The sequence below is a fragment of the Xenopus tropicalis genome, chromosome 4 (genome assembly GCF_000004195.4).
Source record: "Xenopus tropicalis strain Nigerian chromosome 4, UCB_Xtro_10.0, whole genome shotgun sequence".
NCBI lineage: Eukaryota > Metazoa > Chordata > Amphibia > Anura > Pipidae > Xenopus > Xenopus tropicalis.
The window spans coordinates 134,945,467-135,233,824 of NC_030680.2; the positions used below are offsets into that span (position 1 = coordinate 134,945,467).

The following is a 288,358-nucleotide window of genomic DNA, read 5'->3' on the forward strand; positions in this document are numbered from 1 at the left end:
CATTTAGTGATTGTTTTGGGTTTTTTTTTTTATATTCTCAGCACACGCTTTGCAGCTCTGATAGAAAGGGGATTTAAGTCAGAATAATCTCCCCAGTGCTCAGTCATGGCTATCAATAATGCATGTACCCCTGTGCTTCTGTGGCTCACCTGATGCCCCCCAGTGAGTGGAGCTAACCCCCAGCGCTGTAACTAATGTTGATTTTATTTAAGGGTTCTGAAGTCCAGCAATCAATACACAACTTAGCTGCAGGTTTGCACATTAACTGTATAGGTCAGTGATTGCTGCATTATTCTTGGGTGGAATTAATGTGTTTCTAATAAAGGAAAAGGGGTATGAAAGAATGTATGCCGTAGGGTTGCCCTTTATTTCTCTCAATACCAGTTGTATGCAATAAGTTTAACGTTTCCATTGTTTTTCCCCTCAGTTAAATTTCTTGAAGTCATCAAGCCATTCTGTGCAATACTACCAGAAATCCAAAAGCCAGAAAGAAAGGTATGAATTTGATTTATGTACATTTATTTATATACAGGTATGGGATCCCTTATCTCTACTAGTTACAGAAGGACATCTCCCATAGGGTCCATTTTAGGCAAATAAATCTCATTTTTTTTAAATCATTTTGTTTTTCTCTGTAATAATAAACATTTCCTTGTACTTGAATGTAACTAAGCTGCATGAATCCATATAGGTGGCAAAACAGCCCTATTGGGTTTATTTTTACATTTAAATGAATTTTAGCAGACATAAGGAGTATGGAGATCCAAATTACGGAAAGATCCCTTGTCCCAAAAGCAGTCCACATATTTTATATTCTCTACATGTATGAGAAGAGCAGATATTGCATTTTACCCCACTTGTTTGCATGTAATTAAGTTTGTTTTTTTTTTTCCTCCCATAGATCCAATTTAAGGAAAAAGTACTATGGACTGCCATCACTTTGTTCATCTTCTTAGTATGTTGCCAGGTAAGAGAATATAGCGCGATTATAATTGCGTTTGTGTATAATTACACACTCACTGAGTGAAATGTACCTGACCTTGCTCTCATTCTGTTACCAAGATTTGAGGCTTTTGTGCCGTTCAGTGTATGCCACAGTTATATGATGGCTTTTAGTACTTACAATGACATATTCAACAAAATGTGTTTTTATTTTTTACCATTTATCTTTAGATCCCACTCTTTGGTATTATGTCCTCGGATTCCGCTGATCCTTTCTACTGGATGAGAGTCATTTTGGCTTCCAACAGAGGTGAAGTCATTTTCAGCGTTTGTGTCCTGTTGATATGTTGGTCAGTTTTGAAAGGTGTCCTTAATAATATCCAATGACAGGATTCCCAAGAATTCCATTGAATAAATGAGAATACTGTGTTAGCGTCCATAGTCTTGGCCATGTACAGCAGTGGGACCCTCATTTCTTAACTGTAAGGAATTGTACTATGTGTGGAGGTGCAATGGAAAGAAGGGATTGTCTCTACAGTTTATATATTACCCTATATTTATACCTGCCCTGATAGCCTATTAAACTTCCCTTTAAACTAGCTATGCAGATCAGGCACTCCATATAAACTCTTAAGTCATGCTGCACCCTGCATTGGTGGCTAATGCTGGCCATAAACGTGCTGCTTTTTGCCTTTGTACGGGGCAGAGTATCCAATATCTGTTTAGGGATCAGGCTGGTTTAACAATTCTGTCTGGAGAGGGTCACATTGGGCCATAAGTGCATCACTTTCCCAAATCAAGCACAGCCTATTTCATTGGCTTGCCATAGAGAGAGTCCCTCTCTAGCTCCAGCTTTAGACCAAAGAGTGATCAGGTCACTTGCCCAAAGTCATTTGGAGTCTGAGTCATTCCTGTACAAAAAAAAAACTTCTCCTTTTTCTCTGTAACAAACCATTTCTCACAGCCACAACCCCGAAGCTGCCTTAGACTGTAGTCTCCTGGATGTATTTCACTCTGGTTGGGGGGAAAACAAGTTTTTCTTAAAAAAAAAAAAAAAATACACCCCACCAGCGCCAGGGAGCTCAGTAAGGGAGCAAATAATGAGCGAATCTCCCTGCTCACACCTTCCGATGCGAGTAGCCTAGTACTGGTGGCAGCTTTTCTTTTTTTTTTTTTGAGAAAATCTATTGTTTCCCCCAACTGGAGTGCAGGCTCTGTTAGGGGAATAATTATGGGAGCGATAGATGCCTTTTAAGCTTTTAGCTAATCTTTTCCTTCCTCAGCATTTAGATGGGCAGGTGAAGAGGTGTATAAATCAAATTCATTGGGTGTAAGGCATAACCCTGCTTAAATGCTGTATATTTCAAGGTACTGTAATTATCCAGCCCCAAAGAAGCAGCACAAGTTGATGGCTTGACTAGCTGTATGTGGTCAATGAATTCTACTAAAGAGTGCACAACATAGTTTTTATTATATATATGTTTTGCATTTCTAATGTAATTATTGTAATTACCTGGTATGTGTGTGGGGTTGACCCGAAACCTGTGAGACGAGGTGGCGACCATTGCAGGTTAGGGTTTGGTGCGGGTCAGACTGCGACAGAACACTCTCTCCTCCTGAAAATTTGCTGTGTTGGAATTAGAGGGGAATGCAGAAATAGAATATGGAGTGGGAAGATATGGGTGGGGCTCCTACAATGGCGACATCATTAATTTATGGGTCAAGCAATAACCATTGAAATAAACAGCGACTGCGGGCATATTATTTCCTGCTCACTAATCTGCTGAATTGCACTTTAGGCATATATGTATTGTAAAAACTGGTTCTGAACATCCCAGGCATGTATAAATCATGAACAGAAATTGATAAGGTCACTTTAAATGCGCTGGGGTTCACTTATCAATGCTGCCAATGTTGCATCAGTGTAGTAATCAATAGCAACTAATCAGATATTTGCTTTCTGTGCCCTGCCTGCAGCAGACTGATTAAAGGGTTGCTGTACTGAGGCAATCGTGCCCCCACTGCTAGTAAATGAGTCCTGCTGAAAACTACAGCTTTTCTATGTAGCTTTTTTGCTTACACTGACATGCATTACCTTAGGGTATGATTCAGGGATTAGCAGACCATACTCTGAGGACAGCTGCTTATATTCTCTTTGTCCCATGTGCAGGTACCCTTATGGAGCTCGGTATCTCTCCCATTGTCACCTCTGGTCTAATCATGCAGCTTCTAGCTGGTGCCAAGATTATTGAGGTTGGAGACACTCCTAAGGACCGCGCTCTCTTCAATGGTGCTCAGAAATGTAAGTTCACTTCCTACCCTAACTACTAAAAACCTCTGCTTTAGAAATATTGTACATTCTGTTTTGGGTTTCTGTACCAGCCCAAGGCAACCACAGGCCTTTAGCAGGGAAGATCTGTGCTCCCAAAGATGCCCCAGTAGCCCCCCATCTTCTTTTCTGCCTATTCACTGCACATGCTGTGTGCTGCTGTCAGTTACTGAATTTAGGAACAGACATAAAATATACTGCATATATACAGTAGAATATATATGTAACAGTATAAGGCTGATTAGTTATTCATTTGGATTCACATAAGATGGCAGCTCTGAGACCAGTACAATTAGCATCAGAGTATAATAATCAGGCCTGTAGCATCAGTTTATATGACAGACATATCTCATTTTCTGCTTGATAATTTGTGACAACCCCTAATCTTAGGATGAGGAGCTCTTGTGACAACTGTAAATACCTGTATCATTACTACTTATAGAGATGCCGAAACTTTTGGCTAGTGCAGTCAGTTTAGTATATAAAATATGGCATTTCTAGCCATATTCATTTTCAGGGTTTAGTTCTCCTTTAATGCCAGCAGTATAGCCTGCAGCATCACAGCAGGGAATTGTCTAGTTTTTACCTATGATATGTGGCACTTGATATTTAACCCAGTATATTTCTCTTTTTAGTATTTGGAATGATCATCACCATCGGTCAAGCCATTGTGTATGTCATGACTGGAATGTATGGGGATCCTTCAGAGATGGGGGCTGGCATCTGTCTTCTTATCACCATCCAGGTAACATACACAACTTCAAATCAGATCTCTAGTACTCACGCATAGTTGGCAGGTTTTGCTTGGCACACCAGAGAGTACTAGTATTCTTAAACTAAATGGGGATTATGTAATAAAATGAACTAAGTTTGCCCAGGAGCAGTAACCCATAGCAACAAATCAGCAGGAAGCATTTACTGGTCACCCGGGCAAATTGTGCCCTTAATTACATATGGGCTATAACTTTTATCCTTAATCAATATAATCTTGCTTGTAATTCTTAAATGCTATAACTGTACCTTTTTATCCTCAGCTCTTTGTTGCTGGCCTGATTGTCTTGCTCCTGGATGAATTGCTACAGAAAGGCTATGGTCTGGGCTCTGGTATCTCTCTCTTCATTGCTACAAACATCTGCGAAACCATTGTATGGAAGGCATTCAGTCCAACTACTGTGAACACAGGCAGAGGTAGGTATAGAGAACACTTTGTTTAGTTGCTGGAGGAGATTCCTACCTGATATGTTACAAGAACAATAATAAGTATTAAATGGACTCATGCCCCTTTCTTTTTCTTTTCTGCAGGCACTGAGTTTGAGGGAGCAATCATTGCCCTGTTCCACTTGCTTGCCACACGTACTGACAAAGTCCGCGCTCTGAGGGAGGCCTTCTATCGCCAGAACCTGCCAAATCTCATGAACCTCATCGCTACCATTTTCGTTTTCGCAGTAGTCATATACTTCCAGGTATGTATACGTGGGCCTCTGCTGATGCGTAACTTTTGTGTCGTGTTTGGGTTCATGCTTGAGTCCAGTTTGCAGGTTTTAAAGGACAGGAGCAGAGGAATGCAGACCCAGTGTGTTTCAACTCAAGAATAGCTTAGTTACAAGATATCTTCCCAATGAGACATTAAGTTGAATTTTTCTTTTTTTCTTTTCCTGTTTAGGGCTTTAGAGTGGATCTTCCAATCAAGTCAGCCCGGTACCGTGGCCAGTACAACACTTACCCAATCAAGCTTTTCTATACTTCTAACATCCCCATCATTCTCCAGTCTGCCCTGGTCTCAAATCTGTACGTTATCTCCCAGATGCTGTCTGCCCGTTTCAGTGGCAACCTCCTTGTCAACTTATTGGGCACATGGTCTGTAAGTATCTGTTTTGCCCCATATTTCATTACATTCTTTCTCAGACATACAATTTATTTGTGACTTTTGAGATCCAATGAGGATACGTAGATGTCCTTTTAAATACAAGTTTATCTTGCATTTCAGGATGCAACGACTGGAGGTCCTGCTCGGGCCTATCCTGTAGGCGGGTTATGTTATTACCTCTCACCGCCGGAATCATTTGGTTCGGTACTGGACGATCCGGTTCATGCAGTGGTTTACATAGTCTTCATGCTGGGATCCTGCGCATTCTTCTCCAAGACCTGGATAGAAGTGTCTGGCTCTTCTGCAAAGGATGTATGTAACTGCCCCACCTACTATAGATGCTAATATCCTATTTTTCTGTGGTTTCCTTTTCTAATCCTTTTTCTGCATGATTTTGTTTAGGTTGCAAAACAACTAAAAGAACAGCAGATGGTAATGAGAGGCCACCGGGAGACATCCATGGTGCATGAACTCAATAGGTAAGCGTGTAGATAATGAGTCAGTAACATGCCTACTAAGAAAGAAGCAAGATCAGGCTTGCTCTGCCTGGTAGTTTAGTATGTGTTTTTGTGGCTTTGCAGCTGTTGCAGAACTACAAATACAAATAGTAGTCAATGTTCCTGTTTTAGCAGTAGCTCTAGAGTCATGGGTTGGAAGTTATTGCGGTCCTTTTAAAGCAGAAATGCTCAACCTACTCATAAGCAACATGCAGATGTAAAAAGTGTTGTTGAGTCACACAAACATGAAAAAGTTATTTGGGGGTGTCAAATAAGGGTTGTGATTGGCCTTATGGGGACTGCTAGACTGCAGGAGGCTCTGCTTGGAGTAAAACTGTCCCTTCCAATACTTGCCTCCAAGCCAGAAATTCAAAATGAGCACCTACCTACCTAGGGGGCGGTGAGCAACATCAAAGGGGGCGGTGAGCAACATGTCGCTCTCAAGCCACTGGTTTTAATGTATGATTAAAACCGTCACAACAATAAGCTATTAACCCTTTCTGGAAACCTCTTTCAATACTTCCTCACTTTAGGGAATGATCGTTCTTTATGTAAAGATGCTAATCATTTATTTACTTCTGTCAGATACATCCCAACCGCGGCTGCTTTTGGAGGTCTTTGCATTGGAGCGCTCTCCGTCCTGGCAGACTTCCTGGGAGCCATTGGTTCTGGAACTGGTATCCTATTGGCCGTCACTATCATCTATCAGTATTTCGAGATCTTCGTCAAAGAACAGAGCGAAGTGGGAAGCATGGGAGCATTGCTTTTCTAGTTGTCCCCCAAATGGGATCTGATTCATCACACAACTTGGAAGGCAAATGCTGTGTCTGTATTCCAAGGACTTAATGTGAGGCAGATGTGCACCATCAAGTTGGTTTCCATTTACCAGTGGTGTCCTCCATCATACTTTTTTTTTTCTTTTACCAGATCTCTGGCCATTTTATATGGAGTTTTGGACAACAGCATTTTTTTTTCTGAGAATTTTTAATTTCCCTGTTTAATAAGCATGCCTTTAGGTTGGGCATCTATTTAAGGTCTTGGCAAGAAGACCGCACACCTGCACCCTGGTTAGTTAACAGGCTTGTACACCGAGCAATGGAGCAATGGTTTATTTTTATTTTTTCCTTTTTTTTTCAATAAAACTTCTTGAAAACAAGAGCTGTCCCAGTTTTTCCTGCTCATAAAGACTTGTGTTTTTGTGACCAGGACACCTCTTTATTGTCACTGCTGCTATTCTTTGGTTACATCTGCTAGTTGTAACCAAAAGTTACAAAAGGTAGTTCATATTTGGCCATTTACAAGTCTCCTAGGACTAGTATATTGTAATTGTATAGTAACAAGCCAACTGGCTTGATAAACAACTAGTTAGACAAGGTGCAATACCAATATATTGTGCCATCAAACAGGCAGAGTCTTCTAAATATGGAGAGATATGTTAAGGTATATACTGGTAGCCATGGCAGCTTCTCGTCTTGTACACCTCAAAAATGCTCACAAAGTTAATGTATAATTTGGCAAAATGTTTATTCTTCTGTGAGGCAAATACAATTTCCAGATGTTTCACAGCATGGGTATAATGTTTAATAAAGGCATTTTTTCTCATGTATTTTAACTGCCGAACATTTGAGTTTCAGTGCAACCAAATTCTTCCGCTCTCCTCCAAGAACCCAGTGGCTTTGGGTTCTGTGTTTCTAGCAAGAAACTGGCAGAACTTTCTTTCATGTTTTGGTGTTGAAAATGACTGAATGTTATGTTCTGGCTGATCTGCAGTTGTGATTGGCCATGGAAGCTTGCAACAATTCTACACTCATTTACAGATTTGTTCTAATCGGTGGACTCTTTGCTTTGTATATTAAGCAGTGGCTGCTGTTAGCTTGCAGATTCTTGGCTGGGTGTAAGGGACATCCACCTTAAACACTTGTATACTGTATATTCCATTATATATAAACACTAACAGCTGCCATTTCTATATAGGAAGAATGACTTTTTCTTAAAGATTTTGTTGTTGTTCCTGCTGCTTTTGCCACCGCTATGAGCAGCTGGACTCATGAAACTGCACAGGCTTGCATAACTTGGCCTTCTTTGGGGCAGATAAATGGAATCCCACATCAGCTTTTGTATCTGTCATTGCTGCACTTAACCTTGTGCTTTAATGAACAAATATCTACTAAAACAGGCTCATTACAAGAAAAATCAACAGTGTTTTTTTGTTGGTTTCTTTTAATTTAGCACCTCTTACAAGGATCATGGTCTGGTTTTTTTTTGTCTTTATTATTAGCAGGCGATCAATATATTTTTGCATTCATGTTGTATTGCACATTACAACCCACACTGGGCAGTATGACCAGCAAACAGAAAATGCTGCAAGATGGGAACAAAAAAGAGGTCCTCTGCACTCTCCTATTATTTGTACATACATATATTATATATAGTGTTAGACATTAAGACATTTTGTGGATTAAGCTACCAACAAATGCCCTCCCCTTTACACAATACAGGGATTGTTTGTCCAACTACGTCACAGTCATCCCCGGTCTGGCCAGTCCTACACTCACTTTTATCTAATTCATTAAAAATTCTGCTGCTTCAATATACATTTAACAAATAGACTGAGTTTTACCTGCAACTTGCTTGCTTTCAAGGTTGAAATCCCTAAATACTTGCCCCTTGGCTCCATTGGAATCACCTGACAAGGAAGGGTGGGAGCTGCAACAGGGAGCTGGCCACTGCTGTGGCCTGGATCATTACTGTTATATGGCTGCTCAACCTCTGAGCTGGTACAGTCAGCTTCTATATAAAATACAACATTTCCAGCCAGATTAATTTAAGGCTTTAGTTCTCCTTTAACATTATTGCCCTTGACCATTATAAATGGCCCTACACATGTGAGATAACAGTGCTCTTGTTTCATTTGCTCAGGCCAAAGCAATAGGAACTGGAGTGAAGAGGCTGCAGCCTTTCACCCCCATTAAAACATTTTTTTAGTCCATACAGATAATCCTCAAGCCACCAGTGTTGGATTTCCTAATTCCTGTTTCTGAATCACCTATTCCTATATATCAGTAGCTCTCAACATTTGTTACTGATACATATTATTTCTACTCAAGTCTTTAAAAATGCTCTTAGCTTTTAACTGAGCTTACAGTAACTGAATCAACAGGTTGCCAAAATACTGACTACCCAACCAAGGGCTGAGAGATATTGGACTGATCTGATGCTTGGGCCCTGGGACAGTGTGGGAGTGGGAACTGGACAGTCCGTACATAAATCATTCAACTCCGACTCCTTGGTTTATGGTCTGCAGCTCTGACTCCAGGTACCCAAAATTGCTTCCGACTCCATGACACTGATTCCACAGCCCTACATGAGCTGGAGAGAGTGCAGAGACATAAAACTGGTAAAGAGGATGGAAAAATTTAAATATATGGAAAGACTGTCAAAGTTGGGGTTGTTTCCTCTGGAGAAAAGGCATTTGTGGAGCATTATAGACAGCGGGGGATCTTTTTCCCATAAAAAAAGATCAACACACCAACCCCCCTCTATATAAAAGGAACAGAACTTTCATTTCAATGCAGTGAAAATAGTTCTTTACAGTGGGGGCAGTGCGGTTGTGGAATACATCACGGCTATTGGGATCTGAAGATCTACAGTTACTATTGATATCGGTATATATATAGTTTATATATGTGTACTAGGGTTGGACTTGATGGACTTTGGGTTTTTTTCCAACCCAAATTAACTATGTAACTGGGTTCAGTATGGGTCAGATTGATGTGTAATTTTAGTCTATATTTGCAAAACTAATCATCTTGCCAAAGGTTTTGTGTACTAAAGAGGAAACCAAAAACAGTCTACACCACTTCAGGACTGCAGGGTTTGTGGTTCTACAGCGATTTCCTAGCTGGGTGTAAATACGAATATTAACTGATGCAGGAGATAACTAGGAAATATAATCCCAATACTAGCAGCATTCAGAAAACCTGTTGTACATGCATGTCACATGACTTCTGTCATGTTACTAAACCATAATTTATATATTTTAAGTTACTGGAAATCAATTCCATACATTTTCAAGTAAAAAAATGTTGCATAAAATTGTTCTTTAAAGTTGTCTGAGTGCTTGCCAAATCCAAATGTTGCAAAAAAAATACTAGGATTTGTCTGATTTAGTGCTTCTTGCAGGTTATTTTGTGGCACTTTCAATAACGCAGTATATTGGTTTGTGGACACTAGGGGGCGCTAGTGATACATATAAATAATGGTCAAACACACTGGCCCCCCCATTTATCCTTTATTTACGCAGTGCTGACACAGTACTGACGATTTGACTCCTTTTACATAAGTCTCAGCTGATGTTTTTATGCCATCAAAAATGTGATGAGAGTGGAAGCACTGCATTAATAACATTGTGCAGGACACAAAACTGGTTTCCAGAGATTTTCCAGAACTAAGCAATCTGTTCTGGTGCTGGAAGCTAACTGGGTGAATAAAATACAAAATATCCAGACTCTGAGCTCCTTCCTCTAGTCAGTACCATACATTTCCCACATATGGGGCCAGTGTCGAACTGGGAACCTAGGGGCCCACTGGAAGTCCTTAGACCCTAGGCCCGCTTTCCAAACAATCTTTCCTCACCCAACCTCTTTATTTTCCTAGTCTCTTTTATTTACATGCTAGGACCTATTCTTCCATCTAATTCTCCTCTTTCTTCCTATTCAGAAATATGGAATTACCATTAAATAGGCCAAATGGTCAGGAACAGGGGGGGCCCACTTACACCTGGGTCCACTGGGAGTTTTCTGGAAACCTGGTGGGCCAGTCCAACACTGTATGGGGCTCTCCTTATTTGTAGTGCAAGGAGCAGTAGGGTGTATGATAGGCTGCTCTTCTTGCTCTTATGGCTCATTGGCACATAGTTATATAGGCATATTCCTGTTAGGTTTTCAAATACAAAAAGCATAAAACAGATTTTATAAACATAGAGATTGTATGTATGTGCATGTTTCACATATTACCATTTGTACTCATTCATATCAGGGAGCCACTTGCTTTAGCAGTACTTTCCCTTTAATCCCAAGCAACCATATATCACAGATATATTGGTGGCTCTGGACATACCAGTGACCTCTGCAGGCTGCTGATGTTTTCTATTAGGGAAGTAAATTTCCCAGTGTAACCATAACACACAGGCTCTGACAGCCTTATTTGCTTCACTGGACCTTCTAAATCATCTTTAGTGTTATCGGCCAGTTAAAGGCTCCCCCTTTGCACATTACGGGCCCCACTGCAGGCAAAAGATGGAGGTTAGAGATGACCTCCCTAAAATAACCAAGTACTTACAAGAAAAGTCTATGTGGATGAGGGTTTAGGGGGCTGACAAGCTTAAATCAGTTGCTGAAATGTAGTGCACTTAATGCAGCCAGTGAGATTGGCATGTTCATGTATGTACAAATATATATCATAGCACTTATAATAAAGGGGTTCAATTAACTTTTAGTATGATGTAGAGACTGCTATATCGAGACAACTTGCCATTGGTCTTCATTTTTTATTATTTGCGGATTATTTATACTTTTGTTCTGTAGCTCTCCAATTTGCCCTAGTAACCAGGCAGTGGCTTGAAAGAGAGACAGGAATATGAAGAGAGAAGGGACTAAATAGAAAGAAAAGTAATATAAAGCACCAATATCAATACAACTGTAGCCTAACAGAGCAATTGTTTTTTGGCTGCGGGTGTTAGTAACCCCCATTTGAAAGCAGGAAAGAGTTAGAAGAGGAAGGCAAATAATTCTATAAAAAAAATGAAGACCAGTTGAAAACTTGATAAGAATAGGATATTTTATAACATACTGAAACGTAACCTGAAAGTGAACCACCCCTTTAACTGCAGTATCAGCAAATGGCAATATACCTGCTCATTTAGTCATTCCTACAAACAAGCAACATGAAACAACTTCAGGAATGTTAAAAGGCAAGGGCAAATATATTGTATATGGTAAGTCCATTAGCTGTATAAGTTAGCTCAATAATTCCCAAACTGTGACTGGGGCTGCTGTTCTACTAGATTCTTGAAACTATGATTGAATGTCTGATACATTGTATCTGTACAATTTTGTCTAAAATTGATAATATAAAAACAGAAGCTAAATGTAAGTTGCACAAGTGCTCAGAGGGTAACTCTGAGTAAGTTATTTGTGTTAAGATCCCTTTAGGCTGATGCCACTCACATATGGCGTATAAGCCGAAAATCGCTTGCCAAAAATACTGCCATATGCTCCTACCTGTGCCTGCACCCGAATGAAAAAAATACGCTCGGGTGCAAGCACATATATGTATGTATATCTTTATTTATGAAGCGCTACTTATGTACGCAGCGCTGTACAGTAGAATACATTAATACAAACAGGGGGTTATTAAGATAATAATAGATGAATAAGATAATAATAGATTAATGTAGCCGATATCCGCCAAAGATCCATAGGCTATAGCCTAGGGGTCCATTGCAATCAGGAAAAAAGGAGAACCCAATATGTTCCTGTGCTGGGTGGTGGGGTCTAGAAATATACTTGTGCCTGAGAATGCCCCCTAACCCCCCACCCGACGTCCTCCCCAAACGTGCATAAATTTAACACGTCAGGGGAGGAACAGTCGGCAGGGGGAGCGCCAGCGAGTGTCGGGTCTGGGCCACCGGGGGCCCACAAGGACCAGGGCCCACCGGGATTTTTCCTGGTGTCCCTGCGGCCCAGTCCGACCCTGTACCATTATGCTATGCGCCAATCAGCTGATCAATCATACTAATCAGTATTCAAGAGTCAGTCACTTGGGACTGAGAGGCCCAGCACTTTTACCTCTGTCCCAGTCACTAGAAACTCATTTCTTTAAATCCCAATAATGCAATCAAGTCTTCCGGCAAAATGACACCGAGCACTTTAAGAAGTTAAAAATTATTGTGATCCACTATTATATTATCAATTGGTGGAATCAGCCATTACTGCCTCCTCCAGCGAAGACTTCTAAACCCTTCAGACCTATTTCAAATAATTCCTCTCTTTGCTGACACTTAAATCCCCTTTCCTCCACAGGCAAGGACTGACCTTGAGTCTGGTACAGAGTAATGAGGAGAAATCATTCTCAGCACTTACCTTGGATACCCTAGTTCATGCAATTATCTTGTAATCATAAACTGGCAAAGGAACATTGTAATAAAATGACTTGTTTTATATGTAATAATACAAAGAGGAAGACCTGAAGCTCAGTGCATTTTGCAGGTTTCTGTAATTGCCGCTCTATTTGCAGATCCTTTCAATAGGATTCTTGCAATTGTCCCCGGTAAAACACCTGTATTATGCCAATATACAAATCTCCTCTCCTCCAGTTTCACTGTCTGTCTCGTCACCAGCTACTATGAAAGAAAAGTTAAATAGACCATTTTTTATACAGACCCTGATTATTTGTATCTATATCGTTTATGATAATGGACACATATGTTGCGCTTGGAAACAGTCATTAAAAGTAATTGCTTTCATTTATTTGCCATTGTGCCCTGTTTCTTCTGCTGAATCTTGAGTAAGTGCACCTATTGGCGCTGTGAAATCCTGGCGCTACCTCCACCCTGTACATGGCAGTCATTTTAGGGTTCCCAAAGGCTTGTGTCAATAGAACATGCTCCAAAGAAATCACAAGCAGATGCTAATTTAACCCTATGTGCCAGCAAGTGACACAGTCCACCAGGTCTGGTCTGGGATTCAAAATAGACCCCTGGAATTCCAAGTACACAGAGGCCCAAACAGCCCCCCAGCCCAATAAATAGTGAGTGTCTATGGCATCTTACAGCAGCCCCTCTGGCATTTGCCTGAACCCACAGATTGCCAGTCCAGACCTGCAATCCACATCCCCAAAATGTTAGCCACAACTTGTTTCTGATTTGTTAACACACAGGTGCAAAATTGCGTTCATTTTGCTGTGCCCGGGGGCATAATTGTGCCAGGCGCGGGGGGCATAATTGTGCCAGGCGCAATCAAAATTCTGGGAGAAAACACACTGCATTGTGAGTAGAAAACCATGATTTGTGTCAGATTGCAAACTGCACTGTCTTTTTAAATGAACCTTTCTATCTTTTCTGAAGTGCCCCTTTTCTAGGGTGAGTAGCCCCTTTTTTGTCAAAATACACATTTAGGTGAGATGAGCCATTCCTTAATTGTCCCTTTCTTAAATGTAACCAGTTCATTTTGTGAAACTGCACCCCATATTTAAGATGTGGCCAAGCCAATAATTTATGATGTCTATCTACCATACTCTAACCCAATTAATCATTGAAGAGACATTTTGAAGAAAAGCCTGGGGCAGCAATTTTGCCGCATCAACCAAACACTATCTTAAGGAATTTCTCATGGAAGACAAACAAAGGACAGTTTTTGTTACGTCTGATCTGGGGTTGACTTCATAGCGTGCCTACAGAACAGAAGATTATGGTTGACCCTCCTAAATGAAGGACAATGGGCATGGGTCCCCCTTATACAATCGTTAGTCTATTATTACAAGAATACTCCTAAATACAAATTAGAAGTGCTTGCCTCAGCTGAGGCATTTGGCACTAAGGGCTAATTTGTGCTTATTTATGCTGGTGAATTTGGTATAAATGAAGAATATGTCTGCTGAGAGCAGGGCCCTCTTACTTTCATGTTTATGAATGTGACAGTGCTCACCCTCTAAAACTACTGTCTCCAGTGTAAAGAATGCCTTGGTACTTGCCATCTGCCAGTGGTACTCGCACACAGCAAAACACTTGTGCAGTTGCCTATCCTACTACCAAATTTTGCATCTGGGCCCCCTAGGCCAACACAGTTGCAGATCCTGAGTCCCCGAAATTAACAACACTGGTTACCCCAATTTCCAGGCCTCATTATCACCACCAGATTTTTAATTCCAGGCCCTCTGCCCACTTATACCCCATAACCCTGAGTGTTCCATGTGAGGACTGTCCACTTTGCATTACGGTTTTCTTAAATTTCTAATGGCAGACTTCTAATGGCATCTCCTTGAGGTCCCAGGTGCATTTGCATCCCCTGCACCCACTGTTTACACCCCCTAAGAGTCTCAAACTCAGAATCTTGTACAGGTATCGGACCCCTTATCCGGAAACCCATTATCCAAAAAGTTCAGAATTACGGAAATTCCATCTCCTATAGACTCCATTATAATCAAATAATTCACATTTTTAAAAATGATTTCCTTTTTCTCTCTAATAATAAAACAGTACCTTGTACTTGATCCCAACTAAGATATAATTACCCCTTATTGGGGGCAGAACAGCCCTATTGGGTTTATTTCATGGTTAAATGATTCCCTTTTCTCTGTAATAATAAAACAGTACCTGTACTTGATCCCAACTAAGATATAATTACCCCTTATTGGGGGCAGAACAGCCCTATTGGGTTTATTTCATGGTTAAATGATTCCCTTTTCTCTGTAATAATAAAACAGTACCTGTACTTGATCCCAACTAAGATATAATTACCCCTTATTGGGGGCAGAACAATCCTATTGGGTTTATTTAATGGTTAAATGATTCCCTTTTCTCTGTAATAATAAAACAGTACCTGTACTTGATCCCAACTAAGATATAATTACCCCTTATTGGGGGCAGAACAGCCCTATTGGGTTTATTTCATGGTTAAATGATTCCCTTTTCTCTGTAATAATAAAACAGTACCTTGTACTTGATCCCAACTAAGATACAATGAATTCTTATTGGAGCCAAAACAATTCTGTTGGGTTTAATTACTGCTTAAATAGCTTTATCATTAGGCTTAAGGTAGGAGATCTGAATTAAGGCAAGACCCCTTATCCGGAAAACCCCAAGACCCAAGCATTCTGGATAACGGGTCCCATACCTGTATATAATTTTAAAGAACTGTATGAAAATTGAATGTTTTATGATGTCGCTGATAGATTTGATCTATTATTACGAGATATAGGTGCTGGCCAGGTACTTCACAACTAGGTGCCCATTGCCCAAGTTTCCAGCTGGGTAGAGGATGCCAGAGAGAAGGGCCTGACTGACAGATTAATAAGTTGCTCCAGGCGCTTCTCTTCCTATCGAATGCTACCCCCTCCTCGACTCCCCGCACCCTCTTTTAGAAGCAATGGCAGGAGACCAGCGAGACAAAAATATTATCAGCCATGTCCCTTCAACAATGATTTATTATTTGCATTTAGTTATTACAATGTGCCAGAGCACTCTCCTGTTTCCCTACCCCCTCCCCACACGTTCCTGATAGCCCTGGAGTCATTTATATTTAGTGCAGAGACTAATATGATTTGGGTACACACAGCCCCCCTCTCTCTTGCCCCCCTCCAACCTTCCCCTCAGGCTGCATTGTTATGGAGCTGGGCTGTTTTGTGAAGGCCCAGCCACGCTGACAGCCCTTGTAAAAAAACAGTAGTCGATCTTGCTTTGGCTTTTCACCATTAATCAAACTGCCCAAGGATTGCAAAATAACACTGACAGGCCTTTATCTGGCGGGGAGAAGCGGCCTGGCAGATGTATTTTATTACAGACGAAGCTTCAGTGGATTTCTATTAGATGTGGCGCTGAGGGAGAGTGAGGCGGGAGAGGGAGGGAGGCCATTTTGTTATGGACAAGGTGCGCGGGAAAAGTAAGGTGGTGAAGGGGGGAAGCCAAAGGGCAGGAGAGCGAAGGGAATGGAAAAAAAGCGTGAGGGTGGGGGTGGCTGGTAATGGAGAAGAGGAAGCCTGCAGATAGATAGATCAGTCAAGCAGGCAGAGAGGTCCCAAACGGTGAAAGCTATTGTGGGTGACAGAAAGACCAATCAAAGAACGAGTGAATCAAAAGGTACATCTTATCAGCTCTGGGCCAGCTGGACTGGCGGTGCTCTAGCAGCACCCTTGCAGGGCAACAGGAATTAATCGTGCTGTCTCGCCGTGAGAAATTGTACCCGCTCCGGGGCTTTAAGTTCAAGGCGAGGCAGATATGATTAACCCTGTCAGGGACGGGAGGCGCACAGCCACAATGCTCGTCAGACTGAGCCCTCTCACACCCGCAGGGTTAATCCCTTCCAGTCACAGAGGGCACTGGCAATATAAAGGAGCGGGCGTAGTGAGACGGGCTCCGGCACCTGCACTTATTACCGTTTCTAATAAAGCGCTGTCACACAGCCCATAACCCCTCCGCGGACTTTTTCTGCTCCTCTCTCCCCTTCATTTTTTTTTTTTTCTCCTCTTCCCGCCGATGGAAAGATACATCGCTAATAAGGGAGCGCCCGGCGCAAGAGCCAGGGAAAAGTTTTTGAAGACCATTAATCAAAAAGTTGGGAGCGGCCAAGTGACAGGCCCATCAATACCGCCGATCTGCCGCCTGTGCCTCTGACGGATGGGGAGAGGCGCTTCATTATATTTATTTATGTGTTCATTTTTAGAGCAACTCCACTAGTTATCCACACAACCTGTGCCTGCTCCTGATAGGGACGAGCAAGTAACGGGGCTGAGGAGCCATTGCACCCCCACGCATGTGAAAATGGATTAACCCATTACACTATACTGGCCCATCTGAGCAACATGAGCTTATATATACACACAAATTATATTTATATATATCCACATATATCTTTATTTGCCATTGCTTTCACTAACGCACTCAGCCATTTTGGTTCTGATCTATACAGTACACTTACCCAGAATTCCTGTTAGAGAAAAAAAAAAAATACCCTTTAATAGGTCCCATTTCCATCCATTTTAGGAATATTTGTTTATAAGTACTGAGCGCCTGAACTTTAATATAAATATCCATGTCACATGAATGCAAAGATTTTCCTAATGAAACCAAGTACATGAATATCTCACCAAAGCCAGCATGGAAGATTTAGGGGTTCCAAGGCAAATAGCCTGCAAGTGATTGGCTGCCTGCTTCATGTTGCACATCCAGCCAATCATTTGGCCCTGTAACATCACATGGATTTATATTTATTAGCCTAGCTCTTACCCATTTTTAACTACCGTATATACTCGAGTATAAGCCGATACGAATATACCAGTTTACCTAAGAAAACTGGGAAAACGTATTAACTCGAGTATAAGCCCATAGGGTGGGAAATGCAGCGGCTACTGCTAAGTTTCAAGAATGAAAATAAAAACCAGTAAATTACATAAATTGAGGCATCAGTGGGGTGTATGTTATGGTATGGTATATTTATTTCAAAGAAAAACCGTAAACTAGCTCTGTAAGTGGAGAAGAGTATCAACAAAAACAATATGAGTACTACCCCACGCTCATTGCACATTGGCAAACTGGCAGCAGACCCAGTCCCGGAGGAGATGTAAGGGGAAATAAGTATTGCTAGTGGGAGCCTAGGCCAGGGCACTGGAGGGTCTGGTTGCGGGTGGCCTAATTTGCACACAAAGGAGAGAGGGTGCTACTCTAGAGGGACACATGGCACCCGACTCGAGTATAAGCCGAGGGTGACTTTTTCAGCACATTTTGGGTGCTGAATAACTAGGCTTATCCTCGAGTATATACAGTACTCCTACATGTAAGAGACCATGGTCATATGATAATTACACTGATTATTAAACAGTTTATTAGTGTCTTGGCTGATTTTGCACCAGGACTTCCTGCCACAAACGAGCAAATTAGTGGTACTCTATCTGCTTCTGTATTTCAGCTTTGAACTCTGGACCAGGGTCCTGCATTGGATCAAGTACCTTCAGAATACAGAAAGGGGTCTGGTTTCAGGTGGAAATTCCCCAATTCCCTGACCATTCGGCCAGTCAGTGGGTACCCTGCTTGTGTAACTGGGTCATCCCCCATCTTTCCCAGTAAAATGATCATTTTTCCCTCTGACTTGGTTAATAAGCCTCCGGAGTGATGTCATTTCCAGGTTTCAAGTTAAATTAAAAAAGAACAGCTTGCAGGTAGTGGCGGGGACAGGGAAAGGAGCATAGCGGATCTAGTTCAGGAGCGGGTCTGCCCAACTGGACCCATGCAGGACTCTACTCTACTCTGGACATTGTCATTCCACCACTACTGAAAAATAAAAAAATCAAAGGGCATTTTCACTGCATAAAAACATGGAATTCATAGTTATAATAATTAACATACTTGATTAATGCAACTTTGAAACCTTTACACTATTAAAGGGGATCCATATCCAAAAAAAATAAATCAAGGTAAAGTGCTCAGAATTTTATCTTTTTATTTTCAATTTTTAGTGGTTTGGGAGATATTAGTTATAGACTGTGCATATCAGACCTTTGGCTCAACAGACCCTAACTGTCTATGGACTTTCTCTATAGCCAGCCTAGGGTGCTGATAGCTTTCAAACAGAAAATGTATGTAAATTGCACTCAGAGAATGTTTACATTGACTGATTTTTTGGGGGGTTAAGCATTTAAAAACCTCAAAAGCTTTTACTCATATAAATTTTACCCAGGGTTGAATATACCTGCCAGAATACCAGAGGATCTCTGGGAAAATTCCCATTAGCTCTTTTTACTTCCACCATAGACCTATATATATATATATATATACTATAACATACGGTACTGTTTTCATTTAACTGTTGTAAGAATGGGCCCAGGGAGGTCCAGTGAGAGCCAGATTTTACTGTACTTCTAGCAATTCTGACCAACTCCCTGCATCCTTCCTCGGGTGCCCAGATGTTGAAGGACTACAACACCCAGCAATTGTCAACATATAATCAGTGTTTAAAGCATGCTGGTTGTAGTCCAACAATGTACATTTAAGCAGTTCACTGGGAGGTGGCAGATGATTTTTTTGAGCTGAAATACACAAGTGGAGAGTCACTAAGGCAGTGATGTTAGAAGCAGGCTAGGGCTCGCTGAGGGGATGCCAGGAGTGAGTATGAGACTACATAACCAGGTGCTTACGCTAATATCCCAGCAATGAGAACCTTCCTCTCTGTCATGCTTCTCCTTTAATAATGCTATATACCTTCTCCTCTATGCCGGGCTTTTAAATTAACTGACCCAATTTTCTCCTTCCGACTGCCACCATCTCATTTGCCGTATGCAGAATTCACAGCCCTCTCCGCCAGCTCCGGTGCCAGCTTGCCATCGCATTTGTCCCTTCTGTACCCGAATGGAAATTTCAGGATATATGTGTCTGCTGTAATTGTTGCTAGATTAGGTGTCAGGCTGATAAGATGTAACAAATATGTCCCTTTTCGGCAGGCCCCTGCTCCCAGCACATAATGAATTGGGCAAGCTGCTTACCCATCCTGGCCATTGGGCTGTAAAAACTTCACGGGCGAGATGGATTTGATAATTGCGACTGTTTAGGAGAATAACAAAACACGGGGCAACATTGCTCTCTCTCCACCTCTCATTCTTTATATTCTTATTTACACTGCTAGCAGGGTTTTAAGGGCTCTGGCACACGGGGAGATTAGTCGCCCGTGGCAAAACTCCCTGTTCGCGGGCGACTAATCTCCCCGAGTTGCCTTCCCCCTGCCATCCCACCGGCGAACATGTAAGTCGCCGGCGGGATGGCAGACGCGGCGGGGCGATTTGCGCGAAGGGGGAAAGACTTCCACCACACTGGCCTTTTACCCAGTTTGCCAGAAATCTGAAGCCCATCTACATGCATTTTGGCAGAGGCAATTCTCAGTATTGTCTATGGCAGGGTATTTTCTGGCTTTTAGTAGCCGTGACATGTAGCTGCTACTACTAGTAACTCCGTGCGTCTTTAGGGCAAAAACCCATGGAGCTGTTGAGTCGCTAGATCTCTGCTATCACGGGCGGCAAACTGCTCCGAATAGCCTTTCTACCAGCAACAGGAGTCGCCGGTGGAAAGGCCTTTGCATTGCTTCATTTCCCAAAGTCACGCAAAGTTGCCTGTAGGAGGAAACTTTGCACGACTTCAGATTACTGAAGCAACATGAAGGCTTTTCACCGGCTACTCCTATTGTTGTCAGTGGAAAGTGTTTTCGGAGTGCTTAGTCGCCCATGAAAGCACAGATCTATCACTGGCAACTCATCCTCTCCGTGGGACATCACCCTAAAGCCTTCGCTTTGTACACAAGCATATATGCAAGCATATTCAGATTATCTTTATGTAACAATACATCAGTTTTGGGGGAGGGGGGGGTTGATTTAAGGCTCCCCTGTAGTAATGCAGTACAGTCCTCTGTACCTTCTGCTATATGTCCATTAGGAACCCACAGAAGCAAAGTTCAGGAAGACAGCTTTCCTGTCTCCATAAACCTGAGTGTCTCATAAATGTACACTCCACCCATATGATTAGAATCATATAAGAATAGTGATGTGTGGGTTGACCTGCAACCCATGGGTTTACCCTTAGGTCAGATTATTGAGGGTTTGGGTTGGGTGCTGGGCAGACACTCTTTCCACTCTGCTCCCAAAGTTTCCTAGTCTTGGAACCGAAAGCTGGCCATACACGCACCGATAATATCGTACGAAACCTCGTTTCGTACGATATTCGGTGCGTGTATGGCAAGTCGGTGAGTCGACCAATATCGCAGGAGGCTGCTGATATCGGTCGACTCGCCGATCGGCCAGGTTTAAAGATTTTGATCGGGCGCCATAGAAGGCGCCTGAGCAAAATCTGCCGTCAGGGCTGAATCGGCAGAAGGAGGTAGGAATCCTATTGTTTCTACCTCCTTATCTGCCGTTTCAGCCCTGAACGGTTAGCGGCTGATCTTTTGTGTGACCGATGGTCGCAGGAAAGATCCCAAATCGCCATGTTTGTGGCCACCTTAAGGCACACGCAAGTAGCGTACAGAGCAGAAAGACACAGGTACCAGTTGAGTGCAGGTCCTACAAGGGCAACATTTTTGGGTTAGGGTTGGGTTTTTCCTGACCCGCACATCAGTCTGCATGCACAGCACAGTCACGTAGAAGCTGAAATATCACAGTAGACTCTCTTATACAATTTGTGTCAGGAGCATGACCAATTCTTTTTGTGCACCCACCCATGCTATCCAAGGCTTTCCAGCCCTTAGTTTGTTTGTGGTCGGTTATGCAATTTGAAGCCATTGCCAAATATGAAGCCGCCCCCCCCCCCCCAAGATGGATAATCTTAACCACCACTATGGCAAACTATGATCTAGTGAAGGGCCTCACTTGGAATACAATGAAATTGATATACTTCCCTAAATAGCATCACCCATGACCCATTCATCTCCATTAATAATGATACATTGACACAAAAGCATGGAAGGAGGGAAAGGGAAAATATAACTCCTATTTGAGGTTTAAATATTTAATGAAAAACATTATAAACGTTATTTTCTATATCAAAAGAAAAATGTTGGGATTGATAAATCCAAGAATGAACTAATGCAAGGTGTATATCAGTTCAGTGCCGCACTGTCCCATATCGGGGGTACTGCCGATGCCCCGCTCTGTTCCTTCCGATATAAATAGAACCCTGTGCAGTACTAGGGGGTTTCTGCTCCAGCAGAGGGACCCTCCCTTTCTCATTTCATGAACTTTTCTTGCTGCTCAGCAAGGATTTTGGCAGAGGACTTTGCATCATAGAATAGTTCATTTATTTCTTCCACGTGCTCTTTTTCGATACTGTCTTTGCCATTGATCTTGGCCAGCAGGTTAGCCGGGGTGAGCAGCTGAACAGAGTACCTGCAGTGACACAGACGGGAGAGAAAAATCAATGTAACAAACATGCTGGAGCCAACCCTGCGCTATAAACAAGAATAGTTCAACGTTGGCACTAAATATTCATGAATTTTTTTTTTGCGCGAGAAACGTCCATTCATTTTTTATATGCTGAAAGGGAATGCAGGAAGGGGAATTAGGAGCAACTTTCTATTATACATTAATTTGCCTTTTTCATTCTCCTGTTATTATGAAATTGTAATGTGGTGTAAAAGCACACATAGAAATTATGATCATTTTTATGCATGTATTCAGCCAGGCATATTTTTAAATTACCCATGATTCCTTCTACTCTCCCACAAACCTCTGCACCGATTCACACTCTCCACAAAATTAATTGTAGCTTCATCTTGCACACTGCCATGTGTAATAACGCAATGTATAATAACTAATCAATGTACTATACACCACTGTATGTGTAGATCTGTAATGATTCCCACCAAAATGCCTGCCATGAATATGGTACCTGTGGGTGTGGGTGATCCACAGGTATCAGGCTCTCATGTACATCGCCTGACCAGAAGAACCTGGCAGTAAGGTGCTGGATGACAAAGTTATTATTGTTCTTTAGATACCCGCAAAGATCTTCTTCTATGGCACTGAAGTGGGCAAAAAGGGTGTGAGAAAATGGTGGCATTGCAGGAATTCCCTAATATTGTTACATAATGACACCATCTAATTACTACAAGCGTATTTTAGAGTTTTCCATAGTAATGTTTATTTTGGCTGTGTCAGAACATTGTAACAATGCACCGTTTGATACATCCCTTATATTAAGTTATATGTTAATGTACTTGCTGCTTAATGCAGTATTTGTTAATCCTTTTCAGTTCCTAAATTCCATTACTTGAAACAATGTAGCAGAAGGCATCCTTGCGTGCTTCTTCTACATTGTTCTACAGAACCAGCAAGGGAGAGGGAAAACTGCTACAAAACTATTTTACTGGTACCTACTATACCCATGGTCCCTGTGTCCCACAGACACCTGCAAGAGAAATAAATATGAATGTTCTACTCCCCCCTCAGAGTATAAACTGTAACACATTGCTTGTAACCATACACTGTATAAAGCAACAACATAGAAACCCCCCCAACCAGAGAGGGCGGATTAGATGTGATGGAAGGAATCAGGAACCCAAAGCAATAAGAAGGCTGAGGCTTTTGGGATGACATCAAGCCAGCGTGTGGTTAAAGCACCTGTGCTGTTTAGATACCGGACAGCTCCCATCTGTCTACCTGAGCAGTACGGGGCCCCAAGGACATTTTTCATGCAGTCAGCCCTGTTAGAGGCTTCTGTGTGCGCCTGGCATAATACTGCTGCGTATCATTTACCTTAATGTTGTCTTGGTACCAATTTCTCCAAGGTGATTCAAGGCCTCTTCACTAATGTTAATCCCTTCTGTCTGAGCTCGGATCTTAATGATCTAAAACACAAACACCCCAATTATTAAGTCTCTGCCAGCCAGGAAAGCCCAGGACGCAGGATACTAGGAGAGCCAGTGGCATTCAAGCAGCACAGTAATCCTGGACTCTGTATTGTACCAGTTATTTAAGGGAAATTAGAAATCCAGGGGAGCACATAATACACACCCACCATCAATTCATGTTATAAACAGGAGAAAAGCACAAACACATCTAAGTAGGAAGAGAGAAGAAGGCCACAACCACCATCCTTATTTTATTCAATTTTATTTTAAAGTTGCATATGCAAATTAGGATTCAGCTTTTGGTTTTAAAATGAACCCTAAATGGAAAATAAAGTATTCAGATGAATCCAAAAATGTGATTTGGTGCATCCATACTTTTTATTTATCTTTTAGGCCTCCCCCTATTTATCTTCCAGTCTGTCAATTAAACCCACTGCATGGTTGCTAGGGTAACGTCAACCTTAGCAACTGGATAGCTGTGAAAAGCTAAACTGGAGAGCAGTTAAGCAAAGAGAAATCATTCAAAATTGACAAAAAGTGAAGGCCAATTGCCACTTATATAGGACATACTAAATGGTAATTTGAAGGTGAACTAAAGTGGCAGTATAATATGCATTAGTGTATACAGAATATAACTTCACAGAGCCATATAATAAAGTATGGGCAACAGCAGTCATCCCATTGTTTGTGGAAGTTATAGTTCCATTAATCAGTCCGCTACAGTGCTGGGGTATCTAGAACAGCAAATGTCACCCTAAATATAATCCAGACTGGGCTTCTCAAAATACTAACCAGACCTTTGGCTTCATTATTCTAACTGCATTTGACAGATGAAAGCTAAATGCTGATTGGTTGCTATGTAGATTGTAAGCTCTCTTCACCTCTTGTATCGGTTATTGATTGCTTTATATGTTACTCTGTATGTCCGTTGTATGTAACCCACATATTGTACAGCGCTGCGGGATATGTTGGCGCTTTATAAATAAATGATAATAATAATAATAATATGGACAGATCAGGGAAAATGTGCACTTTTATGGCCAAGTCCTTTGCCATCAGATCAATTCATTATAGGATGAGAAACATAAAAAAAATGAAATTTATTCATCTGCGCTGGAGATGTGAGAGTTAAACATCGCTAAGGTTTTACAAAAAGTTGTGGAGTAGGCAGCACGTGGCAATTAGAAATTAATTTTCCATTTTGCTGTAGAATAGTACAGCCAGCCTGAAGCTCACGCCTTGAAAGGTCCTGTAAGGTGGGTACCCAGCTACCTCTCTTTCACATATACCAATTTCCAGTGTATTAGAATATACTCCAAGAGCAGCAGCAGGTTTTCCAGGCTCAGAGCCTTGTGTTAGTAAGATCATTACATTAAAGGCAACACATACATGGTGCGGGAAGCTTGGGGGAAGGTGGCACAAGACTCCCAGAAGCCTGTGCTCGCTGCTGAGTGATAAGGAGCAGTCTGGATAATGATGTTGTGTGTTGTACTGCTGAGATAGCAAGTCTCATATAATACAGGTATTTTTCACTTTGGCAGCTCGGTAAACAAGATAGCAGGAGGCGCCTATTTAAATTAAACCTGGGAAGGCGCTGGCCGCGAGCTCTTTGGAAACTTCATATAGACAGCCTGTTATAAAGTGGAACGTTCTATGCACCCGAAGGTTTGTTAATCAGTAGGAACCACCGAGGTTCTGGGGAGGATTGCAGCGGGTTTCTGACCAACATCATCACTCTTTAGAATTCAGAACTGAGGTTAGACTTCACTACACAGGCCAACTGCCAGTCAAGTAAAACATATGTGGCATGTGGGGGCAGGATAGGGGTCAGTAACCCCCTCCTTTTTCTCTGGAAAGCCATTCATATGTGCATACCTGCTTCATTTCCTGCGGTGTATACAGCATGGTACGTATGATCATTACTCTGTCCAGGAGATCCAGGGGTATGCCATGAGGAGACGCCACATCTTCTGTGCCCCTATAACAAAATACATTGAAGAAGGATATAGTTATAAAAACACACCAAGGTCTCAAAATATCAATTTTGGGTATTGATGTGACTGCAAAATTGCTTCCATTGACTTTCCAGACCTTACCTCCAAAGTGTGCCCTATGCCAGTGCTTTCCAGCATTTCCAGCCTACGATCAAAAAGGTCCATGAGAGGAATAAAACTTTTTTTACTTGTATTACTAAGTCCCCTGAGTGCACCTCTATGGATGTTCTATACCCTTATGTAGGCATCATGGCAGAAAGCGTATTACTTTACCTTTTACCTTTTTTTTGTATTTACATTTCTGTTTAACAACCCTTTAAGTCCTGTGAGTCCTTGGCTCTGTGTATTCTATCTGTACTAGTCAGGTTTTGTCACTGTATATAGTGCGCACCAGTTGGACTCCCTATATAATATCTGTCTATATAAAAAAAAAAACTGCAGTGGGGTTAAACCACTATAAAAAGCCTCTATTCCAAAGTAACTCAAGCTGAGTCAATACATACTTTTAAGTGTATGAGTTTACCACCAGATGGCAGCAGTAGCATTCATGGGTTTATGTACCCAAAGCAAGCAAGATCTACAGAACATTCTCTTCTTTCATTTCACTGCTTTGAGGAAACAGACTCCTCAATTTAAAGGGGATCTATCATGAAAATTATTTTTTTTATTGATTTTATATAAAAAAAAAAAAAATTAAACATAAAAATTAGAGTAAACATAAGAGAGAGAAGAAAGGGGAGGTAGAGGAGTACTAAAGAAAAGGAAAGTAGCTAAGAAAATAAAAAGATAATGTATAGGGGGAGGGGAGCAAGATGTAATACTTATTGTACGATCTTTAAAATAAAAAAAAAAAACGCACACCAAATGCATTTTAGAAAACATGGGGGCTATTGGTTTCAGGGTTAAGAGCCCATAGCATTCACATATTGATAAATTTGTCCAGGTATCCTCTAGTGAGATAGGTGGCTCTGTAGTATGGCAAGGCCTTATTTACTAGTTCCATCCATTCTAGGTATGGTGGGTCTGTTTCATTTAATGATCATTTTTTTTTTTTGGCACAGTACATTAGTATTTGCAGTAAGGTCCTGCTTTCCCTGGAGGTTACAATGCAACTAGTGAGTCCCAGTAGTGCCAGCGCTGGGTCCGGCAGTATTGTGAGCACAAGCACTTTAGAAATAAATTTGTGTAATGCAAAAAGAAAATATCGGTTGTGCTATCCATAATAGAATCTATAATAAAGTTAACTTGGAGTGCGTATTCCTAAAAGCCGTGGCTTCCGGCTATAAACATATTAAGTGCAAAATACAAAAAAATTATTTTGTTAAATTCTGTTCACCTGGGGTGGGTGTTGGGGAATGCTACATTGAAAAAAGGAACGAGAAAGTTCCCGAAACATCTGTATCCTTCTCACTGATTACTCCAATAAACCTGCATGGAGTCAGTTTTTTTGCACCGACTGAGTCGTGAGTAAAAATTTGCGTAACCATGTACAGGTATAGGACCCATTATCCAGAATGCTTGGGACCAAGGGTATTCCGGATAAGGGGTCTTTCCGTAATTTGGATCTCAATACTTTAAGTCTACTAAAAAATCAATAAAACATGAATTAAACCCAATAGGATTGTTTTGCATCCAATAAGGATTATTTATATCTTAGTTGGAATCAATTACAAGGTTCTTTTTTATTTCTACATAGAAAAAGGAAATCAGTTTTAAAATTCTGAATTATTTGATTAAAATGGAGTCTATGGGAGACGGGCATTCCGTAATTCGGAGCTTTCTGGATAACGGGTTTCCGGATAAGGGGTCCGATACCTGTACCTGGATGTCCACAGCCTCAAACATTTAACTTGAGCTTCAATCACACTGAAATAAGAAACTTTCTAAATATAATCAATTAAATACTAAGCCCACAACAGTACAGCAGCCTCCTACCCTGGAAGAGTAAACCAATGCCCTGCTACTTAAATGACAAACCAACTCTTAAACCTTGGGGTACCCTGTAGTAACAGCAGCTGCTCAATTGGTATTCCTGTGTGGTGAGCCCTATAGCTCAACACTGTGGCAGTTGCTAGAATTCACACTATTCTACGCGTTTAGCTCAGAACATCTCTGACCTATACTTATTCTTTCAGCCAGTAGCAGACATGCTCTGCACAATCACTGAGCTGACAATCCGGATATTTTTTTAAAATGACAGATTCACTAAGCAGGAAGAAGTGACTGGGGCATGAGTTTAGACTTGATTGGTTCTTTAACCCTGTAAATTTCAGGAAGCAGAAACCCAACTCACATTGAAGAGTGACCCACAGCTCCCCAAAAGGCACAAATTGGCAACCACAAAGACACACTGGGGGTCATTTATAAATCAGATGTTTTCACTGTTCTACCTGCAGCTGCAGTGCAAATTGGCTCAAGGTTTTTAAATTGGCCCAGAGCTCCCAGCACCTTGTTCATAGTGCTTACTTACTGCATTGCTTCTGTTGGGAGCCCAAGATGAACAAAATGCTGCATAGCTAATTTAAAAAGATAGCTTTCTATCTAATGAAGATATCTGAAAACAACATACTTAACACACTTCATAGCAGAAATAAAGCGTGGGTGTTAAAGGAGATATAGTCTAATTTGGATTGGTTGCTTACCTAATAATGCAGTTGCCTCGGTTGGTAGCGAAGATGACAATGGGTGCAAGGGATGACTCTAGGGCACGGTGGAGGTAAGTAAAACATTCTATATCCAACATGTGCACTTCATCTATAAACAGCACGCCCGGGACAAGTTCTGCAATCCCTTGGTCAATGTATTTGTTCACCACTTTGTTGATTTCTGCTCTCAGCTTATCTAGAAAATTACCAGAAAAATATATTACTGTAACACATGATTATATGACACAGAAGCCTTGCACACTGCATGCATACACCGAATATTACTTATCCCAAGCCGTGATGGGCAAGCTGCAGCCCTCCTGGCTCCTGGGATCTTCACAACAGTCTATAAGTTAAGGACTAGTCCACCTTTATAAAACTTACCATTTTAAAGGTATATTTTAGAAATAATGACCCATAATAATTACCCTTAACTTTAATAGTGCATTCCCCTTAGTCTGCACATTCCCTGCCCCAGGTAACATGACGGCCCATACCACTCTCTAGTGACATATCTGTCCTCACCCCCTCCCTCAGGTAATACCCCACTCATTTTAGAAATCACTGGAGGTGGCAGGCCAGACAGAGACATTGGAAAATTCTTATCCATCACTACTAACCTTTGAAATATTTAAATTTAATACGTTAAGCAAATCTTTAATCTTCTTTTAATTTAATAGGTTAAACACATCTTTCCCCAGATATAATATCAATTATAGGAAATATCAGATTATAATTGCCCCTATGCAGGCTGTCGGATCAAGGACCGCATTAACGCGCAGATCCAGTCCTCGATCTGATAGTATATATATCTTGGATGAATAAGCAGACCCATAAATGTAGAAAAATAAAGTCACAACATAGTCAGTCCCAATGGATTTGTGAGATATTTCATGTATTAATAAAACGCAGAAGAGTAAGAAGGTCACAATATTCCTATTGGAATGGGCTACCATACCTGTAATTTCTGTTTTCTTTGGCTTCATGAGCTGTCCCATCATAGACAGAATGTCCTGTCCTCCCTTGAAAAAAAAAAAAAATAGTGTACAGTTGGTCATTCTCATATTTTATGTTCACAACTTAATGCATGTTTTAGGTGGATCTCCCTACAATTTAGAATATCAGCGCCACATTTATATTTCATTCTTCTGCTGCAAAAGAAAGAATACCGCATTCAAAATTATCAGTCTACCATGTGTGTGAGCAGAGAAGCAGGAAGAGCAAGTAGGCAAGTATCAGAATGGGAAGAGCAACAGGTTGACATGTACTGGATCAAGGAGGGATCCAGAGCTGAGGAAAAGATGGCTGGCAAGTATCAGATCAGAGAGGGCAGGAAATGTTAGGTACAGGACAGCAACTGGGTAAAGCAGACTTTCAGTTCATCTCCATTATTTGTATTTTTTTAAAAAATCATTAGCCTCCCTATTTCAAGCCTGCAACTGAAAACACCATGTACTTGTCAGGGTCACTTATCAATTCTATCATTATTTATTTTATTTCTTTCAAAGTAGTTTAAACTCCAAGTCTGAAAATTAAAAAATATTGAGAATACGGATGGCTACATCATACTGAACTTAAATAAGACATATGTATTAATTACTGGCCCTTTTAAATTTCTGCATCAGACTCCCTTCCACCATCTCTGCAGTGGGAGAGCCTTTCTGTGCTACTGTACCTGTGGCCGTGCATTGGCAACATCCAGGTCGTGCAGGGTGACGTCCTGAATCACTTCTTTTTTCTTGTGAACATCTCCCTTAGGCAGGGGGACGTACTCCTCGGCTTCAAGGTCGAATTCTGTGGCGTATGTATCGCATCGGCCTTGCCTCTGGTAAAAGTGGAGGAAGGGAAACAGGTGTGCCATGAGTATGCTTGCCAAATCCGTGACTGACAAGCTGCTGATAACAGGCAAAGGGTACTCGCTTACCAATTACAGCCCTGTTGACAGCTATAAAAAAAAAAAAAAAAAAAAGTTCTCTCTAGCTATAACTCCCCTTTATTACAAAAAGCCCAAACACAGAAAACCTGAACGCCAAAGGCCTTTATTCAGGAGATGGTGAGCTGCCAATGGAAACTTCAGCACAATTATGAAGAGCCTTGGGAAGTGAAAGCTCATAGTAGTTGCTAAGGTTTCCCTAGTAATATCCATGTAGTGTAGTCATCTCTGAAAGGTACAGGAAACACTAATAACACGCTTTGATCATGTTATTCGGGAACCACCATTATAAAACTAACATGGGCAACAGGAAGATCATTATAAATGCATCAGCAGCTCCAGCCCAAATACAGAGGGAAACTTCAGGGCAATTACAACAGGGAGATTTAAATATGCAGCTTCCCAGTATGTTTAAAGGGCAAGTAAAGGCTTAGGCATTGGGTGATGTGCTTTATTTTGGGCCAGTGCCACCCCTGGCATCAGACCTCAGGGCATACACCCCCAATTACCATGTGTGGTAGGAAGTCATAATACTCACGCACATTACATCACTTCCTACTGCACATGTGCACCGCGTCACTCAGTGTGCCTATGGTAATTTTGGCCCTGAATGGGTGGAGGCAATTTGTTATGCTCTTCCAGTGATTCCAATTACTTGTCTCTCACCCCAGGTCTTCTTTAACAAGTGGGCTGCTGTCATCTTTCCCCAGCCTCCCAGATAACCACTACATACTATTCAGGTTTAGCGAATGCACAATACAGAACTTTGCCCTTATAAGACTTAGCACATTAGCAGTACATAAATGTTTGAAAAACTGCCACTTCCGCCCCCAGTGACTGCCACTTTCTTTGTCCATTAAGCCAAGAATAAATAGAGTGAGAATATAAATGTATATGCACCCACCTTAACAGCTCCACTGTTTGCTTCAATGTAGATCACATCTCCAACTTCTACTCGCTCCTTCTGCAGACTCTCATAGATACTGGGATCAAGCTAAAAGACACCGTATGATTAACTGTAAATCCTTGACACTTGACAAGTGCACACAACAAACTTCAGATACATAAAGGATCTACTATCCAAAATTTCTCTTAAGAAATTGAAAATCAGACAAAAATGTGGGAACTGCAAGTTTTACAGGCATTTTAGATCACATCTGACAGGGTAACAGACTTCAAACTGCACAAAATGTTCCATTTAAACATCAAAGAGGAAAACTAAAGGGGCTGATTTATCAACGTTTACATTTTTTCTTGCGCTTAAACTTGAATGTTCCATGTTTATTAAGCACAAAAATGTTATAAACTTGAACATAAAACTTTGGCATCTAAAAGCTTACAAGTTCATGAAGAAGCCATGTTTATGTTTGTAAACCCATTGAAAGAGTAGGATATGAATTTAACTACATAGTTACATAGGGTTGAAAAAAGACCAGTGTCCATCAAGTTCAACCCATCCAAGTAAACCGAGCACACCCAACCCACACCTACCAATCTATACACTCTCATACATAAACTATAAATACAACCACTAGTACTAACTGTAGATATTAGTATCACAATAGCCTTGGATATTCTGATTGTTCAAAAACTCATCCAGGCCCCTCTTATAGGCAGTAACAGAATCTGCCATTACCCCATCACTAGGAAGGGCATTCCCCAACCTCACTGTCCTCACCGTGAAAAACCCCCTACGCTGCTTCAAATGGAAGCTCTGTTCCTCTAATCTAAAGGGGTGACCTCTGGTGCGTTGATTGTTTTTATGGGAAAAAAGAACATCCCCCAACTGCCTATAATCCCCTCTAATGTACTTGTACAGAGTAATCATGTCCCCTCGCAAGCGCCTCTTTTCCAGAGAAAACAACCCCAACCTCGACAGTCTCACCTCATAGCTTAAATCTTCCATCCCCTTAACCAGTTTAGTTGCACGTCTTTGCACTTTCTCCAGCTCATTAATATCCTTCTTAAGGACTGGAGCCCAAAACTGCACTGCATACTCAAGGTGAGGCCTTACCAGGGACCTATAAAGGGGCAAAATTATGTTCTCATCCCTTGAGTCAATGCCCTTTTTTATACAAGACAGCACTTTATTTGCTTTAGTAGCCACAGAATGACACTGCCTGGAATTAGACAACTTGTTATCAACAAAAACCCCTAGATCCTTCTCCATTAAGGAAACCCCCAACACACTACCATTCAGTAGATAGTTTGCGTTTATATTATTTCTACCAAAGTGCATAACTTTGCACTTATCAACATTGAACCTCATTTTCCAGTTTGCTGCCCAGTTATCTAATTTTGTCAAATCGCTCTGCAAAGCGGCAGCATCCTGCATGGAACTTATAGTTTTGCACAATTTAGTGTCATCAGCAAAAATAGAAACAGTACTCTCTATGCCCACCTCCAGGTCATTAATAAACAAGTTAAAAAGCAAAGGCCCAAGGACTGACCCCTGCGGTACTCCACTAACCACACTGGTCCAATTAGAAAATGTTCCATTTACAACCACTCTTTGTACTCTATCCTTCAGCCAGTTCTCTATCCAATTACAAATATTATGTTCTAGGCCAATATTCCTTAATTTGATCATTAACCTTCTGTGAAGTACTGTATCAAACGCTTTAGCAAAGTCCAAGTAGATGACATCAACTGCCATTCCAGCATCAAGGTTCCTGCTCACCTCCTCATAAAAGGCGACTAAATTAGTCTGGCAAGATCTGTTACGCATAAAACCATGCTGGCACAAACTAATAGTATTGTGAACTGCAATGTATTCAAGTACCCTATCCCTTATTACCCCTTCCAAAAGTTTTCCTACTACTGATGTCAGACTAACAGGCCTATAGTTTTCAGGCTGAGAACGGGATCCCTTTTTAAATAACGGCACCACATTAGCAATCCGCCAGTCTCTTGGCACCATGCCAGACCTCAATGAATCCTGAAAAATTATGTGAAGAGGTTTGGCAATCACAGCGCTCAGCTCATATAATACCCTGGGATGAATCCCATCCGGCCCTGGACCTTTGTTTACCTTTACATGTTCAAGTCTCTTTTGAATTTCCTCCCGAGTGACCCATGCGCCAGTAGCTAAATTACTAGAACTGGGCATATTACAAGGGAAGCCTTCATTATCTGGCTCCTCAGATGTATAGACAGATGAAAAATAAGAGTTCAAAATTTCAGCTTTTTCCCCGTTCTCATCAACCAACTTACCCCCCCGTGATAATAAAGTTCCCACCCCTTCTTGCTTCATTTTTTTACTATTCACATAATTAAAAAATAATTTAGGATTCTTTTTACTCCTAGCAGCAATATCCCTTTCCATTTCTATTTTAGCTTGCTTGATAGCTTTTTTTGCATGCTTTATTTGCTTCCTTGTACCTGATGAAAGTTTCTGCTGTCCCAGCTAACTTGAATGCCCTAAAAGCACGTTTTTTCTTACCAACCTCGACAATAACACTTTTATTCAGCCATAAAGGTTTTGCTTTGCGATGCCTCTCCTTGCTTACAATAAGTAAATAAGCAAATAAGCAAATGGTTGAGTTTGGTAAATTTCGAGTTCGGAAAAAACCCTCAAAAAAATCACATTTCTTATCAGCTATCTCCATGCACACAGGGTACGAATCAAACGAGGGACATGGCACCCGAAATAAGTTACACTTACATACAAGAAAAAAAAAATTAGAGTTACTTTTGCCCAAGACAGATGAGAAAAAGCAAAAGTACTGAAATTCTTATTGACTGCATGCTGCCTAGGTGGCTAGGCATGTCCAACAGAGTTCAGAGCAGGTTAGGTGGCTAGAAAACAATGGAGTTCAGAGCTTTGTCCTGCCTATGTGGCTAGAAGCTAGAAACCTACGATGTAATTCAGAGTGCTGCCTAGGTGGCTGGGTATGTACCATGGAGTTCAGAGTGCTGCCTAGGTGGCTGGGTATGTACCATGGAGTTCAGAGTGCTGCCTAGGTGGCTGGGTATGTACCATGGAGTTCAGAGTGCTGCCCAGGTGGCTGGGTATGTACTATGGAGTTCAGAGTGCTGCCTAGGTGGCTGGGTATGTACCATGGAGTTCAGAGTGCTGCCTAGGTGGCTGGGTATGTACCATGGAGTTCAGAGTGCTGCCTAGGTGGCTGGGTATGTACAATGGAGTTCAGAGTGCTGCCCAGGTGGCTGGGTATGTACTATGGAGTTCAGAGTGCTGCCCAGGTGGCTGGGTATGTACCATGGAGTTCAGAGTGCTGCCTAGGTGGCTGGGTATGTACTATGGAGTTCAGAGTGCTGCCCAGGTGGCTGGGTATGTATTATGGAGTTCAGAGTGCTGCCCAGGTGGCTGGGTATGTACAATGGAGTTCAGAGTGCTGCCCAGGTGGCTGGGTATGTACAATGGAGTTCAGAGTGCTGCCCAGGTGGCTGGGTATGTTGGGGCTTATGCAGATTATAGTTACACACCTTTAGCTGTTTTGTTCCTTTTGCAGTTTTCAGTCCAATGATAACATGGCTGATTGTCTTGCCATATCCTCCCATTGGATTCTCAGTCTCACAGGGAGTCAGCTCTGTCACCTCACCTTCATACACCTCCTTAGTCTCTCTTATCCGCAGTCCTGAAGTGCAAAAGGAGACATTCTGTAAACATTTTTCTGGCATTATATTTAACTATACAAAATGCATAATTATTGTACAGAAGGGCTAACTAAGGCTATGATTTAAGATGCGGGGTATGAAGCCCTATTTAAAGAAACCTAAAAATTGATCATTGTTTCAGTATCATGACATAAGAACATTTAAGTGATGGACTCTGGAATTGAAAGTGATACCTGGTTGCTATATATATTTTTATGCTACCCAACACACATACATAAATACATATATATGTGTATATAATATAAAAGCAATTCCATGTTGTCTATAATATACCTTTTTTATCTACAATCCTAGATACCTAGGCTATAAATTCACTGCCTAGTCTCCGCAAGTCCCACACTCTCAGTCTCCCAATATAAGTTTCTTTTCCATTTACATCTGCCCAAATCAGGTCCCTAATCTGCTTTCAAGACAACTAGTTCACTGCCTAGACCTTCCGCATCCTCATACATCTTACGCCTGGCTCCCAGTTTGAGATAATATGTGCATTCCGCAATGGCTTTCCCCGACCACTGCTCTGAAATGTTTTTCAAAATGAATCACTGTGGCTCTGATATCTGACGGATACTTTAGCAGAGAGAGGGAAAGGATGGAATGCCTTGAGAGAGAGAGTTAATACAAGTATGGTGAATGATGCTTACAAGGGTGCTTAGACAAACATGATAATAACAAGGAGCCCAGAGAGGCTGAGTTACGAGTGCTGAGGCTAAATAAGATCATGGGCTGCCCTCCAATAGGCACTTCATTACCCACACATGAAAGGGGTCTAAATCACTGGCAGAAACAATTTTCTGCTGCCCTTGTGCAGGAGAGAAAATAGCAGCTATTTCATCTAAAAAAATAATAATCCATGCATGAAGTATAGAAATCGAGATTTGTTCAACATTAAAAGGACTTCTCCGTCGTGTTCCCCAACCACCACCCCCTGCATTAAAATATCAGCTCATTTGGTTTTTCATTTCCCAACGCACCCCCAGGGCTTGCTTGCGCCGACTAAACTGCGCACTTAGATCAGATTAGTACAAGGGGGACTTTTTTATTTAAAAGAATAAAAAAAAAACCCTTTTTTTTTATTGGGTCGCCATAAAGAAGAACAGCTGCAGTAATGGGCTAAATATCAGGAATAGAACACCGGCCACATGTGCACCTTCTTGCGGAAAGAGTTTTCACTTTAAGAGAAAGCAGACTAAAAATAAACTGGACAGAAAGGAGGAAAAAACCCAGTCTAGCCAGTACTGTGTGTTCCACAGAGGCTGCAATCATCAGGGTTCATTAGATACTGGCAAGGGCCAGGTCTGAGGTTTCATAAAGATAAATTGTGTGTTCTACAATGTATTCTATGAGGGTGTTAGCAGCGTGCAGTGAAGGGGACAAACATCTGTGCAGTAATGAACATATAAGCTAAATGACATTTGAGGGCGAAGACACACAGGGCGATTAGTCGCCTCCACTTTCAATTAATGCAGTTGCGGCGACTTTTCATCCATAGAGTATAATTGCATCACGGCGACAAATCACGTAGTGCTGGGCGGTATGACCAAAAATTTATATCACGGTATTTTTCAAAATTATATCGGTATCACGGTATTTGACGGTATTTTTTTTTCCCCATGCATGATTAGGTGACCACCCCAAACACCCGCCACCCGCACCCCCCCCGCCACCCCAAACACCCCCCCATCCGCACGCAGCCCCCCACCCCCCCATCCGCACGCACCCCCCCATCCGCACACTACCCCCCCACCCCCCCATCCGCACGCACCCCCCCCACCCCAAACACCCCCCCATCCGCACGCACCCCCCCACCCCAAACACCCCCCATCCGCACACACCCCCCCCCACCCCACCCCAAACACCCCCCCATCCCCTTCACATAAATATAACCCCCCACCCCATCCCACCCCCCCCAAACACAACCCCATCCCCTTCACATAAGTATAACCCCCCCATCCCCTTCACATAAATATAACCCCCCACCCCACCCCCCCCCAAACACAACCCCATCCCCCCCAAACACAACCCCATCCCCTTCACATAAAATATAATTACTGGCCAGGCACCCCCCGACAGCTCACATTGGTATCCGACTCTGAATGCGTCCTAGCGATGGCGCTTTTGTAGAGTGTGCGCGCTGACGTCACGTGCGCGCTGACGTCACGTGCGCGCTGACGTCACGTGCGCACCCGGAAGTATTCAGCACACCGGTATGTAGAAAATTCATATCGGTTTCAAAAAAAAAACCGGTGATCGGTTTTTACCGGTATACCGCCCAGCACTAAAATCACGTGCACATTTTTGTAGCGCGGATTAGTCGCCACGACTTCTTCGTCCCACGTGTCTTCGCCTCACATCGGGAGCACTGGGGATTGGCACATGGGAGATTTAAAGAGAGATTAAAAAACTCCTGCTCTAGTGCTTTACAATTTGGATGTGCCCAGACAGCATGCCGCCCCAAAAATTCTCCTCGGTCCAGGCTTCTGTGGCCTTTCCATAAATCCAGGCCTGAGCAGAAGTCACTTCAGGGCTTGTGATAATCTGGCTTCTCCTACATTGTTTCAGGAGAATATAAAAAAAAACCAGACTGATACTGCTTTAAAGGCCAACGCTACATAGGGCTTATTTTCAGCCTGTGGATAAACAAAGGCCAAAAATCAAACAAACCCTATGCTGGCATCAGCCTTTCCTTGTGCTTGTATCTGGAGCAGATTTTGATCACCTGGGCCGATTCAATGGCTCCAGGTACAGGCACAGGAAAAAAAGCTGATGCCAGGGTAGGGGCTGATTCTCAGCCTGCGTTTATCCACAGGCAAAGAACCAGCACCTTGTGGCCTTAGCCTAACAGTGGCATCAAAATAACTTACATTTCCAATATACATTAGTTGAACATTTTTATTGGAGTTTGATTATAATTCCATTTTCTGCCATTATGCACAAAAAAAAGTAGCATGGCCCAGTTCTGGCCTTTCTTAAAGGAGAGAATAAAAAAAAAAAAAAAAGGTTGCAGAACAAGCTTTTGCCCAAATGTTCATTTCAGGAGGGGGGGCACCTAAATCAGTTTTGGAATTTAAAGCTTTGTAGCAGTTTATTTGTATCAGCACGTTAAATGTTTTCACGGAAACAGACTTGGATGCAGGTGCTGTCTGTGGTTCACAACTCCCGATTTTAAACTGTAAAAGACTCCTCTGACATTTTCCTATGCCCAGAAGTCAAGTTTCTGTGGTCTCTTCATCAGGTTCTAAATCTTTACACAAACCCGTTTATGACCTGCCATACACTGTGAAGCATATGACACGATTTCACACAGGGCAGATCCAGTTCTGGGGTCATCTTTGAGACCATAGTAGCGTGATAAACGTCATAGGGAATAACCAACTGAAAAATGTACTACATACATATTTCCACATTAATAATGGTTATCTGTAAACAAACTGCAGTTGAAAGCAGTGTTAATCCCTTTCCCTTCTTTGGGTCTGACTTGCACCAAATGTAGCAGAAGCCAGCTCTCCTCCATGTCTGTTAATCTGCTGCCTCTTGAATGCCTTCCTAGCCTTCTGCAGACAATACAGATCCTGCTTCGTATCACAGACACTGGTCGATTTAGAGGTTTATATTTTAATTGGAGAGAGCAGGGGCTCTATTATTACAGACTTGAATCCCAATCCATGTACCAAATTGGAAATCCCACAAAAGAAATCCCTCAGTCTTTCACTAAACCCAATATTTGTTTAGAACCTGTCCCTGCGCTGACATTTAGAGAATGTTCTGGGGTAACAATACCAGCGACTGTTAGTTATGATTTGACTCCCTGACTCTTATCTCTAGGAACGACAACAGGGATGACACGAATTTCATCTGGTGGTTCGAATTTCCAAATCCCTGACAGGCAACTTCATCACACTGAGGAAATATTGCAGACACTTCTCTTTTCATTTTCTGCTCGAGAGGGCCCCCCCTTCTTTTTCTGCCTGAGTTGACATGAATTTAAAGACAAGATAACGTTGACGCTCCCCTTTCTTGGCAAAAATCAATGATGGTTCAAGCTATTTGAAGGGAGGATTAACTAGGTAGATTGCTCCCCCTTTAGGTGGAAGATGCACGGCTCAGAAAAAGATCATTAGTGTTTAAAAAAAAAAAAAAGTGATCCCCTTTGATTGATTCACTCTTTCAGGTGTCATCTCCTTTTATCGTTTATAATGGCAGTCCATTGCATGTGATATTTGTATTGACGCACCAAAAAAAAGAAAAAAATTTGCAAAGTAGTATTTTTCCCTTTTTCTGCACTGCTGGTTCTGTCTCTTGAAACATTTCAGCAGCAGTCAGTCTTGACTGTTTCTTTACAGGCCATTAAACCAGCTGGATTCCGTTACATTGTTATAGGGCTGATGCCACACTGGGCTGGTGTTTGTGTTTCTATGCCGATATTCGTCGCTTGTGCCTGCACCCAGGCCTACACAATCATTCCAGGTGCAGGCAAGGTAGAAGGCCGATGACGGCAGAGGGGCTGATTTTTGTCAGAGCCTCCAGCGGAGAGGAGAGAGGGGGACAGACACTGCATTCAACCATTTAAAACCACTGCCATTTGCTCACTTACAATTATAATTACTAGGCAAAACTGTATTTGTGAGTTTACATATTCTTGAACATCACATGACTTTGAGCAAAAAGCAGATCCTGTAAAAAGTCCTGGGATTTGGTTTAAAGGAAAAGTAACACTAAAAATTTTTAAGTAAAAAATCTATTCTACCCTGCCCCAATAATTGCCCTATCCTATCCTATACTCTAATGCTTTATTAGAGTATACCTGCGGTCATTTGAAATAAGGCGATACGGCGATGCAGGGCAAGAATCCACTATGCGATGATCAATCCTAGCCTTCCTTCTGTATAGGAAGGAGTTGGGCTAGGATCGATCAGTCGATCATCGCATAGTGGGTTCTTCCCCTGCATTGCCGTATCGCCCTATTTAAAATGACCGGAAGCCAAGTTTTAGCAGGTATTTTCTAATAAAGCATTCAAAATAATAAATGGTGTGCAGGATAGGGCAATTATTGGGGCAGGGTAGAATAGATTTTTTTTACTATGGTAAATATTATGCAGGAAGAATGACACATTTGCTTTATAAAAATGTTCTATTTATGCTCTTTGTAACCTCCTATATTACATGTGAAATGGCTGATTAGCATTTACTTTGAGTTTTTGGCTTCAAAAGTTCAGCTCTTTCATTAAGATGCTTAAGAATGGAAAATTCCAACACCTTGTGTATATTTTACCATTTAAAGTCAGACATAGCAAGCTGCCCACCAACCACTTACCGATGGCTCTCCGGAAATTCTCCATCAGGACCTCCGTTTTCTTGATCTCTGTGGAATAAACTTCACTGCCAACCATGGGGCAAAATGGAACTTTATTGCCTAGTTCCTGGGCAATGGCTAAAGCCAAAGCAGTCTGTAAGGAGACAAGGAATATAAAAATGAAAGAGAGCAGAGTAAGGAAGCCACGTGGGCCTGACCAAAGGTGCAAAAGGGCGGTGCACGCGAGACTGCCCTTATAGCACCAGCTGGAGGAGACTATAGCCCTTTTGCCTCTAGAAATGCCCCCAGTAGTTCCCCATCTTCTTTTCTGATTCACAAGGTTAAAGGCTCTACAAATGAAATCTCTGGTATTACTGTTGATCTAATGAAAGATTTTTTTTCTTTTACTGTTTCCAATATAAATTATTATTTTTTTTTTTAAAAGGCTGCAGTAATGTATTATGCATAATCCCACTGTATAACAAGCTTATCCTTGTATAATGTTTATGTATGTGATTCACAGGTTTAAAGTGGAACTATGAACATTTCAACACAAGGGGGCAATGCCAGCAGTCAAAACATAGTTTGGCATAGGAGACATATACACCCTGATGCTTTGCATTTTCCATGGTTAAATAGGATCCAGGTGAAAGAAACATGCAGAAAAATAAGGTACCTTGCCAGTTCCAGGAGGTCCCGCCAGCAGCACCGCTCTCCCAGCCATTTTCTTGCTTTTAATTAGCTCCACTATTACCCCACATGCCTGTAATTTAAGAGAAACATATTAAACAGCTCTGACAGATTGTAGTAGTGCAGTCACATAGCCCAGGTCAGGCACCTCTGCCCACCATGAAGAGGTACAATCCAATCCAACAATTGGGGTACTGTTGTGAATAATGGCTGCAAGCCTGAAAGTGAATGTGAAGTCTCCAGCAGTCACTCCTGCCTGCACCATAGACATGCATGTACACCTAAAAACACGACTGGCCGGTATGTCACTGCCCTAAAGGACCAGCTGATCCAAAGAAAACTGAATGGCCCAAATGGGCACAATGTATATCCAGCAGGCCCATTTATCTATTTATTACAGTTAGTCTGCCCATTAGAAAATAACTTAAGCAGCAACACTTTAACTTTAGCCATCCCATCCTCCAGGGAAGAGTCCTGCATGGGTCTGTTTTGGTATATTTTGGTGTATCTTCAGTTAGACCTGGACCCACACACCTGTATTGACTATGATGTCTTTCCATACCCGAACAAATTCGAAGAAGTGCCTTCCCGAACCGCAAACAACTTCTTGGCAAAACGGAAGTAACGTCATTATTTTGTGGCGGGGCTGACTTGAGAACCAGAAGTTAGGTCAGAAACTGGCAAGTTTGCTGGTAAACTCAGGTCTTTTTGTGTTTTTAAAGCTGCCTGAAACCTCCCCAATTACCTCCACTGTGTACCTGTGGACCACCCGCACAGTCAAGACATCTAGGATTTTGCCTCCCCCCATTCCTGACATATATGCGGGTGTTCTGTGGGTACCCGACCCGCTGCAGGAAACATAATTCCTACCCTAGAACCCAGGTCAGCATTCCTCACATGACTACCAATATTACTATACTGAGCATAAGAATATTCCTTGACAGCAGCAAAGGATTCCTGGGAAATGCTTGAACATAGGGGGTCAGGATCCAAGTTTAGGGATTATATTCACTGTGGTGCCTAACAAATTAGTACCCCCTGTGTATTTTGATTAGTTCTTAATGATGACCCTAGAAAGAACTCCTGTGACTTACCTCAGTTCAGGACGCACTAAAGCCGGCCATACATGAACCGGTGATATCGTAGGAAACCTCGCTTCTTACAATATAAGGTGCGTGTATGGCGGCTCAACGAGGCGGCCGATATCACAAAAGGCTGCGGATATCGCTCAACTCATCGATCGGCCAGGTTAAAAGATTTTTTAGCAAAATCTACATTCAGGGCTGAATCGGCAGGAGGTAGAATTTCTATTGTTTCTACCTCCATATCGGACGATTCAGCCCTGAACTTCAGTGGAGGGTGGGAACGATGGTCGAACAAAAGATCGAAATTGCTATGTGTATGGCAACCTTAAGGACCCAGACAGTCACACTGTAAGTGCAAAAGGGACACAACTTTACTTATCACTAAATATTCACAACAAACAAGCCTGGTCTGACTGTGCTTATGGAAGATCCATACTGCACCCTTATAATTTTGGCTCCACCATCCCACCCTAACAATCCAAATTCCTGGTTCACTGAGAATTTCTGTTGCTATCAGATCATCTCTCCATATAGCCCACTAAATCCCAAATGTTCTCAGCAGGAACTTGTCAGAACAGACTCCAAATTAAGTACTGCTTCACTGCTTGTGTTTGAAATACAGTATCTCGCTCAAAAAGCACATCGAATCAAAACCATGCCACAAAACTGGCGCTGAGGGAAGAAAAAACATCAATTTTCTTCTAAAAGCCAAAAATCACTTGTAATGGAAACAAAGACTTTATCCTTATGCAAAGGGGGACTTCACTCTGTGCAACACTGACTAATGAGAATAATAAAGCTAATGTCACTTGTTGGTTTGGTGGACAGGGTACAAGAGGAGAGCTATGGAAGGTAGAAGGGAATGTGTGGCCCGACAGTCAAAATAAATTAGCAAAGTATGTGACACTTGCACAGAAGCAAGAGATAGCAAAGCAAGAGGAAATAGTCACCTGTTAATATTCCCATTAGACAAATATGTATAAACATGTTCAAGGTTATGACTTATGTTCAAGAAACCCTTTGCTCTGTGTGATGAGGTAGTGCTTTCAACACCTTCATGAAACGCAAAGCATGGCAGCAGGGTTGGTGGCAATGTTCTGTGCCCAAGTTCCCTGGCAGTGATCACAGTGCAGGAGCCTGTGCACAAGAAAGTGCCACCATTTTGGAGGGTGGGGACTGGAGACGCTACATACAAAATTCCAGTTTATGTACCACAAAGGGTGCTTTGTATTTTCTGGATGTAACAGGGTGTCGTTGGGCAGATCAGGGGTATGGTCATGACGAATATTTAGATGCCCGCTTTCTTTTACTGTGACAGGCAGTGGACTAGTAACTGGGCTCGTGGTGGTGGCGGTGGTGGATGACCAGTTAGGGTGGGATGGTTTAACCAAATGAAGCAGCAAAACACCCTGGTCACCAACCACTACACTTCCCTCCATTTCATTTACACATAAAAGAGGCAGCAGATTGCCCTGTGCCAACTGGAATTTCCAGTTGGTTAGAAAGGGGTTGGGGGGGGGGGGGGACCTTTGTTCCACTCTAAATAATGTTGCCATCCATTTTAGATGCCCCTAATAATGCATAAACAATTGGGGTTTTAAATGTGTTTGCTGTCCAATGCAGTTTTCATGTATTGTCATGTTGCAATAAGTGGGTTACGCAATCTCATCTCTGGAAAGTGTGATATTTGTACAGGTATCGGATCCCTTATCCGGAAACCGGTTATCCAGAAAGTTCCGAATTACGGAATGGCCATCTCCCATAGACTTCATAATAAGCAAATAATTCTAATTTTTAAAAATGATTTTCTTTTTCTCTGTAATAATAAAACAGTACCTGTATTTGATCCCAACTAAGATATAATTACCCCTTATTGGGGGTAGAACAGTCCTATTGGGTTTATTTAATGGTTAAATGATTCCCTTTTCCATGTAATAATAAAACAGTACCTGTACTTGATCCCAACTAAGATATAATTAATCCTTACTGAAGGCAAAACAAGCCTATTGGGTTTATTCAATATTTAAATGATATTTGGCAGACTTAAGTTCCAAATTACAGAAAGATCCCTTATCCGGAAAACCCCAGGTCCCTAGCATTCTGGATAACAGGTCCCATACTCGTATTGGAATGTAACTGCAGCGCTTCTGTAGGGTTTTTGGAGAGGAAAGACATGTTATAGGTTTATTGCATTGAGTACTGAAATGACTGGGGATCACCAAAAGAAGCTGTTTGGGGCACATACAAAAATCTTTATCTAAATCTCAATATTACATCTGACCAGGATAAGTGAAAATGATGGCTTCTCTCAAAAACAAAATGCTGAAAACCATTATAACATATAAGTTTCCTCTGTCTCTCTCGCCTTGACACTCTGATGTACCTATTGTCTCTACTTTTCCTCTTGCTCTTAGTTGCCTGCTTGACCAGAAAGGGGTGCTTCTAGTAGCGCAAGGGCAACTGAACCTATCGGTGATTATTATACCCATCACCGCAGCCCACTGGTCACAAACCCTTACACCTGCTGATTGATATGTGCTGCCTGAAGAAGCCATGTAATGCAGCTCCTTACGGATGCAAAGGTGTAAGCGACAGTTACACCTTATTTAAGTAGATGTTCTTTTTCATTGGATATGGTCGTATGGAAAAGGTCTTCTCATTTCCACATCATCTGCAATAGGAGTATAACTGCAGTGCAATGGTCAGATCCACTGGAAGTTACTGCAGCTCTGAATCTCTCAGACTGCGCAGATCGTTGCGACTACTATAGAAACAACAATTCAATAATCTGGCCAATCAGACTAATAATGGTGCCACTATGAAATGATCACAAAATAGTTGGGCACAAGATTATAAAAGCCCTCCCCACCCCTGTAAAAGGGAAATTCTACTACATGAAAATGAACGCTGTATTAACAGTTAATATATCTACTTAATAGTTCAAGATACTGGAATTAGATTTTGGGTTTGCCAGAATGAAAGCACGATATTGGTTGTACAGTTATGGGATCCTTTATCTGGAAACCCGTTATCCAGAAAGCTCCGAATTATGGAAAGCCCATCTCCCACAGACTCCATTTTAATCAAATAATTCAGAATTTTAAAACTGATTTCCTTTTTTTCTGTAGTAATAAAACAGTACCTGTACTTGATCCCAACTAAGATATAATTACCCCTTATTGGGGGCAGAACAGCCCTATTGGGTTTATTTAATGGTTAAATGATTCCCTTTTCTCTGTAATAATAAAACAGTACCTGTACTTGATCCCAACTAAGATATAATTACCCCTTATTGGGGGCAGAACAGCCCTATTGGGTTTATTTAATGGTTAAATGATTCCCTTTTCTCTGTAATAATAAAACAGTACCTGTACTTGATCCCAACTATGATATATTTAATCCTTATTGGGGAAAAACAATCCTATTGGGTTTAATTCATGTTTTGATTTTTTTAGTAGGCTTAAGGCATAGAGATCCAAATTACAGAAAGACCCCCTCATCCAGGGGCCCTTGGTTCCGAGCATGCTGGATAAGGGGTCTTATACCTGTACCTGAACATTAGGCTGAGGGATCAGGTGTAAGAAGACGTCTGCTATCTGTCAGCCAGTACTTACTGCCACATCACTTACCCACCTGCACTAACCCATCTGTTCCCCTAAATGACAGGACTAACCCCACACACTTACTGCTTACAGACCACCACAATAAAAGTACCATACCCACCATATACAATGTTATTACATCAATGAAAACAGCTATTATTTAATAAGTATTAGCCACAAAGGGGAGAAATTCAATGAAAAGTAAGCTCAGTGCAATTCTTCCATGCAATTGGTCAGTTTTAAAAACCAGTTACTGTCCCTGGAACTAAGGGAGACCTGCCAATCATACACTGGCTCTTGCTCACCCATAGATTTCTGACAGCTGATGAAGGCAGTTACAATAAATGAGTAATAAATGAAGTAGCCCAAAGCCGGACTGTATTGCTTTACGGAAAGGCCCATCAGGGCCACCGTTCCCCCCTCACCTCCCGTGCGTTCTCCTGCCCGACGAGCCCAGCGGCCGCCTGCTTGGCCATGCCGTTCTCATCCAGCCCCAGGCCCTTCACATGGCTGTGGGTAGCGATGCGCTGGGTCTTTGTGGTGCTCTTCACCTCCTCGATTTTCATGGTGGAAGCTGCTGTGACGGGTAAGAGAAGGAATGATGCTTCCCGGAGTGTGTGAGGCGAGCCGGAGCGGAACAGAACTCTCTCCCCACGCTTGAGCGGGAATCCCTTGCCTTACCGGCGGGTTACCATGCAACTTCCCAAGGCCCTTCTCTCCGCCCCCACATCGACCAATGCTGCTGTTTGATTGGACGCTCTGCTGTAAAATTGACTCTGGATTGGATAAAAGATATGTCAGTTTAGGGTCAAGTTGCGCTTTCCGGTTGTGTCTGTGATGGCTTCATGTGCCTTAGCAACAAGGCCTGCGGCTGGCAACGGCTTTTAACTATATGGTTACCGTGTATGCGTGTGCGACTTTAGTTACAAAGTGCTGTAAGGATACGCAGCGCTGTACAATCTTACAGTGTGCAAAAGTACACACGGGGAGGGCAGATATTATAATAAACACAATAAACAAGTATAAATACACTTGTAAATAGAGTGCCATGTGGTATGAGACACTGTTTAATTCCTTTGAATTTTCAGGAAAGCATATTTGCCAGGGTTTCAGCCCCTAGTGTCTGCCCTATGGGATGCTGTTCCCCCTCACCCCTCCGCACTTAGTTTTTTGCATCTGAGGGGGGCACAGCACTAGTGCACAGAGCAGGGGTGTTTTCAGTCCCTCAGCCGCCCCAGGTGGCCCCTCCGATGCCGCTCCCCCTTGCCCACCTTTACAGAGCCTGAGGGGGTCCAGGAGGGGCTGCATCGCTAGGATAATAGAGTGCAAGAGCTGAATATCCTTTTTAAAAAACGTAAATTCGGCTCTTAAAGTTACCAGGAGCGTCTTTTTGCTGCCCCTGGTAACTTTTGGGGCACTGCCGCCTAAGGCGTGTTTCTCAACGCACCTCATGGTAGCAGTACCCCTGGCAGAGAGCGCAATAGAGGGGGCAAATTTTTATTTAAAAATAGTAATTTCAGCTCTTGATAAGTTACCAGGAGAGGCTTTTTGCCAGGGACGCAGTTCGCTGCTGCCATGAGGCGAGTTGAAAAACTTGCTTCAGGCGGCCCTGTCCAGCAACAAGCCACCCCTGGTAACTTTAAGAGCCAAATTTCTGTTTTTTAAAAAATAGTAATTTCAGCTCTTGACAAGTTACCAGGAGAGGCTTTTTGCCAGGGACGCAGTTCGCTGCTGCCATGAGGCGAGTTGAAAAACTTGCTTCAGGCGGCCCTGTCCAGCAACAAGCCACCCCTGGTAACTTTAAGAGCCAAATTTCTGTTTTTTAAAACAGAAATTCGGCTCTGCTACTGCAGAGAGCGCAATTGCACTCTCTCTATATATATTTAGTATCTACTATATATATCTACTCTATATATATATTTGTTTACATGTAAAGTTTATATCTATTAACCCAGAACCATAAACTGTTTTGGCAACAACAGCACCGTTTCACCAGTAATGGTTGAATGGCTATACAGCAGCATATTTATATAAATCATAGTAGTGATTCTAAAGCAGACACACAGTTTTTAGCAGTGCGGGGTAGCAGTACATTAAATGCATAGGAAACTACTTAATTTTATTATGTTACTGGTACTTTGAAGAAGAACTAAACCTACCAGCCTTGGATTTTCATTGATAGGCTCATACACAAGGCCCCTTTTCCTCTGTCAATGTATCCTTATGGTAGACGACATCATTCCAAAATATATATATTTTTTGGTGCCCATAAACAATTATTAAACCAGCAAATAATTTTTATAAAGTATAAAATCCCTCATTAAGTAAAAAATGGTTGGGGCATGATAGGGCATGGCAGGACAGATTACTATAAGTGTATTTGACTGAGGCCCGGCAGCATGGTGTGTGGGGACAAGCTGGGGTGGCCTTCACTGATCTTAATCTGCTCATGGTTGAAAATGTTATAGAAATCACCACTATGAGGTTGACGTCTTTGAGGTTGAGAACTCATTTCATTTCCATAAATGAATGCAAATATCATGGTACAATTTTTTTAAGTTTCGAAGCTTTCTAGGTTTCTCACACATTGCCTGTCTTTAATCAACACACTCATGTCGTGGGTTGGTGAACAATTTCACCTTATTGGCTTATTGCAAGATGGGTCAGCAATTTGCAGTGCACTACTGGCATACATTGGGATGGTAGGAGAGACGGGCTTTGGATGGCAATGTAATTTGACCCACAATAAGGATATGTCTAGGCTGACAAAGGGCATCTCAGTGGACTGCTGATTTGTTTTGATTGTGCTCATATCAGGCAGGCGATGTGACTTTAGTTTCAGTTTTAGAATTTGTTCTTGTTAGTGCATTAATTAGAAAAAAAGATTTATTAGAAAATATGTATGTTTTTTATTATTTCATGATTTGTGTAATCTAAACAAATCAGCATTCCACTAAGCAGCCATTTGTGTAAATAAGCCCCTTATGTAGTTTGGCAGTTGGGCAGGTTTCATTTAGACATAAAAGTTTGAACTCGGTAGGCATTTGTATTTTTTTCAACCCAAGTTACTATGATAGTTGCTTCTTCCAGCTGCAGCTTAGTATCAGCACATCTTCTCAATGGCTTCTTAATGGACTGCTGATTTGTTTACCTTCTTTAGCAGGACAGGTAGAAAGATGTGTTTCAAAATAATTTCAGTTTCAGAATGTAACCTGTTTTGTGCAAGCAGTAACAAAAGCCATAGATCTTTACTAAATAAAACAAAAGGAAAAAAGAATGTTCAGCACAAGCCCTATTCCTTGCACTAATGTTGAAAAACAGGGTCACTGCCCCTTTAAATGACATGGCTGTTTCTGGCCTGAAGGTTTTTGACAATTTTTTCTTCATTGCTAAATTTTCTCATGCTTGTGGAAAGTCTACCCTACATTACTTGGATTGCCCATAAAACATTTTTTTTTAATTAAAATGTGCATAATTTATTTCATTGCAGTTATTTGCTGATTCTTTGGTAAATAGGCTATCATAGAAGTCAGTTGTGTGTCAACTCTGACATCTTTGGGGCTATGAATATTGCAGTAGGTAAATCTCGAGCAACGCGAAGAGCTTGCAGTTCCATGTTTCAACAATGTAATTTCCACATTTTTGAGGGTCTAGAGAGACTTTTTCAAATAGTTTTGTCTGTCCTTAAAAAACTCATATTTCATTTTTTGTACTGAGCCCCTTCTGTGTCATGTGATACTCAAGACGGGATTAGGGGCCTAGTTGTTTTCACAGCCTAAATAGATGGATTTCCAATGTATGATCAAGTTCCTCTCAGCAATATAAATATAATTGTAGCATGATGGATTTAAACTGTCAAGAACTCTGTTATTTTTGGATTGGGTTATTGCGAATATCAAAACTGAATGTATCTGTACGAGACCTGAACATTTCACCCCGGTTTTCCTGGCAGTATCACTTCCTGCTCCCAAAGAGGGCATTATACACTGTTGCTGTTGGAATGAAAAATAAAGTCTCCATGATAAAGGAAAATATATTAAACAGGTCAGTTTTATGTTTCTTGCGTGTGTTTCATGCGTTGAACACAAAGAATTTATCAGTTTTCTTTGTGGATCACATTTCAATGAAGCAAAAAAAGTAGGTTTTATGAACACAGACCAAGGTCTTTGCACTGGATCCCAGATTAATGAATCGTTTATTTCAGGAATTATTTATCTTGGATATGTTGCATGCATTCTTGTTTTAGTGAGAAATCTTTTTTTGGGTTCAGACACCCATATAATTGTGTTATATTCTTTGACATCCATAATGCTATTTCCTGGAGCATATTATATTCAAAGTATTTGTGTTTGCTAATGTTAACATCCCTGAGCCTCTGTGGAAATGGATTTTACAATAAAAGGAAGATTCAGAAAGTCAGGCCAAGTTTATGCAGTAACTTAGTAGCTGGGGATGAAATAAGATACATGTCCATCATGTTCAATGCCATGCTCACGTCATTTCTACTTATCTTCTAGCTCAGTGCTGTCCAACTGGTGGCCTATGCCCCACCCCACACCTGTCTGTCTGCTGTGACTGCTTACCTTTGTTCATACTTTTTAGTCCCTGCATTGTTCACCCCATGCATTGTTCACAACTCAGGCTTAGACTGTAAGCACCCACATTGTTCACCTGTTCACACCTCAGCCTGTAGGAGCAGTGCCAAAATTCACTGTATGTACTGTCTGCCCTATGCTACCTGTGTGTGCCATACTCTGCCTGCCCTATGCTGCCCATGTGTGCCATACTCTGCCTGCCCTATGCTGCCCGTGTGTGCCATACTCTGCCTGCCCTATGCTGCCCGTGTGTGCCATACTCTGCCTGCCCTATGCTGCCCGTGTGTGCCATACTCTGCCTGCCCTATACTGCCTGTGTGTGCCATACTCTGCCTGCCCTATGCACCCTGTGTGTGCCATACTCTGCCTGCCCTATGCTGCCTGTGTGTGCGCCATACTCTGCCTGCCCTATGCTGCCTGTGTGTGGCATACTCTGCCTGCCCTATCTGCCTGTGTGTGCCATACTCTGCCTGCCCTATGCTGCCTGTGTGTGGCATACTCTTCCTGTCCTATGCTGCCTGTGTGTGCCATACTCTGCCTGCCCTATGCTGCCTGTGTGCCATACTCTGCCTGCCCTATCTGCCTGTGTGCGCCATACTCTGTTTACCCTACCCTTACCCTACCCTACCTGTGTGTCCCATACTCTGCCAGCACAATTCTGCCTGTATGTGCCATACTCTGCCTGTCCTATGCTGCCTGTGTGTGCCATACTCTGCCTGTCATATGCTGCCTGTGTGTGCTATAATCTGCCTGCCCTACCCTACCTATATGTGCCATACTCTGCCTGCCTTATGCTGCCTGTGTGTGCCATACTCTGCCTGCCTTATGCTGCCTGTGTGCGCCAAACTCTGCCTGCCCAATGCTATCTGTGGGAGCATACCTTTACTGATATTATCTACAATAGTTTATGTAAAAAAATGCTAAAAGGGTGGGCCATAGGTCTGGCTCCCACTATTGCTGACTGTGCACTTTCTCCTCTGCCTCCAGGCTAAAAGTTGTCAGCAGTTCCTTTGCTAAAGTGTGAAAGTAATGTTCTTTGAGTAACATGCTAAGCAAGCGGAACCATAGTCACTCCGCCTCTTGTTTCCTCCCGGTATAGGACTGAGGGTCCAACCCGGAAGAGTTGCTTTCCAGGCTGAAACGCACGGCTATCCCCATGGCTTTGGAAGGGAGAACGCTAAATTTTAACGTGGGTGTCTTGGGCCATATTGACAGCGGGAAGACATCGCTGGCCAAAGCCCTGAGCACCACTGCTTCTACCGCTGCTTTCGACAAAAACCCGCAGAGTAAGGAGAGAGGGATCACTCTGGATCTCGGCTTCTCTTCCTTTTCTGTGCCAATACCGGAGCACCTCGCCGGGACCGGCTACCAGCGGCTGCAGTTTACCCTGGTGGATTGTCCTGGCCATGCTTCCCTCATCAGAACTATTATCGGAGGTAAGCATTCACTTGTAGGCAGGCAGCGCCTGACAGAGCATTCTGGGAGTTGTAGTCAATCACTAGAGTTTAAACCGTATATCCGCTCACAGCCAGGGGATAGCTGATCATATCGTTGAGATAGATGCAAAGCCTCACCATCATGGCCTGCTCTGTTGGGCTACTAGTTTGTGTTGCCTCCCTGGCTAATTATTGTCTGTAATTACCCACCTTCAGTTAGATGAAGTTCTTCTGCCCTACTACCCAATCATCTGTGCATGTATGGCCAACATTGAGGCACTTGGGCACTTTTACACTGCTGTACATACAACTAATGTAAGCGTAGACCAGTCAGATCTAGAACACTGGGGGATAATCCATTGCTATGTTCTGACAGCTCAAAAATCAGCCAATGCTGTAATTTTATTACTGGTGCATTGTGGACTTATGAGTTATGTTTGTGTAACTGTACAGCACAACAGCAGGCAAAAAGGTATGGCACATGCGGGCCCTATACATCAGTGATCCCCAACCAGTGGCTCGGGGGGCAACATGTTGCTCCCCAACCCCTTGCATGTTGCTCCCAGTGGCCCCAAAGCAGGTGCTTATTTTTTAATTTCTGGTTAGGAGGCAAGTTTTGGTTGCATAAAAACCAAGTATATTGTCAAACAGAGCCTTATATATATAGTTCTATAGTACTATACATTATAGTTCTCATTGGCACCCCCAGGAACCTTTTTCATGCTTGTGTTGCTCCCCAACACTTTTTCCATTTGAATGTGGCTCATGAGTATAAAAGGTTGGGGATCCCTGATATAAACTATAGTAGTCTTTCAGAAGCAAACACACCAGTTGCACCAGTTTAGGGCAACAGTACATTATATTGTAATTACTTTAATTTTTTGGTGTTACTTTTCCTTTAAAGGGCGGGCATGACATTTTGATGCAATGTAAGGGACTGGTTGTAATGGACAGGATTTACTTCTCCTTTAACATTTGGTGTGGTAGCCCCCGATTCTATAACTTCACAACAAGCATCCACTCAGTTAAGTTATGGTATCTCTTAGGGCTGTGACAGACGGGGAGATTAGTCGCCGCGGGACAAATCTCCATTGTCATGGGCGACTAATCTCCCAGAAATGCCATCCCACCAGCTAGAATGTAAATCGTTGGTGGGATGGCATACGCGGCACCGAAGTTTCCTCTGAAGGCAACTTCGGCGATTTCGGTGGTGGGATGGCATTTCTGGGAGATTAGTTGCCCACGACATGGAGATTTGTCGTGCGGCGACTAATCTCCCCGTCTGTCACAGCCCTTAATTAACAGCCTCATAAAATCCCAACTTTCTACACCAGGACTGGATAATTAGGCAAATATCCAGATCTTCCTCTAACTTAGATGGCAAAATATATATTGTAATAATAATAAAATATATAGAAAATAATATACCCCCTTGTTGTTAAATATAAGGATTTTACAAGTCACTGAGGAATTCCATGACTGTACTCGCCCTTTGGCCTAGTGCTTTTACATGGAACTCTAAAGTGGCTTCTAATATCCCTATATCTTACAACAGTGGGTACATAATTTATCATATTAAACAAGTTTCAGTGAGTTGTGTAACACAAATGACATGACTCAGCACCTTTTATAACTGATGACATCATACCATATACAAGGAATTAGCTTACAGGATATTCATGGCTCATGTGATGTAAAAAGGTAACTATTAAGTGTGTCGGATTAAATAGCGTATTCCTGAAACCAATGTTTTATTTCATGTAAAGCAGGATTAAAGAACAAGGAAAGTCTTATAATTCACTGGGGGTGACAGTTTCTTAGGCAACCCTGGGCTAACATTCCTCTAAGTGTTGTGCCGTCATTCTACTTGCATTTCCTAGGAATTAACACATTTGCAGTCTTTTGATCAGTATCTGACTCGGACATGTCTCTGTAGGTCTCCATTATGATTTCATTGTTGGGCCAAATCATTAGATCATGCCTATTTGGCCCACCATGTTGTTGGTCAAATCAAACTTATTCAACCTTTTATGGCCAGTGAAAAGGGGTTGTTCATCTTCCAAACACATTTTTCCACTCTACTTTTGACTGGCTTTCTAAAACTGAAGTTTTAACTTTCTGGTGTTTCATTCTTCAGCTCAGTAACCCTGGCATAGACTTTGAACTGTTGCAGTTTTCTACATGAGTTGATACATTTATCAGCAGCATCTCTTGGATGTGTCATATATTGTATGTATTGTATGTTATTTATGTAATATTCCAACCAAAGAACTACCTGAGCTCTTACCAGGAAAATTGCAAGAGTTAAAACTAGATAAAGTGGACAAGGCAATAAGATGGACAAATTATAAGTCCTATAGATATTGCAACAAACCTGACACACATTTAGCTAACCTCTTAAAAACCAAATCCAAATTAAACAAGATACCAAGGATCATGACCCCTCAAGGGCCCATCCTCCAATCCAAAGGCCATAAATGAGACCTTATACTCCTTTTACAACCACTTATACACACAACCTACTGAACTGTAGGATAAACTACTGACTAATCTGCTGGCCCCAAATTCCCTTCCTCCCCATACCACATACCAGCTTTCAATCTGAATAAAAAAATAAAAAAGCCCCAGTCCCTGATGGCCTATCAGTCCTATATTACAAGAGGTTTGCAGATTTATTAGCCCCTCACCTCAAAAAATAATTTGACTATATGGCAACGGGCAACAAAGTTCCTCCAGAGCTACTAATGGCCTATGTCACCCTAATACCAAAACCACAAAGAGACCCTTTGCACCCAAAGAACTACCGCCCAATATCATTATTGAACCTTGACCTGAAAATATTAACATGAATTGTAGCCAAATATCTTTTAGAGATTTTACCCAGCATTATCTATAAAGATCAGGTAGGTTTCATACCCACACGGCAATATAGTGATAATGAAAAATGATGAATATAATCCATCGTGCAAACACAACCAAAACACAGGAGTTTTAACCCTAGATATAGCTGGAAATACCTCTGATCAGTCTTACAGCAATTGGGTATATGGGGTCCCTTTGCAAACATATTACCAGCATACTACTTGAATCCTACAGCTAAGCTAAAACTATCAATTTATTCATCCCAAACTATCCACATACAAGGCAAGGATGCCCGTTAGTCCCTTCTTTCTTTGTCCTAGCAAGAGAGCCTTTCGCTATAGCCATACAAAGTCATCAAACATAAAAGGCATCACAATTGGACAAGAGATTAACACAACCCTTAAAATCTCTACCAAATTTACTCAGTTGGTTACATAGGGTTGCACAAATATCAGGACTAAGGTTGAACCAGGACAAAAGTGAATTTATGCCATGCAATTTTCCCAAATGTGCAGAGACCTTAAACTCCTACAGAATAATATAATGTTGTTCATATGGAACCATAAGAATCCACGCATCAGAAGAAAAACTATGGGGCAGATTTACTAATCCACGAACGGTCCGAATGCGGTTTTTTCGTAATGATCGTTATTTTTGTGACTTTTTCATCGCCGTCGTGACTTTTTGTATATTTTTCGCAACTTTTTCGTCGCCGTTGCAACTTTTTTGTATATTTTTCGTGACTTTTTCGTTGGCCGCCAAGATACACATCGCAGCTAGTTGGAAAACAGGCACTCTCTTATATGCAAGACTGCTACAAAAAATCAATTACATTGATGTTATAGTTAAAGGAGAAGGAAAGTAATTTTGACATTTTACTGCCAATAGATTTGCCACATTAGTGCCACCTAGAACGCTATTTATGCTGCAGAAACCATTACCATACCTGAGTAAAGAGCCCTAGAAGCTTTCTCCGTTTGCTTAAGATAGCAGCTGCCATTTTAAGTAGCTTCCTGCCTGCAGTCTAACCTATAGCTCAGAGGGGGGAGGGAGTTCTTAGCATTCTTGTGGGAGGGGGAGCAGGAGAGAGAAGAGAGAGAACTGGGCAGACTCTGGCCACAGGAATTAAGGATGATTCTGAGAGAGGAAGTCAGACACTGGAACATCATGTTTACAAAGTAAGAGACAAGAAATCCTATGTTTCTTTTGATAGAGGACTCTCATTTCTGTGAATGCTTATGGCTTTATTTACATAGACCTTTCTGAAAAAGCTTACTTAGTTGTTACCTTTCCTTCTCCTTTAAATGGTGACAACCTACAGAGCGAATAACACACTTTCACTTTCTGTCTGAAATACCTAGGCCCTTACCCCCACCCTTAACCAGGTCGTTATTTACATAAAAGGGGGGGTGCATTATGTTAGACACCCCTCCCAGTAAATTTAATTGCTAACTTTTTACTAAAGCAGATGCTCCTTTTAGGAAAAAAATGCACAAGTCCAGGGGAAATGCCCAGGGAGTAATGATATGAATGATGTATAATCTGAAAAAAGTGAGTGTTGGCACCATGTCTATAAACAATAGTAATGGAGATGCCTCATTTGCTCATTCCTATATAACCCCAAGGATACACATCTCTTGTTCTGCTCCAGTTACAGTCGATGGCCACAAAGCCGTTTCCAGTGGTTGCATTTTCCCACGGAGCACGTGGGAAAGGAATGAAAAGACAATGGCCGTTTCTCAGAAGGAGAGGCCTCTCCCGAGTGGGTGCAGGTCACAGTGACAAATCAATGGCTCCTTCTTGCCTGTTTATTATTCCTTTTGTTTCCCCTGCATGCAACTGGATTTTATCTGCCCCAGCCATCAGCCTTCTTAATTTATTTCAGTTTGTTCTTTCTGCCAACGAGCATGGAAATGGACCCGGCACAACTGATTGGACAGTAGGAAAAACATTGCTGACCATCTTGTGCTTTGTTCCATTTATATTATCTTGGCTTCCTCATGGGCATTATTCAGCTGATGGCAGCTTAGAACCAATTCTCCCACCCACTTTGCCCTTTCCGTGTTTTAGAAATTTCCATTTGGTCCTCTTCGTAATTTCGTAGTAAAAACTGATAGTGACTTCAAAGGGTGAATACACCCTATTTATACCAGGGTTTATATGAAGTTCCCTTTTACTGTCATCACATAATTTACACCACTATTTTATAGTTTCTTTAACAAAATTAATAATAAAATGATTGTTTTTGTTATGATAATATTTGGCAGTTATGCATTTTAAAGCCCTCATATATCAGGGGGTGGTCATTTACTAAAACTAGGAAAATTGCCTACATACAGTAACAAATTACAACCGTTTAGTGTTAAGGGGCAGATTTATTAGTTGAGTTTTGTTTTTATTTTTTAATAAATAAAACCTTGGCACCTAAAAACTGCCAAACTTTTTCTTATTTCAGAAAGCCCACTTGGGGGAAAAATACCTTAACTAACAAGGTTTTTCTTCCTGAAACCAGATATAAATCTCATAACTCGGACAGGGTTTCCTTTTATGTTTGGCTCAAGCAATCATAAATCTGCCCCTAAGCATTGTCAGTCTGTGTGTGAGTACTGTAGGCACTGTGATGAAAATTCCCTATTTTGCCAACTGTCTCTTCCCATTCAAGTGAATTAAAAAAAAAAAAAAAAGCTATTTATGGCCCACACTTCTGCCGCCAGATGATACATGCCTGATGGAAAAAGTGTGTGTCCTTTACAGTATGTTCGCCATTAAAGTGAAAGGTTTTTTTTTTTTTAAAAGATTTTCTTTATTGATTTTATGCAAACAAAAATACTGAGAAATAGGAAAGAATAGAAAGGAAAGAGAGGGAAGATAGTAAAAGATGGTATTGGGCATTCCAATGTCACAGATACAGCCAAGCTTAGCATTGCATGGCTATATTACCAAGGTTTCTTAGACAATCAATTAGGTATGTTAATCTGTCATAGCATACAAACGAGAGAGTGGATTGATCAATGCACATTCCCTGGTCCCCTGTTTTCTAAGTACTGTAGTATCAATGGACAGGCCTGGATTTGTGGGGAAGCCTATGGCGGCACAAATTTAGGGGCAGAATGCCGCACTGAAATTTTGCACCCATACGGAGCAATGTGTGTCATTGTTTTCTAATATGTTTGTATTCCTATTAGGGTGAAGACACACGGAGCTACTAGTAGCAGCTACTGCTTGGCTACTAAAATAGACAATGCTGACACAATGGACTAAGTTAGTTAATGGGGTCTTGCCCTCTATGAAACTAACATACCTCACTAGAGGATGTCCAGCAAAATTTGACAAAGTATGGCAACCATGGTTGGAGATTGAAGGAGACCCTCTGCCTGAGATAGGCAGTACTTAAACCACCGCACTAGATGGTTTATTTTATATTCTTTGACTAGTCAGCCTTACAGCGAGCAAAATGTATACTCTCTACTTACCCTTCCTTCTCCCCTTTTTCTTCACCCTCTAATGCGGGGCACTATCTGCCCCTCATTTTTCTATGTGTTTTTGTTATGTTTGAAAATCAAAAATAAAAGCAATTTAAAAAAAAAAAAAGAAAGACAATGCTGATCATTTACTGATAATTGTCTCTACGTGTGTTTTAGCAGAGCCAATTCTCAGTATTGTCTATGGCAGGGGATTTTCTGGAGCTTAGTAGCCATGACAAGTAGCTGCAACTAGTAGCTCAGTGTGTCTTCACCCTTATGGTATTAAGATGTAAGAGAAGCCAAAATAGTCAAAGAGATGGATACTATATTTGGGGCCGTGCACATGTGTGGCCACCTTTGTAATGTTCCGTTTGTTTGACCACCTGAATGATTGAAACTGAAGCAGAGTCCCAAAGCTTCAGCGCCTCAACCAGTCAGTGGAAATTTCCCATCAGAACCAACTATCCTTGATCCACTAGGACCACAGGTTTATTGATCTAAGCGGCCCTCTGACTCTCCAATTATGCCCAGATGGTCAGGCTGACCAGGCTGAAATCAGCCGTACTGCCCAACCAAATCTTGGCATGCATGGTCAGCTGTTATGTTATGGTATACTTTTTATTTCTAAATTACACTTTTTACATAGCAAATAAATCACTCTAGCATTTAAAATGTTATTCTTGAACCAATAAATGTGTTTTTTTAGCTATAATATTGGTGTGTAGGCGCCATCTCAGTGCATTGTGCACTGAGCTTTCAGAAGGAGCCAACGCTACACATTACAACTGCTTTCAGGTAACCTATTGTTTCTCCTGCTCAATGTCATTACAACCTGTCGAATAATAGCTAAACAGGGTTTCTCCATTGTGGGTGCAATTCCTATATCTACCACTAGGGCACATTTAGCAATGCAAATGGATTCTGAACTCTACAATGTTGAAATCCTCTCCAGAGTTCAGCAAACCTGCTTTTTGGAAGGATAATGTATTTGGGACTAAAGTTCCCACTGCTTCTCGCTGTATTTAATGTATTTTGGGTGCCACTACTTCTGCCCTCCACTGCATAATATATTTAGGATCTGGTGTTATTGTTTATAGAAATCAGTGTATCATTATGTACAAGTGCACACTGTGTGTATATATCTATATGCTTTTATCTGTATTATAGCTGGCTGAGAAAGCCACCCTAAATTATTGGTTGGAGTATAGGCAGTTTTGCCTGTTTACCCGCTCACTAAAATCCAGGACAGTACCAGCAGTGCTATTAGCCCTTGGAAGCACTATCAGTTCAGGCAGCTGAATCCTTCAGCAGAGGTGTCAGTGAGCTGCTATCTTGCTCCTTTCCCATTTTTCTGCTGATCGGCTCCTTTGAGGGGGGTTATATAACTCCCACTTGACAGTATTTCTTAAAGCAATGAGGATTATAAAGGATATGTGGTATATATTGTACTGAGTGAAAGACTGAGGGTTATGAGCAACAGCCATGTTCTCCTAACTTCATATTAGGCATGCTGGGGGCCATAACAATCTCTCTGAGGGCTACATTCATCCCATGACCCACCAGTGGACAGCTGTGCTGTAATAGATGTCTTCTAAGGTTGTACTGTATTTTAATCTAAATAATCAGCAGCAAATTATACTGTAGGAGTCCTGATGGGTATTTAGATAAGAGGTGAAAGTCTCCCATTCCCATAGCATCATTCCATGTAGGAAATCCGCACCCGCTCTGCGCTCATTACCGTGTCTGTTATACAGGGACACGTGCGCCAGAAAGACAAATTGTTTGCATATGCGCCAGCGTGTTGTGACATATACAGATATATTTGCTAATGGTTCCAGCCCAAGATATACGATATGGTGTGAGCAGTGTTTCCTCGAGCTGAGGGAACAAATTTTTATTTTGCATTCCTCTCTTCCAGATCAGAGGGCTTGTGTGCAGCAGGCCAGGGTACAGGAAGGGGGGAGCGTAAGGGGAAATGATTCCCCCCCCCCCGCACATTTATTAAGAAAAAAGAATGTCATGCAATATGATTCCTATATCGAGTTATACAAAGTTTTACATGGATATTAGTACATGTCTCAGGGTTTTATTACATAGTAAAGCGAAACCAGTTTTGATAGTTAAGACTGATCTTTTTCAGTCGGACGAAATAGTCATTCTGATTAGTCGGAGGGGAGCGTGTGTTTATACTAAAGAGTCCGACTGCATGGTTCTTACACATATGGTTAAGTGTAAACAGCGTTGGACTGGAGTATCCTGGTTCCACTGGGGCTGCGACCCCAAGGTCCCCCCTTGGCACCTCAAGGGCTCCCTCTGCTGACAGTCACCCCCCCCCCCCGCCATGTAGTATTCCTCTTACCTCCTATATCCTTATTAACTTGCCGCTGTGATTGGGCGAAAGAAGGCAGCCCTGTTCTGGGGTGCGTCTGCAATGTCTTAGGTGAGTGGGCCTGGGTCAGTGGGGCCCATGAGGGCCAGGGCCCACAGGGGTTTTTTATAGTGTCCCAGACCGACCCTGAGTGTAAAGGGTCATTTACGACCTTATGTACCTTGTGCACAGTGCAATTTTGGATTCAAATCCAGGTGTCTTGTTACCCATAATGCAGCATTTGCCATTTTCCCAGTTCTATAGTAATTGAGACTGTGTGGGAAGTTGCCTTCGCTGTAGTTTTGAGACCAAATGATCAGTTGTTGGACGTGTGTGTGGCAGTGAATCAGGAGCAAGTTGTTGGCTCAGAATAGTAATATCAAGTGTGGGGGGCGGGAGAGGGGAACGAAGGGAGTGGCGGTGGTAGTTGTGATTAAAGGGGCAATATGCTTTTGCCCAACATGAGCTTGCATAGGACTTGGGTTAAAAATGTTTCCTTTCTTTTAATGAACTCTGTTTAAACAAACTCCTTCATTCCCTAAGCTGGAACCTGTGAGGAGCAGCTTATATTAGGTTCACCACACACTCCTCCTTAATCTATGACTCTGCACATCTGGGAAATTGTAAAGTGAAAGTTGTTTGAGTTTGTCTTTGTATCTACTCTGTTAGGCAAGAAATAACAAAAACAATTGATATGTATATTAAAACAATAGGGAAAATGTATGTTCAGTACGAGCCCTAATCATTGACTAAGGGGCACATTCATTAAAGTATGAATCGCGAAATACGAAATCCAAAAGTCACGAAAATTCTGTTCGTTTGAATACGAATATTTCGTACTTACGATCCGAAAGTTCAGAAATTTTCATACTGAAATGATGGCGAATTTTCATTTCCAAACGTTCGCAAACGGTGGGAAAACCTTTCCGACTTTGATCCTTCAGTGCATGATTTTGAAAGCCTCCCATAGGACTCAATGGCACTCTGCAGCTCCAACCTGGCCCAAGGAAAGTCTCCCATAGGACTCAATGGCACTCTGCAGCTCCAACCCGGCCCAAGGAAAGTCTCCCATAGGGCTCAATGGCACTCTGCAGCTCCAACCCGGCCCAAGGAAAGTCTCCCATAGGGCTCAATGGCACTCTGCAGCTCCAACCTGGCCCAAGGAAAGTCTCCCATAGGGCTCAATGGCACTCTGCAGCTCCAACCCGGCCCAAGGAAAGTCTCCCATAGGGCTCAATAGCACTCTGCAGCTCCAACCCGGCCCAAGGAAAGTCTCCCATAGGGCTCAATGGCACTCTGCAGCTCCAACCTGGCCCAAGGAAAGTCTCCCATAGGGCTCAATGGCACTCTGCAGCTCCAACCTGGCCCAAGGAAAGTCTCCCATAGGGCTCAATGGCACTCTGCAGCTCCAACCTGGCCCAAGGAAAACCTCCCATAGGGCTCAATGGCACTCTGCAGCTCCAACCCGGCCCAAGGAAAGTCTCCCATAGGGCTCAATGGCACTCTGCAGCTCCAACCTGGCCCAAGGAAAGTCACGATACCGAAGCCTGAATGAATCCGAAACTTTGGTACTTGTTGCGACAAATATGATTTTGTTGCGCAAATTGTTGCAAAGTATGAAAAAGTTGCACAAATTAATGAAAATATCACAGAAAATATTCAAAAGTTGTAAATTTTAGAACAAATACAAATTTTTTGTAATTGGACCTGTCGTACTTTGATGAATGTGCCCCTAAGTGTTGGGGAAGGGGGCCTTGCTCAAGCGGTGACATGTGAAGCAGATATTTTGCACATTTTATTTTGATGACCTCACTTAACTCTTTCTTAGAAATACTAGGAAGAAAGAAGCACAAATGATTTTTAGGTTCTTTCCATCCCCAATGGTTTGAGTTCAGCGTGAGTATCTGTTTCCACTTTCCAGTTCAAATCCCCCAAAGCTGCGTGTCCTTTTGTGCCTGATGCGCGTCCGTGTATGTGACCCCCGTGCAAGTGCTCCAGGGAGGCGAGATTAGGGAGAGGGGAGCAGGCAGCGCATCTGTGGGTAGGTATGTTTCCTCATGATGCAACGAGCAGACCAAACACGCGGCGTTCCAACATCAAGGCATGTGCGGCCTCATTAGGAGAGTTCAGGACCGGGCCAATTTAACAAGGGGGATTACTACAAGAGGTTTGTGGTGAAGTTGTACTTATTTTAAATTGTACTCTTGCGGGGTCAGGTAGGAGCCACGTTTGTGTAGCTATTCACAGTAAGAGAGGCCCGTCGGGTCATATGAAGGAACTGTAAGCCTCAAAAACATATTCTCAGCTGTTATAAGGATCTCTGGGAACATATGAATGGATTAACCCTTTTCTTTTTTAAGGGAATGCTGCTTTGGTAGTAATAGGTTTCATGTGTTTCATTTACTTGCTGCCTTGCCGTGATTCCAGCATTGCCGAATGGAGATATTGGGCCCTATGCATGGAGGAAATCCACCGTCCCAGCACCCAAGGCTTTTCTACCTCATCTCATCTTTTTCTCTTGTGCCCCTCTTTATAAAGAATCTAAATAACCCTTTTGATGAAATTATTAGGGATGCACCGAATCCACTGTTTTGGGTTTCGGCCGAACCTCAAATCCTTTGTAAAAGATTTGGCTGAATACCAAACTGAATCCGAATTTGCAAATGCATATTAGGTTCCCAGAAGGACCAAGGACAAACACAAGTGTAGCCTGTAGCCATGTAATTTTAAGAATTCCGATTCAGTTCGGCCAGGCATGGAGAATCCGACGCATCTGAATCCTGCTGAAAAAGGCCGAATCCCAAACCCAATCCTGGATTGGCAGCATCCCTAAAAATTATGGGTAAAATATTTTCCAGCTCAGACCTTGTGAAATCCAATTATTTCCTATGGGACAATGAGAAACCTTTTTTGGCATAAATGTCAACAATTTGTTTCCTGTGCATCAGTAATAATGTAGAAGTAGTTATTAGTACTGTTATTGCAATTATGGGATTTCAGTCAGTTATACTGCTTTAACACTAAAAAAGCATCTTAACCTAGTGGGTGAAAAGTGCTAAATTATATGATATGCAGTTCATAACAGTAATAAAAATCTGTTCACTTTATTATACCCCGCACATCATAAAAAAAATTGTAGCCCATAAAAACAGGACCAGGATGGGCCCCTCTAGACATCTCATATATATAGTGCATAAATATCAGAAATCAAATAATATCAAAAGATATCCAAATACAGATATTGGATCTATTACCCAGAATGCTCAGGACCTGAGGCTTTCCGGATGACGGATCTTTCCATAATTTAGGTCTCCACTTAAAAAAAATAAATAAACTCAATAGGATTGTTTTGCCTCCAAAAATAATTATATCTTAGTTGGGATTGAATACAAGTTACTGTTTTATTACAGAGAAAAAATAAATTAATTTTAAAAATCTGAATTATTTGATTAAAATGGACTCTATGGGAGACGGGCTTCCTAATTCATGGGGCCATACTAAGAGGTCTTTTATGCACATAAAATTTATGTTTGCAGTTCCCAAATGTTCAGTGCTTATAGTTACAATTGAAATGACAGTGCGTAGCTAATAGAGCAATCAGATACTCAGCTCCATCCTATCAATCAATCGCTTCCTCCGTGCTTAAAGGAGACCTAAAGCTTACCTAAAGAAATAGGCTACATTATGTACATTGTACATTATGTTTGTGTTCTGTACCAGCCCAAGGCCCCCACAGCCCTTTAGCAGGGAAGATCTGTGCCCCCAAAGATGCCCCAGTAGCCCCCCATCTTCTTTTCTGCTGATTCCCTGCACATACTCTGTGCTGCTGGCACTTACCTGAGCTTAGGGACCCACTCACACTATATACTGTATATATAGAATATAAATGGCACACTATACTGTATATATAGAATATAAATGTCACACTATATACTGTATATATAGAATATAAATGGCACACTATACTGTATATATAGAATATAAATGGCACACTATACTGTATATATAGAATATAAATGGCACACTATACTGTATATATAGAATATAAATGGCACACTATACTGTATATATAGAATATAAATGGCACACTATACTGTATATATAGAATATAAATGGCACACTATACTGTATATATAGAACATAAATGGCACACTACTGTATATATAGAATATAAATGGCACACTATACTGTATATATAGAATATAAATGGCACACTATACTGTATATATAGAATATAAATGGCACACTATACTGTATATATAGAATATAAATGGCACACTATACTGTATATACAGAGTATAAATGGCACACTATACTGTATATATAGAACATAAATGGCACACTATACTGTATATATAGAACATAAATGGCACACTACTGTATATATAGAATATAAATGGCACACTATACTGTATATATAGAATATAAATGGCACACTATACTGTATATATAGAACATAAATGGCACACTATACTGTATATATAGAATATAAATGGCACACTATACTGTATATACAGAGTATAAATGGCACACTATACTGTATATACAGAATATAAATGGCACACTATACTGTATATATAGAATATAAATGGCACACTATACTGTATATATAGAATATAAATGTAATAGTATAAGACTGATTAGTTCTCCTTTAAGTTTATGCATTATACTCCCAGAATATAAGCAACAAAATACCATTAGATGGTGGCTAACTGCACCTTGCCAAGCTCTTTCTCATGCACCCAGCAGATGTATGCTGAAGTGAGGGCCCTTGCCATATTCCAGCGCCATGGATTCCCTGACAGCTGTTTCACTACCTGTGTGGCTTTCCCACTGGGAAAGTAGGTATATCAGATAATCAACCCACTGCATCAGAAGAGAGTCTAACTGTAGGCCTGAAGACTGTATGACACTGGGATAATTATCCCCCCACATGGGGAGAGTTAGAAGGGACTGGCCTATAGGGAGCATGGGGGACAGCAGCTTTAGCTTGATATGTAGGGCAACAAGAATGTCCCCTTGTGAATGCAACTAATAACTGTTTAATCAGATTTCCCCAATTAGGAATATTCCTGGTTAGACCCTGAAGCAACACTGGCTTTTGGGTGGGAGGGGGGTTATATGTATGAAGGGAAGCGTAGAGAGCCTATTTGTCACTGATACATGTTCCAGACTTTTGTCCAAACCAATGGCGCTAAATCTAAACATCTGTGATGTCATTGCAGATTATTAGAATGTACAGGTATCGGACTGCTTATCTGGAAACCCGTTATCCAGAAAGTTCCGAATTACGGAAAGGCCATCTCCCATAGACTCCATTTTAATCAAATAATTCACATTTTTAAAAATGATTTCCTTTTTCTCTGTAATAATAAAACAGTACCTTGTACTTGATCCCAACTAAGATATAATTAATCATTATTGGAGCCAAAACAATCCTAGTTGGTTTAATTACTGTTTAAATATTTTTTTTTTTAGCAAACTTAAGGTAGGAGATCCAAATTATTGAAAGACCTCTTATCCGGAAAACCCGAGTTCCCGTTTTGGATAAAGGAACCCATACCTGTACTTGTCCTTGTTACTGGTCCTTTACAACTGTCAGCCTTTCCTTTACAATGCCCCTTTTGTCATAGCTGATATGCTGCTATTCTTATGACCCTCTCTTTATTTATTCCTGTTGTTAAGCTAAATAATTCCATAAAAAGCTACACCCATAGCTGAGTGAGGGGTCTCTTGGATAATAACACCCAAATTCTCAACTGATACCTGTAAACTTTTTTTTCAAAGGAGAATTAAAGAAATTAATGTAAAGGATGTGTGCATGGGGCTGGTCACCAGGGGGCAGTGTGCCCTAGCTTACTGACATGTACTTGGAATGCAAGGGGCTGTAGGTCAGGAGCTGTGCCATGACCTTGTGCCGTGTTAAACCAGACCTATAGTACAGTGTACACAAACACAGCTCCCAATTGACACCAGAAACCTGCCACCCGTTAGCTTCCAAATCAGTAAAATGTGCCCCTCTGACAGGTATCTCCCCTATCAAAATGCAGCCAGCTGCTCTGTGATGACAGAACTTGCAAACAAACCCCGGTCTTGACCTGGTCAAACGCATTCCTTCTCTGATGTTGCTTTAGGGACACGGAATGGGCTTGTATCTGCATAAAAATGTCATGCTATTCCAGTTCTGCCTATGAGAGAGGCTGCTGGAAGGGTTAGTAAGTAAAAATGGGACTTTCCATTAAAAGGGTTACTTAAATGTGGCCTTTAAATTTAAATGAAAAGTGCCATCTTGAGGTAGCGAATAGAGTGTAATGCAATTTACTATTAGTCCTCATTTTTTTTAAAGGTACAGGTATGGGAACCGTTATCCAGAATGCTTGGGACCTGGGGTTTTCTGGATAAGGGATCATTCCGTAATTTGGATGTCCATACCTTAAGTCTGCTAAAAATAATTTAAATATTGAATAAACCCAATAGGCTTATTTTGCCTCCAACAAGGATTCATTATATCTTAGTTGGGATCAAGTACAGGTACTGTTTTATTATTACAGAGAAAAGGGAATCATTTAACCATTAAATAAACCCAATAGGACTGTTCTGCCCCAATAAGGGGTAATTATATGTTAGTTGGGATCAAGTACAGGTACTGTTTTATTATTACAGAGAAAAGGGAATCATTTAACCATGAAATAAACCCAATAGGGCTGTTCTGCCCCCAATAAGGGGTAATTATATCTTAGTTGGGATCAAGTACAGGTACTGTTTTATTATTACAGAGAAAAGGGAATCATTTAATTATTAAATAAACCCAATAGGGCTGTTCTGCCCCCAATAAGGGGTAATTATATCTTAGTTGGGATCAAGTACAGGTACTGTTTTATTATTACAGAGAAAAGGGAATCATTTAATTATTAAATAAACCCAATAGGGCTGTTCTGCCCCCAATAAGGGGTAATTATATCTTAGTTGGGATCAAGTACAGGTACTGTTTTATTATTACAGAGAAAAGGGAATCATTTAATTATTAAATAAACCCAATAGGGCTGTTCTGCCCCCAATAAGGGGTAATTATATCTTAGTTGGGATCAAGTACAGGTACTGTTTTATTACTACAGAGAAAAAGGAAATCATATTTAAAAATTAGAATTATTTGCTTATAATTGAGTCAATGAGAGATGGCCTTTCCGTAATTTGGAACTTTCTGGATAACGGGTTTCTGGATAAGGGATCCCATACCTGTACTTTAGCCATTTTTTTCTCTCTGTTATTTAAACTGCTGTCTTGCTGGTTGTTAGGCTACTGAGTGTAGCAACCAGGTGTTTGAATGTCATAATAAATGATCAAAGGAAGAATAGGAGAAGCGACTAAAAAGTAAAATGATGGCAAAAAAGTTGACATTTTCCTTTAGTGTAAAGCACAATGGAAAGGAAATGATTAAAAACAAAAAGTAAAAAAAAAAATGAGGAGCAGTTGCAAACATGCAAAGAGCAACGTTCCTGAAAATGTTTAGGAAAATCAGCGATTTCTGCATGGGCCATTGCATGCTGGTTATGGCTAGTGCTCAGATAGGGCTTCATGGGCTATTGCATTTCTGATTATGGCCTTTACTGTAGATAGAGCTACATGGGCTATTGCATTGATCATTATGGCCAGTATTGCAGATAAAGTTATATGGGCTGTTGCACTGCTGGTTATGGCCTGCGCTTAGATAGAGTTACATGGGCTTTGTATTTATGGTTATGGCTAGTGCTCAGATAGGGCTTCATGGGCTATTGTATTTCTGATTATGGCCATTACTGTAGATAGAGCTACATGGGCTACTGCATTGATCATTATGGCCAGTATTGCAGATAAAGTTATAGGGGCTGTTACATTTCTGGTTATGGCCCGTGTTTAGATAGAGTTACATGGGCTTTGTATTTCTGGTTGAGGCTAGTGCTCAGATAGGGCTACATGGGCTATTATATTTCTGTGTATGGCCATTACTGTAGATAGAGCTACATGGGCTATTGCATTGATCATTATAGGCAGTATTGCAGATAAAGTTATATGGGCTATTGCATTGCTGATTATGGCCATTACTGTAGTTAGAGCTATTACGTTGCTTGTCATGGGCAGCACTCAGATAGGGCTTTATGGGCTGTTGCATTGCTGGTTATGGCCAGTACTGCAGATAAAGTTATATCAGTGTAAGGGTTAATCTTTTTAACTCCGTATGTGCTTCTCTGCACTATATCTAAGCAGTCACGAACCGGTTCGATTTAATCTGTGCGTCGGCGAAACATCTGATATCGTCTGCGCATGTGCGCTGATCAGGGAACTTGTACAAACGATACAACCAGTATGTGTATTGCAAACAAGTACAAATTTATTTTGTTTTGATATTACTTATATAGTAGATAGAAAAACACATCCCATTATGCTTACGTATCATGGGTGGGTACATTGCAATTATTAGTAGAAATACAGAAATTATTTAATTAGCTGCTGAAGCTTTATTATGATCTCTTAGCCTTGAATATTAGCTGAGATAATCAAGGCCAAAAGCAACTTGGACAAAGACAAGATAGTGAGGGTAATCATAACAATTGAAGTAACACATTCACAGGCCTTCATGATTCAAAACAACATTGTGTAAATTCAGCATTAAGCAATTTAAACCCTATCAATCAGCTACTCGCATTGCTAATTATGAGTTGTGCTTATATAGAGCTTATTGCATTGTTCATTATCGCAAGCCCTGCAGGAGCACATGGGGGCCTATAGGTGCAAGACCCCTGAGATATGAGAGAATTAAAGTGGGGTTGCTGCTTGCCCACAGCCAGCTTATTATCAGTGGTACCGGTGCTACACTGAGCTGAATGACTGATGCACTGCTCCCAGCCTTGAACAGCAATGAACAGCTGGATGGCTGCAGGCTGCACATCCTTGCATGGCGCTAGGAAGGGGTATTCCACACTGATATCCTCTGGTTACAGAGACACAGTGCAGGCTTGGCATATCACTCAGGCCTGTCATCATTTGGGCAACCCTACCCTAATCCCGACCCTTCAGGCCCTACGGCCCAGTGATGAAATCTGGAGTTGCTGTTGAAATCTCTGTAATCACAATCGTTTCCTCTGCCCGTGTCTGTGGTTCTGCTCATCAAAGGCCTGTGCGGGAGTGCGAAGGAAGTAGGAAGGGAGCACGTGAGTGGCGTCCCTGCAGGTATACCTGCGCTGCCAGCTTTTTTATGCCATTGAAGGAGCAGTTCTGTGTAAAAATTAAAATGGGCAAAATAGATAGCCTGCGCAAAATAAAAAATGTTTTCAATATAGTAAATTAGGCAAAAATGTAATCTATAAAGCCTGGAGTGAGCAGATGTCTAACATAATCGCCAGAACACTACTTCCTCCTTTACAGCTCTCTAAGCTGTTAGTAGCCAATCATTGACTTGAGGGGGGCGATATGGAACATAACTGTTCAGTTAGTTTGCATTTGAATCTGACCTGCTTGCTCACAAACTAACTGAACTGTTATGTCCCATATGGCTCCCCCTAAAGTCACTGATTGACTAAGAGGTTAGAAAGTAGAGTTCTGGCTATTATGTTAGACATCTGCCCACTCCAGCCTTTATAGATTACATTTTTGCCTAACTAACAATATTACAAATATTTTTTATTTTGCGTAGTCTATTCATTTTACCCAAAATGTTATGTACTACGCCTGAAATTTTGGTTCTCCTCTTGTGATTGTACATTTCTTTCTCCTTTTAAAGTTTTGTTGCACCCAACCCAGGTTTAGATATTGTGTAGTTTTGCCTGTGCAAATCCGCTACTGGCTGCTACAATGGCTCTGAAGGGCAATGGGGAGATGTTGCTGCCCCAGAAGTGCAAATTTGTTTTGTGTATTACTAATACAGGTATGAGACCTGTAATCTAGAATGCTCAGGACCTGGGGTTTTCCAGATAAGGGGTCTTTATTTAATTTGGATCTCCATACCTTATGTCTACTAAAAAATCAGTCGATGAAATAAACCCAATAGGATTATTTTGCCTGCAGTAAGGATTAATCATATCTTAGTTTGGATCAAATACAGGTACTGTTTTATTATTACAGAGGAAAAGGAAATCACTTTTATTTTTTAGAATTATGTATTAAAAATGGAGTCAAAGGGAGATAGCCTTCCTGTAATTTTGAGCTTTCTGGATAATGGGTTTCCGGGTATTGGGTTTCCGAGTACTTGATGCACATGATACACACTGGAATAATGAAGGAGGGCTGTGCCAGAGGAAGACAGAATGAAGTGGCTTGTTTGATAGCTGCCCATGGGGCTATTGGGGCTATTTTTAGTTTGCTTTACTTGCCCTTTGATCAACAGGAAAGTCATTGCCTTAGGCCTCAGATGGCCTCCTCTCCATTGCTTTCTGTATGTACAATCCATATTAAAGAGAAGCATAATGCAATAAGAGACATATGTGACATAATGCAGGGGACGGGGCTGCCGTACAGTTAGCAGTATAAACCCTCCCCGGTACCTGATGTTCTGCTATAAAGGAATGAAATCCCCAGTGTGGCGGAGATCTTTGTGTTTGAGTGAAAGGCTGTTGTGTCGCCAGCCTGTCCTGTCTCCCAGCCGAAGCCCCTTGTATCAAACAATGAGCGCATTCAGGCCTAACTCGTGTTTTCAGTTATTAAGAAAACAGCCGTCTGTCTCTGCTCGTGACTTTAATCTTCAGGAGTCTTTATTTCTCATGTACTAATGCCCCCTCTCTCCTTTCCTTGCAGTTAGCCTTACCCACTCTTACAGCTATTGTTTAGGGAAAGTTGGAGGGGGGGGAACTGAAGGAGAACTGACAAGTGTCATTTTATGGGAAACCCCCCGATAATTGGCACAGGGGCCAGGCTTGAACGCTGCAAGGGACCGCCGGCTGCATTTGTGCAGACATGAAAGCTTTTTCCTTCTTCACATATTATTGTATGTTTCCTATAAGTACCTGGACACGGCAAACTGCTTGTTGAACCGTTTGGCGGAAGGAAGATGTAGTTCAGCAACAGCCGACAGTAGTACTGAAGTTATTCTTTAAAGGCACAGATTTCATTCGAACAAGTACTGAGGCTCCAGCAAAGAGTGCTGGCATTCAGTGTATCCCTAATTTATTAAAGGGCAGGTTCACCTTTCAGTTAACCTTTAGTATGTTATAGAATGTCCTATACCTAGCAACTTTGCAATTGGTCTTCATTATGTTTTTTTTAATAGTTTTTAAATTAATTTCCTTTTTACAATTTTCAAATGGGGGCAAAAATTGCTGTGAGGCTACAATTGTTTTGTCATTGTTACCTTTGAATTATTTATCTTTTTATTCAAGTCCTCTCCTATTCATATTCCAGTCTCTTATTCAAACCACAGTCTGGTTAATATAATATAAATATATTCCTGTTTTTGGACTTTTTTTTTCATTTTCTGTACAGATTCTAATAGCAGAATCTGCATTACTCAAAGGGTTAGTTTACTGTTAAATTAAAATTAGTTAATTAGTTGACTGTGATAGTCTGAGACAATTTGCAGTTGGTCTTTTTTGTGGCTTCTGAATTGGTGCCTGCCAACTAGTTCCTGTTCAGAACATCTTCCGATTTGTATTTTTTTAGGTCTTTATCCTACAATTTCAGTCTGAACGTTAGTTTCGGATTGTTGCGTTTAAACGTAGGAGCGATATCCAAATGTTCGTTGGAAGAAGACTAAAATCTAATCGTGTATGGCCAGCTTAAGAGGAATAGAAGAGGGGCTGAATAGAAACTAGGGTTGCTACAATTTTCGTGACTACTATCGGCCTTTGGGTTGTGGGGCGTGACAATTTGGGGACGGGCTATGATGTAAGGGGTGGGGAAATTGGCAGGGGGCTGGGCAGAGGAAAGGAGGATGGGGCTGGGGAAATGGGCGGGGTTATGGGTGGAGCAGAGGAGGGCCCATATTTATAAAGGGTTATTGGGAGTGGAGAGGGGAAGTGAGGGATGTATAGGCCATTAAAAATTCACCAGCAGGTGCATTGCAAGTAAATTTGTAATCCCCATGCCAACCCTAGCTAGTGAGTTACTGGTAAAATCTAGCCAGGTGGCAACCCTGATAGAAACATAAGTAATAATAAGTAATGACATTTATTAGAGCAATAGTTTACTTCAAAAAATAAAGACCAATTGAAAATTTCCTAAGAAGGGACTTTCTCTAGCATACTAAAACATAAACTGCCCCCTATATATGACTGTCTTTCTTTTTTTCATGACTTTAAAAACCTCTCAAAGCCATTTTTTTCAGCCTGTTACTCCATTAAAGGGGCTGTTCACCTTTGAGATAACTTTTAATATGATGTAGAGAGTAATTATTTGCAATTGGTCTTCATTTTTTATTTGTAGTTTTTTAATTTTTACATTTTTGTTTAGCAGCTCTCAAGTTTGGAGTTTTAGCAGCTGTCTGGTTGCTACGGTCCAAGTTACCTTAACTGTCGGGGAGTAGTTCGAATGAGAGGCAGGGATATGAATAGGAGAGGACCAGAATACAAAAATAAGTTATAAATATTAACAATAATAATAAAACTGTAGCCTCATAGTTTTCTGGCTGCTGGGGTCAGTGACCCCTATTTGAAAGCTGCAGGGAGTTAGAAGAAGAAGGCAAATAATTAGAAAACTATAACAAATAAATAATGAAGACCAATTGAAAAACTGCTAAGAATTAGCAATTCAATAACTCACTAAAATTAAACTTAAAGTTGAACTACCCCTTTTACTTGAATCCAGAGGGGATCATTGGGGTTAATAGAAGCAGCTGAACATGGCAGTGAGGGAGCAGGCCCAAGCCTATAAGATTGCCCATACATTGCCATTATGTTGTATGGCTAACCCAAGGCACACTGGGGAAGGGTTAAATTATAGCTCTTGCAATTTGGGCAAGACAATTATCTGGCATTACAGAACCATGTTTAATGCAGCGTTCCAATAAGCGCTCATCATAGAGTGACACAAGCTGGATAAACTTAGATGTGTTTTTCATTTCTTCCAAAAGCATTAAATCAAATTACATCCAAAGGCTACAGGGGTTATCTCCCTCTCTTCATATTTATGCCTTTGGATGAGGCTCTGTATTTGGGCTTGGCAGATTGCCTGCGAGTGTACGAGACGCACAGCTTGAATCTTCTACAGGAGACAGAATAAAGGCGCACTGATCCTTATATTCCCCACCAATTATGCCTTTATTTATTAGTAACGCTCTTTCTGCCTGTCGTCCCCAAACACATACAAACGCACGTGGCGCTGGTGACACAATAACATGTTGTATGTATGAAGAGACCATTTCGCCAAATTCAAACCGTAAAGGGGTAGTTGGCCTGCCTCTTTTCAGGTTTTAAATAGGAGGTCATTTATCAACACTGGACATATATGTTCTACCTGCAGCTAGTTGAAAAAGGTTAATCACTGATTGGTTGCTATGGGTTACTGCCCACAGGTAACCATTTGCTGATTGATTGCTATGGGATTTGCCCAGCATTGAAAAATGGGCCCCGCTGTCTCCAGCAGACATCACATCTATTGTCCTGTAGGGTGGCATCTTTACTATTATTTTTTATTTCATATCTTTCCATTCAGGCCCTGACCTATTACATTTTCTTTCATATTACTTCCTGGTTGCTGAGCTCAGTTTGCCCCTAGCAACCACACAGCTGCTGGAGTGCTGCTATATCAGTCATCAAAAACAAAAAATGAAGGCCAGTTTAGTTGCACGTCTCTGCACTCTCTCCAGCTCATTAATATCCTTCTTAAGGACTGGAGCCCAAAACTGCCCCCCATACTTACGGTGAGGCCTTACCAGGGACCTATAAAGGGGCAAAATTATATTTTCATCCCTTGAGTCAATGTCCTTTATTTGCTTTAGTAGCCACTGAATAACATTGTCTGGCATTAGACAACTTAACTAAAATAAAATGTAACAGTAGTCGATTGAAGAGCTGTCAACCCCCCCCTATTTTGTTCGGGAGTTACCCGATTTTGGTGTCTCTCCCCCGCTCTCCCGTCCCCCGTCCCCCAGCAGCATTCTCCTCATTTTTCAGAAACCTTACAAAGTCCTATGCTGAATTCTGGGCGCACATGCACAGTAAGTGGTCTGTGACATCATTTAATGCATTTGCGTATGCATGGGTGGAATTTTTCGGCTTTAGCTGCGATTTTATGCATGATGTCACTTCTGGAAGCGTGTGTGATGTATGTGACATCACTTCCAGGTATTGAAAATAAATAAATAAATAAAAAAATAAAAACATTTAGCTGATGCGTGCCAGATTGTCCCCCAATGATCTGCTTCTCAAGGTTCTGAGCTCTGCAATTGTCCTCAGCCTGTCTTCAGCCTGCTTCCTCTAAAATCCCACAATTCCCTGCACATGTGATGTCAATAAGGAAAGGAACATCACCGTGCAATGCATTGTGGGTTATGTAGTTCTTGCATGCTGTCTGTAAGCTGGTGGAGAAGTTGTTACATTTGTAACATCAATGTTTTAGTCCCTTTTCCTCTGCCAGGATTTCAAATGGTGCAGCTGGATTTCAGCATATAAAAATGGAATTTATTCATACAGGAACAGTTTACAGTGATAGGTATTTTAGTAGTTTCTGTGTTTGTTTTTAACAAATTTTGGTTCAGGAGTCGGAGTTCCCCTTTAGTGCCATGAGGTTGCTGTGTCCTCAGTCCTGTGCTACGGGTGCATTTAATAGTATCTGCATGGCTGACAAGGTTTTATATAATTTTATACCATTCCATCATTTACTAAGCAATCATTCCCCTCCCTCCGGTTTGTGTCGGTCGCTTTCCTGGTTTCATTACCTCCTGTTTTTTTCCTGCTGACATGGTAAGCCGTAAAGTACCTTGGCTAATGATGCAGGAACTTGTGTTCCAATGAAGCGTGTCTAAGCCTCATAAAGCCCATTTATTTCTGCTGTTGTGATTTGTAGGGGATTGCCGCAATATCTCCCAAAACATAGAAAACAAACATCGCTATTATCTGAGGATTTGCTTTTCTTTTCCTTATTTATTTCTCCTCCGACGCAGTGTCTAGTGGAGCATCGTTGGCTCAGCGCAGTCTGTTCCCAATTCTCCCCCGATCAGAAGGATTATCGTATTTCAAGGCTGGTAGTCATGGATGGTTGGGAAGGAATAACAGCTCCGCGACCGTGTTTGATGAGCCTTCTGCTTTCAATCAGCGCCGTTTTATTCAGTTTGGGAGTCTGTTTTGCTGTTCGAATTAACAGCCACCAACCACTAATAGAACTGTAACGGCGTTACTTGCCTTTCCTAAACATTGACATATATAATGCAGAACATTCAGCTCCCTCTGTTAGATTGGCCATCAAAAAGTAAACCTTTTAGCCAACTCCGTATCTGCAAGTTCACCAGCCCAAAAGTAACTTTTCCTGGAGATTTGGGCTCTATCATTGTCTGCTCCCCCATTATTGTGCCATGGTTGGCAACTTCGGGAGGCAGCTCAGTCCGGACCAAGATTTACAATAGGCCCTGGCATTTCAGGTTCTCAGAGTCCCAAACATAGGGCTGCCACCTTTTTCCAAAAGCCTAATGAATGAAGTTCTAATTCTAATTAGTCATTAATTCAGATTCTCATTGTTGCATTCTGTAACATCAGATTCTATGACAGCACATATTCTATTTGATGATTTGAGATGACCCCTAAGCTTAGCTTCTCAACAGCTGCCCAAAGCACACTGAGCATGTGCAGTGTCACTGACACACTGCTCCTTACCTCTAAAACATTATCCCTGAATCCCTCCGTAGAGAACACTCACCCACTCTCTTTAAGAAAAAGCTCAGCTGTTACCTTCTGGAGTACTAAAACACTATTTTCCCTAATCCTGCGCGAATGCCCATACCTGATGCACTCTTATCTTCCAGTTTGTGCCTGTATGTTACCCAACCACTTAGATTGTAAGCTCTACGGGGCAGGGACCTCCTTCCTACTGTGTCTCATACCACATGACACTTATTCCCTGTGCATTTATATATATTTATTGTATGTATTTATTATAACACTTGTCCTCCCTGTGTGTAATTTTGTATTTTGTAAGATTGTACAGTGCTGCGTAGCCTTTATAAATAAAGTTATACATACATACATACATACAAGAGGATCCAAGGTGGGGAGCTCCTGTGGACAACTGTGATTTTGAAGTACTGGATCATTATTGTTACAAGCCTTCTGAATATTTAGACTGGTGCAGTACATTCAATATATAAAATTCCCCTTTAGTGGTATATACAAATATATATACTATTATATAGAATATAAATTACCCTTCGAGTGGTAGCAGAACCCAAAGAATGTGTAGCACATTGTAGGATTTTTTTCAAATCAATTACAGGGGCTGCTAAAAACCATAATCTGTGCCCAAGCCCTCATTGTAAAAAAAATAAAATAAATAAATAGAACTTTTAAAAAATCTCTTTAAGTGAATGAAGTGAATCCCTTTGAGTTAGGGAAGCTTTGGTGATTCCCAGAAAGGTTCTGATGAATTGCTGCCTGCTAATCAGCATCTTTTTTTTGCTGCTTGAATGCAATTTTTTTTAATCTGATAAACTAAAAATGTTTTTATTTTTATTAATGAAGACTTGGTTTCTTTACAATTGATGATTCTGTACGTGTTCAAAGGTCTCATTCCCTTTAATCCCTGAACTGCTTTTGTCAGCTGTTGCAAGAAGCTGCTGGAATTGCTCTAAGCAGGTCAGGGTATGATATTGGTATTATGGGTTATCAGTGTGGTCAGCAGCAAAAGGCCGACCTAAGCCCCATGTCCTATCCAATTCCCTAAAATGTATCTTTTGATGAGTCATGATTTTCCATTCTTTTATTATCTCTCATTCTATATTGGAATGGGATTTTTTTTTTGCTTTTTGAAGAACCTCTTGCAAAGGTAAATTCACATGCTCAAAATCAATAATGAAATGAAAGGATCTCTGATCATCATAATGGAATCTGAAGGTGAAATGAGGCCGAAAATGTTATACAACATGATACATTCTATCACATATATGTTTGCTATAAAAATAACATTGTGCAGACCAGGATAGGAAGGCTGCAACCATGCTTTTAGCTTGCTTCATATAATTGTGCTGTCTGTGGGTTCATTTGGGTACATGCAGAACCTCCATCAGGAATCATGGGGCCCAGTACTACTGAGTTAACACAACCCTCCTCCCTAAGGGTCAGCTGGACCCCCTCAGTCATGGGTCTGGCCAACAAGTAAAATGGGGCCCCTTGCTTGTACAGCCTAACCCCTGAGGAGCACCAACAACTCCCCCACCATGCCAAATCCTGACCTCTCCATCATATGCTCTGTCCCCTTCATAGTCCACAAATCTCACTTTTCAATTTTGAACCCCTCTTATGCCATAGAGGCCCTGACAGAATTACCTCCTGTACCCTCCTGATGGCTGCCCTGTGTACATCCTCTCTGTAAATAGTATAATGATGCTTTGCACATTAAACCTTTGAATTAACTTGTTTTATAATGTAGAGAATGCTATTCTAAGGCAATTTGCTGTTTGTTGTTACTCTGTATACCCTTGTTTGTTAAACATTTAAAATAATTTGCTGGTGCTATATAAATAAATGATGATGATGATAGACCATAAAAAATGAAGGACAACTTAAACGTTGCTAAGAACAGCTCATTCTATAAAGTGAACCACCCCTTCAATGGCCATATACATAATGCCTATGTTTGATCAACCTTGGGTCTCTTCTGTTGCCAGCCAGGTAGACATCCTGGTTTAGTTATGGAACTTGTCTAGTGCCCAGATACCTAGTAGTCGATTGGTACTACTTGTGCTTTGGAACAATGTTACCAATGGCCTTTGTAGACTGCAGCTTATGGAATGTTGGAGATAAAGCTGAGAAATATAAAAAACTGTATAAAGTGATGATATATGGTCCACCAAAGCCTTCCTTTAATCCAGTGTTTTTCAACCTTTTTTGGGCAAAGGCACACTTGTTTCATGAAAAAAATCACGAGGCACACCACCATTAGAAAATGTTAAAAAATTTAACTCTGTGCCCAGCAGCAGTGCCCCCCTAGTACATTGGTGCCCAGCAGCAGTGCCCCCTAGTACATTGGTGCCAAGAGCAGTGCCCCCCTAGTACACTGGTGCCCAGCAGCAGTGCCCCCTAGTACATTGGTGCCAAGAGCAGTGCCCCCCTAGTACATTGGTGCCCAGCAGCAGTGCCCCCTAGTACATTGGTGCCAAGAGCAGTGCCCCCCTAGTACATTGGTGCCCAGCAGCAGTGCCCCCCTAGTACATTGGTGCCAAGAGCAGTGCCCCCCTAGTACATTGGTGCCCTGCCTACGGCACACCAGGCAACATCTCGCGGCACACTAGTGTGCCGCGGAACAGTGGTTGAAAAACGCTGCTTTAATCATCTGCTGTTGTGAGCCCATGATTCCCTTGAACGTATATCCTACAACATGATTTAGGCTTGTTAGGTGCTCTTGCTGCAAATGGGCTGGTTTTTGCGAAAGGGAAAAATACAATATAGCATTCAGTAGTCTGAAATGTTGACTTCCTACAATCTGTTTTTGTTTCAGGTGCCCAGATCATTGACTTAATGATGCTGGTGATAGACGTGACAAAAGGAATGCAGACACAGTCTGCTGAATGCCTTGTCATTGGGCAGATTGCCTGCAACAAGATGGTGGTTGTCCTGAATAAGATCGACTTACTCGCAGAGAATAAGAGGCAGGCAGCCATAGATAAAATGACTAAGAAAATGCAGAAGACTTTGGAGAACACTAAGTAAGTCATGGGAAGAAAGCTAATGGTTACAGTTTTATCATGTGTCCCGGTAATCTTGACTCTCACAAGCCTTTTACACTGTATCATAGTATTGTATTGTCTGTTTATATTTTTTTACAGGGGCTCTAAAAATATGGGTGCCTTAGTCTGGGGTCCTGAGATCGATTCTAACCAAGGGCAGTTTCTGCATCCAATTTGTATTTTATACCTGTGCCTGTTTGGTTGTTTCCTCCCATACATAAAAAAAAACAAAAAACATACAGGCTGGTTAATTGGCTCCTGATGAATTTGATCCTTGTGTTTTGTGTAAGTGTGACTGTAAAATGTAAGTTCCACTGGGATAGGCACTGATTTTAATGAATAAAGCATGGTTATATAATTCAGCAGTAGATTATGTGTAGTACAGGTATGGGACCTGTTATCCAGAATGCTCGGCACCAATGATATTCCGGAAAAGGGGTTTTTCCATAATTTGGATCTCCATACATTAAGTCTACTAAACAATCAATAAAACATTAAGTAAACCCAATAGGACTGTTCTGTCCTCAATAAAGATTAATTATATCTTAGTTGGGATCAATTACAGGTACTGTTTTATTATTACAGAGAAAAGGGAATCATTTAACCATTAAATAAACCCAATAGGGCTGTTCTGCCCCCAATAAGGGGTAATTATATCTTAGTTGGGATCAAGTACAGGTACTGTTTTATTATTACAGAGAAAAGGGAATAATTTAACCATTAAATAAACCCAATAGGGCTGTTCTGCCCCCAATAAGGGGTAATTATATTTTAGTTGGGATCAAGTACAGGTACTGTTTTATTATTACAGAGAAAAGGGAATCATTTAACCATTAAATAAACCCAATAGGGCTGTTCTGCCCCCAATAAGGGGTAATTATATCTTAGTTGGGATCAAGTACAGGTACTGTTTTATTATTACAGAGAAAAGGGAATCATTTAGCCATTAAATAAACCCAATAGGGCTGTTCTGCCCCAATAAGGGGTAATTATATCTTAGTTGGGATCAAGTACAGGTACTGTTTTATTATTACAGAGAAAAGGGAATCATTTAACCATTAAATAAACCCAATAGGGCTGTTCTGCCCCCAATAAGGGGTAATTATATCTTAGTTGGGATCAAGTACAGGTACTGTTATATTATTACAGAGAAAAGGGAATCATTTAACCATTAAATAAACCCAATAGGGCTGTTCTGCCCCCAATAAGGGGTAATTATATCTTAGTTGGGATCAAGTACAGGTACTGTTATATTATTACAGAGAAAAGGGAATCATTTAACCATTAAATAAACCCAATAGGGCTGTTCTGCCCCCAATAAGGGGTAATTATATCTTAGTTGGGATCAAGTGCAAGGTACTGTTTTATTATTACAGAGAAAAGGGAATTTTTTTTTAAAATTCTGAATTATTTCATTAAAATGGAGTCTATGGGAGAAGGGCTTTCTGGATAACGGGTTTCCGGATAAGGAATCCCATACCTGTACTATTTGGGCCAAAAAAATGCTCCTAGCAAGCGGTATGAAGCTCGTGCCAGGAGGCCATCTTGGGACTCTAAGCAAATAATGAGGACATGTTGGGACTTTTTGCAGATAATAAGGAGTGCTCCAGCTCCATTATTCACATGCATGCAACATAGGATCAGGAGTTGAATACCTAGTTTTCAAAGGGTAACGTTCCTGTTATTTAGGATGCTACAAGTTTAAAAGTGTGATGATGTTTTTATTTTTAGTGCTTTAGTAGAGAGGTTCTTAATCAGCTTTGGGACCCCAAATTGGTTTTGAATCACTTGTTCAGCTTGTATGTTATAGAATGGTCTATTCTTAGCAACTTTTCAGTCATCTTCATTGTTTATTTTTTATAGTTTTTGAATTATTAGCCTTCCATTTCTGACTCTTTCCAACTTTAAAATGGGGGTCACTGGCCCCAGCAGGCAAAGACCTATTCCTCTGTGAGGCTGTAATTGTATTGTTATTGTTACCTTTTATGACCTATCTTTCTATTTAGGCCCTCCTCTATTCATATTTCTGTCTCTCTTTCAAACCGCTGCCTGGTAGCTTGGTTAAATTGGATCCTAGCAACCAGATAGATGCTGAAATACCAAACTGGAGAACTGCTGAACAAAGGGCTAAATAACTGAAAATCAATAAAAAAAAAATGAACACCAATTGCAAATTGTCTCAGAATAGCATTCGCTACATCATATTAAAAGTGAATTTAAAGGTGAACAAACCCTTTACTTGTAGGAAAAGAATTCACATTTCATGGAGAGTCTGAGGATAAGAATCCCCATTTTTAGTATCAGTGGGACTGATTGGTGATTTTTGAAAGATTCCCAACAGTTCAATATACATTTCCCACTGACCATTGGAAGAATTTTTGTGAATTGACAGATTTTTCAAATTTGATACTTTTGCCAATTTGTTAGAATGTGTTGCTATGAGCAGTCAATGCCATTGTGTTCTGCAGGAAGATGGTGCACAACATTATAACTTAATATCAGCGCTGATCACTATCACCCTTCCAATTCCTGGGCAAAGGATCTGGGATGAATTGTTCCAATGCATAAAATAAATTGATAATATACCAAAGTCATAGCCCAGTTTTTAAGGCTCAACCTCTTGATATACACGTTGGTGTCTGCCACAGACATCTGCAGCAAACTATGAACCATATGCAGAGCTGGCAGCCATAACTTTACCCTAGAATGGTAACATGCATGTGATGATTTTTAGCAGACAGCCTTTATGGACCTCTGGAGCCAAGCGCTCTGCAATCATCTTTATTGTATCAAACTAGAAATCACTTGTTATTATCTTTTCTTTGCATCAAACATTACAAAAAAAAAAGAATGATAGAATTTAGTTCCTGTTTAAGGTCAGCTGTTTCCTTAGGGAATATGTAGGAAAATCCTGACCACTGGTTACACTCCACAAAGAGGAGGAAACCACATAGTCGTCCAGAAAGCAAATTAACTCTAAAATCCATATAACTGCGTCATAAAGGGACCACTTGGTACCGAGCTCCATGCTGAATGTAAAGGGGGAGAACCCTGAGACTTCTTTCCTTCCCTTGGTTTATTATTATTTGTTAAAATGAAGACACCTGTTTCAACAATTATTCCTCTTCCATGCAATGTTCCTTTTTCTGGTGTTTGGATTAAGTGTAATTGAATTTCCCCGAGCTTTGTTGTTAATCTTTCGGACTCTCAGAACGAATGTTCCCAATCAGAGCCGCGGGCAAATGGCTTATGCTCATTGGATGTCACTGTTGTTGGCTTACAGTAGAACTCAATATGTATCAGAGAGGGCAAAGTAGGTTGGGATTCCTTCCTAATCCACCAGTGTTGTGCTTCTTGTGGTGCATAGGGGTGCTGCCTTTGTTCTCTAACAGTTGTGTAACGTGACAGTGGCCTGGAGGAAAGTGTGAGTAGCATAGCCAATAGGTCCAAATTAGTGTGTTACAGGACCCAATATTAAAGGGGACCTGTTACCCTAAGAAGTAATTCCAAATCATTTTCTATGTTACTTGAGCAAAATAAACTTTTTACTGACGCTATAATAAGTATTTTAAATGTAGTTTCTTTCAGTATTGGAATTCAGTCACAGCAAGCTGGCAGGTCCCATTTTGTGGACACTGTTATTAAGGCAAATTTAGTATCACCTCAAAATCTTGTGTATATGTCACAATGGGGAACCTTAGGCTGATGCCACACCATGCATATGGAGTATATTTTCGGCAAGCTGAAAAACGCTTGCCGATAATATGGCCATATGCACCTACCTGTGCCTGCACCCGAATGAATGGAATACGCTCGGGTGCAGGCACATGTAGCCGAAATACGCATAAAAATGTGAGAGAATGCAAAGTCTCGTGTTTTTATTCATTTCAATTCATTTTCATTCAATTAGGAGCATATGGCTTATACCCAAACTGGATGCAAAATTATACCGTATATACTCGAGTATAAGCCGATCCGAATATAAGCCGAGGTACCTAATTTTACATAAGAAAACTGGAAAAACTTATTGACTCGAGTATAAGCCTAGGGTGTCACCAGTAGGGCTGGTGCGAGCGAGCCAGCACACGAAGCACAAGAAGTATAGCAGGATAATCTTGTTACACGATATTGCTTGAGAACTGATAATAGATAACTGGCATAGATCCCCCCATTCTCAGCAGAAAGCATATTGACATTAACCTATTGCTGCTGCCTATATACCCGAGTTTTCACAAAGTCCACACTTAAATAGAGATGCAAGAGTGTATAATAGGCAATAGTTAGACAAGAGTGTAACAAGTTGGCCTGTGGGGAATTCCTCTACATCAGTGCTGTCCAACTGGCGGCCCGCGGGCCGCATGCGGCCCGCGACCCCCCTCTGTGTGGCCCCCCACCTGTCTGGCTGCTTTGATGGCTTACTCTTGTGTAAGCTTTAAATGGTATCAGTACTGTGATTAACTGCCCCCCCTGCATGGTTCTCACCTCAGATTCAGGCTGTAATCAGGCTGTATTGTTTAAATATGTAATCCCCTGTGTTTTTCACACCTTTTAATACCTGCATTGTTCAACCCCTGCAGTGTTCACACCTCAGTCTCAGGCTGTAATCACCCCCATTGTTCCCCTGTTCACACCTCAGGAGCAGTAGAAACCCACAAATAAACCCTGCACACTACAAAAAGAACATATACTGAGGTGGTACTGCAATTAAAATGTTTTTTAATATATAGTTATTGTGCAGACTGTAGGAGCAGTCCCAGCATTGTGTCACTGTAGGCTGCCTGTGTGTGCCATATACACAGGCAGCATAGGGCAAGCAGAGTATGGCACACACAGGCAGGGTAGGGAAGGCAGAGTATGGCACACACAGGCAGAGTAGGGCAGGCAGAGTATGGCACACACAGGCCAAGTTTGGCACAAACCAGCCAAGAATGGCACACACAGTGAAAGTATGGCACACGCAGGCAGGGTAGGGAAGGCAGAGTATGGCACACAGGCAGGGTAGGGCAGGCAGAGTATGGCACACACAGGCCAAGTATGGCACAAACCAGCCAAGAATGGCACACACAGTGAAAGTATGGCACGCAGGCAGGGTAGGGCAGGCAGATTATGGCACACACAGGCAGGGTAGGGAAGGCAGAGTATGGCACACACAAAGGCAGGGTAGGGCAGGCAGAGTATGGCACACACAAAGGCAGGGTAGGGAAGGCAGAGTATGGCACACACAAAGGCAGGGTAGGGAAGGCAGAGTATGGCACGCAGGCATGGTAGGGAAGGCAGAGTGTGGCAGGTTTTTGCTGTACTACAACCATTAATATGGGTATGGTCATGTGATAACATGGGTGTGGTTTCAAGTGGGTGCGGTTTTAAAAAGGGGAGTGGTCAAAACTGGCTTCCATTATCGGCCCTCCACCACGTAGGTCGGAAAAATTCCGGCCCTCGGTACAACAGAAGTTGGACAGCACTGCTCTACATGAACTTACATGTATATAAGAAAGTTCAGTAGCTAGAGACTTCCTCTTTGGCCTAGGAACGTCAAGCAAAACGACAGATGTCCACAGAGCCAGACCAGGTGGGAGGCAGTACCATGTTAGTTCTAGGAAGTGGGTTAGGAGATTTATGTTATGTCACTCTAGGGGTGCAAGATAGCCAGGGTATAAGGACAGTTTGTCCCATCGAAGAGGGATTATTTGGGGAAGAGACCCAAGGCAGTTGAGTGCCAGTTAGGGAACTAGAGTGTTTAGGATTAAATTATTGGGAACCTAGTGGAGCTATAGTGACAGCTCAGAGGCTTATGCACTGCATGCTGGTCATGACAGAGATATAGGGGAGCCAGCAACCAGTACTGCAGCATGTTTGCTACAACTTTGAGAAGCTCTCAATAAATTCTGCCTTGGTTCCTCACATTGACTTGCTACATACCTTCTTCTTGCAGTAAAGGCCTTCCTAGTCCCCTTTTACTTATTGAGGATCTACCAGTTATGGGCAGTTCCATTACAAACCGATTAAAAATTTCCATCATGACAGATAAAACCTCTATCAACGGGATCAGGCAGTGTAGCCAAAATCAGCTTCCCAGAACCACCATCCTCCTAACTGTGCGCTCTTCTGCTCTGCAGTGCGCTCTTCCGCTGTGCGCGCTTCTGCTCTGCTGGGTGCCGCAGTCGCGCCAGTGACGTCACGCGCCCCCTTCAGTTACCTATACCTTGTAAGATGAGGCCATGAGTAACTGAAGGGGGCGCGTGACGTCACTGGCGCGACTGCGGCACCCAGCAGAGCAGAAGCGCGCACAGCGGAAGAGCGCACAGTTAGGAGGATGGTGGTTCTGGGAAGCTGACATAGGCAGAGAGCAGGACTGAGGGAACTTTAAGTGCCGGTATGTAAAACTGCAACTTAGTTTGCAGGAGTTTTTGTCCGTGCAGGGTGTGTGCATGTGGGGCTTTAGAGTTGGTTGAGGGTAGGTCGTGTTGGCCGGGGCAGCGGGAATTACCAGCAGGGGGTCAGGAGGGTCTCGAGTATAAGCCGAGAGTTAATTTTTCAGCACATTTTGTGTGCTGAAAAACTCGGCTTATACTCGAGTATATACGGTAAGTGGTAAGGAGGGAGGGAGAAAGTGAGGAATGCAGTGATATCTAGGAAGTGCTGAATGTAAAGTGCTTAAGGCATAGAGGCAGGGCAGGGAATAAATGATTGACAGCTGGGGTTTTAAATACATTTATAACAGGTATGGATAGAAAAAAAACAGAAAGGATATGGGTTATGTTTAATTTGCAAAGGACTTTTATTATGCAGCTTTGTATGTGTATCCCCTTTAATGACATACTCCCTTTATAGACCGACTGAAAAACAATGGAAATCAGGGTGTTGCCTGCTTTCCTCTACAGAAGCACACAGCAGGTATCCGACTGTATCCCCAAAAATAGCACATTAAAAAAAACACTTAAAGAATTGGAAGTTCAGTGCCCATGAAGGTCTGTGGCTCAGCCAAAATCCTATACCAACTAAATAAATATTTTCCCAACAGTTTATGTCATATAAAGTGGCCTAGTTAAGAGTCATACTTACCTGGAAATCTTATCTGGAATATATATATATATATCAGTAAATATTGCACTTTTACATCTTTTCCCTTGAGCTGCCATTTAGTGATGGGCTGTGTGCTACCTCAGAGATCAGCTGACATAAATAATACAGAAATAATACATGTTGAAGCAGGGTTTTACATATGAGATGTTTTATGCAATACTGTATATTTTTATAGAGACCTTCATTGTTTGTGGGTTTAGTTTCCCTTTAAAAGATTATTGTTTTGATCTTTTGCAAATTAGTATATACTAATTTCTGCTCAGATGAGTATGTGACCAATCATTTTCAGAGGATTGAGGAATTAGGGATATGGTGCATGCCTAGTATGAGAAAGCTATGGAATTCTCTCTCCCACACATAGTACTGGGAACTGCACGAGATCCTTTCAGGAAAGGGTTCACATGGGGATTTTTCTCCTCTCTTCTCAAAATTGGCAATGTGTCCTAACTTCGGCCATTTCATTAATCTTTAATAAGGTATGAATAGGTACTTTAATGGGAGTCTAAGGGGCTGATTTACTAATCCACGAACGGTCCGAAGGCGTCCGAATGCGTTTTTTCGTAATGATCGGTATTTTGCGATTTTTTCGTAAATTGTCGCAACTTTTTCATAGCGTTACGACTTGCGCGAATTGTCGCAACTTTTTTGTAGCCTTCGCGCCAAATACGAAAGTTTTGAATTCATTCAAGCTTCAAAATCGTGACTTTTCTTGGGCCAGGTTGGAGCTGCAGAGTGCCATTGAGTCCTATGTCCTTTGCAATCATGCAAAGTCTGAAAGTTTTGCCCGCCGTTTACGAGCGCTCAATACGAAAAAGTTGCGACTTTTCGCGCAAGTCGTAACAGCTACGAAAAAGTCGCGACAATTTAAGATAAAGTCATAACGGCGACGAACAAATCGCAAGAGAATACGAAAAAGTCGTAAAATGTTCGTTTCCAATCCGAATTTTTCCCATTCGGATTCGAATTCGTGGATTAGTAAATCAGCCCCTAAGAGTAGTAGATTTTGTGTGAAAGTGTAAGTTGCTATATATGTGGTGCCTCGGCATGGCCACGCTGCCCTGTGTTGTTTCAGGTGATAACGCAACCCTTACGCTACACTGGGGATAGTTTACACATGCTGAGTGTGAGACACAACCTCATTGTGGAAAAGGCTCCCTCAAGTCTCTGTTAATAAGTCCAGGGAAAATGCACATATGGAGCTAATAAGAATGAGCCCAAATCCAAGAATAATAATCAGAGGGAAAATTTGCAACTTCCCCACACCCCATTTCCTTGGCCAGTTTTGTACGTGTCATGGCTTGATCCTGCTTACCCGCATCCCGTGGCTCTTAGCACTTTAACCCTTTTATTCTATTGTCTTTTGGGTTGTCTTGGGATTGAAAGTAGCCTCCTATGTTACTGCATTTAGTATAAATTGAATGGTGCTGGAGAGTTGTGTCAACCCTCATAATTTAACATTCGCTATTACAGGCATTGGATCTGTTACCTAAAAACCCGTTATCCAGAAAGTTCAGAATTATCTCTTATAGACTCCATTTTATTTCCTTTTTCTCTGTAATAATAAAACAGCACCTTGTACTTGATCCCAACTAAGATATAATTACCCCTTATTGGGGGCAGAACAGCCCTATTGGGTTTATTTAATGGTTAAATGATTCCCTTTTCTCTGTAATAATAAAACAGTACTTGTACTTGATCCCAACTAAGATATAATTACCCCTTATTGGGGGCAGAACAGTCCTATTGGGTTTATTTAATGGTTAAATGATTCCCTTTTCTCTGTAACAATAAAACAGTACCTGTACTTGATCCCAACTAAGATATAATTAATCCTTATTGGGGGCAAAACAATCCTGTTGGGTTTATTTGTATGTATATGTGACACACAGGGGTGGGGTGAAAAATAGTGGTTCTGCCTTGGGCCCAGCACTGTGTGGGGTATCTGGTTCCAGCATGTAAAGAGAGGGCACAGACCAATGCTAGACCTAGAGGAATCATGAGCAGGAGAGATAGGCTGAAGGGTAGATATCCCATTTAACCAATTTGTAATTACACTTGTATTATTACTGTAGTTATATGTGTATATGAATAATTATTATGCAATAAATACATTTGTACATTTGATTGAGCTGTGGCTGATACCGTAGTGTTTTCATAAGCTGTAACCTTGTTTTGAGCTAAAGAGATCCTGAATAAATTTTGGACTTCAAGGTTGAGGAACTTAAGCATAAAAGATGTTGAACTCCACAGCTTCAATGTAATGGCAATAATAAGGTCAGGTAAAATGATTCTAATTTAAATTAGGGTTATAACTATGAGATTAAAAATTAATTTACTTCTGCTGTTTTCTTACATTATAATTCTCTCTCTCTAGGTTTCATGGGTCTCCTATTATCTCGGTGGCTGCAAAGCCTGGGGGTCCAGAAGCCCCGGAGTCTGTAACTGGCCTGGGCGTCTCTGATCTGATAGAGGTGGGTACCACACTGAATTTGGTTGTTCTCTCTGGTTTTTACCTACATTCCAACAATATACAGACAGGTTAATTTGCTCCTGATAAAACTGACCATAGCATACCTCCCAACTGTCTTAATTTTCACGGGACAGTCCTGATTTTAACAGCTTAGCCCACTTCTTATTCAAAAAGACCCTCATTTCCCTTTGATCTCCTGCACTGAATGCCAAAAAAGATACAACGTTTCTCAAACTTAATTAGATAAGTAGCTTTTGGTAAAGAGCTGTCTTAATTTTCACGGGACAGTCCTGATTTTAACAGCTTAGCCCACTTCTTATTCAAAATGACCCTCATTTCCCTTTGATCTCCTGCACTGAATGCCAAAAAAGATACAAAGTTTCTCAAACTTAATTAGATAAGTAGCTTTTGGTAAAGAGCCCAGAATACTGAACCCATGCACTGAGATACAATTGTAACTAATAAGCTAAACAGGTCTCTTGGGCCAACTGAGACTCGCAGCTTAAAGGGCAATATCGCCCTCATTAGCAAAACTGTAATAACACAAAACCCCAAACCCCCAGAAATGTGTTCAAACTTTACATAACCTGCCAAATTTTGTAAAAGGGGAGTGACCTTTTGGGGTCGTGGTTACAAAATGGGCATGGTCAAAACATTTTGCTGCGCTTTGTGCATCATTTTTTTTTTGTCCCTCTGCATTTTTCAAATGTTGGGAGGTATGCCATTGTGTATGTGAATGTGATATGGACTTTAAAGGTGAAGACACACGGAGCTACTAGTAGCAGATACTTGTCACGGCTACTAAAATAGATAATGCTGATTATTTACTGATAATTGTCTCTATGTGTGTTTTAGCAGAGGCAATTCTCATTATTGTCTATGGCAGGGGATTTTCTGGTGTTTAGTAGCCGTGACAAGTAGCTGCTACTAAGTAGCTCTGTGTGTCTTCACCCTAAACTGTAAGCTCTGCTGGGAAGGGACTAATGTAAACTGATGTATACTCCATCAATCTTCATGCTCTGCAGAATAAATTGCTGCTCTATAAGCAAAGGATAATATAATAGAGAGAATGTTATTGTTGTATTTGTTATAAGCACCTTTTCAATTAGTCTTCTTTATTTTGTGTGGTTTGGGAATATTAGTCTTCCTGTTCTGCCTTTTTCCTGCCTCCAAGTGAAAATGCTACCTGGTTGTTGGGGTCACTAACCCCTCGCAAGCAAAAACAGATCAATATTGCGGGTTCAGTTTTACTGTTATTCTTACTACTTATCTTTATCTTAGTCCGTCTCACATTCATTCTGACTTCCAGCTGGATTAGGCCACAGTCACCAGATAGCTTATGGAATTGCAAGCTTGAGAGCTGAAAAGCAAAAAATATTAAATTGTAAATGTTTTAATATCCACCAAACATAATGACACAATTTATACTAATTGCATTTTTTTCTTAGCATACTGCTGTCTATATCATCCTAAACATAGAGTGCTATATTCTCAGTTTTACTGTGTGAGCATTCTTATGTACCCTGAGAAACCCCAGGCAATTGTATCGGGGGTGCATTTTAGTTTGTGATTTCACACCAAACCAACTGGAATCCTAGAGCACAGCCCGTTCTGGCTTCCAATACAGAGTTTATATCACAATCGGAGGGCTAAGGTTAGTAAGGATGTTTGTCCTTATTAACAGATGTTTGGCCTTGGCAAGCAGGGCAGATGTTTGCAGTTTGGACTGCAAGCTGAACCAGGGACACCTTCGTAGTACAGGTATGGGACCTGTTATCCAAAATGCTGGGGACCGGGTGTTTTCCAGATAAGCGGTCTTTCCATAATTTGGATCTCCATACCTTAAGCCTACTAAAAAAAAATTTAAACATTAATCAAACCCAATAGGATTGTTTTGCCACCAATAAGGATGCATTATACCTTAGTTAGAATCATGTACAAGGTAATGTTTTATTATAGCAGAGTCTATGGGAGATGGCCTTACCATAATTTGGAACTTTCTTGATAACAGATCCTATACCTGTAGCTAGGGAAATTAGGTAAAAAGACATATACTGTTAATACTAATGTTTCCATTAGACAAACTCAAGGGGAACATGAAAGTAATGTAGCCCTTTATTTCCAGTTTGTTTTTAGTAACGTATTTGTTCTAATAGAAAGGCAAAATAAAAAACAAACTAAAAGTGTGGCTTAGAATTCTCCCAATAGTTAATATAAAGGTAAGCTTCCTATTTATATTCTAATATGGTTGTTTCTCCCTTAATTGAAAGCTTTCTGCATAATGGGTTTTCAGATAACAGAACTTATACCTGTGCTGAAAGAAAGCAGCTCATCGCTAGTAAAGAAAAACCCCCAGACTATGTTGGAGGAAAAGCGCAACTCACACCCAACTCTAACCTGCAATCTTTTACCCCAAACACTGACCCACACCCAACCTGAACCCACCTGGCCCAAGGGAAAAAGTTAGCAACTTAATAGAATGGGGGTGCCTAACATATTGTCACCGAGCCCCCCAGTATATTACCCTTTCCATGTCCTTTACGTCCTTTGCATATTAACACTAAGGGGCACATTCATCAAAGTCAAACGAGTTCGAATCCCGAAATGTAAAAAATTTGGATTGGATACGATAATTTCTGATGATCGCAAATATCACGAAAATGCTTACGAAAAAAATTGGAAAAGTCACGATAATATCGTATTGGCGATCTGAAAGTCACAAAATTTTCGTATCCGATCGATTGTAAGCAGCGGGAAAATCTTTCCGACTTTGAACCTTCTGTGCATGATTTTGGAAGCCTCCCATAGGGCTCAATAGCACTCTGCAGCTCCAACCTGGCCCAAGGAAAGTCTCCCATAGGGCTCAATGGCACTCTGAAGCTCCAACCTGGCCCAAGGAAAGTCTCCCATAGGGCTCAATGGCACTCTGCAGCTCCAACCCGGCCCAAGGAAAGCCTCCCATAGGGCTCAATGGCACTCTGCAGCTCCAACCCGGCCCAAGGAAAGTCTCCCATAGGGCTCAATGGCACTCTGCAGCTCCAACCCGGCCCAAGGAAAGTCTCCCATAGGGCTCAATGGCACTCTGCAGCTCCAACCTGGCCCAAGGAAATTCTCCCATAGGACTCAATAGCACTCTGCAGCTCCAACCCGGCCCAAGGAAAGTCTCCCATAGGGCTCAATGGCACTCTGCAGCTCCAACCCGGCCCAAGGAAAGTCTCCAATAGGGCTCAATGGCACTCTGCAGCTCCAACCCGGCCCAAGGAAAGTCTCCCATAGGGCTCAATGGCACTCTGCAGCTCCAACCCGGCCCAAGGAAAGCCTCCCATAGGGCTCAATGGCACTCTGCAGCTCCAACCTGGCCCAAGGAAAGTCTCCCATAGGGCTCAATGGCACTCTGCAGCTCCAACCTGGCCCAAGGAAAGCCTCCCATAGGGCTCAATGGCACTCTGCAGCTCCAACCCGGCCCAAGGAAAGTCTCCCATAGGGCTCAATGGCACTCTGCAGCTCCAACCCGGCCCAAGGAAAGTCTCCCATAGGGCTCAATGGCACTCTGCAGCTCCAACCTGGCCCAAGGAAAGTCACGATACCGAAGCCTGAATGAATCCGAAACTTTGGTACTTGTTGCGACAAATATGATTTTGTTGCGCAAATTGTTGCAAAGTATGAAAAAGTTGCGCAAATTAATGAAAATATTCAAAAGTTGTAAATTTTAGAACAAATACAAATTTTTTGTAATCGGACCTGTCGTACTTTAATGAATGTGCCCCTAAGTGTTGGGGAAGGGGGAGTTGCTCAAGCGGTGACATGTGAAGCAGATATTTTGCACATTTTATTTTGATGACCTCACTTAACTCTTTCTTAGAAATACTAGGAAGAAAGAAGCACAAATGATTTTTAGGTTCTTTCCATCCCCAATGGTTTGAGTTCAGCGTGAGTATCTAGGACTCAATAGCACTCTGCAGCTCCAACCTGGCCCAAGGAAAGTCATGATACTGAAGCTTGAATGAATCCAAAACTTTCATACTCGGCGCGACAATACGGTTTTGCCGCACAAATTTTGTCGCAAAGGTACGAAAAAGTTGCGTAAAGATACAAAAATGTCGCAGAAAATACGCTCAGTATGAAAAAGTCGCATTCGGAGCGTTCATGCATTAATAAATGTGCCCCTTAGGGACAGATTTATTAAAATGTGAGTTAAGCTTAATACATTAGAATTGACCTACGTTCTATTCATTCCTATGAGATTTTTGGAAGCCCATTTTTATCAGTGGGTGAATATTAGAGTTCATTATTTGATAAAAAATTTTCCATCCACCTGCAGAGAGAAAAAGTTAATTGCCTTTACACTGTAATAAATCCCTATTTTATTTTAAACTCACATAGGCACAGAGTAAAAAGTCCATTAAGCCCAACACATTTCAAATTACCCCTTTATATCTATAAACACACACATGCATATATAGACCCATCCATACACTCGCATATATAAACTATATACACTAATACCTGTACAGGTATAGGACCCGTTATCCAGAATGCTCGGGACCTGGGGGTTTCTGGATAAGGAATCTTTCCTTAATTTGGACCTCCATACCTTAAGTCTATTAAAAAATAATTTAAACATCATTTAAACCCAATAGGATTGTTTTGCCTCCAATAAGGATTAATTATATCTTAGTTGGGATCAAGTACAGAGAAAAAGGAAATACTTCTTAAAAATGATTATTATTTTCTTATAATGGAGTCTATGGGAGATGGCCTTTCTGTAATTCGGACCTTTCTATAGATACTGTAGATTTTATAAAGATAGCCTAGGATATTATGCTTGTCCAAGGAATCATCCAAGCTACTCTTAAAGGTACCTTTGTGCTTTGGGTAGCCAGATAGGCCAATGAGATCCCAGAGTCAGAGTGTATCTGCTGCCATGCCCCTTGCTCCCTGTCTCCCACAACAACAAAAATTCCAATATTTATTTATTTTATTCAGTTTTCGGTTAAGAATCTCAGATCTCACATCCTGATTGCGGAAACGTGCGTCGCCCCCCCGCAGGCATTGTGCACAGGAATTCCTACAGAAAAACTTTCTGCGCTTTCTCCCAATTGCACTTGAAACAATGAGTACACTTCAGAAAAAAGGCCCTCGCTGCAGTTTTTTTTCCCCGAAGCTTTGATATTGAATCCTCTTTCATAAAACCGCATTTCAATTTCTTTTCTGCTGATGTAACGACTTCAACGCTTTGTAATAATACAAGGGATCTGTATTTTGTTGTGCCAAATATATGTATCTATACAGCGGCATAGAATAGTATCACTCGGATAAAAACAGGCTTATCGCATGGCGACACGCGCTTGTTATATCCAGTGCGCACACACAGTGGCGTTTTTGTTGGATACGTTTATTAAATGGGAAGGAGACCCAGTTTATAAGTAGAGTTTAAAATAGTCTATAAGAGCAAACTTATTGCAGGAACAGTTTAGCCCTTATTCAGCAGTTATATTCTAAAGATTTGCAACTGGTCGTTTATTTTTTAATTCTTTAACGTTTTTTTCCAATAGCTTCAACTTTAGAATTTCAGAGACTATCTGGTTGCTAGGGTCAAATATACACTAGCAACTAAGCAGAGTTTTGAATGACTGACTGAAAGCAGAATTGAACAGGGCCCAAATTAGATGATAAGAAATAAAAAGTAATAATAGCAATACATTTGTAGCCTCACAAAGCAATAGTTTTTTGGCTGCTAGGGTCAGTGACCCCCCAATGAGGTAAACAAGAAATCCACTGTTAAAGGACAAGTGAAGCGCCAGCAGATTTCTGTGCACAGCTTAGTGTGTTTGCAGAGACATTGCCCTCTGTGTCCTCTGTGGTTATATTCCTAGTGGGACTTTATATTCAGCAACTCCCCAATATGAGATTTTAGCAGCTATATGGTTGCTAGGGTTTAAATTACCCAAGCTACCAGGCAGTGGTTTGTGGTATGAATGAGAAACTTTAATTTGAATAGTAGAGAGCCCGAATAAAAAGATAAGTAATAAAAAGTAACAATAACAGTGAAATTGTAGCCTCAAAGAGCAGTAGCTGCTGGGGTCAGTGACCCCCCACTTTTGAAAACTTAAAGTCAGGAAAGGAAATTTGGAAAATTATATATAAAAAAAAAAAACTAGACCATTTCAAAAATTGCTATAAATTTGCCATTCTCTAACATACAGGTATGAGACCTGTTATCCAGAATGCTCGGGACCTGGGGTTTTGCAGATAATGGATCTTTCGACTCCTTCGTTCCTCGCAGAGCAATCGTTTGGTTGCGCCCCCCGCTATTACTGCTGTTTCCCGCCTTAAACCCTTCTGCCTTGCTGCCCCTTATATTTGGAATTCCCTCCCTGATGTCCTCCGGAGAGAATCCTCCCTCAGTCTTTTTAAAACTAAACTTAAAGACTACCTTTTGGAGCACTCACCCAGCACCTGATCTGGAAACTGGCACTTATACTGTAATGTCACCCACTGTGACCTACAGCACTTATATTTGCCCATTTGTGTCTGTTAGTTACCCTCCCATATAGATTGTAAGCTCTACGGGGCAGGGACCTCCTTCATCTTGTGTTTCTGACTCTTATTCCAACTGCACCTTGTATTTATTGTATTTATTGTTGTACTTTGTATTTATCCATTATCTTTTGTATTTATCCATTATCTTTAACCCCGTCTGTATTAATGAATTCTACTGTACAGCGCTGCGTACATAAGTAGCGCTTTATAAATAAAGATATACATACATACATACATCTTTCTACAGTATGGATCTCCATACCTTAGGGGGCTGATTTACTAAGACACGATTTCGAATCCGAATTGGAAAAATTCCGATTGGAAACGAACATTTTGCGACTTTTTCGGTAATTTTGAGATTTTTTCGTATTTTTTCTGCGTCTTTACGATTTTTGCGTAAAAACGCGAGTTTTTCGTAGCCATTACGAAAGTTGCGCAAAGTCGCAATTTTTTCGTAGCGTTAACACTTAAAAGGCACAAGTTTTAACGCTACGAAAAACTCGCGACTTTGCGCAACTTTCGTAATGGCTACGAAAAACTAGCGTTTTTACGCAAAAATCGTAAAGACGCCGAAAAAATCGCAAAAGATACGAAAAAATCGCAAAAGATACGAAAAAAATCGCAAAATTACCGATCATTACGAAAAAAACGCAATCGGACGCATTCGGCCCGTTCGTGGGTTAGTAAATGTGCCCCTAAGTGTAGTAAAAAATTATTTAAGCATTAAATAAACCCAGTAGGATTGTTTTGCCTTAGATACTGTATATCTTAGTTGGCATCAGGTACAAGGTACTGTTTTAGTATTACTTTTATAATTATACTGCTTCTTTCTAATGTCTCTTTCTCTTAAAATATAGCTATTGATGTCTCATACCTACCTGCCTCAAAGAGACCCCCAGGGCCCCTTCCTCATGGCTGTTGACCACTGTTTCTCCATCAAGGGTCAGGGTACGGTGATGACCGGCACAATACTCTCAGGATCCATCAGCCTTAATGACAACGTAGAGATACCAGCGTTAAAGGTAAGACTAAGTGCAACAGTGAATTAACAAATTGTGCCAGTTTGGCTGCAGCTTAGGGCTATGGCACAGGGGGTGTATTCCCTGCTGGTTTATTTCAGCCAATAAAGAAGCACCCAGAAACTCATTTGCTTGAATGAGAAATGCATGACGGCACTCTGCATTGCAAAATATTTACACTCCAATGCCAACAGTGTTATTTGTCAAATAGGTAGGCGGCCTGTACCCAGACAGATGGCACAACCATGTTCAGCACCCTTCAAATCCCTACATTTATGGTTTCTCCTTTCGACAAAGCATTGCTGGGTAGTTCTCAGAAACTATGGTGCAATCACATTTGTCACATGGACAGGCATTAGACTAGTATATTTTATTCTGTGCTTTTCCATTCTGGTTTCCCTTTCCTGTTCTGTGCTCCTGTGTGTTCCTATGTCGTTCTCTGCTTTCCCTTTCTCGATTTGTACTTTTACTTTGTACTTTTACTTTTTCATTCTGTGCTTTCCCTTTCTTGTTTTGTGCTTTTACTTTCTCATTCTGTGCTTTCCCTTTCTCGTTTTGTACTTTTACTTTGTACTTTTACTTTTTCATTCTGTGCTTTCCCTTTCTTGTTTTGTACTTTTACTTTCTCATTCTGTGCTTTCCCTTTCTTGTTTTGTACTTTTACTTTCTCATTCTGTGCTTTCCCTTTCTTGTTTTGTACTTTTACTTTCTCATTCTGTGCTTTCCCTTTCTTGTTTTGTACTTTTACTTTCTCATTCTGTGCTTTCCCTTTCTTGTTTTGTACTTTTACTTTTTCATTATGTGCTTTCCCTTTCTTGTTTTTTTTTTTTTGTATTCAAGGTTTTTATTTCGTGGTACAAAGTGTATACAATTTCTTTACAGATAAAGCATATGCATTTACGGTTAGTCATTTGTGTCACATCTTTATACACATCGAAATAGTAAGGTTTTAAACAGTATATAAAGGAAGGAAAGAAGAAAGAAAAGAATAAAATACAAACAAAAACAAAGTATTGCCCCTTTCATTTAGTTTTCAACCTTTGTGTAATGTCTATGTAGTGTCATGTTTTATTTCTTTTTTCCCTTTCTTGTTTTGTACTTTTACTTTCTCATTCTGTGCTTTCCCTTTCTTTTTTTGTACTTTTACTTTCTCATTCTGTGCTTTCCCTTTCTTTTTTTCTACTTTTACTTTCTCATTCAGTGCTTTGCCTTCCCCATTTTGTACTTTTACTTAATCGGTCTGTGCATTCCCTTTCCCATTTTGTGCTTTCTTTTTTGCAGTTGGTGTTTTGTTTTTTTGGCATTTGGTATTTTTTCTCTCTTTTTTTGTTTTGCACATTTAATACTTTCCCTTTTACATTCTCTATGTTATCGCTTGCATGGGGTTCTTTCTCTTTCGCATTATGTACCTTCTTAAATTCTGTGCTTTCTGATTTATTTTCTGTATGCTCTCATATTTAGGCTAGCCACCTTTGCCAATACATATTTCCAGTCAGTACCTGAAGGGGCGGGTGGTGATGACACAGGCCAGGAGAGGAGATGGGGTGGATTCAGAATGAGACTTAGAAAACATTTACTGGTACATATTATTACATTGATGGCTGGTAATATACTGGCTGGGTGGCAAGCCTACCGACATACTATACTTTCTCTCTCTCTCTCACATTTGGTGCTTTTTTGCCAATATTTTGTCCCATCTCTTTTTTTCTGAAGGGAGAACAAAAGTTTAAATCACTGGGGGTTGCCAATTTGTTACCTCGATCTATGCTTCTCTCCTGGAGTATTTCCCTGTGCGTGATATTTCCTGTGATGTTCCCAGGCATCCCCTGTGGCCCTGGGTGCTTATGCAGTACATAAATTAGCAGAGATGGCGCTACGGGGTGGCACAATGAATGATGTAAGAATATGTTGGCTCATCATTTAGCAGAAAGTGCCCTGGGCTGGTGCATTTCTTTTTAAGAAAAAGGCCTGGAACTAGGGGAAGTCAGAATAGGCAGCTGGTGGTGGTGGGGGGTGGGGGGGGAGGGGTGGCAGTTAGGGGAAAAATATTACTCTATGGTCACTCCCTGTCTTGCTCTTAGTTCTGGAAAGGGACAAGAGGTATTTGGCCTAGAACTGAAGAGCGCCAACCTGGTGTAGCAGATTAGCAATTACAATCATTTATCAATGGGGTGTCTAACATATTGGCACCCTCTGTGATTTTACCTTTAGTTCTTCTTCTAATTCTCTGCTTTTTTGTGTTCCCTTTATTTTCTTATCATTTAATGGGACCTGCCACCTTTATAAATAACTCCAACTCCCCTTTTATCATGTTAGTTAAGCAAAATAAACTTTACTTATAATACAGAATTATATAAATCTTTTTTTCCCTCTGTCTTGCAAGTACAGAATGCAGACTTGCTTGGCATACTCTGCCATTTCGCTATTTGTTCATCGACCACATTACAGAGAATTTTCTTATGATGTAGAGAGTAATATTCTGAGACAATTTGCAATTGGTCTTCATTTTTTTTTTTATTTGTAGTTTTTAGTTATTTCACTTTTTGTTCAGCAGCTCTGAAGTGTGAAATTTCAGCAGCTATCTGGTTGCTAGCGTCCAAATGACCTTAGCAACCATGGAGTGGTTTTAATGAGAAGCTGGTACAGGTATAGGACCTGTTACCAAGAGTATTCCGGATAAGGGATCTTTCCGTAATTTGGATCTGCATACCTTAAGTCTACTAAAAAATCAATAAAACATTATTTAAACCCAATAGGATTGTTTTGCATCCAATAAGGATTAATTATATCTTAGTTGGGATCAAGTACAAGGTACTGTTTTATTATTACAGAGAAAAGGGAATCATTTAACCATTAAATAAACCCAATAGGGCTGTTCTGCCCCCAATAAGGGGTAATTATATCTTAGTTGGGATCAAGTACAGGTACTGTTTTATTATTACAGAGAAAAGGGAATCATTTAACCATTAAATAAACCCAATAGGGCTGTTCTGCTCCCAATAAGGGGTAATTATATCTTAGTTGGGATCAAGTACAGGTACTGTTTTATTATTACAGAGAAAAGGGAATCATTTAACCATTAAATAAACCCAATAGGACTGTTCTGTCCCCAATAAGGGGTAATTATATCTTAGTTGGGATCAAGTACAGGTACTGTTTTATTATTACAGAGAAAAGGGAATCATTTAACCATGAAATAAACCCAATAGGGCTGTTCTGCCCCCAATAAGGGGTAATTATATCTTAGTTGGGATCAAGTGCAGGTACTGTTTTATTATTACAGAGAAAAGGGAATCATTTAACCATGAAATAAACCCAATAGGGCTGTTCTGCCCCCAATAAGGGGTAATTATATCTTAGTTGGGATCAAGTACAGGTACTGTTTTATTATTACAGAGAAATGGGAATAATTTAACCATTAAATAAACCCAATAGGGCTGTTCTGCCCCCAATAAGGGGTAATTATATCTTAGTTGGGATCAAGTACAAGGTACTGTTTTATTACTACAGAGAAAAAGGAAATCAGTTTTAAAATTCTATATTATTTTATTAAAATGGAGTCTATAGGAAACGGGCTTTCCGTAATTCGGAGCTTTCTGGATAATGGGTTTCCGGAGAAGGGATCCCATACCTGTATAGTAATAGGAGAGGATCTGAAACAAGTTATTAAAAGTAAAAATAAAACTGTAGCCTCACTGAGCAATAGTTTTTTTTGGCTGCCGGGGTCAGTGACCCCCATTTGAAATCTGCAAAGAGTTAGAAGAAAAAGGCAGAAGGATCAAAAACTGTAAGAAATAAATAATGACGACCAGTTGAAAATGTGCGTAGAATAGACAGTTCTATAACATACTAAAAGTTAACTTAAAGGTGAACCACCCCTTTAAAGTGGCTGTAAAGCCCCTGAGCCCCTCCCTATATATATACTGAATACATGCAAATAAGTGCCTGCTGTTCGCACTTGAATGGAAGCACATTTCACACTTAACTCCATGTGACCCTGACACTTGCCAGACGTTTTTAGGGTTGTGATTGACAGGAGGGTTCCACTGGGAACCGGGACACCACTTTTTAAAAATGAAAGAAAACAAGAGGCCACGTGTTTTAAAGGAATCAACTCTCAGATTCTCAGCTTCTGCTAATTGATTCTGACATTCTTGACCGAATGAACCAATATGGGGAAAGGTCGCTGCGGTTTGTACCGGGTGCCTCCGAGTCTTCTAACCCAATGCTGGGACCGTGCTAATTTGTAGGGACTTGCATATTAAATTGCATAATAAATATTTGGTGTTTTTTTGTATTCTTTCCTTGGTTCTATGATGTAGAATTCCCAGCCGCGCAGTGGGCAGCTCCTATACCAATGTCATTAGCTGGTTCCTACAGGTATTAGTAATAATTATCAAAGGGGTAGTTTACCTACCTTAAATTAACTTTTAATATGACGTATACATAGATATTCTGAGATGACTTGCAACTGGTTTTGATTTTTTATTATTTGAAGTTTTTCCATCATTAAGGGGCACATTTACTAATCCACGAATCCGAATCCCAAATGGGAAAAAATCGGATTGGAAATGAAAATTTTGCGACTTTTTCGGCGCCGTCGCGTTTTTTCCGTATTTTGCGCAATTTTTTCGTTGCCGTCGCGACTTTATCGTATTTTGCGTGACTTTTTCGTCACGTCTCGATTTTTTCGTATTCAGCAATTGTAAACGGCTGAAAAACCAATTCGATTTTTTCGCAACGGCGCTGGAAAAGTCACGGAAAATATACGATAAAGTCGTAACGACGACGAAAAAATTGCGCAAAATACGAAAAAGTCACGACGGCGACAAAAAAGTAGCAAAAATACCGATGATTATGAAAAAACGCGTTCGGACGCTTTCGGTCCGTTCGTGCATTAGTAAATCTGCCCCTAAGTGTTTTGTTCAGCAGCTCTCCAGTTTGGTATTTCAGCAGGTATCTGGTTGCTAGGGTATTATTTATCCTAGTAACCAGGCAGTAATTTGCTTGAAAAACTGGAATATGAATTGCAAATGGTCTAAATGGGAAGATAACTAAAAAAAATTGTACAATGACAGTAACATTTTACCTACATGCACTAAGCTAGACTATTATGTGCCGTCCTGCAATTGGTCGATCGCTGCATCAATCTGTCCAGATTTCCTTATTTGGAGAACTGGGCAGGCAGTTCTGACCCAGACAGCCCCTCCAAAAACCAGGCAGTCCGGGTCAAAACCCCAAATGGCTGTTTCTCAACTGAATAGTAACTACTTACTCATCTATGTTATTCCAATATCAAAACTGCTTTGATTTAGATACAGAAATAATTTGATATAGAAATAAAGAAAAACTCAGTCTATACAATCTACATTCAGGGGCAAACCAAAGGGCTCAGTAAGGTAAAAATGACAATTTATCCTTTCCCAATAAAAACTGGGGGCAAGAAATAGTCATTTTGTATTAGCTTATTGGAAGACTTTGTCACTGATGTGGAATTCTAAGGCCAAGCTCTACCAGAGACATAAGAAAACACCAGTATCCTGAAATTCTAATCAATTAGGCTCAAAAGTTCTGTCCAGCTCCTCTCATCTCTTGGAACTGGGATGATTGGTCTGATCTGAGAGATGAACTCATGGGAACGTTTTTTTCTTCTTCATGCCATTAACAAATAAGTGAGAGGTTGTTGCAGCATTCACCAAAAACTAAAATAAAGCCCCGCGAAGAATGGGCTATTGTAGGCTTTTCCGGACATGAAAGACAGATACGATCAGATAGAATCGCAAATGATAGGCACATTTTGAAAGATTGATTGTCTGTCTATGGCAAAGGATATGGAGGAAGAAGTTGAGTCTCGCTCCCTCCTTTGTATTGTGCGATTGAGATACGACCAGAAGCTTTATCTAGGAACATCGTGGCATCAGATCATTCCACAAGAAAGGTGCCATTTGCCCTTTCAAATGCATGGGATAATATCCGGGGCATCACAACCATGAAATCATTGGAAATACTAAGTTAACCCTGTGTGCAGCCACTAGCTGCATATTGACCTAAATTCTACGTGCCCCTAAATTCCTTTACGGGGTGGGTATGGTATATTTTTAGGTGACCTTTTTCTATGGATGATACAATGAATCCAGGGTTAGATTGGGATTTGGGCAAATGCTAACACTTTTCACAGGATTCTGAATAAACCAAATCCTAAGTGTTCAGTCAAACTAAACCCTGAAAGTGATAATTTTTGGTTCACAACTGATGCATTTTTTCGCCAATTTGAATATTCATGTTTTAGTACAGATTTGGTTCGGTATTTGGTAGAAGCTTTTGTTGAGGGTTTGGTGTTAGGCCGAATCCAACTTTTATGATTTTGGTGCAGCGATCTGCAGCTCTGAACACGATTGCAGCTTCCACGACTATTCAGCTCTACACATGGTCGTAAAATTCCTTTAATATAGGGATCAGATATTATTATTATTAATATGTAACCATTGGTGGTACAGTGGGCTGAAGTGCCCATTCATAGGGCAAGGGAGAAAACCTTTTGACTTCTGACCAATGACCACCCATTTGTACCACTGGAAAGTATTGCCTGGTGAGATTTTCACATTACAGCTGTATCGGTTATTGATTGCTTTATGTTATATGTATGTCAAAGGTATGAAACCCACTTATTGTACAGCCCTGCGGAATATGTTGGCGCTTTATAAATAAATGTTAATAATAATAATAATAATAATAATAATAATACAGTGATCCTCTGCCATGTGATGGAACTGCATGATGGTTGCTTAGTCATGTTGGTTGCCAGTTACTTGGTCAAATGCATCTGCCAGAAAAGAAATGGGATTTTTTTTATAAATGTATTATGTGGCATAAACACACCATCTAAAACCTGTTGAGAGTTTTTTTTTATTCTGGCTTTTGAGCGACAATACTGAAAAGTCACATTTTTTTCTGTGTCTTTTTTTGATTGTGCTTTTTCAATTTGGATGTTTTGATAAATGACTGACATTTGTTGAAATGCGTTTAGTTGTGGATTCAAAAACCTTCTAAAATGACAAAAATCCAAAAGTTGATAATTGGGCCTCCCAGTGACGCTTGGTGTAGTGGGGAACAGACAGAATCCGTACCAAATAGGGCTTGTATACGCCGCCAGTGCAGTGAGCAATTTAATTGCAATTGTCTTGCAGTGCATTATTTTTTCCCTGGAATTGCAGTGTAATTGGGGTGGCAAAGACATGATCTAAAATTAGATATTTTTTTTTCATGATTTTTCTGCGTCTTTTTCCTTTGTGGTTTTTTTTTTTTTTAAAAAAAGGCTGTTTTAATAAATAACTTCACATTCTTGTTTTTACCTCCATTAAGGGTTTATTATAGATTAGTAGGGATAAAGTGCAAGGTACTAGTGATGTGCAGGCTGGCTTGATACCCATGGGTTGGGCGGGTTTAGGCCAACCTAGGCACACCGCTGGCAGGTTCGGGTTCAGCTCTCCCCACCCTCAACCTAACACTACTGGCCTTCGTCTTCCGGCTTCTGAATTCATTGGCGTTTGCCTAACCCTATTGTCATTGCACGGAGGGCGCAGGTCTATAAATACATGGTAGAAGGCAGGTCGGGTTGGGTTTAGGCTGGGAGCAGGCGGTTTAAGGTTGGGTGCGGGACAAGTTTCTCCCAATCCGCACATCACTACAAGGTCGTGTTGTATTATTACAGGTATCGGACCCCTTATCCGGAAACCTATTATCCAGAAAATTCTGAAATACGGAAAGGCCATGTCCCATAGACTCCATTTTAATCAAATAATTCACATTTTTAAAAATGGTTTCTTTTTTCTCTGTAATAATAAAACAGTACCTGTACTTGATCTCCCAACTAAGATATAATTACCCCTTATTGGGGGCAGAACAGTCCTATTGGGTTTATTTCATGGTTAAATGATTCCCTTTTCTCTGTAATAATAAAACAGTACCTGTACTTGATCCCAACTAAGATATAATTACCCCTTATTGGGGCAGAACAGCCCTATTGGGTTTATTTAATGGTTAAATGATTCCCTTTTCTCTGTAATAATAAAACAGTACCTGTACTTGATCCCAACTAAGATATAATTACCCCTTATTGGGGCAGAACAGCCCTATTGGGTTTATTTAATGGTTAAATGATTCCCTTTTCTCTGTAATAATAAAACAGTACCTGTACTTGATCCCAACTAAGATATAATTACCCCTTATTGGGGCAGAACAGCCCTATTGGGTTTATTTAATGGTTAAATGATTCCCTTTTCTCTGTAATAATAAAACAGTACCTGTACTTGATCCCAACTAAGATATAATTACCCCTTATTGGGGGCAGAACAGCCCTATTGGGTTTATTTAATGGTTAAATGATTCCCTTTTCTCTGTAATAATAAAACAGAACCTGTACTTGATCCCAACTAAGATATAATTAACCGTTACTGAAGGAAAAACAATCCTATTGGGTTTAATTACTGTTTAAATAATTTTATTAGCAGACTTAAGGTAGGAGATCTGAATTACGAAAAGACCCCTTATCCGGAAAACAGAGATAAAGGAAATCGTTTTAGAGACCTTTAATTATTTAATTGAAATGGAGTCTATGGGAGACGTCCTTCCTGTAATTCGGAGCTTTCTGGATAATAGGTTTGCGTATAACAGATCCTACACCTGTACTGTATTTTTATCTGTATTTACCGTATTATCTGCTCTGTACCTTTTGACTGCCAGCACTGGGGCTGAGCGCAGGGTATTACTCCATCTCCCATAATTTAAGCCTTGCTTGCATGCATGTGTTTGAACATGTTTCTGTATTAACACAGGATAGAAGGTCATGAGTTTTACAAGCTCCGGGACCACAAAGTGGATAGGACACAGGCAGCTTAGAGTTTGGGTGGTTGTATGAGCACAGGATGAAAAGGTAAGCAGGAGAGTGAATGGGAATGGGGGAGCGAAGGAGGAGGAGGAGGAGGGAAGACAGCCAGAGGCGAAAAAGTCAAACACAGGATCACTAATACAAACCATACGTCCCTGTGCTTCAGCCCGTGTGGTTTTGATGGGATGTGAACTTTCAGGGACTCCGTCTTGGTCACTGCTGGTTTGAATAAGAGAAGTCTGCAAGTTCCCTTCTGCATTGTGAAATAGCAAACATGCTGATCCCCCTCACACTCATTAAAGGGACAGCGCTCCCTTTGGAGGTCTCTGAAGAGTGGAATTCCGAGTCCATTTGCAGTTGGGCTTTTTTTAATTTTTTAAAGATTCTGAATTCTTTCAGTTATAAGTCAGTCCTATTCTTGGTCTTCATGTTTTTCTTTTTTTTTTCCCCTGATGATTTTTTTTTTTTTTTTTTTAAATAGTTCTAAAATTATTTCCCCATCTCCCCAGCTTTCAGTTTAATTTGCAGTCGGGTTGTTGGGCCAATATGTACCCGAATAATTTTGGATCCCGGTTGGATTCATCAGAGACCTATAGAAATATATGTGCAATTAAAAAAAAAAGCTATAACAAAAAGTAGCTTCGCTGACAACCATTTTTTTTTGGTTGCCAGGGTCAGTGACCCCAGCAAGCAGATTGCATTTTTTAATTTTATACTAGGCCATAAAACATGATAAAATAAAAGTACCAATTGCAAAGTTGCTAAGAATAAGCAAACGTATGCTATACTAAATGCTAATTTGAAGGTATGTAAAGCTAAACATCCCATTATGGTTAGATATCTCTTATATTATACACATAACCCCCCTGGATTTTGCAGCAAATGTGCATAAACTGTTTGTTCTGTGGAATTTTTTCCAAAATGTAATAATTGGGAGAAAATGTAAAATTTAATTGAAATGGTTACAGTGACCCGCTGTGTTATTGTGTGATAGTAACATCATTCTCCAGCCCGTGTGTGCACGTCCCAGTTGTGTTGTGTGACATTTTTCCTCTTAATGACAAATATTCACTCCATTTAGAATATCCTGTATGAATAAATAAGCACCTTTGTCACCAGCAATATATAAATGTCACCAGAGATGATAATTTATATACGAGGACATATCACTCATTACCATCCGTCCCTGCCTCAACTAAGCTTGCAGTGGGTTTCTTTGCCGCAGACGCACAAAGGTAAGCCAAAGAACAAGCTGATTATGCTGCCGGCATGTTTCCCAAATCTGGGCTGGGATTCAGAATAGGCCCTGGCATTTCAACTAGACATTTGCCAAAACCTACAGATTGCCAGTCTGGACCTGGAGAAAACCCACGCAAGCATATATTCCATGTATATAGCACTCCAGTCACCAGTGTTGCAAACCAGTAGTAACCATCGCACCACCATGCCACCCTTACAGCGTATATCCACCTAAAATGATAGAATATTTGTAATATGTATATATATATATATACATTCTTCATGATTTTAATGTTACTTGGATTGTAATTGCAACTAAAAACTGTATCTCTGTCCCTTTCTATTTGCCGCACTGTTAGTTCTGACTGCCGCAGAAGCCAGCTAATTAATGGAGCAGAAAGAGAACTCATTTTTAATAGTTTTTCCTGTAAATTTTTGTGGGTTCTGTGCAAAAAAAAAAATCTATATATAAGCCAAGAGCATTTTCTAAATCATCACTGTGAATGCAACATGTATTCCATAAATATTTGCACTTAAGCTGTAAGCTTTATAGGACAAGGGAACTCCTGTGTCTCTAACCGTGTGGCCCTTAATTTTTGCAACTTTGTATATTTATTTGTATTTCTTGCAGTGTTTGTCCGCTGTTTATACTATTGCTGTGTTGTAAAAAAGTGCTGTGCCTGTGTATACAGTAGTACTACACAAATAAAATACAGGTATAGGACCTGTTATCCAGAATGTCCAGGACATTGATCACAGTTTTAAGTCTGCTAAAAATCATTTAATCATTAAATAAACCCTATAGGATTGTTCTGCCCCCAATAAGGGGTAATTATATCTTAGTTGCGATCAAGTACAGGTCCTGTTTTATTATTACAGAGAAAAGGGAATCATTTAACCATTAAATAAACCCAATAGGGCTGTTTTGCCTCCAATAAGGGGTAATTATATCTTAGTTGGGATCAAGTACAGGTACTGTTTTATTATTACAGAGAAAAGGGAATCATTTAACCATTAAATAAACCCAATAGGGCTGTTCTGCCCCCAGTAAGGGGTAATTATATCTTAGTCGGGATCAAGTACAGGTACTGTTTTATTATTACAGAGAAAAGGCAATCTTTTAACCATTAAATAAACCCAATAGGGCTGTTCTGCCCCCAATAAGGGGTAATTATATCTTAGTTAGGATCAAGTACAAGGTGCTGTTTTGTTATTACAGAGAAAAAGGAAATGGTTTTTAAAATATTGAATTATATTTTATTAAAATGGACTGTATGGGAGATGATCATCCCATAATTTGGAACTTTCTGGATGACAGGTGTCCAGATAACAGATCCCATACCTGTATACACTTGAATCATAACTAGGGTTTACATACAATTTAAAGCCAAACAAGCTTTCCGGATAACGGATCTCATACCTGTATCTCTAATCTTGTTATGAGCTAGAGGAAACATAGAGGGAGCATAATAGGTAAATAGATATATTATGGATATTCTAAGGCAATCATGTTGACGCCCCTCATTTTTCTGCTCAGGATCAGCTCAATAATAATAAAAAAAATAGAAATAAAAGTCATTAAACAAAGACATTTAGAAAATAAATCGCTAAGTTTCCCTTTAAACAGAGCCTTTCTGGAGCCGTTTCTGTGAGCGGCACTTCAGATCTAAGGGCATATTTGGATGCAATAAATGTGAAATAGAAAAACCCAATGCAGCAATCACGCTTGGGTGTTTCAGCCCATTATTGAGCCACGTTAAACCTGAGAGAATATGGAATTCCATATCCCGGCTACTCCCTGCGTGCGTCTGGTATAACAAAATCACAGAGGACGTTCAGTCGGAAATCAGCCACCGAAAACTCAGAAAATCATGCAGATTCACTGCACCTCTGCCTAGAGAGTTCAGGAGGAACAGCCTTAGATTATTAGTGCATTAGTTGCCATGTCTCCATATTGAAGGCCAGACAGTTAGTAAATAAAGCCACGTTGCTTATTTTTTTATTCTCTCATTCACAGCAGAGGAGGTTTGGGTGTTTGCTTATAGGGACGCTGCTCTGTTAGCCTGCGCCAAGCTGCTGGGAAGAACCTCTTGTTTATCTTACTCTAGGAGATTTACTAAAAGTAAACCGACATGTCCATGCGCTTAAGAACATCAGCTCACTGTTCCCTCTGCTGAGTTGCACCCCTTTTGTTATGTCAGACATTTTTTTTTATTTTGAAGCAGTGCATTAAAAATGAATGAAATACATTTGATTTTTATACATGTATGGGACCCATTATCCAGAATGTTTGGGACATGGGGTTTTCCCAGATAAGGGGTCTTTCCATAATTCAGATCTCCTACCTTAAGTCTTCTAAAAAAATTATTTAAACAGTAATTAAACCCAAGAGGATTGTTTTGGCTCCAATAAGGATTAATTATATATTAGTTGGGATCAAGTACAAGGTACTGTTTTATTATTACAGAGAAAAGGGAATCATTTAACCATTAAATAAACCCAATAGGACTGTTCTGCCCCCAATAAGGGGTAATTATATCTAAGTTGGGATCAAGTACAGATACTGTTTTATTATTACAGAGAAAATGGAATCATTTAACCATGAAATAAACCCAATAGGGCTGTTCTGCCCCCAATAAGGGGTAATTATATCTTAGTTGGGATCAAGTACAGGTACTGTTTTATTATTACAGAGAAAAGGGAATCATTTAACCATTAAATAAACCCAATAGGGCTGTTCTGCCCCCAATAAGGGGTAATTATATCTTAGTCGGGATCAAGTACAGGTACTGTTTTATTATTACAGAGAAAAGGGAATCATTTAACCATTAAATAAACCCAATAGGGCTGTTCTGCCCCCAATAAGGGGTAATTATATCTTAGTTGGGATCAAGTACAGGTACTGTTTTATTATTACAGAGAAAAGGGAATCATTTAACCATTAAATAAACCCAATAGGGCTGTTCTGCCCCCAATAAGGGGTAATTATATCTTAGTCGGGATCAAGTACAGGTACTGTTTTATTATTACAGAGAAAAGGGAATCATTTAACCATTAAATAAACCCAATAGGGCTGTTCTGCCCCAATAAGGGGTAATTATATCTTAGTTGGGATCAAGTACAGGTACTGTTTTATTATTACAGAGAAAAGGGAATCATTTAACCATTAAATAAACCCAATAGGGCTGTTCTGCCCCCAATAAGGGGTAATTATATCTTAGTTGGGATCAAGTACAAGGTGCTGTTTTATTATTACAGAGAAAAAGCAAACCATTTTTCCAGATAAGGGGTCCGATACCTGTACAGAATATTATCATCATTAATGGGTATTTATAAAGCGCTGGCATATTCTCCCAACGCTGTACAAAGGAAGGGTTTCTGCATCTAACATGCAGGTTATATATAAAACTACAGTATAAGGAGGGCTGTGCTCAATAGAGCTCAGAATCTGAAGGGATAATGATCCTTAGAATAATATTAGAGCATTAGAAGTGAATGAATATTTAGTTCTTTAACCAAATAAAAAGAACACAGCTAAAATTTAATTTTAAAAAGGGTTTTTATTTTTCCAACACTGGGTTATGAGGCCTAATAACTGGAGGAATAGATTTACTTCTTGATCAGCATTGGACTGGGCCTGAGGGATATTGGGAGAAAACCTGGTGGGCTCTGCCACCTTAAAATCGCTTTTTGCCCTGTGGGGGGATTTAGTTGCGGGGGCCGCGAGCAGGCAGTGGAAAAGGAATAACATGGTGCAGGGTTTATGGTGGTGTGGGGGCTTCCATGACAGAACTGCTGTTTTTGAGAGAAGTAAAAGTTATTTCTTGGCCAGATGTAAAATGAATGTTTTTATAATAATACTGAAGATTATCACAACCGATCGCTGCTTTTCAATTTGGGGTATTTTGTGGTCACTTTATGAACTGTTAGACATATGGCTTATGCTTGATACAAGCCCATTTACATAGATGTGTGGAAAAACATTGATTTAAAAATCTTTATGCTGGAAGGGCTGCCGACTGCGTAGCTGTTTGTGTGCTGCAAAGGGACAGACCATAAACGCGGGGCGTGGGAATGAGATTCAGTCTTCAGGCAGTTCGACAGCAGATGGAGCCAGAGACTTGTGCTAGTGAGTCCTAACTGCTGCCTTCTACTGAGCTAAATGGTACGAGGGGAAGTGAATATAAGGGATATGCCCTTTATCCCAGGGACATCCAACCTTCCTCCCTCCAACTGTATTGGAACTGAGACTCCCACAATCCCCTGACGTGGAGGCTCGCTGGATATTGTAGCCGAACAAAAACTGGACTGCCACAGCTTTTGTCATTTTTATATATGTATATGCAAAAAATAAATCAAAAATATTTATTCAATCAATACATATATATATGTATTATAATAATATATATATATATATATATATATATATATATATATATATATATATATATATATATATTATAATTGTATCATTCATAACAGAAGGCTATTAGGTGCTATATGCTGATCTATATAACCCTCTTCTTTTTGCCCATGTGTTCATCAGATTTGACATTTTTGATTGCATTCTATCAACCCATTGGATAAATATTCAATTAGCAATCAGGTTATGAGAGACAACCATATGTATAATAACCTGATTAGTGATTGAAGTCTATAAGTCTGTATAGTCTATAAGACTTTAGAGATTAAATATTATCATTATATAGGAATTGTGAATATTTGTCTGTTAACCTCCTGTTTACATTGTTTAGCTGGGTACTGCTGATCTTGTACTGGAAATCTTATTACGGATAATTTAACATATTAAGATCAGATGGATTTGGAAGGGAATAAAAGTATGTATGTTCCACTGTCATCCCAGGGGATTCCTAGTCACTGTATTGTCAGTCCAGGGGGGCAGGTTCCCACTCACTATTGTCACTCCAGGGGGCAGGTTCATCCTCACTGTATTGTCAGTCCAGGGGGGCAGGTTCCCACTCACTATTGTCACTCCAGGGGGCAGGTTCATCCTCACTGTATTGTCAGTCCAGGGGGGCAGGTTCCCACTCACTATTGTCACTCCAGGGGGCAGGTTCATCCTCACTGTATTGTCAGTCCAGGGGGGCAGGTTCCCACTCACTATTGTCACTCCGGGGGGCAGGTTCATACTCACTGCATTGTCAGTCCAGGGGGGCAGGTTCCCACTCACTATTGTCACTCCAGGGGGCAGGTTCATCCTCACTGTATTGTCAGTCCAGGGGGGGCAGGTTCCGACTCACTATTGTCACTCCGGGGGGCAGGTTCATACTCACTGTATTGTCAGTCCAGGGGGGCAGGTTCCCACTCAATATTGTCACCCCAGGGGGCAGGTTCATCCTCACTGTATTGTCAGTCCAGGGGGGCAGGTTCCCACTCACTATTGTCACTCCAGGGGGCAGGTTCATCCTCACTGTATTGTCAGTCCAGGGGGGCAGGTTCCCACTCACTATTGTCACTCCGGGGGGCAGGTTCATACTCACTGCATTGTCAGTCCAGGGGGGCAGGTTCCCACTCACTATTGTCACTCCAGGGGGCAGGTTCATCCTCACTGTATTGTCAGTCCAGGGGGGCAGGTTCCCACTCACTATTGTCACTCCAGGGGGCAGGTTCATACTCACTGTATTGTCAGTCCAGGGGGGCAGGTTCCCACTCACTATTGTCACTCCAGGGGGCAGGTTCATACTCACTGTATTGTCAGTCCAGGGGGCAGGTTCCCTCCCGCTCCCAACATAGAACACATAGAAGTTTCCAGATCTTGCCAAAGAAACCTGTTTGTGTTCATGGAATCCACTTGTGTCTGCTGTCTGCATTGGAACCACCAGTTGTGACAATAGTTTCCATTTTTATAAATAACAGTAGTGGCTACTGGGGCAGAATACATTCCCTGTGCCATGAACCTAACGTTAGTAACACCAACCCCATAACAGGTATTAATTCCAGGGCTTCCTTACATTCCTTCACCCTGTACTTGGTACAGGTATGGGATAAGTGTCTGCACTTGGAAATAATTGAACTCAATTGTTGTTAAACAAGCCTTACAATTAATGGGCTTGTTTATCAGTTTTCAAGTTTGTGAATTTGGGAGTGGTTTTTCTAATTAAAAAAAACTGAATTCTTGCATATTTATTTATATAGAAAATTCATTAGAATAAAAAAACTTGAATACTTTGAATTTTTGAGTTTAGTAATTCAAAAAAACTCGACAAAAATCTTATAAATATCGCTTGACATAGCCTACACAGCTCCCATTGACTTCTATATAAACTCACAAGCTTTTTAGATGGCAAAGTTTTACATTCAAGTTTTCAGATTTTTTGCACTTAAGAAATATCAGGCATTCACGTTTTTGCACCTTAATTCGAATTTTCCAAGAATCTCGAATCATGACGAAAAATCAAACTCAACCATTGCTAAATCACCCCCACAAAACCACGTGATAATGAATCCATGTGAATGTCATGTTTCCTGCCCTGAGTTTCCTTTCATTTATCAGAAGACTGTAAATGAGAAAGTCCCATCTTTGCATTTTTCAGCGCAGATTGTGCCGGGAATCAAATGTTCCTTGTGTCAACACTTCCAAATTATAGGTGATATGAACATGATATCAAACCAGCACCCTTCAGACAAACCAAACCCTGTCTGCAGCATTTGGTGGTGCTGGATGTTGGGAGTTGTAGTGTAATTAGGCAGCCAGAGGCCCCCCAGTTTGCCTGGCCGCTAATGGGCCACAGTTGGTGTTCAAGGGTTTACAGCATTAAAGAATTGAAGTCTGACCGCATGCCTGTGCCTCCACATATCATGAGCAGGGTCTGCCTGAATTTCTAGGAATACACTATTTTCCTGTATCTGAGAGGTGGCCTTTTCCATACTTCCACCTGTATCACAGAAACAATGAGTGAAAAGGGCACAAGCTCTGGATGAAGTGACCCTACCCTGTGCCCTTCTCATGTTCACCTTGTGTTTTCACAGCCATAATCAGCTCTTGATTATACTTGTCACTGTCCCACCGGCCCCCGTCGTAACATGAGATGCCCGCCTCGGACTTTTGGACGATTTTGACTTGGCTTTCTGCTTTCCACCTTCAGAGGGAAGAGCTGGTTCTGCCATGTAAACGTTGGGAGGGGGAAAAAAAATCCTTGAGTTAATGAAGAACAGTTGAGAGACATGATGTTCTCCAGTGGGGGCTACTGGGTTCTTTCTCTGAGCCAAGATACTGTAAATTATGCACTAAGTGGCAAGAAAAAGCCTTGGGACACCAGGTACCCTCACCTTTACTTTTCATTTCGTTATAACATACTGTAAGGCTTTGCTGTATCTTTCCTACACCCACCGTGCCTTTTGCAGCACCAGCTTGTGGCGGTTTTTGTGACACAGCAAGGAAATTCTTTATGGCCACCTTGAACAACTGAACATTTCCTGGTATTTCTAGAGTAATAAAAACCCAGTATGTCTGCGTGAAAGGAGTTTGGAATGACTTTTATTAGCAGCTTGAAGTCCAGCCAATACCCCCACTCTACGGTATATCCCTTTAATCAGGTTAATCCCTTATGTCGTGATCAGCCAGGGACCCCCCAGCCTTAATAAGGTGTTAAGTGCAAGGTCAATGCATGTCAGTCCATAAAATATCAGCAAAAAGAAGACAATAACAAGGTGGCATGACGTGTTTATTGGAATTGTATGGAAGCTATTATACACATGCGGTTATAATGTTATGTTGCTTCTCAACGGCTGGTCTTAACCTCTTCTTTCCTGGATTTAGTATATCTGAATTTACATCGCATTGCTTTGATTGATGTAGATTAGGGGTTCCCAAGCTTTGGGGCTGCTCTGCTGGCAGTGGCATGGGGGGGCGGGGCTCAGCCCAAAGGCCAGTTAGGGTGAGATTTGAGGAGAATGGCCATTTGTTCTCCAATGTACACCTAAAGGTCCAGCTTGAAGGCCCTTCTTTTGCTCTTTTCATGTTATATCATACATGTGGTTGAATTTTCAACCATTCACTTCACCTTTTTATTGCTCACTCTTAATATTGGTACTACTCTCTCATCACTCCCTCTCGGGTATATATTTTTACCTCTGCATCCTCCTTTGTGTATTTTCTCCTTACCAAAAAGCCAGTCAGTTACTCTAATGCCCCTACATCTCCCTGGAATACTCCGCCCTCCGCTTGGGTGTGTTATTCCTCCATCCTCGTTCTTGATGACTGTATATTCCACCTATATTTTATGGCCTCTCCTCCATTTATTAACCCACCTTAGAGTTTTGTAGTCATACTGGTATTCACAGGCATTCAGACAATATTGGTATTAAGCACAAAATGGGTAGTTAAATAAGGGAGGTAGGAGTTGGTGGGTCTGCGGGTTAAATCTGGTACAGTCCTTTATGACATAACTTCTAGTTTTATGATGACATCACTTCCATATTTCACATTGGTATTGGATCAAAGCTGGTAAAAATGCAGCTTGCAATCCTAGGTTGGTTGCGGTTACACTCAGACCCATGCAGGTCTCTATATTTCTCTCACTTGGGTGTAGTTCCCTTTACTACCATAACCTTCCTTTTTGGTTCTTGGTTATTTCTTGGAAAGTGTAGTTCAGCAGTAACTGAGAACACTCACCCCATGCTGAATAGGAGACGATGGGGATGGCAGTGCAACAGCAGTTGGAAATCTACAGTTTTGACCTCTCATTTCTTAGCATTGTAGCATAGTTATCTAACATCTTGTGCTCATTGAACCCATAATAACATTTGCATTTTAAATGCTTAGCAAATGTAGCATTGGCCCACACTAGCAGTTTCATCCATAGATATTTGCTGATATAATGAACCACCCGGGGTAAGTTGAGCAGTCTCCGCTTAACCTATAGGTACCAGTAAAAGTTTGACTTTTCAGAGACATTTTATACTTGATAAGTAAGCGTAAAAATTAGATTTATAGTCCGTCCTCAGACCTTTTGCTGCGCGTCTTGTAACTCATCCTCTTGGTCCTTTATTTAATATGTGGCAACACTATTTCATTAGCTAGCATACAGTAATAATTAGTTCAGCTACAATGCCCAAGAACAAAAGCCTTGGCTCTCGCTCTGATTTTGAGCTCTTTTTTCCTCCCTGATCAGCCTGAGCACATCTGGGTTCTTTGGGAGAAGTAAAAAGAAAAACGCAGAGACGTTGTACAGTGAGAGAGTCCCCAGTGCTTTGGGGCAATTGTTTTCTTTAATTGAAATCACTAGGCCGTCTGTTTTGAGGGGCCACAGTGGTCATGATGGTGTGATTGGTGCTGATTATTGGCCTTGTTTTCTGTATCAAATTTGCTTTACTTGCATAGGAATTAGCTAGGCCATGGGGTATGCTCAGATGAGCAGTGGGGAGAAGGTCTAGGGCTCATGGCCATGCAATAAACTACAGAGAATATGATATTTTTCAATAAGCCCCATAATATATAGAGGCACCCAGGCCCAGACTGGCAACCTGTGGGTTCTGACAAATGGCAGCGGGGCTGCTGTAAGATGCCACAGACACTCACTATTTATTGGGCTGATTGGGCCTCTGTGTACTTGGAATGTCAGGGCCTATTTTGAATCCCATACTGACCTGGTGACTTGGAGGCCCCCACCTTTCAATTAAAGAGGGGAAGAGAAATTATATTAGGATATGCAGCCAATATTGATTGGTATGGGTCAGTCTGAATGTCTTATTGTGGGGATGCACTGAATCCAGTAATTGGTCGACTCCTGGTACTTTTTGCAGGATTTCGAATCACCTGAATCTTGAGGGGCACAGTTATCAAAATGTTTGTTAACAGAAAAATTCACCCACTTTCTTTTTATTCCATTAGGATTTTTAGATGTGTATTTACCAGTGGGTGAAAATTGAAGTTCACCATGTCATAAACTTGATTCTAAATGAATGAATGAAAAGGAATGAATTCAAAGTGGGTGAGTTTTTCCTGTGGTAAAATCTGTTCACCCCGTGTCTGTGTGGATTTATTCCGGGTACTTCGGTTTCCTCACAGATCTGCTGTCTGATTGCTAGGTCACTCACCCTAGTAACCATGTTGAGCTTAGAAACACAAACTCAGAGGGTCAGAATGTAAAATAACTGATTAAAAAAATTATTTTTTGTCATTTCTGTGGGCTGATACAATTCTGAAAGTTACAGTCCAAGAAGTTGGAGTATTGCTGCATGGTTGCCATCACTGGACTATGGGGATGCACCGAATCCAGGATTCGGTTCAGTATTTGGCCTTTTTTGGCAGGGTTCAAACTGAATCCGATTCCTAATTGGCACATGCTATACCCTTCCAAATCCAAAATAGCGTATGCTTATTCGGTTTGGTATTCGGCTGAATCCCTTACGAATGATTCTGGGTTTCGCCCAAATCTGAAAAGCTGAGTTCGGTGCATCCCCACTGGACTACAAGTCTCCTCCTAGCATCGGTCTGTACCAACAACACAGGGACCCGATAGTTAGTGCTAAATGATATGGCTCAGCCAAAGTGATTCCAAGGTGTTTATTTTTGTTAATTTTTATCCCTTTAATTGTTCTGTGTAACTGATTCTGCCATGCATGGAACATGCTGAACAATAGGAAATCTAAAGAGACCAAAGATCGGTTTGTGCTTGGGCAGAGCCGTATTGCCTCGGCGTGTTGTATTTATACAGAACAAAGGTCTGGATCACAGCATTAAGAAAGAGTTACTTTTAATTTTATAGTGGAATTAGTTAGCATAACAGGGTTGTGTATCCCTCATACAGGGCCATAAAAGATCATGACCTACAAGCGACCTTCGCTCTCCGCTTTTAAGTCGCTCTTGACCTCATCCAATAACAGAGCTGAAATAGCCCAACATACGGGAGCGGAGATCACTTAATACCTTCGCGAGCGGCCAGGCAGCCTCTAGGACGCTGTGCTTTAATCTCCCCATCCACACGGCGCTCATTTTAATTTGCAAAATTGAACCCAGGTCGAGTGCAGTAAAGCCTGGTTTGGGTAAATATTCATGCACCACTGATCTTACATGTCTCCATTTCATTCCTGAGATTGGGAGAATTACCTTGCCCGGCTGCGTATACTCCCAGGCTGATTTCTATTTAAGATAGGTGGCTGCTCACACTCCTGTACGTGACACAAAGCAAACACAAATATATTTATAGAACTGCTTTTCCGTACCAAAGGGGCTCATACTTTTATAGGCGGCATTTGAAACCAGGGGCCCTAATGGCGGCTCGTCAGCTTCATTATGTAGAAACCTTTAGCTGCGTTTCTTGCTGTTTATGCATGGGTATAGTCATATTACGTCTTATCGTGTACAAACTACTAAGATGTGTCTGATTCATTGAATAAAAAATGTCGATTCTGGGTAAAACTAGGTGATAGCTGATATTGCTGAGCTCTCTTTTCTGTCTATTATAAATGAGACAGATGAAAACCACAGGCAACAGTATGCCTTACTAACAGTGAATGCTAGTATGATGTATCATTATTCTTTATTTATATAGTGCCGACATATTCTGCAGAGCTGTGCCAGAGATTATACACCGTTCAGATGCTTACAGTCTAAAGCTGGCCATACACAGTAAGATCCGCTCGCTTGGCAAGGTCGCCTAGTGAGCAGATCTTCTCCCTATATACCAACCTACGAGTGGATGATATCGGGCTAATTTGGTCATTTGGTCTTAGGGTCAAACAATCAAATTAATCGGCGGGTATAGGCGGCGCCAGTTCAGGGACTGTATCAATGAGCTAATGCGGTCCCCGATTTGATGGGAAAATCAAACCTGCCGATCGAGATCTGGACAATTTCAGGCCAGGTGTCAGTCGAGGAGGCCCGTCGTTACATGTACCTACTGTATATATGGCAGATAAGCTGCCGAATTGGCCTAAAGGACAGATATTGGCAGCTAGAAGCGTCCTGTGTATGGCCACCTTAATGTCCCTATCACTGTCACACACACTGGTCAGTTTTATCAGGAGACAGTTAACCTGTCGGTATGTTTTGGAGGAAACCCACACAACCATAGGGAGAACACGCAAACCCCTAGTAGATGGTGTCCTAGCTGGAATTGAACATAGGACCTCAGTGATGGAGGGCAGCAGTTGAGAGAGCAGTATTTTGATACAAGTTGTTACTTTGTTTGTTTTCTTTTTGCGTGTATGTATAGGTATGGGAAATGTTATCTGGAAAACGGAGCTATCTCACACAGATTCCATTTTAATCAAATAATTCACATTTTTAAAAATGATTTCCTTTTTCTCTGTAATAATAAAACAGTACCTGTACTTGATCCCAACTAAGATATAATTACCCCTTATTGGGGGCAGAACAGCCCTATTGGGTTTATTTAATGGTTAAATGATTCCCTTTTCTCTGTAATAATAAAACAGTACCTGTACTTGATCCCAACTAAGATATAATTACCCCTTATTGGGGGCAGAACAGCCCTATTGGGTTTATTTCATGGTTAAATGATTCCCCTTTCTCTGTAATAATAAAACAGTACCTGTACTTGATCCCAACTAAGATATAATTACCCCTTATTGGGGGCAGAACAGCCCTGTTGGGTTTATTTAATGGTTAAATGATTCCCTTTTCTCTGTAATAATAAAACAGTACCTGTACTTGATCCCAACTAAGATATAATTACCCCTTATTGGGGGCAGAACAGCCCTATTGGGTTTATTTAATGTTTAAATGTTTAAGTAGACAAAGTATGATGATTCAAATTACTTAAAGACCCCTTATCCAGAAAACCCCTGAGCATTTCTGGATAACAGTTCCCATACCTGTATAAGGTTATTTAACGCTGCACAATTTTACAATGTTGAAAAGTACACACAGGGAGAATAAGAATAGACACAGTGGGAAGGAGGTCCCTGCCCTGCAGAGCTTACAGTTCTAAGTGGGTGCATACCATACAGGCTCAAGTAGCAGGGCAAATGCGTACTAAGGTTTGGGCAATGTCCCTTGAGTCATGTGCTCTCTACTGTGGTGCTAGCGAGGACCTTTAAATTAAACTTTAGTATGATGAGAGGGTGATATTCAGAGCATTTGCAATTGGTTAAAAATTGTTTTTTTTTTGTAATTATTTAGCTCTTTGTTCAGCTGCTCTTCAGCTTGCAATTTTAGCAGCTATCTTGTTGCTAGGTTGTACTTTGAATTCAAATATGAATAGGAAAGGACCTGAATAAAAAGATAAGTAACAAAAAATAACAGTAGCCATAAAATCATAGACTCACAGAGCAACACTTTATTGGCTACCGGTGTCAGTGGCCCCCATTGGAAAGCAGGAAAGATTTACAAGAAGAAGGCAAATTTTATAAAAAAAAAATGAAGACCAACTGAAAAGTTTTCAAGAGCTTGATTAGGAGTTCTAAGGTCATTTTGTTATTCTATTTTTCGTTTTTTAATTCTTTCTACATTTTTCTACTTTTTAAACCTTAGCAACAGATGTTGGTTTAAAAGTCTAGCTGTCCATACATGGGCCAATATAAGTTGCCGACTTGACCCCTCCAGAGTCGGCAGCTTGTAAATCAATGTATGGGGGCCATTACTGCCCAACTGATATCTAAAAATCGGGCAGGTTTGTAAATCCCACTTAGATTGTAAGCTCTACAGGGCAGGGACCTCCTTCCTACTGTGTCTCATACAACAGGGCACTTAATCTCTCTGTATTTATACTTATTTATTGTGTTTATTATGACACTTGTCCTGTGTGTAATTGTATATATTGTAAAATTGTACAGTGCTTTATAAATAAAGTTATACATACATACATACATTCATTCAGGACTCAAAGTGTGTCTTTTTAAAATGCGACAAGGCAAAATAAATAGTGTTCCAAGTGGACGAGCCAAGGCTGTATACATCCGGTAAATATTACGTTTTGTGTCCCGCTGCGTTTTGGAATTTCCTAAGGAATGTTCGAGCTTTTATTCAACTTCCTTTCTTTATTTTCGCTGACACTCTCATTTTTTTGTGACCTTGAAAGGTGATACTTTCGAATTAATGTTGTTTCTTCTTGTCAAATAATTCCCCTGAATAAGGTATTCAGTTGCAGTCCCGCCATCCTATTAGCGTGCTACATTAATGCTAAGAAGTGTACAGACATTTGCAATTACCATTATTAATTGTGGTTTGGATTGGAACCAGTGGCAATCAGTCATACAATACTTTGTTTAATGAAAGTGACTTTAACACTACAAAGTGTGGCGAGTAGGGAATAAATAAGGATTTTGTCAGAAGGGAAAGGGAAGCCAAGATGCTGTTTGCTGTGATATCAAAACTGCACAATCTGGGGCTCATTAATAAACACTGGGCAGATCTGCAGTGTAACCAATAGAAATCAATCGGTGATTAACTTTTTCCAGTCAGCTACAAGTTTAACAACAAAAATAAACATCTGATTGGTTGCCATGGGTTACTGCCCAGGTGCAAATTTGCCCGGTGTTTATAAATGACCCCCAGAAAGTGAAATACAGTGAATTGCCAGTGATGTCCCCTCTACATGCACAAAAACATGGCAGTAGCACTTAAAATTGCACTTTGGACACTGCACTTGCAGACACATGCGCCCTGTAGTCTTTACTGGCCAGCTGCTTTGCCATTATAGGGATTGATGGCTTTCCTTGGACACTTTTTATTTCTTAATTGCACTGTTTACAAATAATTTACTCTACCATATAAAATGTTATTCTTGAACCAACAAATGTATTTTTAGCTGTAATATTGGTGTGTAGGCGCCATCTCAGTGCATTGTGCCTGAGTCTGAGCTTTCAGAAGGAGCCAGCGCTACACATTAGAACTGCTTTCAGGCAACCTATTGTTTCTCCTACTCCCATGTAACTGGAGGAGTCCCAAGCCGGACTTGGATTTCTTACTATTGAGTGCTATTCTGATACCTACTGGGAGCTGCTATCTTGCTCCCTTCCCATTGTTCTGCTGATCGGCTGCTGGGAGGGGGGGGATATCACTCCAACTTGCAGTGCAGCAGTAAAGTGTGACTGAAGTTTATCAGAGCACAGATAACATGGCTATGGCACCCTGGGAAATGAAGAATGGGAAATTTTAAAATTAAATATGAAAAAATCTGTTTGCGTTTTTGAAAAACAGATTACAATACAGGATTCTGCTGGAGAAGCTCTATTAACTGATGGGTTTAAAAAAAAAAAAAAAAACCATGACAGTATTCCTTTAGGTAAAGAGCAGAGAGTGAAGAGAATAACAAAGAACAGATACTGCTTTCGTTAGCAATTACTTTATGAATAATATAAAATGGGCAGTGGTGCAACCTCATGGGCCCCTCATAAGAGTTTTAATGTCACTCATTCAGATATGTTCTGTTTTAGTCCCTCATATGGGACCTTTAACATTTGTTAATATGATTCCCTTTTTAACCTTTCCATCAACTTTCCGTCCCCTTTTCTGCACATTGTTTGTAGCCAACAGCTCCACTGGAGCTCCTCAGTCACGTCTGTGTGCCTTGGCTTCACTCTGTCCTGCTGTTCGCTCTGGGATAATTCTGCCTAAATAAATATAATAATATAATAATAATAGTATTGTAAAGGCTTCCTTTCTACCTTAGGTGGTAAATACAGTGGATATTACAGAACACAAGTGGACTATGGTCAGGGCTGAGAATCAGCTTGCAAGTCAGTTTTGGAAAGAATTTTCTGGCCTGAGAGCAAATGTTTGGGTTTTTCATGTAACTGAGCGACTCAGAGCTTTCTCCAGCCATGTAAACCTGCATTTGGTTTTTATTTGTTTATTTTTTTCTTATAATTTTATTAGTACAGGTATAGGACCTCTTATCCAGAATGCTTGGGACCTGGGGCTTTCCAGATAAAGGGCCTTTCCGAATTTTGATCACCATACTTTAAGAGGCCAATTAATCATGGTTCTGATTTTATTGGTTTTAGAGTGTTTTTGTAACCACGATAAAATAATTTCCACTAGAACTACAAGTCTAGTTTAGAACTTGTAGTCTAGAACTAGTAGTAATTTATTAAAAGATTCAAATTGAAAAATAGCGAATTAAAATGCGGAACAAAATCAAAAAGAACTCAAAAAGCTCAAAATGTTTTCATAAGAATTTTCATGCAATTACAAACAAAAAAAAAAGGCCCCCAAAACCTCTAAAACCTCCAGATTGTTACAGTTTGCCTAGGACAGCTGCTATTGCCTTCTAAATGTCTGCAACTGCTTTTAGATGGTGAAGTTTTGTCTTTTGTGTTTTTTTTTTCTGCTTAAAAAAATACGAACATTAGTAAAGTAAATGTGCTCATCTTTAGTGGGACTGTGGCTCACTCCGCCTGTACCGTTGCACTCGAAAATGCCCCGTCTGCATGGGGCCAGACATGGATAGGATTCGGATTAGAAGCAGGAGGATCAGTAAAAATCTTTCCTACACATCACTAGTGCACTTGCTGCATTTGGAAAAAAAAAGGTGGCACAAATACAACTAAGTACAAAGCCCGCACCTTCAATCAGTGTTGGACAGAGATTACAGGGGCTCACCAGAAAATAGGCTAAATAGTTAGAAGCAAGAGGGCCCACTGACACCTGGTCCCACCGGGAGTTTTCCTGGTATCCTGGTGGGCCAGTCCAACACTGCCTTCAATGACCGGCTCCAGTGGTGCAACTATTGGGTGGGTCGGAACGGGTAGGATTTGGTTTGGAAGCGGGAGGGTCAGTAAAAATCTGACAAGGCATCACTGCATGCACTTGCTTGCATTTGAGAAAGAACCAAGGCAACTTAGTGCAAAGTCCGCATAAATGAACGGGTCCAGTTGTGCAACTATTGCACCTTTCCCTCCCCGTAGCCACAAGTGCGGTCATAAATGATTCCTAAAAACTTATTAGAGGCAAATATTCCTAAAATGCCTGTGTTCCAATTCAGCATGATATGGTTCCCTACAAGCAAATGAAATGAATTACTCTAATAATCTCTGAGAAAACACATGCAACGTCTCGCTAGCAGATGGGAGCTTCATATTGATTGTGGTTTCCCAGCACCAATCCCAGAATTGCCGATTCCATATGGGCTTACAGGTTCATTCATAAAAAGTCCTTAACTACCAAGTGGCCACTCTCTGCGCATAAACGGATGGCAAAGGGGCATGAAGAGGCAGTGTTTAACCCCAGGCCCGTGCCAGCGGCTGTCTGTAGTTCTGAGCTGTTTATCTATGTTATCTGACAGAGATCTTCTGTAATTGTACCCACTACACAGTCAGTGTCTCTGCTTGCATGTTGTGCTCTGCCGGCTGATACACAGCATAAATCTTTCATAATGTCTTTAAGGGACCTGAGTCTCCCAGACAGTGCGGCAGGTCACTTTCCTTACAGAGATGCTTTGTCAAGTTGACGATTGCTGGGAGCTGCAATGTAACACCACTTGGGCCTGTGAGCTCTGTCTGTACAGTTCCTGTAGCCTAGTCATTGCTCAGCAAATAGATTCCAGCCTTATTTAAAGGTGAACCGCCTTCCGAACCAAAATTTGTTAAATAGCCACACAGAAACCCCTAATATCCCTATCACTGTAATCTGTTCCTTCAAAAAGTATAAATAAATAACATTTTATATGCTGAAATCCAGCTGCAAAACAGATCTTCTCTCTCTGCATCATTTGAAATCCTGGCAGGGGAGGAGGAACTAAAACACTGATGTTACAAATTATAACAACTGCTCCACAGCTTACAGACAGCATGCAGGAACTACATAACCCACAATGCATTGCACTGGGATGTTCCTTTCCTTATTGACATCACGTGTGCAGGGAATTGTGGGATTGGGAGGATGCAGGCTGAAGGCTGAGGACAGGCGCTACTGTTACATTTTATTTGAGTCACAAAGTAGCCAGCCAGATCAACAGGGGGCGGGGCTTAGGGAACTGTTCCAAACCATATTATTACATTAAAAATCATGAAAAGGCTGCATATTTTTGTTGTTGTATATTAAAATTATGTTTATTTTTCAAAAAGCTATATTTGGGGGGTGTTCCCCTTTAAGTATGCAGGGAATTGCAAACAGGCTGCTGCTCATACAAAGCATCACTCATTTGTGTTAGGTGCTTGTAATTCATCTTCTGCTGATCTTCTACTGGCTAACGGGTTTAGGGATTATATACAGAAGGACAGAGCAAGAAGTATGAAACATAACTGATCTTTTATACAGATGTTACACTTGGGAATGGGTTATTAAACTGTTATTCTCTCTCTTCATTTCCAAAATTGCTCTTTCTTTCTTGTAAGAAATACTAACTATGAAAAGTCATTTTTTTATACAGATATGGGACCTGTTATCCAGAATGCTCGGAACCTGCCATTTTAGGATAAGCGGTCTTTCTATAATTTGGATTATAGCTCATTAAGTATACTAAAAACATGAAAAAAAAACCCATTAGGACTGTTTTGCCTTAAATAAGGATTATTTATATCTTAGTTGGGATTAAGTACAAGGTACTGTTTTATTATTACAGAGAAAAGGGAATCATTTAACCATTAAATAAACCCAATAGGACTGTTCTGCCCCCAATAAGGGGTAATTATATCTTAGTTGGGATCAAGTACAGGTACTGTTTTATTATTACAGAGAAAAGGGAATCATTTAACCATTAAATAAACCCAATAGGGCTGTTCTGCCCCCAATAAGGGGTAATTATATCTTAGTTGGGATCAAGTACAGGTACTGTTTTATTATTACAGAGAAAAGGGAATCATTTAACCATTAAATAAACCCAATAGGGCTGTTCTGCCCCCAATAAGGGGTAATTATATCTTAGTTGGGATCAAGTACAGGTACTGTTTTATTATTACAGAGAAAAGGGAATCATTTAACCATTAAATAAACCCAATAGGGCTGTTCTGCCCCAATAAGGGGTAATTATATCTTAGTTGGGATCAAGTACAGGTACTGTTTTATTATTACAGAGAAAAGGGAATCATTTAACCATTAAATAAACCCAATAGGACTGTTCTGCCCCCAATAAGGGGTAATTATATCTTAGTTGGGATCAAGTACAGGTACTGTTTTATTATTACAGAGAAAAGGGAATAATTTAACCATTAAATAAACCCAATAGGACTGTTCTGCCCCCAATAAGGGGTAATTATATTTTAGTTGGGATCAAGTACAGGTACTGTTTTATTATTACAGAGAAAAGGGAATCATTTAACCATTAAATAAACCCAATAGGGCTGTTCTGCCCCCAATAAGGGGTAATTATATCTTAGTTGGGATTAAGTACAAGGTACTGTTTTGTTATTACAGAGAAAAAGGTAATCATTTTTTTAAAATTTGATTTATTCCATTATAATGGAGTCTATGGGAGATGGCCTTCCCTTAATCTGGAGCTTTCTGGATAAAGGTTTTCAGATAAGGGATCATTGTTATATTGTTATATTTGTGTAAGGGCAGAGGGTAGCATTGTTTTAGGTTCAGTTCTATCTTAGCTTGACAAAGGGTTAATGTAGACCTGAAACGTTGCTATACTGGCCTGTGCCAATTATGTGAATAAAGGTCTTTTTAGGAAAATTGGAATATGGATTGCTGTTTATAATTTGATGATTATTGGTTCTGCAAGGTGAATACAGAGGAGGAGAAAGGAACCTGGCCTGGTGCTGACTATCAGCAGGTTTACTGAGGCACAGAGGTTAGCTTTGCTTTCTTTCGCTTTAGGTTCAGTTCCAGCCAGGGCACTATCTGCAAGGAGTCTGTATTTTTCTCAATGTCTTTGTGGGTTTTCTGTTTCCTGATACAAATAAGCCCCAGTGTGTGTGATAGGGACCTTAGGTTGTAAGCTCCACTTGGGCAGTGACTGATGGGAATAATGTATGCTCTCAGTACACTGGCACTGTATAAATAAAGAATAACCCAATCAGTTTCTTAATTTAACATTGCCTAAATACTCAATTGATTTTATGATAGACATTCTATTTTAGAACCATTTCTTATTACAATTATTTCTGTTTTTCAAACAGGTTACCAAAAAGGTGAAGAGCATGCAGATGTTCCACAAGCCGGTCAGCCAGGCAGTACAGGGAGATCGTCTGGGTATTTGTGTGACTCAGTTTGACCCTAAGCTGCTGGAAAGAGGACTTGTATGTACTCCAGAGTCTTTGCACACTATTCATGCAGCTATAATATCTGTAAATAAAATACCATACTACAAAGGATCCCTACAAACCAAGGCCAAGTTTCACATAACTGTCAGCCATGAAACAGTCATGGCAAAAGTGACTTTCTTTAGCCTCCCCCCTGCCAGTTTCAATGAAGAATTGCCAGCGAATGTGTTTGATTTCGGGAAGGAGTATCTGTACCAGGATGGCTACATTTCCAAAGACTCCAAGAACTCAGAGCAGAACAAAGTGGACAACCACCAAGGAGAAGAAGCCATACCCAAGCAGCAGTGGGCCCTCTTAGAATTTGAAAAACCCGTGACGTGCCCCAAGTTGTGTCTTGTTATTGGCTCCAAGTTAGACACCGACATCCATTCCAACACCTGTAGACTTGCCTTTCATGGTGTCTTGATAGAAGGTGTAGAAGATAAAAATTATTCCGAGAGCTTCCTGCCCAATCTCAAAGTCTATAAATTAAAGCACAAGGAAGGGCAGGTAGAACGGGTAAGACCAATCATTACTGTCGGTGTGTACCACATGACTTGCTGCAGACACTCATAGCGAGCCTTTCTAGAACGGGTAACTTTGCCTTTTACATTATATGTGATTAATTTAACTGATATCTATGATAGATGATGAGTAGAAAAGTGAGGTAATGATTCAATCAGTGGGTATGCAGTAAAGGGATACAGGTAGATCTGGAACTAGGGCAGGCTCTCAGTTTGTAATTTCAGCAACTATGTGGTTGCTAGGGTCTTATTTACCCCAGCAACCAGGCAGAGCTTTGAACAAATGACTGGAATATGAATAGGAGAGGGCCTGGATAGAAAGATAAGAATATAAATTAACAATAATAAGTTGTAGCCTCACAGAGCAATAGTTTCTTGGCTGCCGGGGTCAGTGACCCCCATTTGAAAGATGGAAATATGTAAAAGAGGAAGGCAAATAATTTAAAAACAAAATAAAATGAACAAAGACTAATAGGACATTCTATAACATAATAAAAGCTAACTTAAAGGTTAACCTCCTCTTTAAAGTTAAAAATCTCAAATGAGGATGGATGGGTTGTTGCAATAATTGCAGCTACTAATTTAAAAGCCTATTACAAGGCATGAGTGAAGCTCTGTATGCTCACACAGCTTCAAAATAGCCGAAAATACATTGTCAGCACTTGAAATGTTTTGGTTTTGAACATGCTGGAATATCCCCCCTATAAAAGAGTCTTTATGATCTGCTAAATACACGAATGCTGAGTCATTTTATATGTTCCTGCTGTTAATTCGCTGCAGTTAGCTCAAAGGCAGTAAAATCCCCCTGTTGCTGGGTTATGAGCCCACTCGGGCCTGTAACTTAGTAGTCTGGGTTTGCCATACATACAGGTAAGTGTTGTGGGGAAGCCAAATACCTCTGTGCCCTTATCTGGGGTTCCGCATTATTTATTGGTTACTGACAGTCAGCGGGAGGGCAGGCAGCAGAGCCCCAGTGAATAAAGCATGTTTATGAGCACTGAGCAAGCAGAGACTTGAACACAATCTCATTATGAGAACAGGAGCCAAGGTGTGCCCAGTGCCCAGCTATTCACAATATATGGCATCCTTTTCTGTTTGGCAGGGCAGGCTGGCAACAATAGCCATTGAAAGTAGAAGGAAATGTATAATTACAGGGGGGGTGCCAAAATGTTAGGCACCCCCAGTGATTGTAATAATTTACCTGATACCCTGGGCTGGTGCCCCTGTCAGCAAGAAACTGCCCCGGGGTACCTGGGCACAAGTGATCCTCTTACTCCTGTCTTCTTTCCTCCTGATGCCATTTTGGCCCAGCATTTTGGCACCCAAAACAGGTTTAATCCCAAAATATTGATACATTTGTATTTTTATTGTGCTATGAGGGATTCAGCTGAGCCATAGCAGAGCCGTATCTGTGCTAATCATACAGTGCTGAGCAGGGCTGGATTTGGCAAGGCACCAAAGGTTCCGGCCTAGGGCGGCACAAATGAAGGTGCTTATACCCAGAGCACTGCAGTCTAGGTGCGCATCCCCTGTGCTCTGGGTGTAAGTCAAACAATGCGCATGTGTGTGATCCTGGGGTTGGGCCAGAGATAAAATACATATATTTCTCTAAAATTAATACCATACAATCTTCAATCCATTTCTATATAAAGGGGTCATTGTTCTGCTGCTGAGATCTACTGGTCACCAGATCAGAGCCAACTGGTAGATTACACTCTTGCCTTTTGGGCACCACTATCAGGGCTGGATTTGCTAACACGGCACCCCAAGGCTTCCCCCATTCCACCAATGACCCCCAACCCTCCCCGCAAGTGCACATTCGCATCCTTTTAATTCACGGAGCAGTGGGGAAGAGACGCACTTAAGTTTTCTGCACATCCGGTCCCCATTGCTCCGTAGGTTAGCAAAGCTTTGGCAGTATGTTGAAAGCAGCATCATTCTGGCTGTTTAAATTCTCTGCACTGCTGGTTCCGACTCCTGAAAAAATGTAGCTAAAGCCAACAGAATAACCTGCACAGAGAAATTATTTCTCTTTGAGTCAGAGAACAGATAGAGATAAAAAAAATATATGTATGGGATCCGTTTCCAGGAAACATATTTCCTTTTTTTACATTGTGGATAACAGGTCCTGTACCTGTACTGCTCTCTGTTACAATTACATTACATTATCCGGAAACCTGTTATCCAGAAAGCTCCGAATTACGGAATGCCTTTCTCCCATAGACTCCATTTTAATGAAATAATTGAGATTTTTAAAACTGATTTCCATTTTCTCTGTAATAATAAAACAGTACCTTGTACTTGATCCCAACTAAGATATAATTACCCCTTATTGGGGGCAGAACAGCCCTATTGGGTTTATTTAATGGTTAAATGATTCCCTTTTCTCTGTAATAATAAAACAGTACCTGTACTTGATCCCAACTAAGATATAATTACCCCTTATTGGAGGCAAAACAGTCCTATTGGGTTTAATTAAAGGAGACATATCCTATAAAAATGATGAATGTACCAGGGAATTATACTCCTCTAGATATAGAAGGATTGTGCTTAAAAAGTTGTGTTTCTGACTGATTTATTGAGAAATTCCCCCCAAACCCCACTAGCCCCGCCCATCTGTTCCACTTCCTGCTGGCTGAATTCTCTGGATGAGCTGGGGAGCCGGCGGCCCTCCGTACCCTGCACTGTAGGATAGGAACCAATCAGCAGCTAGGCTGACCTGATAGGGAACTGCAGCCTGTCTGTGCTTTTGTGACTGCAGGGCTGTGATTGGCTCTCCCCTTCCTACTGTGCTTCTGGCAGAGACAGTTAGGACACGCCCACTCTCCATTTCACACTGGACAGAGAAGTGAGAGGATCTATAGGGAGCTCCAATAAAGGGGCCATTTTTACAGAGAGGATTAATTTTTAGCCCAAAGGGAAACCAGCACCGGATATTATTCATAATTGCCTACAAAATTAGCCATTTTTCCCATTTATCCAATATGTCTCCTTTAATGTTTTTTTGTTTTTACGGAAAAGACACCTTATCCGGAATACCCTTGGTCCTGAGCATTCTGGATAACGGGTCCCATACCGATATATTTTTTGCATTGTGCAAGAGAAAAAAAAAGTTTGGGGGTAAATAATGATTTATAGATTTAGGGAAAAAAACATTTGTTGATTGATGCAATATTTCTGGGATGGATTTGCAGATGCAAAAGTGAATGATTTCTTTCTAGAAAACCCAGGAATGAGTTGAAATGTGGGGAAGAATGCTGCGCGCTCCCATTCGGGTTTGCATGTCACCTAGCAGACGCCAGGATAAATATTTCACCTGCTTTGAAGTCTGCGTGCAGCTTTGTTTTGTTCTGGCTCAGTGCTGCCGGCATGCTAAGTGCTATCGGGACACGAGGGCTGGAGGCAGGCAAATAAATAGCTGCGCGCAAGCGGCTAATAAAGAGTCACCGGCGAGGAATAAAAGTAAAATGTATTGACTTATCGCCTTTACGAGCTCCCAGTGGATTTCCAAATGTCTTTTTTATTGCGCAGTCATTTCTTGATATCATTTAAATTTTCACCTCCTGTCAAAGGGCATAATTTTAATCCCAGTTGTGGTGGAAAATGCTTTTTATGTGGCACAATCCCCTTCCATGAGTTGGTTCAGCTCAACCTTAATAAATCCTGCCGGATAGTCTAACTGGCCCAAAAGGTGTCCTGCTCAGAATTCTGCATTAACCCCAGGTGTACTGAGGGGCAGACTTTTCTTCTGAAATGCCAGTTTATTTAAAAAAAAAAAAAAAAAAGCGCAACAGAATATTCCCGCGCACAATTTGCATGCTGGCGAGGATCACGTTCAATGAAGCTAAAAAATTCAAATATTTTAATAAGTGAATAAGAAGTTGTTAGCAACTATTCCCATTGACTTCTATTGATCCTCTTTAGATTTACTTGCAGAGTTTTTTCTGGCGACTTTTCGAGGATTTTTTCTTTAATAAATCCCATACCTGTAGTAAATTATCTTTTATTCTAGTATTAGTTATTGGTTGTTTTATATATATATGTGTATATATATATATAAATTTTGTACAGCACTGCAGTATATGTTGGTGCTTTATAAATACACCTTTATAATACAGGTATAGGACCCATTATCCAGAATGCTCGGGACCAAGGGTATTCCGGATAAGGGGTCTTTCCGTAATTTGGAACTCCATACCTTAAGTCTACTAAAAAATCAATAAACCCAATAGGATTGTTTTGCATCCAATAAGGATTATTTATATCTTAGTTGGGATCAATTACAAGGTACTGTTTTATTTCTACAGAGAAAAAGGTAATCAGTTTTAAATTCTGAATTATTTGATTAAAATGGAGTCTATGGGAGACAGGCTTTCCATAATTCAGAGCTTTCTGGATAATGGGTTTCCCATACCTGTAATAGTAATGTATCTAGTGTGTGGGCAGTACGGTAGCTCAGGGGATATCACATATGCTTTGCATCACTGGGGTCCAAAGTTTGATTCTGCTCAGTTTACTGCCTGCAAGGAGTGTGGATATTCTCTGCATGTCTGTATCTCTGTGGGTTCCTTGGTTTTATCCATGTTCCAAACATACAAGGAGGTTACTGGGCTCCTGATGAAATTCACCGGTGTGTGTGTGAGTACACGTGCATTGCATGTACACAACATTACCAGAAGTATTAGGGCACATGAACAACACACCCATATGTACTTGCTTGCCAAACATTTACTTTTGTATTGAAAGTCATGAAAGGGCACCTATTGTCCTGGAGGTGCTGGATAGTAGAGCCCACACTCCTGTAGGGGGAACAGAATGCTAACAGGGTTGCCACCGTTCAAAGATGCTAATGGGTGTATTTATCATGCTGTGTAAAAAGTGAATGAAGCATTACCGGTGATGTTCCCCAGGGCAACCAATCAGCAATTAGATTTCAACCATTTAGAAAACCAAAGCAAAGCATCTGATTGGCTGCTATGAACTGAACTGGTAATGTTTTACTCCACTTTTTACACAGCATGATAAATATACCCCTTAAGTCGGGGGGGGGGGGGCAGCTTTTCAGGGATGGGTGTGTATAACATATATATGTGTATAAAATATAACAGTAGTCGACTGTCCTCAGCCTGCCTTCAGCCTGCATCCTCCCAATCCCACAATTCACTGCACATATGATGTCAATAAGGAAAAGAACATTACAGTGCAATGCATTGTGGGTTATGTAGTTTCTGCATGCTGTCTGTAAGCTGTGGAGAAGTTGTTACAATTTGTAACATCAGTGTTTTAGTCCCTCCTCCCCTGCCAGGATTTCAAATGATGCAGAGAGAGAAGAACTGTTTTGCAGCTGGATTTCAGCATATAAAAATAGTATTTATAACTACTTTTTGAAGGAACAGATTACAGTGATAAGTATATTAGGGGTTTCTGTGTCTTTAACAAAGGTTGGTTCCAAAGCTGAAGTTCCCATTTAAAGGAACAGTAACACCAAAAAATGAAAGAGCTTTAAAGTAATAAAAATATAATGCACTGTTTCCCTGCACTGGTAAAACTGGTGTGTTTGCTACAGTAACACTACTATAGTTTATATAATAAGCTGCTGTGTAGCCATGGGGGCAGCCATTCAAGCTGGAAAAAAGGAGAAAAGGCACAGGTTACATAGCAGATAACAGATAAGTTCTGTAGAATACAATAGTGTTTTATCTGTTATCTGCTATGTGCCTGTGCCTTTTCTCCTTTGAATGGCTGCCCCCATGGCTACACAGTAGCTTATTTACATAAATTATAGTAGGCTTTCTGAAGTAAACACACAACTTTTACCAGTGCAGGGCAGCAGCACATTATATTTTAGTTACTTTTATACACTGTCATTTTTTGGTGTTACTGTTCCTTTAACTCACTTTTTCAGGGGTTTTCAGTAAGGTTGTATTAAACTTCAGCACCTCCATTGTACTCTAACACCCCACAGGAAGGAGTTGAATTTGATTGGTAAAAGCAAAGGGTGGCTAAAAATGTGATAACATTTAAACCACTGGGAATCATTTGTCTCATTTGGGCTTGTTAACTCCCTTTTCCTGGAGAAAGTTGCACTGTGAACTCTTCCAAAAGTGCCTCCCAGGGTGGTTATTAATGAATGAGCAGTGAAAGGTGATCCAGCCTTCCAATAGAGAAGCGTGTAAATCTGGGATGCCCATTGTGTGTTCCTTCAGCTGTGGGGGAACTATATCGACCACTGCCACTCTGTTGTTTGGGATGGTGGTAACTGATTTATTGGGTTATGTAATAAAAGGCCAGGAGCAGTAACCAATATCAGCCAATCGGCAAATAGCATTTACTAGTCACTTGATTAAAAGCCAACATCTTATTGGTTGCTATGGGTTACTGCTACTGGGCAAACTTAGTGCCTCTTTATTACATATGGGGGTTAGCGTTGAAGTTTAGCCATCTTTGGCATCAATGTAAAATATATAATTTAACTATTTCCTTGTAAATGGGGGTTCCAGGGCAGCTGAAGTCCTCTCTGCTTTATCCCAACAATCACTTTATCTTCATCAGCCTCCTCTAGAGAATAGTGACCAAAGCAGATATAAATATTGCACAGAAGGGGTGACCAAAGGCAAACTGCAAATTTTTTATTTTATTATACTTTACTAATTTTGGGGTAAATGTTGACTTTTCCAATGTTTGCCTTCTATTTTTGCATTTAAGGAAAATTGACATTTAAGGCAATCTTATTGCCGGCACGCACGAAACGCGTCAGGCGTTCTGGGTTTTTAAGAATGTAAATAAAGTTCGAGTTTTATCCATTCTCTGGCTGACCATGGTGCTTTGCGAGCCGCTTTCTTCAGAGAATCTTATTGCTGAACATAATTTGGGAAAGCGAAGACAAAACCAGTCCTTAAAAGTTATTCTGCCAGATCTTAAAATAGGGATATATGTATATGCAATAAGTACAGAACCAGAATTCTGCCAAAGGCCCAAATCAGAAACATCTGTGTTATTTCAGGGCATCTTTCTGCTGAATGTTGGGAAATGCATGTTTTGCTTGGCCTCTGTGCCTGGCAGGTAGATACATCCAATTATTATTGTTTGTTCTTCAAAGTAACAGTATCATTTTCCATTATTCTGTTGGAGCGACAAGGATTTTCTCAGACCCTTATATTCTAAGAATAGTCTCTTACGTTTAGCCCTTGAGATGCTCATATATGACCTGTCTTGACTGCCGTTGGCCCTTATACAGGACAGAAATGACCACATTTTCCTATCAATATCTAATTGGACAATACAGACCCTTACTAATATGCTTGATAAGCAAAAGCAACTCCTGGCAGTATGGGACCCATGGATTCAGTATCAATACCCACGTTCTTTCAACCAAACTAGAGTCATGCAGAGGGTTGGGTACGCATGAGTTGCCTGCAAGAAAAGTGGGTATCCTGTGGGCTGCGGGTAGGGTTCCCAGATGCAGGTATAGATGCGGGTCTGGGCGTTGTGGGTCTGCAGGTCACAGGTCTTATCTTTTTCTTATTTTATATTATCTATTTAATCTATATTTTACTCTTTTAAACATTTTTTTAAATGTTTTGCCCAAGTCTGATGATGTCACTTCCCACTTGAAGCAACACCACTTCCTGTATAATGGTGGTCAGTGAGTCCCAGATCAGGTTGCGGAAAAGGCTGTTGTTGGTTAGGTAGTGGGTCCAGTGGGTAGTGGGTGGAAATGCGGGTTGCGGGTCCAGGTCGTGGGTTGATGGTCGTGGGTCTGAGCTGGCTTCAGGTTTCAAAAATTGGTTCTGTGCAGGACTCTAGACCTAACTACATTGACTTATTGAAAGACCAATGGCATGGTAGAGCCCTTCTTAGTTTAATAAGTAGCATAATATATAGCAGGGATCCCCAACCTTTTATACACATGAGCCACATTCAAATGGAAAAAGTGTTGGGGAGCAACACAAGCATGGAAAATGTTGTAGGGGGTGCAAATAATCTATAATTGGCTATTTGGTAGCCCCTATGTGGACTGCCAGCCTATAGAAGGCTCTGTTTGGCTTTACACTGGGTTTTATGCAATCAACACTTGTCTCCAAGCCATAAATTCAAAAATGAGCACCTGCTTTAAGGCCACTGGGAGCAACATCCAAGGGGTTGGGGAGCAACTTGTTGCTCACGAACCACTGGTTGGGGGTCACTGATATATAGTATCCAGTGCAGCTTTTCTGTTATTATCTTTGTCCTTTCCCTTTTTCCTCTTTGTGATTTAACTGCTCCACTGACATTCACAAATGTTTTGTGCCACAGGACATGTATGATGTATGGACATCTGTGTAATGCTCTTATGTGATCTTTATGGTGGATTTGCAATCTTTTGTTAATAAATACAAAAAAAACTGAAACAAATAAAATTCAGGCCAAGGAGCCATGGAGCACCTGTGGTCTAGTACAAGTCCCTTGAGGCAACTATGGTCCTTTGAGGGGCACAGTTTTTTGCTCCTTATTGTGGCTAGTGTTGTGCCAGTTTTAATAAAGGTATGTATATTTTTATTTATATAGCGCTACTTATGTATACGCCACTGTACAGCAGAACAATAAATTACTAAACAAACATGAGGTCATACAAAAATAAATAAAAAGTACAGTTGGATTAAAGATTCCATAGAGCTAAGTGACAAGAACTTAGATTGTAAGCTCTACGGGGCAGGGACCTCCTTCCTACTGTGTCGCATACCACATGGCACTTATTCCCTGTGCATTTATATATATTTATTGTATTTATTTATTATAACACTTGTCCTCCCTGTGTGTAATTTTGTAAGATACAGCACTGCGTACCCTTGTGGCGATTAATAAATAAAGTTATACAGGTACAGGTTGTAGCCAGAATAGATTGTGCTGTATTTTTGACAAGGTCCCATTAAAGACTATTGAAGAGGCTGGAATAAGGGTAAATAGAAATTTTGAGTTTCCATTTGTGATTTAATACATATGTACTGAGTAACAGATATTATTCCATGCGTCTTACAGGTCAATGACGATTACTGTATCATCGGCCGTTCCTTGTTCAAGAAGGAGACCAACATCCAACTGTTCGTGGGGCTGAAGGTGAAACTCTCTACAGGAGAGGACGGTGTCATTGAAGGAAGCTTTGGACAAAGCGGTAAATTTAAAATACGAATACCAAGTGAGTAAAGCATTTTGCCTTTGCTGTCAATATATGGCACCGGTCTAAAACCTTTTTTTCAAATAAATGTTTATAGAATAATACGATGAAAGCAAAATTTCACTTTATTTTAACTAAAAGTGTTGCTTCATAACTTATTATTTCACAAAATTCCCTTTGCATTCATCTTTTTTAACATTTTTCAAAGAAACCCAGATTAACACATTTTTTCGGGTCCCTATCTGTAGGATAAGAATCTCACAACAGAGATGCCTTGTTGGCTGCAATGACAAAGGCCCTGTTTTTTAAACTTGGATCCACTGATGTTGCTGGACTACAGTTCCCAGAATCCTTCGACATACTTTTTGTTGCTGTAGTCAGTAACATAGGGCCCAACGTAAAGAAAGAGAGCACTAAGTCATTCTGCAGTGACAGCAATAGCAGCCCAACTTAAACTTAGTTTAGGGTATGTTTTCCCTTGAGGGGGGGACTAATGTGGAGATGGATATCTGTACCTCCTGTGTAAATAAAGGGCAGCTTATTATTTATTTTATGCCACATTACTAGTAAATGCAATAAGAGAAAATGTATTTGGCACAGAGCATTCTACACATTTAATACAATTCTGTACAGGTTAATGGGACACTATACTGACCAATACATGTTTTTCAGGACTTCACCAGTGTCTGAGTTTTTTCAAACATAATTCCTTCCTAGGCTTCAGCGTGAATTTGACCATGCAGGCCAAGACTGTAGATTTAGGCAAATGCCAGAGGGGCTGCTGTAAGATGCCATAGACACTCACTATTTATTGGGCTGGTGGGGGCAGGGGCTGTTTGGGCCTTTTCGTACTTAAATTGCCAGGGCCTATTTTGAATTCAAGTTTGGACCTGCCACCATTTCTTATGAAATGTTAACCAGCCAAGGTAACCATGTTAATACACTTTTTTGTATTGAAAGCAATTGTGTCTGTTACCACATATATGAATAAATGCACATTCACAGATAAGGAAGGCTTTTTTTTTATTTATTTGCAAAACCAAATGTGCCAACGTAGAAACATATTTCCCGATAAGGGTAAAAACTGTCCCAAAGTTCATCTAATTGACTCTTTGTAAACCAGTTACCAGCACCAGGCCGGCCAGCTGGGCTCCCTAGACCCCCCTCGCGGTGCATTACCAAGGGGGGGGGAGGTAAACTACTTGTAGCTAATGGGCAGACAAGCTAAGGGTAGTCTACAGAAGAGATATGCGCCTAGTGCCCCCCTCTACCATTACACCCTAGGCACGTGCCTACCCCTAGTTCCGGCCTTGCCATGTACAGTGTGTCACGCTTTAGCAAGATGGACATAAGTGTTACTGCATTACTTTTAATGGGACCATGACAGTTATGCCCATAAAGCATACTGGTCATTCATTTTGGGGTCTGGCAATATCTGGAAAAGAGAACTGACTCTCAAGCCACTAATATTCCACCTCCCTCACTCTCTAGGAGACTTTACATAGCCCCTTCTGAGGGTGTAGATCACTTCATTAGTCTGTAATATTGTATGTGTGGTTATTTAAATGAAATAGAACATGCCGGGGCTATTTTAGTTAGCTGGGTTCCTTTGGCCAGAGCAGAATCAAGTCAGGAACTGAAGACCTGTGTAACCATAGAAGTCACCACATGTAATGTTTAGGGGGTCACCGAGGGGAAGTTTAGACTATTAGAAAAGCTTAGTCAGACTGTGTTTTCATTCCCTTTGCCTTGTATTTATTTTCAGGGGGAGCACAAATATTCAGTGCTGAACAGTTAAAACAAGATGGGGGAGAGGGGCTTGTATGACACAGCCCATGTGAACTACAGTTCACATTCCATTGCCAGGTCAATGTTGCTTTTTTAATGTGCCTGCATCCTGTTTGTGGTTTTCTTTTTTTTTAATTTCATTAAAAGCAACTGATCAGATTCCTTTATCCCGCGCAAACGTTCAGTCTGTCTTACCCCACAGATTACTTCCATAAAGAATTAAAGTCAACCTTTTCTTGACTCCCTTTGATCGCAGAGGATACCATAGAAGGCTTAATCTGTACACGCTAAATGTTTGTGGTCTTCTCGGAGCATTCGAGTAGGGACATTTCCTCCTCGCTTCCTCTTCCACCAAGTGTTTTTGTACCTTATGAACTTGTAAATCCTAAATATGGGCCTGCAGCCTGCAAGAAGATGTTTTCGCCTACTAATACATGTAGCTTATTTAAAGCAGCTGTCCCATCTAGAAGTATACAAAGGGTTTATTCTTTTTAATGGTTATATAGTCTTGAATATCTGCCTTTTCTCCTTCATCTCATTCTTGGCCTTTGCTTGGCCAGTTGCCTTTCTAACTCACTGTTCTTCTGTGTAGTTTGGGTTGGTGATGGATTGTTGGCTACTAACTCCCCCCTCCCCAGGTCTTAGAATAATGTGTTACCAGCTGAACACATTAGAATCACATTAGAATGAATCACAGTACAATGCACTGCAAAGCATTTATGTGCCAGTAAGGCTCCTTTTGAAGTACAGGTATGGGACCTGTTATCCAGAATGCTTAGGCCAAGCTAACTGTTTTATTATTACAGAGATAAAGGAACTATTTCTTTAAAAAATGAAATAATTTGATTAAATGGAGTCTATGGGAGATGGCCTTCCTGTAATTCAGAGCTTTCTAGATAATGTGTTTCCAGATAAAGTATCTAATACCTGTAATACACATTTTAGTATAAGCACTAAATCAGTGTTTAGTAACCCTTTTTTCAGGGCACTAGATCAGTCTCACTACCCAAAATTGGTTTATGTACCTTGTTCTGTTTCCAGCGGCAGATTTCTACTGGGGGTGCCCCGGGGCAGCCCCCATTCTGGCATGCCGTCCCTAAGTTTTTGTCGCCCCAGGCCCGGGCCTTTGTGGCCTCGCCACAAATCCGGGCCTGTCTATTTCTTTTTTCTGTGGTGTGAGTAAATTTCACTGTATGGGGGGCGAAGTATAATGGAGACCCACTCTAAAAATTTGTTGGTCACATCTTGTAACTTTACAGCCACTTGGTTTTAAGGTCTTTGGTGGCCTCGGGCATGCCATCTGTATGACTGATCATTGTTCTTGAGTACATATAGAAAACCAAAAGGTTGTACATTCGGCTCATTGTATCCCTGCCTAATGGTTTAAAAATTAGTGGTGAGCACAATTAGCCCTTTTTTGCTGGGGTTTATTTAGCCTTGTGAACGCCACTAGCAATCTGCTTTCTCCCAGAGAAAATTTCCTTCAGGTTTTGGACAGCTTTCAACAGAGCAGCACTATAATTTTGACTTATATTCAGAAACAAGCCTTCCCCGATCAGACCCAGAAAGATTATATACAGCTGTATATATGTTTTTGGACCTTCTTTCATACCCAAAATCATGAATTTAAAGTTCAGTCTAAATTAGTGGGTAAAACGCTAAGTACAAACAGGCAGATCACTGGCCATTTTCGGTACACTCTAGTGTAGGGATCCCCAACCATTTTTTTTACTTGTGAGCCACACTCCGATGTAAGAAGTGTAGGTGAGCCACAGAAGCATGAAACAATGTTTCTTAGGGATGCCAAATAAGGGCTTTGATTGGCTATTTGGTAGCCCCATGGGGACTGCTGGCCTGCAGGAGGCTGTGCTGCCAAAACTTGTCTCCAAGCCAGAAATGTAAAAAGGGGCACCAGCTTTGAGGCCACTGAGAGCAAAATCAAAGGGGTTGGTGAGGAAAATATTGCTCCCGAGCTATGGTTGGGGATCACTGAGACATCCCCCCGATCTTGTTTGGACCACTGCAAAACTATCCAATTAGCCAGTAGGGCCTAGTGGCTATTTGGGTAATTTTGCAGTGGTCCAAACAAGCAGATCAGGTGGATGTCTCTGTTGGCTAAATGGATTTACCAACGTGCCTGAATTAGCAGGTGTTTTCCCAACATATGGCAATGCTGCCCACCTTAAGGGCCTACAGATTGGATGTGGCTCTTTATCTGGCTTATGACTTCCACTCAATGACAAGCACTGCTTAAAAGGATTTGCAAAATGATAACTTGCCTCCAGTGGACCCACAGATGGACCCCTGTCCCACAGGAACCCAGTCCATATTTGCTGAGGTGTGAGTCTGAGATGATACTAAGGCAAATGAATTGCAGATCTCTAACCGTGCCATTCACAGCAGTGCATTATCCTGCTTGATGCATTCTGTGTTATACGGTATAACTTTGTCCTGAGCACAGGTTAAAATATGAAACAGGGGAAATTCCTTCAAGCAAATGGTACATTTAAAAGAAATATAAAAGATATATTCTAGTGTGAATGTGTGTTATTGCACAATGGTATACCCAGCTACATTCAGCATTAACCTAATCAATTGCGCTCAACAGACTTGATGAAATTACTCTGTTACAATAGTGTTCTATTTCTTTGTCCGGATCAAATTTTTATCTGAGCTGTCTGATGGCAGTCTAACTAATCATATAATTCTCAGTATAATAGGCTTCTAAAGAGTTACACATCCAGATGAATTGAGTTTTACAGCTCTTCTAATCCAGGTTTAAAAATAGTTCTACTAGTGGAAGCAAGAAGTCAAATGATTGAATTGCAAATGTGCCGTGAACTAAATTATATGACTGTAAAGCACATTGTAACATTATAGCAGCGTCAAGGATTTCTGCTCCCTTGCCAAAGTGCCTTATTGTAAAATGGCTAAGTAAGATGGATATTATTACTGAAGGCCAGGATCAAACGCTTCTCGGGCACAATCTGCTTGTACAAATTGTCTTTGCAGCGGAGTTAAGATAGTATGACACGAAATAAGATAAGTTCATTAGAGGGTTGTTGAACCAGCTCCTGAACATCATCCTTCACGTTCTGGAACCACTTTCTGGCGGCAGTCATTTAATGATATTGATTGCGAACCAAAAATATATTCCCTCTGCTACTGAGTTAAAAGGAAAAGTTCTAGCAAACCGTCAGCAGTAACCTCAGATATCAACTTAATGTGAAAACATCATATTACCTTTAAGGAGATGTATTGGATATTTTTGCATTAAGCAAACAGCACTCTTCAAACAATAATATGCAATCCCAGCTCCAGTTTGGTGGCATGACCTTGTGGAAGCATTACATACAGTTATGGAATAAGGAGACATGGAGGTACCTTGCTTTATTGATAAGCTGTAACGAATTTGTCTAATCTGTAACAAAATTACATACAGCCTAAATCCCTTTATATTCTATCCAGCTCCAACCAGTGCAAATCATGTCAGATTAATGGTACTAAAGGCTGCCATACACGGGCCGATTCTAGCTGTCAATATCAGTCCCTTAGACCGATTTGGCAGCTTATCGGCCCATGTATGGGCACTAACGTTGGGCCTGCCCAACCGACATCTGGCCTGAAATTGGGCAGATCTTGAATGGGCAGGTTTAATTCTTAGTCGGATCGGTGACCGCGTTGGCTCATTGACGTGGTCCCCGAATCACAGACGCCTATACTCGTTGTTCTAATTCGATCGTTTGGCCCCAGCCAACGACCGAATCAGCCCGATTTCGCCCACCCGTAGGTGGGGATATCGGGATGTGCTCGCATGACGACCTCTCCAAGCGAGCGGATCTTAGCGTGTATGGCCACCTTTACTATTAAGGAATAAATAGGATATTATTATTATTAACATTTATTTATAAAGCGCCAACATATTCCGCAGCGCTGTACAATAAGTGGGTTACATACATTGGACATACAGAGTAGCATATAAAGCAAGGTGAAGAGGGCCCTGCTCAAAAGAGCTTACAATCTACAAAGTTGGACAGTTATGTTGTAGATTTTGCCAGTGCAAAATAACCAGCCTTTGTTGGCTCCTTCATTCATAAAAAAACATTTTTCCCCCAACTCTTGCCCTGGCAGATAGATGGGATAGCAGAAATGTTTTGTTTTGTTTTGTTTTCAGATTGCCCTTTAAAATATTTCCTTTTTGCTGGTTATTCCAAATCTTGCTTATTTTGCACATGATATTGTTTGGATATTCCATTGTTTTACATAAACTGAGAAAGGAGCAGCTTTTTTATTCTGTCCAGTCAGAATACAAGGCAAGTAGGACTGTTTTGCTTTTGGAAGCAGCGCACATGTATTCCCATGTATATGGGATTCTTACACTGGGTTTTTTGCAGTCAAGTTTTTCATGGCCAGACAGAAAGTGTCCGATTACTTAAACAAGAGCCAATCGGCATGCAGCTTCTCTCTCTTTCACGTGCCTTCAAATTGTAGTAATCTCCTTAACTTGCACTTAAATCTTAACCACCCTGTTGTCACTGCTGACAAATGGCCACTTAGCAGCCTTAAACTTGCGTAAGGGGAACATAAGAAGAAAGCCAGGAAGGCAGCCCCAAGAGGACAATCCTTTCTGGTCTGTTTAGCAGCTAAGGTCATAACCTTGGCAGTAAAGCAGTTTGTGCCAGGTGTAACCCTTATTGGTTATGCCAACTATGTCGCTGGAAGGAATCAAGCTTTCCGCACCTGATGTCTTCAAACCAGACCGAAGCCCATCTCCCCCCCCCCCAAGCCCCCCAGTTCCTTTTGAGCATCGGACTTTGTTGACTCACCAGTCAAACATTTAAAAAACATCCAAACTGGACTTTGGTGTTAATGGCAGCAATTGAGATAATCTGAGGAAATGATTATTCTGATTTTGTCGGCCAAGTGTATCCTGCTCCTTTCTCCCAGCGGACAGAAAAAATGTCACGTTGAAAATGCCGTCGGATTTTGTAGGGATGGTTCTTATTCTGTGAAACGTGGATTTTCTTTGTTTATTGTGTTGTAGATGGTCTGGCCCCTACGTGCCACTAAGCTTTAGTGCAGCTGCACAATGAATCACTTCAATAAAGCGCATAGGAACGGTTTTCTGAGTATCATGCTCTCTGTAAGGTTTTTTAAAATTATTAATAAGTTAGGGTTTAGTAAGGGCGTAAAGGGCATGACCACAAAACACAAAAGAGACACAATATCATCTGCACTCGCCCAAATCAATACATTTAGGACATTTAGGGGCACATTTTTTAACACACAAACGCTCCGAATTTCGTACCTCGCGCAACTTTTTCGTATGTTGCGACAAAATTTGTGCGACAAAATTGTATTATCACGCCGAGTACAAAAGTTTTGGATTCATTCAAGCTTCGTTATCATGACTTTCCTTGGGCCAACTTTCAACTGCCGTGTTCATGTGAAAAAAAAGTTGCATGATTTTTCCGATTTGGTTCAGCCAGGAGCATGGATTCTGGCGAATCCGAATCCTGAGTTCAGCGCATACTTTCATCTGATTCATTAAAGGAGAACTAAAGCTTAACAAAGCAGTAGTAGTATAAATGATGCACATTCCCTTTAACAGGGAAGATCTGTGCCTCCAAAGACGCCCCCCGGTAGCTCACCCCATATTCTTTTTACGTATGCTCTGAATCCATAATTTTTTACGTTCGGCCAAGCCCCAAATTCTTCTGGAAAGACTCGGCCTAATTTGGATATGGAAATTAGGCTAAGGAAGGGTTAAATAGAAGTGCACGTTCCCAAAAGTCACGTGAGTTTAAGGATTCGGTTCGGCCAGACACTTGGATTTGGCCGAATCCTGCTGAAAAAGGCAGAATCTTTCCCGAATTCCGAATTGAATCCTGATCTCACTGTATCCCTAATTTTTTTCTGCCAATTTACTGCACACACTCTGTGCTGCTGGCACTTACCTGAGCTTAGGGAGCGACGCACAATATACTGAATATAGAGAATATAACTTATATATAAAAATATAGCTCCAAAACCAGTTCAGTTATGATTAGCCCTGTAGCATCATCTTCTACAACAGATGAATCTTATTTTCTGCTTCGCGATTTGCGACAACCCCCAAGTTTAGCTTTTCAACAGCTGCCCAGGGCCCCACGAGCATGTGCAGTGTCACTGACACTTCTAATAGTATCTAAGATTGAAAGCTCCTGTGACAACTTTGCTTTTCAAAGCTAAAACCAAACCTGTTTATTGGACACCAAGAGGATCATCTGACTAAAGTTGTGTCATCCTTTTACATATTTCACATGTATTTTTCAAAACAGAATTGGGTCACTAACAACTGTGGTACCAGCAGCTTTTGCTAGACATTTTTATGAAATCACATGAATTCCTTTTTTTTTTATTTCATTATAGACTGGCATTGTATCATGGGACGTTTATTTGCAATGTTATTATAAAGCGCTGTCATAGATAATTCTAGTTTAACCTTTAGTATCATAGAAAATCTTCATCTAAGCTGTAAGCGATGTCTCTCCCTGCCCCCTGCAAGCTCATTACACTTTTCACCAGTTGGCACGTTGTATGGTAGCCATTTAATGGGGGGTATCAGTCTGCAGTGCAAACAGGGAGACCGTGCAGGTTACAATAACTGGAAAACATGAGGGTTCTCATCTTGACGACTCATGAGATAAGTGTCTCCTTTGGCAGCCTGAATAACATGACCTGTATATTGATACTTTAGTCTAGCAAGTCTCTCTAATTAAAGCTGTCTGAGTTTATCCTGTTACTGCTGCTTTCAGCAGTCGGGGAGACTTTACCTTATTTATAGGACATGGCCCATCAGAACTTTCTCTGACCCCGGTGTGATTGTAAATATGCTAGAGCGAGGGCTCGGAGAAAGCCATCCCGGATAGCTGGGCCTTTCTTTAATAAGTGTGGGATTGATGTCTTTCGCAGTTCAAGGGTTAGATAAACAACAGGCCTACGGTTCAAGGATCTCCATGTTCTACTGTTTATTTATATGGATCTAAAAAGGTTAAGCGAGCCTACATGTCATCTCAAGGGAGGCTTTCTGACCAGGCCATAACCTTCCCCTCTTGTCCATGGGACCAGTCTGCTGGGTGCCATTCCATAAATAAAAGTAGAATTTTTACCTCAATGTCCGTTTTTTTTTTTGCCCACGATGATAGTTAATTGTTATGAACCAGTAACTCTTGATCTTACAGCGTAAGCGGTATTTAACTACGGCTACAAAAGCCATTATTTAGAAGTGCAATCAAATATGTTCCAATGATTATTCCTCCAAAATACAATTTATGCCAGCGGTTCTAACAATGAAGCGCCCTAGCATGAATAAAAGAATAAAAAGTAAAAGATTAAAAAAAAAAAGGTGTTTTATTTTCTCCCCCGACCTTTCAAAGCAGCCGTGCACTTAATAGAAATTTATATTTGTAAGCTAATGCAATCACTTATCCATAGAGATAAGGCCTGCTTGTTCCTTTTCTCTTCTTCTCGCTGCTATCGCACGAATGCTGATAAAACGGAAACAAAAGGAGCAAGTTGTTCTCCGAAGAGAGCGCATATTATATTTCCTAAATATTTTCCTATCTTGGGGGTTAAAAAAACGTGAGGTGTTTTCGGTTTCCTGTGAGCGCCGTATCTGTATGGCATCTCGTAAAACAAAACACCGTATTAAACCTCCTTTCTGAAATGAGCGTCTCTGAATAGAAGGGAGCGGACTGACTGGAAACGTCCGCAGCCGCCGCTGATAGCAAAGAAAAAGTTAAGGCGTATTTCTAGCGGCCTACTTTTAAATAATCTTTGTACTCTTTCCCCAGGATGGGGCAGAATTTGGAGATTTTATGCTTATTTCATTTTTTGAATTGGAAGCTTTTCTATCATGGGATAAGCCCAATATGCATCATCTTTTGTGGAAAAACTACGCAAGGGAAAAGAACAAAGGCTTTTGCAGAGCTGATAATTCAGTTGAGTTTAATTGATAGAACTATTAAACTGCATTTTTTATTTCAGAGTAAATCATTTTCTAAAATAAAAGTAAAAGGTGCAACATCTTATATGGCGGCAGGAAAAACGCTCACAGCCAGATTCACAGATGACTGTGTTGTATCATATATCCACTGGTTATCCTATTGACAGTCTGACCAGATTAGAATCATTAATTTGGGGTCCCTAACCTTTTTTCCCTGTGAGCCTCATTCAAATGTATAAAAAAAAAGTTCCTGGGGTGCCAAATAAGGGCTTTGTTTGGCTATTTGGTAACCCCTATATGGACTGGCAGCCTACAGGAGGTTCTGTTTTGGAGTACCCCTGTTTTTTATGCAACCAAAACTTGCCAACAACCAACCTGTTTTAAGGCCACTGGTAGCAACATCCAAGGGATTGGTGCATTTTCCAGTGGTTTTGCTGGCGTTTCCCACTAACACCATTGTAAAGGCATCTTCAGGCATTTGGCCACCCATACTGGAGGAGATTAAGTGCATAACTTGTGGCATTACCCTTAAGGCAATGGCACACAGGACATTTTGAAGCTCCAGGGTTCCTTCAGTGCCCTGCAGCAATATACGCAGCACATTTCAGCCAAAATAATAGGCCGCACACATCACTTGGGACACAACTGTGGTAGTTTTGTTTTAAGAGAATCACCCATTTGTGTCCACAATGACACTGAAATGCTGGGAAAAAATGGCACATTGTAAGACTGTGGGCAAAATTGCACTTTGCTTACTGCACCTCAGTAAAGAAATTGCTTCCTAGTGTCACCACCCACAAAAAAAACCAGCAGCTGTAAAGACACCAATCCACTCCGAATCCAAAAAGGATGAGCAATACTGAGCAGGACATGGCTGGATTGTGGCTTTTCCCATTTACTTTGAATGTGGGCAGATTTTCAGCCTTTTACTCCTAAAGAGAAAAATCACTGGGAAGGCAAAATCAGAGACTGAAGCTGTTGAAGTGCAAAGCAGGAGGCTGGGGGAAACATGGGGAGGCCATGGAAGTGCTTGTCTGTTGCTTTCATTTTAAAGTTATATATAAAAAAAATCTATTTAAAATTTTTTGGAAAGCAGATTTCAGCACAGGGGTAGGCAAGGGCACTATCAACCAATAAATTAAAGAGCAAAATGTGTATCTATGGCAGTATCTTTTTAAAGGACAAGGAAAGTTAAACTCTTTTTGGGGTATCCTGAACTGTTAACCCTCTAGTGAGCAAACTTACTAACCCTTTGGGCCAACACTCCTTTTTTGTCAAGAGTTTGCCCAGCCCAAGCCTGCACAACACTGGCGCTGCACTACCAGCAAGGTACCATGGGATGATTTGTTTTTATGGAGGAGGCTCACTGGTCAAGGGTGACAGTTTAGAAAATTTTCACACCAGTGGATTCCTAACAAATTGGCAGCCCACAGGGGTTGTAACACTCTTTGTTGTTTAAGGGGATAGTGTTCTTAAATACAGTTTTCCGGGAGGCATTCTGCTCAAGTGAAGATGTCTCATGTGTTTCTTAGGCAAAAATAATATACAGTGTCCTGCTACAGGATGTTAATACATGTAATCTGGTTTTACATATGTAGGTCAGAGGTCCCACTGGTTTTAAAACATTGTTAGACAGATGCTGTTCAATTGTCCAACTTCTTCATATAGTTTAACAGGCTGTGTCTGCCCAGTGACTTGGCACTCTTCCCTTAGTGAGTTTTGTGTTAAACCCCATTCTTTAAAGGTACTTGTGTCAAAATGCACTCTTCTGTATTGTTCCACTCTGCGCTGCTTAGACTTGTGTGTGCAGAGTATGGCAGACACAGGCAGCATAGGTAGGCAGAGTATGGCACACACAGGCAGCATAGGGCAGGCAGGGTATGGCACACACAGGCAGCATAGGGCAGGCAGAGTATGGCACACAGGCAGCGTAGGGCAGGCAGAGTATGGCACACACAGGCAGCATAGGGCAGGCAGAGTATGGCACACACAGGCAGCATAGGGCAGGCAGAGTATGGCACACAGGCAGCATAGGGCAGGCAGAGTATGGCACACACAGGCAGCATAGGGCAGGCAGAGTATGGCACACACAGGCAGCATAGGGCAGGCAGAGTATGGCACACACAAGCAGCATAGGGCAGGCAGAGTATGGCACACACAGGCAGCATAGGGCAAGCAGAGTATGGCACACACAGGCAGCATCGGGCAGGCAGAGTATGGCACACAGGCAGCATAAGGCAGGCAGAGTATGGCACACACAGGAAGCCTAGGGCAGGCAGAGTATGGCACATACAGGCAAACTCATATATAAGTAAAAAACACTTTCAGGCTCACATTTATCTAGTTATGCTATATAAGTTTCACTTGTAACCTCAAACCACCCTGTGCCGTTCCTATGTTTTTTTTGTCCAAAGATGAACATCACAATTATTGCTAATCTGTGTAATTACAAGAACAGCAATTTACTATCCTCTTCAGAGAGCAAACTCTCTCCAACTTCCACTTTTACACCCTCTTTTTCATGGTTGGAGCATTCAGTTTCCGAATGGCAGCGTAAGCATGAAATAGCTGCCTAGTAACGTGCCATGGGAATCTGCACGGTGGGCACCCTACGGAAGCACTGGGAACATTTGTGAAGTCTGAGACACTAATTAGCAAGTATTTGACATCTGACCTTTCTTCATCTTTAAACTCCTTTTTGTGACAGTTAGACTAAATGTGGTTAAAAGCCAGTGTCTACGTAGGCCTTAGGAACTGGTGCTGCTGTGCGTGCCGTGGCCATCCTGACTGATGGGAATAAAGGGCTGTAGACATGAGTTCACTCTGTAGGTTCCCAAGCGGAAGTGTATGAACAAGGGAGTATTGGCTGGAGGCTAGAAAGTGGCCGTCTCACATCAGCCAGGCAAGTAATTGACCCTGAGCAGAAAGGCCATGGAAAAATGAAATGCTGAAACCGCCTCGTCTGAACTTCTCTCATCCTGAGAATATGAAATTCTATGATTACTTTGAGGCCTTACCACAAATATGCCCTCTCCGCTGGTAAAGGGAAAGCACATGAAATATTGTTGTCTTAAATCTAATTAATCATACCCCAAATGCTGAATGGACGACTTTTGGGAGTTTGCCCTTCCCTTTTTATTTACATTTGAACATTTGTTTTTAAAGATAATACATTTAATATTGTAGTGTGTAAATAACACTGGAACATATGGCTGCCTTTCAGAAGCATTCAGGGGGTGCTGGGAGTTTTAGCTACAAGACAAGTAGTGGAGCATGGGGTGGATATGTCTGTAGCACGGCAGGTAAGCAGTCACTGCAAGGAGCGACATTTATTTGACATGAGTTGTTCTATGTTGTGGCTATGAGATGTTCTGTGCCCCATGGTCACTGAGTCTTTTTGTTATTAGATATGCCTCGTAATCATATCAAGGGGGCTCATTTTAACTTTGGTATAACCATTTACACATTGAGGCTAAGAATAAAACCACCAGGTCACTGGCAGTTTCAACTAATGCCACCCACCCCAATCAGATATTGAAGTTTTTAGATATTTAAAGACTTCTATCCATCAGCCTCCCACTTAAAACATTGTGAATGTGTATTGTTCATGCACTAGGGCTACAAGGGGTGATGTGAATGATAAACTTGTCAGCTCTATAGAACTGAAGCACAGTAATGACTGCATTCATGTTCCAAATATTGCTCTATATTACATTTTTTTGTAGTTGTTTATACAGGGCTAAGTTAGACTTGATCAGTTGTTTATTAGTGAATTCACAGGGTTCTGGCTGTCTGTGTAGCAGAAAATGAAGCCTGATATAAATGGCCCTTGTATGAATCACTAACCAAGGGATACTGCAATCATTGCTTTTGTTGACTTTATCTCTTCCGCTTTCTAGTGCAAACCTGTGTTCAGGCTGCTCTGTTTTGTTATCAGTAAACAAATGATCTCTGATGGACTTTTTTATGAGTAAAGGTGGCCATACATGCTACGATCTGCTCGTTTGGATGCGGTCACCGATCCAACTAAATTTCAAACCTGCCCGATTGAGATCTGGACAATTTCAGGCCAGATGTCAGTCGGACAGGCCTGTCGTTAGTGCCCATACACGTGCTGACAATGACAGTGAAAGGTTAATATAAATTAAAAGTAAGTCTAAAGGCATTCTTTTTAAGTGCTTACTGTATATCTAAATTCCCAGATCCCTGCTTGCTTCTCTGAGATATGGTGCTGGCAGCCTACAGCAGTGTGAAGCCTACAGTGACATCACTGAAATCTCTCTCCCCTTCCTGTAGGTGCCAGCGGCAGCCTTCCTATTCTCTGAGCATGTGTGTAACTTGATCCTGTCTCCTGTTCTGAGCTACACATACCCACCAGCCAATCAGAAGCGGATCTGGCAGAGGGGAGGGGGGGGGAGGGAATGAAACACATGTGCAGTATGAAGCAAGGAGGGAAAGGAAGGGGGAATACCTTTTTAGAGATGGCTGCCTGTTCTAGAAAATGTGAAGTAAGTGTGACTGAGTAAATATGTGATTAGGTGAGCCAAAAGTGTGGTGTTTTTACTAAACAATAGGAGGACTATTGGGCAGTATGCTTTTTACATTTTGGCTTGCATTCTCCTTTAAGGCTGAAGTAGGACAACTGTGAATGATGAGTGAGGTGGGATAGTACCACGTGGCATCCTAAAAGGAGAGGGTCTTAACCATAACTACGATTGCCACCCTTTCCTGTCAGTAATACTGGCCTTCACATTGGAAGCGGGTTGTGATGTCAATTTGGGGTGGGGATAACACATAAAGGGCAGGGAAATAGGCAGGCTGGGCAGGGGAAAGGTGGATGGGACAGGGGAATGGGCGGGGTTATAGGCAGAGCCGGAGGGTGGGCAATGGTTATAAAGGGTGATTAGAATGAAGTGGGTCAGGGAAGGGAGAGATTTGTGATAGCAGCGGATAGTTGGCTTGCCGGCTAGGCCAGTCAAATACCAGCCAGGTGGCAACTATAATTATAACATAGTACTCTCTTTAGGTGGTTCAGGGATGTAGCTAGGCATGGTCATGGGGGGTCTGAAAAGTGACTAAATTGTCTCTTCTGTCTTGTGATTTTCAAATGTTGGGTTGTATGAGATCACATGGCCAGAAAAAACTAGATAGCCACATAAGTAGATGGGAGTAAGGCAAACTGAGAAGTAAGAAGAACTATATATTTATTTTTTCTTTTGTTTATTTGGTCAGTAGAACATCCTTCTTGAAATCCCTGCATGAAAATCCACACAAAAAGCTCTTCTGAAATAAATCATGGACATCTTATCTAGATTATGAGGTTTGAAGCCATTATGAAAGTTATACACTTGCCTTCATAAAGACTTTCAGTATGTTGTTTTAGTTATTCATCACTGGGTGATTTTCCAAGACTTCTTCCTATAAGGTTTCTTTTTTTTCTTAATGGGGGCAGAAAATAATGTTCTTTGTGATTAGTGTAGTTTACTTTTTTTTTTTTTTTACAAAGTCTTTATTTTCATTGCGGCCAGCCCTCTCTCAATAGAATGATATTTAGTGCTGTTTGTACTATGCTATCCCTAGGGCAAAAACCCCATTCACAATTCCAAATGTATGAACGAACGGTCTGTTAAATAATATTTCCCCTTTTCTTTAACACTGAATGTGCCTCTGTTCATACAGGCTTCAGAGTCTGTTTTAATTTTAGCATCTAGAGTTAAGTTCTTAAGTAACTGTCCATTATAGACAGATATAAAGGTCCCACTACCAGGGGGGCAAGATCTGAAAATTCTGCCCACTGCAGAAGTCAATTATGGAAAAATGTACACATCTTTTATTTTCTTTGCACATTTATAAAACAATAGCTTTCATGAACCTCCCTTATATATCCTTGGTGCTTCCGGTGCTGTGCTTCATAAGCCAGCCCACCCCACCACTTACAACATAGTCGGGGTCTGTTTGGCTTTAGGAAGGAAATTCCACTTACGGTTAGAGATATTGCCTGTAGTAGCAGTGGGATAATAGCCTCTGGGAAGGGACTGTGGCTGTGGGATAGCAGGTATAGTAGGGAGAGATGGTGCCTATAGTAGCAGTGGGATAATAGCCTCTGGGAAGGGACTGTGGCTGTGGGATAGCAGGTATAGTAGGGAGAGATGGTGCCTATAGTAGCAGTGGGGGATAATAGCCTCTGGGAAGGGACTGGGGCTGTGGGATAGCAGGTATAGTAGGGAGAGATGGTGCCTATAGTAACAGTGGGGGGATAATAGCCTCTGGGAAGGGATTGTGGCTGTGGGATAGCAGGTATAGTAGGGAGAGATGGTGCCTATAGTAGCAGTGGGATAATAGCCTCTGGGAAGGGACTGTGGCTGTGGGATAGCAGGTATAGTAGGGAGAGATGGTGCCTATAGTAACAGTGGGATAATAGCCTCTGGGAAGGGACTGTGGCTGTGGGATAGCAGGTATAGTAGGGAGAGATGGTGCCTATAGTAGCAGTGGGATAATAGCCTCTGGGAAGGGACTGTGGCTGCGGAATAGCAGGTATAACAGGTAGTGATGGTGCCCTTATTGTGTTAATGATTTCTTTTTTTTAAACTTTAAGTTTAAGGAATCTTTTCAATTTCTTTAATAAATAAAATAAAAAATCACAATGACGTAGGCTTAGTTATAGGTTTAGAGCCAAACTTGAACGTTGGCAGAACTCATTCACGTTGGCAGTACCAGGCTTGGGTGGCCAATAGGATTCAGGTTCCTAACCAGTAGTTATTTGGTTTGTTCCCAATAGCAGACACCATCTTCATACGGCTTTAACATTGCTGAGCTGCGGCAGTGATGAAATGCCCTGTATGTAGTGTTCTTTCAATCAACATGGGAAATATATTGGTGTATTAAAAACAGAGGAGTCTAAGTCAAAGGATTTACGGACTGCACAGCCCTGGGTGCAAGTTCTGAGTGTGAGTTCTATCCTAGTCTGTGCCTAGCAGCATATGCAGGTTAAATGAGGCTGCAGTTCTGGGAGAAAATTGTATTGTATAGAATCCTTCTCCAAATATATGTGATTACCAATTTATCTCCATCAGTAACGTAGAAGTGAAACTGAAATCTGAATCTTGCACAAATATACAGAGAATAAACAATGTTGATGCCCGGGATAGAATTCAGTGACTAATTTATGGGCTATTCAGGCTGACGAGCGGCTGTGTATTTGCTCTCAGTGGGATAAGTCCCAAGCGCTCCTTTTCACTCCTTTTCCCATTAGAAGGAACAGCCAAGCGCAGGTCACTTGCATTTATTTTCTTGCAACTCCCACGGATACAGCAATCAGGATGCAGCCAGTGCCGCTTGTGAAATTGTCGCCTTTTGTTCCCCTTTATTATATTCAGAGAGAAATTTTTTTTTTCCCACAAGACATAAAGATGGTATTTTTAATATGCAGGAATAAAAAGCAATATCGAGAAGAATGCGGAAGGTCACTAAGCTTTCCTTGAAGTCGGTTATCGGAGTTTTCTGCTCTAGGAATTTTAATTGAAGATTAAGTGCTGTTAAAGAATATATACAAATTTAGGTAGTGTGTATCTGAAGCATTAAAATCCTACTCAATAAAAGCTGGGCAATGGAGTACGTACATGTTGCCTTTTGTTGCGCTCGCCGTGCATTTAACTGGAAGTTACCTCTTCATTAAAACTCATTGGACCTCACTGTTTCATAATATGAGGCTTATACTAATGAAGTGTTCTCAGAAAGGGACCGTAAATCACAAGTATTAAATATGCTCTTGTGCCCTGTCCATTCTATTCAAATCCTATACATTTGTAATTTTTAGATTTATTTTTATACATTTCTATATTAACAGACAAGGGCTGGCCATCAAGCTCAACTTCAGTGATGATTTCAGCTTGTTTTTCTCCATTTAACATTCCTGTTACAGGGAAAACGACTTCCAGTTTGGTTTAAAAAATGTCTCTTTTCTTTCTCCTTGATCTCAATAGACACTGAAGCTTTGGCTTTTTTACCGTTTTGGCTTTTTGATCTCATTCTCCTACAACAAATATCTGTATTTTCACAACAGCCCGCAGCTTTCACAAACAGCAAACTGATCACTTGCTCACATATGGTGTCTTAGCAACTACTGTAATTGTATACTTTTTGGCACCATTTTTTGGGGGTTGGGGTATAAGGTTTGGATGTTTTCACTCTGTCGTTACCTTCAAGGAAGACCAAAATGTTTTTCACCACACTTTTAAGCCCTGTGAGTGCCCTGCTTTATATATATATATATATATATATATATATATATATATATACACACTATATTTACCTTATTTATATGTACATTTGTATGTTACAATGGGCTCCTTAGGCACAAGGCTTAGCACACCTCACTTCCTTTCACACTATCCTGATGACGATCCCGTAAAGGATCGAAACGCATTGATATGTTAACTGAATAAAAGACTGTATTGGCAGATCTGATGCAGAGAGTGCCTTCTATGTATTGTGTGTGTGTGTATATAATATATATGTATAATATAGTGGGGCTATGACGTGGCAATTGGCGATTGACCGATCCCTGCATCAATCTCAGCAAATCCTGCCCGGTTTTCCTAATTTGGAAAACCGAACAGCCTTCCAAAAGCCGTGCTGTCAAGGTCAAAACCAGACAGATGGCAACCCTAAGTTTACATGTATAAATGCCTGTCTTTAGAAGTATATTTTAAACTTTATTTATTTTTCTCCTATATGTTCCTATATATTGTACAACATGCACCAGTCTAAATCCTTTAAAGAGATACTGACACCAGAAATTAAACCTTTTTTTACATCTATCATAACATTGTTACATAGTTACATAGGGTTGAAAAAAGACCAGTGTCCATCAAGTTCAACCCATCCAAGTAAACCCAGCACACCTAACCCACACCTACCAATCTATACACTCACATACACAAACTATAAACACAACCACTAGTACTAACTGTAGATATTAGTATCACAATAGCCTTGGATATTCTGATTGTTCAAGAACTCATCCAGGCCCCTCTTATAGGCATTAACAGAATCTGCCATTACCCCATCACTAGGAAGGGCATTCCATAACCTCACTGCCCTCACCGTGAGGAACCCCCTACGCTGCTTCAAATGGAAGCTCCGTTCCTCTAATCTAAAGGGGGGGCCTCTGGTGCGTTGATTGTTTTTATGGGAAAAAAGTACATCCCCCAACTGCCTATAATCCCCTCTAATGTACTTGTACAGAGTAATCATGTCCCCTCGCAAGCGCCTCTTTTCCAGAGAAAACAACCTCAACCTCGACAGTCTCACCTCATAGTTTAAATCTTCCATCCCCTTAACCATTGTCTTTGCATGAGCTTCATTTTTGCCATAAAAGTATTTGCCCAATGCTTTTATATTACCTGTCTGATCCCCCATGTTCCCCTATAAGGGGGCGGCCATATTTGTCCAGCAGGAGGCTGCTAGCATTAGAAGCTATAACTGACAGGCGGAGAAGGGACAGTCAGGCTGGCAAAACAGTCAGGTTTAGGGACTTCATGTAACAATTATTTACAAAAGCAAATCTCTCAGCGAAAATCAATCAACATGACCTATAGGCAACTTTTTATGTACATTTATATTTTGAGGAGTTATTTAGTGTCAGTATCACTTTAATACTAAAGTAGGAACAAGAAAATGATCATTACATTTCTATAGAGTAATCAAGCCCCTAGCCTTTCATTGGCAGGCAAGCTCCCTATGTCAGTCAGTTTGACTTGGCCTTCCCGACATGCAGAAATCATTTATTGCTTGCCAACTAACAGAATTTGGGTGTTGGTTTCATCCTGACCTTGAGAAACCTCCTACAAACATTAGAATTTAGCTTATGCCCCACTTTCCACAAGCCAAACAAACTGTTTACCAAGCTCTCCCCATGTTGTTGTACAATGGAATTTTTTAAAAATAAGGGCTTAGGAAGTGAAACTGCTAACCCTTAATTTACAGCTGAGTTTCCCTCCTCATCGCCCTCATTTTAAAAATGTGCTTAATTTTAGTTTTGGCAAATAAAACCTTTATTCGCTTACACTCGATATTCTGGAAACAAATACAGACGTCACCATAAGCCCCTATTAAGATGCTTCCAGTTAAAACATGCATTCTGCTCACAGTTTGGGGATTTAGTCATTTAGATATAGCAAAATTGCATTATTGATTTCCTGTGACAAGAAAATCTACCCAAGGTTGTTTGTACAATATGTAGGCTAATTAGAAAATCTCAAGAATCCCTATTGCAGCTAGTTTGCCATAAGTGGCAGAGATAATGCCAGAGTTGGATGAAGGGGACTTTAGATAAAGTGATAGCGATTGCTTCATTCAATTCAAACTTATTCACCAACTGTGTATCACACTGGTCAGCCTTGTCAGGTTCAGCAAGAGCCCTTCTCATGCTTTTCAAGAAATGTGGGGGCTCAGGGTTATTGGAGCAAAGTTATAGCCCAGGGGTCCCCAAACTTTTTTTTCCTGTGAGCCACATTTGAAGGTAAAAAGAGCTGGGGAGCAACACCAGCAGGAAAATATTCCCCTGGTGCCAAATAAGGGCTGTGATTGGCTGTTTGGTAGCCCCTGTGTGGAATGGCAGCCTACAGGAGGATCTGTTTGGCAGTACACCTGGTTTTTATGAATCCAAAACTTGCCCCCAAGCCAGAAATTTAAAAATAAGCCCCTGCTTTGAGGCCACTGGGAGCAACGTCCAAGGGAATGGGGGACATGTTGCTCCTGTGCCACTGCTTGGGGATCATGCTACAATCTGGACAATTTAGAAAGGATCCAGGCTGTGCCATGTATGGTGAACTCTTACGTGTCTAGTGGGCCCCCTGGCCAAGAGGAGGTTGAGTAAAATTCACACTGGAATTTCCTTTTACCTTGCATGGGCTAGGCATAGCCTACAGTGGTTTCCTGGTCGGGCTTACTAAATAAAGTACTCCCTAAATTTACCCACAAAACGAGCAAAAGTTAAAAAAAAAATACATAGCCCTACCATTAAGGAGCTTACCCTTAGGAAATGTGCACCCCACGCTTCCTGTGACCCAAACCTGCAGCTGATGCATTGAATGTGTAAGGGCCCCACCACGGATGTAGGTCTAACATTACCAGCAACTAGACCCCCAACGAGTCCAAACCCAGGCCAATAGTGCCCCCACATCACATCACTGGGGATGTTTGTCTCCAGTATTAAAAAATACACCCCTGTATGCATAACTTTTTTACAACTTTTACCTGGTAGTGCAGCCTCTCTGTATGGAGAGAATGTGCTTTGATAGGAATATTACTGCTCCTGGGAAAGACCAAATGTTTAAGTTCATTTCATTCAAGCAAACAGTTCTGCATTTATTTGACTATTCTTTAAGCCATGATTTCCCATCAGAACGACCCTAAATCACTATTTAATGGTATTGCCCAACACTAACGTTACAATCTTCTGTGCGCTTTGTATCCCTTTCCTGAAAATGCTAATGATTTTACATTAACTCCTGCTGCAAGTGTGCCTTGTGGTTTTGGTAAAGGGACTCAATTATTTTGTAACTTGTTTATATGTTTTTTGGCTAGTTACATTACACTGCCTTAATCTAATTTCCTGACTTCCTAAGAAGCGCTTCCCCACGTTAAATTCTCTCGAGCATCTTGCATGGCTTTGTTTTTCCCATGAACAGGCCAAACCGATTATGTGCAACTCAATCATTCCTCGGCGCTGTAGACTTTAGGAACCCGATGGGAATTAAACATTACAAGACCACACTTAAAAAGGAAAAATGGCAAAAAAAAAAAAAAAGAAATTCCCTGCTGCACTGTATAAACCTACCCAGCAGGTTCCACACATAAAATATTAGGGAACATTTGCTATGCTTGCTGAAAAAATATATTTATATACACTCAGTACAAAAATTCAGATTTAAGGGCTCATTTACTATTGAGGGGGGGCCATGTGCAAAGTGCCCTGAGTTGGCCTGCTGCTCATAAGCAGTGCTGTTTGGAGACTGAAGGTGCAACACAAGATATGGCCGTTTCCCTTTGTTTCTTTGTTATGTATCAGAGGGTACAAGAAAGAAGTGTTCTGTGCTTTGTGCCAGATTTTCATTCTGCATTTCCTATGGAAGTCTATGAGCAAAAATTCGTCTGCAGTTTCTAAGTGACTTAATTCTGCACTCCTTAGTGTTTCAGTTCTTGCAGCAGTACCCAAAGCAAATAAAACCTTTAACCTTTATTTTTTCATATTAAGATGGGATTGCCATAGTTTCCAGTGTGCCGTTCCTCCCATTGGCATGTATGGGGGTTTCACCTAGCCTGGAAGTAACAAGGGCTGCACTTCCCTCTGGGTTTCCTTGACATCTGCTTTAGTAATGTGCGACTTTACCCTCAGGGCTGTGGCCTTGAGATGGCATTTCGGGGAGATTAGTCGCCCGCGAACAGGGAGATTTGTCGTGGGCGACTAGTCTCCCCATCTGCCACAGCCCTTAGGTCAGGACCGTTGCTGTTTCGGGTGCAAGTCAGACTGGGGAAGTACACTACCCTTCTGCTCCTGAAGTTTCCCTGTCTTGGGATCTAAGTCATGAATAGAAGTAGCACACAGAGCAGAAAGATGCAAATACTGGGTGGGTGCGGGTTAACATTTTACAGGTTAGGGACGGGTGTGGGTTGAGTTTTTCCTGACCTGCACATCACTTATCTACTTGTTTGGTCCATGGGCCAGTGCAGATCAATGCAGTTTGCCCAACTGTCTGTTGGTAAATCATGCAATATCAAGCGGTTCGGCCATAAAACATGCCCAGAATATACTTGCTATTAGTGGCATATACTGAAAATATGGAATGTTGGCCTAAATTTTCATTAGCGTTACTGAAGATGTGAATGTTTACACTTTGGCAGAAGCAGAAAGGATAGTGGGTTTTATATGATGTAACCTAAAAGATTAGTTCTTGGCTAAATATGATGTGATTTTTTTTAGGAATTCTAAACTTTTAGGGCCGTGACAGACGGGGAAATTAGTCGCCGCGTGACTAATCTCCCCAATATGCCATCCCACCAGCTAGAATGTAAATCTCCAGTGGGATGGCACACGCGGCGTGGCGATTTGCCGAAATCGTAGAAGTTGCCTTAAGAGGGAAATTTACATCTAGCCGGTGGGATGGCATATCGGGGAGATTAGTTGTGCGCCGACTAATCTCCCCATCTGTCATGGCCCTTAGGAGAACTTACGCTACACAGAAGTCTGCATAAATCAATGTTTACCTTAATGGGAGGTAAAAAGATACTGGAAAAGTTGGCCGCACATGGGAAGATGTTCACCAGATTTACTCACCAAACAAATACATGGTTTTTTCTGAGAGTACCTTTACATTACATTAAAAAATGGATTGCCGAGCTGCAATGCACGTCATGTTACTCTACATCAGTGGTTGTTGAACTTTTTCAGTTCATTACCCTTGGTGATCCAACTTTGGGTCATGGGCCACTTCAGCTCATAAAAAGGTTAAACATGGGAAAAATGTGTGTAGAAGTTATTTAGCCACTGTTCCAAGAATATATGGGACAGCAAACATGTTTTCATTCCAAATCTCATCCTAATTGGCTTTTTAAAATTGGCTTTCAGGTGTATCTAGGACAGAGGTCCCCAACCATTTTTATTCATAAACCATATTCTAATGTGAAAAGATTTGGGGAGCAACACAGGTATGAAAAAAGTTCCTCGGGGGTGCCAAATAAGGGCTATGGTTGGCTATTAGGTAACCCCATGTAGTCTGCCAGGCTGCAGGGGGCTCTCTTTGGCAGTAAACATAGTCTTTATGCCTCCAACACTTACCTCCAAGTCAAGAATTCAAAACTGAGTTCCAGCTTTGAGGCCACTGGGAGCAACATTAAAGGGGTCGATGAGGAACATGATGTTTGTGAGTCACTGGTTGGGGATCACTGATTTGCAAGAATAAATTGTCATTCTCCATATAAGTTACCCTTACTGGCCTTTAGGCTTACCCCCTTCCCCCCCACGGAGGACAGCTGAACAGTTTTGGAAACATTGCTGTACATTATTAAATAGATATAACACCCTTCTCTTATCAGAATAGACCCAAGGCTGGGCCTGCTACTGGGTAGATAGGTCCAAATACACAACAGCAAGAGAGTAACGAAGATGCCAAATATCATTGAAAAAATTATTAAATGTGCCACACAAAACTCTCTAACCCATGAAACCATTATTATTAACATTTATTTATAAAGCGCCAACATATTCCGCAGCGCTGTACAATAAGTGGGTTTCATACATGGGACATACAGAGTAACATATAAAGCAATCAATAACCGATACAAGAGATGAAGAGAGCCCTGCCCAAAAGACCTTACAATCTACAAACCATGCAGTGCCCCTTCAAAAGCAACTCTCTAATTTATTAAAGTGTAAAGGGAAATAAAATCCATGGAGGCACCTTTTGTAATGTGACAACGTAAAGGAAAAATTCACTTTTATCTTAAAATGAACTTATGATATAGACAGTGCGCTTTATCTTACATTCTGTAATTTTGGGGGCATTAATCGTTTTGTTGCAGCTCTGCAGTGCAATATGTATAATGCATTTGGCTAGCGAGCGCGCAGGGGTGTATATGACAGATTGGATAACAGGAGAGGGGCTGAATAAGAGAGAAAAATAGAACATTTGCTAGGAACAATCACAGGAAGATAATATTTTTTAAAAGACAAATGATCAAAAAGCGTTTGCTCAAGTTCATCATTAAACCCATTAAAAACAAATATAGGGGAGTTACTTGATTAAGACATTGGACAGGATCATTTAACCGTTGAACATATATTTTTTTATGGATACAAATATCTGAAGTAGTAAAAATGAATACATTTGTGCAAATACTCTGACTTTTGTTTCTCCATCTCGGCATTTGTTTAGACAAGATGGAGCGTCCCCAAACTAGTCTAAAGTTCCCTGTGTTCCTGCATACGGCAACAGGCTGGGTTCCGCTTTGTCTATGGGGCTTCCGCGTCCAATTACAAAAATATGCAAAGGGGAAAGTGGCAGTTGCATAGCAAGGACCTCTGTGCTCAGAAGCGGTGTCCAGTATCCTGTAGTAGTAGCAATGTCAGCGGCAGCGGCTCCCACAGGAGACCGTCTGCTGGTTTTCTTTGGGCCTCCCTCGGAAGCAGACTTCACAGAGATGTAGAGTAGGATACTACGGCAGAGAGCCAGTGGGCAAGAGAAAACACTAGAAATTATTATTTGGGTGGATGAGCTCCCTCCCCCATGATTCTCAAAGTACATGGTTTAAGAGACCCCCCCTATTTTGGGAAATATATTCTTAGTTTTTCTAGGCACGGCAATTTAGGAAGTAGCATGGAGCGTTTCAAGACAAAGAGTGGTTGCATTGGCCTTATTTATATTGGTTTCCATGCACAGGGTTGTTCTGGGAAGGAAAAACACAAGACTGAGACTCGGGCTCTCCAGGCAATTTGGAAAAGACCCAGCATTCACTGCTCATTGCAGTTTTTGGGGGGTTTTTTTTGCTGTTAACCCGCACAGTACCATAGCCGGCTAGTTAGAGCACTCTCAGATAGAGAATTCTGCAGCAACACTATATATGCATATAGCCATACTAACAGCAAAGCGCAGGTACAACTACTTGTTAAATAGTTCTTTGATATGAAACAAAGAAAATATGCAGTTAGCTGGTGGTGGGCTGCTGGGCCCTGTGTTACAGCAGTAGGATATCTTCCATCTGTTCCAGTTAGGACCTAAATATTGTACTTGGCATAAAGGATAGCGTTGAAGTCACCATGCAAGAGACTAGAAAAGCTGCTGACTCCAGACCAGTGGCCTGACTGGTTGACAATTGATAGTTTAGAAAATCCTGTTGGATGTTGATGTAATCCTCTCCTCGTGGCTCTGCCTAGGTCCCATTATGATCTGACTGACCCAACTATAAGATCATCCTAATTTGGCTGCCTAGGGGGCCAAGTTGAGTTAAAGCTTTCACGACCTCACTAAGGGAATGGACCTGCGGATAAACTCTACACTGGCATCAGCCTTTCCCTGTGCCCCCACCCTGAGCTATTGCGTCAGCATGGGTGCAGGCACACACGCAGACTTGGGTGCAGAAATGCATACTCACACACTTTGTGGCCTGGATCTAGTAGGTGAGGTTGACAGGGTGTTGTGGGTAACTGTGCTGCTGTGATTGGTGCAGACGCTATACATTCCCCCGCAGGAAGTGTTAAGTGACACCAAGTGCAACTATACGGAAATACAAGGAGCACCTTTTGACACAAATACAGGTATGGGATCGATTATCTGGAGACCCCTTATCCAGAAAGCTCTAAATTGTGGAAAGGCCACCTCCCATAGACTCCATTTTAATCAAACAATTCAGATGTTTAAAATTGATATCCTTTTTCTGTGCAATAATAAAAAAAAACCTTGTACTTGATTCCAACTAACAATTAATCCTTATTGGAGGCATCCTTTTGGAATTAATTAATGTTTAAATGTTTTCTTTTATTAGACTTAAGGTATGGAGATCCAAACAACAATCCCTTATTTGAAAGACCCCTGGTCCCAGGCATTCTGCATAACGGGTCCCGTATTTGTTCTGGATAACGGGTCCCATAATGAATGGGATATTTTGCACAACTGACTGCAGGGAAAGCTGCACGACTGAAGCATGAATGAGCCCTATAATGTGAAGCTCTGGCCACTGCCTTATGAATCGGAGTGCATTGTGGGTATCCTATGACTGGTCTTCTGCTCAGTGTCTGGAAAGGCCAAGGATGTACGAAATACTGTAACTCAAGGGGGAACTGAATGAGTACTGAGCGTTTACAGTGCGTCCATTGACAATTATACCTAATAGCAGTGCCCATGTAACTGTAAAATACAGAATTTCACACGATTCCCTCCTTATTTCTGTGTAATGGGACAGCCTAATGCCAGTGTAATTCTGGCCCTTTCTGCTCCCATTTCATTTTTTTTTTTTTTTTAAATTTGTGTTGAGACAAAATTTCGAGGCATTAATCACTGAAAGTAGTTGACTGTGGAATTCACATAAATATAATTAAAATAATTTCATGTAGTTGGAGATGTCGTTTGGTGAATGAACAGTCATAATTCAAAATAAGTTGCTGGTGAGATAAAAGCCAACCTGACAATACCAGTCATTTGTAAAATCTCCCTCACGCACAGAAATAGTCATTCTTCTGCGATTGTTTCCTCCTAGAGGCGATTTAGACAGGGTCCTCCAGTTACTAATTAGCTGCTTTCAATGGGAGAGGTTTCATGCTCGGGAATGCGCCATTCATGGAATCCCTGGGCTGCTGTCAACTGTTACATCCGTATGAATGGGTATTTTAGTTATATAGAGATGCGGGGGCAGCCACGGCCCTGAACTCTCTCACAGAATAGACATACAGGGTGCTAACAGCCCCCAAACTCTTCCACTTATTCACACTTCTACATGGTTAATGAGGGGGAACTAGGAATAAACATTTCCGCTTTTGTGGGACGGTTTCTAGAGGTAAAGGGGCAAGTCTTGCAAAACAAAAAGTAGGTATGTTTGCTGGCAGATTCAAAGGGGTTGTTCACCCTTAGTTTGAATGGTAATTTGCAATTGGTCTTAATTTTTTATGATTTTTGAGTTATTTAGCTTTTTGTTTAAGCAGCTCTTCAGTTTGGAATTTTCGCAGCTATTTGGTTGCTAGAGTCTAAATTACTTTAGCAACCAGGCAATGGTTTAAATGAGAAAGTAGCATATGAATAGGAGAGGACTCAATAGAAAGATAAGTAGTAAAAAGTAATAAAAACAATAAAATTCTATAAAAATTCAAAACAATTCTATAAAATATATAGTGCAGTTGTTTTTTGACCGGAGTCAGTGACGCCAATTTAAAATCTGGAAAGAGTCAGAAGAGGAAGGCAGATAATTCAAAAACTATTCTGCGTGAAAAAATGCTATGTTTAAGCCGTATATTTGACCCAATTGGGTAACTTATGCTTAGGCCCCTCCTCCCCAAACTTCATTCCCCACTGAGGTATTATAAAAAAGTGCTTGGAAGCATTGACAAATAGAGATGCACCAAATCTGCTTTTTTGGGGGATTTGGTGGAATCTGAACCAAATCCAAACCAAAGAAAATTATCTATGCAAGTGACCTAAAGTCAATTGATTTGAAGTGTTTGGATTGGGTTCTGTCAGACACTGGCTTTGATTTGGCTAAATCTGGGATTAGGTGCACCCCTATTTAAGTTTCTCAAACTGTGCAGATCAGCTGGATTCTTTCCTACTTTTACAGGTTGTACACAGGCCAACAAGGCATGGTATCCGGCTCACTGGACTGTAGGCCAAATAAATGGCTTCATATGAGAATGTTCCTTTATTTGGGCCGAGTGCCTGAATGATTGGAACAGAAGTCTGAGAAGTGTGTGCAGAGACTTGTAACCAAAAACTGCACACTGGGGGGGGTTGAGGTTTAACAATTGTTGTTAACAAGTAAATATTTATCTTTACTTATTTCAGACTACTGATAAAGTAGACTAAGGATACTAAATCCATAAACACGGAAGTCACGGTTCTTTTTAAGCCTTGCTTGGCCTTATATCTGTTCGGATTTTGCTTGGTATTCAGCCAAATCTTTCACAAAGTATTCAGGGTTCGGCGGGATCCCAAAACAGTGGATTTGGTGCACCCCTAAAATAGACACTCAACTGGAATTCTTTCAGAAATGTGTAACAGTGAAAGCAGTTTACCTAAAGTTCTGGTGCAATACAAGGAAAGTCTTAACCGCAGAGTTGCTTGGCAATGTCACTTTTTGGCTGTAATGGAGTGTAAAGGCACAGTTTGGAGGCAGAAGATGGTTTTGAAACCCCCTTTACTTGTTCTTCCGCAGTGATGTCCGTCAGGAATAGGATGTTCTCTTTATACTCTCATTAATCCTATGTGATGTCATCATTTCCATGAATATTCAACAGAGTTGACTTGTGCCTTCTTGGTACCCAGATACATTTGTTTGCTGCCTTTTGTTTTTCCCCAAACCCATCTCCCACCATGTAAGGAGCTTAGCGGAGGTTATACAAGGTATTAAGCAACATTAAGACATCAGAACACACAGCCTTTCCCTTCTTTGTGTTACAGGGAAAGCGAGCATGTTGCATCAAAGGCAATCAAAGACTCGCTCGAGAATATGAAGTATCTGTACAGCTGTGCTGTGAAGAACCTCGCTACAAATCAGGAGACGCCTGTTTTTCTTCATCTTAATTTGCTTTGTTGTGATGACAACGGAGAACAAACCTGATTTCCAGAAATGAAAAATGTAATCTCCTTATCATTTAAAAGCAAGCTGCATATTTGTTTATGCACAATATACGCGGCATAGAAGTTAAATAAAAGGGCTCTTCATTTTCCCCTCCACCATCTTATTAGCACTTGTGTTCTATTCTCCGCTCTCACTCGTGGTGATTGGAAGGAGCTTGGAGGCCAGCATGACACAGGCCGAACAATGGGCAAATGGAAGCCCGTCTCAAGTAGGAGATAACTGGGGAGCCTTAGGAGAATAATGAACGTACCGCTGGCTCCCTCGTTGCATACTCTTCATGGGAACAAAACAAGCGACCAGATAACACTCCCCATGTAAACACACTCTCTACTAACAAAGTTGTTTTTTTTCAATGTTTTTATTGCTCTGTGGGATTTTAAATGGATTTGTCAGTGAGGCCTGAAATGTAGCTAAAGGAAAATAATACATATGGTAACTGCGCTATTCTGTATTCCAGCTTTTAGGCAGCTATAGAGTATTCATAAACATCTGGGTATATTCATGCCAGGATGGTGGCAAATGAGCTCCAGGCTGCATCGCTCCAGTTACCATGTGCTTGTCCTTGGGATGACACTAAATTGGATTACTGGGCTCCATCAGGTTGGTTAGAAATAGTTTTGCACTACATGGGAATGCAGCCTATCTTAGTAAGCCATTATGAGATATCAATAAGGATGTGACAGGGTTCGCTGACCAACACAAGCTGACGTGTTGTGCCCCTACGGGGGCAGGTTGTGGGCATCCCCTTGAGCTCTAGGCACAGAGGAAGCCTGTACTAACTCACTGCCATAGGTAAGGGTACGTACAGGGCTGCTATGTGCCTGAGAGCAATGAGCTTGGCTTAATCTGCCACTAGGTGCAAAGCATTGCAAATCCTATGGGTGCAAGTAATTCCAGAGTGGGCCCTAAGGGACTTAATCCATTCTCAGGTAGTGCTGTATTAAGGTCCAAAACCACCCTAGCCTTTAGGGTATAGGCACCCAAGGCCCACCCCTAAGGTTGCTGCCCTAGGCACAGGCTCTCGGGTGCCTGTATATACAGTAAATACGGCCTTGTTCTCAGCTACTCTGGCTTGAGTGGTCCCTTCTCAGATAAAATGGTGGTAATGCATTGATTACCCACTTAAACAGCAGGTGGATATCCCTGGATATTGCTGTGTTTGTATTTATAAATGTAGATTCTTTAATTTCATGGGTTTCTTAATGGTGTGGTTCAGCACTGAGTTAACATTTAATATGTCATAGAATGTCCTATTCCTAGAAACTTTGCATCTGGTCTTAATTATATATCCTTTATAGTTCTTTAGTTATTTGCCTTCCTCCTCTGACTCTTTCCAGCTTTCAAATGGGGGTCACTGACCCCGGCAGCTTAAAACCTATTGCTCTGTTTGGCTACAACTTTATTGTTACTTTTTCTTACTTATCTGCCTATTCAGTTGCCCTCCTACTCCTATTCCAGTCTTTTATTCAAACTATTTCCTGGTTGCTATGGAAAATGGGATCTTAGCAACCAGATAGCTGCTCTAAATACATCATACTAAAAAGTAAGGTTAAGGTGAAAACCCTTACTTACTTACTTATTTCAGTTTGTTTTGGTGGAACTGATCCATTGTTTTTTTACACTCTTAGGGGCCCATTTTCAAATTCATGTTTTTGGTTTTTTTCCACGATTCGTATTGGTTTATGCAAAAATATGATTTTTTTTTTTTCCAAATTTTTTTTCTCTGTTTGTTTTGCATCCAATGTGACAAATCTGAAATTAAAAATATGCTACGTAAAAGCTGATGAGGACGTGTAGAAGTCAGTGGCACGTGTCCTTTTTCAAATTGGCTAATCTTTCTTTGCTTTGAGATTTAAGAAGTTTTGGGGGGATTTTGACACTTTCATTTGCTCGACAAAATGAAAAATTTGCTTTTTTTTTTTTTTTCCTTTTTTCATTCATGCCATTTTTTAATAAGGCTGTTTTAATAAATCACTCGGCATTAGCGGTTTTGGAGAAAATAAGTTTAGTCGTGGTTTCGAAAACTCCTAAATCTACGAAAATCGGAATGTTGATAAATCTGCTAATAATTACATAATAACGATGCCCTTTATCCTCCCTCAGTAAGTAAGGCACGCTCTGTGTGTATTAGGGGGAAAGCCCATTCGCAGCTCTCAAAATACAGCGCAAAGGAGAATGATTTATTTTTGTAATCATGTTTTGAGCTTCGTGATAATGTTCTGCGGGACGTAAAGCAGATCGATGTGCGAGTAAGTGCTGGCGCAGATGTTCCGCTCGGCATTAGAAAAACAAGTGCTTAGGAAATGGCAAGTCTTGCTCTTACTGTCTCTGACCTCGCGCTGAACGGACGGAGCTGTGGGAACTCAGGAAAAAGTCTCCGCAACTTCATCAATTTTCCCTCTCTGCTAAATACAAACTGAATAGGAAAAACAACATTACTCTAAATGGTGTGTAATGGGCGCCCACCGGGACCCCATTACTGTTCCAATTATCCGAAAACCCCCTTTAGAAATCGTTTGTTTCCCACCGCACCGGACAAAGGTCAGCCGAGCAAGGGTTAAAAAGGAGTCGGCGTTTGCTCGTCTGGCATCCGACATGAAAGTGAAGCTGGCAATTGGAAGCAATTTGCAGGGCCGTTTGATGATTCTATTAATTACGGCACCAACAAACAGGGCTTGGAAATCAGTTTTGCTTTTCTTGCATTCTTCTGTGATTACTGGCAGTGAGAGCGCAGCCAACTTATCACTCTCAGGGGGGCACAGCCATTGTTCTTTGTAGGAGGAGAAGCCCCTCAGCTTTTTATAGGACAGAAGTCAGGATCATTTGATTTGTGCTGTTACTGTCGAAATTGATCTTTTAGCTGCTGTACATCCCTGGACCAGAAGGCTTACGATCAGTTTTATGACACCTGAGACATAAGCAGTAGAAGTGCCAAATGCAGCACACATGACTGAAAGGGTCATTTCTGACAGTTTGTGTTTACCCATCCCCATGTGACACTATACCCCTCGAGGGGAAAACAATTTCTGAATTTTGTGCGGAGGCGGGAGGTGCCCGGAGTGCGGGTCAGGAGACGGGGCCTCTGGACATCATAGCGACTTCCTGGGCAGGGTCAGTGTCTGTCTGCTTGGGATCTGAATTGCAAGCAGCTATTTGTCCCTTTGTGCTTGTAATCATCTGCTTGCTGTAGTTATTATTCATTTTGTAATCGGGCCGCCTCCTCTTCATTCTGACACTGAAGCACATTCCCAGTTGCTGGGCTCAGCCAGACCTAGCAACCACAATTGTTGACTGAAACAGAATGGGTAGAGACGAGTAACTGCAATTCACTTAGAATACCATTGTCTACACAATGTACTACAAGTTAATTATGACCTAAACAGCCCCTTTAGGGGTAAGACACACGGAACTACTAGTAGCAGCTATTTGTTGTGGCTACTAAAATAGACTGCTGATCATTTACTGATAATTGTCTCTATGTGTGTTTTAGCAGAGGCAATTCTCAGAATTCTCTATGGCAGGGTATTTTCTGGCATTTAGTAGCCTTGACAAGTAGCTGCTACTAAGTAGCTCTGTGTGTCTTCGCCCTTAAGGGCAAGGTCCCACGGAGTAGTTGAGTCATCCGAATAAGCTTTCCACTGGCCACAATAGGAATCGCTGGTGGAAACACCTTTGCATCGATTCGGTTTCACGCAAGGTTGCCTCTGTTGCGAAGGGCTTTCCACCTACGACTCCTATTGCTGCCAGTGGAAAGCTTATTCGGGCGGTTTGCATAGCATCTATTGTGGGCGACTCAACTGCTCCATGGGTTCTTACCCTAAAGCCTAAAGGTGGCCATACACGGGCCGACTATAGCTGCCGATATTGGTCCCTTGGACCGATTCGGCAGCTAATCGGCCCGTGTATGGGGAGAGCAGATCGGCCTGGCCGACCGATATCTGGCCTGAAATTGGCCAGATCTCGATCGGCCAGGTTAGAAAATCTGGTCGGATCGGGGACCGCATCGGCTCGTTGATGCGGTCCCCGATCCGACTGCCCCATTGCCGACCACATAATCCGATCGTCTGGCCCCAGGGCCAAACGATCGGATTATTATTTTTTTTACCTAAATGGTCCCCGATATCGCCCACCCGTAGGTGGGGATATCGGGGGAAGATCCGCTCGCTTGGCGACATCGCCAAGCGAGCGGATCTGCTCGTGTATGGCCACCTTAACTCTGAAATGCAAGCCATGTGACATATACCCCTTAAATATACAGTATATGTAGAAAAGCAATGTTCTGTGTTTATGATAAGCTTTCTTTTTGCCACTATAATGTATTTAACACCATAAAAAAGGTGATTAATTAAAATTTGTGATAAGCGAATCTGTCCCATTTCACGTCACCGCAAATTTTGCTAAATTTCTGAAAGTTTTTATCATTCCAAATGTGAATGGGTGTTTTTTTTTGGCATCGTTTTTCCAGATTATTTTGCAAATTTTTCTTTGTTGAGAATTTTTGCAAAAAGAAAAATTTAGCTATGAATCCATGACTGGCGAACAAATTTGCCCATCTTGAATTAAAATATATATTTCAAAAGAAATGATACAAGTACAGGTATAGGACCCATTATCCAGAATGCTCGGGACCAAGGGTATTCCGGATAAGGGGTCTTTCCGTAATTTGGATCTTCATACCTTAAGTTTGCTAAAAAATCAATAAAACATCCAATATATATCCAATTATATCTTAATTGGGATCAATTACAAGGTACTGTTTTATTACTACAGAGAAAAAGGAAATCAGTTTTAAAATCCTGAATTATTTGATTAAAATGGAGTCTGTGGGAGACTGGCTTTCCGTAATTCAGAGCTTTCTGGATAAAGGGTTTCCGGATAAGGGATCCCATACCTGTACATTGATTTTCAGAAGTTGAAATAGCCAGATAGGGAGTGACAGATAGGGAGTTTAGTTGGCGCACAACAAATCCCTCCGAAATGCCATCCCACCAGCATGAATGTAAATACACAGGCAGATTTCAGCTGCCGATTCAGGTCCTTCAGGCCAATTGGGGAGCTTATTTGCTGTGTATGAGAACCCCGACAGGCCTACCCAACTGATGTCTGGTGGATCTTACTGTGTATGGCCATTTATAAAATGGCAGGTTGTAACGTCCACAATCACAAACCGTCACTACATTACACTCCACTTACACCTGGGCCCACCGGGAGTTTTCCTGGTATCCTGGTTAGCCAGTCCAACACTACCTGTGCCTTGTGGCCCCACATGACATTGGCGGAGACTCCTTCTGTATTGCTGCTGCACCAATGTCAGTATATATACAATATACTTCAAAGCACATTATTTCTTATACAAAAAGAAGTGACATCACCAAGCTCTGATTATAATTGATGACACCCAGTGTCGGAATGGGGTATCCAGGGCCCTCCCAGTTAGGAGCGGCTTCACTCAATGTCAACTCCCACCGTGCATTGCTCTTCCTCCCTGCGGCTGTGATAGGAGGGGGAGCGCCGGCACCCAAAGTTACCAGGTTTTTTCCCGGTGCCCCATCGGCCCGGTCCAACTCTGATGACATCACAATAAGCACAGTTTATAACAAAATACTTAACAGGTTATTCAGAGCTCTTCTGTGTATGAGTATATATTATATATAGTATATTTTATATATATATAATATACAGGTATAGGACCCATTATCCAGGATGCTCAGGACCAAGGGTATTCTGGTTAAGGGGGTCTTTCCGTAATTTGGATCTCCATACCTTGTCTACTAAAAAATCAATAAAACATTAATTAAACCCAACAGGATTGTTTTGCATCCAATAAAGATTATTTATATCTTAGTTGGGAGCAATTACAAGGTACTGTTTTATTATTACAGAGAAAAAGGAAATCAGTTTTAAAATTCTGAATTATTTGATTAAAATGGAGTCTATGGGAGACGGGCTTTCCATAATTCAGAGCTTTCTGGATAACGGGTTTCCAGATAAGTGATCCCATACCTGAATTATTATTATTAGGGAATTATTTCCTTGATCTCTCCTAGCATTTATTTTATTCTTGGCCACTGCACCTGTTTTTGTTTCACTGTAGCCATTTATTTTATTTTTTGCATGACAAACTGCCCAGAAATCAATTCATTTACGAAATTAAGTAATTTTCTAGCGGAAACAGAAAAAATGACTATGAATGTTTCCTCTGATTGCCCGCTGCAGCCAGAACTTAATTAAAGGCAGAGATTATTTTTTTTTTTTGTACCTTGTGAATTCAAGCTCGCTCGCTCATTGTTCAGCAGAGATTAAACCATACAGTAAGTTAAACAAGGCTTCCATCTAAAAATATCCGTCAGCTTCGGCTATTAAGTAGCCAATGTCGTCTTCACTGACAGATATATTTCCTTCATTTCCTTGCACTCAAGGAACGCCAGGCATGTGTTGTGTAAGGGGAGAATTCCACGGAGAGAGATGGAAGGCTAGATTGGAACTCTGTCTGGCTCTAGGACAGTGGCTTTTAGGAGCTGGGTATAACTTAGCCAGTGGAGTCCACAGACCTCCTGGCACCAGATAGAAAAGAAAGCGCTCACTGCCATTTTGTCAGGGTATGATACCAGTTTCCTGCTTAACTGGGCAGAACAGATCCTGAAGGGCCAGATTAACTCGTTCAAAGCCCTGGAAGTAGCAAGTTGCTGACATCTCAGGTTGCACCAGGTTAAGGCACTCAATGGACAATGTGCCAGACTTCCACTTATTCTGTCTGGTTGCACAGAGTCTTCTCTCCAGGGATAGAATGCAATCTTAGGGCAAAAAAAGAAAGAGAGTATTACTGTTATTGCTAGTCTTTTACTTGCTGTATTAATCTCTTTATTGCCCCACACACCACTAATCTACTTGTTAAACCTAAACACCAATATACACTGGCACACCGGGAGCAAATCTGTGTATATTCTGGTTTTTGCCCACCTTCCCATTTGTTTTGTGGGCCCCTATGACATTGCAAGGGGCAGATGAGATCTAATTGTTCCAGAATCATACAGATAGATATCAGGCAGATTTGTAATTTTTAATCTGTTGCATTTCAACTTGCCGACCTATGGCAAAAATCCTTTCGATTTACCTTGAGAATCTGGAAAATTTGGTTCTATGGCATGTCTATACAATATATAGATCAGGCCCGGACTGGCAATATGCGGGTTCAGGCAAATGCCAGAGGGGCTGCTGTAAGATGCCATAGACACTCACTATTTATTGGGCTGGTGGGGGGCTGTTTGGGCCTCTTTGTATTATAAATGCCAGGTCCTATATATAATCCCAGTTTGGGCCTGGAATGGATACAGAAGCATGTCAAAGTGGAGTCTACGGTATTTTCAATAAACACAATGAAAAATGCGGCCCCCAGGCCCGTGTTAGCCAATTTGGTCAAATTCCCTCATGTACTAATTTTATGGGAAGTTTGTGCAAAGAAAATAAAAATTGATTTTGGAGTTTATATAATTGTATCTTATCCCAGTGTTCAGCAGAAATCTCTATCTGCTCCCTAATTTCACACACATCGTTCCAAAAGTCTATTAATTTTGGCTACAATTAGCCACAGCTTATATTACACTATATATATATTTATATAAAGTATGGGACCTGTTATCCAGAATGCTCGGGACCTGGGGTTTTCCGGATAAGGGATCTTTCCGTAATCTGTTAAAAAACATTTAAGAATTGAAAAACCCAATAGGATTGTTTTGCCTCTAATAGGGATTAATTACATCTTAGTTGGGATCAAGCACAAGGTACTGTTTTATTGTTACAGAGAAAAGGGAATCATTTAACCATTAAATAAACCCAATAGGGCTGTTCTGCCCCAATAAGGGGTAATTATATCTTAGTTGGGATCAAATACAGGTACTGTTTTATTATTACAGAGAAAAGGGAATCATTTAACCATTAAATAAACCCAATAGGGCTGTTCTGCCCCAATAAGGGGTAATTATATCTTAGTTGGGATCAAGTACAGGTACTGTTTTATTATTACAGAGAAAAGGGAATCATTTAACCATTAAATAAACCCAATAGGGCTGTTCTGCCCCCAATAAGGGGTAATTATATCTTAGTTGGGATCAAGTACAGGTACTGTTTTATTATTACAGAGAAAAGGGAATCATTTAACCATTAAATAAACCCAATAGGACTGTTCTGCCCCCAATAAGGGGTAATTATATCTTAGTTGGGATCAAGCACAAGGTACTGTTTTATTGTTACAGAGAAAAAGGAAACCATTTTTAAAAATTAGAATTAGTTGCTTATAATGGAGTCAATGGGAGATGGCCTTCCCATAATTCAGAACTTTCTGGATAATGGGTTTCCAGATAAGGAATCTCATACCTGTATTTTTATCTTGCTTCTTTTCTTCATCTATGTACTGCACATAACACATTCCCATTTACTGTAATGCACTGATTCCCAGACTGTGCGGTTGGGTTAATGCAGTGAGTAGGGACCCAACCTGAAGCCCAGTAGAAGCCGCTTGGGGTAAATGACAGATATGTACTGTTCAGGATGCTCCTAAATGTAGTGCATGGAATGCCCTGGGCAGTTGCCCTACGTAGCCTTGCTCAGGAAACAAGTGTATGCTTTGCGCTCGCTGCTTATTTCCTCTTGTTGATCTCTGTAAAAATACTAATGCTTTGTTTAAAATATAGTGTTGATGAAAGCAAGAATAGGAGCACTTTGCTGGTTCAGTTCGAGTGGCAATAAATTTTATATATATCAGATGTTGCATCAGCAAAGCGGATGGAGCATTTATAATAGAAGAAGGATAAGTGATGTCAGCGCTCCAGAAGCAGCGGGATTCAGCTAAAATAGTGAAATTGCACATAAAAGCAGCTGGCTGGTCTTCATCTTTCATCGGGATTCGGCAGCCTCGCCAAGGCCGTGAGGGGCTTTAGAAGTAGCGCGTGGCATGTTGGGAACAAAGATTGTTTGGTTACTTATAAAGGGCAAATCAACAGAAAACATACTAAAATACATGTATCCATAATATTCACTTAGTCCACATGTTATTGTAATATATAAAAATTTTAATTTCAAAATGCATTTCTAAGTTTATCCACTGGGACATTAATGGGCAGGTCATGGTTAGATTGTTTAGAGAACAAAATATGGCTGAAGAGCTGATCGCAATAAAACGAGATATGCACCAAATCCAGAGTTTCGGTTGGGATTCAGCCAAATCGTAGCAGGATTAGGATTCAGTATGTATGTATGTATATATGTATATGTTTATTTATAAAGCGCTACTTATGTACGCAGCGCTGTACAGTAGAATTCATTAATACAAACAGGGTGTTAATAAGATAATAGATAAATACAAAGTATAATAATAAATACAGATAAATACAGCAGCAATAAATTAAGAGTCGAGAACACAAGAGGAAGGAGGTCCCTGCCCCGTAGAGCTTACAATCTATATGGAAGGGTAACTTACAGACACAAATAGGCAAATATAAGTGCTGTAGGTCACAGTGGGTGACATTACAATATAAGTGAAAAATCCTAAGGCACAAATTTATGAAGTCTTGGATAATCACACACAAAAACAATCTCAACTATCACAACTAAATGCAATTGAGGTTGGAAAGAGGAAAGAAGCCCCAGATATATCATTCTGTTTAAATGCTGAAGTCACTGGCTTCTATTATTATTATTATTAACATTTATTTATAAAGCGCCAACATATTCTGCAGCGCTGTACAATAAGTGGGTTTCATACATTCTATAGCATGTCAGCGGTTTTAGATGGCACGATTTTTTGTTTTTACAAATTTGGAAAACCGTGTCAAAATCAGATTATTGACAAATATGAATAAATCTGAAAATATGATCCCAATTTTTTAGGGCATGTCATTGCGACCTTTTCTACTCCCTAACTTGCACGTCATTCCGACAAGTAGGGGCGGGAGAGGGAAAGCCCACATGCTTCCCACCAATACAGACAGCTCTCTATTGAAGGTGGTGCTGTAGGTCACTGAGCACCAAGACCTGTGGCAATTGGGCAATAGCAGAATGTATTAATGTATTTTATATAAGTACAGGAGAGCTGAGATGATTGTATGGGCTAATTTGTAGCTCTGGAATCCAATCCAGCTCTGTGTCTCACAGCTGTATCTTAGACTTTTGCGCTTAGTGCAATGGAATGTCACTAAGTTCTCTGGAGCTCAGCGCTGACCAACAGTTTTCAGTCTAACAATTCTCTTCTGTACCTTAAAGGAACAGTGCAGTGTAAAAATGAAACTTGGTCAAATAAACACTGCACAAAATAAAAAATGTTTTTAATATAGTTAATTAGCCAAAAATGTATTCCATAAAGGCTGGAGGGAACGGATATCTAACATAATGGCCAGAACACTACTTCTTCCTTTGCAGCTCTCTAAGCTGTTAGCAGTCAGTAACTTGAGGCCATATGGGACATAACTGTACAGTTAGGGGCAGATTTATTATGCAGTGTAAAAATTAACCACACATCGCCAGGCTTCACCACCTTTAAAAAACTGTGTAAAATCGGCATAAATGTTTTACGTGTTTTTTTCCACCGGAAGTTACGTAAAATAATGTTGTACAATCTGGCATTTGGACGGCAAACTTCTCATTTATTTTACAGTTTTTTTGGCAAATTTAATTTTACACAGCATCGTAAATAGGCCCATTTGTTTGCTTTTGAATCTGACCTGCATGCTAAAGATCAAAAGCAAACCACTGTAACTGGACAGTTATGCTTAAGTCACTGACTAACTAAGAGGTTAGAGAGCTGAAAGCAGGAAGTAGTGTTCTGGCTATTATGTTAGACATCTGCCCACTTTATTGATTACAATTTTGCCTAACTAATTATATTACAAATATTTTTTATTTTGCACAGTCTATTTCAGCGTTTTTCAACCCCTGTTCTGCGGCACACTAGTGTGCCGCGAGATGTTGACTGGTGTGCCGTAGGCAGGGCCACAATTTTTACTTTCAAAGGGGGCCCTGTCATTGGTTGCGCCCCGTGTGTACGGGTGACGTCAGTACGCACAGGGCGCAACGTTATAAAAGGGCCTGTGTGCGGTCGCGTGTAGGCAGAAGTGCAGAGGCGGTGCGCCTGAGGGATACGAAGATGCTGCTGAAGCCACCGGAGAAGCCGCCGAAGAGCAGAAGTAAAATCCTGCTGGGCACCAATGTATTAGGGGGGGCCACGGGGCACACTGACTTATGGGGGCACTGCTGCTGGGCACCAATGTACTAGGGGGGCTGGCTCTTGGCACCAATGTACTTGGGGGGCACTGCTCTTGGCACCAATGTACTAGGGGGGCACTGCTGCTGGGCACCAATGTACTAGGGGGGCACTGCTGCTGGGCACCAATGTACTAGGGGGGCACTGCTCTTGGCACCAATGTACTAGGGGGGCACTGCTCTTGGCACCAATGTACTAGGGGGGCACTGCTGCTGGGCACCAATGTACTAGGGGGGCACTGCTCTTGGCACCAATGTACTAGGGGGGCACTGCTGCTGGGCACCAATGTACTAGGGGGGCACTGCTGCTGGGCACCAATGTACTAGGGGGGCACTGCTCTTGGCACCAATGTACTAGGGGGGCACTGCTGCTGGGCACCAATGTACTAGGGGGGCACTGCTGCTGGGCACCAATGTACTAGGGGGGCACTGCTGCTGGGCACCAATGTACTAGGGGGGCACTGCTGCTGGACACAGAGTTAAATTTTTTAACATTTTCTAATGGTGGTGTGCCTCGTGATTTTTTTCATGAAACAAGTGTGCCTTTGCCCAAAAAAGGTTGAAAAACACTGGTCTATTTTACCCAGTTTCATTTTTACACGGAACTGTTCTTTTAATGGCAGTGGGCCTTATCCCATTAAATATTGAACAGGTCTTCTTTACATTGACTGTTGCCTTTTTTGTACAATTCCTTTAAAAGATGCTTCAATATGTTGTTGGTACACTAACAGGCTTTTAAGTTGATGGAAAAAGGATTGGTGTTACTGGCAGCTCCGGGGTTAAATGCAGTTGACAGCCTCAGAAAGGAAAGAGAATGCTTACATGCTGCCACCAATACCCCTTCATGTATTCATAACGGAGCAAATCACCTGGGTCTGTAGACCTCCTGTCTCCAGCAATTTGTGAGCATCGGAATCTTTTGTCATGTCTTGGAATGGGAATGCTTATCAGAGTCCCACTGTAAGGGCAGAGAGGCTGATTAAGTGTTTGAGATAAGGTTATGTGACACCGCAGGTTTATAAATACCACAAGTGAAATTGGCCCTCCGTCTGGCAGCTCCATTTCAGAGCATTCAGCTGACAGTAGCACCATATGCGCTTCTTGGGTTCTGCCCGGAGCTATCAGAAAGGGCTATGGCACAATACAAGGCGCTACTTGGTGACCTGGCTGCACCTTGTTTCTGTCTGCCAGAGGCAGCGCTGCAATCCTAGCCTGCAGAGAGGCCTTATCACATCTCAGTAGTGCAACTGAGGAGCGGCTGTGTAACCACTAGCCCGGGCATTCGCGATAATGAAAAGTTCCTCCGAAGGCTGCAGTTATTACTTACTATCGACTTGAGAATGAGCCCAACCTGAGCGAGGCTGGCAGCTCTGCACAAGCTTCTTATTCGTGGTCTCTGTTTCTGAAGTAAAAAGTGTGTCAAATGTTTTATACCAACATAAGTGTAACAAAGTTAAAGGAAAACTATACCTTACAGCACTTATACTGTAAGGTCACCCACTGTGACCTACAGCACTTACATTTGCCCATTTGTGTCTGTTAGTTACCCTCCCATATAGATTGTAAGCTCTACGGGGCAGGGACCTCCTTCCTCTTGTGATTTCTGACTCTTATTGCAACTGCACCTTGTATTTATTTGTATTTATTGTTGTACTTTGTATTTATCCATTATCTTTAACCCCCTGTTTGTATAAATGTATTCTACTGTACAGCGCTGCGTACATAAGTAGTGCTTTATAAATAAAGATATACATACATACATACACATGCAGCTCAATGTAAATGTAAATGTTTTTTTTTTTAAGAATGTGCTATTGGGTAATCCTAAATAGAAAATTGCCATTTTAAATACTAAGGGCCGCCCCCTGGGATCATAGGATTCACAGGGCACACAAACAAGCCAAGGCACACATACATGCTAGGCCCCATCAGCCAATGAATGGGCAGAGTTCTGCCTTTTGCTCCCACACTACTTCCTGTTACAGTCAGAGCTGCATTATTTCCTGTCAGCTGATCTCTGAGGGAGCACACAGCCCATCACTAAATGGCGGCTCAAGGGAAAGGATGTAAAAGGGCAATATTTACTGATATATATATTCCAGTTTGGTAAGATTCTTTAATAGGTTACGTAAAATGATATAAACTATCTGTTGGTAGAATTCTGTCTGGGCATATAGTTTTGCCTAAAAAGTGGTACATTTAAAAAGATGTCTATTTTACTTTATGCTAAATTTAACACCTTAATCTTTACTTCATTATCTTATACCACCTCATACCTGGAGTATCTCATTAAGGTCTGTAGGGCTCATTTACACACAACTGACCAGACAATCAATCACTATTTCCATTATTGATTTCTAATTTCATGAGATTAAACTTCTTTTAAATGTTTGTCCCCAACATCTCCTTTTATATCGTAGCATTTCTTTGTGCAATTGAAAATAGTAGATAAATGAGGTGCATAACACGCATTTTGTGCCAATTCCTGAAGCCGATTCCCATACTTAGGGGCACATTTACTAATCCACGAACGTCCGAAAAGCATCCGAATGCGGTTTTTTCGTAATGATCGGTATTTTGCGACTTTTTCGCAAATTGGCACGAATTTTTCGAGCGCTCAATACGAGAAAGTCGCGACAATTCGCGAAAGTCGTAATGGCTATGCAGAAGTCGCGACAATTCACGAAAGTCATAATGGCTATGCAAAAGTCGCGATAATTCACGAAGTCATAATGGCTATGAAAAAGTGGCGACAATTCACGAAAGTCATAATGGCTATGAAAAAGTTGCGACAATTCGCGCAAGTCGTAGCGGCTACGAAAAAGTCGCGACGGTGACGAAAAAAATCGCAAAATGTTTACAATCCGATTTTTTCCCATTCGGGATTCGGATTCGTGGATTAATAAATCAGCCCCTTAGTGTGAATCCCCAGAAAGAAGGTTAGAAGCCCTTGGTTTACTGGATCTCTTTGGTGTGAACTTCGTGTATGTTTCAGATATTCCCCAGATCAGGGCAGATACTCAGCTCTTCCACTCGTGTTTTTGCAGATGGCCTGCAGCCAGAAACAAAGAAGATGCTGACGGCCTCCAGCAAGAAGCGGCTGAAAGGAAAAGGGGATGCGGATCCAGCTAAGGAAGAGGAGGTCCGGCAGGATAACCAGCCCATACTCATCACCCTGTGGTTCAAACGATACATGTTTGACCCCCAGAAAAAAATGATTCAGTCTTGATTGACACTGTGCTGGAGGGTCTCTGCAATCCCCCTAGGGGCGGAGCCATAGCATGAGGTGCCTTGCAGCTTGGTCACATGGCCACGGCATTGTAATTCTGTTTATAAGTGAAATTCTTTTCTCAATGATTACTGATGTACAGCATGAGGTTAGCTGGTTTACCTTTTAAAGATTTACTGTTTCTTTAATAAAGAAACAAAAAAAAAATAATTCTGCGTTTTATTGCAAATATGTGGCTTACAAGCTGAGGGCTTGTATATAAAGCTGCTAGAATCAGCCCTCATCTGTTATATTTGGTACTGGCTTAACTGGCTGCAAATTAACTGACTGACTACTCTCACTGTATGATATGATAACTCTCATTTCCAAGATTTCTAATACTAACCCCTGTATGTAATGAAAGCCACTACGTTTGCCCAGTAACAGTAAACCATAGCAACCAATAAGATGTTTGCTGTTAAACAGGTGACCAGTAAATGCTACCTGCTGATTGGTTGATATGGGTTACTGCTGCTGGTTACTTCATGCCTTTTATTACATAACCCCTTAAGAATGTAAAACAGCCCCCCTCCCTAAATTTGTTCTATTGAAAAGTGATGAATTGTGGGACTTGAAGGCCTTCTGGTTTCCATAGTGGGTTGTGCATAGTGGGTTGGCCATACACGCACCAATGATATCGTACGAAACCTTGCACGATATCATCGCACAAAAGATCGAAAATCGTCATGTGTGGCCCCCTTAAGAGACTATCATGGTTTCTTTTAAATCTGTGGACTCAGGTATATATGTGTAAAACATATGTTTATTCAGATAGTGTTTATGTACCTTTTCTACATAAACCCAACTGTCAGAATGGTGGGTATATTTTCCCTTTAACGTATGGGGCCAAATCATTGACATTACCCAGTCCCTATCTGTTTCTGGTTGGCCATTTAGTGCATTAGCCCCACATGCAGCTTTAGCTCACTGCCCTAGGGCATATTGTGATTAAATCTGCCCAATCTGCCTCTCCGCATGTGTTAGAATATGATTTTTAAATATAAAAACATTTAGTTTTGGGGGTCTTAAATACAGAGACTAAAGTGTAATGGTAAGTCTCTCCTATATAAATGAAGGATGTGTTCCATTGGCACTCCAACTGATGTTGAGCCATAACTCTTCCCCCCGCTGATCAACTCAGCTGGAATTGCCCATACACGCACCCATATAATCGCACAAAACGAGTACCATGGTGATCGGCCGTTTAGTCAGACGAGTTAGAAAGTTTGTGGGACAATGATAATACCTGTGCATGTATTGCCTGCCTGACATATCCATGGGTGACCTACAATGTATTTCTGGGACATCATCAGATTTGTTATATTTAGGACATTAATCCTACACTATCAATCTGAATGTCAGTTTTAGATCGTAGCATTAAACCGTACGATCAATATCTAAATCTTCATCATAAGACTAAAATCTCAATGTGTATGGACAGCTTTAAGGTCAAAATCCAAGTCCTATTTAAACTTGGTAACTATAATCTTATGAGGGTTCAATCAAGAAAATATATGTTTGCAGTAGTGTAGCAATCTACTATTAAAATTGCTCATTAGTCAGAAACTTCATCCTCTCCTGGGCCCCCGGCACTTGGTCCGGTATCTCTGCTCTACACTGAAATCCTTAAATACATTTCTATTAGTTGTCATGGTTAATTATACACAACAGATTTAGATTTTCATTCAATGAAAACAATCAAAGCTGAATGGGAATGTATTATTTTGAGAAATAAAAGAAAATAAACACATTGCTTGTTTGGGGCCGGGTGCGTTGATCAGAAAAACAGAATCTGTTTCTTGAGATGTTTATTATTTTAAATTTATCTTTTATATAAAAAGTTTGTATGAATTCATTTTTCATTGATATTGGCAGCCATATTGGGTACTGTCAGCATCCGGTCACTCATCAGTGGCTTAGCACATGGGAGTGTACCAGTCCATGAAGCCTTTGAGATTATATACTTTTACTGGATATATATATATATCATTTGGCTCACAATACCTTAAGGCTACTAAATAACATGTAAGCATTACATAGACCTAGTAGGTTTGCTTTGCCGCCAATGTAAATAGTTTAGTTCCCATCAAGTACAAGGTGTAAGTGTATTTTTTATACTAACGCCTATGTCTAGTATAAATAAATTTAAAGCAACTGGACTTGTTAAGTAATCATTGAAAATCATCTACCTATCAAGATAAAGGTCCTGGGTGAGGACCGAAACATTGATCTAAATAAAATAAGTATCTTTTTTTGATGAAATTTTCCTGGTGTGCATCAGCATTTTTTACATAAATATATATATATATATATATATATATATATATATACACAGGTATAGTATCTATTATCTATTATGTCTATCATCTACCTATCTATATATCATCTACCTATCATCTATCTATCAATCATCTACCAATAATTAATCTATCTATCTATCTACATAAATACATATATACAGGTATAGTATCTATTATCTGGAATGCTAGGCACCTGGAGTTTTCTAATAAGGGAACTTTCTGTAGTCACCACACCATACCTTATGGCTTGTAAAAAAAATGATTGAGCTATCATACAATTAAAAGGTATAGACTAAAAAGCTTATGTAAATTAAGGCTTTTATTTTCTTTTTTGCACAATTTAAAAGATAATAAGTTTTGCCATTTCCACTCCTGCATGTCATTTTTTTTACCTTGCTACTGACAGCTTGCCAAATACTTTGTAACCGACTTGAAGATGTGAAAGACATATACTTCAGCCAATAGCTGAATCACTTTGAAAGGCCAATCACACTGTTTCTCACTATATTTGGTTTGTGGTAGTATCTGACATCATCATTTAGCGCCATACGGCTGTAGTTATTTGGCTGATAAACATTGTGCAGGGCTCCGCACCTGGTGAAAAAATCATTCCATTCTGGCCAATAATAGTATCCATTCTACTTCTCAATCTTGCATGAGAGTTAAGATGTGTGTGTGTCAGGATGCACTTATGTAATTGTGAAGTAGCATGGAACAATTATATTTGGCGGCACATAATTATATTACTGGCCAACATGAAATTCTGCCTATTTTTCTTGCTTCTGGCAGCATTAATATTCAATATTGGGTTTATTTTATGTTTAAAGGAAAACTATACCCCCAGAATGAATACTTAACCAACAGACTGTTTATATTATGTTATGTGCCCTATTAAAGAATCTCCCCAAACTGGAATATATATATCAGTAAATATTGCCTTTTTACATCCTTTCCCTTGAGCCGCCATTTAGTGATGGGCTGGGTGCTCCCTCAGAGATCAGCTGACAGGAAATAATGCAGCTCTGACTGTAACAGGAAGTAGTGTGGGAGCAAAAGGCAGAACTCTGCCCATTCATTGGCTGATGGGGCCTAGCATGTATGTGTGCCTTGGCTTGCAATTTTTTATTTAGGATTACCCAATGGCAGTATAAACAGTATATTTATATGAAAATGGTTTATTTATATGAAGCAGGATTTTACACATGAGCTTGTTTATGCAATACTGTATATTTTTATAGAGACCTTCATTATTCGGGGGTATAGTTTTCCTTTAAATTATTTTTAAGTAGACTTTTAAGACATGGTGATCCAAATTACAGAAAGACCTCATATCTGGAAAACCCCAGGCCCTGATCAATCTGGATAACAGGTCCCGTACCAGTACAAACACAAACCAAAATATCAACCATCTTTTATCAGTTGCCTAAATAAAAGCCCAACCTGCTCATTAGTGTTCAGTTAAGACTAAGGGCAATGATATATGGGCAGTTAGAGCTGCTTTATTGCCTTTATTGCGTTTTTTTTTTTTTAGCTTAGTGGGCAGGGGACAAAAACCTTGCAATCACCCCTTATTGACTTTGAATAAAAATCTGCCTGGTGAGTTCTGTGCAGATAATAATCACTCAATTCCCATGTATGTGGGAACATTTCCACCCCTTGGGGTAAGAGAACCCATGGTAGCTCCTGAGGACAAGTTTGGAAAATGATTACAAAGAATTAGAATAAACATCTTTTCATCTTATCTTTAATGAATCTCTTGCTAATCCCATTAATTTAATAAAAAGTATTTTTTCTTAAATTCCCCAAAAGAGATATCATCACAAATAATTAAGTTTCCATTACAAAATAAGCATTGAAATCCTATCAGCTGTTCTGAGCCGGGAGCTCTCCACCTGTTGTGTCAGTCTGTATTACTGTCTGTGGCACCTTATCAACCTGATCATAAACTGAAGAAAATGACAAAAAACATTTCAAATTGGGAATTCTGGCTAAATGACTGAGCTATTGGGGAATGAGTGGGTACAGATAGTTGGGGGGGGGCAATCTTTGAGTGAATTATTGGAAGTAAGTGCTTTAAAACACAATAGCAAATAGATTAGCAGATAACTCCCTCCGTGTTTGTAGCAGTTTACAAACCCCCCTGGTCTGATGCCTTATCTTTGTCGCAGCGGTTAAGCATATAAAAACACAGTTTAATTGGTAACTAAAACCCCGGTAATATAATACCCTGCTGGTGAGCAAAAACCCCCCGTTAATGCATTGCCCCGTTTTCTTTAGATTCAAATGTTATTTTTGCCTGATGCTCACAATGTTACTAGTCCCGAAGGTGCAATTAATACTTTGTGTTTTTCTTTTATGAATAGATGTGAAACTTTTTTCTAATACAGGTATAGGACCCATTATCCAGAATGCTCGGGACCAAGGGTATTCCGGATAAGGGGTCTTTCCATAATTTGGATCTCCATACATTAAGTCTACTAAAAAATCAATAAAACATTAATTAAACCCAATAATATTGTTTTGCCTCCAATAAGGATTATTTATAGCTTAGTTGGGATCAAGTACAGGTACTGTTTTATTATTACAGAGAAAAGGGAATCATTTAACCATTAAATAAACCCAATAGGGCTGTTCTGCCCCCAATAAGGGGTAATTATATCTTAGTTGGGATCAAGTACAGGTACTGTTTTATTATTACAGAGAAAAGGGAATCATTTAACCATTAAATAAACCCAATAGGGCTGTTCTGCCCCCAATAAGGGGTAATTATATCTTAGTTGGGATCAAGTACAAGGTACTGTTTTATTATTACAGAGAAAAGGGAATCATTTAACCATTAAATAAACCCAATAGGGCTGTTCTGCCCCCAATAAGGGGTAATTATATCTTAGTTGGGATCAAGTACAAGGTACTGTTTTATTATTACAGAGAAAAGGGAATCATTTAACCATTAAATAAACCCAATAGGGCTGTTCTGCCCCCAATAAGGGGTAATTATATCTTAGTTGGGATCAAGTACAGGTACTGTTTTATTATTACAGAGAAAAGGGAATCATTTAACCATTAAATAAACCCAATAGGGCTGTTCTGCCCCCAATAAGGGGTAATTATATCTTAGTTGGGATCAAGTACAGGTACTGTTTTATTATTACAGAGAAATGGGAAATCAGTTTTAAAATTCTAAATTATTTGATTAAAATGGAGTCTATGGGAAACAGCCTTTCCGTAATTCGGAGCTTTCTGGATAACGGGTTCCCGGATAAGGCATCCTATACCTGTATAGGAAATATAACCAGAAACCTCTGTTTAGCTTTCTAATTCTACTAAGAACTCTAAAGCAGAGATAGGGAGCATGTGGGAACATTTGGTTCTGAAATAGTGGGAGGTGCACAGGTAGTTTCTGCTAGAGTTGCTTCCATCTTTAATACAGATTATTGCTGGAAAATGTTCTGAAGCCATTGGAGAGTCACAAGTAGCTTCTACTAAAGTTGCTTCCATCTCTAATACAGATTCTTGTTGGGAAATGATTGGAACCAGTTGGAGAGCCATTAGTTACTCTTACTAGAGTTGCTTCCATCTCTAATACAGATTCTTGTTGGGAAATGATTGGAACCAGTTGGAGAGCCATTAGTTACTCTTACTAGAGTTGCTTCCATCTCTAATACAGATTCTTGTTGGGAAATGATTGGAACCAGTTGGAGAGCCACAAGTAGCTTCTACTAGAGTTGCTCCCATCTCTAATACAGATTCTTGTTGGGAAATGTTCTGAAGCAGTTGGAGAGCCACAAGTAGTTTTTACTAGAGTTGCTTCCATTTCTCATACAGATTATTTCTGGAAAATGATCGGAAGCAGTTGGCGAGCCACAAGTAGCTTCTACTAGAGTTGCTTCCATCTCTAATACAGTTTCTTGTTGGGAAATGATCGTAAGCAGTTGGAGAGCCACAAGTAGCTTCTACTAGAGTTGCTTCCATCTCTAATACAGATTCTTGTTGGGAAATGATTGGAACCAGTTGGAGAGCCACAAGTAGCTTCTACTAGAGTTGCTCCCATCTCTAATACAGATTCTTGTTGGGAAATGTTCTGAAGCAGTTGGAGAGCCACAAGTAGTTTTTACTAGAGTTGCTTCCATTTCTCATACAGATTATTTCTGGAAAATGATCGGAAGCAGTTGGCGAGCCACAAGTAGCTTCTACTAGAGTTGCTTCCATCTCTAATACAGTTTCTTGTTGGGAAATGATCGTAAGCAGTTGGAGAGCCACAAGTAGCTTCTACTAGAGTTGCTTCCATCTCTAATACAGATTCTTGTTGGGAAATGATCGTAAGCAGTTGGAGAGCCACAAGTAGCTTCTACTAGAGTTGCTTCCATCTCTAATACAGATTCTTGTTGGGAAATGATCGTAAGCAGTTGGAGAGCCACAAGTAGCTTCTACTAGAGTTGCTTCCATCTCTAATACAGATTCTTGTTGGGAAATGATCGGAAGCAGTTGGCGAGCCACAAGTAGCTTCTACTAGAGTTGCTTCCATCTCTAATACAGATTCTTGTTGGGAAATGATCGTAAGCAGTTGGAGAGCCACAAGTAGCTTCTACTAGAGTTGCTTCCATCTCTAATACAGATTCTTGTTGGGAAATGATCGGAAGCAGTTGGAGAGCCACAAGTAGCTTCTACTAGAGTTGCTTCCATCTCTAATACAGATTCTTGTTGGGAAATGATCGGAAGCAGTTGGAGAGCCACAAGTAGCTTCTACTAGAGTTGCTTCCATCTTTAATACAGATTCTTGTTGGGAAATTTGTTCTGGAACAACTGTAGATCCAAATAGCTCTAGTAGAGGTTGCTTCTATATCTTATGACTACCATACAGGTGATGAAAATTGTTCTAAAATTAAAGCTTGCCTCACAAGTACCAATAAAACATGTTATGATTTTCAGTGCACGTATGGCAATCTGCTGAGGCCAATTTCCATGTAGTGCCAGTGTATGGTGGGAATGTGCAACAGCTCCTCTTTACTTCTTGCTCTTCCCACAAAGTAACATAGTAAGTTGGGTTGAAAAAAGACACAAGTCCATCAAGCCCAAAGTGGGCAGAGTTAGTGATAGTTTGGCTTGGGATTCTGGCTGAAGATAACAAGATCTAGTTCTTGTGAATGACCTATAATATTCCTGATATTTGTTTATTTCTCTGTTAGCTGCAGGCTAAATGGAGGTGTTTGAATGAATCACTGGGGGTCATTTATCAACACTGGACAAATGTGACCATGGGCAGTAACCCATGGCAACCAATCAAATTGCTGCATTCATTGTTCTACCAGCAGCTGGCTAAAAAAAATCCCACCACAGATTGGTTGCTATGTGTTACTGCCCACGGGCAAATTTGCCCAGTGTTGATAAATGAACCCCAGTACTCATTACTGCATCCTGCATTGTGCTCAAACCTGGCGAAAGTGCACAGGTCTAGAACAACATAATCTAGACAAAAGAAAGTTCCTTCTGAGCGGCACTTTTACATGATTTGCTGTGTTCCTTCTGAGCGGCACTTTTACATGATTTGCTGTAGCACGTTGCTCCAGGTTATTCAGCAGTAAATTGTGCTATGAGTTATTACCAGGGTTCAATGCATGTTGTGTACATGACTATCTGCCCCCAGATCTCATCAGGAATCTTTGCTGGATACACCAGGCATATTTCCCCTGTGCTTGGGCCCTGCCTCTCCCTGAAACTGACCTCCTCCTGCTCTCATCTCCAATTAGAGCGCCACGATTTATAACCACTGGCATGGGCTCCTGCGCCATTCTAACAACTGAACAAAACACTTTTTTAAATCTTGAAAGAACTTTTGTTGTTTTTGGCTCTTTGTAGCTCAGACCAGTGCCTGCCCTGTTAAAATAACCTTTCCTAAGAGCTATGTAGGATTATCTGTCATTGTGTTTTATGCCTTCAGTCTTTCTATAAAGGCAGGTTATAACCGATTCTAAGCTGTTTGCTGTTTGCTGTTGCCGTGTTTATTCTTATTCTTTCAGCAATGTCCAACCTGAAACATTCTAGCGCAACCGTGGGGGTTGTCTGGGCTGCTTATATTGCTCCTTGATGAAACTTCAGAAAATCCTAAAAATCCACAATAGGTCCAGGGGAGAAGGGTGGAATCCATGTTCAGGGAGGCTTCCAATAGAGAGATACATTTGGGGAACCGGTAATTCAGTATGAATGTATAGAACATGGTCTCTTTTTGGAGAGTCTTCTGTATAAGTACATTAGCAACTGTCCCGATTTTCGCGGGACAGTCCCTCAGCCCGCAGTCCCAGATTCTTACTGAAAAGTCCCTCATTTCCCTTTGATCTCCTGCACTGAAGCGAAAAAGCAAAAAATGCAAATTTAATTAAAAGTAGCTTTAATTAACAAGCTACACCTGCACTTAGATTCTCAGACTTAATTAAATAATTAATAAGAAACATTTTTCCGCATAAGAGGCCTTTCTGTAATTTGGATCTTTATACTTTGCTAAAAAAAAAAAAAAAAAAATCATTTAAACATTAAATTCCCATTAGTTGGGATCAAGTACAGGTACTGTTTTATTATTACAGAGAAAATGGAATCATTTAACCATTAAATAAACCCAATAGGGCTGTTCTGCCCCCAATAAGGATTAATTATATCTTAGTTGGGATCAAGTACAGGTACTGTTTTATTATTACAGAGAAAAGGGAATCATTTAACCATTAAATAAACCCAATAGGGCTGTTCTGCCCCCAATAAGGATTAATTATATCTTAGTTGGGATCAAGTACAGGTACTGTTTTATTATTACAGAGAAAAGGGAATCATTTAACCATTAAATAAACCCAATAGGGCTGTTCTGCCCCCAATAAGGGGTAATTATATCTTAGTTGGGATCAAGTACAAGGTACTGTTTTATTATTACAGAGAAAAGGGAATTATTTAACCATTAAATAAACCCAATAGGGCTGTTCTGCCCCCAATAAGGGGTAATTATATCTTAGTTGGGATCAAGTACAAGTACTGTTTTATTATTACAGAGAAAAAGGAAATCATTATTGAAAATGTGAATTATATGTTTAATTTAAAGTCTATGGGCAATGGCCTTCCTGCAATTTGGAGCTTTCTGGATAACAGTTTTCTGGATGATGGATCCCATACCTGTATAAAAAGGTCAACAAAAAATGCCCCCATAGTGTCACAGTTACCCAATATTTTGGCAATTGGGTTTTCCTGGCGTTTAGCCCTGTGTAGCCACACATTTTATTATAATGCCTTTTTCTATTGCACATTTGTATTTCCCTTTCATAGTTCCAGTGGAAATACAGAACAATCTGCATGCACAGCCACAATATCTAAGGGAAAAGAGCAGCCCATTGAGGTGCAATCTCTCCGGCTTATAGTGCTTAGGGTTGCAGGCTCCCAGCCATCACCGCCACTGGATGCCAATGTCAGTTTCCTACCAGCTAACTGTTTTGGCTGCTCGCAAAGCACATGATTGACAGGTCCTTGAGATTTCGGTTGCTAATGAACCGTAAATGAGATAAGGCTTATCAGAAAATGTTCTCAGAGTTAGTACTTTGATGGGAACATGGTCTGGTGTTAATGTTCTTTTAAGATATTGAGCAGAAAGGAAGAAAATAAATGTTTGCGGTATATCTCCTCCAATGGCTGCGTGTATTTACAGCAACTTTGCTCTTTTCTGTGCAGATAATATAGTTTATTTGCTTTGCTGTATGAATCCATATTTGTTTTAATTCTTCTTAAATCCTGCTCATTAATGCTGTGTTACAAAACCTGTTCAGTTTGTGGGTAGGGTGGTGCTTTCTCTCTGCAGATTTTCCTATTTTTCTTTTTTCAGGGCAGGGAAAATAGGGCAGTGAATAGAACCTTTGGTAAATGTGTTATTTACTAAACTGCTTGCAATTGTGCATTTTTATTTTTGCCTTTGCCAGTATGTGAAATTAGTAGCAGTGGGGGGATAATAGCCTCTGGAAAGGGACTGGGGCTGTGGGATAGCGGGTATAGTAGGGAGAGATGGTGCCTATAGTAGCAGTGGGGATAATAGCCTCTGGGAAGGGACTGGGGCTGTGGGATAGCAGGTATAGTAGGGAGAGATGGTACCTATAGTAGCAGTGGGGGGATAATAGCCTCTGGGAAGGGACTGGGGCTGTGAGATAGCAGGTATAGTAGGGAGAGATTGTGCCTATAGTAGCAGTGGGATAATAGCCTCTGGGAAGGGACTGGGGCTGTGGGATAGCAGGTATAGTAGGGAGAGACGGTGCCTATAGTAGCAGTGGGATAATAGCCTCTGGGAAGGGACTGTGACTGTGGGATAGCAGGTATAGTAGGGAGAGATGGTGCCTATAGTAGCAGTGGGATAATAGCCTCTGGGAAGGGACTGTGACTGTGGGATAGCAGGTATAGTAGGGAGAGATGGTGCCTATAGTAGCAGTGGGGGGATAATAGCCTCTGGGAAGGGACTGGGGCTGTGGGATAGCAGGTATAGTAGGGAGAGATGGTGCCTATAGTAGCAGTGGGATAATAGCCTCTGGGAAGGGACTGTGGCTGTGGGATAGCAGGTATAGTAGGGAGAGATGGTGCCTATAGTAGCAGTGGGGGGATAATAGCCTCTGGGAAGGGACTGGGGCTGTGGGATAGCAGGTATAGTAGGGAGAGATAGTGCCTATAGTAGCAGTGGGATAATAGCCTCTGGGAAGGGACTGGGGCTGTGGGATAGCAGGTATAGTAGGGAGAGATGGTGCCTATAGTAGCAGTGGGGGGATAATAGCCTCTGGGAAGGGACTGTGGCTGTGGGATAGCAGGTATAGTAGGGAGAGATGGTGCCTATAGTAGCAGTGGGGGGATAATAGCCTCTGGGAAGGGACTGGGGCTGTGGGATAGCAGGTATAGTAGGGAGAGATGGTGCCTATAGTAGCAGTGGGGGGGATAATAGCCTCTGGGAAGGGACTGTGGCTGTGGGATAGCAGGTATAGTAGGGAGAGATGGTGCCTATAGTAGCAGTGGGGGGATAATAGCCTCTGGGAAGGGACTGTGGCTGTGGGATAGCAGGTATAGTAGGGAGAGATGGTGCCTATAGTAGCAGTGGGGGGATAATAGCCTCTGGGAAGGGACTGGGGCTGTGGGATAGCAGGTATAGTAGGGAGAGATGGTGCCTATAGTAGCAGTAGGCGGATAATAGCCTCTGGGAAGGGACTGGGGCTGTGGGATAGCAGGTATAGTAGGGAGAGATGGTGCCTATAGTAGCAGTAGGCGGATAATAGCCTCTGGGAAGGGACTGTGGCTGTGGGATAGCAGGTATAGTAGGGAGAGATGGTGCCTATAGTAGCAGTGGGGGGATAATAGCCTCTGGGAAGGGACTGGGGCTGTGGGATAGCAGGTATAGTAGGGAGAGATGGTGCCTATAGTAGCAGTGGGGGGATAATAGCCTCTGGGAAGGGACTGGGGCTGTGGGATAGCAGGTATAGTAGGGAGAGATGGGGCCTATAGTAGCAGTAGGCGGATAATAGCCTCTGGGAAGGGACTGGGGCTGTGGGATAGCAGGTATAGTAGGGAGAGATGGTGCCTATAGTAGCAGTGGGATAATAGCCTCTGGGAAGGGACTGGGGCTGTGGGATAGCAGGTATAGTAGGGAGAGATGGTGCCTATAGTAGCAGTGGGGGGATAATAGCCTCTGGGAAGGGACTGGGGCTGTGGGATAGCAGGTATAGTAGGGAGAGATGGTGCCTATAGTAGCAGTGGGGGGATAATAGCCTCTGGGAAGGGACTGGGGCTGTGGGATAGCAGGTATAGTAGGGAGAGATGGTGCCCATAGTAGCAGTGGGGGGATAATAGCCTCTGGGAAGGGACTGGGGCTGTGGGATAGCAGGTATAGTAGGGAGAGATGGTGCCTATAGTAGCAGTAGGCGGATAATAGCCTCTGGGAAGGGACTGGGGCTGTGGGATAGCAGGTATAGTAGGGAGAGATGGTGCCTATAGTAGCAGTGGGATAATAGCCTCTGGGAAGGGACTGGGGCTGTGGGATAGCAGGTATAGTAGGGAGACATGGTGCCTATAGTAGCAGTGGGGGGATAATAGCCTCTGGGAAGGGACTGGGGCTGTGGGATAGCAGGTATAGTAGGGAGAGATGGTGCCTATAGTAGCAGTGGGGGGATAATAGCCTCTGGGAAGGGACTGGGGCTGTGGGATAGCAGGTATAGTAGGGAGAGATGATGCTGAAGGGTATGATGGTGTCAGTAGTAGCAATGGATATAATGATACCTGGGAAGGCATCACATGGTGCCTAATGGTAAAGGCATAGTGTATATATATATATATATATAGTAAGGCAGGATGACAACAGTAACACTTCATGACAATTTGACGTACTCAGAAGTGCCAGTTTAAGCTGCAGGGCTTTTGCCACATTTGCCCACCACCAATTAAGACAGTTCTGCCCATAGAGTGTTATTTTAGTTTGAACCACCTTGTTGGATTTTAATAAATGGAAATTGTAGGCCACTACATTCCTACAGACAGAACGCCCGGTATGCCATAGGCCTTGTTGCCCTTAAGGAATTGGTATTTATCCAACCCATATGCTCAGCACTGATTCCATATTGGATTTCTGAATGGGACTTGCAGATCTGCTGTTCATTAGATGCATTTGTATCACAGAAACAAGAGAGTTAATTTAAATTCTCAATCTCTCTCCTGTACAATCCACGACTAATTAAAACTGCAGTTATTTTAATATAACATGATGTTGTGACTGTACGATCCCTTTATTTCCATTTCTCTTTTAAGTTGGCATAATGACAAAGTGGGAAACAGATTTTTCATAGACCTTAATTACAACGATGAAAGGGAGAATTTTAATTAAGACAATTCTCTTCCATATCCCAGCTTTCAAATCTCCTATCAAACAGCAAGCTTCCCCCACCCCTAGTCCCCGGGGCTGCCTACATCCTACTGCATTATTTGCCTTGGCCGGCTGTATGGAGAGGGATGCGCGCCCAACATATGTGCATGTTTAGCCCTTTGCTGCTCCTATTTGAGCCACTAAAACTGATCTTACTGACAATACTTTGATGATTTAGTGTCGGCAGGTGAATCACAACATTTTATTCAGGAAAATCATGATAAATGGATTTAAAGAAAATATAAAAGCATAATATTATTTGGGAAAGACATTGCAGAGCCAGAGGCATATGTTTACCTTGGGGAAACTTGTTCATGGAGAGAAAAGATAAATAAAACATTTATGCAGTGAGATTGGCCCAGTTCCTGTGCTGCCCTACTGAATGAATCATGGCATCCAACTGAACCAAGCCAGACGGGTTTGGGTCTGGGAACTAGAGTCCTGCGGTGGGTCGGGTACCAGTGGGTTAGCCACAAGGAAAGCAGGTACCCTGATGGGTTGCTGGTATGATTTTCGGATGCGGGTATAGATGCAGTTGGGCGGGTTACGGGTCTTATGCATATTTCTTATATTATATTCCCTGTATTATTATATTATTTATCCATATTAACCAGTGATCCCCAACTAGTTGTTTGTGAGCAACATGTTGCTCCCCAACCCCATGGATGTTGCTCTCAGTGCCCCCAAACCAGGTAGTTATTTTTGAATTCCTGACTTGGGGGCAAGTTTTGGTTGAATAAAACCCAGCATAATGCCAAACAGAGCCTTCTGTAGGCTGCCAGTCCACATACAAGCTCCCAAATAGCCAATTATAGCTCTTTTTTGGCACCCATGGAACTTTACTCATGCTTGTGTTGCTCCCCAAAACTTTTTCCATTTGAATGTGGCTGATGAGTATAAAAGGATGGGGACCCCTGATGGAAAGATTTTTTAAAACTTTTTTTCTGTCCCCACTCACTTCTGATGGTGTCGCTTCCGGTTTGCATCACTTCCTGTTTAAGAATGGTTAACGGCTTGTGGATCAGGTTGCTGATAAGTCAGTTGCGGGTCAGGGCAAAGGAAGTAAAAAAACTGGGTTGTGGCCCGCAGGTCTGGGTCAAAAACTGGTTCTGTGCAGGACTCTACTGGGAACATTTTCATCAGAATCCAACGCAGGATTTGAAAAGGAGATTGCGTGGTAAAAACCCAGATACCATGGTAGCTGCACTGGTAAGATATGTACAGGAACCACCTGCACCACCATCTTTATAAATCCATCAGACTCTGCCAGGGGCTGGGTAGTTTTACATTGAATTTAGGGACCTATTGCTCCACTGTTATCTGTTAGCATGTACCTCTGGGACAGCTTTAATGAGTCTTGGCACAACACATACCCACTGAAAGCTGATACTATATATTAGCTGGATATGTATATATATACAGTACAGGTTTGGGACACCTTATCCAGAAACCCGATATCCAGAAAACTCAGAATTATGGAAAGCCTGTCTCCCATAGACCACATTTTATTCAAATAATTTTTTTAATTGATTTCCTTTTTTTCTTTAAAAATAAAACAGTGCTTTGTGTTTGATCCTAACTAAGATATAATTAATCTTTACTGTATGCAAAGAAAATCCTATTGGGTTTAATTACTGTTTTATTGATTTTTTAGTAGACATATGGGGCATATTTATTATGCTGTGTAAAAAACGGCGAGAAAATTCGCCACACATCGCCAGGCTTCGCCGTGCAAAAATGGTGTAAAAAGGGCGTAAAATCGGCGTAATTGTTTTACGCGTTTTTTCTTCCACCGGAACTATGGAAAATAACAGCGTAATATCCGGCGTTCAGATGGCGATCTTTTCCATTTATTTTACACCGCTTTTTACTCCATTTTTTCGGCGAATTAGTTTTACACAGCATAATAAATACGCCCCTTAAGGTATGAAGATCCAGATTACGGAAAGACCCCTTATCAAGAATACCCTTGGTCCTGAGTATTCTGGATAATGGGTTCTATACCTGTATATATATGATCACACTATATTCACATAACCTGCATGCAGAGTTGCCCAGGAGTGTAGGGGGCCCAGTAAGACCCTAATTATAGAACAATTATATATCAATATATATCAACAATATATCTTGGTCGAATTGGTCAACTTTAGGGGCCCCAAACTGATTTTGCTGTGGGGCCCAGTAACGTCTAGTTATGACGCTGCTGATGGCCATACTAGAGCAATCTTGTACAGCAGTGCCCCAGCTTTCTCATTATGTGCCTTCATCTGATTAGGGATCAGTCAGCGCATCCCCGGATCCTACTGAGGCACTTGCTTATTATGTGTGTGAGTGTGCCCCAACATGCCCACAGCGCCAGTGAAAAAGCCATTTATGATGTACAACCAGCTTTTACTGGCTTGTGTATGGCCACCTTTAGTCCAACTGGTTTAGGAACTGGAGTCAGTATTGTACCTCAGTAACTAGAGCCTTGGCATGCCCACAAATACCTGCTTTAGGAAATTCCGACAATAATCAGGGCTCTATTAAGATTTTACTGCTAATCCTATAATACACACAATTCTTTGCAGTGGTTTTGGGCACAAATTACTTGTTACTTTCCCTTTAAAACATCTGTTGGCAGATACAGAAAGCTTGCTGCATGATAGGCAAAATGCTGTTCCGATTGGCACAAAACTTAATGTGCACGGAAAACGAGACGTTTGCTCCATGACTTTGCCTCTTTGTGCCGTGCCAATAAGCAATATGCAATATGAAAAATCATTTTAGAAACAACGGTAAGGAATCTGGCAAGGAAGTGGTTATTTTGAGAGAACCCTGTGCAGCCTTTGTATTTTCTCAAGCTTAAGGATTTTTTTTGCATCAACGGTTCACTGCAATTCTCTACAGGATATCCTCATTTTACTTTAATGGGTAGGAAATTAATGAAATATCCAGAGCCCGAGGCATTAAACCCTATACATTAATAGCACCCTATCCCATTTGGGTAGGAACGCTGCATTTGTTTCTGCTTGAATCTAACAGTGCCAAAATCCATGAATGGTGAATATCCTTTAATGCAGGGCTTCTCAGTTTTTCTTTTATAATTTAATGTTCAGTACCACAAAGGGATACTTAGCAGCCAGGTATGTTTCCAACCACTAATAGACACTTTATGCCAAAGCTAAAGCTTCAGTGCTGCAATGTAAAATCTCTTGTAAGTGGGTAAAGTAAAGAGCACGATGTTAGCCATAGCCTGAGCGCCACAAAGGGGAAATCATTGGAACACATTAATAAAATTCCGTTTTATTCTGCAAATTCCACACTCAGTCGCAAGTCTTTTACATGCAGCCATGTTATTTATAGAAAAGTATTTTTAAGAGATTAGTTGCCAACAAGTAGTGCAGATTTCCCATAGGGAACAGGTCTCTTGTCAGCCATTGCCCTAAAAGCAGCGATGTATTCTGCTCCGGTGCCCCTATAGATCCCCATGGGCCACCTCCTACAGCTGCGCCCTAGGCACAGGCCCTCGAGTTCCAAGGTAGCCAGACTCATAGCAACCAGCATGATGAAGATCAGTTCTGCACCTCAACCCTGGCCACCGGTGTCCCTCCCCTGATGCGTTAAAACTAAGTTTCTCTTAAGCACGCTCAGGGGAGTAGGTCGGGCAGGTGGTGGGTCCCCTGCAGGGGGTTATGGTGGTGCAGCGGGGGCCCCTGTTGGGGGTGCGGAGGATGTGGTGGGGGCACCTTGGGGGGTGCGGGGCCCCTGGGACGGTAGCCCTGGTGGCACCTGCACCCCCCAGTCAGTCTGGCTGTGGCCAACCTCCACCCACTTAAAGGAAAAGGAAAGGCTAATAAAGAGTTAATCTCAAGCTGCAGGCATACCTTCAGTTCTTTCAATAGTGCCCTTAAGTCTCCCCATATTTCTCCCATTCAGATGATCAGAAGCCTCATAGGAAAAAAAACACCGCTGAGCTCTGTAAAGAAAATTCCCATAATGCCTCGGGGTGAAGGGAGTTCTTAGCATTTTTGAGGGAGGGGGGAGCTGCACAGACTCTGGCACAGAAAAACAAAGAGACAAGAAATCCTGTGTTTCTGTTGATAGAGGAGCAGCGTTTCTGTGAGTGCTTATGGCTGTATTTACATAGACCTTTCTGATAAAGCTTACTTAGTTTTTACCTTTCCTTCTCTGAGTCTGAGTCTTAGTGGTTTCAATCTATTTAGTTCAATCTATATAGCTATGTTATGATGCTTATGGCACTTACACACGCAACTACCTCCTCACAGTCTGTGTTGTGTATTGTCTTTTTTCATTTGAGGCCTGAAATTCAACAATTTCATCCCGCTGTGTAAGTTTCTTATGCGGTTGAGATGACATTAAAAAGATCTGAATCTAATATTTCATAAATAAGCAAACTGAAGTAAGCATTAGAAGGGGGATAGGCGGAAACATGTAGTGCTAATATATCCCTGCAATAACAGCACTTTGATGGAGCTATAACACATATTAGGGCTGATTCACTAAAGTGCGCTATTTATAGCATGCGGTAAAATTTTTATCGCGTCTAATTTTTCGCGACTTAATGCACGATTCACTAAAAGAATACTTGCGTTAATTTACGCACAATACTGCATGTGTTATTTTAGTCGTGAAGACTATTTTCGTGCGGTATTTGACGGTACATGCACTAATCAACGCCCGCGTATAAATAGTCGCCGCATATAAATAGTCGCCGTGTATAAATAGTAGCCGCATATAAATAGTCGGCGCGTATAAATAGCCGCTGCTTATAAATAGTCACCGCGTATAAATAGTCGCCGCATATAAATAGTCGCCGCGTATAAATAGTCGCCATATATAAATAGTCGCCGCGTATAAATAGTAGCCGTATATAAATAGTCGTGCGAATAAACGCACGCCATGTTAGCCATACATGCCAATACTTGCGGAAAATTACTTTTCTGAAAATGCCCATTTCACTCCAAACTGGCGGCTGCGTCACTCTAGGGACAACACAGACTTGAATAAATCACACTGCAAAGTCCTTATTTTATTGCCAAAAGCTCATTTACTGTACTTTTCTATAATTACCGCCTGCCCCAAGTAGGTGTTAATTTTCGCACAGACTAATGTGATATTTATCGCGTCTAAGGGGCACATTTACTAAGCCACGAACGGGCCGAATGCGTCCGATTGCGTTTTTTTCGTAATGATCGGTATTTTGCGATTTTTTCGGAAAAATGTCGCGACTTTTTCGTTACTAATACGATTTGTGCGAAAAAACGCAAGTTTTTCGTAGCCATTCCGAAAGTTGCGCAAAATCTGGCGATTTTTCGTAGCGTTAAAACTTGCGCAAAAAGTTGCGCTTTTTTCGTAGCGTTAAAACTTGCGCGAAACATTACACCTTTTAAGTTTTAACGCTACGAAAAAGGCGCAACTTTTCGCGCAAGTTTTAATGCTACGAAAAAATCGGGCGATTTTGCGCAACTTTCGGAATGGCTACGAAAAACACACGTTTTTTCGCGCAAATCGGATTGGTAACGAAAAAGTCGCGACAATTTCCGAAAAGTTGTAAAGACGCCGAAAAAATCGCAAAAAATACGAAAAAGTCGCAAAATGTTCGTTTTCAAGTCTGAATTTTTCCAATTCGGTTCAGATTCGTGTCTTAGTAAATGTGCCCCTAAGGGGCACATTTACTAACCCACGAACGGGCCGAATGCGTCCGATTGCGGTTTTTTCGTAATGATCGGTAATTTTGCGATTTTTTCGGCGTCTTTACGATTTTTGCGTAAAAACGCGAGTTTTTCGGCGTCTTTACGATTTTTGCGTAAAAACGCGAGTTTTTCGTAGCCATTACGAAAGTTGCACAAAGTCGCAATTTTTTCGTAGCGTTAAAACTTGCGCGAAACGTTGCGCCTTTTAAGTTTTAACGCTACGAAAAAGGCGCGACTTTGCGCGCAAGTGTTAACGCTACGAAAAAATCGCGACTTTGCGCAACTTTCGTAATGGCTACGAAAAACTCGCGTTTTTACGCAAAAATCGTAAAGACGCCGAAAAAGTCGTATAAAATACGAAAAAGTCGCAAAATGTTCGTTTCCAATCGGAATTTTTCCAATTCGGATTCGAAATCGTGTCTTAGTAAATCAGCCCCTAAGTGTTTGTGAATCATGGGTTAGTGTTATTTTGGCGTGTAAATTAACGCACGCGGTAATACTGTAGTGAATCATGCGTTCATTTTTGCGTCTATTTTAACGCAAAAAAGCGTGCGATAAAAATGAACGCACTTTAGTGAATCAGCCCTATTGTGCTCTCCGGGTATCACTGCTTCATTACTATGCTTCCATCCTTCCTGACCATGGTGCCATTAGCCTGTTCCTTTGTGGCTACCCTTGAAGGTAGTTTGGAATAAAAGCAATGAATAAAATACTAAAGGAGGAGGGAGACATTACTGTAAAGCAGTTCCATTGAGTGACAATTCCGTACGAGCTGGAAGAGAATGCACCTTGTGGGCCTTCCCTTGCTGTGCCATTAGGGTGCCAACTGAGCCCTCCTGGCAGGATTTCCCCTCCTGGGGTTGTAGTAGTGCTCGGTTTATTTGAAGTATTTTTCGAATTGTTTGGATTTTCTTCAGCCTGAAATCCCCCCCGTACCACGGAGCTGCCTATTTGATTTTAAACGTTTTTGAACTGCTCGTTTTTATGGAGAAACCACAGCTTGAATATTACCACATTTAGAAGAGATGCCGGCCCTGCCTCGGGTTACCGCTCCAATTTATTAGTGGAAATATCTTTAATTAATTTGTGCATGAGTTCGTGTTTTCTTTAATTTTTTTCCCCAGGCTCTTGACCCAAAGTATCGAAATCTGAGAGCTTTATTTGAAATGACTTTCTCAGCAATTCTGCTCTTTTTAAGTTGAGTGGATCACATAATGGGCATAAAATGTTATACTTTATTAAGAACATATTTTAACTTTGAGTCTTCGGCTGGGGATTAATATGGAGAATGTTACCCTGGGTGATTGGAAGTTCCCTCCGCTCGCTGCCCGTCCTGCCTGGGTGCCAGAAGAACAGAAGGCAGAGAGCCAGGTCTTGCTCTGATTTACTTGTAGGGAAGAAACAGCCCCATGGGGGTCTCACATAGAAGCAGCATAACACTCTTTCTACCCCCACCTTGCTATTAACCCTTTAAGTTGTGCAGATTGTAGAATCTAAAGTTCTAGCTGTAAGGGACCAAAGTGTCAGCACCATAGCTTTTATATATCTCCGGCTTTGGAACCAAAATTTGTTAACGAGCCCACACAATTCAGAAACCCCTAATATACCTATCACTGTAATCTGTTCCTTCAAAAAGTATGAATAAATACCATTTTATATGCTGAAATCCAGCTGCAAAACAGTTCTTCTCTTTCTGTATCATTTGAAATCCTGGCAGGGGAGGAGGGACTAAAACATTGATGTTACAAATTGTAACAACTTCTCTACAGCTTACAGACAGCATACAGGAACTACATAACCCACAATGCATTGCACTGTAATGTTTCTTTGCTTATTGAAATCACGTGTGCAGGGAATTGTGGGATTGGGAGGATGCAGGCTGAAGGCAGGCTGAGGACAGGCGACTACTGTTACATTTATTTGAGTCACAAAGTAGTCAGCCAGATCAGCAGGGGAACAGGGGGCGGGGCTTAGGGAACTGTTCCAAACCATATTATTGCATAAAAAATCATGAAAAGCTTGAAATTATGTGTACTTTTCAAAAAGCTCAATTTGCGTTTGGGCACAGTTAGGGCTTTGCTCTTCTTTGTTACCCAACTGCAGGGCTTATCAGTTGTGTGACTGAAAGTTGCTGAGCCATTTAAAAAGTGGACACACCTCTAATAGTATTGTCCTGTCATAGGAAATACTACGATTTCACCAGGTCTGAGCTGGTGAGCAAAAATACATTTGTTGTTCCCCTGCTGATCTGGCTGACTACATTGGCTGACTATATTGAGACTCAAATAAAATGTAACAGTAGTCGCCTGTCCTCAGCCTTCAGCCTGCATCCTCCCAATCCCACAATTCCCTGCACACGTGATGTCAATAAGGAAAGGAATATCGCAGTGCAATGCATTGTGGGTTATGTACTTCCTGCATGCTGTCTGTAAGCTGTGGAGAAGTTGTTACAATTTGTAACATAAGTGTTTTAGTCCCTCCTCCCCTGCCTGGATTTCAAATGATAAAAAGAGAGAGTTGTTTTGCAGCTGGATTTTCATACTTTTTGAAGGAACAGATTACAGTGATAGGTATATTAGGGGTTTCTGTGTTGTGTGTTTAACAAATTTTGTTTCATAATAGTTATTTATTTCAGTTTATACATATTTATAACTATATATTCAGTTTACAAATAAGTATTTTGGATGCAGGGATAAACTGATATTCTGCTTACAGTTCCCAAATGCCTATCAGTTATTATTGCCACATACGCTATCTCTATAAGCAACGGCAATAATCGCCTTTACCGTATCTACTGATCTGCCCATTGTTACAGTGCTGGAAAAAAAGAAAGCGAAGGTTAGAGGCCAGGCCAGGGAGAGTTTTATGGTGGATATTCAGAGAACTCAGTAAATATTGTTTATCAGAAAGGCTCAGGATAGTGATAGCAGAGATGGAGACTGCCAAGAGGGCAAAAAAAAAAGTATAATAAAGAAAAAACTGTCAGTTTCCTTATCATTTCTCGACCTGCTGCCTTAAGAGATAAAAACAGAGAGAGCGCGCGTGGGATTCCTATCACAAGATAGATTTGCCGGATGATTGCAAGACAATATAGATTTACAGACTGCGCTATGCTTTGGAAACCAAATCAATGAACAAGCGAAGCATGACAAATGAGTTAGACTGCTGAGCACTCCGGGGGGCACACACAGCAGTGGGACTGGGACTCACTGCCAGCAATACAATAATGGTTAACACATTTGGTACCAGAAAGTTCTGCAACTGTCTTTGTGGCAGCAAAAATGATTTTTAGGATTTCATTATATTTATTAACTGCTGTGTCTCATTGACCCCCTAACTGAGCCTTCAGAAGTCAACTGCAGACTTGGCAGCTCCCACTCAGGACACAATAGGGGTGAGTTTTAGCCGTTTGGGTGCATAGTAATTCTTGGAAAAGTCACAACTTTTTCTTCTAAAAAAATTTCGCACTAAAAATCCGCAATTGGAAAAAAAATAATCCGATTGTTAGTAAATGGCCCCCTTAGTATGATGTAGACAGTGATATTCTGAGACAATATGCAATTGGTCTTCATTTTGTTTTTTTATTCCAGTTTAGAATTCAGCAGCTTGTTAAACCAGGCAGTGGTTTAAACGAGGGAGTGAATAGAACAAGTAATAAAAAGTAACAATTAAAATAATATTGTAAAGTCCCAAAGCAATGTTTTTTTTTGGCTGTCTGGGTCAATGACCCCCATTTAAAAAGCTGGAAAGATGTAGTGGAAGGCAGGTAATTTGAAAACTGTAACAAAAAAATGAAGACAAACTGCAAAATTGCTAGGAAATGAATGTTCTATAATATATAAGTTAACATCCATGTGATCCAGCCCTTTAACGTAGCACTCGGTTACTATGTTACTATGTTATTCATGTTACACACCAACAGTTTTGTGGCCCCATTTACACAACTCTATAGAAAAGTACTTTCTGCCTTTTGCATGTAGTGACCCAACATGCACAGTGTTGGGATGTGGGATGTCTGAGGCCGACCAGGGCTGTCACCTCAGGAGCATCTCACCCCAGTCGTGAAACTTGCCGCCAGCCTACACCCAGGGGTGCAGCTACCATGAGGCCTCAGGCGGCAGTGTCCCCCAAAGTTTCCAGGGGTGGCAAAAAGCTGCTCCTGGTAACTTTAAGAGCCTTTTGGTTTTTGAAATGGAAATTTGGCTCTTCTAGTGCAACTGCGCTCCCTGCACTAGCGATGCGGCCCCCCTAGACCCCCTCCGGTGCTGTAAAGGTAATCACGGGGGGGGGGTGGGGGTTGAGGGGATGCGGCATCGGAGGAGCCGCATTGGGGCGGCTCAAGGGCCAAAAACAACCCCTGCCTACACCTTCTTGCACTTCTTGCCTCCTTATGCCAAAGTTCCTGACTTGGAGGTAGGACAGCAGGGTGTCCCACTGGCCCACTGGCCCAGTTCCAGAACCTACAACAAGACTGCAGGTAAAAATATTGAATCAATAATCCCTTGGAGGGTCTCTACTGTGTAAAATGAAAGTGCAAATAATTAGACCAGTGCACAAGATTTAAGAGCAAATTTCATGGCTTGACCAAAACCAATGGTAAAGTCACCAATGCCAGTTTGGCCACCAACAAGCAGGGCCAAATCAGGATGTATCCTGTAGTCCATGTGAGGACTGTACCAACAAGCTAATAGGGGCCTCTTCCAAGGTGATTTTTCAACCTGTCCGATAGATGTCTTCACCCTGAAGTTCTCTGGTCAGGAGAGGACAGAGTTGCCCAATGTACGGCCATTTTGTATCTGTGGCAAGGTGGCAACACTATCTATGTAGGGTGTCAGTGCTAAAGTATACAATATAACAGCTCTATGTTCTCATATATACAGGAATGGATGAGCTCATAATTCACATTCACACTTAAAAACTAAATGAATCATCAGTTCCACTTAGAAACGGGTCATGTTATGTATTTAATAATAAAAAGAAAATAAATAAATATATATATAAATAAAGTTATACAAAAAGAAAATCTGGCTTAACTCTTCCAATGTCTTTTCATGTCCACATTTTAAATACCCACTGCTCCCTTTTTACATTTTATTTGGCCATTCGGTTTTCTATTCCAACAGTCTGAAACGAAGTTATTAACTTTTTATATTCTTTCAAATCCACAGTAAAACAGTCCGTGCCTTATCAAATCAGTCATATTTAAACCATTTGACTTTGATGATTGGGATTCAAAGACTGCGTATATATGGCCGCACCTTTTAACAAAATCACACCAATATTAAAAAAAAAAAGTCATCTTAAGTTACTTGTTTCAAAATGTAAATAAATATATAAAATTTTAATTAATCCGATACTAGAATAATATGACGTATCGCTCCTTTGAAGAAAGAATACCCACTTTGCTTGTTTGGCTGTATATATCCTGGGCTTCTAATTCGTCTCATATGTCTTTCTGGGATTTTTTTTGGTTTAAATGTTCATTAAAAGTATTGTTTATTACAAATATAAAGCGTTTTAGTATTGTATAGTCTCACAAGCTGAACCAACTGTACTGTAAAAATAATATCCCCCATGTTTGGAGTAGTTTTTCCCACATTTGGTCCTACATATTTATGCATCAAGGGGAATTCTAAAAACTAGAGTAGTCTGAATTTGAGAGTAATAATGATAATATGGTCTAACAATATACTCTTTGATATGATAATACCATTTTAAGATACGGGTATGGGACCTGTTATCCAGAATGCTTGGGACCTGGGGTTTTCCAGATAAGGGATCTTTCCGTAATTTGGATCTTTGTACCTTTGGCCATTTACTAACCATTGGATTTTTTCTCTCAAATTCAGATTTTGTAGCCCTCAATATCACAGTATAAAAGTCACTTCTTTATCAAAATTTACTATGGGGCACATTTACTAACCCACGAACGGGCCGAATGCGTCCGATTGCGTTTTTTTCGCCATTCCGAAAGTTGCGCAAAATGTTGCAAATTTTTTCGTAGCATTAAAACTTGCGCGAAAAGTCGCGCCTTTTAAGTTGTAACGCTACGAAAAAAAGGCCAGATTTTGCGCAACTTTCGGAATGGCTACGAAAAAGTCGCGTTTTTTCGCGCAAGTCGTAATGGCTACGAAAAACTCGCGTTTTTCGCGCAAATCATATTGGTAACGAAAAAGTCGCAACAATTTCCGAAAAGTCGTAAAGGCGCCGAAAAAAACGCAAAAAATACGAAAAAGTCGCAAAATGTTCGTTTTCCAATCTGAATTTTTCCAATTCGGATTTGGATTCGGGGGTTAGTAAATGTGCCCCCTGGTGTCAAAATGGCTAGAAGTCAATGGCAGATGTCCCTTCCATTCCTTGGATGATCTTTCTTTTGTTTTGAAACTTTAGAGGTTACAGATTTTTGATGCTGGCTTTTTGTGCAATAATTTGAAAAAGTAAAAAAAAATTCTGAATTTCTGCGGCTTTTCCCATACATGTTTTTTCATTTCAGATTTTTTAGTGAATGCCAGACATTCGTGGAAACAAATTTAAAAAAAAGAGAAATTTTAGAGTTTTAGCAAATCTGCCTCAAAGTCTGCTAAAAAACATTTAATCATTAAATAAACCCAATAGGGCTGTTCTGCCCCCAATAAGGGGTAATTATATCTTAGTTGGGATCAAGTACAGGTACTGTTTTATTATTACAGAGAAAAGGGAATCATTTAACCATTAAATAAACCCAATAGGGCTGTTCTGCCCCCAATAAGGGGTAATTATATCTTAGTTGGGATCAAGTACAGGTACTGTTTTATTATTACAGAGAAAAGGGAATCATTTAACCATTAAATAAACCCAATAGGACTGTTCTGCCCCCAATAAGGGGTAATTATATCTTAGTTGGGATCAAGTACAGGTACTGTTTTATTATTACAGAGAAAAGGGAATCATTTAACCATTAAATAAACCCAATAGGACTGTTCTGCCCCCAATAAGGGGTAATTATATATTAGTTGGGATCAAGTACAGGTACTGTTTTATTATTACAGAGAAAAGAGAATCATTTTTTAAAATTTGAATTATTTGATTAAAATGGAGTCCATGGGAGACAGCCCTTCTATGATTCAGAGCTTTTTGGATAATGGCTCCCATACCTGTATAATGTTTACTGTTGTATCCTTTATTTGGCAGAAACGTTAACGCGAATAGGAAAAATAGCATGAATGATCACATTCAGTATATTTAGTTCTAAATAAGAAAAACTTGACAAATATATATATGAATATTACTAGCCGACCCTTTATATAAAACTGGCACATCCCAACCATTCTGATGTTATAAAGCCAAGTGCATAGTGTATTCTCTGTACTAAAGGTTGCAGTTGCGCAGCCTCATTCTTATCTATGGGCGCTGCTATGCTTACGGCTGGTTCCAATGGCTCTGACATCCAACATTGCTATTCATTTACATGGGTGCATTTTAGCTGTTTCCATGCAGCTACTTTTAAGGTACCATTATGGCACATTTCCTACTACATCTTCACTGTTAAAGGAACAGTAACACCAAAAAATAAGAATGCTTTAAAGTAATTCATATATAAGGTACTGTTGCCCTGCACCGGTACAGCTTGTGTGTTTACTTCAGAAACACTGCTATAGTTTATATGAATAAGCTGTTGTGTAGCCATGGGGGCAGCCATTCAAAGCTGAAAAAGGAGGAAAGCCACAGGAGAGAAAAGATAAGTTCTGTTAAATACAAATGGGATTTTATACAGCTTATCTGTTATCTATTATGTATCCTGTGCTTGAATGGCTGCCCCCATGGCTACACAGCTGCCTATTTATAGTAGAGTTTTTGAAGCAAACACATCAGTTTTACCAGTGCTGGGCAAAAGTAGATTATATTGTCCATTCATTTTTAGATGTTACTGTTCCTTTAACCAATATTGCATGTATTTGAATTTGGAAACTAGTTTAATTGATTCATATTGTTCGAAGATCTTAGAACAGTCTTTTTGGTAATTGTACCTTTTATCGTTATTCAAAAGGCAGAAGGGGAAATGCTTTGCATCACAGGTTGGGTCATTTCTAATGAGAATGTGATGCATGCTGGGAAATAACTGGTATATTAGGAAACACAAGCCATTGTTTTCATGCTTTGACAAGTTAACATTTATGTTCCATTTAATCTCTACTCCCAGCCTTATACCCAAACCATGAACTTTCCCTGCCTTTCTGCATGTCTGGCTTACTTACATTAAACACTTGTTAGGAGTTTATTCATTCTTTTATTTTTCTGACATTTTCACTCCCCTGGAAGCGAAGAGGTAAAACCACAGATACCAATCTAAATAATAAAAAATGTGATATATTTTTTTGCTTCATATCTCCCACCAGCATCATAAAAGATGAAACCCCATCTCTGCCTTTGATCATTCCCAAGTGAAGACAATCCTTCAGGATGGAATGTCTTCCTTCCTCCTCCTCCTCCTCGCTGCTATACATGGATGTTCGGAGTTCTTAGAGAAACCTGTATTTCATTCCACCTCTCAGACTTTGATCTGTCCATATTACATTTTCTTTGCTCCCCTTTATGATGTGGGGGCTTGTAATTGGAGCCTGAAGTTCATAAACAATGTGGGTTTCTTTGATTAAATTTTTGATGATAGGTGTAATTACCTCCCACATTTCTACAGATAAAGAAACCCAGCAGCATCAGACCTAGGAATACCATCATTTCCATTTTTTTGTATCAGAGATATGATTAACTGAAGTCATTTCAATTCAGGCCAAATTCTGCTTTACTTAATTGATGTAAACTTTTTTAGACAGGACCTCTGAATACTTTTGCAATTGACATTAAATTATTTTTATTATTTTTTTGCTGAAATATTTCTAAAATATTAGCAGGTGTAAATGGTTTTAGACTTCTAATATCAGAGTGTTGAGCTGAAATCCTGGCACGGATTGATGTGCCTGAGGCATGGGGGCAGGGAGGCAATATATGATTGACAGCTGAGATTTTTAAATATGTTTATAACAATAATGGATGATTTAATAGAAATATGTATTTGGGTTTCAAGTTTAGTTTTAAAAAGATTTCATTACACAGTATTTTATGTCTGGATGACAGGTCCCCTTTATAGGGGTAGTTTATCTTCTTTTTTTTCAATACATCAGTTAATAGAGCTTCTCCAGCAGAATCCTGTATTGTAATCTGTTTTTCAAAAACACAAACAGATTTTTTAATATTTAATTTTGAAATTTCATATGAGGCTAGCCATATTCTTCATTTCCCAGGGTGCCACAGCTCAGTGCATTGTGCCTGAGTCTGAGCTTTCAGCCAGCGCTACACATTAGAACTGCTTTCAGGTAACCTATTGTTTTTCCTACTCCCATGTAACTGGAGGAGTCCCAAGCCGGACTTGGATTTCTTACTATTGAGTGCTATTCTGATACCTACTGGGAGCTGCTATCTTGCTCCCTTCCCATTGTTCTGCTGATCGGCTGCTGGGAGGGGGGGGGATATCACTCCAACTTGCAGCGCAGCAGTAAAGTGTGACTGAAGTTTATCAGAGCACAGGTCACATTGCTGTGGCACCCTGGGAAATGAAGAATATGGCTAGCCTCGTGTGAAATTTCAAAGTTAAATATCTAAAAATATAAAAAACAAATTACAATGCAGGATTCTGCTGGAGAAGCTCTATTAACTGATGTATTGAAAAAAAGATGTTTTCCCATGACAGTATTCCTTTAAACAGTGTATAGACTCATACTAACAGCTAGTTTAGCTAACTATCCTGAAAAGAAGTTAATGCCTGACAGCTTTACAAAAACAAAGTAAATAATTAAAAACACACAAAAAAGAAGACCAATTGCAAATTGTCTTACACTTTCTATGGCATTCTAAAAGCTAATTTTAACGTAAACTTCCCCCTTCAATTCATGTCTGGCAGAAATTTGTTCTAGGATGACAGCCAGAAAGTCATTGCTGAGACAGAGCGATTCCTGTGCTTCCTGGGTGTTAAGATCTCTGTAAGATATTAAAAAAAGATGTAAAATCCTCCCTACTTCTTAAAAATGATGACAATTTTGGTGAACTGGGTATAGGAATTTATAGATATAATTGAATACGGAAATATTTTCCCCAGACCAAAAGCAATAACATTTCTGTTTTTTTTGGTAATAACTGATACAAAAGATAAAGGGGTCCCTGCCCAAAAGAGCTTATGTTCATCAAATAAACGTGATCTTTTTGCCAGCAGTTCGCTTCCATATATTCATAGATTAGGATCAGGGCCGGAACTAGGGGGAGGCCACTTGTCCTTAGGCGGTGGGGGGCAATGATCCATCGAATCGCAACGCGAACCCTGCCCCCCCCCGCGTTCAACTGTGCATGCGCGCCAAAGAGGATGGGGGGGCAAATGAGGAAGGAGCAGGGGCGAGGTGGGCGACCGGGTTGCCTAGGGTGCCCGGTCGGCTCGGCCCGCCCCTGATTAGGATTGAAATTTTTCAGCACCTGATGGGTAGAATACGTTACCTTACTACTATCCCACATTCCCACTGTAATGGAATAGTTCACCTTTACCTTAGTATAATATAGAATGTCCTTACTGAGGGGCGCTGCTGCCGTGGGGCAAGTTTAGGAAGCAGAAAGCCGCTCCTGGTAACTTCAAGAGCTGAAATTTCTAATTTGGAATCAGATTGCAGAGAATATTATTGCGCATTCATATATATATAGATCACTATAAACTGCATTAAAGTTGTACAGCTATACCCCAGTTATACAAAATGTGCAGGACTTGGGGTTTTCTGTACTTAAGTTCTACAAAAAAAATCATTTAAACCTTGAATAAATAAACAGAATTGTTTTCTTGTTTTTGATTTGTTGTCCTAACAGACTGGAAACAGATATAGTAAAAGGTCTGTTAGATATCAGCCCAAGAAACACATAGGCACTAAGTTTGCCCAGGAGCAGTAACCCATAGCAACCAATAAGATGTTTGCTTTTAGGGCTCTGGCACACGGGGGGATTAGTCGCCCGTGACAAATCTCCCTGTTCGCGGGCGACTAATCTCCCCGGATTGCCATCCCACCGGTGAAAATGTAAGTCGCCGGTGGGATGGCACACGCTGCGCAGGTGATTTGCTGAAAATGTAAGTCGCCGGTGGGATGGTAGTTTGGGGAGATTAGTCGCCCGTGACAGGGGAGATTTGTCGCGGGCGACTAATCTCCCCGTGTGCCAGAGCCCTTAAAGGAAAAGGAAAGGCTAGTAAAGAGTTAATCCCAAGCTGCAGTCATACCTTCAGTTCTCTCAATAGTGCCCTTAAGTCTCCCCATATTTCTCCTGTTCAGATGATCAGAAGCCAAACAGGAAGAAAAAACGCTGAGCTGTGTAAAGAAAATTCCCATAATGCCTCGCTCCTGCACAGACACCCAGACCAGTATACATGCTCAGTTAGTTAGACTATGAGTCAGCTTCCTGCTGATTGGCTCATTCCTAAGGAGGGGGAGTGAGTTCTTAGCATTCTTGAGGGAGGGGGAGCAGGAGAGGGGAGAGAGCAGAGACACAGGAAAAAAGACACAACAAATATTTTGACAGAGAACTCAGTGCAGCGTTTCTGTGAGTGCTTATGGCTGTATTTACATAGACCTTTCTCATAAAGCTTACTTAGTTTTTACCTTTCTTTCTCTTTTAAACAGGTGACCAATAAATGCTACCTACTGATTGGTTGCTATGGGTTGCTGCTCCTGGGCAAACTTAGCCTTTTTTTACATAACCCTATTAGTGGTTGGTGTATAGCAGGGGTCCCAACCTTGGAGAGCAACACGAGTTAATGGAGGTGCCAAATAAGGGCTAAGATTGGCTATTAGGGGCCTCTATGCACACTATCAGCTTACAGGGGGCTTTATTTGGTAGGAAATCTTGTTTTTATTCAACCAAAACTTGCCCCCCAGTCAGGAATTCAAAAATAACCCCCTGGTTTGGGGGCACTGAGAGCAACATCCAAGGGGTTGGGGAGCAACATGTTGCCCCTGAGCCACTGGTTGGGGATCACTGGTGTATAGTATCATCTAGTTTGAACAAATGTTATCCCATATGTAGCCCATTGTGCTCCAGAGAGAGAGAGAGAAATAATCTTGCTGAGATATGAACCCTGTGGCCTATCATGTGGGTATAAATAATGAAAAGCTGAAAAGCACCTGTCTCTCTCCATGTGGTAGTTTGATAATGACAAGGTTTAATAAGCCTTACAGTGTGACACTTTAATAACTTGTTAATCTGATGATGTGATAATACAACGTAGGATGTTATGGATAATTTTGTGGCAGATCCTATCATTTATCATTTTGCAGCCTGAACCCTTAAACTACATTGGGTGAAAGAGTAACCGGGGGGCGAAATGCACAAACATCCACACGTAATTAGCTAACTAATAAGCAGCTCTTTTCATTCTAGCTACAAAAACACATTTGTTGCATCAACATTAATTACAAATTCATTATCCAACAGCAACATTAAAATAAAAGTAAATAACGTTAGCCATGTTTAAAAATTAGCTGACTTGAAAGTTGAGCTCATTCTACATTTAAACTAATTCTCTTTTGCACAAGAGATGGATCTCTGTAATAAAATAACTTGTGAATTATGCAGTATTGTATGCTTTGACTGTTTTGCAGATCCTTAATATAATGATTTAAAAAGATTTGGTAAAATGTAAAGGGGGCATACATTAATTGTATATTCCATAAAATCCCTGTATATTACAATGCTGCTTTTCTATACCTGACTGAAGAAGCTCATTACTGTATTTGTTTTAGAAAGTCTGAATAGTTTTAATATAAAATGATATGGGATAATCTTGTGGCTGAGAGAGGAGTTTCTATGAACTCAAAACAATAAAGCTCAGTTGTCCCTTAGTCCATTTAATCGTTATTGTGCCATAGACATCTGGGACTCAGGCACCCTGGTGCAATAAATGAATTGTAACCACAACACATATAGAAAGTGAATCTGCTGCAATAAAGCAAATGCTAAAAGAATACCTCTACAGAGCAAGTCAGCTATTAGCATTAATCCATAGTGATGTATACAGACCCATAGGAATATAAAGGCTAACTGGAATCAGTTACTCTGTGATGACCAACACAGGTAAAAAAAACATTTCTACAGGGAGGAAGATGAAGGTGATAACATGTATGTTTATAAGAAGAAAACTTTTTGGGAAGCAATAATGGCAACAAGCTACTTAGAAAATCACCTGCCATCATATTCAGTAACAGCTCCACAATATGAGCTCTGGTCTGTAAAGAAAACCAGAGTGGATCCAACTGGAGCACAAAAGGTATAACTACAGCACAAAGGGAATATACGGCTTACACAGAAGAGACATTAAAACCTAACTCTAGGGAAGAGATGAATTAGGTACCAAAGAAGAGCTGAGCAATGTACAGAGCTGCATAAGGGAAAATGAAAATCTTAATTTCAAATGAAACTTGGAAATTAACTCAGTGACATATAACATGTCGCCCCCCACATTAGATCGCCTGTCTTTCGCATTTTCTCATGATTAAGCTGAATTGATACCTGTAAAAGCCATTCTTCTGCATTTATGAGCATTCTTCCTTGGGCAACTAAGAGCTACTTGTGCCACTGCCCTAAGGCGGCTGCCAGTCGGACTGATCTTGGCCAGTGGATAAACACAGAGCCAGAATCAGCCCCTACACTCAGCACTGTGGAATATGTTGGCGCTTTATAAATAAATCTTAATAATACGCTGGCATCAGTCTTTACCTGTACCTGCACCCAGGCTAATGCAAGGCAGGGGACAACGTGTTATGAAACATGAAAAAGGCAAAGTCACACTTTTCTGCTTGAAGATGGAAATGTCCTACTCAGAAACACAAGATTCAGCAGCTCCAGTGTTACAATGGCACATGGATATTTCAGGGAGAGAAAGCAGATCCGCTAATGAAGTTAGCCAGTTATGTGGATGCAGACTGGGCTGGCGACAAAAGAGGCCACTGTCATACTGTGTATGTCTAATTTCTGGATCTCAGGAAAAATGACTTACAGGCAATGTAGATTTATTGAACCACCAATAATAGATGTTCATAGTTGGCTAAATGGGAAAGTCGGTTAATAAGTAAAGAAATGTTATGTTTTCCATATCACATGTTAAAGCATTATGTTCTTGTTATCTCACATACTGTACATACTGGAACTACATAACAGACACTTATCTAACCACTTCTGTTCCTTGGCCCCACTGAACTTTTTACATACCCCCTAGAACCCTATGGAAGTAATTGCTGTGCACACATAAACATATACTGCCAGTTTTGACCAAACCACCGCCTATTAATTGGAAACTGTCCCATAGATAATTTAAGATAGACGTGTTGGGTCCCGGTGCCAACACCCCAGACCTTCAGCCTGAGGGAATACACTGGTTAATTTTTGCAAAATAGGCCGACACAAAACTGGACCACAGTCAAGCTGCTGCTTAACAGTTTATTAAAAGGTTCCAACACCCTTTAACATAGTGCGTTACGCTTTACATTTTGTGCCTAGAAAGGGCACTTAAGGTGCCCATACACTAGCAGACCCACTCGCTTGGCGATGTCGCCAAGCGAGCAGATCTTCTCCCGATATCCCTCCCTACAGATGGGCGATATCGGGAGAATCCAGGGTAATTCGATCGGTTGGCCCTGGGGCCAAACGATCGAATTATAATGACGGGCATAGGCAAAGTCGGTCCGGAGGCCGCATCAACGAGCCGATACGGTCCCCAATCTAACTAGATTTTCTAACCTGCCCGATCGAGATCTGTCCGATTTCAGGCCAGATAACAGTCGGGCAGGCCCGTCGGGAGTGCCCATACAGGGGCCGATTAGCTGCCGAATTGGTCTAAGGGACTGATATCGGCAGCTACTATCGGCCTGTTTATGGGGACCTTTAAGGTGGCCATACACGTGGCGATCTGACGATGTTTCGTACGACCATCGGTCGCACGAAACATCGTAAGATCCGCCACACACCATTCAGGGCTGAATCAGCAGGTAAGGAGGTAGAAACAATAGGATTTCTACCTCCTTCTGCCGATTCAGCTCTGAAGGGAGAATTTTGGTCAGGCGCCTACTATGGTGCCCGATCAAAATTTTCAAACTGGTCCAATCGGCGAGTCGTCCGATATCAGCAGCTTTCTGCGATATCGGTCGACTCGCCGACATGCCATACACGCACCGATTATCGTACGAAACAAGGTTTCGTACGATAATATCGGTGCGTGTATGGCCACCTTAAGTCATAGGTTTGGTTTTAATCAAATTTCAGTTGCACATGTCACATGACTTACAGTATGTGTTTATATTTGAAAAATGAAAATAAAGAATATATAAAAAATGAAGAAAAAAAAAGATGCTTACTATTATATTAAAGCTCCATCTCAGTTATAGATTCACTATTGCCTTGGGATCTGGTAAGCAATTTATCTGTCATTATGCTCCTAGTGACTGGATAAATCTCTTTTGGTTTTTTTTTTAATTCATGATAACCATGGAACGTTACATTTTTCAGCCTGAAAAATGTAACGTTCCATGGTGACCATGAATTAAAAAAAAAAAAACAATATGCAATCATTTTCTAAAAATAAAGATGTTTAATTGAATAAAGTTAAAGGCACTGGTTTTAATATTAAAAGCCCTTTCGCCTCGGAGCAACAAGTTTATCATCCTTGATGCTTTAAACAGCCAGCTGGAACCATTATCATGTGGATGTTAGGGAAGCTTCCCAGGCCCAATTTTGTTACCAAATGGGAATACTCTGGTTTAACCCATTTAGTGTTTATATTAGTGTAATGTTTGATTTATTTGTGTTTAATGTTTGATACTTGATTTATCTTTGAATTTACCTTTGACATGCAAAAATGTTTTTCTAGGGTTCTGTAGTAATTTAGAAGCCTATTGTTTATCAGCAAACCGATTGCCAGTGTACATTTTGTACATAATGCATATATGCTTATAGAATTACCAACTGAGATGCAGGTCTAAAGCCAGAGCAAGAGTGTTGCAGTAATAAAAGGCTTTATTGATGAATACTTAACCTTGGGGCTCCAGATGTTGTTTACACCAACATTAGGGGACCCAAGGTTATGAAACAGGGAGTTCTAGATAAATGAATTTACCTAAAGCTGATTCGGTATTATGTCACATTACTGCCAGCTAACTGATAAACTTCATTTCATGGATGCCGGGGCCTGTTGGAAAAGGACCACAGGGTCTGTTTCACAGAAATCCTCCCTCTCCAGTCAATTGCTAAACAAAAAATAAAAGAATGAGAAAAGGGAGGCTCCTCTCCACCTGCTCACACACAGGCAGGCAAAAGGCTGTACTCGCTGGGTCCCTGTTAAGATTGTTTTGCAGGGGGGCCCAGCGACAGTCTGTTATGCCACTGTGTGGATGGTATGAAACTAAAGGTGGCCAAAAAAGGGGCAATAAATGCTGTTGACACATACTCTCCAGACTACACTTACAGCTTATTAGTCTGTATATAGGCCTTCCAGACTGATATCTGGCCAAAAATTAGACTGATAGCTATCTGGCAGGCTAGCAAATCCCATCATGCAAGGACTGCATAACATGTTGATACAATCCTCTGTCATGTATCATCCTAGGACCCTATTATGATATGATTGTTGCCATGAAGCCAAAGTATTTATTTTTATATCCTGTTATTTATATACCACATATTTCAACAGTGCTCTACAGATTAACCTGCCTGTATGTTTTTGGAGTGTGGGAAGAAACAGGAATACCTGGGGGAAACACACACAGACATGGGGAGAACATACAAACTCCTTGCAGATAGAACCCTGCTACTTAATAAGCCACCTGATTTAGCCCCGAGTGTTGGTGGCATTGCCCAACTAGCTATCTTTTTGTGTATGTTCAGCTTTAGAAATACTTATATGATTATGCGTCAAGGCCTTTTGCACTGTGGTTTCTTACAGTAGAAATATACTAATTTAGGGAATTTTCTATTGTTCTAGCTATCAACTCTTGCCAGAGCTATGTTCAATTTAAATGTTGAGTTAAGTACTGATTTAGGGAATTTTCTATTGTTCTAGATATCAACTCTTGCCAGAGCTATGTTCAATTTAAATGTTGAGTTAAGTACTAAAATAGTAACTATTTATTTAAGAGGATGCTAGGTATAAAGTACAAAAACTACCATAATCCACCTACACTATTGCAACCTTATCCCCACCATTCCCTCCGAACTCTACTTTATCTGAAATGCCTCTACCATCCTTCTATCCGTTCATCAGCTGGACCAGCTGCCAGTCAGTACATTACCTGGGGGTACCTTCATATCTCTATGATCAATGTGTCTCTTTCCCACTCAGGAAGTTTCTTTCATTCTGAACCTTATTTTCTTAATTGGATTTCTTAAGAGATGTCTCTGAGTTCACTTTAAATTTATCACAGGGCCTCTCAAATGTGCTTTATAAATACAGGTATCTCAACCGTTATTTACTTTTAATCTGTTCATAATTCTATCTGCCTAGTTAGCTCTTGCAATCAGAGCCTTCTAATTGCCCATTTAATCTGCATGTTGTTTGTTTTTTAACTGATATTGTACAGCACTAGGGAAATGCTCGGCACCTTATAAATCATAGGTTCTCAAATCTGTTGTTGTTATCCCAAGGGGTGGACGTGTTGTGGTTTGGTACAGCAACTCCAGTGAATCATTAAGAAGATAGGTAATTATTACAGATCCAGCTCTCATATTGATTAATTCAATTAAACTGCTGTATATTATACACAAAAAGAAGACTGTTGGGGGGGCCTGAGTACAGGTTTCAAAACCTAAACCCTCTTCCCACGGTCATCTTAGATCTTGCCAGGTAAGGATGAAACCAGAAATTTGAAATGTAAGGAGCTGGCAGTCAGGTAGCTGACACTCAGCACTGTAGAATTTATGATCGATGCCAGGTAAGTGGTTACACAAACACTTCTAATCAGTAGTAACAGCATTAAGTGCATAAAGCGGCCTCTGTAAATAAACTTACACCAAACAGCTGTGTAAATACTGCTTGTGACACTGATAGGGTTAAGAGAACTGGGAACGCTAATGACAGCTGTAATTGAAGCAAGTTCATAATATATTGTGTAATATAACATTTCTGATAAGCCTATAGTCAACTGCTTTCTGAATACCAATAACCCTTGGGTGTTTCTGTACCCGCTGCCGTTCACACCAGATAAAACACAAACAGCGGCTAAAAATGGGATGAAAAACAGTCAATTTAGGTCATGTTCATTCTGCCATTTATTGTCTATTTGAAATGCTTTTTAAACTGAAAGGAGGTTTTTATACATTCCACTTATGGTCCTGTGATGCCTCAGTCTGTGTGACATCCCTTTGAAGTTCCTCAAATATATTTTTCTTTTTTTTTTTTTTTTTTGCATGAAAATGTGAATTTTTAGTGCATGTTAATAAGACAGTGCCCGCGGCCAGGGAATTTGAAATGGTTGGATGCTTCTTGAAAAAATATTTTTCAATGCGCCTTCAAATAACAGAGGGCAGAAGATATTAATATAACCACTTATCATCTGCAACGGTACCATGGGCCAAGGAATGGAATGAGATCTATGGCCTAAGGCTTTGATTTTCAAACCTGTCCTCTCTACCAACAACAATGCATGTTTTCTAGATATCCTCATAGCAGCACAGCTGGATAATATCAGTAATGCAGATAGACCTGCCAGAATTATTCATCTGCTTAATGATCCACTTGTGCTGCTTTGCGGATAACCCTCAGAGTGGCAGAGACCCATGGAAAGGCTGCATATCTGTCGGCTGTACCTATGCATGTAGTTCAAGTGAGCCTTAAGAGCTCACAGAATTTTCTTGCAATTTTTTTATCTAACATGCCAAATCAGGAAATAATACATTTAGAAAATACAACTAGCATGCAGCATTTATATACAATCAAGCTGGTATAGGTGTGCCATATAAACAGTGTAGGGACCCATAGGGTTAACACTCCCTATGGTCTTTTCCCTAGACTTTCTAATTTGCTGTTACTAAGCAGAATATGAGAAGATATGCTTCCTCTCACCAGTAGAAGGTGGTGTTCCATTGACCCTGGGACCCAACTAGGCCCAGAAGCCTGTGCCCTAGAGGAAGCCATCCTACTAGCGTTCTAAGTTGGGGAACAGGGACCCCGTGAATGAGGAGAAGTCATTTGCAGGTTAGACCTCTGTTATAGCAGCTCTAGTGTTACTTAGCTTGGGGTTATTCGGCAAGAGCAGCTGTGTGCTCCAACAAAGGAGAATTTAGTGGGTTTAGTACCCCCAAGGATCTTCTGTCTTATTGTAGGGACTGCAGTTCAGACATAGGATTGAGGCTATTCCTAAACCCTGAATCACAGTCGGCTGTAGGGATCCGGGCCAGTTAAGGTTGACACCTTTGGGACTTCTGTCTACTATTCCACATGAGTCTCCACAGTGGTGCCTCTGGCGTCCATAATTCCATCATATACATCTCTGGCAGTGGAGAGTTGCTGTCTCATCAGCGCATTTCTTCCCATCCTATCCTGTGTGTTTTAGTCACATGTGCCCGTGTTCATACCCTCTAGCTGGACATTGGCAAATACTAGCCAAAATAGGGTTACAGCAGTTATGAACCATACCCAAGTTTACATAATTGAAGACCTGGGCAGACTTTGAGCCGCCATTTAGTGATGGGCTGTGTGTTCCCTCAGAGATCAGCTTACAGGAAATAATGCAGCTCTGACTGTAAGGACAATCACACACGGGGCTACTTGTCACAGCTACAAAATGGACAATACTGATAATCGTCTCTTCATTTTAGCAGGGGCAATTCTCAGTATTGTCTATGGCAGGGTATTTTCTGGTGTTTTGTAGCTGTGACAAGTAGCTGGCTGCAGTTAGCGCCATGTGTCATAGCCCTAACAGGAAGTAGTGTGGGAGTAAAAGACAGAACTTTGCCCATTAATTGGCTGATGGGGCCTAGCATGTATGTGTGCCTTGGCTTGTTTGTGTGCACTGTGAATCCAATGATCCCAGGGGGCGGCTCTTAGTAATTTAAATGGCAATTTTATATTTAGGATTACCCAATGACACATACCACCAAAAAATATATTTTTCTATAAATTGTTTATTTAGATGAAGCAGGGTTTTATATATGAGCTGTTTCATGTGATGTATTTTTATACAGACCTACATTGATTGGGGGGGAATAGTTTTCCTTTAATAAACATTTGTGCTGTTTCAGCTATTTTGTCCTCAACTATTGGGTATTACAGAGAAACACTGACCTGCAGTGACTATGACAAAGTTCATGGTATGAACTAGAAGAAATCTTGTATTACTAATTAGACTGCAGTGATTACATCAAATAAATGGTATTCAGTGAACCCCTTATGTTTCATGTGTTTTGTAGTTGTTCTTTTATATAAGTCACTTTTCATGCCAGCATGGAATGAGTTAAGCAGTTTTTGCTGCAGGCCAAAAATAGTAAGCAAGATGCACAATATGTAAGGTCTGAGTTGCAGCCAGCTGCAAGGCATCGAGACTGCTGTCCCAGGCAGACTGTCTGTATCCACACAGGCCAGAAAACCCATTAAGCTTAATTCTCTTAATTAAGTACATGTATTGCATACAAGGTGCACCTTTGCTCCTAGTTCATTGGATGTAAATTCAGTCTAAACTAATTACAGAACAACATAGAGTACACAGCCCTAAGCAAGCTAAATCTTGTTCTCTCAGACCCATAAATAATGTATCCTCCCTCCCAGGTGTTGTTAATACCATTTCCTGAATGAAAAATGACTATAAACAGACAGTCTTGCTGCAAGACACCGGGTGTGTAGGAGCCGCGGGATCTATAGGAAGTATTGATTTATCACATTAGCAAAGACTTTTCTTTTACATTTTATACATCTTATTAAGGACATCCAGTATTGGTTAGAATAATTATAAAGTATATGTGACCCCCTTATATCCTAGCTAGAGGATGATTGGTTTCAGCAACAAGAGATCGGCAGTATGGAGCACTTCCCACTACTGGCAATAAAAATCATGGCAACTATGGCAAACAGGTTGGATTATCTACTGAAGGGGAACTCCGGATTCCAAACCAAACCTTGTTAAAGAGCCCCAAACAACACAGAAACCCCTAATATCCCTATAACTGTAATATGTTCCTTCAAAAAGTATAAATAATTACCATTTTATATTTTTAAATTCAACCGCATCATTTGAAATGCTGGCAGGGGAGGAGAGACTAAAACATTGATGTTACAAATTATAACTAATTATCTTCAGCTTACAGAAAGCATTCAGGAACTACATAACCCACAATGCATTAAACTGTGATGTTTCTTTCCTTATTAACATCACGTGTGCAGGGAATTGTGGGATTGGGAGGATTCAGGCTGAAGGCAGGCTGAGCAGAGGCGACTACATTTTATTTGAGTCTCACAGTAGTCAGACAGATCAGCAGGAGAACAAACCATATAATTACATGAAGGCTTAATAATGTATATTGCAAAGTTGCTTAAGCTTACATTTGTTTGGGTGGAGTTCCCCTTTAACAGGGAAACAATGGTAGAACTGTATAGAGAGACCTGCGACGTTGTAATAAAACAAAAACATCCACAAGCTTTGAACCTCTTTAAAAAGATCAGTTCTTCATTGAGACATGTTCACAAGTGCACATATATTATCCACCCGGCTCCAGAAACCCCCCTTAGTTATCTGGTCGGAACATCTTATGACTCCCACTCTTCATGCATGTTTTCACTAGCACAAGTTCAGGGCAGGACTCAGTTCTTTGTTAGCTTTATTTGATGATGCCCTTATAGGTTATTGAGTTATTACAGTCTGTGTGTTTTTGTTCATGTATTTTGGCTCGAAAACACTGTCCACAAATAAAAGTATATGAGTCCGAGGGACGTTAGACTATAAGCTCCAGTGGTTCAGAAAGGTGAATAAAGTTTCAGGCACTATATAATAAATATTTTAATACAGGTATGGGACCAGAATGCTAGGGACCTGGGGATTTCCAGATAAGGGATCTTCCCGTAATTTGGATCTCCATAACTTAAGTCTGCTAAACATCATTTAAATATTGGATAAACCCAATAGGCTTGTTTTGCCTCCAATAAGGGGTAATTATATCTTAGTTGGGATCAAGTACAGGTACTGTTTTATTATTACAGAGAAAAGGGAATCATTTAACCATTAAATAAACCCAATAGGGCTGTTCTGCCCCCAATAAGGGGTAATTATATCTTAGTTGGGATCAAGTACAGGTACTGTTTTATTATTACAGAGAAAAGGGAATCATTTAACCATGAAATAAACCCAATAGGGCTGTTCTGCCCCCAATAAGGGGTAATTATATCTTAGTTGGGATCAAGTACAGGTACTGTTTTATTATTACAGAGAAAAAGGAAATCATTTTTAAAAATTAGAATAATTTGCTTATAATGGAGTCTATGGGAGAGGGCATTTCCGTAATTCTGAATTTTTGGATAACGGGTTTCTGGATAAGGGATCCCATACCTGTACTACTACTACTACTACTAATAATAAATATATCATATAATCTCATATAACAGATAGCAACTGTAGTTGAGTATTCTGCATGCCATAGGCCTTTAATAAGTGATAATATGTTCAAAGTCAGGGGGATCCCATGTTGTTATGGAAACAAGCATATAAAACATTGTAGACTGAGATTATTCTCTGATTCAGAAGGACCAAGGATGGCTGTTCCTCAGTGAGCTCACACTTATACGTAGATTTATATAGCTGCTATAGCAGACTGCTTAAAGCCCTACTCCAAATAGGTCAGTTAACATTTTCTGGCTTTTTGGTTCTAGGTTGTGACCCTAATGTATGTATGTATGTATATCTTTATTTATAAAGTGCTACTTATGTACGCAGCGCTGTACAGTAGAATACATTAATACAAACAGGGGATTATTAAGATAATAGATAAATACAAATAAATACAAGATACAGTTGCAATAAGTTAAGAGTCAAAGACACAAGAGGATGGAGGTCCCTGCCCCGTAGAGCTTACAATCTATATGGGAGGGTAACTTACAGACACAAATAGGCAAATATAAGTGCTGTAGGTCACAGTGGGTGACACTACAATATAAGTTAATATAATGCACAGTTGATTCCCTGTAATCTGCAGGCAATTTTTGGGTAATGCTTTAGGTAATACTTTCGTTATATCCCAAGAATTAGGAAAGTATAGGAATTCAAAATAACAAATGCTTTTTTGTAATTTGACATCATATAGGTCTTCTGGGGCAATTTTCTACCCAAATATGAGACACCAATGAAGACGCATCATTAACATTCATTGCGTAGCTATGTGGGCCTTCCTTACACCAGCGCACACCCACTTCTCAGTGCCAAGGGTTAGCTGTTGGAAAATGTTCCGCAAATAGGGCAGTGTTAATGCCCTTTAAAAGGGGTTGCAATAATAATACATTTACAGGCAGCGTTAGTAGAAGGAATAGGAATTTACACATTTGAGTGGGACATTCCCTGGAATTCATCATATCCTGGGTGGTAAATGTTCAGAGACTTCATTTTCCTATCAAGAGGATCATTGCAGTAAATATTTTTATGAGTCTTCCTTGCCCTGTGATGCAAGGGTCATAGCCTTTAAAAGATGTTCTGCAGACTATCCATTGGGGGAACCGAAAAGTCAGATTACACAACAACTCAAAAGAAATAGTAGTATGTGCAAAAAAAGTGACATATATGAAAATCCATAGCATTTTGGAAATGACTTAATGTTAAAAAATAATACTTGTATGGTACCTGTTATACAGAATGGGTGGGACCTGCGGGGGTTTCCAGATAAGGGCTCTTTCTGTGTTTTGTATTTCCATACCTTACATCTAATTAAAAAAAAATTAAACATTAATAAAACCCAACAGGTTTTCATGTGAATAAGGATTAATTAGATCTTAGTTAGGATCAAGTACAGGTACTGTTTTATTATTACAGAGAAAAGGGAATCATTTAACCATGAAATAAACCCAATAGGGCTGTTCTGCCCCCATAAGGGGTAATTATATCTTAGTTGGGATCAAGTACAGGTACTGTTTTATTGTTACAGAGAAAAGGGAATCATTTAACCATGGAATAAACCCAATAGGGCTGTTCTGCCCCCAATAAGGGGTAATTATATCTTAGTTGGTATCAAGTACAGGTACTGTTTTATTATTACAGAGAAAAGGGAATCATTTAACCATTAAATAAACCCAATAGGGCTGTTCTGCCCCCAATAAGGGGTAATTATATCTTAGTTAGGATCAAGTACAGGTACTGTTTTATTATTACAGAGAAAAGGGAATCATTTAACCATTAAATAAACCCAATAGGACTGTTCTGCCCCCAATAAGGGGTAATTATATCTTAGTTGGGATCAAGTACAGGTACTGTTTTATTATTACAGAGAAAAGGGAATCATTAAACCATTAAATAAACCCAATAGGGCTGTTCTGCCCCCAATAAGGGGGTAATTATATCTTAGTTGGGATCAAGTACAGGTACTGTTTTATTATTACAGAGAAAAGGGAATCATTTAACCATTAAATAAACCCAATAGGGCTGTTCTGCCCCAATAAGGGGTAATTATATCTTAGTTGGGATCAAGTACAGGTACTGTTTTATTATTACAGAGAAAAGGGAATCATTTAACCATTAAATAAACCCAATAGGGCTGTTCTGCCCCCAATAAGGGGTAATTATATCTTAGTTAGGATCAAGTACAGGTACTGTTTTATTATTACAGAGAAAAGGGAATCATTTAACCATTAAACAAACCCAATAGGGCTGTTCTGCCCCCAATAAGGGGTAATTATATCTTAGTTTGGATCAAGTACAGGTACTGTTTTATTATTACAGAGAAAAGGGAATCATTTAACCATTAAACAAACCCAATAGGACTGTTCTGCCCCCAATAAGGGGTAATTATATCTTAGTTTGGATCAAGTACAGGTACTGTTTTATTATTACAGAGAAAAGGGAATCATTTAACCATTAAACAAACCCAATAGGGCTGTTCTGCCCCCAATAAGGGGTAATTATATCTTAGTTGGGATCAAGTACAGGTACTGTTTTATTATTACAGAGAAAAGGGAATCATTAAACCATTAAATAAACCCAATAGGGCTGTTCTGCCCCCAATAAGGGGGTAATTATATCTTAGTTGGGATCAAGTACAGGTACTGTTTTATTGTTACAGAGAAAAGGGAATCATTTAACCATTAAATAAACCCAATAGGGTTGTTCTGCCCCCAATAAGGGGGTAATTATATCTTAGTTGGGATCAAGTACAGGTACTGTTTTATTATTACAGAGAAAAGGGGATCATTTAACCATTAAATAAACCCAATAGGGTTGTTCTGCCCCCAATAAGGGGTAATTATATCTTAGTTGGGATCAAGTACAGGTACTGTTTTATTATTACAGAGAAAAGGGAATCATTTAACCATTAAATAAACCCAATAGGGCTGTTCTGCCCCAATAAGGGGTAATTATTTCTTAGTTGGGATCAAGTACAGGTACTGTTTTATTATTACAAAGAAAAAGGAAATCATTTTTTAAAAGCCACATTGGGAAATGGAGTTTCCATAATTCTGAGCGTTCTGGATAATGGGTTTCCGAATAATAGAATGATGGCGGCCTCTGGGCACGTTTGCAACAAATCCGGTGCTGAGCCAAGCAGGTTAACTGGTCCCTGATACCGACAACTTTTTTTTGCTGTTTGTTTAGTATGAAATCTAGACGAATCATAAATTGATAATATATGTGCAGAAGTATTCCATACAAAATACTTTTATCATCTTATACATGTTTCTCAAGGGAACATTTATCAAAAAATCTTATGGTCGTGTTAAATAATCTTGTGTAATTATGATTCATACCTACTGAACCGATCAGTAAACGAATCTTACATTTCCTTGCATGAGGCAATCTTTAAAAAATATCTCTAATGGTTAATCACAGTCGTGTTCGATAGAAGAATTATATATAAAAGTTTGTGGTCGTTTTCCCAAATCCCAGCATTCTCTGTGGTCTAAAGCCATTCGATATCTGAAATATTTGTGTTTTTGTGAAAATTATATAAATGCCAAAAATAGAATATCCACTTGAATGGTTTCTATGGTATCTCGGTCGATCTGAGCTGGACAGATGCCACTTTCCAAGCAATTCCAGTTTGTTAAATCAAAATTCTCTAAAATCTTGGATATCAGGATCGCAAAAAATGAGAATCCCTCTACATGGAGGGACAAATCAATTATAAATCAAGGCGAAAATGGATTTGCTTGCTTTCATAAACACAAATATCCAATCTAGACCTCTGATAAATGTACCATTAGTATTTGCCTTTTTGTAGACTTTCAGTTGCTATTATATTTTGCCTTGTTCTACATTTAATTTTAACCAGACAGGCACCATTTTGTGGGCACTGTTATTAAGGCAAGCTTTGTATCATCCCCTAATCTTGTTAAAGGAGAAGGAAAGGTGAAAACTAAGTAAGCTTTATCAGAAAGGTCTATGTAAATACAGCCATAAGCACTCACAGAAACACTGCACTGAGTCCTCTGTCAAAAGATTTGTTGTGTCTGTTTTCCTGTGCCAGAGACACACAGCTTACTCCTCTCTCCTGCTCCCTCCTGCTAAGAACTCCCTCCCCCCCTTAGGAATGTGGAGCTAAGCCAATCAGCAGAAAGCTGACTCATAGTCTTACAAACTGAGCATATACACTGGTCTGGGTTTCAGTGCTGGAGCGAGGCATTATGGGAACTTTCTTTACACAGCTCAGCGTTTTTTTTTCCTGTTTGGCTTCTGATCATCTGGATGGGAGAAATATGGGGAGACTTAAGGGCACAGTTGAGAGAACTGAAGGTATGCCTGCAGCTTGAGATTAACTCTTTATTAGCCTTTCCTTCTCCTTTAATGTACCAGAAGGAGATCAAAAGTGAGGTGGGCAGGGAGATCTAGGAAGTGTTGAATTAAAAATGAAAGGAATTGTCTGCCCCGCCTCTATGCCTAAAGCTGGCCATACACGCTAAGATCCGCTCGCTTGGCAAGGTCACCAAGTGAGTAGATCTTCTCCCAATATTCCCACCTATGGGTGGGCGAGATCGGGCTAATTCGGTCATTTGGCCCTGGGGCCAAACAAACAGCCAAACGTCTATACCTGTCGAATTAGAACGACGGGTATAGACGTCTGTTGGTTTGGGGACTGCATCAACGAGCCCACATGGTCCCCGATACAACTAAAAATCAAAGCTGCCCGAGCGATATCTGCCTGATTTCAGGCCAATTGTTGGTCCAACAGGCCTATCGTTAGCGCCTATACAGGGGCCGATAATCTGCCTAATCGGTCTAAGGGACCGATATTGTCAGCTAGAATCGGCCCGTCTATTGCCACCATAAGGCATAGAAGTAAAGCGGGAAATATATGATTGACAGCTGGTATTTTTAAATAGCTTTATAATGGGTATGTATGTGTCTGGGTGACAGGCCAACACCTATCTGGAGTTGCTTAAGCTATAGGAATTGTTGCAGTATGCAAAAGTATAACACAAACTTTACAATGGTTCTGCACCAGGTATTCAGTCCATTCAAGTCTATGAGTGGCACCAGGTTTACTTGTTCTGTGCATTTGACTAGAAAAAGCAAACAGGATTATTGTAGTATAAAACAAAGGGGAGACTTATCTGAACATTTGCTCTCCTTTATGTGACTCATTACGTTGTCTTGTGGGAATAGCTGTGAATTCTACGCTGGTGAGAGATATAAACACAGAACTCACCAAAATAACTTTAAAAAGGCAACAAAATGATAAAGGCCCCACACAAAAACTGTGCAATTAATGTTTTCATCTTTTCCAAGCTTTATTAAGTCTTTTGTTCTGCATCCCATTTGTTCCAAGAAACAGTGTTTTGATATATAATGTATTTACTTTTGGTAATTAATTTAAACGGCATTCATATGAAAATGTTGACAGATAAAACAACAAGCGTGCAACTTTTAATTACACATTGAGTGACAGCATTATATAAACCAAAATATTGTCTAAAGGATTTCCTATTAGTCCTTCTTCTTTGGCTCTATTTAGCGGATTAAAGCTTTCCACATAGAGCACACAGATTTTTTTTTTTTTTTAATGAGAAATTAAAAGATTACAAACAATAACCCGTGAATCATTCAATATACAAACTAAAGATGAATCGTAATTAGGCAAAGAATGATTAGCGGCAGATAATTCAAAAGCAATTAAATGATTTGTTTGGAAAGGTACTTGTGGAGTTGTGGGTGGTATTTTGTTATCAGATCCCCTGGAAGATGAGTGAAAACCTCCTACTTCTGATGCATGTAAACATAAAGGCGCGGGAATATGATGTGAAAATCGTTAAATCGGTCTAAAGGATCTATGTCATGGTTTCTTGAAAGATATAAGGGTTGATTCACTAACGTGCGATAAGCGTTATTGCATGCTTTTTTGCGCTGACGCAAAAAACCTCGTTATCCGCTAAAGTACTATTGCGTGCGTTAGGACGCATATCGCATGTGCTAAGACGCATATTGCATGTGCTAAATAACTCATTCTCGCATAAAAATAATACTAACGCATGATTCACAAACACATAAGAAGCATTAGACGCGCTAAATATCGCATTAGTCTGTGCGAAAATTAACACCTACGTGGGGCAGTCGGTACTTATAGAAAATTGTGGTTCGTGAGCTTTTGGCAACACAATATGGACTTTGCAGTGGGATTTATTCAAGTCTGTGTTGGCCCTAGAGTGATGCAGCCGCCAGTTTGCAGGGAAACGGGCATTTGCAGAAAAGTAGTTTTACGAACGTAATGGGTACGTGCGTTAAATTGTGCGTTAAATCATGCGCTAATATAGCAAGCGGCGAAATATATCACGCGCAGTGGGAATTAACGCATGCACGGAAAATAACACAAGAAAAACGCTCATCACGACTTAAATAACGCAAACAACTTTGTGTCTTCATTAACGCAAGTATCCTACAGTGATAACATTTTTAACGCAATATCGATCTTTAGTGAATCAACCCTATTGTGTGATGGTTATTTTTTTAAGCTGGGACATAGGGTCTGTTCTGGGGGACCTAGCAGTGTGCTGACTCCAGATGTCAATGGCTTTTCCAATAACTTTTTGGTTTCTGTAGGAATCAAGGATTAGAGCCAAAGGATCATATGGAAATGGAAAAAAAAATGTCAGCCCCCAGTCACTGAGTCAGCTGATGTAAGGGGGTTAACAAGATGATAAAAAAAAGATTAGCAGATATGATTTTCTGTCCAGCCAAACTGACTGTGATCTAACAGCCTATTATAATGCTTGGCTGATAAACCCCCATGCAGAGCAGTACATAGTTACTATACATAGGGTTGAAAAAAGACCAGAGTCCATCAAGTTCAATCCTTCCAAGAAAACCCAGCACCCACAAACATATACTGACCTACCTATACACTTACATACATAAACTATATATACAAACATTAATACTAACTGTAGATATTAGTATCACAATAGCCTTGGATACTATGCTTGTTCAAGAACTCATCCAGATCCCTCTTAAAGACAATCTGCCATTACCACATCATTCAGAACATCCCCCATCTGCCTATAATCCCCTCTAATGTACTTGTACAGAGTAATCATGTCCCCTCGCAAGCGCCTCTTTTCCAGAGAAAACAACCCCAACCTCGACAGTCTAACCCCATAGTTTAAATCTTCCATCCCCTTTACAAGTAGTTGGTCCAACTGTCCAACCTTAGTATTCAGTGTATAACAAGCATGTATTTAGTTGGGGCTCTATTTGCCCTTTGAGAACTGGCAGATAATCATATGGGAAAATACCTGCCAGTGATTAAGATTGCTTGAAGGCCATTCACTATACAATCAAACCTTCCTCCAGAATTGTGTTAATGCTGCCAATGTTATAAGCTAAAAATAGCTGTATCCAAACTAATATGTGATTTTTGTATTTGTTTATTAAAAAAAAACAATGCATACAGGTGTATCACATATAAATATACAAGCCAATAATCACTAGTCATGAAATACATATGCAATATTCTCCCAAATAAACTTCTACAGCATAAAAAACAACTATGGCACTAAAAGTTAATACTCAAATAAAACCAAAGTAATTAGTTAATTAAATATGTCTCCTTGAAGTTCAGATAACAGTGTTAAAAGGAATACTGTCATGGTCCTGCTAGGCACTAGCACTTACGTTAATACATGGATCACCACTTGGTCTTCCCATTCATAAAAGCTGTTTTATGAGACCATTCATTTTTAAGAAATGATTGATCACTTCCCCAGCTTATTGTGCATAAGAGTGTTTTTGTAAAACAGCAGTTTCATTTAAGGTTAGCAATGACATTTATTTTTAAAAACTGTATATTAGCACACAATCCAAAAAATGAATGAGAATAAAAAAAAAGTGCCTGGGAGGCCTATTTATAGAGTTTTTTTCTACCATAACTAAAGTCCCTTTGTAAAAAAAAGCAGGAATGTCTATTCATTTCCTAAAAAATCCAAATAAAAACTTGAAACATATATAAATAAGTATACGAACACCTCAAAATCCTGTTTACAAAATCATGTTTACAAAGGAAAAAAAATCCCCAAAACTTCTATAACTTTAAATTGAATAAAGATTTTAAAAATGAAACAGGACAACTCCCATTGACTCGTACATGACCTCGTCAGCTTTTATATAGCATATTTTTCATGTTTAGAGTAAGGGTGAAGACACACTGAGCTACTAGTAGCAGCTACTTTTTCAAGGCTGCTAAGTGCTGTGCCAGAAAATCCCCTGCCATAGACAATACTGAGAATTACCTCTGCTAAAACACACACAGAGACAATTATCAGTAAATGATCAGCATTGTCTGTTTTAGTAGCTGTGACAAGTAGCTGCTACTAGTAGCTCTGTGTGTCTTCACCCTAATTAGTAAAATACAGGTATAGGACCCATTATCCAGAATGCTCGGGACCAAGGGTATTCCGGATAAGGGGTCTTTCCATAATTTGGATCTCCATACATTAAGTCTACTAAAAAATCAATAAAATATTAATTAAACCCAATAATATTGTTTTGCATCCAATAAGGATTATTTATAGCATAGTTGGGATCAATTACAGGTACTGTTTTATTTCTACAGAGAAATGGGAAATCAGTTTTAAAAGTCTAAATTATTTGATAAAAATGGAGTCTATGGGAGACGGCCTTTCCGTTATTCGGAGCTTTCTGGATAGCGGCTTTCCGGATAAGGCATCCTATACCTGTACAATGGGTTTCCAGCACACTTGTGGGAAGTTTATCAGAGGGATGCACGCAGCATTATATGTTCACCTCCACATACCTTCAGGCTTCAATATATCGAAATTGCAGCACTCCCATTTCATTTTCATAAAACATATAAAGCATATTTTGCATATGGCACAGACACAGCAACATTTCTGACCTCCTGGTCCTTTCTCAAGCTAACAAAGAATCCTTCTTCGCCCTTATTGGTAAAAATATTTAGCGCTAAAAAATACGATTCGGGTAAATGAAAAAAAAATACAAATGTTAATAACTGGCCCTTTAGTGTTAGAGAACCAATAGAGTTCCCTTTATGCATTGCCACATGGATAACACTTCCTGGATGCTCCAACCAGGAAGTACTTCCCACACTGCTGGCCACATGGTGACAAGAGCTGTAGACATAGCTGATAGGCAGCTAAACCGTTTAAAAAGAAATGCACAAAACACAGACATATTAAGTAACAAAAACATTATAACCACTAGGTACATCATGTTGGGAAAAAAAGGAATCCCTAGGATGGTTTTTCTTGTGCAAAAAGCTGACTTGGAGTTGATTTTGTAGAAACTATCAAAGATAGGTATTTTGTGTACAATAATATATTACCCCTTTTAAGTCCTTTACTGTAGTTTTGTGGAATTCATGTAGTATTAGGGGCTTGTATGACACATAAAACACTGATAGTTTGTTCTGTTTACAGGAGACAAAGTGTTAGCCATACAAATATGTATGCACTGCAGATATCTTGAGTCTTTCCATTTAAAAGAAAACTATACCCCCCCAACAATGTAGGTCTCTATAAAAACAATTGCATATAATATATTTACCGGTATAAACGGAGAATATATGTTATGGCTAAAATGTTCTGTAAAAGATGTTACTACTGATACCACTGTTACATATAATAAGCAACTTATATGTATGTTGGAAAATATTTAAAAAAAAAAAAAAAAAAACCAATTGCATAAACAGCTCATATGTAAAACCCTGCTTCATCTAAATAAACCGTTTTCAAAATAATATACATTTTTAGTAGTATGTGCCATTGGGTAATCCTAAATAGAAAATTGCCATAGGATTCACAGTGCACACAAACAAGCCAAGGCACACATACATGCTAGGCCCCATCAGCCAATGAATGGTCAGAGTTCTGCCTTTTGCTCCCACACTACTTCCTGTTACAGTCAGAGCTGCATTACTTCCTGTCAGCTGATCTCTGAGGGAGCACACAGCCCATCACTAAATGGCGGCTCAAGGGAAAAGATGTAAAAGGACAATATTTACTGATATATATATTCCAGTTTGGTGAGATTCTTTAATAGGCCACTTAATATAATATAAACTATCTGTTGGTTAAGTATTCATTCTGGGGGTATAGTTTTCCTTTAACACAGTAAATCTATGCATATGTGATATCCAATTGTTCAGACCCCTGGATTTCATATTTATTCATATTTTTTCTAGGTTTTGAGTTGATTATGGGAGATAACATGCTGTAAAATGCTGGCTTGGAGTTGATTTTCAGAAACAAAAATGCTCATTTATCAAAGATTAGCAGTTTGTTACTGCATCTATAGTGAAAGACCACAAAATGTTGAAAAATACCTTGGGGTTTTGTGAATTTCGATAAAACCAGCTAGCAGCTAAAGGGTTAGAAAGGAGAATGGAAAATGCTGTATAAGTCTTGCTAGCCCCACAAAATGACAGATGGTAGCTACTGGCAATTTTTTCAGCAGTTTATTTTTACCTTGTATACCTGGTGCACTCTTACCTTCCAATTTGTGCCTGTATGTTACCCAACCACTTAGATTGTAAGCTCTACGGGGCAGGGACCTCCTTCCTACTGTGTCTCATACCACATGGCACTTATATATATATATTTATTGTATTTATTATATCACTTGTCCTCCCTGTGTGTAATTTTATATTTTGTAAGATTGTACAGCGCTGCGTACCCTTGTGGCACTTTATAAATAAAGTTATACATACATACATACATACATACAAATGCAGAAAACCAGGCAGGACTAATGAATTGAAGGTTAAATATAAAAATGTTCCCTGCCAAGGTCACTTCTAGGTCTTCCATAAACTGACTTTAAAACGAGTTAAACATTATTCTCCCCAAACTTGAACTTCGCCGTTCCTTTTCCAGTCTTTTCTGTTAACCAGTTCTGCCACCAAATGACCATTAAATCTATAACAATCTGTAGACGCATACCAATAAAAATTAAAATAACAAAAAAGGAAGAGGTTGGAGTTGGAAAAAATAACACAACCATCCATTAACAGGAAATGGAAAGGGTAGGGGGTTACTCGCTTACTCTTCCACAGAATACAGTTTAGTCAGTTCCAGAAAATTAAAAAAAAAAACTATAAAAAAGTAATGAAACTCAACTCTGTGTAAACTTTGTCTGGCCGAAACATTGCACCCCGCCCCCCCATCTTTTCTGTGCTCTTCTGAGCAAGCCATCCCATGAATAAGGGAGTATCTGTGTTACAGACATAACCAGCCAACCCTGTTGTATTAATGACTCACCATCCCTTGCTATTATTAGCAGTGAGGTAAAATAACTGGCATTTTTAGACTGTTTCCAGTTCTAAATGACAAATAGAAATTCCGAGGGCTGATAAAGACTTGTTTAATGCAGGAAAATCAAGCTAACGGGTCTCTAGCATTTGTGTGCTACAGGTCCTAGCATAACCTGGAGACTCATGGGAGTCATGCATGTTTCCAAATTATTTTGAAATATAAGTTTGATGTGCTTTCTTTATACTTAATATATTTATTTTCAGGGTGCTGAAACAGAAACAACCATTTTTTTCTCACTTTTCTAAAGATCCACAATGCTTTCATAAATTTACAGAAGGCAGCGGGATGAGACATCACCACCCATTTAACCTATTTGACCCAATGGATCCTCCCAAGTAGTATTAGTAGGGTTGCCGCCTGGTCTGTATCGCAATCTGTAGCTTCTGGCAAATGGCAGAGGGGCTGCTGTAAGATGCCATAGACACTTACTATTTATTGGGCTGGGGGGGCTGTTTGGGCCTCTATGTACTTGGAATGCCAGGACCCAGGCCCGGACTGGCAATCTGTGGGTTCAGGCAAATGCCAGAGGGGCTGCTGTAAGATGCCATAGACACTCACTATTTATTGGGCTAATGGGGGCTGTTTGGCCCTCTCTGTACTTGATATGCCAGGGTCCACTTCAAAACCCAGTCTTGTCTTGGTTGCCACTTTTAACGGTAAAGACACATGGAGTTACTAGTAGCAGCTTCTTTTTCACAGCTACTAAAATAGACAATGCTGATCATTTACAGATAACTGTCTCTATGTGTGTTTTAGCAGAGGCAATTCTCAGTATTGTCTATGGCAAGGTATTTTCTGGAGTTAAGTAGCCGTGAAAAAGTAGCTGCTTCTAGTAGCTCCATGTGTCTTCACCCCTAGACACTGAAAGTCCATACGGGGGGTGGGTTGGAGAATGTCAGAGGGTGGGGTGATGATATTAAGGGGCAGACTGGGGTCCTTACTATGATGTGTCATCCAGTTGGCTGCCTGCAACGTCATATGAATAATCGTGTAGCCAAAAAAAAAAAAGAAAAATTCAACAAATACACTTGGCTTAATGGACCCAAATCATTTTAGATTCTCATAAATGGTACCCAAGGGCCAGGAGGTCCCAAACTGGACTGCACAATGGCTTAGGCTGGCCCTGCCACTGAGGTTCAGTGGGAATATACACATTATAACATCTCTTATCTGGAAACTTGTTTACCTAAGACCTCTAAAATGCCATTTGCTGTAGTGTCATATTCAATATTTTTGTACTTGATAATAACAAAGATGCATAATTGGTGGCATAAATATCCTGTTTTTATTTCTTTATAATTACATTTTTTTAAAAGCTTTAAAGCATGGGGCTCCATGAAAACCCTAAATTTCCAGTTAATACCTGTTTAACAAGAACAAGTTGCAAAGATGTTAATACAGATATTAACATTAGCAGATCCTACAGAACCGACACTAACTGGGCCTGGCTCACAGAACATGGCTGAGTTGATCCAATTCAGTGCATGTTTACCCCATGTCTGATGGTAAATAATAGATCCCAAGGCCATATTGAATTTAATGGAATCCGGCCATGGTATAATCAGGTTTTGTCTGGTGGTGAAAAAAAAGTTTCCAATATGAAACACAAAAGAAAACTCATGAATACTTTTATTATAGCCCAATATATATTTAAGAGCCATATTTAATAAAATTATGAAGAAGGTTTTTTCAGTTTGAATAAACAAACTTGAGATTTTGACAGCTGGAGTTAATTTTCCAACAGAAGACTTTTCACTTAAAGCTGTCAGAAATCAAGAGGCTTTTTATTAGTATAAACAAAATGAAAAATTCTGGAATTTACATCAACGGATTCTGATTGGAATGACAGGATTTTGGCTCTATCAGCGCAATGCAAAGATGGGAGTTATAGGGACCAACACAATCCACGTTTGTCTTGGAGTCCTCCACCCCAAAAAACATTTTATTGCAAAATGTAATAAGAACATGTCATTCTCAGCAATGGGTTTAAAGTTCCCTGGTTCTGACTCTTGAAACAATGTGGCAAAAGTCAGTCCTCTCCCAAATATTTAAAGCAGCTGTCGTCCAATAGGACACAACGCAATCAGCCGGGCAGGTACCACCCTCAATAGCAACAACATTTACAAATAAACTTACAGTTTGATTTAAACAATTTTTATTTAAACAATTATTAAAACAATACAATATTATTGCTTTGTAAATTATATTTCAATAAACAATCCCCTCAGTACATTAACCTACGAGTCGTGGTCTAAAATAAATCCTCATTCTGTTTAGGGTGTGTTGCCATAATGCCCTTTAATACAGTAAAATGTATTGTAAAAATGGAGAATAGTACAGGTAAGGGATCCTTTATCCAGAAACCCGTTATCCAGAAAGTTCCGAATTACGGTTTAATGATTCCCTTTTCTCTGTAATAATAAAACAGTACCTTGTACTTGATCCCAACTAAGATATAATTACCCCTTATTGGGGGCAAAACAGCCCTATTGGGTTTATTTCATGGTTAAATGATTCCCTTTTCTCTGTAATAATAAAACAGTACCTGTACTTGATCCCAACTAAGATATAATTACCCCTTATTGGGGCAGAACAGTCCTATTGGGTTTATTTAATGGTTAAATGATTCCCTTTTCTCTGTAATATTAAAACAGTACCTGTACTTGATCCCAACTAAGATATAATTACCCCTTATTGGGGGCAGAACAGCCCTATTGGGTTTATTTCATGGTTAAATGATTCCCTTTTCTCTGTAATAATAAAACAGTACCTTGTACTTGATCCCAACTAAGATATAATTACCCCTTATTGGGGCAGAACAGCCCTATTGGGTTTATTTAATGGTTAAATGATTCCCTTTTCTCTGTAATAATAAAACAGTACCTGTACTTGATCCCAACTAAGATATAATTACCCCTTATTGGGGGCAGAACAGCCCTATTGGGTTTATTTCATGGTTAAATGATTCCCTTTTCTCTGTAATAATAAAACAGTACCTGTACTTGATCCCAACTAAGATATAATTACCCCTTATTGGGGGCAGAACAGCCCTATTGGGTTTATTTAATGGTTAAATGATTCCCTTTTCTCTGTAATAATAAAACAGTACCTGTACTTGATCCCAACTAAGATATAATTACCCCTTATTGGGGGCAGAACAGCCCTATTGAGTTTATTTCATGGTTAAATGATTCCCTTTTCTCTGTAATAATAAAACAGTACCTGTACTTGATCCCAACTAAGATATAATTACCCCTTATTGGGGGCAGAACAGCCCTATTGGGTTTATTTAATGGTTAAATGATTCCCTTTTCTCTGTAATAATAAAACAGTACCTGTACTTGATCCCAACTTAGATATAATTACCCCTTTTTGGAGGCAAAACAATCTTATTGGGTTTAAATGATGTATAAATGATTTTTTAGTAGACATAAGGCATGGAGATCCGCGCGAAAAATTGTCGCGCAGAATTTTTTTTTGTTGCGCGTCAAATCGGGCGTGGTCACATCAAAAAAGGTGCAGTTGTGCCAAAATTGGGTGTGGTCACGTCAAAAAAGGCGAGGGCAAAAAAAAATAGACGGGGGAGGCAAAAAAATAGACGCGGGCGACAAAAACATTGTGCGACAAATGCATTTTGTGAATTTTCTTGCCGTTTCGCAAATTTTATGGCGAAACGAAACGGACAGATTCGCTCATCACTAGTTTCTAGTCTTATTCTTTATGAATTTAAGTTCTCCTTTAAGAAACCATGTACTATAGAAATGCATGTAAGTGCTGCCCAGAGGCAAAGACATAAATGTAACCAGTGCAACCACGACCCTGCAGCCCAGAGTTGGGTTACTTATCATTTGAGCCAGTAAGAGTGTGATAGAAGAGACCAAAACAAAAATGATTCTGTTAGTTTCTTGCCTTTTTGTTTGGACCCTAATACCTTAACAAATGCTCTACTCTTCACTAGTGAAATAACTTCAAGACAGCAATAATTAGCAGAGAATTATGAGCAGTCCCACAGCTCTTATCAAATAATCTCAGCTGAGCTGTTTTATCAGTAGAAGTAGCATCTTCTCCAGGCATGAATCTGATGAAACAGACTGTTGCCATAATAGTCCTAATTCTTATCTCAGCCTTGCGTCTCTATCTGGACGCGCAGTGATCTCCCTTTCAGATGCAACATGGGAGCATCAAGTCAGAGATTATCAAACGAAGAGAGGGCCATCTTATCTAATGGAGCAGCTTTAATCTTATTCAGGCCACGCTGCTGTGTAGCTCAAAGGAAAACTGCTTAGCGCTTTTCTTTTTCACTAATCATAGCTCAGGGCTGGGGGAATTCTCTATGGGGTCTTTCAAACTTGTGCCAGTGGGGGGGAAAAAAAAAAATCTGAAAAACAAAGTTGTCTCCAAAAAATACACAGGGTTCATTGTTTGTCATTTTTATAAATCTCTTTAAGAAGTCATGAAAGGAGAATTTAGTGACATCTGCTTTATCTCTGCTGGCCACAGACAGACATCACAACATTTAGATAAATAAACAGCAATGGCACCTACTGTATGAAGTGAAATTCAGCAAAGCAGCTTAAGGCACTTGCTTATATATAAAACAGGATAATAAGAATATATATCATGTCGTTCTAAGACTAGCTGCTAGCACACAGGACATATTTGCACTCCCATATAATATTCTGACACTTTACCTTTTCTTTCAGGTCACAGACTGACTTGGGCAGTGAAAAGCAATGTTTTGGGGGGAACAAACCCTCCCTACACCAGGTTCCTATGTGAGAGATTTTCCTTTTTTCCTCTACAGTACATGGTGACCTCTAGCCAAGACATTGGCAGAAGCGATTAAGGAGGGGTTTTCTATTATATCAATTCTATATTTATACAGGGCCACCATCTTCTATATTTATTCAAGGCCACCAGGATGTAAAACTACCCAAGGCCTGGTCAAATTCTAAACCCTTTGGGGCCCTTCTGAGTAGCAGAAAGTAACTATTTATATGACCTACTTATTATAGAGCAATAACTGTTTATATTAGGATCTATTTACTGATTTATATGAGTATCTCCTACATGGACTATTCTGTTTAACTGGTCCCATACCTGTATAATGTTTTAACTTACATTTATACTTACATATTACATATATACACAAACTATATGTTGTTGTTATTATACTGTAACCCCTATTTGGCTGTAAAACAGTCAAACAACGGCTAACATAGGTTTAGCGCATGGGGTACATGTGACTCAATCCTTCAGGATTCGCTAAATGGAAGTAACGTGTGAATCAGGGATGTGGTGTAACTATAACTCACTGTAGCTGTGTGCAGTGCAGATTAGCAAAACTGGATGCCAGAAGGTTCTTGCTGTTGAACAATAGAACCGGGTTTATTGTAGCAATGCAAGCAATGCACGGTTAGATCAAATACTCACATACAGATGTTATATGATAGTACTCTGAGGACAACAAGAGAGGATGCACACCGGTTTATCCCACCTCTTTGGGAGACTGGGCAGGGTAAATGCACCTGGTCAGCTTGGCACCCCTATGGAAGCAGTCTGGATAGATATCTCAGTCCTCAGGTTGAATACCTCTAGTTTTAAGAGTCATACAGCTGACTGTGGATCAGGGTTTAGATACTGCCTGTCTCCTATGTCTGGCTGTGGCCCTATGTGGAGGCAACAGTGCCTGTATGGAAGGGTACTTCCTGCTATTTTCCTTGGTGGAGCCGAAACTGCTCTTGCATCCTTCCCTCTCTATCTCACTTTCCTAGAATGTGCTCGACAAGAGTAACTATCTAACTGGTCCTTGTTCACAGGGTGACTTCACTAGAGTAGGTGATGACGCTAGGGTAACTTGGCTTTACTGGAGCCCTGTTGATCCCAGGCTCAGTGGACCTTAAACCTGAGACACAGAGGCAGCCAAAGAGGAAGACCCACCCCTTTGCTAAACACTATATATGCAAAGGGTGGAGTCAATCTGTAAACCAATAAGGCATAAGTGAAAAGGATAAACTAGATACATGGGTCTTTGCCCGTTAACAGCATAAACTAAGGAAGTTGTAGGGTTTAAAGCCATAGGAACATGTTAACCCTATGGGTCCCTGCAATACTATAGCATTCTACATGACATTACTTCTGGTCTCACTTCTGTATAAAGCAAGAAGACTATAGTCAAGAATTCAAATTTCAAAATTACAATTCAGCATATAACCACAACCATAGTACAATGAGCATTTTCCATCTGCATACACACTTGGCCTCAGTTTACCAGTAGAAGCAGCCAGCTGGGGTGGAAGCACGTTGAAATAATACCCCTCGGAACATGCTCCTTTGTCTCTTAGCAAATTTAGCCAGGGGGCAATATATTGTAAGTGCATATTTCAGTGCAATCAAGTTCTATCAACACCCCAATCACAACATTTTGACAGTATTATTATATTCATGTATTTATAAAGACTCAGCAAGTTACAAAGGTCTGTCTAATGGGCATCCAAACCCCATGAAAAACTGATCAGAGAAGCCTGCTATGAGAGTTGCTATTCATTTGACTGAACAACATCTACAAGGGAAACGCTCTTTTAAATTCACCACCGTTCCGGTACACGAGTAATAGGGTAATAGAGCCTAATTCATTATACAACAGAAAGTGGAAAGTTTGTGGACTACCTCACAAAAACCTTTTAAGAGTTACAACAATATTTTATATAATGAAAATGAGATGCAAATCTATGGATTCCTCACTTTATCAAACACACATGTTGAGTGGATTTTGGCCCGAATGATTTCTGGAAGCACAGAGATGCTTGATTTCAGGTGACCAGTGCTGAGTGAAGTTATGTGAAGCAGTTGGAGTGGGAAATCAAACATGGTCTAACAATAAAGCTGCCGTAGGATCTGACAGGGCTCTATGAGACAGGAACAAACAACATGGGGTAACACTAATCATGAAGGACAGTTTAGTCTGCTCTTTATAGTAATTCATTACTATAAAGCTATAAATAAAGCTGTGCACGGAAAAACATATGATTTATATCATTACAAATACAATAAATCAAAGTTAAAGGAAAACTATACCCCATATAGTATGTGCTATTGGGTAATCCTAAATAGAAAAGTGCCATTTTATGAATTAAGGGCCGCCCCCTGGGATCATAGGATTCACAGTGCACACAAACAAGCCAAGGCACACATACATGCTAGGCCCCATCAGCCAATGAATGGGCAGAGTTCTGCCTTTTACTCCCACACTACTTCCTGTTACAGTCAGAGCTGCATTACTTCCTGTCAGCTGATCTCTGAGGGAGCGCACAGCCCATCACTAAATGGCGGCTCAAGGGAAAGGATGTAAAAGGGCAATATTTACTGATATATATATTCCAGTTTGGTATGATTCTTTAATAGGTCACTTCACATAATATAAACTGTAAGCATCCCCGCCAGTACTGCTAATAAAATTGTGATGCATTCGGTTCCCTCCATGGACTGGAGCATAACAGGGCTGTGCAGTGCTGTGGTTTAATAAACTGTAACAGTACTTTATAAGAATTAATAAATAATAACTGCCTGAGGGCTTCAGAGTTCAAAAGCATAAAAAATATTTTCCACTAGATTAAAGGTTGCATTTTCTAAAACACAAGAGGTTTTAACAGCAAAATCCTTGAAGTAGTTACCTGCACTTGAATGCAGCTTATCAATAACACCTGCATGTGTCCAGGCGGCTCTACCATCTTTATAACGGGAATGCTCATCATCCCACAGATATCCGCTGGGAAGGGTAACACTCCATGTTTACTGAAAGTAAGTGTTAAATGCGGAAGCACAAATGAATATCATACTGGATGCAGAATCATGAATAGTTGCCAATAAGGAAGGTAAAATTGCATTGTGGTTATAGTGTTTTTAGCTCTGCAGTACCATGTAGATTTCCCCACATTCTACTATGCTACAACTACTTATACAAAACAGTGGTACTGTCTATATATCCTTACCATCTGCTCAGGCCAGGAAAATCAGGTTGACCAAAGTCTCCTTTTTATGTTCCATTAATTATGCACTCTAGTGAATGCAGCTGTATGTATGTATTTATTTATATAGCACCAGAGGCAGGCCCAAGTGGCCAGGCACCCTAGGCAACCCAGCCAGCCACCTCGGCAAAGCACTGTGGAAAAGAGTGCAGACTAGGAGTAGGAAAAAGAGCTACCTGCTTAGCTACCCCCCCAGGTGCTTCTTTTGCCTACCCCTAGTTTTTTTTGCCCAGCCCTGTATAGCACCACAAATGTATGCTGTTCTTCACAAGGCATAAACACAAACAAGGGTATAGTTTTAAAATTAGACAGTGAAAATAAATAATAGCCCCATTACTGCAAATCAGCAATGTTCGTGCTAAGAAGCAGATTAAGTTAGGAAAATAGTACATGGTGGCCATACATGCAGTGTCGGACTGACCCACCAGGATACCAGGAAAACTCCCGGTGGGCCCAGGGGTCAGTGGGTCCTCCTGCTCCTGACCATTTAGCCTGTTTCATGCTTATTACCCATTTCTGAATGGGAAGGAAGAGGAGAAATAGATGGATGAATAGATCCTAGCATGTAAATTAAAGAAACTTGGAGAATAAAGTGGTTTTAGTGAGGAAAGGAGGAAAATTAGTTTGTAGAGTGGGCCCATGGTCTAAGGCAGTGTTCCCCAACCAGTAGTTTGTGAGCAACATGTTGCTCCCCAACCCCTTGGATGTTGCTCTCAGTGCCCCCAAACCAGGTAGTTATTCTTGAATTCCTGACTTGGGGGCAAGTTTTGGTTGCATAAAAAGCAAGTATAATGCCAAACAGAGCCTTCTATAGGCTGCCAGTCCACATAAGGGCTATCAAATAGCCAATTATAGTTCTCATTGGCACCCCCAGGAACGTTTTTCATGCTTGTGTTGCTCCCCAACACTTTTTCCACTTGAATGTGGCTCATGAGTATAAAAGGTTGGGGATCCCTGATCTAAGGTTTTCTGGAGGGCTCCTGGGGTCCCAGTCCGACACTGCATACATGGGTCCGAGGTGCAGCTTATCTGTCCATGCATTGGCTCTGTCAGACAGATTATCCGATATATAGATTTCTATAGGACAGGTTTAAATATCCTGACAGGACAAGGAATGCATCGGCTTGTTTATGTAGCCCTCTCCCATAGGCGGATTTTAATGAAGGCTTGGGGAGGCTAAGCCTCCCCAAAACCTAGTCCTTTGTAAATGTACTCTAACTTGCCAGTAGTACTGTGCTGTACACAAGCAAGGGCACTGATAGTCCTCGGAGGAAAGGATAAGGGTGTGATGGTGAATGAATGGAATACGCTCAGGTGCAGGCACATGTAGCCGATATATGCATGAAAACGCGTGAGAATGCAAAGTCTCGCTACATGTGCCTGCACCCGAGCGTATTCCATTCATTCGGGTGCAGGCACAAGTAGCAGGCGTAGGGCTGAATTTTTGGCAATCGTTTTTCCGGTTGCCGAAAAAATCAGCCCTACGCCTCGTGGGGCATCAGCCTAAACATCATTAGCAAGTAGCGGAGTAGAACCAAAAATATTAAGGAGTATAGATTTTTTTAGCCTCCCCAAAGAAAATAATCACCATCCGCCTATGCCCTCTCTGATGTATTGTGGGGTTTTATGATCTGATCGTTCAGCTTGAGGGCCAAACAATTGGATCAGCCCAATATTGGCCAGCTTCTTCGCGAGACAACCAAAATGACACATTCTCACCAGTAGAAAAGCATTCGAGGAGATTAGTCACCACCGCAAGAGGAGATTAATCGTGTGTGACTAATGTCCTTGTGTGCCATCACCCTAAAGTATGAAGAAACCGCAAACACTGCTTTTTTTAGAGTGTATGCAACATAGGGAAATGCTCGGTATCCTTTGTACCGCTCTAGTTTGTTTATCACACAAATATGCACTTTCCTCACTCAATTTATTTTTAAACTTTACTCGGAAAAATCCAGTTACCATAGTGCCGGAGCTCGGGTGAATTTATATTATTTTTTCCCACTGACAATAACATTATTTAAATGGCCAAATATTGCACAGGAGATAAACGTTGCCTTGTCACCATCCCATACCACAGGCATCTGATGTGACTTTACCATATCAGCTTTGGTGGTTCTGAAGCAGGTCAGGCAACCTTATCTTTCTGCAACAGGTCCGTCCTAATAAAATCTTTGACACTGCTATTTTAATAAGGGGTTTTCCTGAATACTCTCCCAACACAAGAGGAGGAACCCGTGCCACAGAGGTAGTATTGTATCTCCCAACCCTAAAACAAAACCATTAAGAAGCAAAACATAAAACAGTATATTCCGGTTTTTTTTTTTAAACATATATTTTATTTATCTGACTTCCCCTTTAAAATCATTCATTCTGACTTAAGAGTACTACTGGCCTGGCTAGTAAAAATGATGTTTGGTGCCAATGTTATCAATCAATGTAACGGCAGAAAAATAATAAAATAGGAATTTGGGTTTTTTCCCAGAAATGGTTGCAGCTCTAGGTATTACTGAATCATTAATAGCAAGACCTGCCTCAATAGTAGGGGCACCTCATAATAACCAAATTATTATTACAGGTAGAGGATCTATTAACATGGGACTTGGAGTTTTCTGGATATAGGATCTTTCTGTAATTTAGATCTCCATACCTATTTACTAACTAACTATTTATTAAATGTGCCCCTAAGTCTGATAAAAATCATTTAAACATTAACTAAAGCCAATAGGATTGTTTTGCCAACAATATGGATTTACGCAGCTTAGCTACAAGCGACTGTTGTATTATTACAAAGGAAAGTAAATGATTTTTAAAAAAACAGAATTATTATCTTATAATGGGAGATGGCTTTCCTGTAATTCGGAGCTTTTTGGATAATGGCTTTCCAGATAATGGATCCCATATCTGTACTACAATAGCCCTATACTGTTTAAATTTTCCCTATTGGTTTTAAATGAGTGTCATTAGAGGAGAACAGTTACCCAGCTTAATACAAAACAAATATACACAATTACAATTGCGCAGATATGGTTTTATTAAGCAACCTTAAGTTGAGCCCAATTCTAGAAGGTATAATGAATGATTAGAGAACAATGCCGCTGGCAGCCCGGGCTTTGCTCCTAGGATATTGGTGCGGCTCTGGCAGATGTTGGTATTTGGTGCAAAGGTTCACCTGCTCGGGGGATTAAGGCTTTATCCCAACCTCAGACAAAGTGAGATTATTCTGTATGACACTGACACTGTACTATGTTACTCTATATCTCCAAAGGGCAGCTACATGTTTTCCAATCTGTTTGTAACTGTTTGCTGGTCGCAGACATCTGAAAGCCCCAGTGCCGCTTCCTGCTGGCTATACACACAATCTTACATAAACTACTTTTACTAAAGTCAGTAAAAACAAACAGGGTCAATAAAAGGCACCTGTTTTAGTAACATCACTAACAGCATGTTTGTGATAGAGTAAAGCCAGGATACATTACATTTAACACACCACTTTGACATTTAATTGAGCTATTTGTCTGTTGTTGGGTAAAGCCACTAAACTACTAATACAGACATATTGTACTCTTGCCACAAATAGCTGCAGTATATATTAACTGCTACAAGAGTCTAGTACACTGAAAGATACATTAACTGATGCCCCTGCCAAACTATCCAGTAGCCTCTACACCTTTATTATGACCATTGGCCAAGAGGTTACATGTGGTCCCTGAGCTATGCACGTGCACTGGGCAACCTCACACCTCCCAACATATGAAAAATGGAGGGACAAAAAGAAATGCAGCACATAGCGTGGCGAAATGTTTTTGACCAAACCCTAAATACCACTCCCATTTGACTAAATTTGGAAGGTTATTTAAAGTTTGAACACATTTCTGGGGGTTTTGGGGTCATTTTATGTGATATTACAATTTTGCTAAAAAGGGAAAAGCTGCAAGTCTTAGTTCCCTCAAGAGAACTGTTTAGCTTATTAGTTACAATTGTATCTAAATGCAAGTATAGCTTGTTAAGATTTCTAGGCTCCCTGCCAAAAGCTACATTTTTAATTTGTGACATATCACATTGGAAACCTTTGTGGGTCCAGTTGATTAGATCGGCACCCAGACCTGTAAGCTATATTGCTAATGGCTAGGGCCTGTTACCTGATCTGACCCACAACTTCTTTATCTGCAGTGTGGCCTGCTGGGCTCCCAAGATCTAGAAACAACTTCATGGTAGACTGTATATGAAATGATCACAGACCGGGTTTGCTGGAGGGTGAAAAAGGAGTAAGAGCTATATTGGGCTGACAAGCACTTCCATACTGTATGTTGGACTGTATGACTTTACTGCATTGCCCTTAGGCATCTCCAACACCCAATTTCTTCTTACCATAGATTGCAGTAAGGTCATACAGTCCAACCGTTATGACATTATCTCTGCAAAGGAGAGTTTCATTATACATACATGTAAGTGTATATTGTTTGAAATATTTACTGTCCATTAAATATCTACTTAATCTGTTTCCATGGCATTCCCTTTCCATCACCCAAACAATAGACTTTTCCTTTTCTTCAATGTCATTTTGACCTAAACATTCTTATTATTCCTTCCTTTTTTTTTTACAAGGTAGAAGTTGTCATATATTTTAAAGACAGCAGAGACAAGAAAAATTAATTTATTTTGCAGCAGGAATGTTCCTATACATCCATAAAACTATTTTGCGTTGTATTTTTCGAAGCTCTCCAGCACTCTCTAATGTTCACTGCACAAGGAAATTAAAAATTAATCTTTATTTCCATCTTGGGGTGAAGAAAATCGTTAATTCTCTGTACTGAAATTATATGGGTAATGGCTGGTTATAAATTCTGGTTTTCACACGCAACTAATCACAGCCGCTTGCACTAAGACACCTTTCATTTTTCCTCACGTCATTTTGCTCCTGTAGAAATGTAATTTATATGGCAATCTTTTTGCACTATGTAAATGTAAAATCTGTCTCATGAGAATGTTAAGTCAGCAATGAAGGAAGGAAAAAAAACATCATTTAACCATTTTATTGCAGGACAGTTATGAAATTCCAAAATTACAAGAAATTGTTTCTTTTTGTTACGCTAAATGGATATTAATACCTGATTGTTTATTTTATTATTTGTATTCTTATAGCCCCTTGTATAACACTGCCCTAGTAAGCTAAATTCTCATTCTTGATTTACATTTCCCTCTACTTCTGATTTATCTGATCCATAAACACAAACTATTTGACAGGTTTAGTGATGGAGGGGAAAATAGTAACAGACTGAGAATAAAGATAGACAGCTGCAATGGTGACATGACATTAAAGTGCCCTGCGTGACAGTGGCAGTCAACTGTCTTTTGCACATAACAAATGCAATGTTGCAGCAACTAACATATTAAATAATACTTATCAGTATTATCCATACCAGGGTCTACCTGACCTGCCAGAGCACCAAAGGATCTCCTTTTTAGGGCTCTGGCACACGGGGGAGATTAGTCGCCCGCGATAAAACTCCCTGTTCGCGGGCGACTAATCTCCCCGTGTTGCCTACCCCTGCCATCCCACCGGCGAACATGTAAGTTGCCGGCGGGATGGCAGACGCGGCGGCGCGATTTCACACAAATCGCCGAAAAAGACTCACGAGTCTTTTTCGGCGATTCCCTGAAATTGCCCCGCCGCGTCTGCCATCCCGCCGGCGACTTACATGTTCGCCGGTGGGATGGCAGGGGTAGGCAACACGGGGAGATTAGTCGCCTGCGAACAGGGAGTTTTATCGCGGGCGACTAATCTCCCCCGTGAGCCAGAGCCCTTAGCAAGTGAGGGAATACAGGGGTAGGGGAGATAGCTCTCAGTACAAGTGAGGGAATACAGGGGTAGGGGAGATAGCTCTCAGTACAAGTGAGGGAATACAGGGGTAGGGGAGATAGCTCTCAGTACAAGTGAGGGAATACAGGGGTAGGGGAGATAGCTCTCAGTACAAGTGAGGGAATACAGGGTTATGGGAGATAGCTCTCAGTACAAATGAGGGAATACAGGGGTAGGGGAGATAGCTCTTAGTACAAGTGAGGGAATACAGGGGTATGGGAGATAGCTCTCAGTACAAGTGAGGGAATACAGGGGTATGGGGGATAGCTCTCAGTACAAGTGAGGGAATACAGGGGTAGGGGAGATAGCTCTCAGTACAAGTGAGGGAATACAGGGTTATGGGAGATAGCTCTCAGTACAAGTGAGGGAATACAGGGGTAGGGGGGATAGCTCTCAGTACAAGTGAGGGAATACAGGGTTATGGGAGATAGCTCTCAGTACAAGTGAGGGAATACAGGGGTATGGGAGATAGCTCTCAGTACAAGTGAGGGAATACAGGGTTATGGGAGATAGCTCTCAGTACAAGTGAGGGAATACAGGGTTATGGGAGATAGCTCTCAGTACAAGTGAGGGAATACAGGGTTATGGGAGATAGCTCTCAGTACAAGTGAGGGAATACAGGGTTATGGGAGATAGCTCTCAGTACAAGTGAGGGAATACAGGGGTATGGGAGATAGCTCTCAGTACAAGTGAGGGAATACAGGGGTAGGGGGATAGCTCTCAGTACAAGTGAAGGAATACAGGGGTAGGGGAGATAGCTCTCAGTACAAATGAGGGAATACAGGGGTATGGGGGATAGCTCTCAGTACAAGTGAGGGAATACAGGGGTATGGGAGATAGCTCTCAGTACAAGTGAGGGAATACAGGGGTAGGGGAGATAGCTCTCAGTACAAGTGAGGGAATACAGGGGTAGGGGAGATAGCTCTCAGTACAAGTGAGGGAATACAGGGGTATGGGAGATAGCTCTCAGTACAAGTGAGGGAATACAGGGGTATGGGGGATAGCTCTCAGTACAAGTGAGGGAATACAGGGGTAGGGGAGATAGCTCTCAGTACAAGTGAGGGAATACAGGGTTATGGGAGATAGCTCTCAGTACAAGTGAGGGAATACAGGGGTATGGGAGATAGCTCTCAGTACAAGTGAGGGAATACAGGGGTATGGGGGATAGCTCTCAGTACAAATGAGGGAATACAGGGGTATGGGGGATAGCTCTCAGTACAAGTGAGGGAATACAGGGGTATGGGGGATAGCTCTCAGTACAAGTGAGGGAATACAGGGGTATGGGAGATAGCTCTCAGTACAAGTGAGGGAATACAGGGGTATGGGAGATAGCTCTCAGTACAAATGAGGGAATACAGGGGTATGGGGGATAGCTCTCAGTACAAGTGAGGGAATACAGGGGTAGGGGAGATAGCTCTCAGTACAAGTGAGGGAATACAGGGGTAGGGGAGATAGCTCTCAGTACAAGTGAGGGAATACAGGGGTAGGGGAGATAGCTCTCAGTACAAGTGAGGGAATACAGGGGTAGGGGAGATAGCTCTCAGTACAAGTGAGGGAATACAGGGGTATGGGAGATAGCTCTCAGTACAAGTGAGGGAATACAGGGGTAGGGGAGATAGCTCTCAGTACAAGTGAGGGAATACAGGGGTAGGGGAGATAGCTCTCAGTACAAGTGAGGGAATACAGGGATATGGGAGATAGCTCTCAGTACAAGTGAGGGAATACAGGGATATGGGAGATAGCTCTCAGTACAAGTGAGGGAATACAGGGGTAGGGGGGATAGCTCTCAGTACAAGTGAGGGAATACAGGGGTATGGGGGATAGCTCTCAGTACAAGTGAGGGAATACAGGGGTAGGGGGGATAGCTCTCGGTACAAGTGAGGGAATACAGGGGTAGGGGAGATAGCTCTCAGTACAAGTGAGGGAATAAAGGGGTAGGGGAGATAGCTCTCAGTACAAGTGAGGGAATACAGGGGTAGGGGAGATAGCTCTCAGTACAAGTGAGGGAATACAGGGGTAGGGGAGATAGCTCTCAGTACAAGTGAGGGAATACAGGGGTATGGGGGATAGCTCTCAGTACAAGTGAGGGAATACAGGGGTATGGGGGATAGCTCTCAGTACAAGTGAGGGAATACAGGGGTAGGGGAGATAGCTCTCAGTACAAGTGAGGGAATACAGGGGTAGGGGAGATAGCTCTCAGTACAAGTGAGGGAATACAGGGTTATGGGAGATAGCTCTCAGTACAAGTGAGGGAATACAGGGGTAAGGGAGATAGCTCTCAGTACAAGTGAGGGAATACAGGGGTAAGGGAGATAGCCCTCAGTACAAGTGAGGGAATACAGGGTTATGGGAGATAGCTTTCAGTACAAGTGAGGGAATACAGGGGTAGGGGGGATAGCCCTCAGTACAAGTGAGGGAATACAGGGGTAGGGGAGATAGCTCTCAGTACAAGTGAGGGAATACAGGGGTAAGAGAGATAGCCCTCAGTACAAGTGAGGGAATACAGGGGTATGGGAGATAGCTCTCAGTACAAGTGAGGGAATACAGGGGTAAGGGAGATAGCCCTCAGTACAAGTGAGGGAATACAGGGTTATGGGAGATAGCTCTCAGTACAAGTGAGGGAATACAGGGGTAGGGGGGATAGCTCTCAGTACAAGTGAGGGAATACAGGGGTATGGGGGATAGCTCTCAGTACAAGTGAGGGAATACAGGGGTAGGGGGGATAGCTCTCAGTACAACTGAGGGAATACAGGGGTAGGGGAGATAGCTCTCAGTACAACTGAGGGAATACAGGGGTAGGGGAGATAGCTCTCAGTACAACTGAGGGAATACAGGGGTAGGGGAGATAGCTCTCAGTACAAGTGAGGGAATACAGGGGTAGGGGAGATAGCTCTCAGTACAAGTGAGGGAATACAGGGGTAGGGGGGATAGCTCTCAGTACAAGTGAGGGAATACAGGGGTAGGGGGGATAGCTCTCAGTACAACTGAGGGAATACAGCGGTAGGGGGGATAGCTCTCAGTACAAGTGAGGGAATACAGGGGTAGGGGAGATAGCTCTCAGTACAAGTGAGGGAATACAGGGGTAGGGGGGATAGCTCTCAGTACAAGTGAGGGAATACAGGGGTAGGGAAGATAGCTCTCAGTACAAGTGAGGGAATACAGGGGTAGGGGAGATAGCTCTTAGTACAAGTGAGGGAATACAGGGGTAGGGGGGATAGCTCTCAGTACAACTGAGGGAATACAGCGGTAGGGGGGATAGCTCTCAGTACAAGTGAGGGAATACAGGGGTAGGGGAGATAGCTCTCAGTACAAGTGAGGGAATACAGGGGTAGGGGAGATAGCTCTTAGTACAAGTGAGGGAATACAGGGGTAGGGGAGATAGCTCTCAGTACAAGTGAGGGAATACAGGGTTGGGGGGGATAGCTCTCAGTACAAGTGAGGGAATACAGGGGTAGGGGAGATAGCTCTCAGTACAAGTGAGGGAATACAGGGGTATGGGGGATAGCTCTCAGTACAAGTGAGGGAATACAGGGGTAGGGGGGATAGCTCTCAGTACAAGTGAGGGAATACAGGGGTAGGGGGGATAGCTCTCAGTACAAGTGAGGGAATACAGGGGTATGGGGGATAGCTCTCAGTACAAGTGAGGGAATACAGGGGTAGGGGGGATAGCTCTCAGTACAAGTGAGGGAATACAGGGGTAGGGGAGATAGCTCTCAGTACAAGTGAGGGAATACAGGGGTAGGGGAGATAGCTCTCAGTACAAGTGAGGGAATACAGGGGTAGGGGGAGATAGCTCTCAGTACAAGTGAGGGAATAGAGGGGTAGGGGAGATAGCTCACAGTACAAGTGAGGGAATACAGGGGTAGGGGGGATAGCTCTCAGTACAAGTGAGGGAATACAGGGGTAGGGAAGATAGCTCTCAGTACAAGTGAGGGAATACAGGGGTTATGGGAGATAGCCCTCAGTACAAGTGAGGGAATACAGGGGTAGGGGGGATAGCTCTCAGTACAACTGAGGGAATACAGGGGTAGGGGAGATAGCTCTCAGTACAACTGAGGGAATACAGGGGTAGGGGAGATAGCTCTCAGTACAACTGAGGGAATACAGGGGTAGGGGAGATAGCTCTCAGTACAAGTGAGGGAATACAGGGGTAGGGGAGATAGCTCTCAGTACAACTGAGGGAATACAGGGGTAGGGGGGATAGCTCTCAGTACAAGTGAGGGAATACAGGGGTAGGGGGGATAGCTCTCAGTACAACTGAGGGAATACAGCGGTAGGGGGGATAGCTCTCAGTACAAGTGAGGGAATACAGGGGTAGGGGGATAGCTCTCAGTACAAGTGAGGGAATACAGGGGTATGGGGGATAGCTCTCAGTACAAGTGAGGGAATACAGGGGTAGGGGGGATAGCTCTCAGTACAAGTGAGGGAATACAGGGGTAGGGGGGATAGCTCTCAGTACAAGTGAGGGAATACAGGGGTATGGGGGATAGCTCTCAGTACAAGTGAGGGAATACAGGGGTAGGGGGGATAGCTCTCAGTACAAGTGAGGGAATACAGGGGTAGGGGAGATAGCTCTCAGTACAAGTGAGGGAATACAGGGGTAGGGGAGATAGCTCTCAGTACAACTGAGGGAATACAGGGGTAGGGGGAGATAGCTCTCAGTACAAGTGAGGGAATAGAGGGGTAGGGGAGATAGCTCACAGTACAAGTGAGGGAATACAGGCGTAGGGGGGATAGCTCTCAGTACAAGTGAGGGAATACAGGGGTATGGGGGATAGCTCTCAGTACAAGTGAGGGAATACAGGGGTAGGGGGGATAGCTCTCAGTACAACTGAGGGAATACAGGGGTAGGGGAGATAGCTCTCAGTACAAGTGAGGGAATACAGGGGTAGGGGAGATAGCTCTCAGTACAAGTGAGGGAATACAGGGGTAGGGGGGATAGCTCTCAGTACAAGTGAGGGAATACAGGGGTAGGGGAGATAGCTCTCAGTATAAGTGAGGGCATACAGGGGTAGGGGGGATAGCTCTCAGTACAAGTGAGGGAATACAGGGGTAGGGGAGATAGCTCTCAGTACAAGTGAGGGAATACAGGGGTATGGGAGATAGCTCTCAGTACAAGTGAGGGAATACAGGGGTAGGGGGGATAGCTCTCAGTACAAGTGAGGGAATACAGGGGTAGGGAAGATAGCTCTCAGTACAAGTGAGGGAATACAGGGGTAGGGGAGATAGCTCTCAGTACAAGTGAGGGAATACAGGGGTATGGGAGATAGCTCTCAGTACAAGTGAGGGAATACAGGGGTATGGGAGATAGCTCTCAGTACAAGTGAGGGAATACAGGGGTATGGGGGATAGCTCTCAGTACAAGTGAGGGAATACAGGGGTAGGGGAGATAGCTCTCAGTACAAGTGAGGGAATACAGGGGTATGGGAGATAGCTCTCAGTACAAGTGAGGGAATACAGGGGTAGGGGGGATAGCTCTCAGTACAAGTGAGGGAATACAGGGGTAGGGGGGATAGCTCTCGGTACAAGTGAGGGAATACAGGGGTAGGGGGAATAGCTCTCAGTACAAGTGAGGGAATACAGGGGTAGGGGAGATAGCTCTCAGTACAAGTGAGGGAATACAGGGGTAGGGGAGATAGCTCTCAGTACAAGTGAGGGAATACAGGGGTAGGGGGGATAGCTCTCAGTACAAGTGAGGGAATACAGGGGTAGGGGGGATAGCTCTCGGTACAAGTGAGGGAATACAGGGGTAGGGGGAATAGGTCTCAGTACAAGTGAGGGAATACAGGGTTATGGGAGATAGCTCTCAGTACAAGTGAGGGAATACAGGGTTATGGGAGATAGCTCTCAGTACAAGTGAGGGGATACAGGGGTAGGGGGGATAGCTCTCAGTACAAGTGAGGGAATACAGGGGTAAGGGAGATAGCTCTCAGTACAAGTGAGGGAATACAGGGGTAGGGGGGATAGCTCTCAGTACAACTGAGGGAATACAGCGGTAGGGGGGATAGCTCTCAGTACAAGTGAGGGAATACAGGGGTAGGGGGGATAGCTCTCAGTACAAGTGAGGGAATACAGGGGTATGGGGGATAGCTCTCAGTACAAGTGAGGGAATACAGGGGTAGGGGGGATAGCTCTCAGTACAAGTGAGGGAATACAGGGGTAGGGGGGATAGCTCTCAGTACAAGTGAGGGAATACAGGGGTATGGGGGATAGCTCTCAGTACAAGTGAGGGAATACAGGGGTAGGGGGGATAGCTCTCAGTACAAGTGAGGGAATACAGGGGTAGGGGAGATAGCTCTCAGTACAAGTGAGGGAATACAGGGGTAGGGGAGATAGCTCTCAGTACAACTGAGGGAATACAGGGGTAGGGGAGATAGCTCTCAGTACAAGTGAGGGAATAGAGGGGTAGGGGAGATAGCTCACAGTACAAGTGAGGGAATACAGGCGTAGGGGGGATAGCTCTCAGTACAAGTGAGGGAATACAGGGGTATGGGGGATAGCTCTCAGTACAAGTGAGGGAATACAGGGGTAGGGGGGATAGCTCTCAGTACAACTGAGGGAATACAGGGGTAGGGGAGATAGCTCTCAGTACAAGTGAGGGAATACAGGGGTAGGGGAGATAGCTCTCAGTACAAGTGAGGGAATACAGGGGTAGGGGGGATAGCTCTCAGTACAAGTGAGGGAATACAGGGGTAGGGGAGATAGCTCTCAGTATAAGTGAGGGCATACAGGGGTAGGGGGGATAGCTCTCAGTACAAGTGAGGGAATACAGGGGTAGGGGAGATAGCTCTCAGTACAAGTGAGGGAATACAGGGGTATGGGAGATAGCTCTCAGTACAAGTGAAGGGAATACAGGGGTAGGGGGGATAGCTCTCAGTACAAGTTGAGGGAATACAGGGGTAGGGGAGATAGCTCTCAGTACAAGTGAGGGAATACAGGGGTAGGGAGATAGCTCTCAGTACAAGTGAGGGAATACAGGGGTAGGGGAGATAGCTCTCAGTACAAGTGAGGGAATACAGGGGTATGGGAGATAGCTCTCAGTACAAGTGAGGAATACAGGGGTATGGGAGATAGCTCTCAGTACAAGTGAGGGAATACAGGGGTATGGGGGGATAGCTCTCAGTACAAGTGAGGGAATACAGGGGTAGGGGAGATAGCTCTCAGTACAAGTGAGGGAATACAGGGGTATGGGAGATAGCTCTCAGTACAAGTGAGGGAATACAGGGGTATGGGGATAGCTCTCAGTACAAGTGAGGGAATACAGGGGTAGGGGGAGATAGCTCTCAGTACAAGTGAGGGAATACAGGGGTAGGGGGAATAGCTCTCAGTACAAGTGAGGGAATACAGGGGTAGGGGAGATAGCTCTCAGTACAAGTGAGGGAATACAGGGGTAGGGGAGATAGCTCTCAGTACAAGTGAGGGAATACAGGGGTAGGGGGGATAGCTCTCAGTACAAGTGAGGGAATACAGGGGTAGGGGGGATAGCTCTCGGTACAAGTGAGGGAATACAGGGGTAGGGGGAATAGCTCTCAGTACAAGTGAGGGAATACAGGGGTATGGGAGATAGCTCTCAGTACAAGTGAGGGAATACAGGGGTAGGGGGGATAGCTCTCCGTACAGGAGAGGGAATACAGGGGGGGGATAGCTCTCAGTACAAGTGAGGGAATACAGGGGTAGGGGGGATAGCTCTCAGTACAAGTGAGGGAATACAGGGGTAGGGGATAGCTCTCAGTACAAGTGAGGGAATACAGGGGGTAGGGGGGATAGCTCTCAGTACAAGTGAGGGAATACAGGGGTAGGGGAGATAGCTCTCAGTACAAGTGAGGGAATACAGGGGTAGGGGAGATAGCTCTCAGTACAAGTGAGGAATACAGGGGTAGGGGAGATAGCTCTCAGTACAAGTGAGGGAATACAGGGGTATGGGAGATAGCTCTCAGTACAAGTGAGGGAATACAGGGGTATGGGAGATAGCTCTCAGTACAAGTGAGGGAATACAGGGGTAGGGGAGATAGCTCTCAGTACAAGTGAGGGAATACAGGGGTAGGGGAGATAGCTCTCAGTACAAGTGAGGGAATACAGGGGTATGGGGGATAGCTCTCAGTACAAGTGAGGGAATACAGGGGTAGGGGAGATAGCTCTCAGTACAAGTGAGGGAATACAGGGGTATGGGGATAGCTCTCAGTACAAGTGAGGGAATACAGGGGTATGGGGAGATAGCTCTCAGTACAAGTGAGGGAATACAGGGGTATGGGAGATAGCTCTCAGTACAAGTGAGGGAATACAGGGGTATGGGAGATAGCTCAGTACAAGTGAGTCGGAATACAGGGGTATGGGGATAGCTCTCAGTACAAGTGAGGAATACAGGGTAGGGGAGATAGCTCTCAGTACAAGTGAGGGAATACAGGGGTAGGGAGATAGCTCTCAGTACAAGTTGAGGGAAATACAGGGGTAGGGGGGATAGCTCTCAGTACAAGTGAGGGAATACAGGGCTATGGGAGATAGCACTCAGTACAAGTGAGGGAATACAGGGTAGGGGGGGATAGCTCTCAGTACAAGTGAGGGAATACAGGGGTATGGGGGATAGCTCTCAGTACAAGTGAGGGAATACAGGGGTAGGGGGATAGCTCTCAGTACAAGTGAGGGAATACAGGGGCTATGGGAGATAGCACTCAGTACAAGTGAGGGAATACAGGGGTAGGGGGGATGAGCTCTCAGTACAAGTGAGGGAATACAGGGGTAGGGGGATAGCTCTCAGTACAAGTGAGGAATACAGGGGTAGGGGAGATAGCTCTCAGTACAAGTGAAGGAATACAGGGGTATGGGAGATAGCTCTCAGTACAAGTGAGGGAATACAGGGGTAGGGGAGATAGCTCTCAGTACAAGTGAGGGAATACAGGGGTATGGGAGATAGCTCTCAGTACAACTGAGGGAATACAGGGGTAGGGGGGATAGCTCTCAGTACAAGTGAGGGAATACAGGGGTAGGGGAGATAGCTCTCAGTACAAGTGAGGGAATACAGGGGTATGGGAGATAGCTCTTAATACAAGTTGATCCAGGGACTGGTCCGATTGCCATCTTTGAGTCAGGAAGGAATTTTTTCCCCTCTGCGGCAAATTAGAGAGGCTCCAGGTGGGGTTTTTGCCTTCCTCTTGATCAACTAGCAGTTAGGCAGGTTATATATAGGCATTATGGTTGAAAGTGATGGACGTGTGTCTTTTTTCAACCTAACTTACTATGTTCCTATGTAGTGTGTCCCAGGCTAGTTTAATTGCCATCAGCCCTTTCTTATTTGAAGGAAAACTATACCCCTAAACAATGTAGGTTTCTATAAAAATATATTACATAAAAAAAATCTCAGACTACTTCATCTAAATAAGCCTTTTTCATTAGAACTTACATTTTAGTAGTATGTGCCATTGGGTAATTCTATATAGAAAACTGCCATTTTAAGAATTAAGGGCCGCCCCCTGGTATCATAGGATTCACAGTGCACACAAACAAGCCAAGGGCACACATACATGCTAGGCCCCATCAGCCAATGAATGGACAGAGTTCTGCCTTTTTCTCCCACACTACTTCCTGTTACAGTTAAAGCTGCATATTTCCTGTCAGCTGATCTCTTAGGGAGCACACAGCCCATCACTAAATGGCGGCTCAAGTTGAACAAGTTAAATAACAATATTTATTGATATATATATTCCACTTTGGGCCACTTGATATGATATAAACTGTTAGTTGAGTAATCTGTTGGTTAAATATTCATTCTGGGGGTATAGCTTTTCTTTAAGCAATAGGTGTTTATAACCCCTATAATATTTTGGTTTCCATCTAATGTGAGAATAGACTCTGGAAGTCAAATTCTCCCATGAATGTATAAATGGATTTTTGGTCAAGGTAAAGGTTATCCTCCTGTAGGTTCTGACTGCTGTGGTGCTCCCAGGAATGACAGCTGCTGTAAAACTGCCAGCGACATGCACTGACAATATCATGGAAACATCAGGAATACCAGTATAAGTTTTTACAAATAATGTATTTTCTATATATGTGAATGGAAAGTGGCTGCAGGTTGGGAAAGCGTGTTGGCTGTTACAGCAACCAATGTGCCATTTAGGGAAGATCATGAGGCCCATCTCCACAACAGATACGACTTTCACCCCATTGGGTGCTTATAAAAAATGATTTTATACAGTATTTGTACCAACAATTCAAAAAGCAACACAACTGAGCACACTAGTGACGAACAAATTTTTTCGCCAGGCATGGATTCGCAGCAAATTTCTGCATTTCGCCACTGGCGAATTGTTTCACGAAACTTCTGTGAAAATTTGTCATGAAAACATTTGCTGTCGCGTCAATATTGGGCGCGGTTGCGTCAAAATGGGCGGGGCAACAAAAATCAGACGTGGACGACAAAAAAGGTTGCGTTTCGCGGATTTTTCGCCGTTTCACAAATTTTCTTGCAGTTTCGCAAATTTTATGGCGAAGTGAAACTGGACAGATTCGCTCATCACTACAGCACACAGCCACCAAGAAATTAAGCAACGAAAACCCACAAAACTGCAAGTTGATGCAGCCTCCATCTATTTCAGAACATAAAAAAGGGATAAATCCGAAATTATGGATTACCATAGGTTACAAATACTGTAGACGTCAGACTACTGCAAATCCTCAAGTAGTTGGGACTAAAGTTGTTATTATTTATAACAAGGTAATGAAATGGTTAACATCCAACATGCATCTCATCATCTTGCAGTAAAAGGAGAAGCAGGGAAACCCTTTATAGCGATGGAAACCGCAGCGGATGGAGACGCTACTCATGGCAGCTGCTGAATTGGTGCTGAATTGAGGAAGGACAGTTAACAATTAATTGCTAGATAGTTTTGTTTTCTAAAATTAAACTCTCTTTGTGGGTAACCAGCTGTTCAATGGTAGACCCATCCCAGAATATTCTGCAAACTGAGGCAGAATGAAGGAGGCTTTGTTGTCTCCAGTAATTAAAAAAAATGTAGCTATTAAGGTGCCAATAAGGGCTTTTGTTGTAGCGATGGACATGGCAAGTGAGCAAATTCAGTGTTTCATGGGGAACACCCTTCGTCAGTAAAGACTATTGTGCCAAAACAGCCCAACATGAGAGTTATGGGGCATATTTACTAACAAATGAATGATACTTCATTATGACTCAGCACTTTACTAAAAGAACAGTCCTATTGGGTTTATTTAATGGTTAAATGATTCCCTTTTCTCTGTAATAATAAAACAGTACCTGTACTTGATCCCAACAAAGATATAATTAATCCTTATTGGGGGCAGAACAGCCCTATTGGGTTTATTTGATGGTTAAATGATTCCCTTTTCTCTGTAATAATAAAACAGTACCTGTACTTGATCCCAACTAAGATATAATTACCCCTTATTGGGGGCAAAACAGCCCTATTGGGTTTATTTAATGGTTAAATGATTCCCTTTTCTCTGTAATAATAAAACAGTACCTGTACTTGATCCAAACTAAGATATAATTAATCCTTATTGGGGGCAGAACAGCCCTATTGGGTTTATTTGATGGTTAAATGATTCCCTTTTCTCTGTAATAATAAAACAGTACCTGTACTTGATCCCAACTAAGATATAATTACCCCTTATTGGGGGCAGAACAGTCCTATTGGGTTTATTTAATGGTTAAATGATTCCCTTTTCTCTGTAATAATAAAACAGTACCTGTACTTGATCCCAACTAAGATATAATTACCCCTTATTGGGGGCAGAACAGTCCTATTGGGTTTATTTAATGGTTAAATGATTCCCTTTTCTCTGTAATAATAAAACAGTACCTGTACTTGATCCCAACTAAGATATAATTACCCCTTATTGGGGGCAGAACAGCCCTATTGGGTTTATTTAATGGTTAAATGATTCCCTTTTCTCTGTAATAATAAAACAGTACCTGTACTTGATCCCAACTAAGATATAATTACCCCTTATTGGGGGCAGAACAGCCCTATTGGGTTTATTTAATGGTTAAATGATTCCCTTTTCTCTGTAATAATAAAACAGTACCTGTACTTGATCCCAACTAAGATATAATTACCCCTTATTGGGGGCAGAACAGCCCTATTGGGTTTATTTAATGTTTAAACTATGGGTAGTGCTAGTAAAGCTTTTAGGTGGGTTTCCTGCAGGATTATACCCATTTGATCTGTGACCGAATTGATCAGATTAGACTATTAATTTGATGGAATCAATCAAAATCAATACATAAAATTACCAAGCCTCCCAGGCATTAGATTCCTCGGACACAAAAAGAGACACTGCTGTATTGAATCCCATTGTATACTATGTGCAATGGGGATTTTTTAAAGTTTTATCACTATTGGCTTTGATTAATATTGGTATTGCTTGAATCCACTTTCCTGGAATTGCAAGTGCCGTTCCAGAATACAATTCCACCAGTTTGTTATGGAATGATGGTAACATAAACTACTAATGATTGTAACTGATCAATCTGAATGGATCATTCCAATATCTTTAGGAAATCAGGCAAGAAATGTTAATTTTAGGAGAAATAATAGCAACTAATAAATGTAGAAGTAACAACCCTAGGTCAATGCATTTTATTTTCACCACTTTGTACATATGCCTCTAAGCTTAGAAGAGAATGGAAAAATGGAATTTTTTCTAACTTAGGTCTTTATTGTAGGTATTGGTAGTTTTACCTACCTGAACCTTATCTTGTAAATCACAAGACTCAGAGATAAGGCAGTTAGTAGGAACGGCTGCTTTATTGTAAAAAAATACTGTCAAAAATACAGATTCTTGGGAAGCGTTCAGCAACACAGAATGAAATGTATCACAGAAGGCTTTGGCTTTTCAACTTGGCTTCTTCTTTACATAACGTTTGCAAATGGCAAGAGATGCCCAAAATTACTAGTAGGGATCCTATAGGTTTAAAGCAGTGATCTCCAACCAGTGGCTCAGTGGCAACATGTTGCTCCCCAACCCCTTGGATGTTGCTCTCCGTGCCCCCAAACCAGGGAGTTATTTTTGAATTCCTGACTTGGGGGCAAGTTTTGGTTAAATAAAAACAAGATTTCCTACCAAATAAAGCCCCCTGTAAGCTGATAGGGTGCATAGAGGCCCCTAATAGCCAATCACAGCCCTTATTTGGCTCCTCCATGAACTTTTATGGTGCTTGTGTTGCTCCCCAAGTCTTTTTAAATCTGAGTAAGAAAGGTTGGGGACATCTGGTTAAAAATAACCCACCCAAAGAATCCCAGTGGGTGGAACTAGCACACCCAGAGATGTTCTGCATGAACAGCATTTATTTCATGGCCTGCTAACTGCTGAAACTACAGGGTACAGATAAGGATTATTAAGCCAAGTTATCTTTTGTTCTGTACACCTTTTACCTTTAACACAGAATGGTTGATGTATCTGTATTGTTATATAACATCTCTGTATTATTTAATATACCTTTGTATTTAACATCCCAGCTCATCTGCCTTGGGCTGTCTCTCAAGTGAAACCTATTGGGGGTTTTGGGCCAATCAAGTCTGACAGCAGAGGGGCTGATGCCATAGACAGTCACTATTTATTACACTGCTATAGGCCGTTTGAGACACTGTATATTTGTATTACCGAGGCCTACCAGGTGTCTCTTTCAGATCTTACCCATTACAGTTGCCACCTTTTCTGGAAAAACGCTGGCCTTTCTACATGTTTATGTTTATTCCCTATTAATAACATCAGTATCATACACCATACTGCCCAGGTGAAAATTATAATTGTAGGTTATGTTCCAAATTGTTTCAATTGCAAACTGGAAATAAATTATCTTTTTTTCTACAATTATCTCAATTTGCCCGCAGGGAACATTTCTAATTTGTGTTCTAAGTATAGAAATTTTAGATACCCTTACATTTTCAGTGTAACACGTGGTAACTTTTAGTGTGGCATTTACTGAAGCTCAATTTTTTCATTTCGTGTTTTTTGATCCCAAAACCTTTTTTATCAACAACTCCAAATGCAAAATTACACCATCTAAAACCTATCAAGATCATGTAGATGTCAATGGTAGATGTCTCTTTAACAAATGTAAGATCTTTCTTTGACCTCTGTACGACAATATGAAAAAGTTGCAGTTTTCATGTGACAAACCAAAAAAGTTGTGGTTTTCTTGAGACAAACTGAAAAAAATTGCGGTTTTCACATCTTTTCTGCTTCTTTTCACCGTTTGTGCTTTTTCAATTCAAATCTTTTGATAAATGACTGGCATTTATGGAAAATGAGCTTTTTCATGGTTTAAAAAAACGAAAGAAAACACGAAAATCTGAATGTTAGTAAATGGGCCTCTAATTCACTAATTGCCAAACTTTCACTTAGCCATAGACATACTAATAGTACAGCACAAAATTAAGTTCTGTACGGTGTCGGACTGGCCCATAGGGCTACCAGGAAAACTCCTGGTGGGCCCAGGTATCAGTGGGCCCTCCTTCTTCTAGTTATTTGGCTTAATTCATGGTCATTTACTATTTCTCAAGGGGAACAAATCAACTAAATATAAAGAAGAATAGGTTTTAGTGCGTAAAGATAAAAAACTAGGAAAATATAGAGGCCGAGTGAGAAGTGGATGAGAGATAGTTTGAAGAGTGGGCCCAATGTTTTTCTGGGGGGGGCATCCCAGACACTGGTTCTGTATGATTGTTGGTATGTGTATCATAGAATGCCAATCCCAACTGAAATCCATGTACTATGGATATGGGTCGGTTCAGGAAACTGGCAGTTTGAAAATTTTATCTGCTGATGGACCGATGTAGAAGTAAAGAATAGCCGCTGATCCTCTTCAGTCCATGCTGTTCCAATCATACCTTTGCTTTGCATAAACGATCGGAACAATAGGAAAGTGCCCATACTCTATGGGGCCCCTTGTACAATCTCCATCTATACCCTGTTGGCCCTTGTATGGCCATCTTTATCTGCACTGAACCTTTATCTGAAGCTCAGATACCAAACCCTCAGCACATCTGACCAAATAAAGAGACTGAAAAAGAAATAGCAGTACGGCTTGATCTGCTTTGCTTCCCCAGCTCACTTCTGCAGGTATAAAATATGCCCACGCTAAGCATTTCCATCAAACAGCTAGTAATTAGCTGCAGGAGCGGCCAGCCTTTTCCAGAATTCTTACTCTTTCACCTGCATTCAGAAAGCGCCACTTTACTTAAGACACAAATACTGTCATAAAAGGGATGTAATTATTTTCATTTTTGAAGCTTGCTCCTAATTAGCAGATTTGTCCTGCAGCATTTCTGTTTCATGTAACTCTTCAAAATGAATAATACAGTTGTATGGTATCACTGATAAGGCGCTGCCGCTCTCAAATGCAATATTCTGTGCGTAGCCGAACAATGGATGCACATTCTCGTCTCATATAAGCTAACTTTCTAATGTTAATTTCATGTTAATTGTGGAAATAAAATCAGTTAGTGTAAGACAGTGTACATTAAATATGGTATATATATTATATATATATTTAATTTACGTGGATATTTTCAAATGGCAACTAAAGCCTAAGTTCTGGGCTTGTGGCGCTACATAGGGCAGCCACACCATTCCCCACATATTTTTGGGTTCACTTGACATTAAGCGGACATTGTGGGTTTGATTAAGTTCAAAATGTCTGCTAAAGGTAAACTGGGGAAATTAGGTTCCTTAATACCAGATGTATCCAACTATTTTACATGGAAAATCTAACAACCAGGTCTATAAGATGGCAATTTCCACTACTATTATGAAACAGGCCGCGTACACTGAAAATAAGCAACTTCAGAACAACAAGAAAGCAACTTTAGAAAAGTAAGGAACTTGCATTATAAAACAATTATTGTAAATAGAAATAATACACATGCAAAGCACATAGGCAGATAGCTCATTTGGAATGAGGACTGTTTATCACCTAGGCCAGGCAGTGTACAATATTAATATCATAATTTTGTCTTACAATGATGGTAGATGCCACAAAATATCAGAAGCATTGATGACTGTGGCAATAGGTTTGAATAAACACACTTCACTTATATGCTGATGCATTTAATCTGTTTGTTGACTGCAGAAAAGCAGAACCATGCACTTCTGGGGCAATGCATGACACCATACATTAGGGTCTAAGAAACTGCTGGGAGATAAATATTGGGACAAATATTAATTAAAATGCTTATTATTTAGAGCCACACATGGTCCTCTACACTTCTGCCACCCACATGTCAAGGGGATGGTACTTTGTTATGTTCAATCAAAATGAATGTTCGTTATTCTCAATGGGGGCACACCCAGCGCTCCATGTAGAGCTAGCCTGCTGCAAGGGGTGGCAGAACTGCAGAAAAACTAGCAGAGCTAAAAACCATAAGTATGTTCAATAATTATTTGCCAATATATTTATCTCCCACCAGTTTCGTGAGCAGGCTATACAAATTCTGATATAATGAAAATGGGTGTTTCTTAGAAACATTCTCACTTTGCCCAGGACATGATCATTCTGCACACCAACATGCCCATTCCACCCAAGCCATGCTCCCTGCTCTGTTTGTTTTGTAGCATTACAGATGCATTTGAATCCTTTTTAATAGCTGCAGGTAAGTATAATTCTGGTGCAAGGTGGCCTTGTAACACACCCTGTATTGGGGACACAACCTGAGCTTAAATTCATACCGCCACATCTCTGCTCCCCTTTGTAACTGGGGTAGAATGATTTATTTCAGACATTAAGCAGGGGGAATAAAGGCAAAATAAACTGGGTGAGGAAGGGGACAAGGGGAAAATATTGATTGACGTTTGGTAACAAGAGGGGCAAAGTAATAATTAAGTGATAAAGATAGAAGGATGTATTGAGTTAAGGAAGGGCCTGATGAGTTTAATAGTAAAAGACAGTGAATATAGAATATCGTATAGTATTTTAAAGGGCAGTAAATAGTTAACAAATGTGGTGAAGGGAACATAAAATCAAGGTTAAGAGGAAAACAGAGGCAATAGAATGATATATCCAGCAACAAAATCAAAAATGACTGATACTGAACAAACACAGCAAATAAAATAAACTAAAATCCACTGCCTACATGTGAATGTGCCACTCGTATCCAACAGCCACGTACACTCTTTCTCTATAGCGGTAAATCAGTAGGAACATAGATATGATATACCACACAAATTAGATACTGACAGGATATATAATAAAGCTGGCCATACAGATTTTAGTTTTTTCCCAAAAACAAATCGGAGGATGTTCTGTACATGACGCCAATGGTACGAAAGTGACTTCCTGGAAATGCACTGTAGGTCACCCAAGGATATCATCAGATACACAATATACATGGGCAGATTTGATCATTATCCAACTGAAATTTTCTAACCTGTCCCATTGACTAAATGACCAGTCGCCATGATACGAAAATGATCAGGACAATAATTCGGAGCCAACACATGATCCGAAAATCGTACGAAATTATTATATTGGTGAGTTTATGGCCAGCTTTACGTCTGGTGGTAGGTAATGATTCAATAATACAAATGAAAATGTTGCAATATCTTTGACATTTACTGATTGTTAGTGATGGGCGAAATGTTTCGGCAGGCATGGATTCGTGGCGAATTTCCATGTTTTGCCATTGGTGGATTGTTTTGCGAAACTGATGAAAAAATTAGCCGCGGAAAAATTCCCTGCACGTCCAAAAATTGTTGCCGGCATAAAAAAAAGAATAGATGCGGGCGTCAAAAGAATAGCCGCGCGACTAAATAATAGCCGTGGGCAACAAAAGAATAGCTGTGTGACAAAATAATAGCCGCGCGCGACAAAATAATAGCCGTCCGACAAAATAATAGCTGCGGGCGACAATTTTTTTTGGCGCACGACATTTTCGCTGTTTCGCGAACAGATTCGCTCATCACTACTGATTGTATAGTTCATTGCATTGGTCCCTTGAAACCCTAAAAAACTCTAGATTCGTGGAGTCCTGGTAGATTTACATTAAAGCTAATATACTTTTAAAGTGCAAATCCCCATGTTTTTACCCACAATGCAACATTTCCTCACAATAACAGCTGCAGGCAATTAGGGGCGGATTTACAAAAACTCTAACATTTCTCATTTGTTTCATTTTTCCAAATTTGAATGTCTGTCATTTACAAAAAAATCTGAACTAAAAAAACGTCTGTGCTGGAAAAAGTAGTAGAAAAGTTGCAAAACCAGCGAAAAACATCTGAAAACTTCTAAAATTTCAAAGCAAAGAAGGATCCTCCAGGGATGGGAAGAGATATCTGCTATTGACATCTACACAATCTTGCCAAGTTTTAGATGGGGAATTGCCGGATTCGGATCTTTAGCCATTTTGTCGCATAGTAAACCTCGAAAATTTGACATCTTATTTTCTACTAAAAAATAAGAGTCGGAAAAAAAACCTGAGCGTTAGTAATTGACCCCCAAGTGTTATGCAACTCAGGGGCACATTTACTAACCCACGAACGGGCCGATTGCGTTTTTTTTCGTAATGATCGCAAATTTTGCGATTTTTTCGTATTTTTTGCGATTTTTTCGGCGTCTTTATGATTTTTGCGAAAAAACGCGAGTTTTTCGTAGCCATTACGAAAGTTGCGCAAAGTCGCGATTTTTTCGTAGCGTTAAAACTTGCGCGCAAGTGTTAACGCTACGAAAAAATCGCGACTTTGCGCAACTTTCGTAATGGCTACGAAAAACTCGCGTTTTTTCGCAAAAATCGTAAAGACGCCGAAAATCGTGTCTTAGTAAATCAGCCCCTCAGTGTTCCAAGCTGCATACAGTTGCAATTGCATATGCAGGCTATGGGCATGTTTTTTTGCCATTGTTTTCAGCAGGTTATTGTGTCATTTCCAGCACAAGAAATGGCGTTTACACGTGATTTATTAGTGGGGGCAACCCTGTGGGGGTAAACCCTGTAATTAACAATTCCTTGCTGTAGTGTAACTGATGGGTAATAGATCAGAACAGTTATATTAACCAATACTGATAACCAGTTTATCTTAGCTGAATTAACCATTACATGTATTGTCAAGGAATAATTCATAACACCGGGTTCTTGCCACAATTCCTGGAAATAAATACCAGCCTTCCTATGTCTGTTATCTTTCCTCTCTATCAATCACAATGACATCAAATGTTAATTTTACTGGCTGGGTTGGTAACATTTCAGCCAGCTGGCAACTCTAACCATCATTTTGCCCATTGCTTGTTGTTTTCATAGATAAGCCATAATACTGATAGGATGGAGGAGGAACAATAATTGGCATATCATTTAGGTTTTCATAAATTACAGAATTTAGTCATGCAATCTTTTCAGATTTTGAAATGTAATAAGCCCTTTTCTTATAGCCAACTTTAGAAAATGGAGGATTTTGCCAAACAGATTTAAACACAATGAAATACACAGCATGTAAGTTCTAATGGGGACTCCATACAGCAGGCAGAAGGCGTCAGCAGAAAAACCGCACTTGTTGGCTTTCTCCATTACACACTTCTCTTACTTTGTGCTATTGCCTCTTCCACCAGATTAAGCAGTAGTATTTCTATAACATACTGAACCACCCCACATGACTTGTGACTAAATAATTGTTTTGGTGGGTATTCCTCCTGGCCTTCCTGACAAAGTCATGTCTATGGCTTAATAATTAGTGATGAGCGAATCTCTCCCATTTTGTTTTGTGAAACTGCGAAAAATGTGTCGGAAAAAAAACATAAAAAAAACACGTACGCAACAATTTTTTTATGTGTCTTTTTTTATGCATGTGCCAATTATTTTTACGCGGGTGATAATTTTTCCCCAGAGAAATTTGACGCCCATTTCACGAAACAATCTGCCACAAATCCATGCCTGGTGAATTATTTTGCCCATCACTATTAATAACATTGTCTGAGGACCTTTTCAATGCAGTGTTTGCCTTTTAAATGGACCTCTGATGGCAGGGCTGCCCCCTGGTTTTGGTTATTAGACCACTGCCTGCGTCAGTTCTTCCCCATAAGCTACCAGGGGCAGCAAAAAGCCACCCCCAGTGACTTTAAAAGCCAAATTTCCAGTTATTGAACCGGAAATTTGTCTCTATTAGCGCAGAGATGAAGCTCAGCTCTCTGTACTAGTGATGCAGCCCCATCCTGAACCCCAGTGCAGGAAAGGTAAGTGCTTGGGAGTGAGGAAGGTTTGCATTGCAAGAGCCTCAGTGCTAGAATCACCCATGGGGGCTGGGCTCTGCCCTATAAATTGATTGGGGCCCAAACCCTGCCTACCCCCTTGCAAACTATGTCCCTTTCAGGGCCTACGAATTTGGCCTGTTGTGTCTGTTCACTCACTGAGAGTGGGCCCCTGACAGAACGCCTGCCTTTCCTCCCTGATGGTGGCCCTGTCTGTGATATTTGGTACAGCAGCCCCATGTATTATGGCTAACATGCGAAGGCTATATTGTGTCACGTGCCTTTTTAGTTCACTGAAAACATGTATAAATATATCCCTCTGTGGTTATCATGAGCTGAACTTGATGTAATGTAAAGAAACTCTTTGCTGAAAACATTCAGGCTTTTCACTTTGGCAGAAGGGGGCCTTGGCCACGAGGGAGACACACAGGCTTTTTTCATGGTTTGAATGACGTTCCCTGAAAGCCGCCAACAGCACATATTTCACAGTGAAGGTTTCCTACCCTGGGACAGAATGACAAGGTGTCAGAGACATGGAGACTAAAGTGTGGGATTCAGTTTCAGTCAAACTGAAGGGCTACTGAATATACCATAGCAGGCATGTTGACATTAACCCCTCTAGCACAAGCCGGGGGTGGAATGGGGGGAGTTGGATCATTGGCTACATATGGCTATTTCTCTTTTCAGTTGCTACATCTCGACTGGCAGATCCGAAGCCAAAGAACAATTTTTTTCCTTCACACCCTCATAATTTCACCTGCAAACCTTTGCATCCGATTCTGGAATTTCAAAAACATATATTACAAAGTAGAGCACCACCTGTTCCTGCCAATAGGCATCTGTATTCATAGCACGATATTTATTAGGGACTACATGGAGTACTAAATGGCACAAGGTCCAGAGGGAGCGTGGTACCAAACCCCTGTCTAAAGCAGGCAATAAGTATAGGGCTCCCTTGCACCCAAGACAGTGTTGCCCTTAGTGCTAGAGACCTGCACAGGCCCGGTTAGGCAGACCCATACCCAACCCGGACCTGCTGAACTGCAATCCGACCTGCTCCCTCCACCTTACTATGCCCACTTCCCAGTAACCTGACCTTACCCACAATAGGTTAACTTACTTTATTACCCTGTGACCTGCAAAACCACAAGTGACGTCACCATGGGCTGGAAGTGACGTCACTCCGGAGGCTACACAGTCAGGCTACAGTACAGGTTGGAAAAAACGTAATAATCAGTAATAATGGTACTGAACGTTCCTGCAAATAAACTTGGTAAGTGATTATTATTATTAACATTTATTTATAAAGCGCCAACATATCCCGCAGCGCTGTACAATAAGTGGGTTACATACATTGGACATACAGAGTAACATATAAAGCAATCAATAACCGATACAAGAGGTGAAGAGAGCCCTGCCCAAAAGAGCTTACAATCTACAAAGAAAAAAATCCAAAGACCCATAGTATTTGAACATTCTTATAGTCTATACTATACCAGCCATTTACTTTATTCCATTTTACCTTGTACAGAATAGGTTGGGCCATTTCTGCCCATCTTAAAGGAATACTGTTACAGGAGAACATGTTAATAGCGCTGCTCCTGCAGAATTCTGCACTGAATCTGTGTTTTAAAAGAACAGATTTTTTTTATATTTAATTTTGAAATTTGACATGGGGCTAGACATGTTTTTTAGTTTCCCAGGTGCCCTCAGCCATGTGACTTATACTCTGATAAACTTCAGTCACTCTTTACTGCTGCGCTGCAAGTTGGAGTGATGTCACAACAGAACAATGGGATTGCTAAAAATGCACCCATGCCCCACCTAGGGGGAGATATGAGAATAGCACCCAATAGTAAAGTAATAGGTTGGCTGAAAGCAGTTCTAATGAGTAGCGCTGGCTCCTTCTGAAAGCTCAGACTCAGGCACAATGCACTGAGATGGCGCCTACACACCAATATTACAGCTAAAATACATTTGTTGGTTCAAGAATAAAATGTTAAATGTTAGAGTGAATTATCTGCAATGTAAACAGGATCATTTAAAAATAAAAAGTATACCATAAAAGTCATGATAGAATAACCACTGTACCCGTATGTTACAGTAGCTTCCCTTTCAGCACAAAAACAATGATGGAAATGTAATAATATGGCAGTAACTATAAGTGCGTACTTATACATACTTAATACAGTAGTAAGATGGACAGCTGAGGGCCCCTTCTCTGCAATCTCCTGCTCCAACTTCCATCTCTTCATCAGATGGGTTTTACTGTTGTGCCTTAGTAAAACTGCAGGTGATATGAAAATGTAACTTTTTTTACTACAGTTTCTTGCTGCTTTACAACAGTTAGCCACTGGCGAGGAGTTAAAGTGCCTATTTTCCAGCTCTTAATTTGACTTTTCACATGACTGACAGGGAAAGGTTATAGTAAAGCTGCTATTTGCGGTGTACAAGTCACCCAAGGCACTTCATTACTGGCCTGCAACTCACTGCCTGTCATGTCTCATTGCGCCTATATTTCATGAGCTCACAAACGGTGCCTGCAGCGTCCTCAGCGTGTGGTCCCTGCTGTCTGACAGCCCTTTCATGGCCCTGCATGTTTAGAGCCTGTATTATGGAATGGTGGTGGAAAATACACTTTTTTCAGCATTCCATTAATGTGAGCAGCTAATATCCGGCAAGAACTGGGGTTAAAGCTGTCATGAACTGACCAAGAAACATATATGGGCAATGCGTACATGGCATATGAAGGTGCTAGGGCCTTGACCTTTTTCTTACTATACAGGTATCAGACCTGTTATCCAGAAAGCTTCAAAGTACAGGAAGGCTATCTCCCATAGACTGCACTTTAATCAAATAATTCAAATTTTAAAAAAATCCTTTTTCTCTGTAATAATAAAACAGAATTCTGTACCAACTAAGATATAATTAATCCTTATTGGAAGCAAAACAATCCTATTGGGTTTATTTAATGTTTTAATGATGTTTTAGTGCATTTAAGTTATTGAGAAACAAATGACAGAAAGACCCCTTATCTGGAAAGCCCCAGGTCCCAAGTATTCTGGATAACGGGTCCCATACCTGTACTGGTTACTGCATATTCTGTGTATATGAGCAGAGTTTATTATACAGCTTACAGGGAACACACCTGCTTTTTCTATTTATGTTTAGTCTTATCACAAAACTAAGGGGCACATTTACTAACCCACGAACGGGCCGAATGCGTCCGATTGCGTTTTTTTCGTAATGATCGGTATTTCGCGATTTTTTTGGAAAATTGTTGTGCCTTTTTCGTTACTAATACGATTTGTGCGAAAAAAACGCGAGTTTTTCATAGCCATTCCGAAAGTTGCGCAAAATCTGGCGATTTTTCGTAGCGTTAAAACTTGCGCAAAAAGTTGCGATTTTTTCGTAGTGTTAAAACTTGCGCGAAACGTCGCACCTTTTAAGTTTTAACGCTACGAAAAAGGCGCAACTTTTCGCGCAAGTTTTAACGCTACGAAAAAATCGCCAGATTTTGCGCAACTTTCGGAATGGCTACGAGAAACTCGTGTTTTTTCGCGCAAATCGTATTGGTAACGAAAAAGTAGCGACAATTTCCGAAAAGTCGTAAAGACTCCGAAAAAGTCGCAAAAAATACGAAAAAGTCGCAAAATGTTCGTTTTCAAATCTGAATTTTTCCAATTCGGTTCAGATTCGTGTCTTAGTAAATGTGCCCCTAAGTATCTCATGCTCACTACTGCACGTAGCGCCAGGCCAGAGCGTTTAGGCCAGTTCTTTCATTCAAAACTCGTTCACTGCTACAGGTGCTTCCATAACTATGGTCCCGGGGACCAGATAACAGTTTAAAGTCCAAACGTGAAATAAAATAAAACCAAAACCATAAAGAACGATTTTAAAAAGCACTGTACAATAAAGCATATAAACCAATAAAAAAAAGGCAAAACCTAAATGGACATCAGAGCCCCAAATTTAGCCTCACATATTTTATCCATTTTATAAGCAGGATTTGTAAGACGGGCGCCCCGAGGCTGCCCCCTGTCCGTCGCCCACCCCACCCGCGCATGTGTAAACTCACGATCGCGCATGCGCGGGTCTTTACAATCGCATACGGAGCAGTGGGGGAGAGGTCCCCATTGCTCCGTATGCAGAAAAAACTGTAATATTTTGGTGCGGCGGGGCGGCATGCCGCCCCCCAATTTGTGCCGCCCTAGGCCCGGGCCTTTGTGGCCTTTCCACAAATCCAGGCCTGTCTATAAGGCAGTATTTGCCAATATGCAGAGGTTTGGTTATGCCGTCTCTGTCATCCAAATCCATTTTCTGTCACTGATTTCTAGAGGAAACAACAGTTCTTAGATGGGGCAAATGGTAAATACTGTTATACAGGAACATAACTTTCCTTTTGTGCAAACCATTTGCCACCAATACTCTGTAGGGGCAGATACATTTACTGAGCTAGCCTTTCTGAAAAAGTGTGGGAAAAGGAGTCTTGCCCATTGAAATTCAGGATAACTGCTTTAATATTGCTATGTTTACAGTGATGGTGCATTATATAATTCATGTACCGTACTGTGATTGGGTGAACTGATATCCTTCATCTTCTTCACTTTACTAAAGCAGCTCCATGAACTCCACATTCTCAATTTCCTTAAATCCGTTCCCTTGCTCTCATGTGAATTTCAAATGAATTTTTTTATTGTGATTTGTTTATTCAAAGCGTAATACTGTAGGCTAAAATGATATCTGTGATTTTCTACATTTCACCACCTTCACCTTCACTCATCATCAGAACACTTGAGAATCACATAAGATAAAGGCACTTGGATTCTGGTTGATTTATAAGTTGCTGCAAATCTTGGGATTTTTCTTATTTATTCTGTGGCGTCTCACAGTTTATTGAACGTAATATAGGAAATCATAACAGAGTATAGGCATTTAACGTTACATAATGAGCTGACTTTTCTGCAATAGGATATATGTACAATATCTACAATATATCTACAGTTTGTAAAATAAACATATTGCAACATTCATAAATCAGCCCCTAAATTACTGTTGATATGTAATTACACTGAACATACTAAAGGCTAGAAACATAAAAGAAACTTACAGACTAGGAAATCCCTAACATATTGGCAATACATGGCTGTGTAAAGTCATTAGCTGTGTGTCAGCCCCTTGTATCTGTCGTCATCCCACGATAACTTAAAAAGTGAGCTGAGACGCAGCCTATTCATACTGACATTGGTTTATAGGTAAGGTAATATGAACCGGCTGCCTCACTGGTGTGGTTTCCCCAGGATAAATATTCAGATGATATAAAGCAGAGCAAGAGTATTCATTTTAACATAGTTCAACACGATGCAGCCATTTTTTAAAATTGAATAGAATAGTATCACTGAGATGCTGAGATATAACAGCATTTCTGTATATACCTTTATATCCCACTGGTGGCGTTAAAATGTAATGTGTTATAGACACAAAATGTATATCCCTTCTTCATATATAATTTTTATTGTTATGCGAAGAAATATTGGAATGAAGGGAGAGGAAAGGGAAAGCAGAACACACTTCCTAGAGATGGGGTAATGGCAGATTCTGTTAATGCCTTTAAGAGGGGCCTGGATGAGTTTTTGAACAATCAGAATATCCAAGGCTATTGTGATACTAATATCTACAGTTAGTATTACTGGTTGTATATATATAGTTTATGTATGTGAGTGTATAGATTGGTAGGTGTGGGTTGTGGGTGCTGGGTTTACTTGGATGGGTTGAACTTGATGGACTCTGGTCTTTTTTCAACCCTATGTAACTACAGTATGTAACACTGATTTGTGTGCATTGCTGAAAGTGACTAGGAGAATAATCAGGATTTTGGTGAACTTCACAGCAGAGTTAGACCTTATTCCCCATCTAGATATGAGCTTGATTGTGGCCTTTGGCATGCTAGGCAACAAGCTCTAGGTAAAGGAGCAGTAACACCAACAAATATAAGTTCTTTGAAGTCATTAAAATATAATGTACTTTTGCCCTGCAATGGGAAAAATTGTGTCTTTGCTTCAGAAAGACAACTTTAGTTTATATAAATAAGCTGTGTAGCCATTCAAAGGAGAAAAGGCACAGGTTACATAGGAGATAACAGATTAAGCTCTGTATAATACAATGGTGTTTTACAGAGCATATCTGTTTTCTGCTATGTAACCTGTGCAATTTAGTCCTATTTCAACTTGAATGGGACTATAAACTATAAACTATGATCTTTCTTAAGCAAACACACAACTTTTACTAGTACAGATGCTTTTTATCTTAATAACTTTTTGATGCCTTTATCTGCTATTCTCCAAGACAGCCTAAATTGTACTGATTTTACAATCAGCACCACTAGTAGACATGATAAAAAATGAAAGCAGCTGAAAAAGGCAGAAACAATGCAGGTTGGGTGGGGCCAAAATGGCAGTTTCTGTCATTTGTGTGATAGGCTGTGCTCATTTACTAATCCAAGGTAGCAGTGCCTAATTATGTATGTATGTACTGTATGTATGTACTGTATGTATGTATGTATGTATGTATGTATGTATGTATGTCTTTGTTTATAAAGCGCTACTTATGTACGCAGCGCTGTACAGTAGAATACATTTATACAAACAGGGGGTTATTATAATAATAGATAAATACAAAGTATAATAACAAATACAAATAAATACAAGATACAGTTGCAACAAGTTAAGAGTCAAAGACACAAGAGGATGGAGGTCCCTGCCCCGTAGAGCTTACAATCTATATATCCAAGAAAAACAAGAACTGAATCAATTCCCATCCTTATGCAGCTTCAGAAACGTGTTCCACCACATTGATCATTTCATCCATGGTATTTAGAGCTTATTTATCAGCACAGGTTTACAAACAGCAGGGCTGAGGTATGTTTGAGATATATTTTACTCTTCTGGATTATCTGAGAAGAGCTTTTTGAACCCCTTATCCTGTTTAGAACTTGGGGTAGTTTAACCACAAACCCCTGATCTGGGGCACCAATTAAATTAAGCAACATATGGCTTCATAGACCTGAGCACAGCCCTTAGCAATGGAGGGGCTCATTGCCATATATGTTAAAGTAAAGTCTTTGTATATGAACAAGTTTAACTGCACTTTGTATTGATACAAATCTTTAAATAAGTTAAACACTGTTGATTTTCCCACTTAGGAAATATATGGAAAATGAGAGTCTCTCTACACCCATGAAAGAGTTCCTTCCCTTGCATTATAAAGAACTGAGACTCAAAAAAATCCTTATGACTACTGAATGTTTAGTGTTAGCGCTGGCTCCTTCCTGCTCCTGACCCTCGCATAACCTCATAGCATAAAACATTTGAAAGGATCTAATTTTCTAGCAAAGCCCTCGAATGCGGCTCCACAGCGAGCGCTAGATGTGCCGGAGTAGGGACCCACAGACACAAATACAAAGAAATTAAAAATCGCTTCAGATTTTATTTGAAAAAATGATTTTAGTCTCTAAATAACAGACACTTTGTCATTTTTAATACTTTCACAATTAAAAAAAAATAAAATATATATATATATATTAAAAGTAAAAAAAAACAAAACAAACAATTACATGGAGCCATTACTTTTAAAAGAGCACGTTGTAACAATTACAGTTTTGTAAGTAAAAGTTTCCATTACCAGACAGACATTAAGATAAATGGCAGATGGGAAGATAAATGTATTTTAAGCAATAAGGGCAAATAGTTGTACCTAAGCGTACTTGTTCCCTTGCTGTTATATCTTTACATTTGGAATAACAAACAGACGTTGTATGGGACCTGTTATCCAGAATGCCAGGGACCTGGGGTTTTCTGGAGGTCGCCAAGTGAGTGGATATTCTCCCGATATCCTCACCAAGGGTGGGCAATATCAGGGTAATTCGGTCCTTTTGCCCCGGGGCCAAACAATCCAATTAGAACATTGGGTATGGTCGTCCGTCCCAATCCGACGGAAAAACCAAACCTGCCCGATCAAGATCTGGCCAATTTAAGACTAGATATCGGTTGGGCAGGCCCAACATTAGTGCCCATACATGGGCAGATAAGCTGCCGAATCAGTCTAAGGGGCCGATATCGGCAGCTAGAATCATCCTGTGTATGGGGACCTTTATTCTGAGCTTTCTAGATAACAGGCAATGTCTGACTGGGGCGCCAGGGAAAAAACACGGTGGGCCCAGACCAGAACCCCCCAGGGGTCCGCTGGTCTCCCTCCCCCGACGCACCGCAGGTGAGTTCCATTTAGGTGTGCTCGGGGTCAGAGGGTGTTGGGTGCTCCTGTGGGGGGGTGGGGGGTGAAGACGGCGGGCCCTGCATCCCCCAGTCCAACCCTGAAAACAGGTATCCAGATAACAGATCCCTTACCTATATTGGTAAAGTATAAACATATTACGCAGTGCTGTACAATAAATAGGTACAATAATGGAAAACTTCATAACGTTCCAAAAGAGATTCCTCTGCCAGGGATTGATTATTAAAGAGGACCTGTCACCCTAAGAAATAATTCCAAATTGTTTTGTATTGTGTTTGTCAAGTAAAATAAACTTCACATACGCTATAAAAATTATTTTAATCTTATTTTTTTTAGCCTTCACAATTCACAATTGCAGCAAGAAGACAGTCGCCATTTTGTGCACACTGTTATTATGGCATGCTTTGTATTTTGCCAAAATCTTGTTTCTGTGCCAGAATGGGGGGACCTGATGCTCATGCCTATGCACTGGTTACAAAATTACATGGTAAGGAGGGAGAGAGAATTCAGAGTGGTGAAATTTCACTCTGGAGGAAGCTATAGGTTGCTTCATTTTATGGAACCAGCAGCTTCAATACCTTAAGGCTGATGGCAGACGAGGCGTAGGGCGGATATTTTACCAAACAACATTTTCAGTTTGTAGTTACTATAAAGGTGCTACATATATGTGCCACAGATTTATCAAAAGTGACCACCATAAAAGGGACTACCATATATACTCGAGTATAAGCCGATCCAAATATAAGCCGAGGTACCTAATTTTACCTAAGAAAACTGGAAAAACGTATTGACTCGAGTATAAGCCTAGGGTGGGAAATGCAGCCGCTACTGCTAAGTTTCAATAATCAAAAAAATAAATAATAGATAACTTTAGGGAAAGAAAAATGCTACAGCAGCAGACAAAAGCAAGTTTGGGAAGGCTAATCCTGTGTGCGCTCCCATCCTGCTGTGTGCGCTCCCCTGTGTACATTCCCCAAGCTGACTAGCAACCACTATGAGTGCTGTGCCCATAAATGCCCACAACATGCCCCAAGATAGCCATAGCTTCATATAGGAACTTAACATCCGCAAAAGAGCCACTTCCCATTCATCACAATAGCAACCAGCTGGACCCACGTAGCGCACTCACTGGCCAGGTACTGACCTATCCAGTTTCAATAGACAATCACCTGACCTGCAAGTATACCACTCAGATGACAAACAAGAGCTGTGAATGTGCCATTGCCCAAGGGATAAGTGATTTAAATATTTTGTTTTATTGACAAGTGGATGCTACAATGGACTTTCCCCCATATGTAATAAAAGGCAAAAGTTTGCCCAGGAGCAGTAACCCATAGCAACCAATAAGGTTTTTGCTTTTAAACAGGTGACCAGTAAATTCTACCTGCTGATTGGTTGCTATGGGTTGCTTCTTCCGGGCAAACTTAGTGCCTTTTATTACATAACCCCATTAGTGTTGGTAACCGCAAGGAACCCAGACCAACCCGTACAATATGATCCCAATACACAAGGTCTCTCATTTCACGAACCTCCACATTGTTACTGAATCAGACTTTGCTATTTGAACTTTTTGTCCAGTCGCAAGTTATAGGATTTGTATGTTTTTATCCTGCTAAATGGAACGTGCATTGGTGTATACTGGAATACAGGGTCAGACTGGGCCGCCGGGACACCGGGAAAAATCCCGGTGGTCCCCGGCTCTAGTGGTCCCCGGCAGCCCAGACCCGACCCGTACCTGCGCTCCCCCTGCCCCCCCCCTGCGAGGGGGGTTAGGGGGGCCCCTACGGGGGGCGGTGCGGGCACCTGCAGGGCCCCTGGGGCGGGAGCCCCGGTGGGCCCTTCACCCCCCAGCCCGACCCTGTTGGAATACCTTGCCACTAGCTCATCCTGTATTTGAAGTACAGCAGCTGACTAATTATTATGAAAATTAGTCATTTTAAGAAATATGTCTTCCTTTATCAGTTAATGGGTTAACAAGAGTGTTTGAAACTATAACAGCCAGTAATAATGCGTCTTCCCTTAATCCTCTGTGTGCGCCCGGGCCTTATCTCTTGCACATTACAAAGCAAAAGTATGATTTTTTAAACTCCATTCAGTTTTCCACTTGAATAAGTTACTGTTTGGGCAGGTTTTAAGTGTCTAAAGTGAAACAAATGTCCAACGGTGGGTCTGCATTAAAATCCCACTTTATGGATAGCGAATTATTAATGGGCTGGTGGGTTCGTCAAAAGAAAGATCTACTTTTAATCACGCAAATAAACCTAAAATGGTCTAATTCTTGTAAAGTTATACAGGTATGGGATCCTTTATCCGGAAAGCCATTATCTAGAAAGTTCTGAATTACGGAATTCCATCTCCCATAGACTGTTCTTGATCCCAACTAAGATATAATTACCCCTTATTGAGGGCAGAACAGCCCTATTGGGTTTATTTAATGGTTAAATGATTCCCTTTTCTCTGTAATAATAAAACAGTACCTGTACTTGATCCCAACTAAGATATAATTACCCCTTATTGGGGCAGAACAGCCCTATTGGGTTTATTTCATGGTTAAATGATTCCCTTTTCTCTGTAATAATAAAACAGTACCTGTACTTGATCCCAACTAAGATATAATTACCCCTTATTGGGGGCAGAACAGCCCTATTGGGTTTATTTAATGGTTAAATGATTCCCTTTTCTACGTAATAACCTTACTTTAGCTTTTGTTTTTGTTCTGGCAATTATATATGTTTTGATGAAACTAAGTGGAGATATATGACGAGCCTTACTGCACACACCAAAGGAAAACTATACCCCAAGAATGAATACTTAACCAACAGACAGTTTAAATCATATTAAGTGGCCTATTAAAAAATTTCGCCAAACTGCAATATATATATCAGTAAATATTGCCCTTTTACATCCTTTCCCTTGAGCCGCCATTTAGTGATGGGCTGGGTGCTCCCTCAGAGATCAGCTGACAGGAAATAATGCAGCTCTGACTGTAACAGGAAGTAGTGTGGGAGTAAAAGACAGAACTCTGCACATTCATTGGCTGATGGGGCCTAGCGTGTATCTGTGCCTTGGCTTGTTTGTGTGCACTGTGACTCCTATGATCCCATTGGACAGCCCTTAAATGGCAATTTTCTATTTAGGATTACCCAATGGCACATACTACTAAATTTATGAACTAAATTTACTACAGGTATAGGACCCGTTATCCAGAATGCCCGGGACCAAGGGTATTCCGCATAAGGGGTCTTTCCGTAATTTGGATCTTCATACCTTAAGTCTATTAAAAAATCAATAAAACATTAATTAAACTCAATAAGATTATTTTACATCCAATAAGGATTATATCTTAGTTTGGATCAAATACAAAGCACTGTTTTATTTTTACAGAGAAAAAGGAAATCAATTTTTAAAATCTGAATTATTTGCTTATAATGGAGTCTATGGAAGACAGGCTTTCCGTAATTCAGAACTTTCTGGATATTGGGTTTCCGGATAAGGGATCCCATACCTGTACTATATTTTTATGAAAATGGTTTATTTAGATGAAGCAGGGTTTTACATATGAGCTGTTTATTTTATGCTTTCCTTCTATATCCTGGGTCTGCAAGCGGTAGGCAGAGCACAACTAAAAACATAAAATAGGTGCCACTAGGTTTTGGAGCCACACGTAATCAAGTAATTAATACATTGAAAAAAACGTCCCCAGGGGTTGCCTAATCTCTGCTCTGGTTGGATGTTGTCTGTGCTCTTGTCATCTACCAACCTAAAGCACACATGTACTAAAGATGATAGAACCTCTGATTTGCCCCAGGGTTTATGCAGTTTAAATGTGAGGAGCTGCTGTGAGGCAGTCGTGGGTCACCATCAAATGGGGCTGCTCATTCACCCCTCTCATTTACATATATATATATACACACACACACACATATATATATATATATATATATACATATACACATATATATATACATAAAGGAAACATCGACATTTCTGTCACAATTTAGGACCTTTCTCAAGACAACCCCATTAAATACCCTGTGATTGAATTTGGCGCCAAGTCAGTGTCGGACTGGGATGCCAGGGGCCCACCTGAAAACCTAAGACCATGGGCCCACTCGCCAAACTATGTTTCATCCACTTTTTACTCAATCTCTATATTGTCTTAGTTTTTTTTATCTTTACATGCTATAATCTATTCTTCTATATACAGGTATCGGACCCCTTATCCGGAAACCCGTTATCTAGAAAGCTCCAAATTACGGAAAACCCGTCTCCCATAGACTCCATTTTAATCAAATATTTCAGAATTTTAAAACTGATTTCCCTTTTCTATGTAGAAATAAAACAGTACCTTGTAACTGATCCCAACTAAGATATAATTACCCCTTATTGGGGGCAGAACAGCCCTATTGGGTTTATTTAATGGTTAAATGATTCCCTTTTCTCTGTAATAATAAAACAGTACCTGTAATTGATCCCAACTAAGATATAATTACCCCTTATTGGGGGCAGAACAGTCCTATTGGGTTTATTTAATGGTTAAATGATTCCCTTTTCTCTGTAATAATAAAACAGTACCTGTACTTGATCCCAACTAAGATATAATTACCCCTTATTGGGGGCAGAACAGCCCTATTGGGTTTATTTAATGGTTAAATGATTCCCTTTTCTCTGTAATAATAAAACAGTACCTGTACTTGATCCCAACTAAGATATAATTACCCCTTATTGGGGGCAGAACAGCCCTATTGGGTTTATTTAATGGTTAAATGATTCCCTTTTCTCTGTAATAATAAAACAGTACCTTGTATTTGATCCCAACTAAGATATAAATAATCCTTATGTGATGCAAAACAATCCTATTGGGCTTATTTAATGTTTTATTGATTTTGTTAGTAGACTTAAGGTATTGCGATCCAAATTATGGAATACTCTTGGTCCCAAGCATTCTGGATAATGGGTCCTATACCTGTATTTAGTTGTTTTGTTCCCAGAGAAAAATAAGTAATGGCCATGAATTAGGCTAAATGACCAGAAGCAGGAGGGCCCACTGACACCTGGGCCCACCGGGAATTTTCCTGGTATCCCTGTGTGCCAGTCCGACACTGCGCCAAGTGATGTCACTGTGATGTCACCGATCCCCCATAACAGAAATATATAAAAAACGTGTTTCTGTATGTCCAACGTTTCAATCCGGCACCCAGACATTTTACCATTTTGTAGTGCGTGCCCTCTCTCTACTATAATATATACATATATATATAGCTAAAGCCAAATAAATAAGTTAAGGAAGAAAAAATAAACTTTTTAATTAAAAAAAAAGACTTTTATAGACTCAGTGAGGCTGGTTTTACATCAAGTTATTACTTGGTAACAGTTTTAATAGTTTCTTTTTTGTTCCTTTTTGGAAGTTCAGCCCTTGATGGTTACGCCCAGACACTAGTTGTGTCTCCTTCATGTCTGACACTACACAGACACTACACAGACTTTATCTCAGACTTTTAATACTTTACATAAAGATAAACACAAAGAGCCATTGATGTAGCCAAAGTTTAACAGTTCACATAATCAAAAGTTTATTGATGCTCTACTTGAAAAAGACATTTAAGAAACTAACAGCCATTATTACTATAAACTGGTTCCAAGTGTACACACTGACGGTATAAATACAGGACCTTTTGAATTTACTTTACTTGCTGACCTTATTTAAAGAGTACTTATAGAGCGTTGTTATATATCAGGAGTTGTTAAATTCATCTGCAGAATTTTCCAAAGGTGAAATAAGACCTCTTATGTACAAAAAAAAAGTATGTTTTAGGTTGGTGTAAAAATAAGTCTGCAATAAAACTAAGGGGCTCATTTACTCAATCATTTACTCAAAAATTACGTCAATTTTTTTTCCCCTTGATTCCGATTTTTTATTTGTAAAAGTCGAGACTTTTTTGAGACTAACTATGCATCAAAATGACTTAATATCTGAATTAAAACTTGCTGACTAGTAGAAGTCAATGGCAGATGTCCCCTCCCTTCCCTAGAAAATTTCTCTTTTGTTTTGAGGTTTTAGATTTTTTACGCTGTTTATTTTGTGTGACAATACAAAAAAGTCGCAGTTTTCATGAGACAAGTCAAAAAAAGTGCTTTTTCATTGTGGATTTTTTAGTAAATGCCAGACATTCGTGGAAACGAGTTTATTTGAATTTTAAAATAAAAAAACAATAAAAAGTTCGAGTTTTAGTAAATCTGCCCCTAAGTATCTTTTATACTGTAGGAACATTGTGGAATGGGAAAGAATTATTTTCCAAGTGTACTTATAGATAGTTTCAAGAATTTAAGTTACATAGGATTTATTTGACCAAATTAACTACTAATGTAAGTAATAACAAAAAATCCATTCGGGCACATTTATTAGGGTGAGCGAAGATTAAAAAATAAATAAAATTTTCCCCAGCATTTTAGTGTGATCACACCAATTACTATCATGTATTTAATAAAGTGCATTTGCACCCACAATGTAAGGGTGGGACATAGACACCCATTCTTTCATTAAAATGCTACCCATTCAGTGCAAGCCTATAAAGGCTGAGCAAGACGCAACCAATTTGTCAAGGCAGTCATTAAAGGAGAGCTAAACAAGTAGGGCAGATATGTTTTACATTAGCCAGCCCAAGGCAACCTCAGCCCTTTAGCAGGGAAGATCTGTGCCCCCAAAGATGCCCCAGTAGCCCCCCATCTTCTTTTCTGCTGATTCCCTGCCCATACTCTGTGCTGCTGGCACTTACCTGAGCTTAGGGACCCACTCACACTATATACTGTATATATAGAATATAAATGGCACACTATACTGTATATATAGAGTATAAATGGCACACTATATACTGTATATATAGAATATAAATGGCACACTATACTGTATATATAGAATATAAATGGCACACTATACTGTATATATAGAATATAAATGGCACACTATACTGTATATATAGAATATAAATGGCACACTATACTGTATATATAGAATATAAATGGCACACTATACTGTATATATAGAATATAAATGGCACACTATACTGTATATATAGAATATAAATGGCACACTATACTGTATATATAGAATATAAATGGCACACTATACTGTATATATAGAATATAAATGGCACACTCTACTGTATATATAGAATATAAATGGCACACTCTACTGAATATATAGAATATAAATGTCACACTATACTGTATATATAGAATATAAATGGCACACTATACTGTATATAGAATGTAAATGGCACACTATACTGTATATATAGAATATAAATGGCACAATATACTGTATATATAGAATATAAATGGCACACTATACTATAGATATAGAATATAAATGGCACACTATACTGTATATATAGAATATAAATGGCACAATATACTGTATATATAGAGTATAAATGGCACACTATACTGTATATATGTTAGACTTGTCGCCTGTGGTAGTGAATTTTTAACACAGAGTACAAATCTCCCCTTGTGATTGCCATTAAAGGATAAGTAAGCCCCAGAATTACTCAGTACAGCCCCCAGAATAACAAACCTTTCTCCCTGCATGCAGATTTATTTTCTTTCTCTATTACAAGCAGCTGAACTGCAGCTCTTTTAGTTACTTCCTTCTCTAGTGTGATGCGCCACCCCTTTTGCTTTCTGAGCCCTTCTTTTCTCCAGCTATGAAGACATCAAAGAGGTGCCTACTGGGCATGCTCACTACCTCTGCTCCAATTAAAATCAATCTGGCAGACGCAGTAGTTTCAGTTTGGCTGATAACCCCATATCACCCATGTCAGCCTGGTTTTCCATGTTAGCCCTTTATATAGTGGTACAATCATCAGTGTATACCCAGCACAGCAAGGAGGCCTCATATGGACCAGTGATAAAAGAATTTGGTTGGAAAGTGACTATATTGTATGTAAAGTTGGGGTAGGGTGACTAGATCAAGTCAGGGATCATGTCTAATAAACACATGTTGCAGGGCAGCACTGATTGCATTTGCAATCTGTTCAGCCCTGGTAGCTGGATTTTTTAGACGTGTCCCTGAATTCTCAAGTGATGTGGCCGCCCTAAGTTTTACCATCTATTCTGAGATGACATTTAACTATGGACCGAAGATAATTGGACTCGCTGGAATGAAATGCATTTCACAGCTTTCAGGTGGGAATGATTGTCAAATGTTACAAACGTAAGGAAAATAATGTGCTCGACAGTGGGGATGAGAAGAAATGACGCCACGAGGTAGAGCCTGCAATCTTGCAATCTTAAGCAAATATCTTTATATAGACGCCTGGCCTGACTCACCTAATAATATTATTGCTTCATATAGGAGTGTGGAATTCCATCCAGGCACGCCTGCATGCAGGATTACAATCTGTTTGATGAACTGGATGTCGCCGATAAGGATTTTAACAGATAACTGACCCGCATGTAATGTGAGTATTTTGTCTTGGACTTGCCTGTTCATCTGCTATTAGATGGGGCATTTCATTTGGAAAGTACTCAGGGAAAGCAGCCAGGCTTTTGAATGCTGGAGCTGGGATACAGTAATATACTGTACTTATAGACGCTAATAGAAGGGCAACACTTGCTTATTAGTAAGGGTTTTATCTAAGGTCTGTCTTATCCTTTGCCTTAATATATTTCATTTCAAATATAAAAATAATTCACTTTTTTTACTCTAGTTCATCCATGTATTGTTCATTGTTAAATAACATAAACCATATATTCAAAGTGCAAGATAATTTCTACAATAATAAGCCCTTTTTCTACACTGTCATTGCCTTAAAGTGGAACTCTTCTGAATCAAAATGTGTTATAGAGCCCTACAAAACACAGAAACCCTTAATACACCTATCACTGTAATCTGTTCCTGGAAAAAAGTATGATTAAATATTATTTATTTATATATATAATAAATATATATAAAAACCATTTTGATATGTTCAAATCCAGCTGCAAAACAGTTCTTCTCTTTCTGCATCACTTGAAATCCTGGCAGGGGAGGAGGGACTAAAACACTGATGTTACAAATTGTAACATTACATTACATTAACATTTATTTATAAAGCGCCAACATATTCCGCAGCGCTGTACAATAAGTGGGTTACATACATTGGACATACAGAGTAACATATAAAGCAATCAATAACCGATACAAGAGGTGAAGAGGGCCCTGCCCAAAAGAGCTTACAATCTACAAACTTCTCCACATCTTACAGACCGCATGCAGGAACTACATAACCCACAATGCACTGCACTGTAATGTTCCTTTCCTTATTGACATCACATGTGCAGGGAATTGTGGGATTGGGAGGATGCAGGGTGAAGGCAGGCTGGGGACAGGCGCTACTGTTACATTTTATTTGAGTCACAAAGTAGCCAGCCAGATCAGCAGGGGAACAGGGGGCGGGGCTTAGGGAACTGTTCCAAACCATATTATTACATTAAAAATCATGAAAAGACTGAATATTTTTTAATTGATGTATATTGTTTGAAATTATGTTTACTTTTCAAAAAGTTGTGTTTGGGTGGAGTTCCCCTTTAAACATGGCCTCATATATACCTTATGGTTTCTGGAATCATTTTATTATTTAACATTTTATTTGAGATGCAGTTTGCTCTGTTATCTGTATTTATGTTGGCAAACAGCCCGAAGATGCACAGTGTGTCGGCCTGCCTGCGCCATTCAACTCCTGCCCTAAGCAGAACAGCATCAATCACACCAGCATTTCTCTTATGATTTATCAGAGGACGCCACAGGTATTTCCAATATGCATGAACTAGTGAATTCCTTCACCTTTACATGTATGACTGCTCTGTTTCAGCCTTTTTGATTTATGAAATAAAAAAAAATGAATGTTCCCATACAGATGATATATTTATGAACATATTGTTCCTTTGTTTAGAATACATTTAATAATTAGTTTCAAAGACCACTGTTCTTTGTTGGAGGTATCTGTGTATAGGCGGGAAATACACAACTGCTGTAATGATGTGTGTAACCACCAATAGAGGGCACTAGAGAACTGCTTCAGATTTTCTTGCACTTGGATACGGAAGAGGTCTGTTCCACTGACTCAGCTGCTATTTCCAACTTATATTGGGTGAAGTTTAATAAGAGATCAATTTTGTGCTAAAGTCTTTCCCCTAATTTACACTATAAATTTTGCAATATAAAAATAATATAATAATATTAACTGAATTTAGATGAAAATGACATGTTGGATTATTTTCAGACAGGTTCATATTATGATGCTTACCTTTAAAATAAGCAATTCATATATATAAAGTACAGTGTGCAGCTACTGGACCATTCAGTGACACACACTTATATCTATGGGGAGTTGACATTATACTGAATGGAAGGGTTTTACTCTGTGCTGATTTTATTTTGTCCAGGACTCTCACAGTGTTTACAATAAACATTCTTTATACATTTTAACAAGTACAATAAATATAAATGACTCTTATTTCAAAGATCCTATTTCCCATAGCCTATCCCAGTCAGTCTTATATTGTGTAGGAAGCAAAGTGTTTGGGAAGAAATTGTTTTCCTTCTGGCTTTAAAAAATAAATAAATAAAGTTCTTTTAAGGTAGGGATACTATTCTGTCTGTGTGTATATGTGTGTATTTATACCAGTCTCAGAAGCCTTTTTTTCAAGAAGGATTTGTTTTTTCCAAGATGCAAAAGTTATCTATCAAGGTAATGATTTATATATTGAGATATTGAGATATTTAATCCCTTTTATTTTGTTTTGTAATTCTTTATAATAATAATGAAAGCGACATTATGCAAGTAAATTTCAATGGCAATTCTGGTACAGGTATGGGACCCCTTATCCAGAATGCTCGGGTCCTGGAGTTTTCCGGATAAGGGATCTTTCTGTAATTCTCCTACCTTAAGTCTGCTAAAAAATTACTTAAACAGTAATTACACCAAATAGGGTTGTTTTGCCTCCATTAAGGATTAATTATATCTTAGTTTTGATCAAGTACAAGGTTATGTTATATTATTACAGAGAAAAGAGAATCATTTAACCATTAAATAAACCCAATAGGGCTGTTCTGCCCCCAATAAGGGGTAATTATATCTTAGTTGGGATCAAGTACAGGTACTGTTTTATTATTACAGAGAAAAGGGAATCATTTAACCATTAAATAAACCCAATAGGGCTGTTCTGCCCCCAATAAGGGGTAATTATATCTTAGTTGGGATCAAGTACAGGTACTGTTTTATTATTACAGAGAAAAGGGAATCATTTAACCATTAAATAAACCCAATAGGGCTGTTCTGCCCCCAATAAGGGGTAATTATATCTTAGTTGGGATCAAGTACAGGTACTGTTTTATTATTACAGAAAAAAAGAAAAACATTTTAAAAAATGTGAATTATCTGGTTAAAATGGAGTTTATGGGAGATAACCTATCTGTAATTTGGAACTTTCTGGATAATGGGTTTCCAGATAAGGGGCCCAATACCTGTACTTGCCATGCCACTTTTTTCTTGTATTTTTTATATCTACATTTCAAATTTAAACCATAGGAATAACAACCCGCAAAAACCCATTAATCAAAACATTCTAAATACATGTATACACCTCTTTAATAACTTCTTCACAGTAATCATAATCATTTTGGAATCAAGAACTTAATAACTATTATTTTTCATTAACCATTTGTGGTTGTATGGGAATGTATGGCGTTGACACAAAAATACCATCGTTCCAGCTCCAGAGATTCTATGTTTCTGTGTTTCCTCTTGTTCTGAGCTGCAACCCATGCTGGGACAAGATCAAAAGGACACGGAACATAAAAGGTAAATATATTTATAAACACTGATATGAAAAATATTTACACATAATCATCAGATGATGTATGCCCTTAATATCAGAGCCACACAAAGACCCAGCAGCAGTATGGGAAATGTCACAGAAACAAAAGGAACCAGACAAGTTAGACAAGACAAGTTTAGCACATTACAAAGTAGATAGACAGTTATTTGAAAAGAGACACTATTGTCATTAAACGTGTTTTAAAACAATGTATAACTCTGATAAAAGGAAAATTGTGTTGAGAAAAAATGTTACCGCTTTCAAAAGTCTAAGTAAGGTTTCTGCTTAAATGGGGGTAAAGTATTTGCTCTAATTTATGAGGCTGCGTCTCCCCTTTCCTCCAAAGCAGCAGTCCTTCCGTGCTATATCACTGAGATTCCAGCTATCTTTATAGCCGAGCATTGTCACACTGGTCACAGAGCCTAAAACCCATTACATACATGACTGCTGCCTTTAGTGCCCTTAATTGTTGCGATGCTGAGATAAGAAAACTAGCAAAGGATGAGAAACGCCAACCAACAGAAGGTTTAAAATATGTAATTTCATTAAAACAGGATATTTTTTAGTAATGGAAAACCACGCAGAACTAGTTTATTATGCGCAAAAAGTAAACATAGACGTTAAAAGTTGATGCTGCGGCATGATAATATCCCTTTAATATACTTAAACACATTTAAAATGCATTAGTGTTATATTTCTTGCAGACTAGACTGAAATGGTTTATAGAAATACAAAACACAGTGACCCGCTAAAGAAGGTCAGCCTATTGCAATCCTGTTGTCGACCCAAAAGAATTCTAGAAGATCTGCTTTACTCCCTCTTTATAGAGAGAAAGCCCATATAAATCCATTAATACAAACAGGGGTTATTAAGATAATAATAGATAAATACAAAGTATAACAATAAATACAAATAAATACAAGATACAGCTGCAATAAGTTAAGAGTCAAAGAGACAAGAGGATGGAGGTCCCTGCCCCGTAGAGCTTACAATCTAGATAAAAAAATATATAAATATATAAACACAAGCATGGAAGCTGTAAGTAATATATGGATATTCCGTATGCATATAGTTACATAGTTACATAGTTACATAGGGTTGAAAAAAGACCATTGTCCATCAAGTTCAACCCTTCCGAGTAAACCCAGCACACAACCTATACTAACCAATCTATACACTCACATACATAAACTATATATATACAACCAGTAATACTAACTGTAGATATTATATAACAAAGTTTATCTTTAATTATTATAAGTTTTGTCCCAATGATATCCGTCTGTATACGAATCACAGTAGTTGCCTTGTTGGATGCACGACTTACATACAATGAAAGATAAACATAGGGAAAACCAA

The 288,358-nt window shown here is 40.8% G+C and overlaps 3 protein-coding genes across 4 annotated transcripts in view; 2 read left to right on the forward strand and 1 right to left on the reverse strand.

The window, feature by feature from the left end:
* sec61a1 (Sec61 translocon alpha 1 subunit) overlaps positions 1–7,241 on the forward strand; it is an 8,903-nt gene extending 1,662 nt beyond the window's left edge. The window contains 11 exon segments of the mRNA NM_001004801.2: positions 428–495; positions 902–967; positions 1,174–1,252; positions 3,113–3,244; positions 3,907–4,016; positions 4,306–4,459; positions 4,574–4,734; positions 4,935–5,132; positions 5,259–5,450; positions 5,541–5,617; positions 6,221–7,241. Of these exon segments, the coding sequence (NP_001004801.1) occupies positions 428–495; positions 902–967; positions 1,174–1,252; positions 3,113–3,244; positions 3,907–4,016; positions 4,306–4,459; positions 4,574–4,734; positions 4,935–5,132; positions 5,259–5,450; positions 5,541–5,617; positions 6,221–6,407 (1,424 nt within the window). The 3' untranslated portion in view covers positions 6,408–7,241.
* A 14,632-nt stretch (positions 7,242–21,873) lies between these two features.
* ruvbl1 (RuvB like AAA ATPase 1) lies at positions 21,874–46,342 on the reverse strand. Its single transcript, XM_002933067.5, has 11 exons — positions 46,036–46,342; positions 40,910–40,996; positions 40,255–40,387; positions 34,752–34,903; positions 31,210–31,299; positions 30,048–30,197; positions 29,331–29,394; positions 28,370–28,568; positions 25,609–25,711; positions 23,639–23,730; positions 21,874–22,270 (listed from the first exon to the last, which is right to left on the reverse strand). Exons 1-11 carry the CDS (start codon positions 46,174–46,176, stop codon positions 22,111–22,113), a joined length of 1,371 nt encoding a protein of 456 aa, XP_002933113.1. The 5' UTR covers positions 46,177–46,342; the 3' UTR covers positions 21,874–22,110.
* Positions 46,343–51,203: 4,861 nt separating this feature from the next.
* eefsec (eukaryotic elongation factor, selenocysteine-tRNA-specific) lies at positions 51,204–237,619 on the forward strand. Of its 2 annotated transcripts, none has more exons than XM_031901177.1 (7): positions 51,204–51,641; positions 78,945–79,152; positions 88,631–88,727; positions 96,127–96,291; positions 126,407–127,048; positions 136,072–136,228; positions 237,462–237,619. In XM_031901177.1, the coding sequence occupies exons 1-7, from the start codon at positions 51,362–51,364 to the stop codon at positions 237,602–237,604; spliced, it is 1,692 nt and encodes a 563-aa protein (XP_031757037.1). In that variant the 5' UTR covers positions 51,204–51,361; the 3' UTR covers positions 237,605–237,619. The 2 variants fall into 2 exon arrangements, with proteins under 2 accessions (XP_031757037.1, XP_002933127.3); XM_002933081.5 differs by lacking the exon at positions 237,462–237,619 and adding an exon at positions 179,627–180,018 and having other exon boundaries at positions 51,209–51,641.
* The last annotated feature ends 50,739 nt before the right edge of the window (positions 237,620–288,358 follow it).

Coding starts and splice junctions, on each gene's coding strand:
- eefsec (XM_002933081.5), top strand. CDS start 51,362: ATGGCTTTGGAAGGGAGAACGCTAAATTTTAACGTGGGTGTCTTGGGC. Junction 88,728..96,126: donor GCGTCTCTGATCTGATAGAG/GTGGGTACCACA, acceptor CTTAAAATATAG/CTATTGATGTCTCATACCTA. Junction 96,292..126,406: donor TAGAGATACCAGCGTTAAAG/GTAAGACTAAGT, acceptor TTTTTCAAACAG/GTTACCAAAAAGGTGAAGAG.
- ruvbl1 (XM_002933067.5), bottom strand. CDS start 46,176: ATGAAAATCGAGGAGGTGAAGAGCACCACAAAGACCCAGCGCATCGCT. Junction 31,300..34,751: donor AAGGAACAAAACAGCTAAAG/GTGTGTAACTAT, acceptor GGTGTCTTTTAG/CTTGATCCCAGTATCTATGA. Junction 28,569..29,330: donor AAAGAAAACAGAAATTACAG/GTATGGTAGCCC, acceptor GTAATTTTCTAG/ATAAGCTGAGAGCAGAAATC.